Source organism: Tursiops truncatus, chromosome 17 (assembly GCF_011762595.2).
Source record: "Tursiops truncatus isolate mTurTru1 chromosome 17, mTurTru1.mat.Y, whole genome shotgun sequence".
NCBI lineage: Eukaryota > Metazoa > Chordata > Mammalia > Artiodactyla > Delphinidae > Tursiops > Tursiops truncatus.
The window spans coordinates 27,811,913-28,100,270 of record NC_047050.1 but is presented as its reverse complement, the minus strand read 5'-3'; the positions used below and the strand labels follow the sequence as shown (position 1 = coordinate 28,100,270).

The 288,358-nt window shown below is 37.4% G+C and overlaps 6 protein-coding genes and 1 long non-coding RNA gene across 15 annotated transcripts; 2 read left to right on the top strand and 5 right to left on the bottom strand.

Moving 5' to 3' along the window:
- Positions 1-15,367: 15,367 nt before the first annotated feature.
- CA13 (carbonic anhydrase 13) lies at positions 15,368-46,647 on the bottom strand. Of its 2 annotated transcripts, XM_004320540.3 has the most exons (7): positions 46,522-46,647; positions 41,973-42,170; positions 35,526-35,644; positions 29,179-29,274; positions 27,603-27,665; positions 26,915-27,070; positions 15,368-17,724 (listed from the first exon to the last, which is right to left on the bottom strand). In XM_004320540.3, the coding sequence occupies exons 1-7, from the start codon at positions 46,556-46,558 to the stop codon at positions 17,605-17,607; spliced, it is 789 nt and encodes a 262-aa protein (XP_004320588.1). In that variant the 5' UTR covers positions 46,559-46,647; the 3' UTR covers positions 15,368-17,604. The 2 variants fall into 2 exon arrangements, with proteins under 2 accessions (XP_004320588.1, XP_019781871.1); XM_019926312.2 differs by lacking the exon at positions 29,179-29,274.
- Positions 46,648-70,652: 24,005 nt separating this feature from the next.
- Positions 70,653-75,766, top strand: RBIS (ribosomal biogenesis factor). 2 transcript variants are annotated; one of them, XM_073794561.1, is made up of 5 exons: positions 70,673-70,808; positions 71,412-71,490; positions 72,973-73,089; positions 75,255-75,371; positions 75,637-75,766. In XM_073794561.1, exons 3-5 carry the CDS (start codon positions 72,976-72,978, stop codon positions 75,706-75,708), a joined length of 303 nt encoding a protein of 100 aa, XP_073650662.1. In that variant the 5' UTR covers positions 70,673-70,808; positions 71,412-71,490; positions 72,973-72,975; the 3' UTR covers positions 75,709-75,766. The 2 variants fall into 2 exon arrangements, with proteins under 2 accessions (XP_019781869.1, XP_073650662.1); XM_019926310.3 differs by lacking the exon at positions 71,412-71,490 and having other exon boundaries at positions 70,653-70,808.
- E2F5 (E2F transcription factor 5) lies at positions 75,750-103,414 on the bottom strand. 2 transcript variants are annotated; one of them, XM_019926308.3, is made up of 9 exons: positions 103,181-103,414; positions 84,736-84,845; positions 83,682-83,843; positions 82,342-82,385; positions 81,019-81,083; positions 80,504-80,563; positions 79,669-79,936; positions 77,524-77,571; positions 75,750-76,519 (listed from the first exon to the last, which is right to left on the bottom strand). In XM_019926308.3, exons 1-9 carry the CDS (start codon positions 103,412-103,414, stop codon positions 76,410-76,412), a joined length of 1,101 nt encoding a protein of 366 aa, XP_019781867.1. In that variant the 3' UTR covers positions 75,750-76,409. The 2 variants fall into 2 exon arrangements, with proteins under 2 accessions (XP_019781867.1, XP_019781868.1); XM_019926309.3 differs by lacking the exon at positions 80,504-80,563.
- LOC141276906 (uncharacterized) lies at positions 103,402-123,472 on the top strand. The gene is made up of 6 exons (XR_012327241.1): positions 103,402-103,541; positions 105,885-105,951; positions 109,919-109,969; positions 110,952-111,147; positions 122,864-122,920; positions 123,135-123,472. It is a non-coding gene; the product is annotated as an uncharacterized lncRNA (long non-coding RNA).
- Positions 123,473-124,312: 840 nt separating this feature from the next.
- LRRCC1 (leucine rich repeat and coiled-coil centrosomal protein 1) lies at positions 124,313-159,029 on the bottom strand. Of its 6 annotated transcripts, none has more exons than XM_019926300.3 (19): positions 158,798-159,029; positions 156,286-156,491; positions 155,908-155,973; positions 151,425-151,592; positions 149,265-149,440; positions 149,102-149,164; positions 144,529-144,725; positions 144,106-144,253; positions 143,005-143,153; positions 137,210-137,414; positions 136,556-136,695; positions 134,927-135,128; positions 134,201-134,386; positions 133,274-133,448; positions 132,248-132,411; positions 129,413-129,621; positions 129,183-129,320; positions 126,535-126,670; positions 124,313-124,686 (listed from the first exon to the last, which is right to left on the bottom strand). In XM_019926300.3, the coding sequence occupies exons 1-19, from the start codon at positions 158,884-158,886 to the stop codon at positions 124,564-124,566; spliced, it is 2,940 nt and encodes a 979-aa protein (XP_019781859.1). In that variant the 5' UTR covers positions 158,887-159,029; the 3' UTR covers positions 124,313-124,563. The 6 variants fall into 6 exon arrangements, with proteins under 6 accessions (XP_019781859.1, XP_019781866.1, XP_019781863.1 ...); XM_019926307.3 differs by lacking the exon at positions 158,798-159,029 and adding an exon at positions 153,091-153,223 and having other exon boundaries at positions 156,282-156,420; XM_019926304.3 differs by lacking the exon at positions 158,798-159,029 and adding an exon at positions 153,091-153,223 and having other exon boundaries at positions 156,286-156,350.
- Positions 159,030-174,618: 15,589 nt separating this feature from the next.
- LOC101325623 (solute carrier family 7 member 12-like) lies at positions 174,619-185,993 on the bottom strand. Its single transcript, XM_004328223.2, has 4 exons — positions 185,327-185,993; positions 180,678-180,809; positions 177,669-178,030; positions 174,619-174,906 (listed from the first exon to the last, which is right to left on the bottom strand). Exons 1-4 carry the CDS (start codon positions 185,991-185,993, stop codon positions 174,619-174,621), a joined length of 1,449 nt encoding a protein of 482 aa, XP_004328271.1.
- Positions 185,994-221,918: 35,925 nt separating this feature from the next.
- On the bottom strand, positions 221,919-224,468 carry LOC101331794 (solute carrier family 7 member 13-like). The gene is made up of 2 exons (XM_019926331.1): positions 223,862-224,468; positions 221,919-222,103 (listed from the first exon to the last, which is right to left on the bottom strand). Exons 1-2 carry the CDS (start codon positions 224,466-224,468, stop codon positions 221,919-221,921), a joined length of 792 nt encoding a protein of 263 aa, XP_019781890.1.
- Positions 224,469-288,358: the final 63,890 nt, after the last annotated feature.

The window sequence follows — 288,358 nt, the reverse complement described above, 5'->3', positions numbered from 1 at the left end:
TATGCCATTCATAAAAAAAAAAAAAAAAATCACACAGGAAAGGATGACATTTTTATAGAAGTACAAGTGAAGCATTAAAGCAGCCTTGACTCCAGGAAAATTTCATGCAAACTTGCTTCCACCTGAGGCCGCTTCCCCTGATTACTTGCTAGTAAAAGTAGACCACAGAGAGTAGGTACATCAAATGTTTACTGTTAACGAGTACTTCCTCAGCTTTCTCTCCCTTGGCAGGGGCAGAGACACTGTGCAGTGGGATCTGCACAGTGCCCAAAGGATTAAAAGATACCCAGAGCAGGTGGCAGAGATGTGCCCAGAGGAAATGGTAGCCTTGAGATGCACCTGGGGGAGAAGGGAGAAAAGGAGTTAAGAACAAAAGAGAAGGAATTACAGGACACCAAGTATGAGCTGACTTGACTTATTCATGAGCACAAATTAGACACTCTCTGTCTCGTACTAAAGAGTAAAGGAGAGGAAGCCTTTGGCAGGGACTGGAATCCAACACCAGCCAATGGAAATAAAGCATGGGATTCTATGTTAAAGCCCCATGGTGTGCAGTCTCCCTGCGGTCTGTCCACTCCCAGGAGAGCAGATTAGCTTTTCTTCTCCAACAGCACCATCTGGAGGTTAACAATCACTGCTGTCTTATACCTTCATTTTTCACCCTTTCCCCCCCCACCCCCCCGCGGTATGCGGACCTCTCACTGCTGTGGCCTCTCCCGTTGCGGAGCACAGGCTCCGGACGCGCAGGCTGAGCGGCCATGGCTCACGGGCCCAGCCGCTCTGCGGCATGTGGGATCTTCCCGGACTGGGGCACGAACCCGTGTCCCCTGCATCAGCAGGTGGACTCCCAACCACTGTGCCACCAGGGAAGCCCATGTAAAAGTTTTTTTAAGGAACACTGCACACTCTATATGTTACCAAAGCTGACAAATAATTATAAGTCTACACTCATTCTTCTACAGAAGCACAAAACTACTGCAGAAAATTTAAGATTATCTTGTGAATCTCTGTGTTATTTTACTTGTTTTTCATTGAGATATAACTGACATACAACATCGTGTACTTTTAAGGTGTACAATGGGTTGATTTGATACCTTTTTGTATATTGCATTAGCTAACTCCTCTCTCATGCCACATAATTATCATTTCTTTTTTTATGGTGAGAGCATTTAAGGTCTAGTCTGTCAGCAACTTTGAAATATATAACACAGTATTGTTGGCTATAATCACTATGCTGTGCATTACATCTTCAGAATTTATTCATCTTCTAGTTGCAAGTTTATACCATTTGACCAACTATGTTTATTTTAAATATGCATGAAAAAATATTCCTTTGTTCATTAAATAAATATTTATTGATTTCTATCATGTGCCAAGGAATATTTCAACTCTCAAAACACTGGTTAATAAAACCCCTGTTCTTAAGAAGGTTAACATTCTTGTAGGAGAAGGTGACATTAGAAATAAACAATATTATGTTATATTAAGTCCTATGAAGAAATAGCCAAGCAGAGTAAAGAGAGAGTAATGGTGCTACTTCAGAGAGCATGGTCAGGCCCTTTGACAGGGTGACTTTTGAACGAATGAAGGAGTGATCCATGCGAAGATCCAGGGAAGGGCTTTCCAGGTGAAGAGAATATCAGATGTAAAAGCTTGAAAAAGCCTGTTGGAGGAACCACAGGACTGTGCGGGCAGTGAAGTGCAGTGGGGAAGGTAGTAGAGAGTGAGGACAGAGAGGCAGCCAGCACACAGGTCCCACAGAGCCCCACCAGCCCCCATAAGGACTTTGGATTTTATTCCAAAGAGGTAAGAGGAAGTCACTGAAGTGTGGAGCTCAATGGAAAGAAGCACTTTGATGTACATTTTTTTTAAAGATTCACTCTGGCTGCTTTGTGGAGAAGACAGTAGGAGGTGAGAATAGAGCTGGGAAACAAGTTAGGAGCTATCATTTAAGAGCAGAGTCCATAGGACTTGCTGACAGATTGACATGGTTTGAGAGAAAGAGAGTAATATGAGATGACTGTGAGTCTGGAGATGAGTCTGGAGTGAGAAAGTGCGATGCCAGATATGTGAGTGCCATTTACTGGGATGAGCCTCCTGGGAGAGCGAGAGGTTGCAGGGAAGAACACGGGGTCTCGTCTGGATGCATTATTGTGAGTGTCCATCAGAAATGCTATGGAGCTGTCCTACAGGCAGTTGGATGCATGGAATTGGAATCTCAGGGGCAAGGTTGGGTATCATCAGTATAATTAAATTTTGTTTAAAGTGATGGTGCTAGAAAAAATTCACCCAGAGAGAGAGTGAAGTAGAGAGAAGGGCAGATGAGAAAAAAGCAGCTGGAAAGGAGGGAGGAATCCAGGAGGTGTGCTTCATAAAAGTGAAAAGATGCATTCACGTGTGTGTGTGTGTGTGTGTATGCATGTGTGTGTAGGTGTGTGCGTGTGTATATGCATGTGGATGTATATATATACATATGTGTGTATTGGTGTGTATGTGTGTGCATGTGTATGTATATATGTATGTGTGCGTATGTATATCCATGTGTAGTAATAAATAATTAAATTCATAATTAGGCACATAGTGTTTCTCTGATTCTCTGCCAAGACTAAAGGAGATTAAAGGAAGGTGAAGAAGGAGAATAGACCATTTTTGGCCTTGATTTATGACTTTGTTGCAGAGCCTTCATGTGTAAGCCTAGCTATATGAAATTATTACAGAACAATGGCATGTGATTAAGTTCTACCAAGTCATTTGCAACATACTATCTGACCTGATGATAAATTGACACATCTACAATAAACAATAATCAGTTATAGGGACTAATTCAAGAATTAACTGTTGTTGAACATTAGCAGTTCAGAGATATATCTGAAATATTTATTTTATTAAAAATATTAAAATAGAATATGTCTTCATAACCTTGTCACTCTTACTAATTTTTAAAAAGGATACATCTTCATTAAATATGACAGGGATTTTTTGCTTGGGTAGGAATGAAGTGTATCCTCATAATAAAGAAAGTAAATAGAGCTCTTCGCTTCCTCTCTTACTTAATACTGGTTGGAAAGCCAGATTTGGCTTTGCTTTTTCTAAATAGAATCCTTTATGTAAAAGAATAATTGGGGCTCAAATTTCAAACTCTTGTGATAAATAAGTAAACTAGGTCAAAAGTGTGCTTCTGGGTAGCTACAAAGCACCACAAAAACTTCCATTGTTTAAGGAAGGAGCACTTCAAGCTTGTGTTTGTCCAAGCTCCCGTTTCTAAAGGGAAAAACACAGAAAGTATATTGACTACACAGCAAATAAAAACAGTAAATAGATGTGAGTTTAGGAATTGTTGTTTCCCTGCTTGATCTCAGGACGTCTGGGTCGAGTGGTGGCTGGAAAGCCCACACAGCAGAGTCCCTGTACCAAGAGAAAAAGACACAGTGAGGTAAATGATATTTGGGAGACCCCTTGGGATCAGGGCTGCAGGAGTTTCCTGGGTCCCAAAGATTATTATATAACAACCCTGAAAATTGTCTTTAAAAGTCTTTATACCTGCACAATCTTTTCTTAGCCACAGAATTGTGATTAGTCTGATTCATATTTACCACAGTCAATGCCCCCCATCTGTATCCCTGATTTTATCCTTTTGTTTCTCATCTCAGCTGGCTAAGAAAACAGTGCATCTACTTATAAAAAATGTTAAGTTTTCCCAACCTAAATCCATCGACAGATGAATAGATAAAGAAGATGTGGTACATACATACAATGGAACACTACTCAGCCATAAAAAAGAATAAAATAATGTCATTTGCAGCAACATGGATGGACATAGAGGTTATCATACTAAGTGAAGTAAGTCAGAAAGAGAAAGACAAATACCATACGGTATCACTTATATGTGGAATCTAAAATATGACACAAATGAACTTATCTTTGAAACAGAAACAGACTCACACACATAGAAAACACACTTGTGGTTGCCAAGGGGGAGGAGGGGTGGGCGAGGGATAGATTGAGAGTTTCGGATTAGTAGGTGCAAACTATTATATATAGAATGGATAAACAATAAAGTCCTACTGTATAGCACAGGGAACTATATTAAATATCCTGTAATAAACCATAATGGAAAAGAATATGAAAAAGAATATATATGTATAACTGAATCACTTTGCTGTACAGTAGAAATCAATACATTGTAAATCAACTATACTTTAATAAAATAAAATTAAATTAAAAAGTTGTTTCCTTAGAGGAAAATTACCATAAAAATAAAACAGGATAAAATTAATAAACAGGCTATATTGAATTCTTTTAGGTATGCTGTCTCATTTTTTGTTTTCTTTTTTATCCATTCAATAAATAGATTTAAATGATACCATTGTCAGGCCTTGGAAGATTTACTGAGACTTTCCGAAAAAAAAAAGAAAAACTTGAGAATAAGAAAAATAAGTTTAAAAGTTTACATATCAGCTAAACAGCTCTAAAGTTGGGCTTTATAATCTATGTATTATGAATAAGAGCTGACATTTGAAAACTCTCTTTAAAGGGCAGAGTAGCCTTCAGATTTGAAACTCTTACTTGGGTGAATGTGACATGTCCAAAAAAAGGATGTGCCAACTAGGGAAAAGGTTGATTTGTCACAACAGAACAGAAAAATGAAAACCACGGAAGTATTAATAAAGTTTTTCCAAGCATGATCCAACGTTGAGAAAATATTAGCCAACAGACCATGTCATTCTGCCAAAATTATCCATATTTTAGAGATAATGCTGTGGAGATACAGCAAACAGAATTCTATCATTATAGTCTCATTGTTAAAAGCACCCTTTTAGGGCTTCCCTGGTGGTGCAGTGGTTAAGAGTCCGCCTGCTGATGCAGGGGACACGGGTTCGTGCCCCGATCCGGGAAGATCCCACATGCCATTGAGCGGCTGGGCCCGTGAGCCATGGCCACTGAGCCTGCGCGTCCGGAGCCTGTGCTCCGCAACGGGAGAGGCCGCAACAGTGAGAGGCCCGCGTACCGCAAAAAAAAAAAAAAAGAAAGAAACATCTCTCCCCCATTGGAGATATCTGGCAAGATGGTTAGGCATGGCGCCCTATTCTTCCCTAGCCAAGAGAGGGGGAACTGCATTGTTTCCCAAGAATTTGAATCTTTGGTAGAATGACAAAAAAAAAAAAAAATCGCACCCTTTTAGTGAGTTGGATGTTTCATACTCTTCCAGCTCTAATGCTTCTATTTATCTTCTTTGTTCTGAGTTCCATGCTCACCAAGCAAACTTTTGATTCGGTTTTCTGTGTATGGTAGCCTTCCTAGTGGAACTCAGTAAATGTTCCTTGAATGAATGCTCATGTTGACTTGGGTATTCCAGCTAAGGTAAGACTCGTATTACTCTTTCTAAATTAATAACTTGACTTTTGTTTTGTATTTCAGCTTTGTAAGCTCACTTATGTTGGGTCTGCGCCTCTTTTTGTATTGATCCCTTTATCACTATATAATTCATTGCTGTGACAAACTAGGTTTCTGACCTTGCAGAAGGTCTCTAGACTTGGAGAACTCTATCAAGGTATATCAGCTTGTGAGACTCCTTAGGAAAGTGGCGTGATGGCCAACATCTGACCACACATCCCCATTTTGTACTGCTTTGACATAGCAAGAAAGCTGAATTCTAACTAATCTGCCAAGATAGATTATTACTCTTTTTGAAGAGAAGAAGCAAGAACAAAGGTAGAAGCCTTAGAGAGATAATGCCCTAAGGGTGGACTAGAAGGAATGATGGAAAGGGGAAGGTCACAATAAATGTAAAAGATGAGGTTAGGAAAGGGTATGGGAAAGAAACTTGCAGTTCATAGTCAGAAACATTCAGAAACACACAATGAGAAAAAGAGAAAGATCTGAAAAGAAATTTTTCAAAACTGAGTGCTCAGAACGGGAGGAAGAGCAGTTTGCTAGGAGCAAAAAATAGATGGGAAATTTCTGTTGGCAGAACCCAGGGAACAGTTGGACCAGGACCTCAAGTGACTATAATAAGCAGTTCAGCCTTGAATTCAAGGAGTTAACCTAAACGTAGAGAGAATTATAATGTTAATTCAGCACCTAAACAGGAATTAATGCAAATTTCCTGGCCTTGAATTTGATGTTGGTAAGAGTAAATCTAGAAGTACCTGTAATAGAACATAATCCTATGCCAAATACTGCATTCAATCTATTTTGATATGTTGTTTTGGTTGAGTATATGAAGAAAATCTATTCTTACAGGGACATGAACTTGGAAAAGGGTAGAGTTTTCAGGTAATAGTGGGTATTCTTCTTTGATATTCCACCAAAATTTATAAGTAATAGTTCTTCAAGGTTATTTGTAATATGCAATATAGTTTCATTAGAACTATATCAAGAAACTTTTTTACTCTGTTTCATTAAAAAAAAATCCTATATCAAATAATGTGAGACTATGTGACTACAGTTTACCTTTTTTATATGTGAGTTACATATATATATATATATATGTATATATATATGGTTTTATTACAGCATAACCCAGTCTGTTTATTAGAACTGATTACAGCTCTTTCAGAGGAAAAGAGTGCTGAGAAGAACAAGGGATGGGACACTGAATCATGGTATGGTCTACAGGGGGGTGGTTGGGTGTTTCTCAATCCTTTGATCTCAAGATATTTTACACTCTTAAAAGTCACTGAAGACCCCAAAGAGCTTTTGTTTATGTGGGTTATATCTTATTAATATTTACTGTACTAGAAACTAAAGCAGAAGTATTTATTAATTCATTTAAGGATAATAGATTCATGTCATAAAGTAACATAGCAGATTTTATAAAAATAACAATATTTTATAAAACAAAAAATGTAATTAAAAAGTTGCACTTACATTTTTTAAACCCCTTTAATATCTGCTTAAATAGAAGACACCTGGATTCTTATATCTGTTTCTGCATTCAGTCTGTTGTGATCAGCTGTTTTATTTGAACTACTTGAAGTAAATCCAGTCTCACACTGACGTGTAGCTAGAAAATGGAGGGGCATATTAACAGCCTTTTCAGTAACTGTGGATAGTATTCTCCTTCAGTACTACACCAAAGCTTAACAAGTGGTAGTTTCTTAAAATTTGTGCATAAATAAACCATATGAATGAACTTTCCATACTCTGTTCCATTAAAATCTATTGGTCTGTCTCGTATTTCGAATAGATATTTTACTTGTGCATGATTTTGTAACACCATATACTGTCTCATTAGAAAATATTGATTCACTAAGTGACACATATGTTCAAAATGTTGACATGACTCATTATACAATATCAAAAAATCACATTTTTTAAACTTACCCCTGGTCTCATCAGAAATATCTTTAAGCATTGAGAAGCGGGCATGCTCACAGAGGCAGATAGAAATTTTCCAAAATCCTAATTTTCTCTTGAAAGTTCTAATTTTATCTTTGCCAACAAACACTTTTCGTTGTCTTTGTTGAAGTGACAAACTCACTTTGTTCATTTGCAAGAAAATATTTGCCAGTTAGCCAAGTCTGAACATCTGTAGTTTGTCAGTTGCTCTTTCAAGTCAACATGATGCTTCATGAAAAAAGTGGTTAATTTAGTTTGCAACTCAAACCATCATGTAAGTGCTTTCCCTAATGAAAACCATCATGCTTTAATGTGCATCAGGACTTATTGCAGACTTTACATCAAATATTAAAATAATATGTCCTCAGGGTACATGCCCAGTAGTGGAATTGCTGGGTCATAAGGTAGTTCTTTTCTTTTTTTTGCTTTCTTTAATATCTTTATTGGAGTATAATTATTTACAAGAGTGTATTAGTTTCTGCTTTATAATAAAGTGAATCAGCTATACATATACATATATCCATAACTCCTCCCTCTTGCATCTCCCTCCCACCCTCCCTATCCCATCCTTCTAGGTGGTCACAAAGCACCAAGCTGTTCTCCCTGTGCTATGCGGCTTCTTCCCACTAGCTATCTATATTACTTTTGGTAGTATATATAAATCCATGCCACTCTCTCGCTTCGTCCCAGCTTACCCTTCCCCCTTCCAGGTCCTCAAGTCCATTCTCTACATCTGCGTCTTTATTCCTGTCCTGCCCCTAGGTTCTTCAGAACCTTTTTTTCTAGATTGCTTATATATGTGTTAGCATACAGTATTTGTTTTTCTCTTTCTGACTTACTTCATTCTGTATGACAGACTCTAGGTCCATCCACCTCACTACAAATGACTCAATTTCGTTTCTTTTTATGGCTGAGTAATATTCCATTGTATATATGTGCCACACCTTCTTTAACCATTCATCTGTCAATGGACACTTAGGTTGCTTCTGTGTCCTGGTTATTATAAATAGAGCTGCAATGAACACTGTGGTACATGACTATTTTTGAATTATGGTTTTCTCAGGGTATATGTCCAGTAGTGGAATTGCTGGGTTGTATGGTAGTTCTATTTGTAGTTTTTTGTTTGTTTGTTTGTTTTGTTTTTTGTTTTTTTTTTCTTTGCGGTACGCGGGCCTCTCACTGTTGTGGTCTCTCCTGTTGCGGAGCACAGTCTCTGGATGCACAGGCTCAGCGGTCATGGCTCATGGGCCCAGCCGCTCCGCGGCATGTGGGATCTTCCTGGACCGGGGCACGAACCCGTGTCCCCTGCATCGGCAGGCGGACTCTCAACAACTGCACCACCAGGGAAGCCCCTATTTTTAGTTTTTGAAGGAACCTCCATATTGTTCTCCTTAGTGGCTGTATCAATGTACATTCCTACCAACAATGCAAGAGGGTTCCCTCTTCTCCACACCCTCTCCAGCATTTATTGTTTGTAGATTTTTTGATGATGGTCATTCCGACTGGTGTGAGGTGATGTCTCATTGTAGTTTTGATTTGCATTTGCACTAATCTAATGATTAGTGATGTTGAGCATTCTTTCATGTGTTTTTTGGCAATCTGTATATCTTCTTTGGATAAATGTCTATTTAGGTCTTCTGCTCATGTTTGGATTGCATTGCTTGTTTTCTTGTTATTGAGCTGCATGAGCTGCTTGCAAATTTTGGAGATTAATCCTTTGTCATTTGCTTCATTTGCAAATATTTTCTACCATTCAAAAAGGCACATGCATCCCAATGTTCATTGCAGCACAATTTACAACAGCCAGGACATGGAAGCAACCTAAATGTCCATCAACAGAAGAATGGATAAAGAAGATGTGGTGTGTGTATATATATATATATATATATATATGCGTGCGCGCACACACACACACACACACACACACACACACACACACATACACACGCACACAATGGAATATTACTCAGCCATAAAAAGGAATGAAATTGGGTCATTTGTAGAGACGTGGATGGACATAGAGACCCTCATACAGAGTGAAGTAAGTCAGAAAGAGAAAAACAAATATCGTATATTAACTCATATATGTGGAATCTAGAAAAATTGTATAGATGATCTTATTTGCAATGCAGAAATAGAGACACAGATGTAGAGAACAAACGTATTGACACCAAGAGGGGAAAGGGGGAGGGTGGGATGAATTGGGAGATTGGGATTAACATATATACACTATTGATACTATGTATAAAATAGATAACAAATGAGAACCTACTATATAGCTCATGGAACTATAAACAGTGCTCTGTGGTGACCTAAATGGGAAGGAAATCAAAAAAAGAGGTGATATATGTATACATATAGCTGATTCACTTTGTTGTGCAGTGGAAACTAAGACAACATTGTAAAGCAACTATATTCCAATAAAAATTGATTAATTTTTAAAAAGGCCATAAAAAAAGAATATGTCCTCAGGAGTTGAGATTAATAATTAATCTCAAATTAATTTTTAATAATATGAACACAACTAATCATTTTTACTTAAGGACATGGACATTTTTAAGAGAAAATGGCTTTTTAAACTATGATTTCATGGTGATGAAGAAAAAATGACTACAAATACCATTTACAGTCACAGCCCTGATGCTAAGAAACCAACAATTTTAAACATCATCGCTTTTGCACCAGCATTCCAAATGTCCAATAGTGAAAAAGGCAAATAGCATCCTGGGACTATTAGAAAATAGTTTTGACTTTACTGACCCTTTGAAAGTGTTTCAGGACCCTCAGGGGTCTTCTGGCCAGACTTTGAGAACCACTGGTCTCTGGCATGGGCTGTGGAAGAAAATTCCCTGATTGTCCAGATGATGGCAGTAGAAGGTTTTAAGAGGAGAGATATGAGGACCTTGGCTTTTACAAGAAGGGCGATACTTGTCTGGAGATGATCTTGGGGAGAGGGTGTTCCCATTTAGTTACAACACAACAGTGCAACCTATACCCCCCTCCCATTTATCTTGGATTAGTTTCACAACTGATACACTAACATTTCCTTAGGTAACAAGTTGCTTGGATTTTTAGGTCAATAACTTATGGGCAGTTGTTATTTTATTGAGAAAGAATAGATTTCAAGATGTGCTGATTTTACACAAAATCAGAGCACTTCTTATTCATTCTTGTGCTCACTCATTAATTCTTTCAACCAAAGCTTCTTGAGCCGCCTGTAAAGACAAGGCATTGTGAACAATAGGCATGATCAATCCACACTGGTTGCTAGACAAATTCAAAGGAGGCTAAAAGAGGTGAGGACAAGTTCTAACAAAGACACCTCTGCCTCCTTGGAACCTGGGAGAGCCCAGCAGGAGACAGACCACAGTGGTCAGAATCCAGCGTGTGCACATGAACCCTACATGGAAGACCCACTGATTGGGTCAGCAAGTAGTTCTGTCCCGCTGAAAATGCCAGGTTCCCCAATTCCAGGTTGGGTACCTCACTCTGACAATCCCTGTGCTTCTTCATCACTGTAGGAAAGTATCAATTTATCACTTCATCAAAGCATTAGTAGAAAACTTTTAAATCTTGTGCCCTTCTTGAAATGCTGACCTTGCATTTGACTTGAGGTACTTGATTCTCCTTAGATGGATGATGGTTATTTTCTAGAAAAACTAAACTATCTCCTGAGTTTTATTCTTTTCAGGCCCTACTTCAGCCACTGTTTTATTTCAGAGTAGACAATCTTTTGTTTTTGCCACCCATAATCTTTTTTCCATTCTTCAGGTACTAACCCCAGTTTTCCTTTACCGCAGTCACCCACCCCCAACACAAACATACACACACACACATACACACACACACACACACACACACACACACACACACACAAACATGAACACTCTTAGTCTGTACAATTTGGGAAAGGGCTAACTCCACATGCTTTCCCAAGCCAGATAGAAATACACTGGCCAAGATGACTTGATTAAGGATGGGCATGTGACTCAATGTGGGCAAATGAGAATTCAAAGTAGATAGAAAAAATTTTAAGTCTTTGGAGAAAGAAGCTCTCCTTTTGTCACTGGTGTGGCTTGCAGGAGATGTTTAAGTATATAGGTGGAGCCTTCCTTCCTTCCAATATGAAAGGCGAGTCTGACTATTGATGGCACCCACAGAGGCGGAGGTGTCCAAAAGGAAAGGAGATCGAGGCCTGATCTTAATCCCTGGTTTCAGCATGATGAAAGCAAGCTGTACCCCTGGACCTTTCAATTATGTGAATTAATAAATTCCATTATTTGCTTTAGCCATTTTGTATTGAAGTTTCCATTGCTCTCAAAGGAGTCCTCACTGACACATCTCCCTACCCAAGCACCAGGTACAAAACTACATAGAAAACCAGAGAGCCCAATTTCCAAATATACCACACTTGCAAATCTTTATGTCTTTGTTAATTTCTCCAGAATTAATTGCTCCATCTTCTCCATGTTCCCTTAGCACTCTACAGATACCTAAAATTAAAATACTTAACATTTTGTCTGATGCAATTCGTTTTTATAGTTGTCTTAGATTTTGAGCTGTTTAAGAGAAGGTATCATATCTTAATCTTTATATCTCTAGTACTTAGCACGACATTTACCACATAGAAGATGCCTGAAAACTTGTGATCAAATTAAATTTCCGGAGTAGGAGAAAAGTTTGGAAATGGTCTTTCATCTCTGGAGAATTCCAGCCTGGCATCATAGTCACTTGCTTGACCTGCATAATAGAGGTTCCCAGGTGTTGGTGCCTTGGATGGTTTTAAGCCCATTTTTTCTCAGATCTGTTCCTGGACCTTTCCACTGGTCTGCTCTGTATAACAGGAGGATGACCTTTCATGGTTCCATGCTATCTGACTTCTGGATAGGTTCTACCAGTGAGTATCAGTAGGAGTTTAGAGGATGGAATAAAGGGAGAAGCCACAATATTTCTCCTCCTCTCTCTACTTCAAGCAAGGACTCAGGTAGTGGCTGTGTCTCTCCAAAAAATAACCAGATCCTCCTAGTCAGGACATTAGTTTAAACTTCAGCTTTCAGCTTGATGGCCATGGCTCCTGGGCTCCAGGAACATTTCCTCCTCCTGAGGAAACTGAAAGCTTCCTGCTCTTGCTAATCTCTTGGTTTCCTGTCCACTTTGGTTTTTCAACATCTTCCATTACTTGTATAATCAATTCCAAACATTTAATACCCTCTGTTTGAAATACTGGGTGGTTCTGTTTTCCTGATGGAACCTGACTGATACTGTCATGTTTTTTAAATGCCAGCACCACTGAGTTATGTGTTTGTGTATGGGGCCCTCCCACACCCTCCAGTATAAGCCGGTAACAGATCAAGAATTACCTCCATAAGGACAGTTATTCTCAGAAGTCCCTGTTAACATACAAGTCCTTTTTTCTAGGTCATACCTTCCATAAGGAACTTGGGGTTGACTTATGATTCATCTGATCTCATTGAGTCACAAACCCAGAGTTTCTGCAACTCTCACTCCATGAAAACAGCTAAGACAAACTGGCCCACTTTCCACCCAAAGGCACTTGTAATGAAAACACACTCATTTGAAACAAGAAACTTTAATGTACCCACTTTCTTCCACCGGGTGACCTATGGAGGTGGGAGTGGTTAAGCAAGGACAGGTCGGGCAAGAAGACTCCTCTCAGCCCATGACAGGAGTTGGGGGGAACTCTGCTTGTTATAATTCCTCTCTAGGAAGGTAGAGGTGAGTTCCTAGCCACATCAGAGAAATCTCCAATTACTTCAATAAAGAATGCATTCCATTTACCAACAATGAGTATTCGTTATACATCAATCATGGTGCAAAGTGTAAGGGTGCAGGTAAGAATGAGGCACGTAAGCAAAATTGTGAAGTAGCTCAAGTTCATCTCGGTTATCCAAACACTCAGACCACTGACTCTTTTATATCATGTTGACATTCCGTTGTCAGTCTTTATTCCCACCAAAACCTGTCATGTAAAAATCAGTTATACTAAAGTGTAAAAATTATCCTCTGAGGGGAGTTTACATTTCAGTGGGTATTAAAAACCTCAACATAAGGGATTTAATCTTCTTCAGTAAATCTAAAATAAGAACAACTTGTGATACTTATCCAAGTGCCTGGATGGCTTTCTAGCCTCTGAAATGAGACCACTATTCCTTGGTCTACATTTTCTGCAGCTCCACTCAGAGGTATTAAAAACCTTTTACAAAATATTGCATTTCACTGCCACCTATGATAAAATGTGTATAGGCAAAGCCACATTTTCAATAACCTTGTGTTAGAAATAAGGAACCTCCCTGTGAACAGTCCAGTGAGTATTTCAAAATGTAACCTTGCTTTTCGCTTTCCCCTCCTTGCCCCACCTCCTCTCAGGGGACAAGGCAGCCCAGTGCAGGACATCACAATCCAAGCTGAGAGAAAAGGGCATCCATGCCTGTGGGCGTGAGAGGTCGGAAGTGGTGATGGGATACTGGTTAAACACAGAAGAAGTGGCCAAAGAAGTAAATGTATTGAGGATAATGAGAGCCAGGTTTCTCACTGTTGGAGAAGGGGATTAGAAATATGGAAATGGAGAACTAGAATGAACCCTGTAGTATTGGATTGAAATTAGAGATATGTGACAGGGCGAGAGGGAGTCATGGACATATACACACTAACAAACGTAGTAAGGTAGATAGCTAGTGGGAAGCAGCCACATGGCACAGGGATATTGCCTCGGTGCTTTGTGACGGCCTGGAGGGGTGGGATAGGGAGGGTGGGAGGGAGGGAGACTCAAGAGGGAGGACATATGGGAACGTGTGTATATGTATAACTGATTCACTTTGTTGTAGAGCAGAAACTAACACACCATTGTAAAGCAATTATACCCCAATAAAGATGTTAGAAAAAAGAAATTAGAGATATGAGTGTGAAATTGTGATTTTTAAAAATATAGATGCAGAAATATAGATGTTGTACATGTGAGTACACATTGTGCGTGTGTGTTTGTGTGTGCATTCCTGACCTCTGTTCACTGAGAGGATCTAGGAGTAGCAGTGCTCCAATAGCCATGCACCCATCTAGCACCCAGATGTTAGTTTTTTCAATACTATTTTCCACTAAAAGAAACCAGGGCTCCTTGGAGAAATGTTAGATTCCAGGGCAGGGGAAGGTGCAGAATGAGCTGAGCCAGGAACATCACACTGCTGTCAGAAATAAGAACATGGGGACAAAGTGTCAAAAGGGCACAGAAGCCAGCTTGGAGATGCTCCTCCTGGCCAATTAAGAAAAATATGCATGTGAGAATAGATGGTAATAGTGATAACAGTCTTACAGCCCACTGAATAAAACAGGGATCCCTTAAATCCATAGTGGAAACATGAATAAATTGGAGGTTTAATCAGAAACAGGATATTTACATAGTCTCAAAGCACATCCCCTCACAAATACTTGTTAATTACAAAGGAAAAAAAGGGTAACTTTGCAGTGGAGAAGCCTAGCAGACACCATCTTAATCAAGTGCTGAAGTGAATATACTCCATTAGAGGACAAATCAATTTGCCTGATAGGACCCAGCATTGCTTTTGTGATCTTCCTGACAACAATGCAAAATCTGGATCTAATCACAAGGAAATCTCGAACAAACCCAAATTGAGGGGCATTCTGTAAAATAACTAGCCTATCATCTTCAAAAGTGTCAAAATCATAAACAGCAAAGAAAGACTGAGGACCAGTGCCTGACCAAAGGAAACACAGCTAAGTGAACGAGTTACCCTCGAATGGCATAGTCAGTGATAATAAAGCAAGGTTAACCTCATGGTTGTTTTAGCTGTACTATGGCTCTGTAGGATAATGTCCTAACTTGTGAAAATATACACTGAAGTTTGTGGGATGATGCATTAACAGGTTGGCAACTTACTCTCAAATAATTCAGCGGAAAAAATTGTGTTTACAATTTCTCTGTGAGTTTGAAATTGTTTTCTAAATAAAAAGTGTAAAAATGTAATCTCATTCTGTATCTTGCATATACAAGTTCAAAGTTTGTCTTGTAATATTTATTGTGGTTGAATCCAATTTAAGTTAAAATACAAAATGCTTAACACATATAAATCCAATACAGGTGGGAAACAAGATTATCCATGCTGGTATTTACAACTCTTTAATCTTTTCAAAAGATAACAACTTAGACTTTAGATAACACTTAGAACTTTTTGCCTCTAAGAGATAAATTATCAGATAATCTTCAAGGAAATCAGTGCTGTGTAGATGTTTTTAGTCTACTAAAGTCCAATTTGTAGCATAGAACTGATGGAATACTGTAGCAGAAAGCTTAAATTATGAAGTGGTAATGCTCATACACAGTAATTAGAATCCCCATCCTACATGCTATTTACTTTCTCTGAGAAAACAGACTTCTTTCTCTGACTAGGATACTTCACAACATGTCTTTCCAAACTAAAGAAATTCATTCAACACTGGTATTTTTAAAACCAGTGAGAACTTCTGGTTACACAGGTAGATTTAACAAGTATTCCTTTAAGAAAAAACAATTTTCAAGGGATAACTTGCACTTTACTTGTTACATGAACTTATAGTGCATTTGATTGCAAGCAGCAAGATAATTACCAAAGATACAAAATAAAGTTTTTTAAATATTCAATTAATTAAATATTTGCTACTTGTCAATCTCCTGCAAGGCCTCAAGCTAGATACTGTGAAGGGGAAACAAAAAACAAAGGAGCTTTCATCTTCAGGAACTCATCTTAATGCAATCATATCTATCATTATTATACAATTTACTGATAATCGGTGATCTTATCAAGAACTATCACAGGGAATTCCATGGTGGTCCAGTGGTTCGGACTCGGTGCTTTCACTGCTATGGGCTGGGTTCGATCCCTGGTCGGGGAACTAAGATCGCACAAGCCATGTGGTGCAGTCAAAAAAAAAAAAAAAAGAAGAAGACTATCACAGAATACTTCCAATTATTAAAATCTACATTCAGGGGAAGAGAGGTGTCTTAATAAATCATCAAAATTAAGGAAACTCAGTTAAACTTTTCCCAGAAGATGACAGAAGTGTAGCACGTGTTCAAGTCTTAAACGTGATTAAGTTAATGCTTAGTGTCACTGTATTTGTACCAGAAAGAGCAGAAGGACCTCCCCCATCCTCCTTCACCAAAATCAAACAAAAATATACAAGAGATAATAGGTTAAAGTGAATATCAAGAGCCAACTTACAAAATTAAGAGATGGAGGGACATGTGTGTAAGGGGAGAGGGGTGTTGCCATGGAAATGGGTTGAAGGGTTTGTGACTGATTATATCTATGAAACTCAAGTAATGTTTCCCCATCAATTGACAAAACAATGACCTTCACAGGACTGCTCCCTGCTCTGTTGCCAAAACACAGGACAAAATTAGCCAATCTGTGCCTCATGCCCATGGGCAGCTCTGCCTGCACTGGTACCTTGTAATCTGTTTCAAACCATGCTAATGCTATAAATTGACAACCAATTTGTCTGATCAATTATTAGCCAGTTTATCATTAACATCACCAAGTGAATGCGATGTATGGCATAAGTCATTAAAGTTTAAAAAGCCATTTATATCCTGGGGAATTCCTCACCAAAATTGTATTGACTCTTTTTGAGCTGTGGAATAGATGCTTTAATTCACTATATCCCACCCCCACCCTGATAACTCTCCTCTTGTTCATTTTATTAGAGGTATCCTGCAGTGAGAAGCAGCAACACGATCCAAATGAAAATTCACTTTAAAAGGAAATAGTATCTACGTTTATGAATTGGAATGATAACAAGATATTAAGCGGAATCCCTTGTTTAGGAAAAGGTACCACAATCCTATCATTCTGGGAATGCATTTAAGTTTTTCACCAAACATCACTGAGAGATGTGACTGATCTGTCTTTATGGCAAGGGAAGATTTTTAATACGTTCTGAGGTTTGCAACGCCTGCCACGTTGTCACGCAGGTTAAAGTAGATGTATTCCGTGTGTTTTAAAACACACCAGTGTTTACTGCTTATATACCCAAGTATATACTGCTTATAAACTGCAAATCTGAGACAGATGACTTAAGTTAGTTTGATTAAAAAGATCTGATTTTCTTTGTGCTGAAACTGACAGCAAAATGGCACCCCATAAATTAGAATTCTAGGAAAGAACTGTTAGTAGGGGTTTTTGTGTTTGCTTTGTTTTGTTTTGTTTTCTCTCCACAGACACGTTTGGGGTGGTCTGTTGGTGACAACTTTTAATGGAAAGAGGCTCTCACTTTTCGGCCCTTCAGAGGCTGTGGTGGACGGTGATTGCTCAACAAAAAAGCAGCTGCTTTGCCCTCCCCTGTACACAAGAGGGTGCGGAATGTGGCCAGCTGTCGAAAAAAAGAGAAGAATTAGTTTTAGCATAGAAAGTCATGCCAATGTTAATGAATTGCCCTGCACAGAAAGTTAAGAAACTTATAAGCTTTCTTCTACTGGGAACTAAATGTACAATGTACAATGAAATGTACAATGAAAATGTACACAATGTACATGAAAATGTACAATGTACACTAAATGTACAATGAAAATTTTCTAAGTTATGGGTCATACAAACATCATAAAGCAACCCTTCTGCTAGATTCTTATCACAATACAAATACCTATGGGTTCAAAAATTAAGTATATAAGCTTTCTTCATTTGAAGATCAAAGTAATAAGAGGAAACAACATTTAGAATGTGGTTTAAAGAGTACATATCTAGAAATCAGAGAATGCAAAGGCATAATGGGACAGTAGAAAGGGTTTTCCAAGCTGGGTCCCAGTCCCGGTTCTGCCACTAGTGAGCTGTGTGACCTTGGGAAAATCATTTATTGTCTCTAGTTTCCTCATCTATAAAGTGAAGCATTGGATTAGATTACCTCAATAGGTGTCATCCAGCTCTTGGAATTACACTGAATACTCACGAGCACTCCAATATAACATGGCCCAAATTTTCAAGGGAACCATGTGGTACTCATCCTACAGAATTTTCATCTTTTATGCACTCTTTTCCTTAAACAGTGATTTTTCTCTCACCATATGTGTGCCTTGTCAGCAACTAACTCTGGGAAAAGACTAGGAGTCTTCAACCACTTATAATATTTCAATACAATTTAAGCGATATAGGCATATTTCTCAACACAAGGGCTTACTTTTTCTTATCTCACACACACACACACACACACACACACACAATGCTTAATTATCTTACAAACTTCATATAGTACACAAAGTGTCAAGAAGAAAACAGAAATTACGAGAAATCACATCACAAAATATAACCACTGTTAACATTATGGAGTATATCCTTCTAGATGTTTCCTTATGTACAAGCACTATATGCACATGCACCAGTACACACGCTTGACACGTTTCATTGCAAAATAAGCTCAACTATACTTACTCTTTTGAAACCTTATTTTATCACTTAATATATATCCTTCACACGTCAATAGATATATCTATGTCACTATTTTTAATTGCTGAAAAGTTTTCTATTATAAGCTTGTTTTATAAATTATTTAGCAATCCCTTTGTGATTTAATATTACGTTTTAAGACTAAGCACAGGTCTATAGTAGTAAAATGAAGACTGGGTAAATTACCTGAATAATTTTACTGTCTCAAAAACGTTCACTAAAAACATATTGCCACACAAGTAAGTTTTTGGTGTCTGTTTTGCTGTTTTGAGTGAGTACAAAGTATTAAATTGTTGAGAAAGAGAGCCTTCATTCTCTAAGTTTCATTAGTCACCTAATCAAAGAGTCAAGGAAATTCAGACTAGGACATATATATTAGGTTTCCATCATCATCATTTACCTGAAGCCTAAAATATTTCTCTTAACAGTACTAGCCAGGATGGGAGACAGAGGTGATGCAGGTCCTTCATAATAAATAGGCAATAGTTTATAACCGCACTCTATGGAGATATGTTCAGGTATCATATACAAGCAGTTGTGTATTTCCACAAGTCATATTTTGAGGTGTCTTTTCAAAGAGTATGGATATGAGAAGAATAAGACAAATATTTACAACTTGCTATTACTCATGTTTCATTATACCAGATCATTATGGCTAAAGCCAGATGGGACATATATAATTCTCTGGTAAAGTCAAGTAGCAGAGGCTAATGAAATCTAATCTCCACAGCCACAGAGAAGATGTCCAGCCTTCTGCAGATCATGATGATCCAGGTCTATCTGGAGTGGCCACTCCAGGTGACTGTGCTGGAATCCCAAGCCCTGAATCAGTGCACTGATTTGCCAGCCTCACTGAACACAACTAGCCTCCCAGGGAAACTGCCTATTCCTCTGAAGATCTTGGCTTTATTTATCCCCCTATCCCCCTTTGACTCCTCTGCAAATTGATCATGGCTCCCTACCTCTGCAACACCTTAGCCTCATCCATCTAGAACTAGAACTTACTCTAGATCTTTCTCTGACCAGCCTGCTCATTTTGGTAAGAGTCTCTGAACCTGTCCTGATGTCTCATCAAACCCCTTCCCTTTCTGGTGCTGGATCGTCCTCCTGGTCCCTTAGCCCAGCTAGGTAGACCCTGATCTGCTAGGCTCTGCTTAGATTGGCTCCTATCAGTGTCATACCCTCACCAGGCCTCTGGCTTCCTTTAGGCAGAAAATCTGTCCCTCTGTCACTAAGGCTAACTCAGTATCTAAACAGCTCCTGGCAAGAATCTCCCCAGCTCAGGGTGAAGGCTGTTTTGCTGTTTTCTTTGGCTCTACTACTGAAAGTTTAAATTTCTTCTGTAGTGACCCCAGTAAGCAGAAATACCCTTTTCTAATGTTTTGTAAACAGCTTTGATTAGTCACTCTAGTGCTCAAATGTCTTTACTAGCTCTCCACTGCCTGCCGAAGTTGACTAACAATAAAAATAAGCTCTCTCTTATAGAACATGGTGGGCCACGTACTATGCTAAGTGTTTTATATTACATACCACATTTAATCCTCCAAACAAACCTATCTATAATATACCATTATACCCATTTTAAACATGAGGAACTCGAGGGAGAGTTAGGAAATTTCAATAAATAAGTCATCTGGCAAATAAGCCATGCACTAACCACAGCACTACACTGTATCTGTAAGTGTTTTTCTTTTTTTCTTTCTTTTTTTTTTTTTTCCATTTTCCCCTAATCTCTTCTTATTTGTTTCTTATTATGGAAACTGGCAGATATACAGAAGGGTAGATAGAGTAACATAATAAACCATCACCCAGCTTCAACAGTCATCAACACGTGGCCAATTCTGTTTCATCCACACTCTCACCCATTCTCTCTCTCCATCTGTGAATCCTGCCCAAACTGTATAATTTTGAAGCACATTCCAAATATCATATCATTTCAGGTGTAAACATTTCAAAATATTTCTCTAAAATATATAACATTTCAAACCCTATTAAGGCTCCAAAACAAAATTGTTAGCACGGCTTCCAAGCCTCTTGACCACCCAATTCCAACTAATCCTTCTAGATTATTTTCTATTATTCCACACACAAGTCCCACTCTAGGTCACTTTTGTGAAGGGGTGTCCAAGAGCATCTGAATGAAAAGATTTTGAGGTGATTCTTAAAACTTGAGATTCCTGGACCCCCGCCCCCCCCAGACTTCTGAATCAGAGTTTCTAACAAGGCTCCACATTTTGGTAAGCTTCATCAGGTGATTCTTGCATACTCTCAATTTTGACAACCACAGGTACAAAGTTGCCCACATATTTTTTGCACTTCTCTTTTTTGCCTTTATTTATGCTATTCTTTCTTGAAATACCCCTTTCCTTTATACTCCCAACCTGTCCCCACTTTTTGAAGCAACCCAAATGTAAGCTCTTTCATGAAGTCTCTTCCTGATTTCTCCACTGAAAACTAGTCTCTCCCCTTCTGAAATTGCCTTACACCTTATATTCTCTTACAGTACCAAGCAAAGCCACTGTGTTACAGTTTTTTATGCATTTATTTTATCCCCTCTGTTAGATTATAAACTACGGGAGGACAAGGGCCTTTTTAACACTTGTTTATACCTCTTGCATCATGCCTTGCAAAAATTGGCAATTATTAAACAATTCTAGAATTGACCTTATACTGTCTTCTAAAATTTAAAACTTTAATTTCAAAGATAATTAGATAGTTTTATATAGTAAGTCAAAATTAATATTCAAGTGAATGAATTCTTTCCTCAATTCACACATAGTCTGAAGATGCAGAAGTTAGGGAAATTTTCCTAGATTGTTAATTATCATTAATTACAAAATAAAAAATTTTACTATTAAAAAAGGACATTAGAGTTTCAATTCCAGATATACTGGACTAAGACTCTGCAGACAACCTTCCTGTAGAAAAAGACAATTGTGAAACCCAGACACAATACAAAAAAACAACTAGCTGCAGGTACTAAAGAGTGAACAGAAGTAGAGGGATATAGATGGGGACTTCATGCTCACTTGGAGATATGGGAGCCCTCAAGTGAGTTCCTGTCTCTCCAGTTTTTCACTTGGACAGGGTGGAGTCTGCAAGGTGCATAGAGCTGCTATGGGGCATACCTGTCTTGCAAGGAAAGAGCAACAGAGAGGATCCCCAAACTCATACCCAAGAACTACACATGTACTGAGACTGAAGCTACTGCGCAAGAAGGAAAATCTGCAACTTAAGCCCAGCCAAGAAAATTACCTGCCAACACAAAGGAAACAGTACTCATCAGAGAAAAATAACAGATCCAGAATCTCCACAATTTAATGTTCGTAACATCTAGAATGCAATAGAAAATTACTCAATATACAAAGACTCAAGAAAATGGAATACATTCTTAAATAAAGAAAAATCAACAAAGTGAGACTCAAGATTACCCAAATTTGGAAATTACAAGGATTCTAAAGTGGCTACTTCAACTACCTGTGGGTTATATGACGTTAAACAGCATACTTTTTAGTGCGTGAGAAATTTCAACAGAGTAATGGGAAGTCTCAGCAGAGAAATAGAAATAATAAAAAAGAATCAAGTATAAATTTTAGATCTAAAAAATATAATTTCTAAAACAAAAATTCACTGGATAAAATTAACAAACTGACATGACAGAGAAAGAGCAAATGAACTTGAATATAGATCAATAGAAATTATCCACAGTGAAGAACAGAGATTTTTTAAAAGATTTCAAACTAATAGAACCTTGGAAGGAACCTGTTAGATGTTATTAAAAGGTCAAATGTTTGCATAATTAGAATATCATATATGAAAGCAACCTAAGTGTCATCAACAGATGAATGGATAAAAAAGATGTGGGGTGGGGTGTGTGTGTGTGTGTGTGTGTGTGTGTGTGTGTGTGTGTGTGTGTGTGTGTGTGATGGAATATTACTTGGCCAGAAAAAAGAATGAAATTTTGCCATTTGCAACAACATGAATAGACCTGGAGGGTATTAGCTTAGTAAAATAAGTCAGAGAAAGACAAATACCATATGTTTTCACTTATGTGTGTAATCTACAAAATAAAACAAATGAACAAATATAACAAAACAGAAACAGACTCAAGATAAGAGAACAAAATAGTGGTTACCGGAAGGGAGACGGCTTGGGGAAGGGCAATATAGGGGAAGGGTATTAGAGGTACAGACTACCAGGTATAAAATAAAGAAGTTATAAGGATGTAATGTACAGCACAGAGGAATATAGCCAATATTCTGTGATAACTTTATGTAGAGTATAATCAATAAAAATAATAAATCACTATGTTGTATACCTGAAACTGATATAATATTGTAAGTCAACTGTACATCAAGTAAAAAAAAAGAATATCGGAAGGAAAGAAAATGGGACACAACACACATAAAAATTAACTCATAAATAATAGAACACTTAAATGTAAAAGCTAAAACTATTACTTAAAGTAGGAAAAAGTATTTTGTGGTATACAGTTAGGCAAAGATTTCTTATCAGGAAACCAAAAGCACAAACGATAAAAGATAAATTGATAAAATGACCTTCATCTAGATTAAGAACTTTTTAACTTTTGCTCTTCAAAAGATATAGTGAAGGGCTTCCCTGGTGGCACAGTGGTTGAGAGTCTGCCTGCCAATGCGGGGGACACGGCTTCGTGCCCCCGTCCGGGAAGACCCCACATGCCACAGAGCGGCTGGGCCCGTGAGCCATGGCTGCTGAGCCTGCGCGTCCGGAGCCTGTGCTCCGCAACAGGAGAGGCCACAACAGTGAGAGGCCCGCGTACCGCGAAAAAAAAAGAAAAAAAAAAGATATAGTGAAAAAAAATGAGAGGCAAACCACAGACTGAGAGAAAATACTCTGTCAGATTGTTTTGAATGCTCCCTCTTGGAAAAGGCCTTTAACTCCAAACCTGAAGGAGGAGCAGGAGTGTTTATGTACTATATGATTCCATTTAAATAAAATTTTAAAATAACATTCTAGTGACAACATCTCAGTGGTTGCCTGGGGCCATGGACAAGGAAGAAGATGGAGTACAGAGGGGCACAAGGAAACTTTTTCAGCCAAGGGATCCACTCTATGTCTTGATTGTAGTGGTTGTTACAATAACCAAAATCATCAGCTGCACACTAAAATTCATGAATTTTATTGTATGCAAATATCGTAATAAACAAAAAAAGAAAAAAAATTTCTTTAAAAAGGAGTACAGAATTAAAGCCAAGTATTCTGCACATCAAATTTCAGCAGGTCAGTAAGCCACTATAGATAATCTGGCATAAACCAAAGAGACTTGGCAAGAGAAGTCAGCCTTCCAAAGAATGACAGATCTGTTATCAGAAGTAGCAAAAAACAGTGTATCTGTTTACTGGCCTGGCAGTTAAATCAAGCATTCCCGTAAATGACTCTTTTTCTTTGGGGAGAAAAATGGACTTGGATCAAGAAAAAGAAAACGAAAACCATCTGATTTGCCCTTTAGGTCAAACAATGACTTGGCAAGAAATAGCAGCAGGAAAAAAACCTAGAAAAAAATTGGCACCAACTTACTAAAAAGAGGATTTAATCTTCACAGATAATGACATTATACGGTGGAATTGAAAAATAAATAAAAAATACTATTTTGCAGTGGTTTCTAAAATAAAGAGCTGCTAAAATTGAGATTAAAAATTATCTTTTGAAAAGTAATCCTTAAATCAATGGTATACACAAAAGACATTTTCATTTTACTTTATATAAAAGAGTTAAGCAACTAAATAATCTTATCAACCCTTTCATGCTTTGGATTTTTAAAATATGCTTTCTATTTTAGAACAGTTTTGAATTTACAGAATTCTTGCAAAAATAGAATAATTAGTTCTCGGATACCCCACACTCAGTTTCCCCTTTTATTTTTTTTCATTCACTTTTAAGGACGCACACAAAAGTTTCCCATTATTAACATCTTGCATTAGTATGGTACATTTTTCACAAGTCGTGAACCAATATTAATATGTTATCATTAACTGAAGTCCATCTTTTATTCAGATTTCCTTTGTTTTTACCTAACATCTTTTTCTGTTCCAGGATCCTATCAGGAAATGGCATCATATTTAGTTGTCTTGTCTCCTTGAGCATTTCGTGATTATGACAATTTCTCAGACTTACCTTGTTTTTGATGACCTTGACAGTTTTGAGGACTACTGATCAGGTATATTGAGAATGTCTCTCAACTGGGCATTTTCTGATGTTCTTCTCATGGTTCAAATGGGATTTGACTCTTAAAATATCTTTTGCTTCATTCTTTAAATCTTAAAATCACCATAATAATTTGGATTATTACGATATTATAATCATCATGATAATTTGGATTATTAAGATATTATAATCATCATAATAATTGGGATTATTACTCAGATAATCATTTCAATCTGGTTAAAAATAAAATGTCTGAAAGTGTTCCTGCTACAGTAGATTTAAGTGAATGCCTCAAAGTGAATTACCACTCACACTAAAGCTCTAAAATACAGCTATTATTTTATAAACTCTAACTGCATAAAAACCACATTAATAATTAACATTAATGAATTGAGCTTCAAATAAGATACAGTAGTGAATTCACAGCTAGGCAGTCAGTCATTCCTAAACTTGCAGGGGGTTATTTTTGATTCGGTTAACTTTATGTATTTTAAGTAACTAAATATATATTTTGATATATATTGTTTTCCAAATCACAGGTGGATTGAAAAAACTTATTTTCCAACCAGCTTTAAGGAATAAAGAAATTCTTGAAATATAAGGGAAAACATGATTCCCTTAATATTACTAACTTGATGTTATAATGTATTAACTCTCACTATTAACCTATTCAAATTTAATAAAAGAATGTAAAAGTAAACAGTTTAGCACGTGAAGGGGAGGAAAATGAACCCCATTAATAAAGCCACTGAATCTGTGACAGGTCATTTTTCTCATGATGCAACTCACCTTATTTATGATGGAAAAAATTCACAGGAATTTCCGTGTCAGTCAAGCTCTGGATTTCTACCCAGACTTTTATAAAGTGTTTTAATACGTATGCCCCAGATTATTATTTGGCTTTCATTCTAAAGACAAGGTCGACAGAAGTTGGATATGTTCAACACCCCAAGGGGAAAAGTTACCTGATATGACCTTTGTAAAGGTGAAACAGCTCTAGTCTTTGATTGGACGAAAGATATAATCCACTAGGCAGGTGGGCCAGCCCAGGACAGGAGTACTTTATTAGATGCAAAAATTACTAGGTTATGTTCTTACTAAGATTTTGCAGCATATAATTTGAAACAGAAAACAAAACAAAACCCGTTAGGTATAGCATCCCAGAGCACAGAGCATCCACCTGGCAGATTCGTCAGTCACAGGGTGGGTTCACAGCTCTGGCCAGAGTCATCAAAGACATTCCGAGACTGACTGACCGACTGACTATGGGGGCTCTATAAGCATTTATCAGAAGAACCAGTGAGGAAATGTCCTCACAAGAGGAGTACAGGCAGCCACCCACAGCCTCTTAGCAAATGCTTAAAGCCCCTCAGGCAGCTTCACAACAGTTTTGTCAATAAAAGCCAAAAGATCAGATGGACTTCTTAAATTTAACAAGTACACATATTTCTTAGGGTGCTATGCCCAAGGCTGTTCTCACCGTTCCCTTTCTAAATGTGAGATCTGTAGGAGAGGCAGGTCCAGGGACTGAGGTCAAAAAGGAGACTATCACCTTTTGAGATAAGCTTCTCTCCTGATTTTCCCATTTGTATCCCAGACTGTTAATATCTCAGACCACAAAAAAGAAAATAAAAACAAACAAGTATAGCCCTTAAAGTGGCACTTCACTTCCATCCGTGCCTGTTTGCACATTGCATTTCTAGGAAATGGGAAAGAAATCATCTAATCATAGAAGGTCAAATAAGAAAGGGACATAAATCTCATCTGGTCCAACCACCCATCTGACTAATGAAGAGAAAGGTAAAGCCTTAATTTCAGGCTTCACAACAGCAGAAATGAGGGCAGGGTTTGAAAACACACACACACACACACACACACACAAGATTAAGCCCAGTTTCCTCTAGTGAATCAGGATCAATGTGGAAAAAGCGATATACCTGTTGAGAGCTGATGTTTATAGGTTGTTTTAAAACGATCCATGTGACGCTCTCTAGAAGAGGTGGGACTGTAAGGGAACCAGGATATGTCCAATAATCCCAGCGTGGAGGAAGCAGAGATAATGGGTCAAAATTTGTGAATCGAGTTTGTTTACCCTGAGGAAGAAAAGAGAATTCCCATAAATTACAATGGGAAAGCTTTACACAGACCTCAAAAAAACATACATCCATTGAAATATTATTTCACCGGAATTCTGTAATTCATGGAATTATTTAGTATCTGCTTTTCATATCTTAAAAAAAAAGAATCTGCCTTAATCTAAAAATTTAAGATGAAGTAGCGCATCACCTAGATTTATTTAAGAAGCTCAAGATTTACTTTTTAATGTAAGTGGTCTTTAAAATGTGTTGCCACTAAAGGCTTACGCTGCAAAACTCCAACAAAAGAAACTAATTATGCAAAAATAGATGCATTAGTGATTGTTTTAGATAACTTAAGACCCCTTCATAATTTTCAAGAGATAAGTGGTAATAAACTACTTCTGTTCTATTGGTCAAGTATGTTCCAAACCTGCTTCCAAGCCAGCAGCATATGCTATGTCAAAGTCTAAATTTTTAAAAGAAGATAAGAGAATTCAGGAGAAACCAAGGAATATATTAGTCACTAGTAAATAGAAATTAATTTTACCTTTTCTTTAATGGAATGCAAAATATCGGTAATCTTTTGAAGTTGGGGATTATGCTCACCAATCTGAAAACACAACATTTCAGAAGAAATGGTTACTGTAGCACATCAGGTCTGCATCACTCCATTTCAGTCACTATTTTTAAATTCTTTTTTTTAAAAAAAAAAAAAAAACCTAAGCCAGCCCAGAACAAACAAACAGTGATTGTTCTATAGTGAGGCTCTCTTTCACCTGCCAGCCTTATCACGCCAGAAAAATCGAAACAACAAGATAATATTACAGGGCTCCTTGGCTGAACTATAACTTCGATTCCAAAACTAGCAGTAACAGCTTCTTATTTGTCAGCTTTATGAATGTTCAGGGTACAGATTCTCTCGAGAGAAACTTTGCTTAGGAAACTCTTACATAACACCTGCACTATTAAACCAGATGTGACTTTCAGACCCTAGATCCAAACCAACTATGGGTGACAATCAAAACATTAGAGGAAAACATCTCCCACTTTCAGCTTAAAATGACTTGAGGTCCTGAATCAACGGAATGTATCATCATGAGGAGAATCCTTCAGAAAAATATATATACTTCTTTTCATTTATTTGGGGTGTCCTGAATCTCTCTGAAGGTTTTAAGTCCTTGGGATTCAAGTATAATGCCTTGCCCCACTTGGATCTCACGGCCACCACCAGACTTGAGGACCGAAAAAAGGAGCTGCTGCTATGCATGCCAGTCTCTGCTCTGCCCCATGCTTCCCCCTGTCCCAGTGCAACGATTTACAACATCAACATCACGCAAGTCAGGGGCATATCAAAAGTGCACACCCTAAGGAATGTGGTCGCAGTGGGAGTTGAGCGGCACAGCCCACCCACAGGTATTATGACAGTGATACCTCCTGTGGATATCAGACAAAGGAAACTACAACAGAATCTTTTAAAATGGTCAGTGTGTTTGGGACAAAATACTATTGTGGTCAAACTAGTGCTTCAAGAATCAGGAACTTGGGCTTCCCTGGTGGTGCAGTGGTTGAGAGTCTGCCTGCCGATGCAGGGGACACAGGTTCGTGCCCCAGTCCGGGAAGATCCCACATGCCACGGAGCAGCTGGGCCCGTGAGCCATGGCCGCTGAGCTTGTGCATCCGGAGGCTGTGCTCCGCAACGGGAGAGGCCACAACAGTGAGAGGCCTTCGTACCGCCAAAAAAAAAAAAGAATGAGGAACTTGAATTTTACCCTATCCTGTATCTCCAAATATTGAGCAGTCAGGAAGAGCCTATTATAAAGATTTTCTTCTCAAGATCTCAGTTGTTACTTCTGCTACTATTGTTGCTGCATCTGCGTTTGCTATTCACAAAAAAATGATCAATGGACAATGAGACGTTTCATAAGACAATGTTCCTAGGGTAGTTCTGGGCCCTTAGATGAACCATAAAATAATATACAAAACGTTAAAATTCACTTCAAAAGGAAAACATTAAACCTAGAACTAGTTTACTATTAAAAAATGGTAGACCGTCTACCCCATGATTGAAACCCTTTATCCAACATGGCTGACTAGTTATTCAAAATGAAATTAGTGATTCTCACCTGTAAAAATACGCCCAAGACAGCTAGTCCATCTGGCTCATGAGCTGCCTCAACAAAGCTGGGGTATTTGTCTGAATTCCAGTGAACAACGTGGAGCTGAAAGGGAGGAACGCAACATAATTCAAATGTTTTTTTTTAAACACCCTTAAAAACATAAATACAAATAAAACATTTATATAGATCTTCTGGTGTTGTGCACTTATATGTATAATGTCCAGAATCCTCCTCTTTACTTTTGTCTAAAAACTAAAGTACACAGGTGAAGGACCATGTCACTTTGGTCTGTGGTGTACTGTGCTGAAGTCCACATCACTAGAAGGCTCTGGAGCATCCTGTCAAGCCTCTCTAGCCCTAACAATCTCCAACAATTGCTCCCAAGTGACTCAGGGCTCCCCCATGTCCACAGATGGGACTGCAACTGTGCAGCCTTCAATTAGACCCCAGCTGGCGGCTGAGTCCAACGCACGAGCGCAGGGTCATAGGCAAGTGGAGAAGTCAAACTCCACACAGTAGGTATTTGGGGACAATCCTGCTGCTGAGAACAGCGCCAGTTGTTCCTGAAACTGCCAGTCAGATGTTCATCACTGCAGTTTAAGACTTTTTATGGCTTGAAAATGCAAATTCTCCTTAGGGGTAATTATTTTTAGCGGTATTTACACATTTTCTAACTTCTAAGAATATGTTCAGATCCTCTGTTGAGAGCAAGTTTTAAGAGGGAAAAAGAGGCTTCAGGGTCTTGTAAACAGAGGCATCTGAGGAAGAAAATGAGAGGCAACTGGTGCTACTGATGGGGGGGGGGGGTGGAAAGAAGGAAGAGACAAGGAGTTGGAGTTGGACAAGGAGTTGGAACTCTAGAAAACAGGCTTCACCCACTTCACAACTTCCAAAGGTGTCCTAAATGTCCTACAATAGTAAACAATGCAGTATTCCAGACTCACAAACAAGCGTGAAGGGTTGTAGAATGACAGTAAGGCAGAAGACCACTCTTAGAGGGTCTTCATTCCTGGTTAAGGGAAGGACAAACTGAGATAGAATCCAGAGGGCAATGCAGGCACCCAAATGACTTGGCCAAGATCATGACTCAGCCATGTTGTCCAAGGACCCTCCAGGAAGGATGGACTTCAGATAAGATCTCTTTCAAATGAGTCCTTTTGGCACCTCGGGGAGGAAACACTTATTTATGAAAGGTTTCATGCACAAATCAGCTTTCTGGCTGTAACAGAGAGAATGTAGTATATTCAAATGAATATTTTTACCCCTTCCTTTAAATATAACTTCACATCTCACAGGCAACTAATATGGGAGGCTTTCTAGATAAATAAGAGTTACCATAAACTGGGAACTATAAAACTATAAAATAGTGCACCATTAACAAACAATCAAGGAAGACTGTGGCATAACTAGATGGAAAATACAGAAGCAGATTCTTCTGGTGCCATGGTCTATGTTGATGTCAGATAGCTGGGAGAGGCACAAAGCCTGAAAACATTGGATGACGAAACAAAATTCATGTGGCTCACATGAGACAGATGATGTTCCACTGTAAGGGAGAGGTAGGAAAGTATGCTGAAGTTGTTTTAAGTGGCTCCTTGCCAACATAGTTCACTTTGTAAGAGATGACACCAAAGAGATAGAAAGATGTGAAATGCCCTCTTTATGTTCACAACTCCAACGGATTAGAAAATGAATGTGTAACTAAAGAGACATGAATCTATCTGTATATCCTTCCACTGGTTAAAAACAACAATTGTTTGAAATATTATAGGAGACTAAAGCAAGAAAAATGTTTTGTTTTTTTAAACAAGTCCTTCTCTCTGCCACACACTTTGCTTAACTGGCAGCAGTATCTTCAGAGCCACTGATATCAGCTTTATTAGCATTTGTATTTGAACTAAAACTCAAACAAACAACAAACTCACATTTTCTAACAGTGACAGCCACAGTGATTTGAACTGAATGACAAGAAGTTATAGTAGCCACTGCAAAAATGGAAATAAGGGCTTCCCTGGTGGCTCAGTGGTTGGGAGTCCGCCTGCTGATGCAGGGGACACGGGTTCGTGCCCCGGTCCGGGAAGATCCCACATGCCGCGGAGCGGCTGGGCCCGTGAGCCATGGCCACTGAGCCTGCGGGTCCGGAGCCCGTGCTCCGCAACGGGAGAGGCCACGGCAGTGAGAGGCCCGCGTACTGCAAAAAAACAAACAAACAAAAAAAAAAAACAAAAGGGAAATAAGATTCTTCCCTATTGGAAAGCAATTTCTAAATAATAGTATTTTTCAACTTTAATATTTTTAAATTGCATACTATTGCTTCATATAATGTGCTCATTAATGTTGAAATTGTAATTTTACTATCAACTACATATTTAATACACTCATTATGTATTTGGCATAAATTGTAATCAGATAAAGTTCCAAATATGCAGTGAACTATTAGCCTACTTTTTGTAGATAGGTGACTCTCGGGATAAAGTCTTTCATGATTTAGATTACTTTAATATCTGTAATGTCACAAATCATTAGATTAGGCTCCAAATTAAATTTTTATAGGTTACAGCTTTAAATGTGGGTGGGGTTTTTTTGTGTTTGTTTTTGTTTTGTTTTCTTTTTGTGGTACGCGGGCCTCTCACTGTTGTGGCCTCTCACGTAGCGGAGCACAGGCTCCGGACGCGCAGGCTCAGCGGCCATGGCTCATGGGCCCAGCCGCTCCGCGGCATGTAGGATCTTCCCGGACCGGGACATGAACCGTGTCCCCTGCATCGGCAGGCGGACTCTCAACCACTGCGCCACCAGGGAAGCCCCATATTTTTATTTTTTAAGAGGACACAACTTGATGATAGTCCTGAAGTTAGGTACAAAAGTAGCTGGAAAAACTAAACAACCCCTAGGAATCACTTATGATAGCCAAGCACAAAGGGATCCTTTTGAACCTGAAACCCAACGCAAATGACTCCCAAATACCTCCATCTCCCACCCTGACCTTTTCTTTAAACTCCAGGTTTGTATCCAGTAGCCTATTTGAACACGAGACTAGAATATCTATAGTTGTCTCTCCAACTTAACATGTCCAAACAGTTCATTCCTGTCTGCAGCCTGCTCCTCCCTAGACTTTCCCATCTCAGCAAATAGCACAACCATTCTCATGGTTGCTCAAGCCAAAATCTTAAGAGTGCTTCTAGATTCCTCTTTTTCCTTCCTTCAATATTGACATCCTTCTCCTTGGCAAATCCCATGGATTTTACCCCCCAAACATATGGATTCGTCTAGCTCTCTTCATCTCCACCACCCCATAGTACAAATCACCATCATCGCTCATGTGAACACGTTCATAGCCTTCTAGTTTGTCTCCCTGCTTCTTCAATGTTTGCCCAAACTCTTAGCCACGGAGCAGCTAGCTATATTTTATAAAATATAAAGCAGAGCATGCCATTGCCCTGCTCGAAACCCTCCATTGTCTTTGTCCTGCTACATGAAGATAAACTCCAAACTGCTCACCAAGCCCCCCAAAGACCAACTTGGTATGGCCCCTGCAGGCCTCTCTGGAACATGGCTAATAATATCTCCTCTCTCATTAACTCCAATCCTGGAAGCCAATGTCTTTGTCTTCTAGAACATGCCAACCTCATTTCTTCCTGAGAGCACCTGGACCTGTTGTTCCCACTTACCAGAAAGATCTCCCTAGATTTCCTCAGAGTGGCTTCTTCTGGTCATTCAGTCTCAATTCACTGATCATCTCAAAGAGGCCTTTCTTAAGCACCCAGTTACTCTACCAGATCATGTGGTATTGTTCCTATCAAAGAACTTACCACATCCAATTTATTTATTTGTTTATTGTCGACCTTGAACACCCACCAACCCTGAGGTCTGACCCAGACTTCCTCTTCTTCCAGTTACATTCCTATCTCAAGCCAGAAACACTGACTCCTTCCCTCCCTCACCCTCAACCCCAAGTAATCACCAATCACCCCACTGAAGTGGCACTTCCAGCCAGCCAGCCCTCCAGCTGCACTATGTCCTATTACCTGGAAAATTCCCGAAAGCCTCCTGACTGGTTCCCTTTATCCACTCCTGCTTCAACCCAATTTATTCTCAAACTATAGTTTGAATGATATTTTTAAAACACGTATATGATCACTTCCTGATTCAAAGCCAATAAGTGGCTTCTTGTTGCACTAAGAATAAAGTTTGCAATACTCACGTGACTTACCTTAATAAGATGAGATGCCTCTAGCCTCCCAACTTTACCCCTGACAACTCTCCCCTTTCTACTTCATGCTCTAATCACACTGGCCATTCTGTTCTACAAATATGTGATAATATGTTATACTCTTCCCCAGCCCCAGTACTCACACATGAGTCTATGCAGGCGCTCTCTCCTTTGCCTGGCTCACTCCTGCTCCTGCTTCAGGTTTGGGTAAAGCCTTTTCCATGAGGAAGTGTTTCCTGACCCATCCCTCCTCCTTCCCATCACTCCCTTCAGGATGAGCACGAGTAAGTTGGGCCAAGATGGGGGACATGATAGGATCTCAATGAATTATTAAAAGAATGAATGAATGCATGCATGCATGAACAAATGAAATAAATAGCCTTAAACATACATTAAAGAACAGTGTGAAATTCCAGTCAAAGCTTCATCTTCTTCAAGAAGGAAAACCTACAAAGATGGCCCTTGCTCTGCAAGTAAGGACTCTGAGCCTCTGACTAATTTCAGGATATATGAGGGCCCTTTCCAGGAAACCACTTGCCAACTCAGAGTCAACCTCTCTGAGAGTATACTTTGAAGTTTATGAAGTTAGAAGGTGTAAACATAAAGCAATGTGACCAATTTTCCTAAGCGGCTTAGGAAAATTACAGTTCAGTGATCCAAAGCCAGCTCTTAATCTGCACAAAGCTTTTGAAAGTTAGAACATGTCAAATTTAGAACACGAAACTTTAGAAAGCAAACATGAAAACTATTCAGTAGGTGATATAAACTGAGACACTGTACAGATTCAGGAGTTCTGCTTTGTACATTCTTGGCATCTTTTGTCCACTTTGGATGTAGATTTTATTCCTCCACCCCAAGGAAAGAGCAGGTCCCATACCCTAAGCACTTGGCCTCAAGCAAAAGTGTTTTAGTAGGCAAAAAGGACGTTTTGGTTGATAGTCTCAGAGAGCAGATGTATAAGTCAACAGAAAAATAAAACTGGAAAGAAGTCTGTTTGCTGAATCTCTCTGAACAGCAGGGCTATAAAAGAGTGTCTCAACTCCACAGGTCAGTAATCACAAGAAAAATGAAGAAAAACTGTACTTGCCTGGTAACATTTGCTCTGTCTTGCCTAGGCGACTCACAAGCCACATTATATATTTTCACATAAGTAGCTTTGGTTGAGTCACACAATAATTCACTTTCATCTCATGATAAAGCTGGGTGTTAGCAATATTTAACTGGTTTTTTTTGTTTTGTTTTTTTTTTTTTTGGCGGTACGCGGGCCTGTCACTGTTGTGGCCTCTCCCGTTGCGGAGCACAGGCTCCGGACGCGCAGGCTCAGCGGCCATGGCTCACGGCCATGGCTCACGGCCCAGCCGCTCCACACCATATCCCTTGCATCGGCAGGCAGACTCTCAACCACTGCGCCAGGGAAGCCCAATATTTAACTGTTTTAAAGCTTGAAGTATATTATGCTTTGTCCTTTAACCAGAGGATTAGAAAAAGTAGAATATTATTAATGAATATGATTATAAGGAAAAGAAGTTCACTCCCCAATGGAAAAAAAACAAGTCAATGAACACTTCATCCTATTCTGCTTTACCAACGACCTGAATAATTAACAGAGACTCCATTTTAATACCTGGGGTTGTAGAGGTAATGTAGAGTTTAGGAGGGTTTGTGACTTTACTTTTTTTCCCTACGAGGAACTTGGCCACTTACTATTAACTCTATTATACGGACTTTACGTGATCTTAGTATATATTTGTGTCTGGACCAAATGTGTACACAGTTGGGCCTAAACCAAATGTTTCTTTCTCTCCCTTCTCACTGGTTTTTCAGGAAATACAACAGAGTTTGTAATTGGTATTGGACAGACCTGGGTTTCAAGCCATCTCAACTGCTTCCTAGCTGGATAAGTTACTTAGTCTCTCTAAGTCTCCAGTTTATTCATTTCTAAAATGGCACAAAAACCTTAATCTCTAAGACTCAGAAGGGCCAAACGTGTGGCTCTCATGTTGATAAACTTTCATGCTGACAGAATAGAGTGATTTCAGCCACTGAGATACCTAATCTGGCATAAGGAGAGTTGTCTTCTGTGTCCCCAAAATCCCATCACATAGAAAAACTCTGAATGATGAATACAAGTCTGAGGGCTCACCTCTGCGGCATATCTCACGCCGTCCACCACGTGTTCAGAGCCGTGATCATCGGTGGACCCCCAGTGAAGGTGAAACTGTCGTAACCTGTAGCTTCCGGTGAGAGGACCCCCACGCAGAACTAAACATCAATACATTTTAAATTGTCAGCAAGAAAAAAAAAAATTACACATCCTGTCACAACCCACAGCATCTCCCTGGATCACTCAACATCTCCATGTCCTTCAAGGAATTTTTTATAAATGTCATTCAGATGGCTGACAGGAATACAACTTTTAAGTATATGAGGAGTAAAAACAAACATTTTAAAAGGTTAAAGAGTCCACAATACAGGTTTTTATGGAATATCTTGTAAATCAAAACAGACACACTGGTTAAAAGTAGCAGAAACTGGGAGTTTGTAGAGGTAAAGAATTGCTCTGTTTAATGGAGAATGTCAGTCTCTCTAAATAAAAATGTGATGTGCTAAGAGCTCCATCTTGAACACGGTAGAGCAGCCTAGCAATATGGTCAGAGAACAGGCTTCAGCGTTAGGAGTCCTGGGGCTCACACCTTATTTACTAACTGTGTCATCTTGCACAAATCCTTTAACTTTGAAACCTCAGCTCTCCTGTCTATAACCTCCAGAGAGTAATGTTACCTCCTCCTGATGCTGTTGTAAAAACAGAAGAAAAATTGAACACAAAGTACTTATCACTGCCTGGCAGAAAGTCAGCATGCTGGACACGTTAGCTATTATTACTATTTTATTGCTGTTATGATTACTACAAAAACTGGCAAAGTAAGCATGTCTTTTATACTTGAATTCTATCTTCTTGGGGAAACATGAAATACAGGACAAAATTAACACTTTTAAAATAATCCATCAAATCTTTGTCACTTTGGCAGAGTATATTTTAGTACTTTGCCTCAACACATATGATCTCTAAAACCGTGGGAATAGAATCATATATTAAGTACACAGAAAAGCTTTTTAGTAGAAAACATAGTCCTAAACTGTCTCCTCCCAATTAATCTTTATTGAGCATGTTTTAAAGGATATGTGAAGATGTGGAAGCATCGCATGCTGATTACATCAAAAGCACTGCTAATCTCTCATTGACATTCCAACAGGATTAAGTGATGGATTGGTATGGTGCAGCCTTAAACAATAGTTTGATTTAAATTACCCTCCTCTTCAGAAGATATATATATATATATATATATATATATCTCAAAATTTGTCAAGAATGATGCACCTTATATAAGAAGCAAAAGATGTTAAGAGGTATCACATGCAGTTTTCTACAAACAACAACAACAAAAAAGACAAGATAATACATTTGACTAAGGCACACTCCTCTTTGAGCTATACTGTAGGAGAAAGAATGATCCAGACTGCCATCTGTATTGACCAGTACAACTGAATTCATTTCTCCCTTACTTGGTTTGACTCGGCTGAAGTTGAACATCAGTAATTAAGAGTTGATATAGTAGTTGGAATCAGCAGATGTGGGAATAGTCCCAGCTTGGCTACTAAACTATGCCACCTTTCAAAACTCATTTAAGCCTCTATGGGCTTCAGCTTTCTTGTCTATATTTGTGATTGTTTGTTTAATTAAGAGATTGGACTGGATGTTCTTTAACTTCTACAATTCCTGAAACTGCCTAAGGAAAAAAAATGGGAGTGTATATAATAAAATCTTTTGTAAGGTTGAATGGTTGGGGCTTCCTTTAGATTCATTTGCATCCAGATTTCTTTACAATAAATAAAAATAGCTATGTTCAGAGCCCTCTGAAAAATAAAAGAGAAGGGAGAACCACTTACACCAGACTCTAGGGCTTGCTCTTCTGTCACTCTGTCACAAACAGAAAATTGTACTGTTTCTTCTCCCACGGAACAATGTTCACGAGGGCAGAGACCATCTGCTCGGGTCTCTGTTGTACCCATCCCATCACCTAGCATAGTAACCATCACAGAGGAGATGCACAATAAATATTTGATGAAGGAATGAATAAAATATTTGATTTGTATTTAAACAAACAGTTTCAAAGATGATTCACAGATAAATTAATTTAAAAGGCTCATTTCCCTGACTCCATATAGCATGGATGCAGTGGCATTCCAAACAAAAAGAAATCAACAGCTCTAGGGTCTCTTTTCCCCTCGCTATTGCGTAATAAGACCTGAGCTGAACCTTGAAGTCATTCCTTCACAGATAAAAAGCAGCTTAGAGAGCTTGAGTGATCAATGTGGAATTGACTTTGGGAGAAGATGCAAACAAGCTGGCTCAGGAGAAAGAAAGTGATACCAAGAAACACACACATTATTAGGGAAACATCCAAGAGTACTGGTTGATCTCTGGAAAGCCTGCTCTGAATCCAGGGTTTAAAGCCAGATTAGCACAGCTCTGCTTAGTTAAGCAACAGAGATTGCCTTACTCTTTACATATCTGGACTTGGAGTGTTTTAACTAAAATATCCAACCTGGGACTATGATCAAATGTCTAACCATGAAGACCATTCTCCTGGAGCAGTGCTCTACCAAAGAAACACAGAGTGGGAAAAAATGAGTCAAAATACCAAGGTGAATCGCCAACGTTGAGATGGTCTATAATAAAACAACTAAACAGCTAAACTATGATATAAAATGAATAATGGTGACAAAAATTATTTTTTAATGAGGATGATTTAGTGTTTTAAAGAGTCAAATTCTTCATCTTACTTTCCAACCTAGATGAATAAATATATATTGTTTCCATCTTATGTTTGAAAACTAGTAAGTATTTCTCCAAAATCACACTTAGCATATATATATATATATATATATATATATATATATATAAAATACTTCACGTATCCCTCCATTAAGATTTTAAAAAAAGTCTATTCCAAATAAAACTTTCATATAAGAGATCTACAGAGATCAAGAAACCAGAGTTAATTTTAAAGTCTGAGAAAATTTTAATAACTTAGTAAAAGGATATCTGTCATTTGCTATATGCTGCAAAGACCAACTAGGAACATATGCATTACTCTATTGAACTTAACTTTTTTTTTAATTGTTAGTAATTTGCTTACTCTACTCACTTTCTGAAACTACACTGTAGTCAGCTGCCTAAAATGATAAGCAAGGCTGGCAAAACAAAATCAGAAAAAAATTCATTTAGAAAGCAAAACACTTGTCTGTTCATGCATTTACTGTCTATCTCACTAGGATACACACTCCTTTAAGGCAGAATTGATCTCATTCTCTTGTATACCCAATGCCTAGGACAGTTCCCGGATCAATAAATGTTACTAACATAAAGTAAGAAAGAGACCTCACCTGTAGAAACACTCCCCCACAAACTTCAGTTTGTAAGGATGCTACTGAAGTGACCTGAGCATCACTAAAGCGCATAGTCTTAGGACTTGTGAATCTAATAAAAGTCATGGACTGATCACTGTATGGTAAAGAGTTCTCTGAAGTAAAACTAAATGAACAGCACATCTATATTTTGCTTGGAATCTAGGAAAAGAACAAAGAGCACAGATCTGCCAGGATTATAGTGAGAGAGAGAGAGAGAGAGAGAATGAAGATAGGAATGGTCCTAGCTACTGGGGCTTGAATTCTTTTCAGAGCCAGGACAGTCTTCATTAGTCTGGCTTCTGGCTTCCTTTGCTCTGAGCATGTGCACTCCAAGTTACTCTCTGATCACTCATTCATTCAACAATTCTTTAGAGCTTATAATGGGCCAGCAACTGTGTTCAATACTAAGTACACAATGAGCAAGGCCATCCTTATCCTCAAGAAACTTATAGAAGGAAACATAATTATAATAAAGTTTTATAATACATCATTGTCACAGATTGCCAATTTAGTTTCCTGTATATCTTGGCTCAGGGCGGGGCGGGGCATGGATCACACAACTAAGGTATGCTTACTCCCCATCTTTTTCTGTTTTTTTCTTTTTTAATATATAATTTAAGATCTTGTACATTTGTTTAACTTCAGGCAGTTACCTAGAACTAGATAACAGGATTATAACTGAGAAATTGACAATTTTTAGAGATGAAAATTAAAGAACAGTCACTGAATCCATCAAGTTACTAGCATTCTTAGTAGGCCTTTCTTAGCAAGAAAGCATCTTCCTTCCTTTTGACATCTTTTTAAAATTTCAGCACAACATATCTTATCCACAGAAGGGACACAGACCATTATTATTTATTATTATTTTTATTACTAGTTATTAGTAGTTATTGAGTATTTACTATATGTCAGGAACTATTTCATTTATTAAAACTTAAAAATCAGTACCACAGCCTTTAAAAATTACATGTTCAAACTATGAATAATCCACCAATGTTCAAACTATTTAGGTGTCAAACGGTAAATATTAATTGATTTCTGGTGGTTTGTAATTCTATCAGGACTTCACTTACATATACTAATGCATTCTGTACCCTAATGCCATACCATGGTGTTGTCCATATCCTCCAAGAAACATCATACCAAAAAAATGCTTTTAACTGAAACATACGTTTATTGAGTACCCTCTGTGTGCCAGGCACCAGGCTAGGTAAATGAGTAAGACACAGCTGTTGCTCACAGGGAGCCTTTAGCTGAGTGGAAAGAACCAACTGGCAGTCACAATGCAATGTGGGAAGTTCTGTAAGAGGACAGGCCTGGGATGCCACAGGAGGGGTGACGGGGCCAGTCAGGTGTGATTCCTAGGGAGGGGGGACCTTGTCTGTGTTCCGAAAAACCAGAAGCTAGGGGGAGAACACCCTTGTCTGCTACAGCCAATTGGAGAGTTATCTCTAATGAATTTTTTCCTGTGTGAATTTCACATCTACCTGTCGCTTTTTAAAGGACTATTAAAATTTTGAGGAGTGGCTCCCCACAGCTTAACCACTGGTTGTGCAGCTGCCCAGCCAGAGAAGCCCTGCCAGGACCATGAGGAAGGTTTCACACCTGTGGTCTCTTGACTGGTGGGATTGAGAGTTAACCTTGGTAAGAATGGCTTCTTTATAAAATGGAGACTGTTTTACTCAAGTTAAAATGGCTTGTTACAGAAGTATCTTTGTGTTTTTTATAGTTTGTACCAAAGAAAAAGAAAAACCAGCAACAATTTATTTTAGCCATGGTGGTTTCTATGTTTTAATTAATTTAATCCCCCAAATTACCATGAAACATTCTCTTCATTTATCTTGAGACAGAAGAATGAGACTCATGACCTATATATATGTAGCTTCTGTCTCAGAGGAATACTAAGTACTTTATGGATATTTTCAATTAACCCTGGTAATTTCATTGTGATCTAGATAGAAATGAGACCTTTGCTTATGGGAGAGGGCACACACTACCCATCACGGACACAGCGTCAAATCTGGAAACACAGACAAACTAATTCCACTGATTAACCCAAAGTAGAGGGAAAATGAGAGGAAGAGAGAGGGAAAGAGAGGGAGAGAGAGAGAAGACCAGGATCATCACTGAGCAAATTAAAGTAAGAATTTTTTATGACTAAGGTTTTTTATGAGAAAGTTTTAGATGAAGTACAATCTAATCATTTCTTATTCTAAAAGTAGGAAAGGATAGCCTCAGTTTTTTGTTTGAGAGATCATAAACAGTATCAAACTACCATTATGGGTGGTATAAACTTTGTACTTAGAAACTTCGGACTACTTTTATAATGTACTATCACATCAACCATATCTATTAATACAGATTCATAAAACTGAGAGTCTGAAGGAAAGACAATTTAATATATGTAAAAAGTGAGGTTACTTCTCCACCCACCCAAAAGTTGAAAAGTACCATGTGTTCATCTTTCCTTATGCATCTTTTAAATTGCTCTGATGAAAGCGAATCACATATATGAATTTAACAAATATGAGGAAGAAATGTAATGGGCTTATAATTTTTGCTAACAATATAGCACTACATAAACACAAGATATTATTACTAAACTAAATCTGAGCTTAATGAATAAGTGAAGACTTTCTTCCAATTAAGGATTTTTAAAATTTATTTTTCATTAATAGAGTAAATACAGCATTATCCTAATAGTAGACTTAAGATAAAAATAATTTGTCGGAAGCCTTAAAAAGTGTTCCAAAATATGATTCTCTCTGATCTTCTCTTTAATCTTACTTTTAAACTTGATATCATCTATTCTTTGGGCAGGAGGTACACTTGAATAAGGATTAAATGTTCATTTTAAAAGGAAATGCTCTTTTCTACTTCACTCAGTTTTTAAATTAACAAATAAACTAGTTGTTTTTTTTTTGGTTGGTCTATTATTTATTCACCGTGTGAAAGACATTATTCCATGAACTAATCAAACAAAACTTTTACTCTAAGTTCTAGCAAAGTACTAATAAGGGACACACAGTGCATAGGTAGTTCAAATATGAAAGATAAGAATGTGCCATCCAATCAACCAAGCTCCTCACCCCAACCAAGAAAAAAAAGAAAAGCCAACCTGATTTGTCCTCTGTGTCATCAAAGTCAACATTGAAGGAATGGCCACTATTACTGATGATTTTAGCTGAGCTTGTGTCGTACTTGATACTAAGAGGTCGGAGGGAAGAATCATATTTCACTTCTTTGGTTTTAATCTCAATTGGAGATTGTTGATCTCCATCAGCAATAGGGAAAAATTCATTCCAATGAATAGGACCTTTAACATATAGGACCAAAAGAAAAGGACGGAATAAGTTATTTCATTCAACAAATACTTGTTGAGTGCAATGCACTGTACTTGACATTGAAGAAAATACAAAGATTAATAAAATACGATCTTTACCCTCAGCACTTTAACATCTAATTGTTTTGTTTTACAAGACCAACTGCTTTTATTATAGGTATGGAAACTTCCTGGTTTGCCTTAATTCATCTTCAGAATTAAACTCACCCTTGTAGACAAAAGAGCATGTTAAAAGTACTTCACAAATGCCTTCTACTGAACTAAAAGCAACACTACAATTCATCGTTGAAAACAATGAGATTCAGTCTCAGCTCCAAGAATGATCTGTGAGAGCTCCACAGGTCAGGTTTATGGGCTGAAAGAACTAACAGAGCTGAGAAAGCTGTGTAGCAAAAAAGGGTGTAGTTCTTTAAAATGCTCTCCCCACTTCTATCACTCACTGTATCTTCACATGTCACCCAGTTCTCAGCTCAATTTCCTGTGAATGTGCAACAGGCAAACTAAGGAAATATGTAAATTTTTCACATATAAAATGACTGCACCATGTCAGGAAATGTAATATTGTTGGTTTTCTGCAGTAGAGTCAGGCAACAATTTATTTCTCTCTTTCTGTGTTTCAGAAGGTCCTTCCAGGGTTGTTTTGCCAATATTACATGAATTCCAATACAAGGTACAATTGGCATCCTGGTCCTCATTCACAAAGTCAAAATCGCATCAAGTTCCCAAATCGAACACATGTTTGATAAATTGAGGTGAAGCAATAAACTGACAATTCCCTTGTATACTCTCACTTCTCTGGGAGACTCATTCAAGTTCTGCCTCTCAAAATCAACAGCCAGGTTGCAGCTTCAAGTAAGCTCCAAGCCAGTCTACAGACTTTACAGGTTAGAGGTTCTTATTTCCTCCTCTACTCTGCCTGTAATTTACACCACCTCCACCAGGTCTGTAGAGCATGGCTGCTGACTAAGCTTTTCCCTACTCCACTAACCAACTAACTTGCTTTCTTGAAGTACTAACTAAGATGACACAGCATGACGATGAATTAAGCATTTGTTACTAACAGCAACAAATATTTTTTAAAGATAAGATTTAGAATGAAATTTCAAGAAATGCAAATATATCATAATTATCAACAGCTTCAATCTCTAAATCTAACGCTCCTTATTACTCTTCTTCTTTGCAAAAGAGAAAGCATAAATTCTTTCCTTTACATATGCTTCAGGTACAAAAAAGTCATAGCATGAATACATAACCACACACATAACTTAGAAATTGTTCTCTTATGAATCATACACTTTGGACTTGAAAGCAACTTGAACATCAAAAGTCCTTCGTTACATCTTATTACAGAAAAGGCATTGCATTTCCTTATTTACTAAGTACTTTCATTTACCTTTCTAACACTCTTTTTGTATACAATCTCGTCCTTTTTTCATGTGAAAAAAATGTTCTATTTCACTGCCCACAAGTATGAGTTAACCTAATGAGAATCAGATTTCAAGTATGCAACACATATGTCATATTAACTTTTTTCCAATCAGGAAAGAGCATCTTTCTCCTCTTAATTCCTTTATGCTCCTATTTCCAGTCCTTTATAACCAGAACTATTTTTAAAAGCAGAGGCAAGACAAAATAAGATAAAAATAATAGCACTTTGCGTTAGTCAATATTATCTATTAACCATAATGGTAGGTTCCTTTCCCTTGCCTTTTATGTGCAACGTTAAACCCATTTAAACATAGTTATAGAGATATACAGAAGTTCTTCCATTGATTCAGGAACTTTCTGAATATCCATAGAGATAGGTAGTTTTCAGTGATTGTCACATTTCCTAAACTAAACTAATAAAACTGTCAAAGGTTTGTGGAAGAAGTTGTAAGCTGTTTGTGAAGGTAACCACTTCCAATGCCTCATTTCTTGATGTTCCATTTTATCACTGCTACTATTCCCAGCTAAAGTTTCCTTTTGTCTGCTCATTCACTGCTCTTGCCAGTCTAAACCGGCAAGCAACAAAACTTGCCCAGTCAGGATACAACACATTTCCAATAGGATTTTGCCAAAGTTGATCTACTTAAAGGTGTGGTCCTCAGAAAGCTATTGAATCTAAAAGCAGGGAATGGTCCTACAATTCTTAGCCGAAATACAAAATCACTCCTTGTTAATGGCTTTTCTAAGATGAATTTTTTTTTTACGTTTTCAAATTTTCATTTTTTTCTTAGGTTTTCTCCAATTTTATTGAGATATAATTGATATACAGCACTATGTAAGTTTCAGGTGTACAGCTTAATGATGTGACTTACATACCCCATGATATGATTACCACAATAAGTTTAGTTAACATCAGTCATCTCATATAGATACAAAATCAAAGAAATAGAAAAAATATTTTTTCCCTGTGATGAGAACTCTTAGGATTTACTCTCTTGACAACTTATATATATAACATACAGCCGTGTTTATTATATGTAGCATGTTGTGCATTAAATCCCTAGTACTTATTTATTTTATAACTGGAAGTGTGTACCTTTTGACCACTTTCATCCAATTCCCCCTTCCCACCCACTCTGGTAATCATAAATCTGATCTCTTCTTCTCTAGGTTTGTTTGTTTGTTTTTGAAGCATAATTTACCTATGTTAGTACCTAGTGCACAACACAGTGATTCAATATTTTTATACAATTCAAAATGATCACCATGATAAGTCTACTTACCATCTGTCACAATACAAAGACATTACATAACTTTTTACTTTAGGTAAAAAGTTTACATAACTTTATTCCCCACGCTGTACATTTCATCTTCGTGATTCATTTATTTTGTAATTGGAAGTTTGTACCTCTTAACCTCCTTCACATATTTCTAAGATGGATTTTTAAAATTTCAGATGCACTTCATTGGAGCCAATATTTTCAAACATATTAAAGAGTAATCAATACTCATTGATTGAAAATACGCTTCTCCTTCCTAATCATAGTGAGGGCACTGTTAACACCCAGTGACTATTAAATAACAATAACAGAAATTATTCCAGCAGAGAGGGAAATTAAAAGAAATTTGTTTTGTAGGTTTTTTCCCCAAACATAAATTGAAAATTAGCAAAATGTAAGATTATAATTGCAGTCTCAAAGAGAAATCCACCTAAATTATACCTTTCATTATTAAAACTCTTTCACCTGCTGCCATTTTTTAACTGGCAAGTTAGTCATAGCCTCAAAAAGACTACAATTAGAAATGAAACTTTTCTGTTTCTTTGTGAAAGTAAGCTTTCTATAAAATTAACTATACAGTACTGCTGAATAATATGCATGTTAATCCAAGAAAGTATTATTATTATTACTATCATTATTCTCAGACCTAATTTTGACAGTGATTCACTGTAAGGCTTTCGTGGTGTCACTTTGCAAACATTTCAAGTAATGGTTATTTGAAAATCATCAGTTCAGTTTAATACAAAAACAAGAAAAATGGTTTACTTTTGATAATTTAAGATATACAAGAAGAAAAGTATACATCTTATTATTCCTGTTGGTTCCATCAATAAACACATTTTTACCAACGTGTTACAATGTCAATGATCCTTTGTTAATTCCTCAGTCTCTGAAAGGATGTGTAGAAGGGGAAGGAGAAAGCATGCAGACTGCAGACGTAGCTTAAAATATAACTTCATTTCTAAGAAAGAACCTAAAATCTTGGTAAAACCAGCAGTACCAGTCAACCAACTGCAAGTTGCTATGGAAATATTTTATAGCTAACAGGTAGCTATTAAGAAAGTTGCGGTACATTGATTGACAAGAAGGCAACGTAAATCTTCAATGTTGCAATTCAAGTCATTAAAATTTCTTAAGTATATTTTCAAATATTTTCCATGATTTGTTTCCCCGTAGAGATAATGAGCTTAGAAGACTGAAAGCAAACTTGTCCTCGATTCATTGAAATATGTCCTCAGATTTCTAAACTCGGTGCCTTTGATTGATAAGTAGTTACTACTAGAGAAAGTTTTCGGCTTTTCAAATGAAGGCGAGGGGACATATCTGAAGATTTCGGGGTCTGGGGTATCGTGACAGGGCTAACGCACGTCAACTCACCCCCACTATCAACAGCCTCCGAGACGCTTTCCCTGTCCACGCAGGACTATGCCTTCCCTCCGCTTCCTGCGTGTGGCTCCGGGGAGCGCTGCTCATTCAAAAGACAAACCGAAAAGTTTCTCGCCAAGTGTGGATTGGCAGAGTGCGGTCGGCGGACTCCGGGAAGCGGGCGGTCCCCCTCGGCCGTCCCCGGCGCAGAGCCCCCTCCCTCACCCCTCCCATCCGCGGAAGGCGCTCACCATTGTGCTCGCCGTATCCCCAGCTGAACCTCGCCATGGTCCCTCGGGGTGGCAGGCAGAAGAAGTGGTGGCGGGGCAGCGAGCAGAAGGAGGGAGCGGGCCGGGCGAGCGAGCTTGCGTGGGGCTGGCGGGGGCCCAGCTTAGGGCGGGGGCCGCGGAGGACCGGGAGGGCCCTTGAACCCCGGGGCCAGGGCGCTCTCGGCCTCGTCCGCCAGGGGGAAGTGGCGGGCAGGGAAGGCGCCCGAGAAGGGAGGACGAAGGTGCTGCGAGTGGGGGGGGCGCTCGGAGCGGGGCTGAGTCCTGTGGTGCGAGTCCTCTCACTGTTTGAACTCGGGAAAGACATAGTGCTTGATACGAAGGCGGGGAGATGGAGAGGGAGGAGGGAAAGAAAGAGAGAAGGGCTTCCAGAGGGGCTTTCCTGCCTTCTGAGAATCGGTCATCCTAGAGAGGCAAGTGTTGCCCAGCGGGCCCTCCAGGGAATGAATGAGCCACCCAGGCCGGGAGCCGCCCGGCTGGGAGGTGAGGAACCGGCTGGAGAAGTGAGGAGGGCGGGGATGGTCGTGGTGGCGGCGACTGCAAAGACAATACAGCGCAATAATGACAATGATAAGAGCCACAAAAAGAATTCTGCTGCTATTTATTAAGGACTTACCACAGGCCAGGGTCTTAGCCAAGACGTTTACCCGCATTTTCCCTTTAGATCCTCACAACAGTCTTTTGAGGAAGACACTATAAGTTCCCAATAGTTAGGAAACAAGGGAATGAGGCTTAAAAACTAAGTAACCGGCCCCAGATCAACGCAGCTACTTGGAGCCTAGAGGTCCCTCTTAAAGAGGAGCCGATCCCCACCCGTCCATTCTTGCTGCCCCCTTCCCCTAACGCTCACCCTCTGCGGGCCTGTGGCTTGGGGAGTGAGGGACCCAAGCCTGGTTATTGATCCTCGGCCCTGAAATTCTGTTGCCCTTTTGACCCTGCAGGGATGCTTGGTAGGCTTGCTGCCCTAGACGGACGACGGAACTGACTGCAGAGCCTTGAATTTCTGTCCTCGTGTGGGTGTTCTGGGCTCCCAATGAAAAATAAACTGTGTGACCTGCCAGGATTATAATTACTGTTCCAGCCGTGTAAGGGTTTGAGTTAGGTCTATGTGAACTTTCAAATTGAATTGTGCAGTGTTACTTAGAGACAAACTAATGCAAAGAGCTTCTTAATTGGCATGAGCCTTCCATAAAAGACTTAAGAGTGGCTGTTAAAATATCTTTCATTTTCTCTTGCCACCCACATCGCAGCTGCATAATGTGGCAATTGCAAGTCCCAGGGAGTCCCTCTTTGGGTAACCACTGCATTGTTCAGGGACCACTAAATAAGGATCAATTTGAACTATTCTTCTTTAGACCTGACCTAAATACCCCACAGTGAGCCTGTAGCTCCTTCTGCTTATATAGCTCTTATTGAGGTTAGAATGAAACAGAAGAAATGCTGCACTTCATATAGCATTAAACACAATAAACTTTATGCTTCTCTTGCACCTAGAAGAAGGCCTAGGCTTCCACATTCCACATTCTGTGGCACAACTGGGTTCATTTATGCCAAGAATATAATAGGAACCAAACTTTTAAGAGTAATGTCTGATCTATATTCATTTTCACCACAGAAGACAATATGCATATATATTTATATACACACACATATATATGGGTGTATATAAACTATATAAATACATGTAAGATACATAAGACATATATAAGTATCTTAAATTTATTTAAGAATGTTATCTTGAAAAGTTAAGTCTGGGTTACTTAGCTAAGCACCCTTATTCTCCACTAAGTCTATAGATATAGTTGGGGATACATGTATGCACTGTATGAATGCAGTGAAAGAGATCGCAAAAGCTCAGAATTCCATGAGCCATTTTCCCATGGTGCCCTTGTCTCAGATTAAGTTTCATATTTTATAAACCCAAGGAACCTCTCTGTAAGGAGCTTAGTATACCCACTTTCAGTAACTCAGATGATTAGCACATCAGGGTGAATAATGCTCTAAGTAAATGTCAGTTCCTAATGCTCAAGAATAGTTCTTGAATGAATGAATACATGAATTAATGGACCAAAACTGTTAAAGAAGTTCCAATTAGTGGCTTCAAATCCTTCCCAAATTGTTACTTTTACTGCTTGGGTACACAATTTCCTGTGGTTTGAATGTATTGTGTAGTCTATCCAATTTTCCAAAAGAGCAACCTAACTATTAGAAACAATCAAATAACAATTTATAGAAACTGGTTAAATAATCTGTAGCGCATCCACACAATGGGCTGCTATCAAGATTTGAAAAGAATGAAGATCTCCATGAACAGAGATGGGATGAGTTCTGGGACAGATTTGGTGGGAAAAAAATAGGAAAAAAAAAAGCAAAGGTGCAAAAGAGTGTATATAATATGCTACATTTTTTATAATTTTAAAAAAGAGAAATAAGAATTTGTATACATATTTGCAGATTTTCTCCAAAAAAATTATGGAGTTTAAACCACAAGTTAACAAAAATGGATCCTTATAGAGGATGGTTGGGGATGGGGTCTATAGGGATGAAAGTGAGATTTCTCAGTTTATCTTTTTAATTTTCTAATCATAAATGTTTTATATTTTCAAAAAAATTAAAGAGGATTAAAAAATACTAAAATTTAATTTAGGCAGAAAGAAATGAACTTAACTGTATATTAATGTGATAATATAACCACACAGAAAAAAAAATATGCTTTGAATAGAGTACTCTGGCTATATATATCCTTAATAAAGTATATTACATATTAAGAAGAACTGCAAAACAATCTTGAACTTTACTGCTAGATTTAATTTTGGTAGTAATATCAGTGTTGTTATTGTGAAACCATTTTTGTGTATACTTCTTATATTAAGAAAGAACAATGAGTAAATATATTGATACCCGCTGGAACCAATGATTTTCACTCTGGTTTATACAAATATGAAAGGGCAAAAGCTACAATGAACATTGTCGTACTAGATTTGAATATTCTGTTCACTGAAAGATGCTAAAAGCAGTAACACCCCAATGCCAGTGAACCAAAAAAACAAACTTTATGGCTCCTCACTTATGGACTTCTTATAAGGCCCTATACCTAATTTTATATTTGTAATTTTGTATTCTTCTTTAAAAAAAAAAGACAATTCCAAAATTATATTAGCTTCAGGCTCCACAAATCTGCATCTACCTCTTGCTATGGGACACCTGGCCCCCAGAATTTGATTTCTGAACTCCTTTACCCTTTACAAGGAATCGAGCCCCTTGGAGAAGTGGCTGGTTTCAGAAATAGAACAAGGAAAGATCAAGGTGAGAGCCTAGAACATATTTTTTATGCCAGAAAGCTAGAAAGTGATCAAAAACTAATGAGTCAAGAGAATGAGACACAAGCCACAGAATGGGAGAAAACGCTTTCAAAAGACACATATAATAAAGGGCTGTTATCCAAGATATACAAAATACTATTAAACCTTAACAATAAGAAAATAACCTGATTTTTTTAAATGTGCCAAAGAGCTTAACAGGCACCTCACCAAAGAAGATATACAGATATACAAATAAGCATACAAAAGATGTTCCACATCATATGTCATCAGGGAAATGAAGATTAAAATGAGATACCACCTATTCAGAATTGGTGAAAATCCAGAACACTGACACCACCAAATGCTGGCAACAATCTAGAGCAATAAGAACTCTCATTTACTGTGGTGGGGATGCAAAATGGTAAGAAGACAGTTTGGCAATTTCTTACAAAACTAAGCATACTCTTACCGGACAATCCAGCTATCACACTATTTGGGATTTACCCAAATGAGTGGAAAACTTTGTCCACACAAAAACCTACACGTGGATTTTCTTTTCTTTTTCTTTTTTTTTTTTTTTTTTTTTTTTTTTTTTTTGCGGTACACAAAAACACACCTCACCGTTGTGGCCTCTCACCATTTTGGCCTTTCCCGTTGCGGAGCACAGGCTCCGGACGCGCAGGCTCAGCGGCCACGGCTCACGGGCCCAGACGCTCCGCGGCATGTGGGATCTTCCCGGACAGGGCCACGAACCCGCGTCCCCTGCATCGGCAGGCAGACTCTCAACCACTGCACCACCAGGGAAGCTTCACATGGATGTTTATTGCATCTTGATTTATAATTGCCAAAACCTGGAAGCAACCAAGATGTCTCCTTCAGTAGGTAAATAGATAATTAAATTGTGGTACATCCAGACAACAGAATATTATTATTAAAAAGAAATGAGCTATCATCATGAAAAGACGTGGAGGTAACTTAACTGCATATTTCTAAGTGAAAGAAGCCGATCTGAAATGGCTACATACTGTATGATTCCAACTATATGACATTCTGAAAATGACAAAACTATGGAGACAGTAAAAAGATCAATGGTTGCTGAAGGGGTGCTGAGATGAACAGGCAGAGCACAGAGGATTTTTCAGGGCAGTGAAACTATTCTGTATGATACTATTATAATGAATACATGTTATTATAAATTTGTTCAAATCCATCGAATGTAAAACACCAAGAATGGACCCTAATGTAAACTGTGGACGTTGGGTGATTATGATGTGTCAATGTAGGTTCATCATTGGTAGCAAAGGTACCCTCTGGTGGGAGAATGTTGATAACGGTTGAGGCTATGCATGTGTGCTGGTAGGGGGTATTTGGAAACTCTCTGTACCTTCCTCTCAATTTTGCTGTGAACCTAAAACTGTCACCCAAAAGTAAATTATAAAAAAAAACAGACCCATAAAAAAACTAATGGGGTCATGTAAAACACATACACATACACACCTCCCACAGGAGCTAGCTTACAGGAAGTCCCACTGCCAGATTTGGGACAATTTGGCCACCAGAAAGAATAATGATGATAATACATTAATCCTCTCCCTCAAATATCTATGAGTCCATAGTGGTACAGAATGAGAGAGAGAGTGAGAGAGAGTGAACTTCTAATTATTAGAGAATACAGATGAAATGATAGAATTTTAAACAACCATCTTTGCAAGGCCAGTATTTCAGGCAAGAATCAGTAATGGGCGCTAAAACTTCTGGGTGAAAGGTTTGGTTATTGGTGAATAAAATATTCACACAGTCTAGGATTAAAAGACAAAAGATACATGACAACAAAACATAATGTGTGACCCTCAATTAGATTCTAGATTGGGGGAAAAGCTGTAATAGATGCTTTGGGGACAATTGGAGAAATATAAGCATGGACAGCATGTGGTATTATTGAAATGATGTTAATTTTCATAGGTGCGATGATGGTACTGAGAATACTTTAGGAGATGAATGTTAAAGCTATAAGGCCGAAGTACCTTGATGTCTGCAACTGATTCTCAAATGTCTCGGTCAATAACTGGTGACACTAGTTGAGGCATGTTTGGGTGCTCATGATGCCATTCTTAGAATTTTTCTGTGGGTTTTAGTTTTTTCAAAAGAATTTGGGGGGTCAAATCAATGAACCCTCAAATCAATGAACCTATTAACTTGCTAAGTAAACTTTTATAACTTTGTGTGGACTTTCTCCTTAACAAGGAGCCTCTGACTCTGGGATCACAGCCATCAACTGTAAACAAGTAAAGTGAGATTAACACTGGCCAGAGAACCCAGGATATGGTCATCAACTCCACTTTACTCTTGAACCAGTTAGATCCAGTACAAGCTTCCTTCGCAGAAAAACATGCTTAGGTCACCTCTCCTCAGTGAATCAGATACTGTATGTATGAGAGGCACTTGTAAATCACAACTCTAGCCACACAAATATTCAATTAAGTATAGTAGCATATTAAAGAAATATCAAGGTATGAATTAAAATTCTTTTGTTAGGGGAGATACACAGATTCTTCCTCAGAAATACAAATTCCCCCACCCCCACCCCGCCCAGGGATTCTTTATACAAATTCTACATGTGAACTGAAGTGGCTGTGTTCATCTGACTTTTACCCAGCAGGAAACTGACATGAGCAAGGTTCCTCATTCCTCAGTTACCTAGAGAGGCAAGCCTCACTGTCAGGAACATGGCCCCAGTCTGCAGAGTCCCAAGTCCGAGGTGCTCTCACTTTGTACCCATTTCCTTCATTCATCAAGTCCTGTGATTTGCACAGCTATGACTGATTAACCACAAGACTTGTCATTTGATTCATTTGATGTCTGGTGGAGAGTGTTAATTTTATGGAGCTGATACTATATGTGGTTTCAATTTCTTCAATTTCCCATTCCTAAGGTTATGCTGGGGTTAGAAATGCACAAGGCAAGCTCTCCAGATTACACTGAGGCCCAAAGGGGCTAAAGGTCTTGCTCAAGGGACAGAGATTTCACTCTAGGATGAGAATTCTTGTACCAGAATTGGAAAGGTGACTACAAGGAACCACCTCTTAAGTCACTTCTCAGATTATAACTTCCAGAAACTAGAGCAAAACATTTTGTCCCATATTGTCAGACAAGAGCACATTGCTAAAACCCTGCCTGCTATATTTTTGTTCTTTCGTTTAATCTCACACTGTTTTCTACAGTAACAGAAATGTATCCACACCCTATTTTATAGTACTTTGTGTCTTATTTGAACATATTATAAGAGCAGATAAAGTGTGAAAAAGGAGAGAGCTAAGATTACTTAAAAGAAAATGAAGGGCTTCCCTGGTGGTGCAGTGGTTGAGAGTCCGCCTGCCGATGCAGGGGACACGGGTTCGTGCCCCGGTCCGGGGGGATCCCACATGCCGCGGAGCGGCTGGGCCCGTGAGCCATGGCCGCTGAGCCTGCGCGTCCGGAGCCTGTGCTCCGCAAGGGGAGAGGCCACAACAGTGAGAGGGCTGCGTACTGGGGAAAAAAAAAAAGGAAAATGAAGCTGTATAAACATCAGAACAGTGTTGTGTTGAAAAGTCCAGATAATTCATGCCAAAATAATAATTCAAAATAATTAACTAAAAGAATTTAGTGCATTGTTCCTTGCTTTGGAATGAACAAGTCAATGTCACTCTATTCCTGCCAACTCTCTGAAATATAATGACAGAGAGAAATTAGGGTGCTGACAGACATTCTGTCATCAGCTTTTCTAAAGTTTATTTATCCTTTTCTGTCCTCTAGGAAAGGACAGTCTATTCTATCAAGAACGATTCCCATATCCCCATCTCAGCACCAAGGAAGGCTTGATACATCCTCACTCCAGTAAGTTCCCTACCTGGATCCCACCATTCTGCCACTGAAAACTTGATGCACTAGCCTTGGACACCTAGCACAACCTCCCACTCCCACCAAACACATACCATTATATCCTTTATTAACCTATGTTACCAACTCCACTCCTTCTTTGTCACTGCCATCAGCATACTAATGTGTTCTAGAATTTTCTCCCTTTAGGAAGAAAGTTTCTCGCAGAACATACATACAGCTCCCATTTGCTACCCACCTGTCCTCTCTGGTGTTCCTTGAGTTTTTCTCTCCTATACTCAACTATATTAGTAAGGTTTCTCCAGAGACACAGGACCACACACTGCGCACGCACTTGTGTGTGTGTGTGTGTGTGTGTGTGTGTGTGTGATAAAGATATTTATTATAAGGAACTGGCTCACACAATTATGGAAGCTGACAAGTCCCAAAATCTGCAGGATGAGCCAGCAAGCTGGGGACCCTGGAGTGTCAATGGTGCAGATCCAGCCTGAAGGCCAACAGGCTTGAGACCCAGGAAGAGCCAGTGTTTCAGTTCCAGTCCGAGGGCCATAAAAAGCTAATGTCACAGTTCATAGGAAATCAGGCAGGAGGAATTCTGTCTTACTTGGGAAAGCGTCAGGCTTTTTGTTTTATTCGGGTCTTCAGTTGAAGGATGAGACCCACACACATTAAGAAGGACAATCTGCTTCACTCAGTCTACTGATTTCAATGCCAATTTTATTCAAAAACACCCTTGCAGAAACACCCAGGATAATGTTTGACCAAATATCCTGGCACCCTGTGGCCCAGTCGAGTTGAGACATGAAATTAACCATCACACAAACCTTTAAATTTGGGGGGGTTGGGGCTTTCCACTAGGATCTCTCCTCTCTCTACACGCTCTTCCTAGGTACTTCTATCACTTTCTAGGATGTAATCTACATAGTTCAGCTATCTCTTCCAGCATTATCCAAGTTTTACATATTCAACTATTTACATTAAAAAAAACAAGTAGTGGGCTTCCCTGGTGGCGCAGTGGTTGAGAGTCCGCGCAGGGGACATGGGTTCGTGCCCCGGTCCAGGAAGATCCCATATGCCGCAGAGCGGCTGGGCCCATGAGCCATGGCCACTGAGCCTGCACGTCCGGAGCCTGTGCTCCGCAACGGGAGAGGCCACAACGATGAGAGGCCTGCGTACCGCAAAAAAAAAAAAAAAAAAAAAGTAGGAATTCCCTGGTGGCGCACTGGTTAAGAATCCGCCTGCCAATGCAGGGGACATGGGTTCGATCCCTGGTTCGGGAAGATCCCACATGCCGCAGAGCAACTAAGTCCATGTGCCACAACTACTGAGCCTGTGCTCTAGAGCCCCGGAGACACAACTACTTAAGCCCGCATGCCTAGAGCCCATGCTCCGCAAAGAAGAGAAGCCACCGCGATGAGAAGCCCACGCGCAGGAACGAAGACCCAACGCGGCCAAAATTTAATTAATTAATTTTTTTTAAGAAGTAAAAAGAAAAGTGAAATTTGTTTAAATGATGTCTCTTATTTAACCTGATACATCCAAAATATTATTTCAACATGAATTAATAGAAAAAAATGAATGAGTGTGCCAATTATCAATTTATAATTAAATTGATTAACATTGAATTAAATATCATTATGAAATTCAGCATTAATTACTGCTCTGTGATAAAGGAGCTTCAAGAATTTATTTGCAGCAAGCACAATGTTAATTTTTTTTCAGTTGAGGGACATTGCAGGAGGGGAGACTGGTTTCCTGGTTCTGGCGTGCTACTTTTTTGTTTTTTTCTTGCTCCTCTTGGCTGCTGGCAGGAACACATGTGGGTGGACTTGCAGGGGCACCCTGGTCCAGTCTCACACCCAGAGGGTGCAGTCCCTTGCCAAGCTCACAGCCTCAGCCCCAGCCCAGTGACCGTCTCACTGCACTTCCTGAAGCAGGCACCACATACCCCAGCTCTCATGCCACCCTGCTGGCAAGCAGATGCCTCAGCTCCCTGTGCACACCAGCCCACCAGCCTCAGGCAGCCTGCACCGTGACGGTGTCTGCCATGGTGCTCTTGATCCAGACCTGTGCATTCTAGGCTGTGCATCACCCCGCCAGAGAGTTGGTGCCCCGTGCTCGGAGTCCCTTTGCAATCTGCATGCCAGACTTATCCCACTGTACCCTAGAGGGGCGTTTTCTGCTTGCCTGGCAACCCTGGACCAGCTCCTATCTGGGCCACCCTTTAAACTCCTCTGCCACCTTGTGGGCTGCAACCACACTTCTCCAGAGATATGAATCCTAACCTTGGAAAGGAGGCCAACTACCAAGTTTGTCCTTCCTTCAGAACTCGTCCTTAGCCTAAGGGTATTCCTTAGCATTCTCCTTTACATCTTATTCCCTGTTAGAGTTGATAATTCCTTACAGTAAACTTTTCTTGTACAAGTTATTGTGTGATTTCTGTCTCTTGGTTGGCCTTAACTGACACAATCTATCTTTTACGTTCTTTTTTTCTTACTAAGTGTTCTAAATCTGGTTTGTATTTTACTGTTACAGAATATCTCAATTCTGGCCAGCCCCTTACAAGTGACTGATGGCCGTATGTGGTCAATGGCTACTACACTGGGCAGCACAGTTCTAGATCTCCCGAACTGATTCAACTTCTGCAACTTCAGGTGTCCAGAATGGAATTATTTATTCCTCTCCCCATCCCAATCTCCTTCTCAAAAATTTTCCTATCTCATTAAATGGCACCACCACATACTTGGTTGCACAAGTCAGAAGCTTAATTCTCATACTTCCTGCTTGTCTCTTTCTCCCCTCACCTCCTAAACAATCAGTTAATATGACAAAACCAGAAAAGAAAGAAAACTATACTTTAAGCATTAAATCCAAATCCGAAAGATGTATAATTTTATAAAAGTTCTTATGCCATTCCTTCCTAATCAAAATTTCAGTTTCTTAAAAAGTATCAACATTCCATATTAATTAGGATGCAGTGAAATAGGCATGTTCATATTCTGTTGGTAGAAATGTAAAATATATGATATTTCTGGAAGCAAGTTGGTAACTTAAATCAAGTATTTTAAGTATTTGTAATCTTAGATCTTATTCCTAGTCATGCTTTCCAAGAAAATATTAGGAGATTGCTCAAAGGTTTATGTAGAGGGATGTTCATCACAGTGTATTTATAACAGAAGAAATCAAGAAACAACAGAAATGCTAATGATAAGAAGAGAGTTGAAATAACATCGAACATCAAAAAGATGTAACTTTAGGAAGATATTAAACATATTTTTAAATATACTTAGTATATATGTTTATATTTATAGATTATACACTTTTATCTAGAGAAAAATTCCAATATTTAATAAACAACAGAGTATATTTGCTTAGAAAAAAAGGTTGCCAAGAAATATATTTTAAAAAATCTAAGTGGCTGGAATTTATTCATTGTTCAAAAATATTTGTCAGGTTCCCTCTATGTGCCAGACACAATGAAGAGTAGCCCCTGCTCGCCACAACTAGAGAAAGCCTGTGCACAGCAACAAAGACCCAATGCAGCCAAAAATAAATAAATTTTTAGAAAAATAGATAAAAAAATAAAAATACAGTGGAGGCGATATTGTGTAACTTCTGAGTCTAGAGCATAAAAGACACTGCAGTTTCTCCCTTGATTTCTTGGATCATTCAGTCTAGGGGTAGCCAGCTTCCACAGCTGAGGATACTCAAATAGCCCTGTGAAGAGATTCTCCTGGAGAGGATTTGGGGTATCCTGACCATAGCCAGCACCAACCTGCAGCCACGTGAGTTGCTTTGCAAGAAAACCCTCCAGCCCCAGGCAAGTCTTCAGATGACTGCAGCCTCGGTCAACATTTAACTGAATCTCATGAAAGACCCTGAGCCAGAACCATCAAGCCAAGCCACTCACAAATTCCATACCCACTGAAATCATGAGAAAATAAATGATGAGTGTTATTTGGAACAAATAAATTTGGGGGTGATTTGTTATGCATTAGAGAACCAATATAGCAGCAAACAAAACCAGATAAAAATGCTCTGCTTTTATGGAGCCTACATTCTGGCAGGAGGAGACAGATAATAAGCAAAGTAAATACATATATGGGATGCTATATGGTGATAATGGGATAGCGGAGAAGGAGGGCAGGGATGTAGGAGGACTTGGAATTTTACAGAGGTAGTCGTGGAAGCCCCCCACTGGAAAAAAAAATGGCATTTCAGAGAAGACCTGAAAGAGGTAAGGGAGGAGCTTTGCAGCTATTTAGGGGGAGAGTGCTCCAGAAGAAGGGTCGAGAAGCAAGAGCATGCCTGGCATGATTACAGAAAAGTAAGAAAGCAGTGCAGGCGGTGGCAAGGGTTGTCAAATAGGGCTTTGCAGGCCGTTGTAAGTACTTTGGCTTTATTCTGAGTGATGTGGGAAACACTGGAGGTTTTGAGCTGAGGAATGACATGAGCTAATTAATATCTTAGCAGGATTCCTCCGGCTGCTGGGTTGAGTAGAGATTAAAGCAGGGGAACAAGTTAGGAAGCTATTACAGTAAATACAAATGAAAGAAAGATTGTGATGAGTTAAATCAAAATGCAGTAATTGCTGGTTGTTCACATCCTTCTTTATACTTTTCTGAATTTTCCAAATTTCTACAGTGACTCTTCATGACTTTTCTAATCCAAAAGGAAAACAATGTTCATGAAATACCTTACAGTCCTCAGTATTTTCTGTTGCATTTATCATAATATAGATGCCCATGTAATTCTTAGTAGCATTTCAATACAACGGAGTTGCTGTAAAACATCACAAAAAAAGAGTCAAAAACTGTCTTTAGTCTGTATAGACTCTGAACATAGTATCAACTGAAAAACAACTCAAAATCATTTTTGAGCTTTAGACAACTTGAGTGTTTACATTCTCAGCTAAAATTGATAATTACAAAGCACAGCAGCCTTTCATTTTGCTTTAAACACTGCTGAAATTTGGAGTGTCAAATGGTAATTTAATAGCTCACTGCCTCCTTTGCAGTTACCAATTTTCTGAGTCTTAAACATGCACCTGCTAAATATTTCCCAATTCCTATAATTTTTAACCACTACTTGCATTTTAACCTAGCATCACAAAAAATGTGAAAGGACTTCATGTACTCTTTGAATATTTTTATTGCCGTTGTGATATGGATTTGACCTTTCTTCACCTTCAGATATTTCATGTGTAAGCTGTCCTTTATGACTGTAATTAGTTCAGGTTCAGGATTTCTAGGCATTTGGCCAGGAGATTACTCTGGATAAAATCTGCTTAATTAAATTAAAAACATATTTGCCAAGCATCTATCACTTCCAAGGAACAGTACTACAAGAAGATAAAAAGAAGTGTTCTTGTAGGTATTTTTTAGTCATGCTAAAGATGATAGAGCTTTAAAGTCATTTTTAGTGTATTGGCTACAACCTCTTCCTGCTTTTTATACTTCAAGGAATTTTATTTCATTCAGCAAATGTTTAATGCCACACCTCTCATGCACTGGAAATATGGAATCCTGGATGGAACTACAAAGGTAAGTAATGGACCTGGCCCCTGAAAAGTGCATGGACTAGTTGAGAGACTAGTAATATGATATTTGAATTTAAATTATAGAAAATAAATAATAAAAATATAAAGCCTGTGATCTACCTCCTACAGTTTTATAATAACCTGAGGAAGTGAGTCATTTTTCCTACACTGCAAAGAGTTAATCATCTCTTTTCATTTACTGGTTCTTATTTTCCAGATATTTCCAGGAATTTGACCTAGACAGAAAGGTTGAAGGTCCTGTCTGCTCTGCTCTTCTCTACTTTATTATATAGAATATGTTATAGATGTTTATTATGAGTCTGAAAATAAATGCTTCTGTCACTGAAGAGTTAAAGGAAGAAAAGAATCTCCATTTCTATAATCAATCATGAAAATTTTCATAATAATTGGCTCCTCACAAGAAATGCAGATTTCACTGAAGGGTAGCTTTACTATTTATTTGGCCCACAAAGAAACCATAACAGAAAGGCAGAATGTATATCATTTTTACTGACTGTTCTTCACGAACTGGATACTCAAAGGAGACACAGCAGGGACACGAACATCCCAGGTTCTCTATCTCTTCATTACCCCTCATCATCATTTATTTCCTGGACCATTGCCTCCCTGCCTAAAACCATCCTTTCTTCCAAACTATTTTTATGCTGCCAACTGAATTGGTTCCATACACAAAGCCATAAAACTCGTGTGTGTGTGTGTGTGTGTGTGTGTGTGTGTGTGTGTGTGTGTGTGTGTTGGGTGACACAGAGGGAAAGGGACTCCTTCATTCCCCATAGAATAAAATCCCAAACTTTGTTATTTGCTTGTCTTCCTTTTTCTCTTCCTTCCTCCTTCCTTCCTTCATAATTCAGTTTAAAAGACATTAGGTCTTAATAAAGGAGGGAAGGTGGCAGCAGGGTAGGGAAGGTCACAGCCTGAGCAGGGTGAGGAAGCCATATCTTCAGATGGCAGCAGCCAGAGCAAATTTTGCAATCCCATTAGGAGTTAGGAGGGAAACTGCATAGGGTGGAGTTGGGGGGATTGGCAACAGTGATGGAAGATTTGTTACAAGCAGGAAGATGAATCAAATGAGTATATATATTTATAATAACAGGAGTCAGGTTTCTCATTGATGGAGAAAGAAATTACAAATATGGAAAGGTAGAAAACTAAAATAAATCCTATGGTATTCAACTGGAACTGGAATAATTGGAATTGGAAATATTGGCATGAACTCATGGTTTGCACATACAGAAATACATACAGTTGCTGAGGTGTGTGAATGTATATAGGTAGGTAGCTAGACAGACAAATGGTATAAACATACATGCATATATTGCCTAGCTCTGCCCACTGAGAAGACGTGGAAGCATCAACATCCAAGATTTTGGTTTCCAAATATTAATCTCCTCTGAAAGGAACCAGGGCTCCATGGAGATTTGACTGATTCTAGGACTAGAAAAGTGTAGGTCCTAGATGAACCTAGAATGCTTTGTTGTGCAAGAAAGTATGGAGGTAGTCAAGAAATGGTGGGGACAAGTAAAAAGGATATACATGAAGGAGCACTCACTGGTCAAATATGGGGCAATGTGAACATCAAAATAAACTATGAAAATAATATCCATTGAATAATATCCACTGAATAAAATAGCATCTCATGAGCCCATACTTAAATAAATAAAGGAGAAAGTTTTTACTTACAATGGAATGTCAACTGATGACTGTAGAAGGAATGATGGAAATAAAAAAATTATAATTTCACAGTCATCATAGTAATAATTAATTCATCCAAGAAACATCAATGTGTACCAAAACCAGCATATAAAATGTTGATTTTGGCTTCAAGGAAAGGGATACTTACATAATGGGAATGGGATACTTACATAATTCCAAATACCTCCTCACAAAATACTTATTGATTAAAATGAGGAAAAGAGTAACTTTATAGTGAAGAAAGCTGGTGGATATCATCTTAAGTGATCAGAAGTTACATCCTCTATAATGGGACAAGTCAAAATCATGTACCACCTTATAGGATGCAATGAGAAGATCACAGTATCACTTCTGTGCTATTTCTCCCCCACCAAAAAAAAAAGTATGCATTCTGAATTTTATGATAAAGAAACAACAACAAAAAAAAACAATTAAGAACATTCTACCTGGGGGAATTCTCTGGCAGTCCAGTGGTTAGGACTCCACACTCTCACTGCAGAGGGCCTGGCTTTGATCCCTGGTTGGGGAACTGGGATCCCATGAGCCACACAGTGCAGCGAAAATAAAAAAAATTCTGTCTAATAACTGGACTATTATTGTCAAAAGTGTCAAGCCAAGAGAACCAAGGCAAGATTGAGGTGCTGTTCCAGATAAGAGTTGACTAAAGAAACATGGTAACTACCTGGCAAGGCTATCATTCAGATTTGATGGGGAGAGAAAGAGTTTTACTCACAAGCAAAAGCTAAAAGAGTTCAGCACCACTGAAATAGCTTTACAAGAAAAGTTAAAGGGACTTCTCTGAGCAGAAAAGAAAAAGCCACAACTAGAAATATGAAAATTATGAGAGGAAAAATCTAATTGATAAAGGCAAATATAAAGTAAAGGTAGTAGATCAACCACTTATAAAGATAGTAGTACTTAAGTACTTAAGGGATACACAATATCCCCAATAAGTACTTAAGGGATACACAAAACGAAAGATGTAAAATATTATATCAAAAATGTTAAATGTGGTGGTGGCGGGAATAAAAATGCAGGGTTGTTAAAATGAGTTGGAACTTAACAGATCATCAACTTAAAAATAATCATGTATATACATATGATGATACATATGTATAAATATGTTATATATATAGCCACATATAAACCTCATGATAACCAGAAACCAAAACTCTATGATAGATACACACACACACAAAAGAGAAAGGAACCCAAACAACACTAAAGACAGTCAACAAATCACAAGGAAAGAGAAAATAAAAGAAGGAACAAAAAAAAACTATAAAAACAACCAGTAAACAATTAACAAAATGGCAACAAGTACATGCCTAACAATAATTACTATAAATGGAAATGGACTAAATTCTCCAATCAAATGACACAGAGTGGCTGAATGGATACAAAAGTAAGACCAATATATACGCTGTCTACAAGAGACTCACTTCAGATCTAAAGACACACACAGACTGGAAGTGAGGAGACAGAAAAAATATATTCCATGCAAATGGAAACAAAAAGAAAGCTGGGGTAGCAATACTTGTAACAGATAAAACAAACCTTAAAACAAAGACTGCAGCAAGAGACAAAGAAGGACATCATATAATGATAAAGGGATCGATCCCAACAAGAAGATTTAACAATTGTAAATACATAAGCACCCAACATAGGAGCACCTAAATACATAAAGCAAATATCAACAAAGATAAAGGGGAAAACTAACGATAGGAAAGAGAAATTAATAAAAAAATCCATGTACCATTGTATCAAAAAGAATTCCTATAGTTCATTGTTAGTGTATAGAAATGCAATAGATTTCTGCATATTAATTTTGAATCCTGCAACTTTACTGAATTCATTGATGAGTTCTAATAGTGCAGTGGCATTTTTAGGATTTTCTATATATAATATGTCATCTGAGAACAGTGACAGTTTTACTTCCTCTTTTTTCCAATCTGGATGCATTTTATTTCCTTTTCTTATCTGATTGTTGTGGCTAGGACTTCCAATATTATGTTGAATAAATGTGGAGAGAGTGGGCATCCTTGTCTTTCTCCTGATCTCAGAGGAAATGCTTTCAGCTTTTCACCATTGAGTATGATGTTAGCTTTAGGCTTGTCACATATGGCCTTTATTATGTTGAGGTAGGGTCTCTCTATACCCACTTTGTTGAGAGTTTTTATCATAAATGGATGTCGAATTTTGTCAAAAGCTTTTTCTTTATCTACTAAAATGATATTTCTATTTTTCAATTTGTTAATGTGGTGTATCACATTGATTTGTGAATATTGACCCATCCTGCATCTTTGGGATAAGTCTCACTTGATCATGGTATATGATCCTTTTATTATATTGTTGAATTCAGTTTGCTAATATTTTGTTGAGGACGTTTGCATCTTTGTTCATCAGTGATAGTGACCTATAATTTTTTTTTGTAGTGTCTTTGTCTGGTTTTGGTATCAGGGTGATGCTGGCCTCATAGAATGAGTTCAGAAACACTCTTTCCTCTGCAATTTTTGGAAATAGTTTAAGGATAGGCATTAACTCTTGTTTAAATGTTTGGTAGTATTCACCTGTGAAGCCATCTGTTCCTGAACTTTTGTTTGTATGGGAGGTTTCTTTTTTTAAAATTACTGATTCAATTTCATTATTGGTAATTTATCTGTTAATAATTTCTATTTCTTCCTGATTCAGTCTTAGGATATTGTACTCTTCTAGGAATTTATTTCTTCTAGGTTGTTCATTTTATTGGCATTTAATCGTTCATAGTAATTCTTTATGATCCTTTTAATTTCTGTGGTATTGATTGTAACTTCTCCTTTTTCATTTCTGATTTGATTTATTTGGGACCTCTCTTTTTTTCTTTATCAGGCTAGTTTATCAATTCTGATTACCTTTTTAAAGAACAAACTCTTAGTTTTATGGATTTTTTATGTTGTTTTTTCAGTCTCTATTTCATTATTTTTACTCTTATTGTTTTCTTCTACTAACTTTGAGTTTGTTTGTTTGTTTCCTGAGGTAGGCTTGTTTTGCTATACACTTCCCTCTTAAAACTGCTTTTGCTGCATCCCATAGATATTGGATCATATGTGTTTTTGTTTTCATTTGTCTCCAGGTATTTTTTGATTTCCTCTTGATTGCTTCAGTGACCCACTGGTTGTTTAGTAGCATATTGTTTAGCCTCCATGTGTTTTTGGTTTTTGTATTTTTTTTCTTGTGGTTGATTTCTAGTCTCATAGTGTTGTAGCCAGAAAAGATGCTTGATATTCTTAAATTTATTTGTGGCCTAGCATGTGGTCTATCCTGGAGAATATTCCATGTGCACCTGAAAAAAAATGTGTATTCTGCTGCTTTGGGATGGAATATTCTATAGTCTATTAAGTCCATCTGGTCTAATGTATCATTTAGGGTCAGTGTTCCCTTATTGATTTTCTTATTGATATAAGTGGCGTGTTAAAATCCCCTACTGCTATTTTGTTACTGTTAGTTTCTTCCTTTTGGAGAGAATGTAGAGAAAGGGAAAACTTTTTGCATGGTTTCTGGGTATGTAAATTGGCGCAGCTACAATAAAAAACAATACAGAGCTTCCTCAAAAAATTTAAAATAGAACTACCATATAACCCAGACATAGCAATTCTGGGTATTTTTCCAAAGAAAACAAAAACAGTAATTCAAAAAGATATATGTACCCCAATGTTCATAGCAGCACTATTTACAATAGCCAAGATATAGAAGTAACCTAAGTATCCATCAATAGATGAATGGATAAAGAAGATGTGGCGCATATTTTTTCATAAAAAAAGAATGAAATTTTGCCATTTGTGACAACATGGACAGATCTAGAGGGTATTATAGTACGTGTAATAAGTCAGACAGAGAAAGACAGACATCATATGATTTCACTTATTTGTAGAATGTAAAAAATAAAACAAATGAACAAACATAACAAAACAGAAACAGAGTTGTAGAGAAAAAACAAGTGGTTGCCAGAGGGGACTGGGAGGGGATGAGTAAAATAGGTGAGGGAGAATTAAGACATACAAATAAATGAGCCATGAGCATGATATGTACAGCATGAAGAATATAGTCAATAATAATGTAGTATCTTTGTATGGTGACAGATGGTAATTAAGACTTATTGTGGTGATCGTTTCTGTAATGTATAGAAATATCAAATCACTAAGTTGTGCACCAAGGAATTAATAGTGTTGTAGGTCAACTATACTTCAGTAAACAAACTTATAGAAAAAGAGACCAGATGTGTGGTTACCAGAGGTAAGGTGGGGGAAGGGGGAATTGTATGAATGTGATGAAAAGGTACGCACTTCCAGTTATAAAATAAACAAGTACTAGGGATGTCATGTACAACTCGATTAATATAATTAACACTGCTGTACATTATATATTAGCATTGTTTTTTCGTTTTATGTTTTGTTTTGTTTTGTTTTTTTGCGGTACGCGGACCTCTCACTGTTGTGGCCTCTCCCGTTGCAGAGCACAGGCTCCGGACGCGCAGGCTCAGCGGCCATGGCTCACAGGCCCAGCCGCTCTGCGGCATGTGGGATCTTCCCGGACCGGGGCACGAACCCGTGTCCCCTGCATCGGCAGGTGGACTCTCAACCACTGTGCCACCAGGGAAGCCCCTATGAGCATTGTTAAGGGAGTAAACCTGAGTTCTCATCACGGAAAAAAACTTTCTTTTTCATTTTCTTTTATTTTGTATACATTGAATACATGAGATGATGGATGTTCATTAAACTTATTGTGGTATCATTTCATAATGTATGTAACATCACTTTGCTGTACCTCAAACTTATACAGCACTATAATGTCATATATCTGGATAAACTGGAAGAAAAAAAGGTATGATAACTAAATGTAACACTTTATCCTGAATAGGATCCTTTTACTATAAAAGACATTACAGGGATAATTGACAGTTTGAATGGTGACTGTGAAGTAGAAGGAATCAGTGTTCATGTCCTGATTTTTGATGGCTGTATTGTTATGTGGGAGAATATCCTTATTTGTAGGAAATACACACTAACATATGTGGGGTAAAGGGACCTCTTGTCAGTAACTTACTCTCAAATGGTTCAGAAAAAAACAACTTGTATTATTTTTGTGATTTTTCTGTAAGTTTGAAACTCTTCTAAAGTAAAAAAAATAAACCTTTCCTGGTTGTCAAGGTCCTTCATTAGCTCATCTTACCAGCCTCATCTTCAACAGCATCTCCACACCCCCACTCCTCCACCCACATTGGACCTCTCCCACTCCTACAAGCATAGCATGTCCATTTCTGGGTCTCTGGCTTGCTCGTGTCATGCTCTATTCCTATAAGGCTTTATAGCTCCACTTTTGCCTGTTAAAATTCTTGAGTGTAAGAAATATCATAACACACATTCTTGAATGTATGCATAACAGAAATACCATAAAACTTAAAGTTTTAAATCAAATTAAATCTGGCTCCAAATTTTCACTCTTTAATTTGGCATAAAAATTTCATCTCAGTCTCAAGTATATGGGAAGCGGGTAGCTTACCCTGCACACAGAAAAGAAAACTTTCTCTAGTTTTCAGTTCATCACAATGGCTGCTGTAATGCTTAATATCAAAATCCACATTTCACTTGAAGGCGGAAAGCTCCATCCATTCTGTGACATTTGCTGGTGTAGGGATCTTATGCTACTACTCCCCAGGCCATGGTGGCATGTGCCACAGGGTCTTAAGTCTCAATCACTTGCAGAAAAACCCTCACCACCTTCTCCCCAACCATTTCCTCGGTCTCCAGAAGCTCATCTTTTCCCCAAGCATTAGGTTATTTCCTTTTTCCATTCCCTAAGGAAGACTCAAGTGGGAATGCCTTTATACGTGGAAACTTCCATTTTCAGCCTAGAAACATAAAACTCATCGATAACCATTAGAGGCAAGGAAACTCAAACTCATTTTGTAAACGTTTAGCTACCTTAGAATACTGGGAGGAAAAGTGGTTTCATCCTTTTAAGCCTCCTATTGCTTTGAGTATAAAACACGAATACTTCGACCAATTATACCACCATGCGGCTCATCTGCTAAGATGAGCTGGTAAAGTTTTTTAAAGTATTAAGTTGGTAAAGGGCCAGGTAGTAAATATTTTAGGTTTTGTAGGTTATGTGGTCTCTGTCTCAACTACTCAACTCTGCTGTTGTAGCATGAAAGCAGCCATAAATAGTATGTAAATGAGTGTGGCTGTGTTCCAATGAAACTGTGCTTACTGACACTGAAATGTGAATTTAATAAAATGTTCATGTGTTGTAACATATTGTCCCTATTTTGATGTTTTTCCTCCATTTTAAAATGTAAAACCATTCGTAGCTCACGGGCTGTACAAAAATAAGCAGCGGGCTGAATCTGGCCTGTAGGCTGTAGTTTGCCGATTTCTTCTCTAAGACAATCAGATGAGAAGTTTTAACATGAATGTTTCCAGAATTCTGAATTATTTCCTTCCATAAATAGCTCATTTTTGTGCATTTATCATAGTCCTTACCACTTTCTGTCAAAAATGATCATTTCATATGCATACGTCTATCTCAAATGACTGTCCTCTTTACAAGAAAGTACTTCCTTTGAGGCCTCACAGAGCCTAGGTGTTCAAACTATTTCAGTTGAATGAAACTGAGTAGTGGGGCAAATAAGGTTGATGACTGAAACAAGTCTATCATGGAGCATCATCTACACAATGCTGGCTTTGTTCTGGGAGAGGGCTATGAGTTTTGTTGCAGATGATTTGTAATCATTTTTGTGGGCTCTCATTTTCTTCTCCCTAATTATATTTGTTAACTTGTTGAATTGCTTCCAAGACCGTTCTTTGAGGACTGAAGCTGTATAAAGGACTCCGCATTGCTGAGTCTCAACAGGAAAGCTAAGGGTTCCAAAAAAATGTTTCTTTATTTATGATTTTATTCATCTTTAAGGTTTTTAGAAAAACTGGAAGTATGAGATTGGGATGAATTTTTAAAGATTAGAAATCTTGAAGCTATTTGGTTCATAGAGAATTAGAAAAACGTCTTTTAGAAAATTACGTGCTTCTTTTGTCTTAGTAATACCTTATGCTTTCATGTTTTGTATTTCACTAACTCTGTACAAAATCCTGTGAAGTAGGCTGAACAGGAGTAGAGTTAAGACTCTTCAAGGTACAAGTGGTTAAAAAAAATAACCCAACAGGGGGCTTCCCTGGTGGCACAGTGGTTGAGAGTCCGCCTGCTGATGCAGGGGACACGGGTTCGTGCCCCGGTCCGGGAAGATCCCACATGCCACAGAGTGGCTAGGCCCATGAGCCGTGGCCGCTGAGCCTGTACGTCCGGAGCCTGTGCTCCGCAGTGGGAGAGGCCACAACAGTGAGAGGCCCGTGTACCGCAAAATAAATAAATAACCCAACAGGGACTTCCCTGGCAGTCCAGTGGTTAGGACTTCGCCTTCCAATGCAGGGGGTGTAGGTTTGATCCCTGGTTGGGGAATTAAGATCCTACAGGCCTCGCAGCCAAAAAACCAAAACATAAAACAGAAGCAATATTGTAATAAATTCAATAAAGACTTTAAAAATGGTCCACACCAAAAAAAAAAAAAAAAAACAAAAAAAGTAAATAACCCAATAAAAAAAAAAAGCAATGTTTTCATTCAGATAACTGAGAAGACAGGGATGGATCTTTCTTCCATCTATAGCTGAATCCAAGGACTCCAATGATATCACCAAGGTCCTGTGTTCTGTTGTTCAGCTCTGTGTTCTTTTGCATTGCTCTTGTTCTCTCCCACTGCAGTCAGGCTTCCCTCAAGTTGCTGGAGGAGACGGCAACTAGCAGCCTCAATTTCACATCATCCAAGCACAAGGATACTAAAAGCAAGAAGTGTCTCCACGAGCTCTGGCTGGAAAATCTTTAGACGAGGACTGTAATTATTCATTCAACCAGGATCACTTAATGGGAGAAGAGCGGTTCCCCAGAGAGGAATGCTGAGCAGATAATGAATGTTCTCTGAAGTGTGTATTTACTGAGCGGCCATCTACATATGGGAAAGGGAGGCACAGAGAAATGAAGTAACTTTTCCACAGTCACACTGTTGGTAGGTAACAGAAGTAAACAGAAATCATGCCTTCTCACTCCTACCTCATACAGTGACTCTGCCCTTGCCTGTATAACCATGTTATTTCCATGGTGTAAGTATCTCTATCTCACCATTTCCAAATGAAAGCTAGGCCCGTAAGTTTTCATAAAGACTATAATGTCATTCCATTGCATCTATTTCTTTGTCTTCTGCATATACATCAATAACTTCACATTCAAGGAACCATAATTATATTCACCTTTTAGCTTCAGTATTCCTGGATAACTGGCCTTGTGAAAGAATCTAATGGTTTTCTGTCGCTTTGATGTTACTTTGGTCTTGCTGCCACACATTATGGGCATTTTATAATGCATTTTAAGGTGTTTTTAAAAGTCACTCTTTAGAAAAAATACAGAATTTTAATAAAATTACATTGACAAGTAATTATTCCTCATTCCTTAACGTATTCTCTAATTTTTTGTGATGGACATAAACAATAAAGTGATTTACTGTAAAAGTGGTTCATCTTTCTATAAGCAGGCAAGTGGCTGATTTGGCGGGAAGAGGACCTGACCGACGGCCAGCCCTCGTGGATTCTAGTTTGGCTGTGTCAATTACTAGTTGTGTGGATACCGAAAATGGCTTAGACTCTGAGCCTCAGCATTCTCACTTGCAAAAGGGGAATGGTACTTTGGCCTTATTTTGATACTTAGAGCAGAACTCATGTACCGTTACAAAAATGATACAAAAATGTCAGTACTTCTACATTTGTTTAAAAGCTGGCTTTCCCTAAGACTGTAACAAAATAAGGAGAGAACATGTGAAAACTGTTACCTCAGTGGAAAGATCGTCTTGGAAGAAGTGATTCGATTTTCTAGAAAACTCAACCCAGAACACCTTAACTGGGAAATATACACACACAGACATAAAACTGGAAGGCAAAAATGTTTCTTCTAAGATTTTCTAAAGTTCCCTGATTCTTGTTTTACAACTTATTGATATTTTCTTGTGCCTCTGCCGTGCTGTCAGAAATTCTCATTTTGAAGCAAGGAAACTTCAATGAGAAAAGCATTTCAACTTTTGGCTCACTACAAATTTTCCCTTGGGAGATTATAGTTCTAGATCTGCTCCAGACATTAGGTTCTTTGTTGCTCCAACCAAACCCGGGACACCACCCAGAAGTGCGCAGCGCCACCTCCTGGAAGCGCGGACAGAGCCAGCCAGCAGTAAGCGGCTGAGAGCCGACCACCTGTGTTACGGTCTGTGTGGCTCTGGTGACTCAGACACTTCGGGTGGTTTCTGTACACATACCCCTGCGAGGAACTCCAGACTTAGCCGCGTCTTCGACGCCTCAGCTGAGTAGAGGTTCTTAACCCAGCGAACGGCAAGGCATGTTAACAGTGAGGACCCTGTGTTTAAGGAAGGGTGCTCCACAGCTGAGACGGTTCTGTGGGCAGGGCTACGTTAGGTGGGTGGGAAACCAGCCCGTGAGCGGAACGACGCTCGGTGGGCGGAAGGACGCTCGCTGGGCGGAACGACGCTCGATGGGCGGGGCTTATCTCCGTCTGCAGACCAAGCTCACGGGGCAGGACTCCGCCCTGTGGGCGGAGCTTATCTCGGTGGGCGGAAACTACGACCTGAGAGAGGACCCTTGACTGGCTGCCTCATTCCGGAACTTCCTGGATCCTGCGGGGGCAGATGGCGTTACCTGGAGCTTAAACCCCTGCACGAGGGTATCGGAGGACTGGTGAGAGATTAATTAAAAAATTTTCCGGCGCGCTGGCGTGGAGTTTCCGAGGGTTGAGACAGGATTGGCTGTCCGCGGGCTGCTGCCGTCTGGAGGCTCCGTTCCGTCGTCGCTTGCTGCCTTAGGCAGCCCTACTCGGCCGCAGGCCTGCTGGCTCAGGCCTGAAACCCCCATGCCTGCTGGGCCTTCATCCCACGGCAGGGTACCAGCTTTGGGTTGTTCTGTTGTCACCAGTTTCCACGTGGTTGTTAGAGAAAATCCCTATCCCACTACCCCCCCAGCTAGGCTCTCACCTTCTCCACGAACCTTCCTCAAGTCCCCAACTCTACTGGATGTTTTCCTTTTGTGACTCCACTCGTATGCTGTCAGTTACAGCACCTATCTTTATGTTTCTTGTGTTTGTATATGTTTTATATGTATGTATATAGGTTCTGTACCACACTCGGTACATAGTAATTGATTAATGAATACTAGACGAATGGTTGGATTTTGGTTACTTATTGGAAGGATTTTAGATTATTTAATTTGGGGGTGGTTTATGTGTATTTTCTGCTTCTATAATAATCATGTATTTTCTACTGTGTTTATTTATTTATTTTTTAGAAGGAGTTCTATTGGGGTTCGGAAGCATTGCTGTCTCTGTTGTTCCTGAGGCTAGACATTGAAGGAGGAGAGATACAGTGTGAGCAAAGGGAAGAAGGGAAGAATGTGCAAGGTGTCTTCAGAGAGTAATTAGTAGACTAGAGTCGGTATAGAGAAATAGCAGGAGATACCTTTGACAGATTTATGCTAGAGTCAGGTTTCCAGCGATATGTCAGGACAAAGAATATTGCTCCTTGTGGGTTGGAGGAGCCACTGAAGGATTTTAACATTGGGACGGTTCATTTCGTACCACTACGCAGGATAGACTTGAATGCATGTGGCTTAAGCCAGGGGTTGACAGTCTTTCCGTAAAGGGCCAAATAGTAAATATTTTAGGCTTTGCGAGCCACAGTTGTCGCAGGAAAGCAGCCACAGACAAAACATACATAATCGAATGGACGTAGCTGCGTTCTAATAAAACGTCATTTACAAAGACAGGTGCCTAACCTGATTTGGTCCATGGGTATAGTTTGTCCCAACCCAGAGTCTAACCAAATAGTCCTAGGGACTAAAGGAGTAACCCAGTCCTGAACTAGGCAGTACTAAATCATGCTTTTGTACTGCATTTTTATTTATATTTGAGACCACATCACATAATGAGAGCTCAGGATCTAGTCTGCTTGGCTTTGAATCTTGGCATTCTCTGACTACTAATAGTGCAGCAATGGGCAGATTAGCTTCTCTTTGCATCAGATTTTTTTTTTTAATCTGTAAAATGAGGATAAAATAGTACCTCCTACAAAGTGTTGTTGTAAGGAGTAAATTAGTTAAAATACATAAAATGTTAGCATAGTGCTGTACATGTAGTAAAAGCTTAATAAATCTTAACTATTAATATTTTTAAAATTGTTCCTCATGTGCATTGTTAAAGACAGGTTTGAGAGATGTTTCTCAAGTAGAATGTATAGGCTTAGTGTGTTTAGCTATAAAACAAAGATAATACCTACAGTTTTTAGGCAAGAGCCATTCACATAGAGGTGATGTGGAAGTCATGAAAGTAATTTAACGTGGGGGTTAGGAGGTGTAAGATTAAGTACTGGTTTTGAGGAGGTGCACACAGGAGTGAAAATGGGGCAAGTAAAAAGGAATGAAAGAAGGAGAAGGGAGTCAGTCCTAGAGTATGAAAGGAACTGGAATGGAATAGCAGTATGTAAACTAGCAGAAGGATGGATGGTGATGGTTAGAATTGTCAGATGCTGCAGAGAGCTGAAAAAAAAAAAACAATTGTTGTGTTGAGAATATTAATTAATCTAACTGGCAGAAACTAATGTGGAGCCTCTTATGGGTCAGGTGCTGGAGATGCAGAAAAGAATTAGCTACACACTCTGCACTGAAACAGAAAAATCTAGTAGGACCAAAAGGACATGGAGATAATTTTTATACAAGCAGCAATTTTAAAAATAATCAGGAGGAAGGTGGAACTTCTTAGATTTAATTGGTACCTTTACTTCCAAAAACTGAAATTGATTTACAGTTCATGAACATGGGCAACTTAATTGAGCTCCTTTTCTTTCTTTCCTAGACAATGGCCAAGAACAAACTAAGAGGACAGAAGTCCAGGAATGTATTCCACATAGCCAGCCAAAAAGGCTTTAAGGTTAAAAATAAAGCAAAACCAGTTACCACTAATCTGAAGAAGGTTAGTATCACTTATGCACTCTGACTTTATTGTTTACAAGCAAAGCATAATTGTAAAGCTACTGAAAAACTGAATGCTAATATTTAAAATAGGTTCTTAGCCTTTCCTACAAAAGCATGATGATTTTAAACATTTGTTTTAAAAAAGAAAAAAAGATGAAGAAAAATAACCTCCCTTTCTTGAATTCAAATGTGCAAAAAGAAGAAAGCATTTTAACTGCAAATGTATGAGTCTCCAAGTAACAGTTTTAATAGTTTTCTCAGAGCATAGAAATCATAAAAAAACATGGTATGGAAAAGTTATCTCTTCAAGAAGCTTTCAACAGAGTCAAGACATGGAATGTCAGTCAACACCCATTCTTTTTCTCCTCAGTAATTCTTATTTCTCTGAAGATATCTAGAACTCAGATAAAAACCTAAAAATAGAAGATAAAATATTTTGTTTCTTAAAATACAAAATTTGAAAAGAAAGGAGTTACTTTATCTTTATTTCAAAATATTTGGGGAATGGGAAATTTCTTCAAGATTAAGTAGACTCCTTAAGAAGATTATTCAAGAAAATGTTTTCAAGCTTAAGTAGTAGGTGGAGTCACCTCTAGAGGACTTAGTAATTATCATAATGGTCCATAGAAATGTAACATTTTATCTTTCAGTCTTCATGAACTAGCTGAGTTAAAATTTTTGGTGGAGCAATTTCATGACTTTGGAAATGCTAAAAAGGAAATAAAGCTGGGTGATATGACTGGGGTTTGGGGGTGAGTTTTAGATAGAACTGTCTTCAGGGTTGACATTGAAGCCAAGACCTGCCTGATAGGAGCCAGTGATGCAAACTGCTGGGAAGTGTTGGAGCAGCATGTTCTAGGCAGAAAGAATAGTGAGTGCAAAGACCCCCAGCTGGGTGAAGGCTTGGTATATTTGAGGAAAATTATTTTGTTTAGATAGGAAGTCCTAGAAGCTTTATGGATGCTAATGGAAAAGATCTGTGGGTAGGCAGCCTGGTTGGAGAAAGTATCGAACACTTTTCTGAGAAAGCAGCCTTAGGGGGAGGTCGTACAATCACCAGGTACTATATAAGTGGTAAATTGAAGTTGGTGGCCATGAACTTAAAGTGAAGCCAGTCAGCCAGCTATGATTTTTTAGAGCTTCAGTTTTGGGCTCCAAAAGGCTGATACTTGAGTTTAACTAGGTTGCCAGGCAAGTCTGATTGAGGGAGAGAAGAGAAGTAGAGTTAGGGTGTGAAGGAGTGACTGATTAGTGGTCATGGAATCTGTGCAGGCTAAAGGAAAAAGTGGGGATATGAAAATGTGAACAATAGTGAACTTGGTGGGAAAAGATTTCAGTGAGATTTAAGAATTATTAATAAAATAAGTGAATAGAAGGATAGGAGGTGGTGCAGTAACAGGTAATGATGCAGCCTGAGGTAATGCATGGGAGTGATGGCAAGGTAGGTCGTGAAAAAGACCCCTGGAGATGAGGACCTGAAGAGATTAAGAGGCCACAGGATAGGTTTTTGTTGTAGCCACTAAAAAGCGACGCCAGGCGTGAGAGGGGTCAGTGAGCCATGGTTTGAGATCTTTCACGAAGGAGCAAGTAATCATGGTGTTGATAGGTGACAGTAATGAGGAGAGGGGTGTCAGAATGTCCTGATGCATAAGATGCAAAAAAGCCAAAAGTTTTGAAGGAGAAATGGTTGGGGAGCAGCTGTGAAGAACAAGAATACCACCCTCACCTTTCAGATTCAAGTGAGGACGGCTACAGGGGCCACTGTCCTCAGGAGACTGCCAGGCACTTCTATCAAGGAAGGATTCAGAGACGTACTGTTAGAAGGACACTGGAAGCATGCTATCCAGGTTCCTCATTTTACAGATGAGAGACGATAGCACCGTAGCTTAGAAAGATAGTGGTCACATATTTTGGCCTGCTTATTCCAGGAAAGTCAAAGTATGAGGTATATTCACATAATTCTTATTTTTTAAAAAACAGAACCTTTTGTCTAAAATGTCCCAATAAGACTAAGAATTTTAGTGTAAATTGTCTCCATAAATTGGTAGGATTGATAAGAGTTTATAGGTTTGGGGGGTAACAAGATTAAATTAAGGTTGCCTATATTTTTATCCTTAATGGTTGTGAGATCATGGATTAATGCTCTTTTTCTTTTTTTAAAAGATAAACATCATGAATGATGAAAAAGTTAACAGCGTGAATAAAGCTTTTGTAGATATGCAAAAGGTACTTGTACAGTTCGTAAAAGGCCTTTCCCTTGAACCTCTGCAGAAACAGCTGGTGAGTGGAAATCACTTCCTTTTGTTCTGGCTAATAAACTACAAATTTTCAAAGCCTGTATTGATTGTAATTTTTAGTATTTGGCTCTGTAGTATGTATAGCTTATTCAGACTTTAAAACATTGAGTCTAAAATATGGGAATTTATTGTTCTATTTCCAAAAGTACAACTAGAAGAAATTATATTGAATAATAGATATGTCAGTAGATTATGTCATTTTTGTTTGCTATTGTTATCTAAATTTTTAAATGTAATTTTCTCTCCAGATTCCTCAGCAGTGTCATGAAAACGAACCAGTTAATGTTGATGAAGCTACAAGATTAATGGCTCAGTTGTAATACACTGGTGATGCATCAAATTCTCCAAAAAGACCAATAAATTAAATGTTTTATACAATTTTATTTTTAAAAATCTTGTTAATGTACAGGCATTGGCACATTTTAAAAACAAACTACATAAACAGATCTTTCCTATAACCTAGGAAAGTGGAATGTCAGAAGTCAACAAAATGTGATAAACTTAAAGTGCTAAAACAGAAGGCACTTCACAAAATCTGTTCACTGAAACAGTTAATATATCCTAGTTTACACCCTTCACTTTATAAGTGGCAGTGAATGTCTGGATCAGAGGATACACAGAAATACGGACAGTCTCGTGGCAGTAAAAATGTAAGACAAACAAATGATGAGCCCTTGGCCAACTTTTTTGTTTTTGATGACCTTAAGTCTACTTTAACTTTCCTCTCATATAAGGAAAAAAACAGAAGGTTCAGAATGGGAGGAAAAGTTGAAATTCCAGAATGTAATTACTTGAGGGTAGGGAGTTGGTAGATATGAAATCACTTTTTCCCCTGAAGCAATCAGAATCCTTTGTTCTTATGGTTGAAGTTTTGTGAAGTAAAAAAGAAAGTATTAGGGAAGAACATTTCAGAATCAGTGAACTAAAAAGATGTTACATTCATTATTTTAAATACTTAGGTTAAGACGTCTAAAATGTTACACAGTTAGAGGTAGATAACAGTCCCAGGTTTCCATGGAATCTAATAATTTAGTATCTGGACATCAAACAGATCACAAACTCCTTCATTATCATCTAAATTAAAGTTGTAGTCATCTGCCGGGGTCGGAGAAAGCCGTAAAAGCGGAAACACTGCAAGCAAAAAATAAATTCAGTGTTAAAGATGGTTTCTACATACAGGTAATGATGTCTAACATAAAATACTATCAAAAACATCAAGCCAAATTATGTTTCCCCTGTTATACAGCAATTTTTTTAAAATATGTAATAGGAAATGTAATGATCAAATTAATGACTTATATTTTGTGTATATTTTGAAAGATTCTTCTTTAAAGACATTTTATGCATTGATTATAGGTGTTAGCTTGAGAAACAAGTTAGTTTTTATTGGTTGAACTTGTCACTAAAATTTATGATTCAGAAACACTGCTCAAAGTATTTTCTCTGATCTGCTAAATAAGCTACCACTTCGAAAACAGAGAAAGGAACTAGACATAAATTAATAAATATGCTGAAATTCTCTGCTTTTACAGAAGTGTTTGATAAATGTCTAAGTGGTTACTGTGCCATTGGCTAATTTAACAGCTGCTACTTCCTAGGTCTCGGCTATACATATTTGTTAGGAACCAGGACTCTGAATCCAAGAACTTTTAGAAAGGTGAGGCCCAGAGAGTAATTGTTAAAGTAACTACCATATTATAGCTAGTTGATTTTTAAGAATTACTTCAGATTAGACGATGATGTGGCTAATCTTAGTAATACTGACTTCACATTGGCAGCTTGAAGTTGGCCATGGTAGGAGTATTTACAAAACTGTTTTCAGATTTCCTGTTGACTCAGATACACTGTTTTACTCTTCCTGGCCAAATTCTTCAGGTGTAAAAAGGGCTAGTATGCCAACAATTTAGAACTTTATTCAGTAAAAGTGATGAGTATCCCCTTATGAATTCTTTTTCCTCAAAATGCAGGCAAAAAAATCTGAAGGATGCCTGTAACTTACTATGAATCATCATAGTACATTAAGCAGTTAAAAAATATAGGTTCTTCATTTCTTTTAAATCATGTGCCACTCATAAATTCTAGAAAAGCATTATTGATGTATAAGGTTATATTTATTAAAATTTTTAACTACTTACCATCAGAAGACATTAACTCATCAATGATATCTCCACTAATAGATCCCGCTGGAAAAAGAAATGTGATAAAGCTTTTTTTACACTTCTCTTTATATATTTTAACAGCAAAAAGGCAGTTACATTTAAACAGCATATATTTAAACACAGTATATATTAAGCACAGTTATATTTAACATCAGCATCTTGATTAAAAGTACGAAATTAGGGCTTCCCTGGTGGCGCAGTGGTTGAGAGTCCGCCTGCCGGTGCAGGAGACACGGGTTCGTGCCCCGGTCCGGGAAGATCCCACATGCCGTGGAGCGGCTGGGCCCGTGAGCCATGGCCGCTGAGCCTGCACGTCCGGAGCCTGTGCTCCGCAATGGGAGAGGCCACAACAGTGAGAGGCCCATGTACCACACACACACACAAAAAAGTACGAAATTAAAGTACTAGAACTTTATGGAAACAGAATTTTCATGACAACTAATCTGTACCTGGCATTACTTTTAAACTTCTGAACTCAAGATGTAGCCCCAAAAACTCATCATTGTTTTCCCAAAACTGACTCCTCAGTTTTTAAAGTCAGTGTTACCATAATTCTCCCTATGACTCAACCTTAAAAGTGCAACATCACTTTACAGTCCTCCTGTTAACTTTATCTTCAGATCTCACACATCAAAGGTTACTTATTTTGCCTAAAGAGTATTTCTCAAATCTTCCTTATTTCTCTTTCCAGTCCCATTGTCATCACCCCACTTTAGCCTCAATGTTCTCTCACAGTTGCATAACTGCAAACATCTTATCTTCTGTCTTCATTGCCTCTAATCTCTTCTTCCCAGGGCCAGAAGTCTCTTCTTTCCTAATGACGTTACTTCTGTGTTCACCAGTATACAGTTCTAAACGTGCCACTTCCCTGGTCACAAATCTTCATTGGTTTATAGGTCAAAGTCCTAACTCAGTCTGATATTCAAGGCCCTCTCTAATCTGGCCCCAAATTGTTTTCTTTACTATTTCCAAATACAAAATCATGTACGGAAATGAAATGCTCAGAAGTTTCTTTAATGCTTTGTGAAAGCCAATGTACTAATTGTGTCTGAGCTAAACCATAAACCTGCCTACTTTATTCTTCCCAATTAGATTATAAGCTTTTGAAAGATGACACTTTCTGTTGTGCATCCCTGTGGCCTATGGTGTGGAAATACTTATAGGGGAAGGACATGGGCAACAAGAAGCTGAAAAATATTCTGTGTCCAGTAAGATCTTTTTAGGCTCACTCTTACCTATTGTGAACTCAAAGAGTAGACCACATCCCAAAAGGATAAAGGTAAAAATAAACAAAGTGGAATATATACAATATAGTTATTTTAAATTATCTGCAATACTACGTCTAGATTGCATGGCAATCATTCATTCAGCAACCATGGGTCCTTTATTTGCAACCACTAAGGAGTTGGTAAATACCTAGCCATGTAATAACCAAGGGAAAGGACTGGATGCTGAGGAAATTTTATAAATTTAAGAAATGTGGCCCCTATTCCTGATGCCCAGTTTTTAGCTATTTATCATTTCACAGATCAAACAACTTAGGAAGGCAAGATTTCCTAAATAATTGGAGTTGAGACCACTTATCAACTCTATAAAACTAAGCTTTCCAAATAAAAAGTATAACAATAGAGAATACAGAGAAACAGGAGACATAAGTCACTATAGTTGTCCCTAGTATGATTTTTATTAAACATAGAACAAATTTCAATTATATATACTAGAGTTACTAAGAGATAAAAGAACCTTACAAAGTAAATCGCAGATAAAAAGCTGACATGTAAATAGTAAAAGGGGGGTGGGGGAACAAATCTGGTTTAATTCCAAAAATGGAATCCTAAGGAAAACTGCAAATATATATATTTACACAGTCTATGAAACAACTAGTAGTAGTATAATTAAAGACAGGATCTGTTTTTTAAATTTTCCTCATAATACATATTCCAGTGCTGGGCACACAGAAGACACAAAATTAATACTTGTTGATCAGGTTTACTATTTTGCCTCCTATACTAGATAATAAAATAACATCACAATTGAGAAATTCAGAAAAGCTCTCCAACTTGTTCAACACAGCATTCATATTTTCCCCTCTACTTTTTAAAACAAAGGCTCTGAACCCACCTGAAGATAAGTCTGTGGCTGGAGTCTGCTGAAGATTCTGGCTTCTTTCGGAGACATGTTGCTCAGGCAAGTTCTGAGTTGCCATGTTGGATTTCTGTGGAGGCACTGGAGTCGAGGGCTGAGAGGAAGGCTGTGTGAGGTCATCAGGTGGGGGAACAGGAAAAACCACGGGCTTAGAGGAGCTGGACTCTTTATTTATAAGCAGCACGTGGATAGGTCCGGAATGACTCTTTAGATTGATCTGGTATTTCTTTTGTCCATTCTGACCCTTTGAAGTTAGTGGGCACAAACAAATGAATAAAGGCCAACATTTCTAGGTAAGCTGAAACATTAAAAATAAGACAGGCAAAGCTATAGGGACTAACTACGAGAAAATTAAGCCGCTAAGTCAAAACATAGAGACCTAGAATGGGATATTGAGTGCTATAAACCACTTGCCCCTAAAAGTAAGCTTTTCTTAAATACTGGGCAACTCCCAGTTGTAGAATTCTGGAAACCATCTATTTGTGTGTAATTATACATGTCAGTGTGCAGCAGCACTCCAAGCATTCTCCACATATATGGAACCCCGTCCCCTGGCATCGGCCGCCATGGATGTGGTCATCTGAATGTGCGGTCTTAAATGGCAGCTATTTCACAGGTCGAAACTTTTTTTCATTCAGCAAAGCACAAAGACAACTGAGTTTTCCTACAGAGATATAAATGTAAAGTCCCTCCATTTCAAAAAGGTAATTTGTATCCCGAGGCTTCAGAAACCAGTAATGTAAACGCCTAAATACAAAGTTCTAGAATAGCTGGGAGAAGAGAGGGAGGTGATAACAGTAATTTTTTCTACCTCTTTTTTGATTGTTATAGTTTTCAAATCAGTTTGTTTCAGGAAATTTGAATCTGAAAACTAAAATCATGAAATTTATATTAGCATAGAGTCAATAAATATCTCTGACTCAATAAGCCAGAAAATGTTTTTTAAAAGACCTAATTTAAAGCAATATATTATTGTTGATATTTAAAGTGAACTTTTTCCTCAGGATTGTTATATTGGTTATAGATATAGTCAAACTGATCTTTTAAGATTATTGACTATATCATTACTCATTCCTTGATGTCTTCTAGCTCAAATAAAATCAAATTTTAAGAAAAGTTAAATGTTAAATGATTCATTCAGTCACTTCCATAATTTTACCAAAGTACTGAAGACATCTAAATTCAGATATCAGTACTTTCAAACAGACACCTTAAAAGCAGTAACTTGAAAGTGTTTGCAATTAGCTCATGTTCAGCTAAAGAAAATATATTTGTCCCTCTTGGAACAGTAGATCCATTTTAACAAAAGTTATCCTACATACATACCATTTCTGGAATAGGTACCTCCAGCTGTGTACCAGAAGGTGCTTGAATGGCCAAAAGTGTATCACCTGGTCAAAAAAATTAAGAAATAAAGATTTTTACATTTTAGAAAATACTACTGATCCTGTAATACAGTGGCCAAGAGTGTGGGTTGGCCAAGAATGTGGGCTGTGGAGTCAGAATGCTTGGATTTGAATCCCAAGCTAGGTAACCTTGGGCTTTGGTTCTTAATTCTGTAAAATGGAGGCAATATAACTTACTGCATAGGGTTTTTTTTGAGGATTAAATGAGGCAATATATGTGTTAGACCTTAGAACAGGTTAAATGTGTTAGCTCTATTCTCATAAACAAACTGCTTTCACCCAATCTCATGTCAAGTCTGAGATTCTTGAAACCTTTTAGCCTTAGTTAAATAACACTGTTTAGTTGAAGTATTTATACTACTTAAATGACTGGAGACACTAAAGATTAGGTATGATACAGTGAAATCTTAAGCTTAAGTGAACTTACTTTTGAAGCCAAATTCTACAGCAGTCTCTGCTGAGTTGAAGATTAAAAATACTTCCCCCTTTCTTTGAAAACTTGGGAAATATGATGGCAAAGTAGAGCAATAAGCCCACATATATTACCAACGTAATCTTAGATGAAAGTCAGATTCCACTTGGCAAGGTGTTCGGCAGATTATTTTTTGTATGTGCATGATACAAGACTGTCCTCTTTTAATAGGTCATGCACAATTAAATATAAATCTGTATGCAAAATTTCATTTTACTTGTATTATATATATTATGGAAATACAGCCCCCACCGCCCATTTTAGTTACTAATATATTGTCATCTTAAGGGGAAAACATGGAGGCTGGGGATGGAATAGGGTGAGGAATAATTTTCCTGATAATAAAATGGATAAACCTCACTCTGTCCTCATGCTTTCTTTGGGTTCCATTTGTGACCAGCACACTTGCTACATATATTTTCATAAACAGTGCCAATGAGAACCGTGTTCTAGTTCAAGTTTAGTCATTGACTCTGTGATTCTGTGACTTTGAGGCTGTTGCTTAATCGCTGACTTAGGTGCCTCTCCCACACATAGTTTATACCTACTGATGTGGGCAATGAAGTGAAAGCAGGGAAAAGCAGTTATTGTCATGGAAACAGAAATGAAAGCAGCCTATCAACACATAGCACTGTAGAGTGAAACCCAAAAATGTCCACAAGTCCTGAAAATAATGACTTAGGGTGAGTGCATGGAGAATTTTGAATCACGTTACACTAAATAGGTTGATTACAGGAAGAATGTAAGAAAAAATTTACTAACAGTACTTACCATTAAAGCAATTACAGATGTCTTCATGAGTTACATAGGAAAATGTACTGTCATAGAGTTAAGGAAACAACATTTATATCAAGGTCTAGACATTTAAATTAAGATAATAAATCTGAAGGCCAAAATAAAATGACCAAATGCATGAAGGGACTGTCACATATGGTCAGATGAAAAACAACACAAGTCTTCAGTCTGAAAAGGCAAAGACAATCACATAAAGGTCCATAAGAGAAGTGTCCATCCTTTGCTCTAAGAAGAAGCCACTTTTGATTTCTCTGTCATTGAGAACTCTTGGGAGAGAGATGGAAAACACATTCCTCATGGAGACAGGAGCTTCAGGGGGAAGGATATTGATGGGAAAAAGGATGCTCTCAGTGGGAGTGAAGAGCAACTATACAAGCCTCTGCATCGAGAATCTTCTTGGGTCATGGTTTGGGGAATTGGGAGTGGCCACAATCTTGGAAAGCAGTGCAGCAAAGTGCATGATCAACTAGTTCAATGCTTTTTGAATCTTGGGGTTCCACAAGGCACAGTTGAAGACCCCCATTATTATCAAACTGTTAAGGAGTTCTGATCATAGAAAGGAAATAACAAATGAGATCATGGACTTGTTCACCAAAGACAAGACAACACAAAAAATAAATTGTATACATTAGTCAAAAGTTCATAAGAGGTGGTACCAGATAAATGTAGTTAAAATGTTCCATATGACTACAGGTAAGTTCACAAATCAAGAGAGTCACAGATATCTAAGAGAACACAATGACTATAAGAAACACATGGAGTATATCACTAATGATGTTTCCTCCCAGTACAATAGATACTCCAGCCTTGGAACCCCACCCTCCAGTAAATACTGTCTTTGGGTTAATGTTAGGCGGAATGTATCCTGGACTGATTGCAGGCCTGTAATATTTCATTTTCAAACCAACATTAATTTTTTAAAACTTTGAGAGCTGCTGAATTTTTACTACTTCAGAACACTGAATGATTTAAGTACAGAACAATGATTTAAGTATGTCTATGCACTTAACAATGACTTCCAAATTCGTAGACCCCCTAAGCACACTTTAGCTAGCATGTTACGTCCTATCAATGGGTAGACTGAATGTAGGTGAATTTGTTTTTCTCAATGCAACACAGTAATGATGCTAACTGATGCACTGTATAACTTAAAAAGGTAAAAATTTTTAAATATTAGTATAAATCAGAATTATAAAATTAAAATGTTAATTCACTAGCAAAACTGAACTCTAAAAACACTAGAATAAAGTAACTGATCTTCAGACTGAAAGAATATGTAGATATTATGTATATATATAGCATATTTAAAAGGATATCTATTATTAATGGAGTCGTCCATCACATTTTTGATGCTTTGCTGTAGCCACAACTTCTGCTGATCAAGTTCTCTTTCCTTCAGTTCTAGATCTTCAATTTCGGCTTTAAGATATCTTAATCTATCTATGACTTCTTTAGTATTACAGCCAGCACCTACACCTCTTAAAAACATATGAGAATTAATATCCCCAGTATCAGACCCAGTTAAACATCACTTAATTTTTGTAGTAGTAAAACTCACTGAATATATTCAAGACAAAAATCTTTACACTCTTCTAAAAATCAAGCATTAAAATCCTTAGAAAATTTAAGCACCATATACCTCTGAATATGTTTGCTTAGACAATTTATTGCCAAGAACAACCAAAGTACACAAATTCTCAACATGTTCTAGTGTGCTTTTTGTCTTCTAGAAGGTCAGGCTGGTGACTGAGGCACCAGAGGATGTCAAAGTCAAATTGTCACACTGGAAGTCTCACTATATGGACTGAGATACTGGTAAAACACATTATAACCTTTTAATATATTTTGGTGGGATTTTTGGCTAAGATAAACCAAAAAATTAAGGCTAAAGGGGACAAATTTGTGGAACAGAAAGTGTTTATCACACTCAAACATACAACAGTTAACAAATGACAACATGCATTTCAACTAACCATTATTTACAAAGTACATAATCCTGTGTATAAGACACAGTTCCTGTTTTCAAGGAGTTTATATTAGGCGGGCAGATAAATACTTAAGCAGAGAGGAATTAATAATACAAAGCAGTATGCAGTGTGTACCAAATGAGTAGCTTGAGGGAGAAAGTAAGATCTGAATTTTAAGAGTGTAAATTAAACAGTGGAGTGAGCAAGGGGACATCCCAACATAGAAGTGACACATACAGAAGCCCAAAGAGGTGTGTCCAGGGACACAGGTGGGGCTGGTGTGACTAGAGTAGATGGCTGAAATAGAGGCCTTCGGAGAGGCAAATGGTAGAAAGGTCAGATCTTACAGAGCACTGAGAAGAAAAAGAAAGGTTTTAGAACAGAGTACTGGTTTGTAACTTACTTCCATTGTATACTATTTTTTGACTTTTTTTCAATTAGGTCAATTCCTTCCAAGACATTGGTGATATCATAAATTCTTCTCTTTTGCCTCACTGCCAAAGTATCTGCAGCCTGTTTAAAAAAAAAAAAAGGAAAGAACAATGAAATAAATTACATTTTGTATTTTAAGGCCAAAAAGGCTTTGGTTATTAAGGTCACAGCATGAGAGCCCAATCCTAAATCTGACCCAGTCAGCTGCTTGGGTATGTGCAAATCAACCCTCAAACACTGAAAATACCAAAGAAATTATTCCATTTAAAAGCCAGCAGATGTTGGAATGGAAAAAAAAAATGAAGAAGTCGTGACACGAAGCCCACAAAAATTAAAGAACACAATAAGAATACTTCATATCACCTTATGGGCTAATCCCGAAAAGGCACTGCTAATTGTCACTTCCTATCTTATTTCTCCGTTCATAAACAGTCTTGTCTAAAATCAGCCTTAATTACTTTTTAAAACTTTGAAAAATTATATGTCAGCAGCTTTTAAATAATGAAGTCAAGATACTTGGGGGAAAATTCTGAATTATACACACACTGTAATACCTTGAAATACACAATCTGCATTTTTTAAACTCACAGTGAAAAGAGAGGAATGATCATGCCATTCCAACACAAAGCATAAAATCTACAAGAAATCAAAATCTATAGCACAAGGTTTTGGTACTAGCAAACACAAAAGCTTGGTAGTTTCACTCACATTAGGTAAGACCAATGAAAATAATTAACGCTATCATGTCATGAATGAATTGAGGAATGCTGGACAGTTCTTCTAACTAGTTCTCACTCACATGTCTGACATTTGTTCCCCAATAGTACAAACAGAACCTCTAAGACGAGGTTACCTTACAGCTCTTTTTTTCAGAGTGGATTAGACAACAGACTATCTTGAATGTGGAGTCACATTTTAAGATTCATGGTAGTAATGAAAAAACACATTTATGTCCTTACTGACAATATTCAGTACATATGTACAAGATTTCGTTTCATATAGTTAGTTACCAACTACCCCAGGGCTTGCTTCCTTCCACAGGGGGCATGTGCAACCAACAGCAACTGCTTGCTTCACAGGCATGTGGAATCTGTAAGTGAAATGTCGGTTCTATCAATCTAGTCGTTGTGTTACCAAAAATACCGGTTACTGTTGTCCAATCACACAGGTCTTCGGGAAGGGGATTCATGCCTCAAACAGTGGACTAGGAGGGTAAGTAGGAAGTGGCAGAGAGAAGGAAGAACCAGAGCGTGAGGCTGTTTGAACCCCCAACTCTGACTAGAGTTTGGCTCCATCTCTTCTAGAAAACGAGCAAATGAAAAAGAGGACTAGGCATTGTTTCATTGATATCCTCTTCCTTGTACTTAGCAATTTCCTCTCTGTTTCACCTACCATCGTAGAGTTTCTGTCCTTGAGTGTGAGGCTGTCTTTCTGAAGAGCAATCATCTACCGCAAAGCTAACTGTAAAATCTTAACTTGTGAATTAATGTCTCACTTCCCTCTTGAGAAGTAGCCCACAGCACTCCAAGCCAGCTCTGTGTTATCCGTAGCTACAGACTCAACACACAAAAGCCGTCACAACCACAGCAACAGCTCACCAGGTAGGGTATTAAAATATGTTTGTATGAACCAGATCACATAGCTATTCTAGGTCACTGGGCAAAGAGCCATGAGATCTCACTTTTAGCTCAAAATTTGTAAAAAAGTATCTCATTTATAATTTATTACTGCTTAACAATTATAAAATTAAACACTTGATTTCCAAATCTAAGCATTATTTCTTAAATATCTTTCTATTTAAATATATATACATGATCAACATTAAAAAGGATCTCCAGGAAGCTTTTATTTTAGCAGCTGCATCATCCTTCTGAAGTCAGGTTCTGGAGCCAGGCACACCACGATCCAACCCCAGCCCTGCCACTTCCTGTCTTCAGTTGGCTTCAAACTCATTAAACCTCACTTCCTTTTTGGAAAATGGATAACAACACATGCTGAATTGTGGGGATTAAACTGGATAATCTTAGCACAGTGTCTGCTGCATAATTTAAATATTGGTAAGTAACTGCCTCATCATCAAATACAGGTTGAAACAAGAGATCGTGGGTAAGTTAGAGTTTGCATGTATACGAACCTATCATATTTTATGTAGTGTTTTTAAAAGTTGCGTGTGAATTCTTAAAGTTTTATTAAGTAGTCCAAGACCTTTGTACTTAATAAAATCATACAAGGAATCACCACCACCTTCATTCATTCATTCAGCACCCACGGGGTGCCAGGCTCGTCTGGGTCTTAAGGATACAGTGGTGACAGAATGAAGTAGCCCACGGCACTCCCTCTTTTGAGGTCAGGGAGTTAATAATGTACAAAGAATTATGTTAGAAGGAATGCATGTAGGAAGGTGCTATATTTAACAGGATTTTCAGAGAAGAGCTCCCTGATAAGGCGACATTTGAACGGAATGAAGTGACCCCTGGGAACACCTGGCAGTAAGTGCAAAGGCTCTGAAGTGGGAGATGCTTAGGTCCTTCAAGAAAAGGCGGGCAGGCCAGTGTGGCCAGAATAGTGATTGAGAGGGAGAATGGGAAGGGGGTGTGTAACAAGAGGAGGAAGAAAGGGGAAGGGGAAGAGAGACAGGGAGACAAAGATGATAACCTGGAAGAGGTAGCAAGGGGCCAGATCACTGGGGTCTTGCAGGCCACTGTAAAGACTTCAGCTTTTACCCCCAGTAAAACAGAAAGTCACTGGAAGGCTCTGGGAACATAATGATTTGGCTCCACATTTTCAAAGGTTCTCTCGGGCTGCTCTGGGTGAAAGAAAAGAAGCCAGTGAGAAAGCAATGGCAATAATCCATTCAAGAGATGGCCATGGCTTGGTGGAGGGGGAGATTGTGAGAAGTGGTGAGATTCAGGATCTGTATTTTTTAGAGGTTTTTAAAATTTTTTTACAGCTTTATTGGATTATAATTTATAATTGCTTTACAACATTGTGTTTGTTTCTGCTGTACAACAAAGTGAATCAGCTATATGTATACACATATCCCCCCACTCTTGAGCCTCTCTCCCACCCTCCCCATCCCACCCCTCTAGGTCGTCTCAAAGCACCGAGCTAATCTCTCTGTGCTATACAGCAGCTTCCCACTAGCTATCTGTTTTACACATGATAGGGTACATATGTCAATGCTACTCTCTCAATTCGTCCCAGCCTCCCCTTCCCCCACTGCGTCCACAAGTCGGTTCTCTACGTCAGTGTCTCTATTCCTGCCCTGCCACTAGGTTCATCAGTACCATTTTTCTAGATTCCATATATATGCATTAATATATGGTATTTAGGATCTATTTTGAAGGTACAGCAAGCAGGCGATCCTGAGAAAGGAATCAAGAGTAACTCTTTGGTTTTTGACATGAGCAACTGGAGATGAGGAAGGTTGCAGGAGGAATATGTTTGGGACACTGAAAATCAGGAACACGGCTTTGGACATGTTGACTTCCAGGGGGGAGAAATCAAGAAGGCCACTGGACATTGGGAGTGTGTGGGTTAGGGGAGAAGTCCAAGCTAGAGATACAAATTCAGAAGCCATCAGTAAAGAAGACATTTTAGGACACTGGATGGAACCTACTGGATTCACCTAGGAGGTGAGCATAGAAGGAGAAGATGTCTAAGGGCCAACCCTGGGGTTTGCCAGTATTTAAGATCCGAGAAATGAGGGGCAACCTGCCACTGAAGTAAGAGAAGTAGGAAGAGTGGGGTCTTGGAAGCCAAGGGAAGAGTGTAAGAAAGAGTGACCATGTTAAGTATCGCTGGCAGGGAGACCTGATTCACTGAGACCTGATCCATGGATTAGACTTTGGAAAGATCACGAGTGACCTTGGTCGGCGCCGTTTTGACAGAGTGGCGGAGTAGAAAGCCTTCATGGAGACATTCCAGGACAGAGTGGAAGGAAAGCTGGAGTGGACAGCTCTTCTGAAGATTTCTGCTGCAAAGAGGAACAGAAATGGGGCAGTAGATATAGGGAATTGTGGGGTTTCCCCAGGAAGTTTTTTTTTTCCCTTCATTTCTCTTTTCTTTTAAAGGTGGAGCAATTTCAACATGCGAGTATGCTGATAGGAATGAGCCAGTAAAGGGGGAAGAGGGATAATTCATGATGCAGGAGAGAGAAGGGGCAACCAATAAAGAAACAGCAGTAAGTAGGCAAGGGGGGATGTGAATCAGACTAGCTGAGGATCAGCCTTACATAATAAGAGGGCATATTAATAACTGAAGCTCATCAGAGTGCCCAAGTGCAGCTGTGGGTACGATAGTAGACAAGGTAAGGGGAGAGGTTAGACACTTCCTTCTGGTTGCTTTTTTTTTCTCATCAGTGGAGGTGGGAGTGGAGGAGTGAAGGGGGAGAGGGGTTTAGTGGTTGAGAGAGGAGAAGTGTGAAATCCTCATCTAGGAAAGCCAGAGAATAAGTCATGTAGAAGGAATGCTGGACCTCACTATGGTCCGGTTCAAGTTAGTGGTCCTGAATTTAAAGTGAGAGCCATCAGAATCACTGTGCATTTTCCTGCGGCCCTGCAGAAAGGCTGGGGTGTTGTCAAGGGACAGGCAGGGAACAAAATGGGTGCATCCTCATCCCATGCTGGCACCGTGGCTGTTGAATGCACATTGAGTATGCTTCAAATTTACTTTAAAAGTTTACATTTATCATTCTAGGACCTGACCTATATAGCCATAGGGAAGCATCCGTTAGATGCTCACTTTTTCAGGAAAAACAAACATAACCCTCTGAAAGGCATAGATCTCCCCTCCAAATATTAAACTCTTTTCTAAAAATATGTCACCAATGGTGAACAAACTGATATCCACAGGTGGAACAAAATTAAAACTTGTGATGCTTTTAAGAGGTGGACAAGTCAAATAAAACCTAAGAGCTGAGAGGGATCACATATAAGTGCTAAAAAGGGCTTTAAGAATTTTCTGGCCCCACCCCTTCACTTGAACAAATGAGTCCACTAAGACCAGTGTTAATTCTGGGAGGGAGAGAGATTATGTGGTAGCTTTATTTGGATTAGGATTAGTTGCGGCTCATTTGCTCAAGGATGTTCTTCTGGTGCAGCCTGATGCTTCATTCAAAAGGGCTGATATAAACACAGTAACTCTGGAAACATCCTGTCTTTCAGGTTCTCCATCTGTAAAGCAGGTACTTTACTCTCTTCCAGGACAACAACTGTTGACACACGTGCACTCAATGTCTTAGCTACTGTGCTACAGAGACTAACGTTACAGTGAGGAGGGCCACATCCAAAAATCAAAACTGTGCAATACAAACACTACAAGGGACTTTCCTGGTGGCCCAGTGGTTAACACTCTGCGCTTCCACTGCAGGGGGCACAGGTTTGATCCCTGGTCGGGGAACTAAGATCCTGCATGCTGCACGGCACGGTAAAAAAAAAAAAAAAAAAAAAAAACCCACTACAAAACATCAGTTAGTTATATACACATGCATACAGACATGCCCAAGTGATGGGATCCTGGATATAAGGTGGAAGGACCCCAGGTAATACACCAAGATTGCCTATGAAATATTTTAATGAGAATTTAAAAAAAACTGTGCTCGATGGTATGTTGCTTTATCTCATGGTAAGATTACTAGCTAATTTCAAACACTGTTAAAGATAATTGAGATGTAGAATGTTTGATTTCAACCCACAGTTAAGAATAACCATTTATAAGCCAGTAATTGGATAATTGTGTAATAGGATCTTTCACAGATGTTATCTAACTTAATGCTCACAACTGCTTTGTAAAGTAGGTATCATTCTCCCTGTTTTATAGGAAACAGACTCAGAAGGCTAATGAATAATCAGGTGGAATCTGGCATTAATTATATATTCATGAAATAAATTTGTGGCAAAACATTTTCAAATGGACTTCTATTATTTTTAAAGACTGGTGGACCGTCATAAGTTCCCAAGCTATACAAATGCACTGAGTAGCAATTCGAGTACCACTAGTCTGCAGGTGGTTCCATCTAGAGTGTATAAAATGGTCTGAAAAGGCAGAAAGATCTTCATTTCCACTTATTATTCAAAAATAATAACCAGTAACAAAAAAACTGTAAGCATATCTAAGTCTTCGGGACATGGCTAACACCTGGCAGAATGAGGATGAAAAAATGAAACAGTCCTGTAAAGTAGAGACAAAGTGTTATAGGAGACTGAAAAAAGAGAGATTACTGGAGGTGGGGGCAAAACAGGAAAGAGTTCCTGGAGGAGGCTGCTGTGTGCTTTCAATGCATCTGTAGAGGATGTTACATCAGGAAGGAAATTAAATACCCCAAAAATAAATAACTTACTTTAAGGCTACAAAGGGCTTCCTCCAGAAGCAGCGCTAAGCACACAAGTGTTTTAATGAGTAAATCTCCCCCGAAGAAATCTCTCCTTAAAAAATCTGCAGTGCTTTCACTACCTCAAACTAACTACTACTCTATATGATATTTTTAAGTGCATAAGCTTTAAATTTGTTCTAATTCTTAAATTTTTTTAATAAACTCTGCATAAGCTTTTGAAAAGAAACTTCATTTGTACTGCCTTACTCAAGTCACCCAAGATTTCTCAAAAGAAAAAAAAAGACACTTGATAAAATATCTATTTAAGTAGGAAAAGCCTGCTGAAACTCAGCTCTAGAGATTGCTTGCCTAAGTCCCCAAATGCATGCTTTGTAATTCTCATATGTGTTAAGTTTCTAAAACAAGAGCAAAATTAAGCATGCATCTGCTATTCTACCACTGGGATTTGTATCTGCACATTTTCTATCATCCTGATGGTTAGAAGTTAGGAACCAAAGAAGTGACACAGAAGTTAGGAACACGGGCTAGCCTGTAAGATAACAGTTAAGATACTGTTGTTGTGAAGATTAAATGAGTATATTTGATACACTTACGAGAGTGCCTTGTACATCACGAGTATTACATTCGTGTTAGCCATTATCACTATTATAGATCCAATTTCTCACCTATAGTAAGAAAACATTGTTCTTTGAAAAGTGTATCATGGAACGTAACAGACCACATTTACTTACTTATCTGGTGTAACTCACTAACTGTAACATTTCAGAACACAGTCAAGCACAATGAAGTAGGAAAAAGGGCTTCTGCAGAAGCAAAAATAGATATAAAAAGGTATGTTTTATTACTCAAATAGTTCACGCCATTTGGATCCTATTTACTCCTTCTCTTCTATGATTCCTAACAGTGGGGATATTTAATTTCAACGTCCACGAGAAAACTGGAAGTACCATCTGGGACACTGGCGAGGTACCTAGGCAGCAATCAAGGGATGTGGCAGAAATTATAGAAAGGATAAAAAACTCACTAAGCAGACAAAGCTGAGGGCACTGGACATGGCAGTAATCCAACACACTTAGAAAAGCTTTGAGGCTATCACCTCCAAAGGATACAAAAAATCATATTCATCATGACTACCCCAAGTTACCAAAAGAATAAAATCAAGCACAAAGACATGTGTAATGCATTTTGGAAAATTTTCAAACCAAAATGGTTAAATGTTCTTTTGTAAGAAATAATGTTATTAATAGACATAAACCCTTAGGTAATCAGAAAACTCAGCTATGGACAAAATCTCATTATCTAAAGGATAAACAACGGTTTCAGAATACCTGGACTTGTCATTATCAAGAAGAATGTACTAGTCAGATGTGGATTTTAAAATAAATCCAAAAATCTCAAAGGGATTACAGTTGAATGTGACCAATGACTGAGTTAAACTCAATTTTCAGGTCAACTTCCTTCACAACTGTGACCAGCGGCCTATTCTGAAAACTGATTAAACCCCCCCAAATAACTGGGGCATCTCTGTCTCAAACACACATACACACACAGACACGCATATGTATATACATCAAAATGTCAAAAATTTCCTTCACCAAGAACTTCTAAATGTCAAATCTATGGAAGAAATAAAAATGAAAAGATAAAGATTTGACTATCTCAATAATTAAAACTCAGTAAAAGAAAGTATGAAGACCACGAATTAAAACATGGACAAAAGATAAATTTCACACCAAAAATTTGTTAACATTCTTGAAAAAGTTTTCAAACTTTTAATGAGTTAGCAAAAGAATAATAAAGAAATGCAAATTTAGGGCTTCCCTGGTGGCGCAGTGGTTGAGAGTCTGCCTGCCGATGCAGGGGACACGGGTTCGTGTCCCGGTCCGGGAAGATCCCACATGCCGCAGAGCGGCTGGGCCCGTGAGCCATGGCCGCTGAGCCTGCGAGTCCGGAGCCTGTGCTCTGCAACGGGTGAGGCCACAACAGTGAGAGGCCCGCATACCAAAAAAAAAAAAAAAAAAAAAAAAAAAGAAATGCAAATTGAAACAATGAAAATATACGTCTACACAGAGAATTGTACCCGAATATTCATAAAGGCCCAAAATTGGGAGCAGCAGGTGAATGGATAAGCAAAGTGTACTATATCCACAAAACGAAATACCAATCAGGGACAGAAAGGAATGAACTATTGGTACAGGTAACAATGGGCGTGAATCTCCAAAACATCATGCTGAGTGAAAGAAGCTAAACCCAGAGCACATACTGTATGAGTACATTACCATGAAACTTTAGCGAAGGTCGTTTTAATCCATGGAAAAGAAAACAGAGCAATGCTTGCTTGGCGGGGTGGGGAGACTGGAGTTTGGCTGGGAGAAGGCAAAAGGGAGCTGTTTTGGGTGATGGAAATGTTACACATCTGGTTGTGGTGGTGGTTACAGGTACAAGCATTTGTCAAAACTCACCGAACTGTACAGTTAAAATGGGAGCACTTAATGGGTGGAAATTATACCTTTACAAAGTTGACTTAAAAAACAGAGATACTATTATTCATCATCTTTCAAATTTGTAGAATATGAAAACATCAGAATACCCAATATTGATTCATTCTATCTATCCATCACTTATCTAACAAACACCTGGAAACAGCACTTACTATGTGCCGGGTACTGTTTAAGTGTTTTAAAAGTAAAAACTCACTTTAGCCATTCCTATAATGATAATCACATGAGATAGATACTATTATTGTCACCATTTTTGCAAAAGAGGAAAGTGAAGCTCAGTAACTTGTCCAAGGCCACCGAAATGGTATGGTAAAATCAGGATGTGAACCCAGGGTGTATACTTTTAGCCGTTGCAAAATGCTATTTCTGATGTGGTGAGGTAGCTGGTCATGATTATATGCTGCTAGTGGAGTATAAGTACCATCTTTTTGTAAAGCAATTTGGCAACATTCATCAAAGGTTTTACATTTTTATGATTCTTTGATCTAGTAATTCTTTAGTATAGATTATCAGAAGCAGAAATAATTTTAAAATGTCTAAATGCCAAAAATGTTTCCTGGACCTCTGTTGCTAAATCCAGTGGACGCTACAAAGTCTTGTATCCTCTGCAGCACTTGACTCTGGTTCTCTCCTTCCTAAAGCACTGTTCCCTGGCCTTGCTGTCACCACAACCCATAGGTTTTTCCTCCTCAGTCTCGGGCTGTTTCTTCTCAAGTCTCCTTTTTCTCTGCTGTTCCTGAACTGAGTGTTGGCCCAACTTCCATTCTTACTCCTCTTTCCACTCTAAACCTTCTCCCTTACATACCTCATAAACCAACCATTTCCAGATCAAACTGGTAGCCCTGGTCTTCTTCTTGGGCTCCAGATTCATAATTCCCACAGGCTGCCAAATATCTACTCAAGGATGGCCTATAGGCGTCTCATGCATGCCCAGAATTGAACTTCCCTTTCCTCCAAATTCCTTTCCTCTTTTCGTAATTTCTAAGTGAAAACCACCACCGTCCACTCAGCTGACCACGCCATGACCTGGCAGTCATCCCTGATTCCTTTTCCTATAGACTCAGCAACCAAGTTCTGTCACTTCTACAATGAAACATCTTATCTCCCCACTTCTTTATATTTCCACTGCTCTACCTTAGTTCAAGCCTGTAATCTTGCCTAAATTACAACCTTGTTCTCTAAATTCAACAGTCATCTAATTTATAGCTTTGCAAATGTACCATTTCTTTCTCTGGCCTCATGGCTCTGGCACTTGCTGTCTTGCTGGGAATGCCTTTTCACCTAATGCAAATCTGATCACATCCATTCTATTTGTTGAAAGCTTACAACAGACTGGCTGGATCAGTACTGGTAACACACAAGACACAGTCCCTCGCCTCACAGAGCACTTGGTCTAGAAGGGAACACAGGCAAATAAATAAATGAAGAAACAATCCCATCTTGAGATAAGGGGTATTAAGGAAAAGAACAGGTAACGGAGAAACAGAATAAACGGGAATCAACTTCAGCCACTTTAGATTAAGAGGAAGAGTCAGGAGATGCATCTGCATCAGTTTCCTATGGCTGCTGTCAAAATTATCACAAATTTAGTGACTTAAAACAACACAAATTTATTATCTTATAGTTTGGTAAATCAGAAGTCCAAAACGAGTCTCACTGAGTTTAGATCAAGGTAAGACTGTGTTCCTTCTGGATGCCCCAGCTTCTAGAGTCTGCAGCATTCCTTGGCTAGTGGTTCCTTTCCTCCAGCAATGGTCGGGCCAAGTCCTTCCATACTGCCATCTCTCTGGCCCTCTCTCTTCTGCTTCCCTCTTCCACTTTTAAAGACCCTTATAATTACCAATGGGCTCAGATTCATAATTCAGAAAAACCTCCCCATCTTAACGTCAGCTGATTAGCAACTTTAACCTTAATTCCCCTTAACTGAACAGATTCATAGGTCCCAGGAATTAGGCCATGGGTATCTTTCGGGAGTCATATTCTACCTACCAAGCTTCTAAGACAAGGAAACATTTAAACTGAGACCAGAGGGTTTAGAGAAATGGCCAGTCAAGTAAGGGAGAGAGTGTCTGTGTGTGTGTGTGTGTGTATGTGTGTGTGTGTGTGTGTAAATGTGCTCCAGGCAGAAGGAAAGCCCTGTGCAGCAGCCATAAGGTGGAGAGCAGAGGGTGTGTGAAGCATTAGAAGAACTGGAGCCATGGAAGGGGCGAGTGTGCGAGAAGAAGGGAAGGACTCCCAGAAGAGACAGGGTCCTGTAGGCACTGGATGTTGTTCTAAGTAGAGGAGCAACACGACCTTAAATTCTTAATTTACATATATCAATGTCACCTGACTTTTTGAGTCCCTTAGTCCCAGCTCCACTCTCACTGCTCCCTGGAGCCGTCAATGGCTCCCACATCACCGGTCACCAGGGCTCAGCAGGTGCTTCCATACCCCCTTACAGTGTGAAAGTGTCCAACTCCCATTTCCCTCACTTTTCCCCACAACCATAAGCTGTAAGCTACTAAAGGAAGGGGCTAGGGCACACATTGGTTAAGTTATATTTATTGAATGAGACAGAACAAAACCTAGAAACAACTAATACATTACCAACCTAAAACAATGGTGAATTCTGGATAATATGATAGATCTAAGTTGAGGCCCTCACAATTTATGTTTATAATTTGGGAAAATAAAAGTTTGACCTCAGCTATGAAAAGGTGTAACAAATTGGGAAAATACTGAAAATTGAAAATAGTGGCTCTCTTGGGGTGGTGGCATACTGGGTAATTTTTATTCTGGACTATATTAATTTTTTCCAAGTTCTCTACTATTTGTATGCTATTTCAACAGATATATTTTAAGTTTAAAAAGGTAAATGAGAAAACCAAACCCTCCCTTGTACAAACATATTAAGTTTAAGACATAAAGGGAGACTCATGGACTAATAATTGGGGAAAGTTAGACTTAAATGGCAAAATCTAAAAGAAATGTATTTATAAGAAATATTTAGCATGTCAATACTTACCATACTCAAGAGATGGCATAACATAATACATACATCCAGACAAATGGACGTGTGATTCACACTGAGAGGCACTATTTAAACACTGACTTTTATGATTCATCCCTAGATTCTAATCTCATTCTTAAAAATATCAGTTTATACCATTAAGTGCACTTGATATTAAGGTAGACATTCTCTGGAAATTAGTACTTTCACTCCTGATTTCTTCCTCTTCCCCTTTGCCTGGTATACCTCAATTTAAAATTTTTGAGTCCTTTTCTTTCTTGGTGCTTTTCTTGTACACAATGGATGCCTGAATTTTTTCATCTAAACAACTTTCTTAAAAAGAAAAAGGAATCGGATACATTCACATACTGGAGAAACTAGCAGGTTTCAATTATCACTCATTTGATGTTTTCTGTATATTATGCTTTAATGCTTTTACCTTTTCATCCTTTTTTACGGATTTGTTACGCTGTGTTATTTTTTCCCTTTGTAAGATAGCAATTCAAAGTGTATTTCTAGTCTATTAAGTTACTTTTAAAATTTTAATAACATATTTATAAAAAGAAAATGGTGCATAAAATCAGCAAAAGCTCAACTAAAATACTTGGGCACTCTGCTAATGAAATCTCTCAGTTACCTGAGGGTCTCAACTAGACACTCCTTACTCTTATCCTTGTGAGAATCTTCCTAAAATGTCTACAGTCCTGCCTACACATACTCTCCATTCAAGGAAAGAATCTTTCCCAGTGATGGAGGCCCTCGCATCACCTCATTCACTGCTCAGTCCCCTGGAACACAGATGATGAAGATGAGCTACAGCTGCACTGACCTTGCTCTTTTTTTTTTTTTTTTTTTTTTTTTTTTTTTGCGGTACGCGGGCCTCTCACTGTTGTTGCCTCCCCCGTTGCGGAGCACAGGCTCCGGACGCGCAGGCTCAGCGGCCATGGCTCAGGGGCCCAGCCGCTCCGCGGCACGTGGGATCTTCCCGGACCGGGGCACGAACCCGTGTCCCCTGCATCGGCAGGAGGACTCTCAACCACTGCGCCACCAGGGAAGCCCTGACCTTGCTCTTTTTAAAAATTAAATCCAAAATTTAAAAACTTTATAACTTTCCTATTCCCCTGTAAGTAAAACAGAATTTTACTGTAAAAGTGGATTTTACTTTATTCCATTATAGAAATGACTCTCAAAGCTTACTCATTTCCACTAGAAATTAGGTCCCTTAATTAGTAATGTAAGATTTGAATGCCGTAATATGCTGCCATTCAGACGTGAGCAGAGACTATTCCAGAGCAATTAAATGGGGAATTTCTTCCATCCCTAGCCTCCAACATTTCCCCAAGAGTAGCTCTCATCAATCTTAGTGAACTCCTAAAGGGTCAACTCTGTTTGACATTAATTCCTTCTACTATCAGAACAGTTCTTTCTGATGCGTGAATAATATGATTGAAAAAGAAGAGGCAGTAGAGCTCATTCCATGGTTCTCAGATGTCAGTAGGTATCAAAACTACCTGGGTATGTATTTAAAATGCAGATTCCTAGGCTCATCCCCTGGCCCTACAGAACCTGATTTCCCAGGTCTGACATTAGAATCTTTTTTTTTTTTTTTTAAAGATCCAGAAGATGCTGACATATTTGACCATTGGTCTACACATTGAGAAAGCTGGTGGAATCCCTTTCTTGAAGTGTGAGGGTGGAGAGACTGTACAGCTTAGCACAAAAATAAAATCTGCCTGGGGCTTCTCGGTTCACAACTACTGCCACCACTTACGGTGGCTCATCCCTTCTTCCTTCCACTTTAAGGATAAGATATAAAGGATGTGGAACATGCCCAAGACACACTGCTGATAGGTGGCAGAATCAAGACCAAGAACTCACTAGTACTGTCTTAGCTATATGCTGTACCATATAGCTATACCATAGCTATAAAGATGTACCATAGTTTATTCATTCATTCACCTACGGAGGGACATCTTGGTTGCTTCCAAGTTTTGGCAATTATGAATCAAGCTGCTATAAATATCCATGTGCAGATTTTTGTCTGAACATAAGTTTTCAACTCCTTTGGGTAAATACCAAGTAGTGTGACAGCTGGATCATACAATAAAAGTATGTTCAGTTTTTTAAGAAATTTCTGCAACATGTTGCATTCCCACCAATAGTGAACGACAGACAGTTCCTGTTGCTCCACATTCTTGCCAACATTTGGTGTTGTTAGTGTTTTGGAATTTTGCCATTCTATTAGGTATGTAGTGGTACTGCAGTATTGTTTTATCTATTTTTTTTTAATTGCAGTAAAATACACATAATATAAAATTGGCATCATAACCATTTTTTAAGTGTACAATTCAGTAGTTTTAAGTACCTTCACGTTGTTGTGCAACCAATCTCCAGAACTCTTCTAATCTTGCAAAACTGAAACTCTATACACACAGCATTAGTTTGCTAGGGCTGCATAATAAAAATACCACAGACTGGGTGGTTCAAACAACATAAATTTATTTTGTCACAGTTTTGGAAGCCTGAAGTCTAAGATCAAGGTGTTGGCGAGTTTGATTTCTTCTGAAGCCTCTCTCCTTGGCTTGCAGATGGTCTCCCACATTGTGTCCTCACATGGGCTCCCCTCTGTGCACAGGCATCCCTAGTGTCTGTGGGTCCAAATTTCCTCTTCTTACAAGGACACCAGTCAGATTGGCTTAGTGCTTACCCTGGTGGCCTCATTTTAACTTAATCATCTCTTTGAAGGCTCTATCTCCAAATATAATCACACTCTGACTACTGGGGGTTAAGACTTCAACATATGGATTTTGAGGGAACACAATTCAGCCCCAAACGCCAAAGAAGCAACAACTTCCCATTCCCTCCTCCCGCAGCAACCACTCCTCTACCTTCTGTCTCTATGAACTTGACTGCTCCAGTTACTTCATAAAGTGGAATCATACAGCATTTGTCTTTTTGTGACTAGCTTAATGTATTCAAGGTTCATCTATGTATGTATCAGAAATTCCTTCCTTTTTAAGGGTGCATAATCTTCCATTATATGTATATACCACATTTTGCTTATCAACTCATTTGTTGATCGACCCTTGGGTTGTGTCCACATTTTAGCTATTGTGAATAATGCTGCTATGAACATAGGTATACAAATAACTGTTCAAGACCCTGTTTTCAATTCTTTGGAGTATATACTCAGAAGTGAAATTGTCCTGAGAATTTTTAAGCATGCACTGAAGTTCTGGCTCTCCTACTCATATCTCTCTCCTTAGGATAATCCTTGCTTTATTCTGTGACATCACAATCTAAGACCTTAGATTATTTATTTCTTCCACAGTGTGTATTAATCAGCAAATCATAAATGGGTATGAGTCAGGGACCTGTGAGATAAGAAACACCATAAATATTTTATCATATTAATCCAGGTATCGTTCAGGCAATTGGTAACTTGAACAATTATAATAAACAAGATAAGGAATCTTGAGCATACTTTAAAAACTTGAAGGTGGCATCAAAATGGCAAATCTAGAAACTCAGTTATAAATTAATAGGAATTTTCAAAATAACACATATAGTCATGACTATCCTAACTTACTTAAATTTTTAGTTCTATAAAAATAGAACCCTAGTTTAATTTGTGAAGTAATATGAATTTGTCATCAATATCCTCATTTTAATGCAGAAGCTCAATACCTTCTCTTCTATCATGAGTAGAGGTATAAAAATAATCATGCATTTTTCTTTACAAGAAAGATTCCATGCCCTACACAGATGAAAAATTTAAGAAATTATTTTTTTTTAGGAATACTGAAAGTCAGTATAGCACAGAGAATAAGAAAATATGGTCTAGTTTCAAGTCATAGCTGTGACTTTCTACTGTGTGACATTGGGCAAGTTACTTAACCTATCATTTTCTCATCTGTGAAATGGGGATGGTAAGTCCAAATTTCAACTGTTTGGATGATAAAATTAGTTAATATATGTTAAATGCCTGGCACATACTAAGCTCTCAATAAATGTCAGCTACTAACAGCATAAATTGGCAAACCACATAACTGGAAAGGACCATGACATAACTTGTCATCTCACTAGAATAAAGAGAGAGTAACTACCCCACTCCCACTATTGTAACAAATTATTAGAATTTGTTTTGTTAAGCTATGTCCTCAATTAGTTAAATTACTAAGAAATGTATCACTAAGATACAGCATTATGTTCTTATTCTTCAGTAGTATATGTCACAAGTTAGAAAAGAAATAGCATCTAAGTGGTTTGGATATATTATGGATATATAAGATATTTGGATGTGATGGCTGATATTTTTTATATTCATGATATTCACAAAAATGATTTCATTAATTGCTTCTTAAAAAATATCAAGTGTATAATGCAAAAGTACCAATAACTTATGTTGAAATACACCACCCCCAAGTAAGAATATAAGGAAAAAATGTGATTTTATAATTTCAAATTAGAGAAACTTTATAATTGTCAGTGTTAATCCATCTTCAACACATCAGAAAAAGTCTTTATGATCTTTTACTATGGTGTACAATAAGAAACATCATTGGAAAGATTTCAATATAAGATTTTTACAATATAAGATTTTACACATATATATAAGTAAACATATGTAAATAAATGATATCTATCCATATTTATGTGAAAAAGAATGATACTCAAACTGTTCTCTACAACTAAAATGTCATTAATATAATGAGACCTAATGTCACTGCAGAAACCTTTGAACTTTTAAGAAAGGATGGATGAAACAATGTTGTTATGATATATTAAACTCCATTTCCCACTCATTGCCTCTGTGACTTCTGGACAGCAAAATGTGGCCACAGATGAAGCAGGAAGAAGCCAAAGAACTTAGGGGAAAGTAAGGGCAAAGTTCCACCATTCCAAGGCAAGTTGCAGAAGCCTTCACAGTCAGCCCTCAGAGTTCAGTTTCATCTGGAAAATCCCAAACTTTCCTGATTCCTTACTGAAGTCACAGGCTACAACTGAACTTCTAGATTTTGAATAGTAGTTTGCAAGCTATGCTTTGTAACATCCCTGGCTTTCACTGATGACCTCATGACTTCCTGTGAAATTCTTTAAACAGAATCCAATTTAGTTCACAACAATTTAAATACTATATATGCCGTAAAGCACTTTCAGGGAGGGAGGTATGGAGGAAAGAGTGGGTGGGGGAAAAAAAACGAGAACAAGAATTTCCAAGGGTGTGGGAAAATTCTAGGAGTAACACTTCAAAAAGAAGAGAGTAGAAACTACTTCCGGAAATGCAAAATATGTGTATCGTGCCTCATTTGTATAAACTAGAACAATTCAGATATTTCAACAATCACATACTGAACACCCAGGGAAAGGAGACGGCATTCAGTGACATACCTCACCTCCTGCACTACACTGAGAGGAGGGCCCCTAGCAGAGGCCATCAAGTTGGCCTTTGTGAGTTCAGGTCAGGGAGAACTAGAAGATGCTCTCCTGCTCAGATGCTGCTTCTGTTACTTTAGGCACTGCCTTGATGACTGCAGTCACACTCTCAAGCTAGGAAAGGTGGTCCTGACCCTCCCCTAGGTGCTGGGACCAATCCTCTGCAGTGATTACTGACTCGTTAGTAATTTTTGTTTTTATTGCTTTACTTCTTACTTAAACTGCATGTGCTGGCTGAATTTTAATTCAAGTGTGATCACAGCGCTGTTCCTCAGCGCTGTGGAATCCTTCCAAGTCCTGCCTTGAACGGTTAAGTCATTTTGTTTAACGGAGCAGCTTTTGATGCATGTTGCTGTTTGAAAATTCCAAACTGTAGTAAAAGACGAAGCACACGGTCTCGTGAAATAGGAGTTTACTGAGCGCTTCCATCTTTTGGGGTGAAAATTATAAAACACCCCCTTTTCGTGTGATGGCAAATCTCGCTTTTAGAAATTTATATCAGATACCAAATTAAGTCACAAGTCAAATATCCCTCTCAATCATCAGGATGATGAAAAGAAGTGCACAAGGAAGAGGTTTTTTAAATTACTATTATTGTTTTAACGGGGAGGGCTGAAGAGTTCACCTTTTTGTGTGTGTGTCATCCAGAAGAGGTGGCAAAATCGGATTTTGTTTGCTTGTTCGTTTTAAACAACCGAAACACGGTCTCAGCAAGAATCGCCTATTAAAACCATCAATTCCCAACAGGAAAATCAATCCCAAGGGTGCCTCGGGGCAAAGCGCCCTGGTAACCCCTGCGCCTCTGCCACAGGTGGACGCGGAGCAACAAGGACACTCGGTCGCCCTCGGGTCCCTACGCCCAGAGTCTGAAGCCACGCGGGCGCGCCCGAGCTCCTGGGCTCTTTGTCGAGAGCCCGGCGCAGCGCCGGGCCCCATTGGTTAACGCGGTCGGTCCGGGCCATCCTGGTCCCGCGTCCCTCCCCCATCCCGGCGTCCAGGGCCTGGGCGCCGGCCACGTGGCCCCTGCTCGCGGGTTTCCCGGTCTCCGGGATGCGCGTCCACGCCGCGCCGCCCAACCCACGAGACAAGGGGGTGGTCTTCTCCCAGGACCGCGGGCTCGGAAGTCCGCCCCCTCCCCGCCTCCCGCACTCACCGCTTTGAGATCCAGGACGCCGTCCTTGGCCTCCTGAAGCAGCGACACGAACTTGGTGGTGAGCAGTCCCAGGCTCTTCTCGTGCCTGCTGCTGCCGCCCCCGCCGCCCCCGAGAGGCGGCGGCGGCGGCGGCGGCGGGGGCTGCGCCTGGGACTGCTGCGGCTGCGGCCGCTGGCCCTGCCCCTGGCCCTGCGGCGCCGGCTGCCCGGAGCCCGCGGGCTCGGCCGCCGCCATCGCGTCCCCGCGCCGCGGTGGTGCGGCCCCCGCGCTCGGCCACCTGCCGGGTCGGCTCCGCGGCGGCCGCTGCCGTCGCCGCCCGCCGAGGGCGGGACGAAGGGTCGCGGGCTCCTGCAAACAACAGGTGCGCTGCGCCCACCCGCCTGGGGGCCGCTCGGCGCGCCGGGCCTCCGCCCCCTCCCCGAGCCTGGGGACGCGAGAAGGAAGCCCACGATCGAGGGGAGGGGGAGTGGAAGCGAGAAGAAGGGGCGGCTAGGGGTGGGGACCCGAGTTTAAATGGCAGGAAGTGACGCCGCGGCCCGCCGTTGCTTGGAAACGCATTTTTCTGTAGGAAGGAGGGGCGAGCGGAGCGGAGGGCAGCGTCGGTGACTGGGTTTCACACTTGCCTCCCTGCTGTTGGCGAGCCGACCCCGGGAGCGGCGACCTCCCGCAGCAACGCCGGGAGGAAACAAGGGCTTCAGGGCAGGAAAAAACCCTGCCGGGTGGCCATCAATTTCTGAGCCGCTGGGTCCGTGGAGCCACACGAGATTAGCCTTCGGTCACTTACCTTGATTGGGCGGTTTCTGCTGTCTGCTCTTTTCGAGCTTTAGGATCCTTTGCAAATATTTCAGTGACTCGGACCAAATGCAGGGTTATATTCCATAGATTATCTTTTTGGATTTGAAATACAGGAAAAACAGAATCATGGAATCATAGGTAGAGATACTGGGGTGTGGAGGGAGAGGTCCTGAATTGCTCAGACTCGCCGCTGGACTCCAGATCTCCTGCATTTAAAACAGTGTTCTTAATACCTTACTGGAACCAAATTATATTGTGTTATTTAGAATATTAGGCACCCGCAGGTTCTTGTGTTTCGTGATACCCCAAACTATTGATGGGAAATGAGATAACACACAGATCTGGGTAAAAGTTTTTTCTCATTTGATTACAAACTCTCGAGAGTCAGAACTAAATTTTAAATGAGTTGGTGTCACACACAACACTTTGGATATAGTAGATGCTCAATAAATATTAGGTGAATGAAAATTCCATATGATGGTAATTAATCAAGAAAGTTTCATGCAAGAAATATTTTAAATTTAAAATAACAATAAACTAGCAAAAAAGGGTCACTGGAATGAAGTGAAATACTCAGCAGCATTAGCTAGTAAAACTGGACACACCATTTATAACAAAATATTTATGCTTCCAATTCATAGGTACAGAACTTCATTAATAACCAGACAACCTTTATTTAATCAAAAAACTCTATAAGCAAAACTTGGAATTAAAAACCTTTAGTAGGGCTTCCCTGGTGGCACAGTGGTTGAGAGTCCGCCTGCCGATGCAGGGGACATGGGTTCGTGCCCCTGACCGGGAAAATCCCTCATGCCGCGGGGCGGCTGGGCCCGTGAGCCATGGCCGCTGAGCCTGCGCGTCCGGAGCCTGTGCTCCGCAACGGGAGAGGCCACAACAGTGAGAGGCCCGCGTACCAAAAAAAAAACTTTAGTAAAACATGAAAAATTCAATTAATAAAACCACTCAATTTAAGTTATCTCAAAATGGGTTCTGCTATGTGATTTGGCATTAGCAAAATTATTATTTTACAAATTAAATTAATTTGCAAATTAGTTTTAATTTATTATTAATAAATTAATAGAATTAATAAATACAATAGTGTTTCTTAAGGAGGTTTTAGTTTTAATTTGAAGTGGTAACATTGTGCTATCGATGCAGGGACAGGAATTGATAAAAATAAAGTTGTTATTTTAAAAAACTTTTTTATATATGTCTTAGCTTGGTCTGCCATAACAAAAATACCATAGACAAGATGACTTAAACAACAGAAATTTATTTTCTCACAGTTCTGGAGTCTGGAAGTTCGGGTGCCAGCATGGTCAGGTTCTGGTGAGGCCTCTCTTCCTGGCTTGTAGACAGCTACCTTCTCTCTGTGTCCTCACATAGCAGAGAGAGAGAGCAAACAAGTTCTCTGATGTCTTTTCTTATAAGGGCACTAATCCCATCATGAGGGCCCCACTCTGTGACCTCGTCTAAACCTATACCTCTCGAAGGCTCTCTCTCCAAATGTGGTTAAGGCTTTAACATATAAATTTTGGGGAGACACAATTCATTCCATAGCATGTAGTATTAAATCATAATAACTATTTTGGTAATTTTTTAATTGTTCTTTTTAATTTCAGTTTTTAAAGTTTTTCTACAATGCAGTTATTATTAATGATGCTAATAGGTCATTTGAAATTTATTTTGCAATATTTTTGTGTTTTTCACAATGAATTTTTCATTTGTTTAAACTCAGTAGGATTCAACTAAAACACATTCACGAGTTAGCAGCTATTTCAATTAGCCTTCAAAATCCTATGTCTGTCAGAGAAACTACAAATTACTTGCACCAGTGGCTTCCAAACTTTAAGGAGAAAAATCATCTATGGTGTTTGTTAAAAATGTGATTCTTTTTTCCAAATTTCAGAGATTAAATCAGCATTTGATATGAGAATTTGACCTGGGAATCTGCATTTCTTCACAGATAGTTTCAGGTAATTCTCATGCACACAGTCACTCCTTTGAAAACACTGAATAACACAATGAAAAATAATAAAATATATCATTTTTCCTAAAACTGCTAAAGATCAGAGCCTGATAATGCAAAAGTCTTTTTAATATTTTGAAACTTTTTGGAATTTCTGCTAATGAATTATTTAAAAATGTGATTTTAAAAAATCAGAATATAAATAATCTTTAAGAAACTGATATTGGTCACTGTTTGAAGTATATTACTCTGAATTTGATTTCTGTATCCTTTTGGCTATAAAGGAGACAACTCTAAATGGCTATCAATTGCTACACTAGTTCTTTGTACCAATTCTGACAAAAGCCTAATAATTCTTTCCATCAAAAGTTAGGACTCATAGCATATTCTCAAGAAGTAGGTAAGATTTTTGTGCACTAGAATAATCCAGTTAAACTAAACCGTATTGCATTGACCTATGTAGTACTAAATGCATGACAGTAATCCTTTGTTAAATTCAGACTAATTACACTGGATTAACTGGGCAAATATTATGATCTATTATAATATTGTTTATATGCTCCTGATTATATTTTCATTATTTTTATGCATTTTGGAAGTGCAGCTGCTTAGCCAATTCAGGAGTAGGAGGGAGAACTTCAGTGTTTTGAATTCGACGGAATGACTTATTAGCCCATAGTTCACTGGACTGAGTGTCACATTTGTGGAATTTCACATATGTTATTTTCATAGAAGTCCAGGATCAGTTTAATATATGTGCAGTTGTGTCATAATATAGTAGGTAACTATTCAAGAAAATTCAACCAAATTTTATTTTGTTCACTGGTGGTGGCATACTGATTTTCAAATGCATCAGCCTATCAGTTGGAAGTGATAGGTTGGAACTTCCAACTCTCAGGTGTCCTTTGAGCTAAGAAACTTCATCAAAAGGCTGCTTACATCAGCTTTATTACTCCCTTGTTTAATCTGTTCAAAGTTAATGAAGATAAAATTTGGCTTTCTGTTTTTCCTTCCAAATCTTACAACACACAAACATCTATCTTATGCAGTTTCAAGATTAAAAAAATTAGGTAAACACATATGTTTCAAGGATTATTAATCGTCACATTATGACAAACAACATTATTTTTTACCTACCTATAACCTGCATGGTATAGTAATAATATGATAGATAACCCAAAGACCTTGACTTCAGAAGTGTGTACCCTGTAAGCAGAAACGGGAAATGAAGATTACATTCAAACACCTATAGAAATATAATTCACACACATTAAAGAGATTTTAAATTTTATTTAGTGACTTATACTCTACCTTATTGCCCTATCAAGGCAGCTTACCGAAAGAGGGAAGCTTACATTCAGAAGGCAGCTTACATTAAAAAATATGGCATGATATTAAAAGAAACAAATAGTTGCTTCTAAATCTTCTTGAAGAGTCAGATTGAAAATTCGAATTCTCATCTTCATTAAGTTAAAACTTACGATTTGATGTTGGGGTTTGAACTTCAACCACACATATTCAAATTTAAGAACAAGAGATCCAAGTTTGTTGTAACAAAAATAAACTCAACTAATATACACTAGAAGCTTCTATTTACTAACACCTGAACAGTCCTCTGACTGCTCTTGTGGATAAAAAGGGAAGGTAAATATGGTCAAACATTTACAGAAACTGTATGTCACTTAGACCTTCCTGAAAAATCAAGTTGCTCAGCAACTCTCCCACTGGAAACACTGTTGATAACACTGTTTTTTTGAAATTTCAGTAAGGTAAAAGTGTTTATCACTAAACTACCAAAGCAAGATGACTGCCGTGCAAATAATAAGCCATAGCATAAAGACCTCCTATTCACAATACATTGCCCCAATTAAGACACAAACTTAAAAATCATACGCTCTGATACAAACCCTTTGGTAACTAATACCCTGTGTCAACCTAGAGTTGACAATTTTTGAATTTATCACCAAGAGAGAGTAATTCTAAGTCAAAAGTGGTTTTATCAAAAGAATTTCTCACCAGTGAATGGTCCCCACATCATTCAATTCCTTGTGTAGTGTCACATCTATTCCCTAGATTGAAAAAATAAAGCACTCTAAAATAAATCCCTCAAGATAATGATTATAGGTACCCTAGAATTATCTAATGTTAATAAATGTACCATCCTATCTTGCTCTACTGTAATTGACTATTTTATTTATAAAAATACCTATTTATTTAATTATATGTGTGCCATTTATAAAAATTAGGGAATTTATTCAGCAAAAATTAAATTCAGACTCTCAGTGGATATCTCCCAACTAAGTCATGTTAGCCATACACGTTACAAAATGAAATAATACATTCTTTTAGAATCTCTGAAAAAAAATGTCTTGTAAACTGGAAAAAAAAATTACCTTTGGGATCTTTCCTCAGTCAGTAAATCATCCAACAATCTATCTGTCTTTTGTAATTGTGTGATATGCATATTACTAGTGTTAACAGAATGACTGTAGCTGATACATGGTAAATCTTTTGTTATTTTAATACTTTCATGATTAATTTAATGTGGATTAGGCAAAAATTAAAAATAAACATGACCAAAACATTAAACTAGTGATTTCATTTATGTTATTTAAGTTGTGGCTAAAAGAGATATTTAATTTTTAAAAGTAAGTCCATTTTTGGAAAACTGATAAGAAACTAATAGTTTGGGTAGTGTGAAACCCCAAAATCATGAAGGTGAAATTAACGATGTTATGCCAATTTTTATATGGTCAGTTTATTCAATGATCATAATCAGTTGAACTTTGGTAAACACTTATCTTTTAACTGACAGGAAGAAAACAATTTAGAAAACTTAAACTACTCTTGTAGTTTTTAGCCAATTATGCATCACAAAGAATTTCCTCTCAAAGTTCAGAATTGTTATGTGGGTTTTATCAGTAAAGAGAGCAAGTAGACAGATTTCATAAGATCAGTAATGTTTACAAAATAGTAGGTGATACCTGCCAGCATTGTTAACACTGAGTAGGAGGGAGAGTCCAGGATTTGAAAGTATAAACTAGTGTTCTCTTCACCACTGTCCAGAAGAAAATATCTGCCAGTCAAGAAGCTCCTCCCCACAAAGGTTTAAGGATAATGGAAAGAAGTGGTATAGACCAATCTTCAAAGTCTCCCACTGTGCCCTTACTCTCAGGGGACCACATCCTAAGAAAACAGACTCTAAAATCAAGACAGGTACATTACCAACAAATATAGCAGTATGTATATGGAAGTGAAAAACTGGCGAACAAAAATAAGATAATCCATTGGAAGTTGCGGCAGCTATGAGAACAGCCTACTGCAAGGTGGGAGGTGGTTGGGAAGCATATAACCATGAAGTGAGTCAAGAGTAATTATCTACTGTGGGCAGTACTGCCAGACAGTAGTCAAAATCCTAGAAAGATATTGAAAATTCTTATGATATTGAACTAGACCCCAAATTCTCAAGATTATAAGAACAACCATTTCCTTAGGTTTAAGTAAAAGGTATTCCAAGAATTTGATAAAATGGAAAATAAAAATCCAACCTCAATTATAAATCACATTCTTACTTAGATCCATGTGTATATAAGCAGACTACAGCTTATATACTTCTTGAAGGAAGTATAAGGAAAAATTCAGTTTACTTACAGATGTAACAACTATACTTCTAAATTCCTTTCCAAAACCTGGTAGGAGTCATGGTGGAAAACTGTACAGCAGCCCCTGGAAATGAGTGTTTTGATTTGGTGAGACTCAGGTTAAGACCCACAGACTGATCACCCTATATAATTTCCTCTAAGTATGTATATCAAACCAAAGAGAGTGGCCACGTGGGAAGGATGCTTACCCTTTCTTTAAAGCCTGAACATATCCTCAGCTAGATCCTGAGGTAAGGGTTGAGGGTGGGGATTGGTTCTAGCTTTTGTTTCATGAGTTCTAATAAATAGATGTTTGTTTCTTTTGCTTTGTAGGTGGCTGTCTGTATGCCTGATTCAACAGACCTCTCAAAGAGTGATAATGGGGTAAAGTGATAATTTGGTAGGGAGCTCTAGAAAGGACAAGGTTTGAGCTATCTGATGGGAAGCAATTGGGTCAGACTGTTGACTTAGACCCAAGCTGTGCCACTGATGGTGGGAATAAGAGCATGACTGAGCTGTAATGAAAGAACTCAATCAGAATCTAGGCACCCTAGAACAGCTGTCTTAAATTTATGTACTCCCGAGGAGACATTTGGACAAAAGCAGTGGTTACATTCACTTAACATAATTGAGTCAATTATATTAATAAAATGTATTTAGCTGGTCATATCTCCTTTGATCACTGTGATTCAAGCCATGTACATTAGGTGTGAGCAGCAATACCATCTCTCCAGAGGAAGTAAAAAATAGATAACTGAGGACCACCTTTGGTATTTCCACTCTATCTCCTTTCAATCCTCCAATGGCCAGCTGATAAATCATAAATCAGATGGAATATCAAGATTTCTTGATAAAAGTCTACCAATTGAATTAAGCAATCATAACTTTGGCAATGTTGCTCTCCCACCCCTATAAAATCTGGATTCACCTACTATTTGTCACAGATTTATTTACTGGGACTTTCAATGATGAGATCAACCTAAGGACATTACTATCATCAACCGCATTGATGGTATTTAAATGTTAGTAGGATTTAATGAAGCAAGATATCAACTTCTTATTCACTAATATCTCAACAAAAAGGAGAAGGGATAAATTGTTATCCCTCCAAAAAACTTAGGGTCTTGCCATGTAAGTGAACATACTGGAATTCCAATGGATGAGAGAAGGTAGAATATCTTTTCTAATTATACTCCAGAATATTAAACTGAAACCTCTATCCTAATATCCCAACCTTGACGGAGCCAGCAGCCTTGAGATAGCATATCTTTGCCTTGGGAATTTGATGTGCTGTATGTACTAGTTAAGCTGGAAGTCTAGTAAATTTGAGTTGAGGTACTTTTTTTTTTTTTTTTTTTTTTTGCAGTGCGTGGGCCTCTCACTGTTGTGGCCTCTCCCATTGCGGAGCACAGGCTCCGGCTGCACAGGCTCAGCGGCCATGGCTCACGGGCCCAGCCGCTCCGCGGCATGTGGGATCTTCCCGGACCGGGGCACGAACCTATGTCCCCTGCATCGGCAGGCGGACTCTCAACCACTGCGCCACCAGGGAAGCCCAAGCTGAGGTACTTTTAAATCAAGATTTTGGATTCAGGAATAAGCTTCAGTTGTAATCAACCCTTCTTAGGTCCCATGACCCAGAAAGTCAAATAATTTTTTAAACCTCTAACATCTTTTCAATCATCTTTAGACAAAAGGCACAGACACACACACACACACACACACACACACACACACACACACAGAGCATGTGTCAATACAGAGCCCATTTCTGTATCACACAACGGCCTGAACTACCTGTTATGAATTGAGGGCTCTTAGCTCTTCCTTCTCACAGATAAGTAAGCCTAGTACTCTAGCAGCTAGTAGAAATAGTATAATCAAGATTAGGTAAATGGTAATAACTAGACAAGCTTGATGGAGCATGTGCTACCTTAGTGCACACTAAGGATTCCAAAATCTTCCTGAAGTGTCCCTTCATATTATATCATCTATTTTAACAAATTGGGATCAACCACATGCTGAGCTCATCATCAGGCAAAAAACTCGATGATTTATGAATGGGGCTGACTGGTATTTGGCTGAACAATATCTATGGATCACAGTTGATTTGTATCCTCACTTTTACCTATCCACGCAATATTAAGGAACTACTCTTTCCTCCAGGAGGTTGAAGTAGACAAAAGTCTCCTTGATAATTAGCTTGACAGTGACTACTGTGGACAGGGGACTTTTAACGGGAAAGAAGCGCACATGGCCATCTACCACCAACAGTATGGTCAGAGGTGAAATATCAAGTATCTAATCATTCAGAGAAGAAATCCAGGCTGGTGTGGCCATCAAAGCCATTCTTTAACATTGACATACTCATCATAGGGGGTACATATTAGTAGAGACTTACTATAAGTGAGTTTATAAATATTATTTATAATTAATGGCCACCAGAAATTATCAACTTATTACTCGCCATATTGAATGAGTTGAGAACTATTCCTTCCTTCTCTCTTTTCTGAAAGAGTATGGCTATGGACTGATTTTATTTATTTTTAAAATATTTTACAGAATTCACTGGCAAAGCTGTCTGAACCTGAGCTTTTCTTTGTAGGAATTCAGTTTACTTATTATAGGTTTATTCAGATATTCTATTTTTTCTTGAGTCAGTTTTGGTAATTTGTATCTTTTCAAAAATTTGTTCAACTAAGTCATCTAATTTGTCCCCATAAAGTTGTTAATCATATTTCTTATAATCCTTTTTAGCATCTTTAGAGTCTGTAATGCTGACCCTTCTTCATTCTAGAAATTTTTATTCTCTCTTCTTTATTGCCCAGAGTTGTTAAAAGTGCATCATTTTTTGAAAATATTTTCAAAGAACCAACTTTTGGTTTGATTGGTAGTTTCTCTATTGCTTTTTTTCTATTTGATTGATTTCTGCTCTGAGATTTAATATTTTTATCCTTGGGGTTAAGTGGATCTTCTTTTTCTGGTTTCTTTTCTTTCTTTCTTTTCTTTTTTTTGGCTGCATTGGGTCTTCGTTGCTGCATGCCGGCTTTCTCTAGCTGTGGCGAGCAGGGACTACTCTTCGTTGCAGTGTGTGGGCTACTCATTGTGATGGCTTGTTGCAGAGTACATGCTCTAGGCACAGGGGCTTCAGTAGTTGTGGTGTGTGGGCTCTAGGGCATGCAGGCTTCAGTAGCTGTGGTGCGCGGGCTCAGTAGTTGTGGCTCATGGGCTCTAGAGTGCAGGCTCAGTACTCGTGGCACACAGGCTTAGTTGCTCCGCAGCATGTGGGAATCTTCCCGGACCAGGGATCAAACCCGTGTTCCCTGCATTGGCAGGTGGATTCTTAAACACTGTGCCACCAGGGAAGTCCCTTTCTGATTTCTTAAAAAGAAAACTTAAATTACTGATTTGAAACCTTTCCTTCTTTCTAACATAGGCATTTAAATCTATAAATTTCTCTCTAAACATTGTTTTGCTGCATCCCATAATGTTTTCCATGTTCTATTTTCATTTTCATCCAATTCAAAATATTTTCTACACTTTGTGATTTTTTATTGAGATATACTTGATTTACAATATTATATGTTTCAGGTGTACAACATAGTAATTAATTTTTAAAAAGGTATTATATTCCATTTATAGTTATCATAAAATATTGGCTATATTCCCTATGTTGTATAATATATTCTTATAGTTTATTTTATATATAGTAGTTTGTATCTCTAATCCTCTACTCTTATCTTATCTACCCCCCTTTCCTCTCCCCACTGGTTACCACTAGTTTATTTTCTATAACTGTGAGTCTGTTTCTATTATGTTATATTCCCTAAGTTTGTTTTATTTTTAGATTCCACATATGTGATACCATAGCAATATTTGACTTCCTCTACCTAACTTATTTCACTAAGCCTAATATGCACCAGGTCCATTCATGTTATTAAAAATGGCAAAATTTCATTCTTTTTTATGGCTGAGTAGTATTCCATAGTAAATATATTCCACATTGTCTTTATCCATTCATCTAGTGATGGACACTTAAGTTGCTCCCCTATTTTGGCTATTGTAAATAATGCTGCTATCAACATTGGAGTGCATGTATCTTTTAAATTAGTGTTTTCATTTTCTTTGGATATATACCCAGGAGTGGAATTGCCGGATCATATGGTAGTTTTATTTTTAGTTTTTTTAAAGTATGTATTTATTTTTTATTTATTTATTTTGGCCATGCTAGGTCTTAGTTGTGGCATGTGAGCTCTTAGTTGTGGCATGTGGATTTCTTAGTTGCAGCATGTGGACTCTTAGTTGCAGGATGCATGTGGGATCTAGTTCCCCAACCAGGGACTGAACTTGGGCCCCCTGCATTGAGAGCACAGAGTATTACCCACTGGCCCACCAGGGAAGTCCCTATTTTTAGTTTTTTGAGAAACATCCAAACTGATTTCCACAGTGGCTACACCAATTTACGGTCCCATCAACAGTGTACATGGGTTCCCTTTTCTCTACATCCTTGCCAATATTTATTATTTGTGATCTTTTTGATGATAGTTTATTCTGGCAGGTGTGAGGTGATATCTCATTGTAGTTTTGATTTGCATTTCTCTGATGATTATTGATGTTGAGCATCTTTTCATGTACCTGTTGGCCATCTGTATGTCTTCTTTGGAAAAATGTCTATTCAAATCCTCTGCCCATTTTCTAATCAATGGTTTGGTTGTTTGTTTGTTTGATATCAAGTTGTATGAGCTGTTTATATATTTTGGATATTAACCCCTTATTGGTCATATCACTTACAAATATATTCTCCCATTCAGTAGGTTGTCTTTTCATTTTGTCAGTGGTTTCCTTTGCTGTGCAAAACCATTTACATTTAGCTAGGTTCTATTCACTAAATTTTGCTTTTGTTTACTTTACCTTAGGAAACAGATCAAAACAAAAATATTGCTATGATATATGTCAAAGAGTGTTCTGCCTATGTTTTCCTCTAGGAGTTTTATGGTACCTGGTCTGACATTTAGGTCTTTAATCCATTTTGAGTTCATTTTTGTATGAGAAAATGTTCTAATTTCATTCTTTTACATGTAGCTGTCAAGTTTTCCCAGCACCACTGACTGAAGAGATTGTCTTTTCACCATTGTATGTTCTTGCCTCCTTTGTTGTAGATTAATTGACCATAAGTGTGTGAGTTTATTTCTGGGTTCTCTAATCTGTTCCATTGATCTATGTGTCTATTTTCTGGGCTAGTACCATACTGTTTTGATTATTGTAGCTTTGTAGTATAGTCTGAAGTCAGGGAGCATGATTCCTCCAGCTCTGTTCTTATTCCTTAAGATTGTTTTGCCTATTCAGGGGCTTTTGTGTTTTCATACAAAATTTTAGATTATTTGTTCTAGTTCTGTGAAAAATGCTGTTGGTATTTTGATAGGCGTTGCATTGAATCCGTAGATTGCCTTGGGCAGTATGGTCATTTTAACAATATTAATTCTTCCAATCCATGAACATGGTTTATCTTTCCATCTGTTTTTGTTGTTTTCAGTTTTCTTCATTAGTGTCTTATAATTTTCTGAGTACAGTTCTTTTTACCTTTTTAGGTAAGTTTATTTGTAGGTATTTTATTCTTTTCGAAGCAATGGTAAATATTGCTTCCTTAATTTCTCCTACTGATAGCTTGCTCTTAGTGTATAGAAATGGAACCAATTTCTGTATATTAATTTTGTGTCCTGCAACTTTAACAAATTCATTGTGGAGCTCTAGTAGTTTTTTGGAGGCATCTTAAGGAATTCTATAGCATAATGTCTGCACAAAGTGACAGTTCTATTTCTTCCTTTCCAATTTGGATTCCCTTTATTTCTTTTTCTTGTCTGACTTCCATGGCTAGGACTTCAATACTATGTTGAATAAAAGTGGTGAAAGTGGGCATCCTTGTCTTATTCCTGACCTTAGAGGAAATGCTTTCAGTTTTTCACTGTTGAGTATGATGTTAGCTGTGAGCTTATCACATATAGCCTTTATTAATTATACTGAGGTGTGTTCCTTCTATGCCCAATTTCTGGTGAGTTTTTGTTATAAAAAATGTTGAATTTTATCAAAAGCTTTTTCTACATCTTTTAAATCATCATATGGTTTTATTTTACAGTTTGTTATTGTGGTTTATCCCATTGATTGATTTGTGGATATTGATAATCTTTGCATCCCTGGGAAAAATCCCACTTGATCATGGTGTATGATCCTTTCAAAATATTGTTGGATTTACTTTGCTAATATTTTCTTGAGTATTTTTGCATCTATGTTCATCAGGGATATCAGGCTGTAATTTTCTTTTTTGTGATATCTTTGTCTGGTTTTGGTATCAGTGTGACACTGGTCTCATAGAATGAGTTTGGAAGCATTTGTTCCTCTGTAATTTTTTTGAATAGTTTGAGAAGGATAGGTGTTAGGTGTTCTCTAAATGTTTGGTAGAAGTCACCTGTGAAGCCATCTGGTCTTGGACTTCTGTTTGTTGGGAGTTTTAAAATTCCTGATTCAATTTCATTACTGGTAGTTGGTCTGTTCCTATTTTCTAATTCTTCTTGATTCAGTCTTGGGAGATTGTACACTTCTAAGAATTTGTCCATTTCCTCTAGTTGTCCATTTTGTTGGCATATTGTTGTTAATAATAGTCTCTTATGATCCTTTGTATTTCTGTGGTGTTGGTTGTAACTTCTCCTTTTTCATTTCTGATTTTATTGATTTGGGCCCTCTCTCTTTTTTTCATGATGGCTAAAAGTTTATCGATTTTGTTTATCTTTTCAAAGAATCAGCTTTAATTTTCATTAATCTTCTCTATTTTTTTTAGTCTCTGTTTCATTTAGTTCTGTTCTAATCTTTATGCATTCTTTCCTTCTACTAACTTTGGATTTTGTTTGTTCTTCTATTTCTAGATCCTTTAAGTGTAAGGTTAGTTTGTTTATTTGAGATTTTTCTTGTTTCCTTGGGTAAGCTTTTATCACTATACACTTCTCTTTTAGATCTGCTCTTACTGCAACCCATAGATTTTGGATCATTGTGTTTTCATTTTCATATTTCAGATTTTTTTTGATTTCCTCTTTGATGCCTTCAGTGATCTATTGGTTGTTTGATAGCATATTATTTAGCCTCCACATGTTTGTGTTTTTTGCAGTTTTTTTTTCTTGTAGTTAATTCCTAGTCTCATAGCATTTTGGTTGGAAAATGTGCTTGATATGGTTTCAGTTTTCTTAAATTTACCAAGGCTTGTTTTGTGGTCTAGCATGTGGTCCATCCTGGAGAATGTTCTATGTGCCTTTGAAAAGAATGTGTATTCTGCTGCTTTTAGATGGAATGTTCCATGTATATCTATTAAGTTCTTCTGATCTAATGTGTCCTCTAAGGCCAGTATTTCCTTATTGATTTTCTATCTGGGTGATCTGTCCCTTGATGTAAGCAGAGTTTTAAGTCCCCTACTATTATTGTGTTACTGTCAATTTCTCCCTTTATGTTAGTTAATGTTTGCCTTATGTATTTAGGTTCTCCTATGTTCGGTGCATATGTATTTACAGTTGTTATATCTTCTTGGATTGATCTCTTCATCATTAAGTAATGTTCTTCTTTGTTTCTTATAACAGTCTGTTTTAAAGTCCATTTTCTCTGATATTTGTATTGCTACTCCAGCTTTCTTTTGATTCCCATTTGCATGGAATAATTTCTTCCATGCCCTCACTTTCAGTCTGTGTGTCTTTAGATCTGAAGTGAGTCTCTGGTAAGTAACATATATATCGGTCTCATTTTGTATTCATTCAACCACTCTATGTCTTTTGATTGGAGCATTTAGTCCATTTACTTTTAAAGTAATTATTGATATGTATGTTCTTATTGCCATTTTGTGAATTGTTGTGGGATTATTTTTGTGGGGTTTTTGTTGTTGTTCCTTTTGTCTTCTTTTGTTCTATTCTCTTGTGATTTGGTGTCTAACTTGAGTGTTATACCTGGATTTCTTTCTTTTGTGTGTGTGTGTTATCTATTATAGATTTTTTGTTTTCCTTGCTGCTTTTAATATTCTCTCTTTATCTTTAATTTTTCCATTTTAATTACAATGTGTCTTGGTGTTGTTCCTCTTTGGGTTAATATTGTTTGGGACTCTCCATGCTTCCTGGACTTTGATGTCTATTTCCTTTCCTAGGTTAGGACATTTTTTAGCTATTATGTCTTCAAATATGTTCTCAGTCCCTTTCTCTCTCTCTTCTCCTTCTGGAACCCCAATAATGCAAATGTTAGTAGACTTGATGTCCCAAAGGTCTCTTAAACTGTCTTCATTTCTTCTCATTCTCTTTTTTGTTTGGCGTCAGTGATTTCCATTACCTTGTCTTCCAGCTTGCTGATCCTTTCCTCTGTAAAATTTAGTCTCCTGTTGATTTCATCTAGTGTATTTTTCATTTCAGTTATTGTAGTCTTGGTCTTTGTTTGGTTGTTATTTGTATTTTCTAACACTTTGTTGTTAAATACTTCTAACTTCTCAATCTGTGCATCCGCTCTTCTACTGAGTTCTTCAATCATCTTTACAATTGTTACCCTGAACTCTTTCCCAAGTAGATTGCCTATCTCCACTTCACTTCTTTTTCTGGGGTTTTATCTTGTTCCTTCTTTTGGAACATGTTCCTCTGTCACTTTATTTTGCCTAACTTGCTGTTTTTATTTCTGTGTATTTGGTAGGTTGGTTACATTTTCCAGCCTTGCAGCAGTAGCCTTTTGTAGGAGATGTAGCTATGCGTCCCAGCAGTGCACTCCACTCTTGTCACAAGAGCTATATGCTCTAGGGGTACCCCCTATGTGGGCTGCTTGGGTCCTTCTGTGGTGGTGGGCTGACTACTGTGGGAAGTCTGGTAGGCCTGGCTAGTCCCTGGTCCAGTTGGTTGCCAGGCCCTCCTTGTTTGGAGGCTGCTGACCATTGGTTTTTGAGGCTGTGTCATGAGGTAGCTGGTGGTGGAACCCCAGACGGCTAGTACTCGCTCACCGATGGGCTGTCAGCTTCCAGGAGATCTCAGGGTTGGTTCCTGCCCAGTGGTGGGTGAAGCCATGTCCTGGAGCTAGTGATGACCTACCCATAGGCAGAGCAATGTCCTGAGTTCTGCCTGCAGGGCCCAGGGTGTCCCAGAGCTGTTATTGGATGGGAGTGGTTCCTGACACCCCTGGGTGTGGGGTCTGGGGTATTCTGAAGCTTGTGTTGGCCTGCTGGTGGGCAGACCCAGGGCCCAGCCAGTCCCAGGGCTGGGGCTGGGCTGTTGGTGGGTGGGCTGGGTCCACAGGCTGTGGGGCTGCAGTTGTCCTGGGGCTGGTGTCTGCCCTCTGGTCTGTGAGACTGATCCCAAGGCTAGAGCAGGCTCATGGGTAAGTGAGGCCAGGGATTCTGGGGTTGGTGCCTGCCCACTGGTACGTGGATCTGGATACTAGTGTCTCTGGTTGCAGGGCCCTGGGGTCCCAGGTCTAGGCCTGCACACTGGTGTGTGGGGACAAGTTCCTTGGCCCTCTGATGGCAGGGTCATGTCCAGGGGAGGCTGTGGGCTCAGTGAGTCTTAAGGCAGCTTCTATGCTGGTGTGTGTGTGCAGGGGGCTTTGTCCCTGCTTACTGAGTTGTCCCAGTGTTGGTGACTATAGACTGGTGCATGGGGGCAGGGCTGGGTCCTGAGGCTTATGAGCTAGAGGGAAGATTCCAAGTTGGCGCTTGCCAGCACCAGTGTCTACGTGGTAGAATGAGCTCCCTCAAATGGCTGCCCCAGTGTCTATGTCTCTAGGGTGAGCTCAGTTGCCTCCTGCCTTTCTAGTAAACTCTCTAACATAAGTAGGTTAGGTCTCACCCAGGCTCCTTTCAAACCACTGCTTTTGCACTGGGTCCCAGAGTGTGTGAGATTTTGTGCATGCCCTTTAAGAGTGCAGTCCTTTTATGTTTCTCAACCTTGGAGAAGTGGCCCTCTGTAGGAGATGTCCTATGCATCCCAGCAGTGTACTCCCCTCTTGTCACCCAATGGCTAGGGACCAGCTGGTCCCAGGATAGTGTCTGGCCTGCATTTGTGGACTCTGTCTGCAGCCTGTGGGACTTTAGTTTTCTTGCTTCTGGTGTCTGCCCCCTGGTGGTTTAAGCTGGTCTGGTCTAGAGACTTGTGCAGGCTTCTAAGCAGGAGGGGCTGGTGCCTGCCCCCCAGGGGCTGGAGTTGGTCTTGGTCCTCTGGTGGGCAGGGCCATGTCTAGGGGCGTGTCTAGAGGTGTCTGTGGGCTCAGCAAGTCTTTAGGAGCCTGTCTGCTGATGGGTGGGGCTGTGTCCCCACTCAGTTTGTTTGGCCTGAGGCATTCCAGCACTAGAGCCTACAGGTTGTTGGGTGGGGCCAGGTCTTGGTGTTAATGACCCAAGCAAGATGTCTCCCTCCAGTGAGAGTTCATATAGATGAACGCTCCCCCATATCTCTGCCATCAGTGTCTATGTCCCCATGGTGGGCAAGAGCTGCCCCCCACCTCTCCAGGAGATGCTTCAAGACCGGCAGGTAGGTCTGGCCCAGGCACCTATCAAATTACTGCTTTTGCCCTTGGTCCTGGTATGCATGAGATTTTGTGTGCCCTGTAGGAGTGAAGTCTCTATTTCCCCCAATCCTGTGGAGCTCCTGCAATTAAGCCCCGCTGGCCTTCAAAACTGAATGCTCTGGGAACTCCTCTTCACAGTGCTGGAACCCCAGGCTGGGGCTCAGAACTCTCATTCCTGTGGGAGAACCTCTGTAATATAATTATTCTCCAGTTTGTGGATCACCCACGCAGGGGGGATGAGATTTTATATTATGAGTCTGCCAGTCTCATTGTGGTTCCTTCTTTATGTCTTTAGCTATAGAGGATATTTTCTGGTATTTTCTGGTAGGTTTCAGTCTTTTTAAATGATGGTTGTTCTGCAGATTTTTGTTATTTTTGTGTGCTCCTGAGAGGAGGTGAGCTTAGGGTCCTTTTACTCTGCCATCTTGGCTGCTGTCCCTCTGTACCTTTCTAGTAAGATTTTAAATGAAGAAGTGTGAGTTTTCCAACTTTTTCAAGATTGATAGTCTAGGTCCCTTGAATTTCTGTATGAATTTTAGAGACCATGTTGTCAATTTATGCAAATAAGCTAGCCGAGATTTTGGTAGGGATTGCATTTAATCTGTAGATGAATTTGGGGAGAATTACCACCTTAAGTCCTCCAATCCATGAATATTGTCTTCTTTGTTTCGTTTCAACCATGTTTTGTAGTTTTCAGAGTATGAGATTTGCACTTCTTTTGTTAAATTTATACCTAAGAATTTTATTCTTTTTGATTCTATTGCCTATGGAGTTCTTTCTTTTTATTTTAAACCACTGTATTAAGGTATGATTGACATACAAAAGCTGTACATAGTCTGTACAATTTGATGAGTGGGAGTAAGTATAAACTCATGAAACTATCACCATCATTAAGGCCATAAACATATTCAACAACTTCCAGTTTCCTCCCACCCTTATTATTATTATCATTTTCTTGTGCTCATTCCTGATTTTAGTAATTTGAGCCCTTTTATCCTGAATTAATTTAGCTCAAGGTTTATTTTGTAGATTTTTCAAAGTCAAAATTTTAGGTGCACTGATTGTATTGCTTTTCTATTTTCATTAATTTCTGCTCTAATTTTTATTTCCTTCAGTCTGTCTGCTTTGGCTTTAGTTTGCTCCACTTTTCCCAGTATTTATAGGTGGAAGGTTAGGATATTAATTTCAGGTTTTTCTTCTTTTTTAATGTAGTTGCTTGCAGATAAAAATTTCCTTCTGACAACTACTTTAGTTACATCTCATAAATTTTGTTACATTCTTTTCATTTCCATTCACCTCAAAGAATTTTTCTAATTTCCCTTGTGATTTCTTCTTTGATCCAGTACTTATTTAGGAGTGTGTTTAATTTCCACATAATTGTAAATTCCCCAAATTTGTTATTCCTTCCTAATTTCAGTTTGCTGTGGTCACAGAGCATACTTTGTGTGATTTCAATACTTCTAATCCCATTGAGGCTTGCTTTCTGACCTTCCATCTAATCTATACTGCAGAATGTTCCATGTGCACGTCAGAATGTAAAGATTCTGCTGTTGTTGAAAGCATCCTGCAGATGTTAGGCCTAGTTGGTTTACCGTGTCGTTGAAGTCTTCTGTTCTCTTGTTGATCTCATGCCTCATTGTTCTATCCATTATTGAAAGTGAAGTATTGAATTTTCTGTTACTGTTGAATTACCTTTTTTTCCCTTCAAGCCTGTCAGTTTTGCTTCATGAATTTTGGGAATATGCCAGTAGGTACATCCATGTTAATAATTATTATACATTCCTGATAAATTGACATTTTATCATCTTTCCTACTAGTACATTTTTGTTTCAAAGTCTATTTTGTCTGATATTAGTATAGCCACTCCATCTTTCTTATGGTTGCTATTTACATATCTTTTTCTGTTCTTTTACTTTCAACCTATTTGCATATTTGAAAGTGTCTTGTAGGCAACACACAGCTGGATCTTGTTTTCTTGTCTACTTTTGTCTTTTGGATTATTTAATCCAGTCACACAACATAATTATTGATGTAGTTGAATTATACATGAGTTGAACTTATTTCTGCCATTTTTTGTTTTCTAAATATCTTTTTATTGCATTTAATAATTGCTTTATACTTTATTGCTTTACTTCTGTTTCTTTTGTATTACACAAATATTTTCTAGTATAACATTTTAATTCTATTTTTTAGTTATTTATTTTGAGTTACTTCCTTAATGGCTTCACAAGGGCTTATACATACCTTATCAGAATATACAACAGATTTTTACTAACCCAGTTTCAATGAAATATAGAATCTTCTATATAGCTCTATTCTCTTCCTCTTTTTGTGCTTTCTGTTATATATGTTACATCTATTTTATAATTGCAACTGTTTTTATAGTTGTTTTATATAACTTAAAGTCTAAGAAGAGCAAATATATATAGTTACATTTTCATATTTATTACTGGTGTCACTTGTTCCTATGATTTCAAGTTACTGTCTCCTGTTACTTCCTTGCTTCCGTACAGCTTTGCTTTCACCCACCTTTGTGCTGATATTGAGAAATATTACATTTTGTTTTACTCCCAATAATACAATTATACACATTGTTTTACATATTTGCTTTTTTAATCAGCTAAGGGATGAAAGGAAAATAAATATGTATTTATATTCTTTTATAATTACCTTTACTGGTGTTTTTTTCTTCTCATGTGTATTCAAATTACTCTCTAGGGTCACCTTCTGAAAGGATCTGAAGCCTTAAGAACTTCCTTCAGCCTTTGTTGTAAGGTGGGTCTGGTAGGAACACATTTTCTGTTACCTGGGAATGACTTTATTTTGGTTTCATGTTTAAAAGATAGTTTTGTGGGATATAAGATTCTTAGCTAATTTTTTTTGAGTACTCTGTCAGCCCACTGCTTCTAGTCTCATTTGTTTTGCATTTATTCTGAGGGATAATATTGTTGGATGTAGAATTCTTTTTTTTTTGTTGTTTTTTTTGCAGTACATGGGCCTCTCACTGTTGTGGCCTCTCCCGTTGCAGAGCACAGGCTCCGGACACACAGGCTCAGCGGCCATGGCTCACGGGCCCAGCTGCTCCGTGGGGGATCTTCCCGGACTGGGGCACGAATCCGTGTCCCCTGCATCAGCAGGCGGACTCTCAACCACTGCGCCACCAGGGGAGCCCTGGATGTAGAATTCTTGATTTACTGTTCCTTTTCTTCCTGTACCTAAAATATGTCTTTCACTGACTTCTGGTCTCCATTATTTCTGATGAGAAGTCAACTGTTAGTTATATTGTCTCTTTATATGAAATAAATCATATTTTCTCACTGCTTTCAAGATTTTCCCAACAGTTTGACTCTTAAGTGTCTAGGTGTGGTTCTCTTTGTGCTTATCCTGGGTTTTACTGAAGTTCTTGAATCTATAGGTTAATCTTTTTCATCAAATTTAGGAAGTTTTCAGCTATTATTTTCCCCAATATTTCTTATGTCCTCCCCTCCTCCACAGACTCCCATTACATATATTGACATGCTTGATGTCCCACGGATTTCAGTATAAATCTTGCCTATAACAAAATGGGGCCCTCTCTTTACATTTTTTCTGATTCCATTTAATTTTCAAAACTTGGTTCACTGGCTATTAGTTAAGAATTAGGTATTATATTCTTTCAGAAATAGTAAGGAGAATAGTATTTAGATCTTTGTTCTGAATACAGAGGAACATAAGAGATGACAAAAGTGAAATAGTAATAAGTGAACTGATATGAAATGGAAGAAAACGGTTTCCAGTTACAAAATAAGAATTCTCTTCATAAATAGTAACTAAAAAGGAAAAATGAGAGAATGACAGTGGAACAGTAGTGTTCCTCTTGAGACAATGTTTATAAAACCTTAAATGTAATCTTTAATGAAAAAGTCATATGCATTATATAAAAAGGGGTCATTATGAGTGATGTGGAGATACTTACATATGCATTCTTAAAAATACCACATCCCTTATACAGATTTAAAATATTTTTTAGCTACATTTATGAGCCTTTCAAAAGAATGGTGCTATGTCAACTAAAGGACAACCAATAAATATAATTAGTTCTTCATCAACACAGTAAGGTTAACAACAATATTAAAATACTTTCCCTCATAGGCAAATGTGTAATTAGCAAACAATGTACAGCACAGAAACAAGAAAAAGTGTTTTAAGTTTAGTTATTTTGGTAGGTTTTTCTAATACACATAATTGTCAACAACTTATTATAAAAAACCCTACATATACAATTAATAAATACTTGATCAAGTCTTTTAAAATATAATCAGAATGAAATGTGTAGAAAAAGACATTTCAAAGTCATAGCAGTTACTACTATCACAATATTTAATCATTTTTACAATAGGTCTGCTGGTTCATTTCAATTCAATCCATTCTCAGAACCATCACATTTCTTGCTGAATTTGATTTAGAGCAAAAGCAAGTTGCTTAATTTTTATTTCCATTGCTTTTTTGTTCTTGCATGTTTCTTCCAGAAGTCCACGCATTTCTTCTTCAACTTGATGAACCTAAATCAACATATAAATTTTATAACATTTACATTTCTTAATGAAAATGTATTTTAAAAAATGCAAAAAAGTGAAAAATTTATTCTTATACATTTTGTATTTTGTGATGTCCATTTAAAGCAGAGGTTAATAAAATGTTAACTTGTTCAAATACTAATAGGGAAAATGTTATACTGTATACAAAGTACTTACATGTGTATTATCCATTTATTTCTCATAGGTTCTTGTGATTAACACATGGTAATTTATTTTAACTCTATTTTATAATTTAGAAAACTTGTTCAAGTTGTGTAGCTTCTCAGGAGCATATTTGGATGATACCCAGTCTTCTGACTTAATCTTTCCACTGTCCTGTGCTGATTATGAATGCTGAATCATGAATTTGACTTTAAAAACTGAAACAACCTCCGTTTCCAAAGAAACTCTTTAATTTAAACACTGCATTTCTAAAATTGCTGGTGGTGGTTATAAATGACCATATTTTTGAGAGATCATCTTATGATTTTATTGTTAACCTACATTCTCCTAGGATTCAATGTATTTGATACTATTAATTTCTGCTTGAAACTCTCTCCTATCATACAACATTCCTGAGAGTATTACCAGTATCATCATCCCTTTCTGTTTACTTCCCTCTTCCTAATCTCTAATACAGACTTCCTAATTTTTTTCCCTTTGAAAACATTTTTCCTAATTTAAATGATCCCCTCTATGTGATGCCTTACAATTTTTTTTTCATGATTACCGCATTTAAGCTTTGGTGAAATTTTTCTATTCTCTAACAAACACCTCCCTTCGATATTACATCATATTGGCAAGATGTCCATAATCAAACACAGTATTTTCCTTTTAGCTAAAGGCCTAATTTTATACTTTATTTAGTAATACCTAATGTACTCTTGTTCAACGATCGGTAGATTTTAAATAAAATATCTGAAACATCTGTTAACTTGAAATGAAATAAAGAACTAAATTTTGAACAAGTTATATTTCCTTATTCATTGTGATTATTTCCAAAGACCTAAATCCCCCTTTCTGGTTACACAGACTCCTGATAGTAATGTCATTTAATTATACAACCTTGATTATAATATATGAAGTATCACTTTCCTTTTCTATTAACTCTTTTCCTTTTCCAGTTGCTGATTTATAAATCTCCAGTCTTAAAGACTTTTATCTGTTTCTTATTATTACTTCAAAATCAGGGAAAAATGGAAATTTGTAACTGTCTGCTCATCTAGTGGATCTTAACAGAGGGGTCATATCAGAAGCACCTGTTGAGAAAAATACCTGGGTCTGATCCCAGTCTTAGTGAATGAAAGTCTGAGGGGGAAGCACATGCATATGTATTATTAAAAAGCTCTGCAGGTAATTTTGATGTTTGCCTCTGATTTATTATCATCCTAACCCATTCCTTTGTCAATGATATTAAAATGAGAAATTTGATAGTTTTGAACCCTAACTGATAATAAAACACTCCTTGAGAACTTGTCCTAGGTAGTGATGGATTGTATTTAATACATTCACATTCTCATCTTGCCTATGTGTAACCAAAGGGGCTTCCAGCTGAAATTGGCTAGGGATACAGAAATTTTTATCCAGAGTTCATGGAGCAGGTGCACATCAGAATCAAACTTATAATCTTGGTTTCATTAAAATTATATTCTGCACCTAATCTAAGTATTACCGACATTTTGGTCTGGCTTCATGATTGTACTGGCAATTTTCTTCACATCTATTTGGTTATTAAATCATGCTTCCTTTTCTCTTTTATCATTGTCAAAGATCCAATTTACTTAGCTATAACAATTTAATACTGATTATCAAAGTGAATTTTACTTACAGTACCTTTAAATTTGCAGAATCGATACATTTCTGCTTTTCACTTGCCAGCTGTATTATTTCAGCTTGATGAGCTTCAACAATTGCATCAACTTGTTTTTTAAATGCATCATCCATACTATGAAGCATTTCTATTGCATCCCTTAAAAACAAAACAAACCCACATATCTACTGGTACATATAAAAATTAGGCTGTTTTTGGTCTTTTTAGATGGAAGCTCTTACATTCATATTTTAATGGAAGCATAACTCCATTAAACAGAAAAGGGCTATCTTGGGTAACTAAAGATATAAGTAGTTCACCATCCAACAGAATCTTAGTAACAGAATAGAGTTAGGTAACATCAATGGAAGTTTGTTACACTATTACCCTCTGAAAGTTAGAGTACATTGGTTCTCATTTATTTTGAGTCTAAGAATATGGTTTATAAGCACCTTCTTAGATGCTACTATCAATCTTTTTTTCCTCCATGTATTAGCAGTGTGATAATAATTTGAGGAAGGTTGATAATAATTTGAGGAAGGTTCAAGTTTGTAAGCATATATGTCTGACTTCCCTATGTTAATGCTTAATGGGTAAAACCCTATGTTAATAAATTATAAACAGTATTCACAAAATTTTAGTGCTAAAAGTTTCTTATAGGCCAAATACCCATTCCTTTATATTAAGTATGAATAATTTTATTAAAAACGTTAAGTCCATAACGAACAAACTTCCTGGTTTTGGCACAGCCCATTGTAATAGTGGATTGAACATTGGGACTGAAACCAAGCAAGACCCTGTGGGGCTCCTGGGCATGGAAGCTTTTCTGTGTCCCCATTTCTTGTTTGTAGGGAATAGACTCCAGCCTCCATGACCTTCCCTGAGTTCCAAAGGGCAGATTCAAACAGTTGCTAATGAGGGAAGGGAGGGGATGCAGAGACTAGGGAGAAGACCACCTGACACCAGATTAAAGGAACCAGAGAAGCTCATCAGGAGACCACCTGAGGCCAGATTAAAGGAGTGCAGGCACTGCACACACCCTGATCCTTATTAGCCGCTCCGCCCTTGAACCATTGCTATAAAACTCCTCACTTCTCAGGCTGGGACACAGTTTTTTGAGGCACAAGCCTGTTGTGTCCCCCTTTGCCCAGCAAAGCAATAAAGCCATTCTTCTCTATTTCACCCGAACTCTGTCTCTGAGACTTGATTCGGCACCAGTGTACAGGGGATGAGTTTTCAGCATCAGGACCATGAATCAAAAGTCTTTTTTTTTTATTCCCAGTTGCAACAGTTGGTAGCTATGTGACTAAGGGCGAGTCACAAACTCTGTGTTTAAAGTTTGTCAACTATAAAACACAATAGTCCTGCCTGTTCAGCCAACCTCACAAAATTATTGCTGGGTTCAAAATAAGATATAAGAAAAAAATCAATTTATACATTATAAGAAACTATGCAAATAAAATCTATTCTTATGAACAATAATTTACTTATTTTATTAAAATTCCATTAAATTAAAAATCATATTATCAATCTTAGTCATAAAAGCATTAATGTATAAAATCAGGCCTTTATTGTTTTGCTCTTAAAGACATGATAAACAATGCAATATAAGAGATTCTAAAAACTGTCAGGCTTTATGATTTTTATTAAGTTTAGGAACTGCTAGTTATATGAAATGATTGTTTCTTTTAGGATCAAAAGGACTCCAAACTGCAAAGCTGTGACCAGCAGGAAAGAAAACTGCAATAGGTTCCAAGTCAAGGTCTCTGTATTAGTGCTTGGTTGTAAAGCAAAGTGGAACAGGGTCCATTAGCAAATAAACAAATGACTGTATTATCAATCAAAACTTTCTGGGGAGTAAAATAACACCTTTTCAAAGAATTAAAATATGAGAAATCAAATTTCCAGGTTCTATTAGACTTGATATAATGGGAACCTCTCTCTGTCTATATGAGATTTTTGGGCTACCTATATGCCATGTTATCTATGCCATTCTGTATCTTGACATGAGCACTGGTCACTAAACCATGCTACCTAATTTTTAAGGCAGTCAACTTTGTAAATTATTTTAACAAGTCTAGTTATACAGCTTACAAGGTAAAACCCTCATTTCCTCTAGAGTATTTTATAAAATCCATAAAACAATGGCATATATGTATACATTTCCTTCCCCTTCTTTAAAATCAACTCTTATCCTCAGCTGGTGCAGGCCAACTGCTACCTAAATCTGTTTTAGCTTCTTCAGGAGCTCACTGTCCCTGGTAGTCAGTGATTTCCTCCTCTAAACTCCACATACAACAGCCAAAAATATCACTTGCTGCTTTCATTCAAACAGAGTTTGAAAATAATAATTACAGTAATAAAAATGAAATATTTATACAGAAATTACTATGTGTCAGGCACTATTTAAATGCTAAATAACCCATACAAACCATATATATATACATAAATACACATATATATAAAGTTTAAACCTCACATCAAACATTAAAGTAGGAACTATTATAATCATTTTATAGATGGAATGGAAATAAAGTACTTGGCAAATACCTATGTCCAGCATGTTTTTACCCTCCTCACCCCCATCCCCCCGCTGTCCTACACAACCCACCCATCCCAATTCAGTTTTATGTTTAAAGATATCCCACATACTTTAGGACTTAATCCTTACTTTTGCAGTTCAATACTTTTGTCTCTTTCTGCTTTAAGTTTCCTTTCTTTGTTTTCAAAGTTTTCTTTCACTTCTTTTACTTGCATTTCAAGATGACACAGAAGCTCTCCTTTATCATGCCACTTCTGATTAAGTGTACTAATATGAGAAGAAATAATTTAAAAAATAAAATTGGTTATATGAAATTATTAAGCCACACGTAATTTCTCAACAGGAAATTCGTAAAATACCTGTAAGCTTTTCTAATTTCTTCAAGTTCTAATTCCTTTACTTTCAACTGCTGTTTTAGTTTTTCTTTTCTTTCATTGTGTCTTTCTAGTTTCTCAATTATTTCATCCAGTTGTGAAGATTTTTCATCAAGCTGTTCTTGGGTACATTTTTGTATTTCAGTGATCCTTTCGTGTAATATTTTGATTTGTTCCTCTCTTTCCTGTAAACACTTCATTTTTACAGAAAAAAAATCATTATTTAAAAAAATAATTATTTTTATTAATCTTGAATGTCTCATTTCCTAATTAATTCAATATGGTTTAAAGTTATAAAAACTATAGATTAAAAAATAAATTGAACAAAGAATGTTTTAGAAAAGATTTACAAAACATTTTAAAAATCACAATCAATAAGGAATAGCACTACTACTATGTTTTAACTGCCACTAAGAAAGATGCACTATTTACACTTTTTATTTCATTAAGTTAGTAACTACCAACCACACAGAGGGAGTAGAAGGAAAAGAAAACTGTGCAATGAAAATTTCAATTAACATGGAATACAGCAAAGACTTATGTTCACTGTTCATGTATGATACAAATTAAAATGCTATTTCTACTATGCTAACAAGCATCTTCTGCATTAGGATGAGCAAATACTTTAAAATAAAGTATGATTTCATCACTATTACAATGTCACATGAAAATAGGCTCTACATCCCCCCAAACTTCCTTTATTATATCTTCTATACTGTGAGTCATACTTTATCCTCTATTTGCATATTACAAATCAGAGGATAATGAAAGCTCAAGACCGCCTTAGGCACTGTTAAGTGTTTGCAGGTATTAGGCCTTATATGGGTTATTTACTTCAATGAACATGTTTGCTTTAAGGGGGTATGCCTGGAGGCAGGAACAGCCCTGCTATAACACCAACTACTGATATCAGTCTCTGAAAGTGAGAAAAGATGAAATTGGCAGTTTTTGTTTTTACCCTGTTTCCCCTGCCCCACCTTGTCTTTTTTTCCCTTTTGGGAAGAAGATGGAGGCAAACAAACAAATACTGAACAAGGCTAATTTAGGCATGAATTCATCACTATTTTAAAAAATGTGGTTCAATTCCTCAGTGTGTTATATATCTAAAAATTCTAAGCAAAGATATCAGGTAGTCTTCTAGTCTTGATAACATTTGCATAAAAGGCATGAATTGTTTATTTTCTCCTCACAACTCTCGTACTTAAGAGTAATACTTAAGTAAGTACTTAGAGGAGAGCAGTCTTGACACATTATATTAGGAATCCACAAAAGCTATAGAAGATTCTTATGAAAAACCCCATTAATAAAAAGAATAACATTGTAGCATCAGAGAATTTTGTGATCCATACTTAAAAGTACCAAAATAATACACAGGAGGAAACCAAATCTCAAAAGATTTGTTTCTAATTTCCATAGTCAGAAGCTAACTACAGGATCTACTTAACTGAAAACATTGAACTCCAAATTTTGCAGATTAGGTCATTATCCCTTCAAGTTATTAGCTATGATGAATTTACTGCTAAAAGAAATTATGCCTAGCTATCTCTGTATGTTCTGTGATTAGATGGAATGTACCATTAATGCTCATATCTTTGAGACTGATACAGTGTTCTTTAAAGTAAATGTACTAAGTTGTGAAAAGAAAAATGATGAGTTGAAAATCTGAAAACTTTTTTTTTAACCAAAAATCTAAGACTAAAAGTCATCTGTTTTTTGGCTCCACTATTTATTCATTTCTAGTCATTTCCCTCCAAAACTCCGCTCAGAGATTAATAAGCAGTAGTCTTACCGTGGAAGCAGTTATGTCAACCACAAGTATTATATACCAAGTATAGATTTTTAAAACAAGAAAAAATGCTCACTGCTAAAAAATTTAAATAATTTTCAGTGTAGCTTGGCATGTATGACAGATATAATTGAAATTCTGGTTTCATGCAAAACCAGAAAACAAGTATAATTGTTTAGGGTTATACAGTTAAATCATTCACAGCCTAAATCTAGCTATGGATATAGCAACATGGTGATAAATATGTTTCTTTATTTTCTGTACTTGACGAAGTTAAGTTCTCAAGGAGTTTCCTAAAAATGACTAAGGGAAAAAAAAATCAAATCTTAGGTAGTTATAATTACTGTAAAGAATGAGTTCCTAACTTTATGGGTGATAATCTCACAAGTTTCTTAAAAACCCTTTCTCAGCTATTTTTATACCTTAAAGATAATCTCTAGAAGAAAATTTTGGAGTTCAAATTTGATTCACTGTTCAAGTTAACTTTCAGAATATTTCTCTGGAAATTTTCATGTAAGATACTTTGAAACAAGTGATCCTGTTAGTATTCTCTCTTAAGATAGGCCATATTGAAGAAAAGGGTAAAAACGGTTTCCCTTGGGAACAAGCAAGAATCTTTTACATTCTTTCTATTCAGATACTTTAAAATATAGGATAGCAGGTTCTGTCATAATTTCGAAATGTGAATTAGCAATATTGGAAGATACTAAACAATGAAAAGTTTAAATAAAATATTTGTTTTTGTGGTTCCTAACCCTTTATGGACACTACTTCCAATTATTTCAAAGGGCCATAATAACATTTTCCGTAAAATTTTGAGGTAAAAGTAATTTCAAGTTAATAAGTTAATAAATAAATGTCATATATAACTTTTAAAAGCGAAGAGGCAAACATAAAAGAAAAAACATGATAATATGTCTTAAATTCCGTAACAGCTGGGATGCACTGAGACAAATATTTATTATTATACTATGATCCACAGATTTTTCAAACTTTCCACATGTTCTTTTCCTATAATAAAACGTCAAACTTACTTCTTTTAATTTTCCAATGGTTTCAGTTTGGTCTTCTACGATTTTGCACTTAATTCTTAATGTGTCATTATCACGTTCACTTGCCTTTCGCAGAGATTCATTCTCCTTACACAAACTTTCAATTTGAGCCTCTAGTCTCCCATGATTTTGGGCTAGAGAAGATTCTAAGGAACAAACATCATCAGTAAAAACTTAAAAAGACCTTGGAGAATTTATATTTTATGAACATCTAATTTTACAATGTATAATATAGTAAATTAAAAGAAAAGCTGAATAAAGAAACAAAATATATAATAGTACAATATGAAGAGTAAAGGGGAAAAGAACAAAAAGGCCTTCTAAACAACTGTGGCTATTTGAGAACCTAAAACCACAAATCATGAACAAGTAACTCAGACATGAAATATTTAATGGGTCATGTTATGCTGTCCAAACAAAATCATATTATAGATTTCTATATGGAATGGACAAATGAACAATGTTCCATTTAGGCCAACACCTACTATTCATAATTTGTGAAGTCTCTAAGAATGCCTTAAAATGGTGTATATCTCTTGCCTTATGGTGACTGGAAAGGGAATGAGACTGAAGGTAAGTTTATCTGAACCTAAAGTGGTTTTCATTCATAAACGATTTCACATTTCTCCACATATAACAACATAAATGTTAGCAACATTTTTAGCTAAAAAAAAATGAATGCTGCATATGTACAAATAATTTAAAATCACTAGATAAGAAAGAAATGTATACCTGTTCAGAAACGTAATCAAATTATAGTGGGGAAGAAAACCAACAGCAAAAAAATCAGAGCTATAACTTCATAACAGGTGTAATAAACTACTTCCCAATTCCTAAGTATAATTTCATTCCTGTTTGACTGGCAAATGACTACTTCTCCTTTCATATACAGTGTCACCTTCTTTCTTGGTATGTCTAGGCAGAGTTAAGCCCTTCCTTTTCTAATACCCAGATTTGTTGGATTAGCAGAATGGGCTATTTTTTCCCTTTGAAAATTGAGAATTTTACCCTGTTGTGCCAACTCATGTCCCCATACTTTTCTTTCTGTCCTTAAACCATAAATTAGCGATTCCTTGGCTGCTAGTTCGGAAATAAGCTGCATTTTTTCATGCTTGAGAAGTTCTATTTGAATACTCTTCTGCTTGTCATCTTCACTTAAAATTTCAAGTGTGTTGATTTGATTCTGTATACCACCAAAACACATTGGAAAAAAATGCAAAGTAATTATTATATTTAAGTGTTTCTTTATTTTCTTTTTGCATTTTATAATGAGAAAAAATGCTATTTAAGCAAATACAAAGTAAATGTTCCTAAATTTTACATCAAAAAATGTTTAAATTTTATTAACTAAAGATAAATGTAGGTCATGAAATAAAAAGTCAAATTTTAAGAGCCTACTCCTTTAAATGCTCTGAATTTTATTTAATATCTTAAAAGAGCAACTACACATGTAATACTCAAAATTTCTCACCAAATATTCAATATTTATATCAATAGTCTAAAGGTTACTTATAGAAAGTGAGTCCTTTTGGGCAAAATACCACTAATATTTAAAATTGAGACTATAGAAATAAAGTAATTAAAAAATTATTATAGTTAGGTATATGTAAAAACAACCACTACCACAAAATTAATATATCAACAATTCATGTATTTCCCAAACTTCAACCACCTGTATCACTGTAAAACTGGTACATTTACTTAGTATGCTTCTTAAAATTAATTCACGTATTTTACTTAAATACTATTTTAGTGTAAGCAATACAATCTGTGCAATCATGGTTTATCTCCTAATTATATTACTTTTCACACACGTTAAGAATATATAAGTAGTGTTATCTAGTTCATAATTGTGTACTTCCTCAAATCATCACAATATTCTTGAGAAAATGACATAAAAAATTAAAAAGGAAATATAATGTTACAATGTCTTACCTGTAAATTTGTTGCTGTTTCCTGTTTCAATTTAGAAACTTCTGCCAGTTTTGTTTTTTGTTCCTTCACCATACTGGTTAGATCTTTAATTAAAGAGGAAGATTCATTTTCTTTTCGTTGAGCCCAAACAAGAGCATTCTTGCTCTTTGCTAATTCAGTTGCAACATTTTCAAAACCATCTTTAACCTATATTTCAAAATTGCATTATAAATAGCAGTTCTGCAAATATTTGGAAAATACCTGTTTCTGGAAACAGCTTACTTCTTTCATTTTTAGAATCAGAATAAAACTGACAGATAATTGGCTTTGCAGGCTAGCCAGGCGATACGTGTTTGTGTTGTAAGTCCTCAACCCTGCTATTATAACATAAAAGCAGCCACAGATACTATGTAAACAAGTGGGCATGACTCTGTTCTAATAAAACTTTATTAATAGAGCCTGGAGACTTTAGTTTGCCAATCCCTGCTCTATAGTAATAGAGAATTCAGGTTTCCTAATTCCTATTCGTGCTCTCTTTACTTGACCATTTATAACCTCACTTAGCTTTGGCAATAGCACTGAAGATTAGCTATTATTTATGTGAAAAAATAAGGCTCTAAGAATTTAAGTAATTTGGTTAAGATCATATAGCCAACATGCAAATAGAGCTAGAATTCTAAAACGTAGTCTTATCAAACCATATCTTGTTGATTCTGTTTTCAATAAAAAGCTAGACGCCATTCTTACATCTTTAAATCTTCTGGCTTCAACAGTTAAAGCAATACGGAATTCATTTTCTAAATCCATATACTGTTGGTTTAATGCATCAATTTTGTCTTGGTATTCTTTTATAACTTGTTCATGTTTTCTCTCTTCTTTAGCAACTTCTTTAGCTAAGGCTTCCTGGAACTCAGCTTCACTAAAAAACTCCCTTGTTTCAAGGTCTTTCCTGGGATGAAAAACAAATAAAAATCACAGGATGCTGTTTATCTAGAAAGAAAAACTTTAAAGGTCTTTTAAATAGTTATTAAATGTTCTATATTCCCTATTGCTAAAGATCAGCTCCTCACTTTCACACACAGAAAACTAGGGATAGGATGGTAGATACAGAAAGAATATGAGTTTTGATTGCGTATTCGGTGGTGACAGGGATAAGAGGAGTATGCCAAATCTTAAACTTCACTGAGATAGTTCAGAATCATTTTATGGTTTCTAAAATTCTTTGGGTGCATTCACAGAAGTCAGGTTCTGTCTCACTGCATCTTCTACTTTGGTTGAGTCTTTGACATAAAATAAATACAGTCTGACTGGTCCTGGTGGCTGGTTAATTGAAAACAACAGTTATGTGTGAAATTTCACCAATCTTTTAATATAGGGCCAGTTTTTTAATTTCAATGTGAATTCATTCTTCAGAGTTCTCCATTATTTTTCTTGAATAAATCAAACTCATAAAACAAAACCCATTACTTCTGGTTTTGGTTTCTTTAAACTAGAACAAGTTAAAAGATATCTGAAAAGAAAATTAAGTGCCAATTTTTAGATTTTTGTGATTATTTGCCCCCCAATCTTTTATAGTTGTCTTGACCACATATATGATGACAATTTTCCCCAGAGCATCAAAATTTAATTTATATATTAAAATTTGATTTATACAAGGACAAAACCAAAACAGGCCTGAGAACAAACACAATTAACTCATGGCAATCATACAATTCAACTGGTAGTAAGCAGATAACTAGCTGAATGTGCTTAAATTACTGTGGACTTTAAAAAGCAGGTGTTGGCAAACTACAGCCCATAGACCAAATCTGGCCTGCTGTCCTTCTTGTGGGGAAGTAAACTTTTACTGAAACACAACCATGCCCATTCATTTATGTGCTGTGTATGGTTACTTTTGTGGTACAAAGAGATAGCTTTGTGGTATCTATTCAGAGATAGATACCTGAAAAGCCTAAAATATTGATATTTTCTATCTGGACCTTCACAGAGAAAGTTTGTTGAACCCTGCTTCAAAGGGATAAAGAATATTGATAATTTAACAAGTAGTTACTTGGAAGTCAATTAAAACAGCTTTCTCTATATTACAATGATCAATTTTTAGTTGGGCTTAGAGAAATGGAAAATGAGCTTCATTGCTATAAGCCCATACCTCAACCTCAATAAAGTTACTGATTTGTTTTTAAGCTACTAGTTCTAACTCTAAGATTGATTCTAAAGCATACTAGAGCTAACTGTCATTCTCCATGAGCTAACTGTGCCAGACTTCACCACTGCTCAATCACTGTCTAGTCTTGGCAGGGGCAGGGGGTAAAACCAAATAACTTTTTCCTATTTTTAAATGTCCATATTTTCCTAAAATATACATATTTCATTTACCTGTGTTCTTGTTCTTTCAATGCAAGAAGTTCATGAAGTTGTTGCACGTGTTCCTTTTCTTGATGAAGAGAAGTTCTAAGTAAGTTTATTTCTCTATCAGCAGCTATGGCTTTGAGTTCCACCTCTTGGATAAGTCGCATCTGAGTAAAATACACACCATTACAGTATTTAGATAATAATCTCCTCTGCTTCTATTTTAATGTCAGTTGCCTAAAGACAAGTGCCTTCTAAATAATAGGACCTAGGGACTAAGTTGATTTTCAAAATTTATTAAATGCTATGGTCTCATAAAGTGTAGTCTTAGAAGCATCAAACACATTAGCATTAACTCTTATTTCACCACAGACTTTATTGAAAATTTCCGTTCAGAAGGCATGAAAATTAAAAGTCTCCAAGTACCCCAAGGAGACATTTAAAAACTGGCTCTTAAACACAAGGCTAACAACCTGCAGCATTTCCACCAACTCTGCTTTGTGAATGTTGGCAGCCCTAATTGAAGAAATGATTCCATAGGTTAAATTACTGGCACATTTAAACTAATTTTTGCATTCAGCTTAACATCCTTTATGTTTACTATATAATGACATAATTTGTTTCAGGACAGAAGCTATGAATGTGTTAATTCATGGGACTGAGAGTAAAATAGAGAAATACCTGTGCTGCTTGCTGTTGCCTTTTTTGTCTCTCCTTTTTTTCTAATGCTTTTTCCAGGGTTCTTAAGTGTCTAACGTGATCCTCTTGTTGATCTCTTGCTTTAATTAATTCAACAGTTAGTTTTTTAATTTCATTTTGAAGCCTGTGAACCATAATTTCGAGTTGTAGTTTGGAATTTCTCTCTTTAAAAATAATTTCCTTTAGCCTAAAGCATAAATCAAACGTTGCTTTAAGTATATTACACATATAGAAAGATAAAAACTGTACTAAACATTAAAAGTTACAGTAGAGAGGAAGATTTGAAGTATGTTCCAAATTCTCCTTAGATAAAAAACGTTGAAAAACAGTACGCCTTTCGCCCATCCCTGAAACTAGCATTGGGCCAAGAGGGAAAACATTTTACATAAATCAATGAAACTTTATCTAAGAAGATGTAGTACATATATACAGTGGAATATTACTCAGCCATAAAAAGGAATGAAATAGTGCCATTTACAGAAACATGGACAGACCCAGAGATTGTCATACAGAGTGAACTTAAGTCAGAAAGAGAAAAACAAATATCGTATAATATTGCTTATATGTGGAATCTAGAAAAATGGTACAGATGAACTTATTGGCAAAGCAGAAATAGTCACAGATGTAGAGAACAAACTTATGGTTACCAAGGGGGGTGGGGTGAGACAAATTGGGAGACTGGGATTTACATATATATACTACTATGTATAAAATAGATAACTAATGAGAACCTACTGTTTAGCACAGGGAACTCTACTCGGTGCTCTGTGGTGACCTAAATGGGCAGGAAACCTAAAGAAGAGTGGATATATGTATATGTATAACTGATTCACTTTGCTGCACAGCAGAAACTAACACAACATTGTAAAGCAACTATACTCCAATAAAAATTAAAAAAAAAACACAAAGCTGTAGTAACTAAAACAGTATGGCACTGGCACAAAACCAGACACATTGACCAATGGAACAGAATAGAAAACCTAGAAATAAACCCACACATATATGGTCAACTAATTTTCAACAAAGACCCTAAGAATATATAGTGGAGAAAGGACAGTCTCTTCAATAAATGGTATGGGGAAAACTGGATATCTACATGAAAAAAAATGAAATTGGGTCTTATCTTACACCATACACAAAAATCAACACGAACTGGGTTAAGAACATAGACATAAGACCTGAAACCATAAAACTCCTAGAAGAAAACATAGAAGGAAACTCCATGATATTGATCTCGGAAATGATTTTTCCATGGGGACACCAAAAGCATGAACAAGAAAAGCAAAAATAAACAAGTAGGACTACATCAAAATAAAAAGTTTCTGCACAGCAAAGGAAACAATCAAGAAACTAAAAAGGCAACATGACAAATGGGAAAAAATATTTGCAAACCATATATATGATAATGGGATAATATCCAAAATATGTAAAGAATTCATACAACTCAAAAGCAGAGAAACCACAAATAAACCAATTTTAAAATAGGCAAAACCCCTGAACAGACATTTGTCCAAAAATACGCAAATGGCCAAAAAGTATAAAAAACATGTTCAATGCCACTATTCATCAAGAAAATGCAAATCAAAACCACAGTGAGGTATTACCTCACACCTGTTAGGATGGCTATTATCCAAAAGTCAGAAGATAACAAGTCTTAGTGAGGATATGGAGAAAAGGGAGGCCTTATACACTGTTGGTGAGAATTTAAACTGGTGCAGCCATTATGGAAAATAGCATGGAGGTTCTTCAAAAAATTAAAAAACAGAACTACCATAAAAGTGGGATCCACCAATCCCAATTCTGGGTATATATCCAAAGGAAGTGAAACCAGTATCTCAAAGAGAAACCTGCATTCCCATCTACATTGCAGCATTATTTGCAGTATCGAGATATGGAATCAACCTAAATGTCTATTAATGGATGAATGGATGAAAAGGTTATAAATAAATAAATGCCATATTAGTCAGCCTAATAAAGAATGAAATCTGGCCATTTGTGACAAAACGGATGAACGTGGAGGAGATTATGCTAAGTGAAAAAACTGGTGATATCACTTATATGTGGGATCTAAAAAAAGTTGAACTCATGGGACTTCCCCGGTGGTCTAGTGGGTAAAACTCCACACTCCCAATGCAGAAGGCCCAGGTTCGATCCCTGGTTGGGGAACTAGATACTGCATGCATGCTGCAACTAAGAGTCCGCATGATGCAACTAAAGATCCCGCGTGCCACAAGTAAGACTTGGCACAGCCAAAATAAATAAATAAATATTAAAAAAAAAAGTTGAACTCATAGAAACAGAGAGTAGAATAGTGGCGACCAAGGGTCAGGAGTGGGGGGAATGTTGGCCACAGGGTACAAGCTTTCAGTTATGAGTAAGTTCCAGAGACCTAATGTACAACATGGTGACTAAAGTTAAAAGTAATGCATTGTATACTTGAAATTTTCTAAGCAAGTAGATATTAAGTATTCTCAACACACAAAAAAACAACTGTATGAGGTGAAGGATATATTAATTGGCTTGACTGTGGTAATGACTTCACAATGTATAACAAAACATCTTAAATATATACAATTTCTATTTGTCAGTTATACCTCAACAAAGCTGAAAAATAAAATATTGAGATTGAGAAAAAAAATAAATTAATGAAACTTTATCTTATGTGAACTTTACTATTCAACAGCAAAACTACAAAACACATTTTTTCAGGCATTGTGCTAGATATCAGCTTAAAAGCAAGCAAGATGAATAAGATACAGCCTGGTCTTCAAGGAGCTTAATATCTAGCAGAGGGGACACTGATGCATTTATAAAGAAAGCTACAGGAGAGAAGCAATACCTGAACAGATACCTGAAGTCAACTCTGACTTCCCTGTATCTTCCCCAGACACTAAGTATTATATCCTAGTACTATACTACCTCTGTGTTACTTAGAGCCTTTTGACTAAAAACTCTTTAACTAGTTTCAGTAAGAAAGGAGAATTTATTGACCCACATAACCAATTCAGGGGCTGGGGTGGCACTATTCCGAGGCACAGCTGAAACCAAGGATATGAATACCATCAGGTCCCTCTCTCTGATTCCCTACAGGCTGGTTTCAGTTTTTCCAATGGCAGGCTTCTTTGTAACATGCCAGGGAGATGGGAAAGGCTATAAACATCTCTGACAGCAGTGACAACCAAACAGAAAAGGTTACCTTTCTCTAGCTCAACTTAGAACTGAGCTCTGGGAAAGGCTTTGGTTAGTCCAATTTGGTTCATATGCCCACTCCATGCAGCGGTCACTGTGGCCATGTGGGCTAAGGCCAGGGGCTCACCTCTTAACCAATATTATAGGCAGAGAGGCAGTTCATGACAGAACAGAAGTCAAGTGTTTGAAAAGGGACAACGAATAGCAAAGACATAGCCTCATAAAGGAATTTCTGAGCTAGGCAGCCACTCCAATGTGTACCTACTATAATTGCCAAGCCATAATTGAGAAAAATCCCTACACTCATCAGCTTCTATACTACAGTCATTTCTCCAATTCTTGTCCTCTTGCCTTTGAGAGTCGTCTCCAAACTGGTCTTCCTTTGTTCACTCTCTCAACTCTGGTTTGGTATGTTATATGAAAGAATATTGGACTTTATTCTGTGGACCATATGGTGGAAGGGGCAGAGAAGCTACCGATCAGTAAAATTAGAGAAATCCTCTAATCAAGAGATAAGGGCCTAAACTGATGCAACCGTCTGGGGACAGAGAGGAGATAGTTCAACACCGTTTAAGCAGAATGAAGACAGTATCAATACCAACTGGTTATGAAGTTTGAGAAAGAGAAAGGAAGCAAAAAAAATCATTCTGAAATTTCTAGCTTTGGTGGCTGACTGGAACACCATTTATTAGAACAAAGAATACAGAATAAGGGAGCAGGAAAAAGTCAACCTAAGGACATGCTGATCTTAAGACACTTACAAGCAATGTAGACAAGAAATTTTTAGTAGATGATTAGATGAACAATTTGTTAATCAAGGAGGCCTATAAAACAGATAAAAGGTTTGGGAGCTTATTGGTTAGGTATTAAAAGCATAGTAAAGAAGATTCACTTTTTGAGATAATATATATTCACAGCATGGTACCTAGATGCTAGACCCTGCCTTAGGTATGAGGAAAACAGAGTCCCTACCAAGTCACATAAGGGAATATGAAGATTGGTGAGGATCTAATCCCCAAAAAACATTTGGGGTATAAATGAAAAAAGAATCAGAAAAGATTGAAGATGAATTTCCAAGAGAACAACAAATATGTAACACAGGGAACATGGCACAACAGCAAAGAGGTTAAAGAAGGATAAAGATGAGGTGTGTCCAAAGCTTTCCAATTAAAATAGAATTTGGCTAGCAACCCCAGACATAACTTCCTCTAATATTCCACTAGATAATACCTACAAAACAGAATAAAACAAAAATTCATATACATATGACTCTAAACAAGAGAAAACATAGTGCCAAAATCAGGGAGGAATTTCAACAATAAGGCAAATGGAACTAACTTAAAATAATAACAGCTCTTAGAACACTCAGGCTTTGCCTTGTATCTTTCTGGATTAAAAAAAAAAAGATATACCCTCTCTTTCATTCTATGACTGTGACTCATTGAGTCACACAGTCTCTATAAATCTATCATTAAACTATGTTGGCTACCTATGCACCTACTGCAAACAAAAGTGCTGTTTCTTCTGAGATGGTCAGAGGACAGTTATTTTATCCATTCTGTTCCTTTACCCCTGTCCAGCACTGTCTTGTATAAGGCAAGAAATTGGTGGGTAGTGGTGGTTTGGCTAGTAATAGCACAAAGCATCGTAGCTTGCGTAATTACAGAGGTTTTCATGGAACACGTTTGGTATTGTAATTTTCCTTATATTCCATAAGTACAAAGAATCAGAGAATCAGGTAGTGAGGGGTAGAAAATACCACATCAGTACCACACAACTTTACTAGTTAAATGCTTAAAAGAACCTGGGAATTGGGCTGGGAGCCGTGTACATCAACTTACTAATGAATGAAGATTGTAGGAAGGGAATTATCTACTATATAAGCAGCTAAGAAATGAAACCAAGAGCAACTTCCTAAGCCCTATTTGTTGGCAAACACCAAGTCTAGAAACCCGGTGCTCATTCAAGGAGAAGAGATAAAAATTGAAAGGAATCCCATGGAAAAAATCTTATAACTTTTTAAGGAAAAGCATAACTTTTGAAATAATTGCCTATAGGAAACAGAAGAAAAAAGTTATTGTTATTTCAGAAAACCGTTTGGTATTCGCACATCTTGGAATAAGACAATCCTGTATTACATAATTTACTACAGAAAAAAAAGATAAAACGGGAAATGGAATAAGATGGAATGAAAACATTAGAATTAAGAAACTTGGGTTATCTGGTACTGAAGCCCATTGTTGAGAAGAATATGCAACAGAGACTGATTATGACCCAGAATGCCTAAAGAAAAAATGTGCCAAGCCCCGTCCTTTACAGAAAAAGTCTGCCAATCCCAGCTCTACACTCTTCCTGTTTTTCACTTATAATACTTTTTTTTAATCGATCTGACATCTCCCAGCTTGAGGGCTCAAATTAATATCCTGAATCCTTTGTTAATGTAAAACACTGACAAAGCCCTAAATCTTTAAATTAGTTCAAACTAAAACCATATGCATAGTTTTTTTTTTATCATACTACAGCTAGTTTCCAAGTTCAGCATTCTTTGTGCTATGAGATAACTTAAGGTTTACAGACTTTCCCCTTACCTATCTGTAGTAAGAAGAGCCAGGCTATGAATATCTTTTTTTTCATTTGCATGTTTATGCAGTTCATCAATATAATCCATAAGTTTCTTTTCAGTTTGTTCAGCTTTCCATCTCTTCTCTCTCTCTTGATCTAGTTCCTCAACTAGTGCCTGAAAGAAAACAATATTGTTATGTGAAATTGGAAAAGTTACCTAACCTCTCACTGCCTCAATTTTCTCATTTATAATGTGGGAATAAGAGCATCTAATTCAAAGGGCTGTGGTGAGAATTAACCAAAAGAATGGAAGTAAAGCATGCAGAACAGTGTCTGGCACAAAATATCCACTCAATAGATGTTAGCTGCTATTATTATTGTCATAATGATTTTTATTATTTTCTAAATATTAAGGCCTTTATACCTAAGAATAAGGAGACAAAACCAATAGCATGAAAGGTGTGAACTGTTTCAAAAAGTAATCATACTATTGGAAGAATAGTGCACATTACAATCCTAAGTATAACCAGTTGTTCACAGTAAAATAAGGGTAAGTTAATAAAAAATATAAAATAAATCAATGTATGCTAAAAATTCTTAACAACATGTGAATGATTAAGGAAAATATTGAAGAATTTTAAAATTCTTGAATGCCTCTTAATCTGGAATCCATGGGTCCAAAACTGGGTTTCAGGAGAGCCCATGAATACCCTGAAATTATATACAACATTTTATGAGTTTCTCTAAGGAAGTTTCTCTGCAAAAACCCATAGATTTCCTTAGATATTTAAAGGAGTCTGAGACTCATAAGTTAGGAACCACTGCTTTAGGAAGAATTCAAAAATTCAGACATGTTTTCTCCTCCACAAGCATACAACAAAATGATTTCACTGAAATCTGATCTTAAATAAATGTGTAATTTCCATTCCTTTAAAAATTACAAAAATAGTAACATTACACAAAATCTGGAAATCAGGAAGGGGAAAATAACCCAACCGCAACCCCCAATAAAATTACACAAAATATTTTTTTGCTCATAAAAACATGCATAGTTTTTCTGGGACTAACTTCGAATTTAAAGATAAGATTATTCATATCCAATTTTTTCTTAATCTCTTAAATCATACCCGGTAAGTGGCATTTTCTGAGCTACCGTTGTTTACTTTAATTATTTCAGTCTTCTGCTTTTCTGATTCTTCTAATATATTATTGTTCACTAAAGATGATCTTATGTGTAATTCTTTAAAGAAAGGTGGTTTCATTTTACGATTACAACTGCAAAGAAAAAACCACAAAAAATAACTCAAAGAAATGTATAATACTTATAACTATTTTTCACAACTTAGGTAATGACAATTCAGCATAAAGAGAGCCTTTTCTATAAATTTATATGAAAGTACTGACTAAATTTGAGGCTGCAAGGCTGAAAAGTCAAATCTTTTGACATTAGAATAGTAAAAAAAATATTACCATGAGATACCTTTAAGAAAGAAGCCAGCAATAGTAACTTCTGTGTGCCTTATCTGAATTCCTAGAACTAAAAGAAGTACCTTATAAAAGCATTGTTGTTTTTACTGTGGCGCTTAACAGTTTGAATAGTTTTGGAATAATATGGGATTTTTGATCTTCGAGGAATTTTTCTATTGCATTCTTTTCTGTTTCCACAGTCACTTTCAGAAGTCACATCTGTGTCTCTTCTTGGTCTGAGATCTTTCTCAGGAACATTATCTATTAAAGAATTAGAAGTCTAGAATAAAAAAAAACAAAGTTTTTTAAAAGTTTAATTCGGTATAAAAGAACATAATTTGACATTTTCTAAAATGTTATAACTTTTTACAAGATTAAAGATTTATAAACTAGGTATGTTTGGAATTAAAGACAAAGGATTCAACTTCTGGTATGCACAAGTAAGCTCCTATGAGGTTGATGCTCTCAAGATAACAATTACAAACTGGGGAAAAATACAAACAAAACAACAACAACACTACTTGGAATCCTGGAAAGTGAACAAAAGTAGTCTTATTCTAGAGGAGAGTAGACACCTGGAAATATGACCAGAATGGATTGTTTCTGCTTTATGGCTTTTATCCTAAGAAAACAGCACAATTGGCACTACGTAGGGAGTCTTAAAACTCAAGTGGGAAACCCACAAACTTTTGGGTCTGAAGAATCTGAGGATAGTATGGAATAGACTGCAAGAAGCCCAGCAAAGGATAAAAAAAAGCAGCAGTTAGTCAAAGCAAGTTAAATGCTTGCTATAACAAAACTATTAACACTCTTTGGAGGCCTATAGCAGCATCTCGATTCTCCACAAAGTAATATTCACACTGTCCAGGACAAAATCCAAAATTACTCACAGTAGGAAGAACCAGGAATATATGACCTATTCTCAAGAGAAATGACAATCAGTGGAGACCTGAGAGGACCTAAATGTTCAAATAAGCAGAGAAGAACTTTACAACAGTGATCATAAGTATGCTCAATGATATAAAAAGTGCTTATCATGAATGAAAAGGAAATTCAGCAGACAAGTAAAAATTATTTTAAAAAATGGAAATTTTACAACTGAAAAATACAATGTCTAAAGTAAAAATTGACTGGCTGGACTAATACAGAATGAGGTGATAAAAGAAAGAATATGTAAACCTGAAAAGAGTTCAGTGGGCTTATTCAATATGAAGAATACAGAGAAAAAAAGTTGATAAAACCGACAGAGCATCAGGGGATTGTGGGACACCTCAAAAGGTCTAAATGGAATTTGAAAAAAGAGGAAAGAGAATGGGACAGAGAAATATTTGAAGCAATGATGTCCAAAAATTCCGAAATTGAGTGAAAACATAAATTTACATTGCATAATGATAAAAGAATCAGTTAAATAGGAAGAAAAAGTAGTCATAAATGTGTATGTGCTTAGTAAGAGAGCTTTAAAATATGACAAGCAAATGTTGAGAGAATTAAAGGAAGAAATAGACAAATCCACAATCATAGTTGAAGAATCTAACATCTCACATGCAACTGATAGAACTAGACAATAAAAATCAGTAAAATTAAAACTGCTGCTTATTAAAAGACCCTTAAGGAAGTGAATAGCAACCCACAGATTGGGAGAAAATATATTTGACAAAACATTAGTATTCAAGATATAAAATGAATTCCTATAACTCAGTAATAGACTAATCACTCAATAAAAATGTGGGCAAAATTTCTGAACACTGCACAAAAGATTCAATAAGTACATGAAAAAGTGCTTAACATCACTGATCATTAGTGAAATGCAAATTAAAGTCACAATGAATATCAGTATACACCCACTAGAATGGCTAAAATAAAATCAGTGCTAACACCAAACATTGGTGAGGATATGGAACGACTGGAACAGTCAGTTTACATTGTTGGTGGGAATAAAATGGAACAATCACCTTGGGAAAGCTCTGGCAGTTTCTTATATAACTAAACAAACACCTACCCTATAATCTAGAAATTCTAGTTCTAGCTATTTACTGAAGAGAAATGAAGACCTAAGTTCACAAAAAGACTTGTACTGTAATTTCATAGCAGTTTTATCCACAAACCTGGAAAGAACCCAGTGGTATATCAATAGGGATAATGGAAAAATAAACTGTGGTATACCCATACAACGGAATACCACGCAGCAATAAAAACAAACTACTGATACACATAATAATGGACTGATTTCAAGGTTATTCTGAGTGAAAGAGGCCTTCCACAAAAGAGTATATACACTGTATGATTCCACTTATAGTAGGTTCTGGAAGGAGTATTAAATAGTCTATAGTCAAAAAAAATGAGAAAAGTGATGGCGAGGGTGGGGAGTGCAGTAGAGGAACCCCTGTGAGCAGCAGCACAAGGGAACATTTTAGGACAGTGACACTCACCTTCATAAACGTTTGGGTAACAGGCCTATGTACTGTCAATTCAGGGAATACACACATCTCTATTTTACATCAAAAGTAAAAAAAAAAAAAAGTGAAAGTAAAAAAAACTGTAAAAAAATACTGAACTATAATGATATGATATGCAGGCTTAAGTATTTAGGGGGAAGTATACTGATACGTGTGATTCACTTTAAAATGTGTCCTAAAATAAGATAGTTTGATAAATGAGTAGATGCATAGACATATGATGAAATAAGTAGAGTAAAATGTTGATGGTGGAATCTAGTTGGTGGGTATCCTGCTAATTCACTAAGAAATTCTCTTAAATTTGCTCTAAGTTTTAAAATGTTCATAATAAAATGGTGGGGATAAAATGAAAACTTAAAGACAAAACAGCCTTTCACAGACAGAATTCTCAAAATCAGTGTAACAATTATAAGTCCAGTAATTAAGAAGAATAACCATCATTATATTATAGCATATTTTCAGTAACTTTATGACTTCACTTATAATTTAAGTGTATATATCAACTGAAATTCAAATTGTATGTTTACCCTTTATACCAAGTAAGTTAACAAACAAGAAGTCCTTCTCCTAAACAATTTTATATGCATAGCAACAAATCATCCTTTTTCCTCCAGAGAGCTAGACTCCTATTCGAGGAAGAATTATCACTAACTGAATAAGAAGCATGACAATGGAAAGAATACCAGATTGGATATGAGGACATTTGCGTTTGAAGTTCAACTCTGCCTCACTAAAATAAAGGACTCTTAAATAAACTGAGTTTCTTTTCTATATAACAAGAACAACGATATACTAATCTCTATCTACTTGATTGAGTTATTGTGAGAATGAAATGAGGATGGCATAAGAGAAGCTGAAAATTTCACTTCAAATTTAGGTTATTAAGCTTACATCTAAGTTCTGACATTGAGAAAGAGTCAGCCATTCTAAGATGGAAGATGAAACCTGAAGAGATGAAGAGCCTAGTACCTCAGTAATATGTTATCAATGATGTCAAAGAATGCATCTGCCAGCATTCTTGTCCCAGTTCTACTACAATCTACCTCTGTGGCCCAAATTGAAATCTCTAGGGATTTTTGGCACACAGAATCCTTATAGTCTTATTCACGCACCCACCTAAGGTAGACCTCATGTTTATCAAGCATTGCTAATGTTATAGCTAAGACAATAGTTCAGGATTATTAACAACCCATCGAACCATAATCATTCCATAAGCATTTTCCACTACCCACCCCCATTTTGAGAAAAAATTTAAATATTAAAATTCAACTACAAATTTCTAGGTCAAACTGACTTTTGACTAATAGCCTTTTGGGCCTATCCCACAGTCTTTCTCCTCCATGTCCAGGTAGGGGATAAAGGAAAAATCCGTTGCATTCTGGGAGGTGTAGTGTTCAAGGAAACAACTGTCAGTATAGGTCAGAGCAAGGATGCTAGAGAGAAGGTTGGAGACTCAAATAGTAGTAAATTCTAGGAATTACGGATCAACCACATAGTTCAAAATTTCTAAAAACCAGAGAACTAGTAGCAGGGGTAAAAAAGGATTAGTATTTCAAGAAAGCAGAGGTTATTTGGTAAGGGTCTGCTGTAAACAGGAATTGAAGCAGGAATTATATAAAATAACTTGCCATTTAGCTATAGGTTATAGAAGTGGCTTTGACCATGAAACAACTGAAGAGAAAGTAGAGGCCAAAAGTAGCTCACATATCCTCTATGTTAATAAGCACTGAATCCAAAGAGTTCTATTTACTTGAAATAAAAGGTGGGTGGGTGGAAATAATAACAAATAATTCCTTTGTTGCAGAACAACAAAAGAATTACATAATGAAGATTTGAAGGAGGACATTAAGGAAAATGAGTGAAAAAAGTATGTTTTTTCTACCAGTACTACTACAATAGAATCCTATTTTAAAGAAAAAAAATAAACATACACACCAATGCAATAAATATAGACTGTTTCTGGTGGGTCAGCTTGTATGCAATTTTATTGCACATTTTTTTTACTATTTTTTTCTCCAACAAACACACTGCTTAGAAAAGTAGGAAAAATATTTACTTCACTGAGAAGCTGTAAAATTTGGTCATCTAATTTCTGAAGTTTCATCTCATTCTGAAAATCATTTTCATTATTAACTTTCTCTGGCTCAGAAGGACACACAGATATAAAGGATGTCAAACCAGTATCTGCTGGTGTACTTACAAAGTGATCCAAGGGAGCTACCTCATCGATAGGTGGTGTTACCACTGGCATACCATCAGAGATCTAGGACACAGAAACAAACCAAAATGCTTTAAATTTACATTTATTTATTAATCAAAATTTGAAGATATCTTTTATATTAGGAAAAAAAAACATACTATACCTCATTTTCACTTATATTTAGGGGAGAGTCAGAAGAAACTAAATTATCCGAAAGACCTTCAAAGCACTGTAGGTGTGATGAGTTTATTTCTGCCATATTTACTGGTTCACCAAATATGTTCTTACAATCTAGGATTCTAAGCTGTGGCAAAGTCTGGAGCATAACTGCTCTGTACCCTTGGAAACAAATCATTCAAAATGAAAACTCAAGCATAAAAAGAAAGGTTAATTATTTCTAGAATGAAGTAAATTTATCAGCTACCAGATATATCACCTGAATGATAAAATTAGTCCTGGAATGCAACTAATAAACGTGTAATAAAAAACTACTTAGTTCTTCTCCAGTACATAATCATTAAATACAAAACAAACAAAACACTACCCCCCAATCCCTCCCAAACAACCCTCCTGATGAAAGTCAGAAAGTTAAAAAATCATCATTTCTGGATCTATCTTTTATAAAATTGCTGTAAAGCTATAAATGCATGAAACCAGTAGCAATTTATTCCAGACAGAAAACCAAATATAGCTCTTGTTTATTTGTAATATGATTAGTACAGATGTAAATCAGGATGATGAGAATAACAATCAGAGAAGCAAGAATTTTGCTAGTGAGGCCATAAGCATTAACAAACTTAAACATTCCTACTTTCTCCTCTTAAATTCTATATAACTAGGATTAAAACAGACAAGCTATCAAGTATTTAAGAATATGTTTATTTTCCCTAATTACATATGAGAAGTCTGGCAAATTAACATTAATTTGGTGTTTAGGCTAATAGAAACACTTCAATTTTGATAAATTTTAAAACCAAGTAAAATAAAGTGGTTGGAAGAACTACAAAAGAAAGAAGTCTGGAAAATTCATGTTAGAAATTTTGAGGAAAGAAAAGTAATTTCAGTAATAATTCTGGGGGGAGGGCAACTGTGTTCAGAGAAATACCTCATCTAGGAAAGAAAGTGAAAAACAAAGGTTCAAACTACAGGAACTAGAGGTTCTTGAGACGAGATTATTAGGAAAAAAATCTAACTTGTGGGTCAGTAAATTAAAGTTGTCTTAGGAATAAGGTTTTTTTTCCAAGAAAAGAGTTTCCCCCCAAAATGGAAATCTGCTCTGATTTTTAGGGAGACTCTATCATTATATGGGCTTAGGAAAATAGTTGATCTCAAATCTAATATATTCTTCTGCAAAGTAAAATTATCAAAATAGGTTTCCATTCTGGGAAAAGCCTTCTCATAGCTGCATATTAATGAGAACACAGCCTCTGCAGCCAACTTCTACCCAAACACATCTTTAGAATGTATATTCATATTCTACGTTTGTATCTTATTGTTGGGTTAAGCACTTTGAGATACATAAGTTCTAGAAATGGCAGTCTGGTCTGCTTTATCTTTGCCAACCTCAATGATTTTGAATTAGATCAAATGGCATTTCAGCAGCATCTTCTATATATCTTGTATCTTAATAAGTCTAAGCTCATATTAAGTTTAAGATTTCTTCTTAAAAAAGTCATTTACTTGTTAATAATTTAACACATTCACATGGTGTAAAATTCAAAAGGTATTCAGTAAAAAGTTTTCCTAACATTTCCTGATTCCTAGATGCCCTTTTCTCATTTCCTGATCCCTACCTACCTAATACTGAAGTTAGCCACTATTATCAGATTTTTGTGTATCCTTCTAGGTATTTTATATATATATATACTCAGCAAACACACACACACACACGTTATCCTTTGCACACAGATGGGAGCGTATTATACACAATGTTTCACAACTTGCTTTTCTTTCTCTTAACAGTAATATATCTTGGAGATAAGTGCTTATCAGTAGCTAAAGAGATTCTATATTCTTTTTTATGGCTGCTTAGTATTATACTATAAGAATATATCATAAGCACAATTTAATTTTGAGGCATTCACTTATCAAATATAAAACTGTCTAAAGAGAATTACTTATCTCTTCAGCTTGTGTTCCTCTTTTAACAGCAATTTAATTTGTCTTAATAAAATAATTTATTTGCAATTATACTTTTCCAAATACATAATAAAAAGTTGCAAAGCTTAAGACAAATTCAAGGAGGTCATAAATACAAGTTGCAGGAAATAAAGGAGCTCTGAAAATCAACTGTTACAAAAAGTATTAAATTAATTGATCATACCTGGCAAATGACAGACAGGATTATCTTCTCCATTTTTCTCCAAAATAAGATTAGTCAAGAAGCGCAATCCTACCGTACACTGAAGTAGGTGATGGATACTATCTATACAATTACTATGTAGGTCAATATATCTAAGTTTATGTTTAATTCCATGAAGGGGCATCAAACCTGCAACAGGAAAAAAAATGTTTTTGATGTCACAACAGTAATTTTCCTAACAGCTAACTAAAAATAATTTTTATATAGGTTGTATTTCAAGAGGCAAAGGAGTAGCATTAATAAGACCCTTCTGTAAACAGCTATATCTAATGAACAGGGTATCAGCAAAGTCAATTGTTGTTTTGAAGAAACAAAGGTTTGGCATCTCTTTGAGCCTTAGCCCAGGCGTACCTGGGCTGTTTAAACAAAACAAATGGGCCTCCCCAGGCTCATGTACTTTTATGAGAATAAGAATAAAGCGATGGCTTCAGGCTCTCAATCAACACATTATTTTTAATTAGGAGACATAAGCTAACACTCCAATTTCATTGGTTTGAGCATAAAATAAATATAAATAGCACCCATTTGATTTAGCTCCCTGGTAACATTTCTTGCATGAGATTATCTAGAGCATGGTAATGTTAGAAACTAGGTTTGTAGCAGAGGCTACTGGTTCCTGGCACATCTCCCTGGCCAGCCTGACTTCACTGCAGCTGTGGTGGACAGGGGCCATGCCTCAGAATTTTCTTTAAAATGGAGCTTGTTGAGCAAGAGTTTAGCTCAGAAATGTGAAGGAGTTAACACCTCCAGGAACCCCTCAACAAAAGGAGAATCATCCATGGCTGAATGCCCTAGCCTTCCTTCTTTTGGAAGGACCATTCTGAGATACACTCTACACTGTTCTGATGAAGGTCTTATTTTTCAATTTTGCTTAGTTTAGTACTCTCCATGTATAAATTCAACTTTACTCACCTTCCCCCCCCCCTTCAATTTCTTCAACCTGACTGGAATACTCTTCTCTCCTCAATGATCTTTATCATATCTGGCTAACTTCTACTCATCTTTTTTACAGGGTTGCCTCTTATTTTCTTCATAGTCCTCATCACTAACTTCTGTTCATCTGTCACACCCTCAGAAAAGTCTTTGACCACTCACTACAGGATCAGATTTCCCGTCAAGCATTCTTATGAGTACTCAGCATTTCTTCTTAATTTACTACCACATTTCTAAGTTCCTGTTCCATGTTACTGGTTCTTTCTCTTATATTGCAACTTCATGTCCCTTTTACGTTTTGATTTTAAAGTGCCCCAGGGCGCATTCCTGGTCGCCCCCTCCTCTATTCATACACTCTTCAGAATCTCCTATAGTGTCACAGCAACAAACAGCACTGATGTGCCAAATCTACAACACCAACCCTGATGCCCTACCCCCAAATCGCAGGTCATACACATACACACACACATATCTAATAGGGCTCTCGAATTTAAGATAGGATCCTTCATTCTTACCCCTTCATCTCTAAACCTGTTCCTCCTCCAATCTTCCCCATATCAGGAAATAGTACCATCAACCACCTGTTACTACAAAGATAACTCTTAATTATCTTTGATTCCTTTTCCCTTCATCTCCTCATCTCAATCCATCAGCAAGTTCTATGAACTCCACATGCAAAACATAATGTATTTACTCCTCTACATTGTTTCCATCCTAGTCCAAGTCTCCATCATCTCTCATCCAGACCACGGGAAGAGCTTCTTGCCACCTGACTTTCACCGTCCTACTGAAGTCCATTCTTCACCCACTCAGCAGCCAAAGTGATCCTTTAAACAGATGTATTGAGTCACTTACTTGTTTAAAGCCTTCCAATGGTTTCCTATTGTACTTAGAATAATATACAAACTTTTTACCCTGCTTACGATGCTGTACGTGATCTGACTTTTGCCTGTTTTGTTATCTCTTTTCTTAGCACATTAATCCCTCATTTGCTATGCTCTAGCCACAGTAGCCTTCTTACTGCCTTTATCATGGCAAGCTTGATCATGCCTTAGTGTTTTTGTATGTTCTTAATCGTATGAACTGTCATTATTTACTTACTGAAGTGTTTCTGAACATGTAAAATATTATCATTCTAAGAATTATCTATTAGAACTTATAGGTTTGCAGAAAATATATACAGTAGAGTTTGATGTGCTTTAACAAACATATACGGTTATGTAACCCCTACAATGGAGACACAGAACATTTTCATCACCCAAATCACTGTGTCCCTACGTAAATCAATCTTCTCTCCTCATCTTCAACCCCTGGTAACTAATGATCTCATTCTGCCCCTGTATCTTTGGTTTTGTCAGAATATCATATACATGGAATCATACAGCGTAATCTTTTGTGTCTGGTTCCTTTCACTTAGTATAATTATTTTTAGATTTATCTATGTTGCCGCATATATCAATAGTTCATTCCTTTTTATTGCCAAGTAGTGTTCCATCCTGTGGATGTATCACAATTTGTTTATCCATTTACCAGGTGATAGACAAATGGGTGGTTTCTAGTTTTTGGAGATTATGAATAATCATATAAACATGATTATATTAAAAAGTAATATAATCATATTAACATTCATGTACAGGTCTTTGATTAGACATGTTTTCATTTTTCTTAGGTCAACAACTAGAAGTAGAAATGCATGATTATACGCTAAGTATTTGTTTAACATTATAAGAAACCTTCAAACTGTTTTCCAAAGTAGTTTTACCATTTTGAATTCTACCAGTGATGTATGCAAGCTCTAGTTGCTCCACAATCTCACCAGTGTTTTGTATTTTAAGTTTTTAAAAGTATATCTACTCTAGTAGGTATGAAGTGGATCTCATTATGATTTTAATTTGCATTTCCTTAATTACTAAGGATGCTAAACATTTTTTTAAATCATGGGCTCGTTTGCAACTTGGATATCCTCTTGGGGAAGGGTCTGCTCAAATCTTTTGCTTATTTGTTGGGGTGGTTTGACATGACCTCATTTATTTGTTTTACTTCCCCACTACAATGTAAGCCCTGTATCTATTTGTTGTTGTTATTTTTTCATCACTATAGAAGTAAATGAATGCACTATATTATCCAAAATTAACATTTTTCAGTTAAGGAAATTGCATCCAAAGAACAATATACTTTGCTCAGCATCACACAGCAGAGACAGAGCTACAGTTAATACTCAATTCTAATACTTCCACATTTTGGGGGAAAAAGGTTTTTAAAAATTAAAATACTGTTGCTACTTTGGTTAAGGGTAGGGACTAGGTCATTGTATTTTATTCTTTTGTGTACTAAATACCTGGCATAGGGTCGTATTTTTCTAGCAGGGGAGAAGAACAAACAAATGAATAAGACTGTTTCAAATACTGATAAGGATTATGAAGATAATTAGAGAAATTCTGCTAGTTCTGACAGATAATTTTAAGAATTATCATAAAACTCCGCTCATTTTATCAGTGTATCACTTTAATCAATTAAAAGATTAACAAGTTTTAACCTTCTTATATATGGTAAAGTCAAAAAGAACATTAAAAAAAAATCCTGGGACTTCCCTGGTGGTCCAGTGGTAAAGAGTCCACCTTCCAATGCAGGGGACGCGGGTTTGATCCCTGGTCAGGGAACTAAGATCTCACATGCTGCAGGGCAACTAAGCCTGCGTGCCACAACTATTGAGCACCTCAACTAGAGAGCCTGCATGCCACAAACTGCAGAGCCCATGTGCTCTGGAACCCGCGTGCCACAACTATGGAGCCCATGTGCCACAACTATGGAGCCCACGTGCCACAGCTAGAGAAGAAAAACCTGCATGCCACAGGTAGAGAGAAGCCCACACACCACAATAAAAGATCCCGCATGCCTCAACTAAGACCTGACACAGCCAAAAAAAGAAATTAAATAAATAATAATAAATCTTTGAAAGAAAAACCTTGATTGTTAATTTGCTATAGCCTTTGGAATGCTATATACCTACACTGTTCAATATGGTAGCACTAGCCACATGTGGCTTTTTAAATTTAAATAAAAATTTAATTAAAATTAAATAAAATTACAAATTCAGTTCCTCAGTGTACTAGCCACATTTCAAGTGCTCAAAGGCCATATCTGTCTACTGATTGCCATACCAGATAGCACAGATACAGGATATTTTCATCATTGTAAAAAGTTCTGCTGGAACTATCTCTCTCTACATAATAGTATATTAATTATCTAAGATTAAAACATTATTCTCCCAAAGTAGGTTCTTTCTAACCAAGTTTTTTCTGTTACTGATTACTCTGGTTTTTATTCCTAGTTTTTTATTCAGCTGTAGCTTTAGCACCAACAAAAAACAAATATGACTGAGAAACACCCTCTAGATAAGATTTTTGGTCAAAAACTGGATTATTCAGTTCTTCAACATGCACAGCTCAGTCTAACTCATTATACATGGCAAATACTCAGCATTATAGAAAACATAAGCATATCAACTTACCACTAAGATCATTTATGTGGTTATAAGATAAATTCAGTCTAGTCAGATTAGTTAGTGCTTTAAGTCCTAAAACAAAATAAAGCCATTATAAGATTCAAATAATCAATTAATTAGTTATATAGTATTACAATACTATTTCAGACTGCTCTGAAGCAAATCTACAGTCTGATAACAGTGAAATCAATTCTGTTGGTATTTTACAAAATATATATTTTTTAAATTGATAACTTTTCTAGAAGAAAACTTTTTATGTAGAGTTTTAGGGTCAGTTTTGAAAAGTTTATGATAATACTTATCCCACTCTTTTGGGAAGAAGATGAAAAATGGACTTAAATCAACTCCCTTATGCAAAGTATTAGATGAAAATCACTTACAAACCTTCTATTCTTGTGATCAAATTGCAGGACAAGTTTAAAGTACGTAGTTTTGTCAGTGTGTTTAGCCCTTCAATTTGACTTATTTGATTAGATGACAGATCTAGATGTTGTAAATTCCAAATGTGATCAATGGCTTTGATCTTCGAGATGTTATTGCAATGAAGATTGATGGCACGAAGGGCTGAATCTAAAGATAACTCTGATATGCTACAAAGGAAAATATATATTTTCAAAAACAAGTAAAAAATGGATTTAAAAATCATGACCAAATAAATAAAATTAACCAAACAGCATGTAGATAGTAAGTATGTACTCTATTCATTCTATAATAAAATCCTTCCTACTTGTGGTAGCCTTGAAATGTCTCATAAGGTACACTGCTTCTTACAACTAACCAGTATTTTGGACCATTATCAAGAGAGGCAAGGGATACCGGGCATTTCTAGCTTTTATATGCAAACAAAGTCATCAGCACTGAGTGAAAGCAGTTATTTGTAAAGTCAGTTCCTGGAATCATAACACCCCAAGTTCAAATCTGCACTCTACCACTTTTGCTGTGTTACTTGAGTAAATGAATTAACCTCTCTAAACCTGTTTCCTCTGCCCATTTAATCCTCACAACAACTCCAAGCAGTAGGTATCTAAGGATGCCACGGTTTACAGAAATTAAATAACTTGTCCAAATTCTTGTAGCTATTACCAAATTGAGCCAGTATAAATACAGATCTGGCACTGGAGTTTATAATCTTATTGTCTTCACTGTCTGCTATGTCTGTTTAACCCAGAATGTAGTTGATTTCAAAATAAACCATTAGTTATTGCTATTCGTAGTGAAACAGTCCCTGTCCTCCCTTGCTGAAATTTGGAAAGCATCTCCTCTAAATGGAACTCATCTCTTCATTCTGTCAATTACTGCTATTTTTAACTGGAACCTCTTCTGAAGATAGGAGTTCCAGGAATATAAACTACAGTGCACATAATTCAGAGATGCTTGAACTGGGACACACAATGTCATTGGCATCTGTTCTATGTTCTATAGCAGCTATAGTAAAGCTGTAGGAAATCTAGTAGCAGGAAAATGAGAAGTTTACCAGTCAGGGAGTAAAGGGAAAACAAGGAATTCAAGTTTGCTTCCAAATTTGCATTAAGAATCTCAAATTTAAAATTAAAACATGAAAAGTATGAATAAGTCACAAGGTCATTCAACTTATCCTTTAGTCTTCAGTCTGAAGCACATAAGAACCCCTGGCAGAAAAGATAAAGCATTTCTAAATTTCAAACTGGCAATCTCTAAATGTGACTGTTTCAAATATTTTCCAATTATCTTGCTTCTGTCATTTACTGAGCTATTATTTAATACCAGACGTTATGCTATTAACACATGCTCTTAATGACAGCCATCTAGTTTCTGAAGCATTTCGGTTTCTGGAAATTAGTATTGTGCATATAATGTAGTATAGCCGAAAAAGCAGACAGTGAAATTAGATAGAAATGGTTTTGAATTCAAACTTAATCCACCAGCTGCACGATGTTGGGAAAGTTATAAAGATCCTCTGAATCTCAGATCTGTCCCTCGTAAAGTTACTACCTTGCAGAATTGTTGTGAGGATTTGTGATAATATATGTAACATGCACACATAAATGGCATTCAGTAAATGGCAGCTATTATTAAATATAAATATTCTTTTGAAAAACACCTTCCTGGGGCTTTCTGGCAAATTTTAGATCAGGATCCAGAACAAGTTGCTTTAAGTATCAGCAAGGTGCACAGAGAGGGCAGGCAACAAAGGAACAGTATGTGGAAAGGCACAGAGAAGCCTACTATGGAACTGCCCGCTTATAGCTTAGTGTGGCTAATCACAGGGTGTAACCGGAGAAAGGGTAAGAGGTAAGACTGAAAAGGCAGCGAGGGACCAATCAGCAACGCAGAACCAAGACCCTAGTATCGTGAACAAATTTGGGCTGCATGAAAGAGGAAAGCAGTGAACTAAATATGTTATGTTTAGTATTTTCAAGAAGTATAACAGTATATGTATCACAGGGCTCTGCAAAGTAATTGGACCAGGAGCTAAGACAATCAAGGCAAAACCAATGAAGAGCAGCAAACTCTTGCTTTACGGCTGCCAGAGATACTACTTTGCCACTTTCTGTCACAGAGAAAGAGCAAAGGATAGGACAGAACCCGCGAAGACCAACAATTATAGCGCAAGCAAAGAAATAGTTGCCAGCAAAGAAAGGAGAACCAGCGAAGAAGGGAGGATGGTCAAACGCCGGCAGGGAACCAGGACGTGGGGCAGTTTCCAGGGTGCTCATTAGTCCCTGGAGGAAAGGAAAGGGGGCTCATTGGATTTGGATCTGGCACTTCAGCAGCGCAGTTGTGGCGGAGAACGGCGGGCGATAGCCAGACGCCTTCGTGTGCGGTCTCGGTAAAGCTGCCCCGCGCCTCCGCTCCACCGAGGCCGCCCGCCGCCCTCGGCCCCTGCCGTGCGGTCTCCGGTAAAGCTGCCCTTTACCTCCGCAGGCCTTTGTCCATGAAGCACAGATCCCTGCAGCGGCTCTCGCCGTCCTCATTCTCGACTTCCGGCTCCACCGGCGCCTCCATGGCACCGGCGACGGCGAGATGGGTCTTAACCGGCGCCCAGCGGCGGGTCTGAAAGGCCGGAACACGCCTCCGGGGTGCGCGGAAGTCCGGCCCTAGGAGGCGGGCCGACTTCCTCCAACCGACAGCCGGCACTTTCCCGCCCCGACGGTGTCGCAAAGCCAGAAGCCTGAGCTTCCCCAACGAGGCCTTCCCTCCCTTTTACGGTATCTACGGCGCGACTCCTGAGACTTGCCGTAAAGCGAAACATTTTGCCTGGCCTGTGGTGGTTGGGCAAGGAATGCGTCTTTCCTTTGTGGCTCTTCTGTATGATTTTTGCATTGTAGGCGACTGACTTCTGAAGGCGATTTCACAGCAGTTTGTTTTTACAGACCTGTAGTCTTACAGACCTATAAGTTGTTCCCCCAGGTTATTGCGTCTACTGGATGCCTTACTTGTGCCAGGCACCTCCCTATGCAGTGAGGAATAAGATGAAGGCCATTCTCGTTCCTGGAAGCATTCATAGTTCAGTGGAGGAAACAGAATTGCTGTGCATCAGGGCCAGTGCTAGGAATAGCACAGAAGCATTTAAGCCAACTGTATATTCCTGTGGGTAGTGGGAATGTTTTATAAAAGGAAGTCATCCATAGATGACTGAACAGAGTCTTGCTAGCTCACAGTGTGTTCTGGACAGAATGGCATTCCAGGTAGGAAAACAATACCCAAATAAGGTCCAAGAACCCTCCTGGTTACATTGCTTTCTGGGTCAAGGGAATATTTTTAAATGGAGACAAAATATTTATCTCAACCCTGGACCAGTCACTATCCTAAACTAAAATCTTCCGTGGTTCCTCACTAGTGACGGAAGAAATTTTCACATACTGAGGCATGGGGAAGTCATTCTGGCTTATAGATGATTTGGCTTTATGCTAACTGGAACAGCCTACCTTACGTCAAACATGCATTGTACATCTGCTTTAACCATTAAAGGAAAGAATGCATTTAAAAATCAAAATGGATTAACTGATTCAGATTCAAAATGGAGCTGAGCGGCCTTGTAGATGTGGTTTCAAACACATTCCTGCATCTTCCAGAACTTGAATTTTCTGAACTGTATCAAACTCAAGGACACCACCAGCTGTTTTCAAAACAATATCTGCTAGCAGCTGCCAGCTGCAACATTATGATCTCAAAGTCTCCCCTTGTAACTATGCAACCATTTCAGACCTCAACCTAACCTTGCTTAACAAACACCCTTACTTCTTACCAGCTCCAAGCCCAATTCTTGACAACTTATATAATTTTGCTGTTTTTTGCTTTCCCCATTTTGTTGCCCAGCAGAACATAATGCAAGTACTTATTGAATCTGGGTCCCCTGGGCTATAGTTCTTAGTTTGGCTGGAATAAAACTCTTTCCTATTTATATTATAGATCATTTATTGATTATTTGTGTCAACATTGGCCGTCAAATAAAGGCCTAACCTTCTAATGTTGAAGATATATCCAGACTTAACTGTCATTAGTCTCCTGTTGTTCAGCTGTACCTAATATATTCTAAAACTTGTAGCCACAATTCACTATTTCCTATAGCTACATGCTTTACCATGTGTCTGCAGCTCCTTTTTTTTTTTTTTTTTTTTTGCGGTATGAGGGCCTCTCACTGTTGTGGCCTCTCCCGTTGCGGAGCACAGGCTCCGGACGCGAAGGCTCAGCGGCCATGGCTCATGGGCCCAGCCGCTCCGCGGTATGTGGGATCCTCCCAGACCGGGGCACAAACCCGCGTCCCCTGCATCGGCAGGCGGACTCTCAACCACTGCACCACCAGGGAAGCCCTGCAGCTCCTTTTAACAAGAGGTGGAGGTATAAACTCTTCACTGGATCCTTGATTCTGGGCTTACATGTTAGTTTTTGTTTTGGTCAATAGAATTCATTGGAATTCTAGTGCTAGTCCCAAGACGTCTAGTGCTAGGCCTCAGGACGTCTTGCAGGCTTCTGCTCCCTCTCTTGGAAGACTGCCTGAGCTGCCATTTGAGCAAGCTACATGTAGCAGAAACAAGTCACCCCAGCTAAGGACACACAGATGCATGCGTGAGCCTGGAAGCAGCTAGCTGAACCAGTGCAAATTGCCAAATAACAGAAGTAGGAGCTAAATAAAGGGTTTTGTTTTGTTCTGGAAGAGATAGGATTAGATGACAGATAAGTCACTAATACGATAACTGAATATCAATTAAAATAGAGATTTTTTTCAATGAGGATAAGTATTATAGTCTAACCTAAAACAAACAACTGACATAAGAAACAAGTCATTCTGCAATGATATTAAATGTACTGGATATTTCCTCCAAAATTATGTAATTAATTATAAATTAAATTAATTCATCAAGATATTTATTATAGTTAGTAGAGTTTAAAAATTGTAGATTGTATCTGGGTTACCTCAGCACTTAAAGGTTGATTGTTTTTTCAGAATGATAATTTGATGAATTTGTATTTCTAGTATTTGCCTGTTAAAATCACAAGTGCTTAGAAACCTGCAATTTTGCTTCTAATTCTTCATCTGCAAAACAAAAATTATTAAAGTAGTTTCTATAGGAGATCTCTGTTCTAAAATTCAAAAAACCTATCATTAATAGGTTGTAATTGTAAATAATTGTAACTGTAAATAATCTGTAATCAACTCTTTTCAATAACTATATTCTGCAGTTTTATTTTATATTTTTAAATTGTACTTCAATCTGCCTTGGACTTGCTTTACATGATATCTATGATGTATTCATGGGTGCAAAATGGGCAATATATCTGGAATCAATCTTGCCAGTGTGACATCAAGTATGAGATAGGCAGTCAGGCTGGGGCTGGTGAGATAGCATTGCAGCATCATTTGGCTTTTTAACCATCTAAAAATATATAAGCTTTTTTCAAAATAAAACCCAAAGCTTTAAAAATTTTATGATGACTTGATACATTCAGATCCCAGTGCAGAACATCAGGTCAATGGCATGGGAGCACAAGATCAGTCCCCTTTGTGATTTGTGGCCTTGAAAAAATTTGCATCACTCATGAATTCTAGTTACTTGGTTGTATGTACCACTCCCTCCAAACACTGGGTAGAGCATGCCAGAATGTCCTGGCCTTTCATGGCACTGCCAGTGGGGCTGGTTTTGTCATAGTTTGCTGGGGCAGCTAAGAACAAAGGAAAAAGGATGAGAGCCTTGCTGTGCACCCAGGCACAGCTCTGCTAGGTTGGGAGAAGGCCAGGGCTTGAGGCTTCTCCACAGGAAAGCAGGGAGAGCAGTGGAACTGCCTTCCATCCTGGCCCCTAGTTAGTACATCAGTTGGACACCAGAGGGAGTATAAGACTATGGGCTCATGCAGAAAGAGAACTAAAAACTAGAAAAACACTAGGAAAAATATACAAAACAGAGTTGGTTTTTCAAAAAGATAAAATGGAGAAACTGTTAGACTAACAGAAAAAAAGAGGGAAGCCTCATTAAGCTAAAAAAGATGCCCTACATTAGTTGATTAAGAAAGCATAATTATCTTAATGAAGCAAGGGTCATTTAGTAGATTCAATATTCTTTCATAATTTAAATCTTAGCAAGTGAAGGGTAGACGATGGTGCTGTAACTAAACAGCATTTTCTAAACACCTACAGCAAACATCATACTTAATATGAAACATTAGAAGTATTCTCATTAAAGTCATGAACAAATCAAGGATTCCTGCTCTCTTTTAAAAGTGAACTAGAACCAATGCTGTAAGAAAGTAAAATATCTTTTAATAATTTAAAAAGAAGCGATTAAACTGTTTTTATTTGCATAAGATATAATTTTATTCATAGATTCTCTTGAATTTTCTAAATCAACATAGCAACAAAAATTTTAAACTGTGGAATTAGCAGGAGTATGCAAAATTTTGTGTAAGAAACTGAAGTTTATCAAAAAGTTTAATCAAGAGAAACCTTTAATCATTATTATAAAGATGTCAATTTTCCCCAAATACACTTCAAATAAAATTCCCTCACGAGAATCCCCACTGAATCTTTTATAGAACTTGACAAAATTATTCTCAAATGTATATGGTTTCAAAAATTAATTTTGAAAATGAAAAAGATTTTATATTTGAAGTGACTATAAAATTTTAATTCAAAAAGTTTTATGATTATCTCTTCAAGTTCTTTTTTTTTTTTGCAGAAAGTTCTTTTATTTTATTTTTTAACATCTTTATTGGAGTATAATTGCTTTACAGTGGTGTGTTAGTTTCTGCTTTATAACAAAGTGAATCAGTTATACATATACACATGTTCCCATATCTCTTCCCTCTTGTGTCTCCCTCCCTCCCACCCTCCCTATCCCACCCCTCTAGGTGGTCACAAAGCACCAAGCTGATCTCCCTGTGCTATGCGGCTGCTTCCCACTAGCTATATATTCTACATCTGGTAGTGTATATATGTCCATGCCACTCTCTCACTTTGTCACAGCCTACCCTTCCCCCTCTCCACATCCTCAAGTCCATTCTCTAGTAGGTCTGTGTCTTTATTCCTGTCTTACCCCTAGGTTCTTCATGACCTTTTTTTTTCTTCAAGTTCTTGATGGTCACCATCGATGAGAAACTTTGCTCACTCAAGTAAAAAGTAAAACAAATTTATAAAATTATTTTTTCCACAGTCTTTTCCTGTCTATCCTCACTGCTTCCTCACCTGCGCTCCATGGACACCTAGAACCTGGGAAAGAAAGGCTGAAATATATAGCCAGATGGTAATAAGATTTGAGCAGCCATTCTTAAGGGATAAACAAAAGGTTTGATCCAAAGACTGAGGAAAGTAACAGAGGATCCAAGAGATCTTTTGAGGAAATAATACTGTGCTTCACTTCTAAGAAAGATCATCCCCAGCTCTGTGTGACTGAGAGTGGAGATCAAAGTCAGCACAGCACAAGCAGCCCAAATTCTCAGGGAGACAGCTACATTCAGTGAGGAATATTTCAATACCCCTTTAGGAGACAAAGATTCCTGCCCCTATTGTGGCACTAAACATTAAAATGTTTACACAGAAGAATCCTATTGCCCTCAGGAGTTGCATGCTTTTGCCTTTTTTTTTTTAAATCCTGAAAAATAATTTTAAAATTTCATGTGGATTAAAATTTCATGTGGATTGCTGTAATTAAAAAAAAAAATTTTTTAATTTCATATTCCTGAAAGGCTCCCCAAACAGTGACATGGCCTTAATTTAGCCATCTCATCCTTCCACAAGTGTTTTATTATTAAACCTAATTTGGTTTTAAAAATGATTTACTTGTGAATTGTTATTCAATGTTGTGACCTCTTTGAAGGCCAGAGTTAAAATGTTTCACACGTTAATTATTTTTAAAAAATTGTCTATGCCACTGAACAAGTTAGTCACAGCTAATTAAGAAAGGACGATTTCAAAGGTTCTGGGTGGAGAAGTCTCCACTGGAGGTATAACAATGATATTATTTAACTCAAATAATACTTTGTAGATGAGTATCTAGGGAAGAAGTTGTAGTTTAATGGAAAGAATGTAAACTTTGCATTCAGGTGAGCAAAGGTTTGGATCCCACTCTTCCACTTACTTGCAGCATGGTTTTTAGCAAGTTGTGTTTTTTTTTAGAATCCACATTTCCTTATCTATGAAATGAGGATAACAATTTAATATTGTAGTATAAGCTCCATAGTATTGAATGAGATAATATATGTGAAACACCTGTTGGATTACCTCACATATTAGGATTAATTACACCACAATTAGAATTAATTAGTGTATCTATATTGGGCCTGAGTATACATGCAAACCAGTCTAGTATTAAATTTATGTAAGGCTACTGCTCTTCCACCAGTTTATAGGTATTAATTTACCCAATGTGTATTTATTCATTAATTCAAACATTTATTCCTCCACTAATTTTGTAGCAGGATCAGCTATAGAGAAATTAACTTGTGATGATGTTTTGTTCATTTCACACATGGTATGTGAGGGAGCCAAAGATGACCTCTGCCTACTGGACTCTAGGTTGTCTGCTTCCTCACAGCAGGCTGAAACCCATTAGCTCTAAAGCCAGCAAGCAAGTTTTTAAACATTCCATTGTTTTAAATATAGTCCAAATAAGCATATTTTAGCCATTTAGAACTTGCCTGCTTTGCATGCCCTGCGAAACTGCACACAACATCTGTTAGCACAAGTAAGGTAAGCTCAGGGCAATAAAGACTCTACATCACTGCTGCCCTTGGAAACTCTCTGATCCAGAGACTGCAGGCTGTGCTGCTGAATGACATCTTCTAGATGCACAAGCCTCTGTCTGATTTTCCTTTCCCCAGGAATTTTCTTGCCTTCCTCCCCTCCAGTGGCCTGCCATGGCCTCTGAGAAGTCTCATGCTGTGAGTGACTTCTCTCACTTGCAAACCAGTAAGAGTGCTGCCCAAGTAAGTCATGTATGTGCTATCACAAACTGATCTTATCCTTCCCCTTTATCAGCCTCAAAATCTCTAGACCCCCTAAAATGCAACAAATATTTATCTAGTACCCACTATATGAAGCATCAAAACAGTCAAACCTTCTATATTCAAGTCAGGACAAAGTACTTTCTTATTCTATTCAGAGGAGAGGTAAGCAAACAAGTAAACACACATGTATAATATGTCAGGTGGTGATGAGTAATGGATGGTGACTGTGTGGAGGCAGAAGAGGTAGTGGTGTTGGTGTCTGTGTGGAAGGAAAGGGTTAATAGTTGGCAGATAAATATTTCCTCAACTGCAAGATATTTTTACCAGGTATTTCAGCTCTCCTGTAAAAAAAATGAGGTCATTTATAAAAAAATAACTTCTTATATAATCTTTGAAAGTGGCTTCATTGTAATATATAGTATAAAAGAAAGTGACTTTGCAAATAGTGTGAGCTTACTGGATCATTTTTGTTGAATGCTTACCATGCATTCAGAATATCTACAAGGTCTGACAGAAGGGATTTTTATCTCAAAGCAAGTCATTAAAGACTGGAGACAGTGACTGCTTCTTCAACTGCAAAGATAGCAATACAAGACTTAAGGGAACATCAAAAATCAAGGAAACATGACAGCACCAAAGGAATACAACACTCTCCCAGTAACCCAAAGATATGGAGATCTCTGACTTACCAGATATAGAATTCAAAATAGCTGTTCTAAGGAAGCTCAGTGAGCTACAAGAAAACACAGAAAGACAAGTCAGTGAAATCAGGAAATCAATAAAACAGTAAAACAATAAATGAATAAAATAAAAAGTTTAACATGGTAATAGAAATAATAATAAAAACCAAACAGAGATTCTAGAGCTGAAGAATACAGTGAATGAATAGAAACATACAGTAGAGAGTATCAACAACAAAAAAGATCAATCAGAAGAAAGAATCTGTGCAGTAGAAGGCAGGTTCTTTGAAATTATCCACTTAGAGGAGAACATAGAATGGAGGATGCAAAAGAGTGAAGAAAACCTACGTGAACTATAGGATACCATTAGAGAAATAATCTATGAATTATTAGAGTCCAAGAAAGACAAGAGATGGAGAAGGGGAACAGAAATCTTATTTATAGAAATAATGGCTGAGAACTTCTTAAATCTGGAGAGGTATTTAAACATCCAAGTTCACAATGTTAATAGGTACTCGAACATTTCAATCCAAAATACTCTTCTCCAAGACACACTATAATAAAACTGTCTAAAATTAAAGACAAAGAATTTTTAAAGCAACAAGAGAAAAGAAAAATCTCTCATACATGGGAACTCCCATCAATCTATCAGTAGATTTCTCAGCAGAAACCTTCTGGGCCAGGAAAGAATGGGATAACATATTGAAAGTGCTGAGAGTAAAAAAGTGCAAACCAAAAATACTTTACCTGGCAAAGTTGTCTTCCAGAAATGAAGGCGAGATAAAGACTTTCTCAAATAAAAGCTGAGGGAGTTTATCACCACTAGAACTGCCTTACAAGAAATGCTGAAAGGAATTCTTCAAGCTGAAAAGACACTAATTAGTAACATGAAAACATACAACACCCTGGTAAAAAGTATATAGTCAAATTCAGAATAGTCTGATACTTTAATGTGGAGTGCTAACTACTTAACTCTAGTGTAAAGGTTAAAGGACAAAAATATTAAAAATTTCTATAGCTACAATAATTTGTTAATGGCTAGACAATATAAAAAGAAGTAAATTGTGACATCAAAACGAAAGGTTGGGGCTTCCCTGGTGGCGCAGTGGTTGAGAGTCCGATTGCTGAGGCAGGGGACACGGTTCGTGCCCCGGTCCGGGAAGATCCCACATGCTGCAGAGAGGCTGGGCCCCGTGAGCCATGGCTGCTGAGCCTGCGCATCCGGAGTCTGTGCTCTGCAATGGGAGAGGCCACAGCAGTGAGAGGCCTGCATACCGCAACAAAAAAACAACAAACAAACAAACAAACTGAAAGATTGGAGGGGGGGAGTAAAAGGTTGGGTTTTTTTTGTGCAATCAAAGATAAGTTGTTATTGAGATATCAGCCAAGATGATAGACAGCCAAGAGTAGTAAGAGCCTGACTTACATCCTCTCTGGGGCACACCAAAATTACAACTATTACAGGACAACTATTGATGAAAATGACCAGAATCTACCAGAAGAGATGTTCTGCAACTAAAGATATAAAGAACCACAATGAGACAGGTAAGAAGGATGGAGTCATGGTATAGTCAAGACCCATACCCCCAGCTGGGCGACCCATACACAGGAGAATAATTATAATTGCAGACGTTCTCCCAAAAGAGTGAGGATCTGAGCTCCACATTGGGCTTCTCAGCCCAGAGTTCCTGCCCTGGGAAGACAAGCCCCCAGAATGTTTGGATTTAAAGACCAGTGGGCTTACTTTGGGGAGTCCCAGAGTCCCAGGGGGCTGGGGGAGAAAGACACTCCAGTCTTAAAGGGTGCACACAAAATTGCACATGCCCAGGGACCCAGGGCAGAAGCAGTAATTTGAAAGGCGTCTAGGTCAGACCTACTGGGGGATTCTACTGGAGAAGCAGGATGCAACTGCAGCTCACCCTGGGGACATAGACAGTAGTGGCAGCCATTTTTGGAAGTTCTTTCTACCACATGGACACTGGTGCTGGCAAATGTCATGAAATATAAACAACCTACCAGGTACACAGTAATAAAGACAGCAAGTTAGGCAAAATGAGGCAACAGAGGAACATATCCCAAATGAAGGAACAAGATAAAACCCCAGAAGAAGAACTAAGTGAAGTAGAGATAGGCAACCTATTTGAGAAACAGTTTGGGGACATGATTGTAAAGAGGATCAAAGAACTCGGGAGAAAAATTAATGCACAGAGTGTGAAGTTAGAAGTTTTTAACAAAGAGTTGGAAAGTATAAAGAACAACCAAACAGAGATTAATAATACAATAACTGAAATGAAAAATACATTAGAAGGAATCAACCATAGACTGAATGATACAGAGGAATGGATCAGTGAGCTGGAAGACAGGATAGTGGAAATAACTGAAGATGAACAGAAAAAGAAAAACGAATAAAAAGAAATGAGGACAGTTTAAGAGACATCTGGTACAACATTAGAAATCGTGCAGAAAACTTGAATATACATTTTTCTAAAGAAGACACAGTGAGGGCCAACAGGCACCTGAAAAGATGATCAACATCACTAATCATCAGAGAAATGCAAATCAAAACCAAAATACATGTCACATTTCACCTGCCAGGCTGGCTATCATCAAAAAGAGCAAAAATAACAGATGTTGGAGAGGATGTAGAGAAAAGGGAACCCTAGTACACTGTTGGTGGGAATGTAAATTTATGCAGCTATTATGGAAAACAGTATGGAGGCTCCTCAAGAAACTAAAACTAGAACTACTATATGATACAGTTATTCCACTCTTGGGTATATATCTGAAGAAAATGAAAACACTAATTAACAAAGATACATGTATCCCAGTGTCCATAGCAACATTATTTACAATAGACAAGATATGGAAGCAACTTATGTATCCATCACCAGATGAATGGATAAAGAACAAGTGGTATATATATACAATGGAATACTACTCAGCCATAGAAAGAATGAAAATTTGCCATTTGCAACAACATGGATGGACTTGGAGGGTATTATGCTTAGGGAAATAAGTCAGACAGAGAAAGACAAATATTGTATGATATTGCTTACATGTGGAATCTAAAAAATAAAATGAATAAAATATAATAGAAATGACTCAAAATTATAGAAAACAAACTAGTGGTTACCAGTGGGGACAGGGAAAGTGGAAGGGACAAGATGGGGTAGGGGATTAAGAGATACAAACTACTATCTACCAAATAAATAAGCTACAAGGATATATTGTACAGCACAGGGATATAGCCAATATATTATAATAACTACAAATGGAGTATAACTTTTAAAAATTGTGACTCACTATGTTGTACACCTGTGACATATATATTGTAAGTCAACTATATCTCAATTTAAAAAAAGGAAAAAAGAAAGTACTTTGTGTGTGTGTAAATGTAGATAACAGAAAACAAAGTTAAGGCATAATATCATTACTCAGAAAAAAAGTTGTTAGCAGATTAAATTAGACTTTTATATCTATAAGATGTTTTATGTAAGCTGCATGCTAACCACAAAGCAAAAACCTACAGTTGATACACAAGAGATAAAGAGAAGGGAATCAAAGTATACCATTATGGAAATTCATAACAAAGACGGCATAAGAGAAAGAAAGGAACAAGGGAACTATGAAACAGCCAGATAATCCTTACCTGTCATAATTACTTTAAATGTAGATGGATTAAATCCTCCGATCAAAAGGCATAGAGGGGCTGAATGGATAAAAAAAAAATCAAGACCCAACTGTTTTCTGCCTAAAAGAGGCTCACCATGGCTTTAAGAACACACATAGACTGAAAGTAAAGAGATAGAATAAGATATTCCATGCAAATGGAAACCAAAAGAAAGTAGGAGTAGCTATACTCATATCATACAAAATAGACTTCAACTTAAAACTGTAACAAGAGACAAACAAGGTCAGTATATAACGATGAAGGTGTCAGTTTATCAAGAGGTTATAACAATTATAAATATGTGCACCCAACATCAGAGCATCTGACTGTATTAAGCAAATACTAGCAGATTTGAAGGGAGAAATAGATAACAAGATAATAATAGTAGGGCACTTCAATATCCCACTTTCAACAATGGATAGATCATCCAGACAGAAAATCAATAGGGAAATGTTGGACTTGAACTATACTTTTGACCAAATGGACCTAACATATCTAGACATATATAGAACATTCCATCTTACAGTGTTTCTGCTGAAAGATCAGCTGTTAACCTTATGGGGATTCCCTTGTGTGTTATTTGTTGTTTTTCCCTTGTTGCTTTAATATTTTTTCTTTGTATTTAATTTTTGATAGTTTGATTAATATGTGTCTTGGCCTGTTTCTCCTTGGATTTATCCTCTATGGGACTCTCTGTGCTTCCTGGACTTGATTAACTATTTCCTTTCCCATATTAGGGAAGTTTTCAACTTTAATCTCTTCAAATATTTTCTCAGTCCCTTTCTTATTCTCTTCTTCTTCTGGGACCCCTATAATTCGAATGTTGGTGCATTTAATGTGGTCCCAGAGGTCTCTGAGAATGTCCTCAATTCTTTTCATTCTTTTTACTGCTCTGTTGTAGTTATTTCCACTATTTTATCTTCCAGGTCACTTATCCACTCTTCTGCCTCAGTTATTCTGCTATTGATCCTATCTAGAGAATTTTTAATTTCATTTATTGTGTTGCTCATCATTGTATGCTCTTTAGTTCTTCTAGGTCCTTGTTAAACGTTTCTTGTATTTTCTCCATTCTATTTCCAAGATTTTGGATCATCTGTACTCTCATTGCTCTGAATTGTTTTGCAGGTAGACTGCCAATTTCCTCTTCATTTGTTTGGTCTGGTGGGTTTTTACCTTGCTCCTTCATCTGCTGTGTGTTTCTCTGTCTTCTCATTTTGTTTAACCTGCTGTGTTTGGGGTCTCCTTTTCGCAGGCTGCAGGTTCGTAGTTCTCATTTTTTGTGTGTCTGCCCCCCGTGGGTAAGGTTGGTTCAGTGGCTGTTGGAACACAAGACTGGTGCCTGTGTTCTGGTGGTTGGGTCTGGATCTTGTCTTTCTGGTGGGCAGGACCACGTCTGGTGGTCTGTTTTGGGGTGTCTGTGAACTTAATATGATTTTATAAAGCCTCTGCTAATGGGTGGTGTTGTGCTCCTATCTTGCTAGTTGTTTAGCATGGGGCGTCCTGCACTGGAGCTTGCTGGCTGTTGGGTGGAGCTGGGTCTTAGCGTTGAGATAAGAGATCTCTGGGGGAGCTCTCACCAATTGATATTACATGGAGCTGGGAGGTCCCTGGTGGTCCAATGTCCTGATCTCAGCTCTCCCACCTCAGAGGCTCAGGCCTGACACCCAGCCAGAGTACCAAAACCCTGTTAGCCACACAGCTCAGAAGAAAACAGAGGAAAAAAGAAATTTTAAAAAATTATTAAAAGAAAAAAATAAATTATTAAAATAAAAAATAAAGGGCTTCCCTGGTGGCGCAGTGGTTGAGAGTCCGCCTGCAAATGCAGGGGACACGGGTTCATGCCCCAGTCCAGGAGGATCCCACATGCTGCGGATCGGCTGGGTCCATGAGCCATGCCCTCTGAGCCTGCGTGTCCGGAGCCTGTGCTCTGCAACGGGAGAGGCCACAACAGTGAGAGGCCCGCGTACCGCAAAAAAAAAAAAAAAAAAAAAAAAAGTAATAATAATTTAAAAAAGAAGAGAGCAACAAAACCAGTAAACAAATCCACCAATGATAATAAGTGCTAAAAACTATACTAAGATAAACATAAAAATCAGGAACAAGTCATTGGCAGGCAGCAAACCCCAAGTCTACAGTTGCTCCCAAAGTCCACCACCTCAATTTTGGGATGATTCGTTGTCTATTCAGGTATTCCACAGATGCAGGGTACACCAAGTTGATTGTGGGGATTTAATCCCCTGCTCCTGAGGCTGCATGGAGAAATTTCCCTTTCTCTTCTTTGTTTGCACAGCTCCTGGGGTTCAGCTTTGGTTTTGGCCCCACCTCTGCATGTAGCTCATCCTCAGACATCTGTTCCCCACCCAGACAGGATGGGGTTAAAGCAGCAGCTGATTAGGGGCTCTGGCTAACTCAGGTTTGGGGGGAGGGAGGGGTACATAGTTAAAATTGGAATGCAGGGGGATCCTGCGGTGGCAGAGGCCAACACGACGTTGCAACAGCTTGTGGGGAGCAATGTGGTCTCCCAGGGAAGTTGTCCCTGGATCATGGGTCCCTGGCAGTGGCGGGCTGCACAGGCTCCGGGTGGGCCCGGGGGTGGTGTGGAGGGTGACCTGTGCTTGTACACTGGATTCTTGGTGGCTACAGCAGCAGCATTAACATTTCACGCCCATCTCTGGTTCCAAGCTGATAGCCGCAGCTCGCACCCATCTCTAGAGCTCGTTTAGGTGGCACTCTGCCTTCTGTGGGCACATGGGGGAGGAATCCCCTCTCCTCGCACACCCTGAAACAATGGTCTCTTGCCTCTTCAGCAGTTCCAGACTTTTTCCCAGACTCCCTCCCAGCTAGCCGTGGCGCACTAGTCCCCTTCAGGCTGTGTTCATGCAGCCAACCCCAGTCCTCGCCCTGGGATCTGACCTCTGAAGCCCGAGCCTCAGCTCCCAGTCCCCGCCTGCCCCAGCGGGTGAGCAGACAAGCCTCTCGGGCTGCTGAGTGCTGGTTGGCACCGGTCTTCTGTGCGGGAATCTCTCCGCTTTGCTCTCCGCACCCGTTGCTGAGGTCTCCTCCGTGGCTCCGAAGCTTCCCTCCCCCGCCCACCCCCTCCCACTCCCGTCTACGCCAGTGAAGGGGATTCTTAGTGTGTGGAAACTTTTCCTCCTTCATAGCTCCCTACCAGAGGTGCAGGTACTGTCCCTATTCTTTTGTCTCTGTTTTTTCTTTTGCCGTACCCAGGTACGTGGGGAGTTTCTTGCCTTTTGGGAACTCTGAGGTCTTCTGCCAGCGTTCAGTAGGTGTTCTGTAGGAATTGTTCCACGTGTAGATGTATTTCTGATGTATTTGTGGGGAGGAAGGTGATCTCCACATCTTACTCCCCCGCCATCTTGAAGGTCTCTCCCTGCCTTCTCTTTTGTTTGTATCTAATCTCCCTCTATCTCTCTTTTATAAATACATCTGTGATTACATTTAGGGCCTACATAGATAATCCAGTAAAATGCTCCTCATCTCAAGATCCTTAATCACATCTGTAAAAACTCTTTTTCCATATAAAGTAAGATTCAGAGGTTCCAGGGATTAGGGCCTGGAGATCTATATCTATCTATATCAATATCTATATCTATCATCTATATCATTTGTTAAATATTAAAAAATATATATATAACCTTATACATATATATATTTTAAAAAATATTTAACTCACTATTTAATGAGGGAACCAGTGAGATATTATAACCAGTTTAAAAGAGAATTCAAACAGTGTGCACACATAGGCAGTCAAGAATGTCGAAATAAATTTACAAGTAGAAGTAAAAGTGGTCAGTATTCATGGTAATCACTGCATCCACTAGACAAAATTCACTTATATTTCTATTGTCAAAAATCATTTGCATTATTATGAGTATTCTACAACTTAGAGTTGTAACATGGCTTAAAGACATTAAAAAGCGCAAGTAACTGAGAAAGGTATACTAGACAGGACATCCAATAAGTTCCCCACCTCGATTTCAAAGTCTTTAAACAAGTTTTCATGACATTCTCTCCCTTCTTTTTTTTTAAATAATGCCTTGTTTATTTTTATTTTTACAGGAACAAAATAAAATCATTATTATTATTACTGGATTTTAGAAACTTTAGTGTCTTTATGTTTTTTTATTCCCTTTTTAATGCCAGTTAATGTATTGATTTTAGGGTTCCACAAAATTTGGGAAACATTTTGATAAACTTCTCTTACTAGATATGAACTTAATTGACCTAGACGTATTTTTGAGGGCCATGATTTAGCGTATCACACTTTATAAAGGCTAAACACAGAGACTTGAAAGTAAAATATTTCATGTTAATTGGTATCACTGTGAAGAGTTTAGACCAGTGAGTAGAAAGTAATGCATAGTATTTATTAATATCAAGTACAGATTTACAATATTTTATTTATTTTTGCTGATGCAACTATATTCATTCATTCAACAAATATTAAGTATCTGCTATACACTAGGCACCTATGAATTTATCTTCCTGGCAATGACTTTTTGTTTTTTTATTTATTTGTTTGTTTATTTTATTGATATATAATTGACATACATTATATTAGTTTCTTGTTTACAACATTATAATAATTTTTACACATGGAAGTAGGCAGTAATTAAGTGACTAAGGCATATTATGCCTTTTAAACTTTGTGTTTGTGTGTGTGTGTGTATGTGTGTGTGTGCACGCATTTAAAATTTTTGACCAAGAAGAAAGTGGTGAGAAACATGTTGGGCGCTATGGAACTAAGGCTTCAGTTACCAGGAGAATAATTTGAATTGTAAAGAGCTTGAATATGTAGCTAGGGAGGTGGATTTGATATGTGTAGCTGGAGGTTGGGCAGGAGGTAGAGGCTTTGTGTTTGTGTGTATATATTTTAAAGCAAAGGTTACCTTTAAGAATGTATCCATTCATTAAACATTTTACATTTTAAAGTTTCTTATTTACAAAGATTTCTTTAAGGTCATTTTTTCCTGTTGAAGTACCTTCATCATGGTCTTCAGGTGGTGAAACATTAAACAGTAATTGTAAATAACAAGTGATTTTGACAAAACAGACAGAATGTTGATTAAGGTGAACATGAATCCAGTAACACAGGAGTCCACTGAACATAAAGATAAGCCCATAGACATGCTCTATTTTAGGAGCCTGAATCAATGGCGTCAAAATCAGAAACAAAGATATAGCTATGCATCCAAATATAAATGGCAAAGGCACCTGAAAGTAAAAAAAAGATTAAGATTAGTGATGACGTTGTCCTCAGGTTTCTATAAACAACATAAGAACATTCTCTGTCTTATGGAACAGATGTTTCCAAACTATTACATTACAGAAAGTAAATCAATGGCAGACTGAATGATTGTAAAAAAGTGGAACTGTATTTTATTCATTCTATAGTTTTCATGAATGCCTACTCAATTCATCAGATATTGTCATTTATTTACTAAAATTAGTGCTTCATTTTCAAGCATAGAAAAAATACATTTAAACATCATCAAAAATTAACTATGTCATTCTAGTATTAATCATTGAAACATTCTTAGTTTTGGGAATTTGAAAATCCAGTAACATCATAACTGAAATATTTGTTTATAATGCTTCTTTAAGGGAGCATGTGCCAGTCTTTCTCAGGGCAGCACCATCAAGTAATAGAAACAACAGAAATACTGGAATCAGAAAAGTCTGGTTAGAAATGCAATCTCTGTTATTTTAATTGCTCATTCTTTCAAGAAATATTCACTGAATTGCTTAGTGGCATGTGCTATGCTAAGGATACAGAGGTATTTAGGACAGATAAAGAAGTTTCTTCTCCAGGGAGCTTGTGACACTGACTAGCAGTATAACTTTGGTCTACCTAATTAATCTGATCTTCAGACCTATTTGCAGAGAACAACCAGAAGGTGGTTCCCCAAGTGCCTGTTCCACAGGGACCCCAAACACGGCTCAGTGAGACCCTCAGGGCCCCGCACCCCTACCACAACTGAAGGAAGGACACGGTGGGTTGGCAGGTACTAATGGATAGTTATGTTCAGAGGTTTTTAATCAAATATTCCTGAAATATGTGTGTGTTGTGTGTTATTACAGTTAAATATAAAGTCTGAGTGTTGAAAAAAAAGGGTCCACTTAGACTCATTTGCAAAATGAGTTTTTTATCTAATGCTTGTCTCCTAAAATCTTTGTCAGAACTGCATACAGTGTACTTCAGTAAAATGTGCTCAACAAATGGCATTTCTTAATTAACTTTATAACAGTGATTTGTATACATTTCTTACTCTTCTATGAGGCTAAGAAGATTCTTGATGGAAAGATTCATCTTTATTTCTCTGAACTGCCTAGCAGAGTGCCTGAAACATAGCAGATAGTCACTGCACATTTGTTGAATAAATGGATGACTGAAATTCAAGATATTATTGTTTTCTTTTTTCAACTTGGGACATGGCCAAGAGGGATCCATTTTTGGGGGGTGGAAGAAAGTCAAAACTGTCTAAGCTAGTGTTTCTTAAAATATGGTCAATCGACCTCTCTGCATAAGAATCCCCAAGATAATTGATAAATATACCGATTCCTAAGACCCATCTAAGACCTACTAAATTAGAACCTCCAGGGGTGAGACTGGGAATTCAGATTTTTAACAAGCACACTCAAGTGGTTTTATGGTTGCTGGCATGAAATATGGGACTATCATTTTATTTTCCATACAATCTCTACAACCAGGAAGTATCTTAATTATATGGGCCACCGGATTATATTTATAACATGATTAAAGAATAAAACAAAGACTGTTTGGAAACTTTTAAGATTTATATTATAGCAAGGTATGGCTTATTTTATACCAAGACAAAATAAATGAAAATTAAAAAAAGAAATGAGGGAAATAAAGAAACATGGATAAACAATAAATTTGGCTCACAAAATGCATGCCACAAAGCCCCACATAGATTCTGAAAGCAGGCCACCAAAAGGCATAAGCAAATCAGTTGTTTAGAAGAGGTCCAAGTATTCCTGATGCTAAGATCAGAGAAAATTTCCTCAGTGGATCCTTTATAGAATAAAAAATTCATCACTATCTTTCCAGTAAATATAACAAAAATTTGGTCTCTGAAATCAGAATGTGTGGTTTAAATCCCAGCCCTGATCCTTTTATCTAGGGTAATTTACTTAATCTCTGAGATCTAGGATTCTCCTGAGTTAAAAGGGGGTAAAGCTAAGAAAATCTATACCAGCTGTTTGACCTGAAACTGCTCACCCCTCCTTCTAATTCACTTTCTACACTATTGTCAGAATGGTTTTTTCAAATGAGAGTCTGATTTTATTTCTTTTGCATATGGTTGCTTAGGCAGTTCACACTCATACAGGCATACCCGTCTGAGGGGGCAAAAGGGGGCTGATATCTAGCTCACCAGGCTCTGTGCCTGGGCACGGGGCTGGGGCTGCCTAGAGGGAGGGGTGCTTTATTATATTTTGCACAAAGACACTCTAGGAACCTACAGTAGCCCTGCTGACATTACCTAGAGGATAGTGATTCTATCTTGCTAGTTAAGTTCAGGTTCAAAATTTTTGTCATCACCTAAACTGAGGCTTAGATTAACATCTTATTGTATAAAATAAAGACCCTATCAAGGCCATACACAAGAAGAGTATGCCACATCACCCTCATTTGTTCATGGACTGAGATGCTTTTGAGCTGGGCAAAAAGTCCTCCCCTCAGAAGTGTTATTACCTAGCTCCTGAAAGATGACAAAAAGGATAACATCTGTCTTCCTTGAGGAGAATCAGTTTTGACATTTTACTCTAGAAAAATCAGACCAAAAGCAGCCCACACAGTCGATTACACATCAGTAAGCTGGGAAATGGAGGTCTGGTTCAGATGTTTCATAAATTTGACTCATGACTGGTTAGAAGCATCCCATATAGAATAAGAAATTATATTCCTAGACAGAGAATAGAAATTTAATATTAACATTTTAATTTTGATTTACCTTGTAAGGTCTAGGTAGATTGGGTTCCTGATACCTTAGTTTAAGTAAACCTATCATATGTAACCCTCTTAAAAACCATATTGCTAATCCTGAATATTTTATTAAATTGATCAAATCTGAGGTTATAATAACAACTGAAGTTAAGATGATTATCTGGCTGACAGCCATGGTTGGACACAAGTGGTTATTGAGCATCGAGAAGATCAAAGGCAGTTGTCCTTCTTGGCTTGCTGTGTAGATCATCCTTGATGCCGAAAGCACTGTACAACACATGCTGCTAAATATTGAAGTTGAAATTCCCAAAGAAATGACCCATTGCATGGAAGGGATTATTTTGTCCGTCCAGGTGACAGCAACAGCATCTATGAAAATTTTAGAAAAATTTCAGAAAAGTCAGTCCCTTTGCTTGATTGAAACTATGCCAATAATTCTTCACTTTCTCTGCAACCATACCCTTTGTAATATGATTTTGCAGCTCCTTCCAAGAAAGGGAGTCTCTTTACTTATTCTTGAATACGGTCTGGCCTTGTGGTCTGTGTTGGTCAGTAGAATGCATTGGAAGGGGTGATTTGCCACTACATTTCAAACTTTCTAAGACTAGCTTGTGCATGGGATTTAGGAAGCACTTTTCAGGACTCAAAGTGTATTAAACTTAGAATAAATCTTATAAGTGGGACATTAAGCATGAGAAAGGCATCTAAATCAGGCAGGGGCTGGTGAGATGGCATTGCGAGGGAGGCAGAGAGATAGTATTTATTCTGGAAACACAGTAAATTGTTTAGAAAGTCTGACGTGTGGTGAGGGTGTGTGTGTGTGCAAGGGAAGGCAGGAGATGAGGATAGAAAGTTAGGCTTGAGTCAGATCTTGGAGAACCTGCCATGGTCAGGTTAGGAGCTGATAGTTGGTCTGAAGGAATGTGATGATGGAGTGATGGTGTGGTGGTTGCAGCAGCTGTGAGAGTGAGACTGGGAGGAGATGCACGAAAACAAGATGGTGGAATATTTAAGCAGGGAGATGACAGGATTAGATTTGTGTTTTATAGAGTGATCTCTAGAGACTGAGTGGAGGCTGGATTGGAAGGAGGAAGTTAGAGGTGAGCGTATACATTAGGAGGTTATTGCTGTAAATGAAGTAAGAAAAATAAGGGCCTGGGCACTGAGTGGGGGAAAGAAGAGGAGGGAACACCCAAAGAGAGATGTTAGTGACGTGGGTCTTTACAGAACTTGCTGCCTGGTTTGGATGTAGGCAAATTATAGTTCTCCCCCCTCATTTTCATAGTTAAAAAAATCTCCTTTAGTGTGTTACTGTATTCCTGTGAGACCAAATTGTGGGAAGCAACGTGTTTCTTTTTACTTTTAGAAATTTATATTCCTCTTTTTCTTTTAGAATCAACATAACGTTTTTATACTAGTCTCAGAGAAGATGCATAAATGCACCTTTTGACTTTTGGGACCATGTAAAATATCGTTTTTTTAAAAAATGAACTTCAAAGCTTCTTAGTTTTGTAAAGGCTTTGAATGCAGATGATAGAGCAGAACTCCAGTTCAGTGGTGTGGCTCACTAGTCTGATCCTCTTTGTGACCTCTGGCCTTGAAAACACATCCATTACAGGGGAATTCTAGTTACTGGAGTGACACAGTCAGCCCCTCCAAAACCACACACCCTATACGTGTTCATAGACCCCTGTGCCTATTTGTATATACAATAGTTTTGGAGTCTATGTTTCTGTTGTTGTATTATTTGACCTCTATCCAGAATATTTGAAGAGCTAGTTGTTCTCAATAAATGAATTTTCTAGATAACCAAACTTCTCTTCTTTCAGGAGTAATTATTTTTTAAAAATTAAAATTTTGTAGAATTTTTCTAATATATTTCAAATTCTACTCTGCCTTTTTAAAGTAAAGTGAACATAATTTAACATTTTTTAAAAAAGACCCAGTGGTGTCATAAAAATTCATCACTTGATTCTGTGGAAATATAATTATTTGGTATTAAAATTTTTTTTTTCTGATCGTAAGTACAACATGCTAATTGTGGAAAATATGAACGGTATAAAAAAGGAAATAAAAGATATCTTGCAATATTATCATTCAGATGGTGCCATTTACTATTAACTTTTTGTTGTATCTCCATTTAGTCATGTATATGTTATATGATTATATGTATTAATAAAATTCATCTAATATATATTAATAAATATTCATACTATTGCTTGCTTTGCTAATAGGCCCTATTAGTGGTGGTTATGCTTTGATTTGGTTTGCTTGTGTTGAGGCATTTTAGTATGGTGGTTGAGAACACAGGTCTTGGAGTCAAACAACCTGGATTTGAGTCTTTTTCAATTACTAGCTGTGTAATTTTGAGCACCATGCTTGATGGAATTGAGAAGAATATATTTTTGAAGGTCAGATCTCGCAAATTGATGTCCACATTTACAATCCATTACTAGCAATAACCTGAACAAGAAGTAATCTTTTAACATTAGAAGAGCATGACTGAGACCTATTTTTGAATCTTATCAATGCTGTTCATTATTTAACTTTCCTCGCTACAGTTTCCTCATCTGAAAAATGAAGATAATGAAGGTGGTACTGCTTGTTCCAAACAACTATCTTGAGGGCAGGTACCTGGGTGCACCTTAAAGGGTGGAACACCTTCTAACAAAGTGTTTCTTCTTTGCCTTCTTGCCTTGCTTGCTCCTGTTTCTCCTCTTCTCTTTCCTCTTTCTCCTCCATGTCTCTCTTCCTCCTCTTCTTCCTCTTCCTCATTCTCTTTTCAATTCTTGCTTCTTCACATTCTTTTACCCTTCGACCTTAGTCTTTAGCATGTGCTCATTTTTTTAATAGATTGTTTAGATGATTATTTTTCCTTTCTTGTGAAAACCAAAGCAGGACCACATCACATTTACACTCTTATGGGTGTATCGAAAAAATAGCAGTATATAGGAGTCCCTGTTTATTCAGAGGAGGTAGTAGTGACTATTTCCTCTTTGTCTAGACACATTCATACCTGCAGAGATGATTTCCCTGGGAGTCAAAACTGCCAGGTAGGATACATTAGCCAGTAAGTAAATCACAGCCACCATGGGAAGGACAGTAATCAGAGATTTGGGAATATTTTCACCAGGATTTTTTATCTCTCCTAAAAAACACAAATAAACTCATCAGAAAAGGTCATATTATTATGAGACTTTTGAAGACTTCTTTGTAATGAAAAGGATGAGAAAGTATTATTCATGTGTCTGTTGTTTCCTCATCTGCTTGACTGATTCTACTCCTTTGCAAGTTTTGCCTGAAAGCTTGGATTTCTCACCATCTTATACTAAAAATTCAATTTTTCCAACTACTTCATGCTTATGGATTTACAGTGATGGAAAAGACTATTTAATACAAGTTACTATGTATAAAATGATAAGCTACAAGGGTATATTGTACAGTGCATAGTATATAGCCAATATTTTATGATAACTATAAATAGACTATGACCTTTAAAACCTGTGAATCACTGTGTTGTACACATGAAACCTATATAATGTTGTAAATCAACTATACCTCAATAAAAAAAGAGAAAGAAATGAAACAGGGATGAAAGCAGAGTGGGGGGCGGGAGGAAATTTGCATTAAATAAGTTAGCCGAGAAATGACATTTGAGGGAAGACCTAAAGGAAGTGAGGGAGGGAACTATGTGAAGAACTCAGTGGGCAGTCTTCTATGCAAAGGGATCAGTTGGTGCAGAAAGAAAACAGATGCACCCCTTGCCCATGCCATGGCAGCCTTTTGTGAGCACATCTATGTCTTGCTTTGTCACAGAGGCTTCCAAAGTGTAGTATTGAATACCCATGATAGCATCAAGGACATACTGTGCTTTGTCTACATTTCAAATACAGAGGAAACTGCAGGGACTCAGAGAGGTTAAGAGACTTGCCCAAGGTCACACAGCAAATACGTGGTGAGGGCAGGATTTTAACCAAGTTTGGTCTGACACCAGACAGTAACCACTGCACCCTCCAGCCTTCATGTAGCTAGATCTCTTGGACCTTGAGGTGATGGATTTCTTGGACAGAAGGTGCAGAGTTCTTTTTGACACTTACTCCCACCCTCTTGGATAGACGTCCTCAGTTGGGAAAATCTTTGAGCTCCAATACATAATAAAGTTTTTAAACCAAAAGCAGGGATGAGCTCAAGGCACCTAACAATGTTTGGGTCAGTTTCTGTCAATTGTAGGGGCCTTTTAGTCAGTTTCTGTCAATTGTAAGGACCTTACCTCAGGGGAGGAGACACTGCATCAACAGTGCATTGACATATTATCTCAAAAATTATTATCCTAAAATTGACATATTATCTCAAAATTCCTAAACATCATACTGTTTATCTTAAAAACGAAGTTCAGGGGAGTGGTTAAGAGCATAGGCCTGGACCTAAATGGTCTGGAGTTCTAACCTGGCTGTGACCCTTAATGGACTTTGGGAAACAGGTTTTGCAGTTAGCAACAAAGATTGCCAGCCCACAGATTTGTACAAATAAAAAATGTACAGTTGTTTTAAAAAAAGACTGTTTGGTATGTAGCATGTCTCTTCATCCCATCTGAGATATGTAATTTCTTCCTTTTTTCAGAAGTAACGGTTCTCTCATCTCTTTTCCTCAAGCAAATTGACCTCTGAGGAAGTACCTTTCTCATCCTTACTCTCCCAAGCAAACTTTTCCTACGTAGGCAAATTTACTGTATTAAAATGACTACTGGGTCATCATAAGTAAGAAAGGTGTGAATAGAATTCAGAGTCTTATGGGTTATGAATAAAATAATAAGAGGAAAACAATTTAGAGTCCATCAGGCAGTCAAGAGATTGTTTGAATCTACTCAAGCAGTGAAGGAAATTTGTCGTAAGCCATGTAGAAGCGAGACCGTCTGTCCATCCAAATTCCGATGGAAAGAAATCAGGTGATATTGATATAAAATCAATGTCAGCTGAATTGTGAGGTCTTGGGGTCCGCTATTACTATAGCAACGGTGTGACAGAACCAGCCTGTGCATATGTGACTTGAAGCATCAAGTGCTCAGATCACATGTCTTATCTTGAATCTGGGAAGTGTAAGTAACTGTGTAAGCTGGGATGGTCCACCCAACAGCTTCAATCACCTGAGACAGTGACCCTGATCCCCTGTGTGGGTAAATGACTTTACAACTTGACCGGCAGGTTCTCCTCTCCTCCAGCTTCTATGAATAATGGCTGCTAGTTCCCCATAGCTGAACCCTTCTCCTGAGAATTGCCCTTAGTCCTTGGGTGATTTGGCAGGGAGGGGAGGAAGCTGCCTTGCTTAGAAAAATCTAGAAGTTTACATTCTCCCCTCAGAAGCAGCCCACAGTCATTTATGAACTGATAAAAGGTACAAAAGCCTAATGACTCTAGTTGGGAACATTTTTCCTATTCTAACAGTACTGTCTAATAAAAATATACTGTGAGCCATTTATGTAATTTTAAATTTTCTAGTAGCTACATAAAAAAAACAAATGAAATGGAATTATTAATATATATATTTATCCCCAGATATCCAAAATGTTATCATTGCAGTATGTAACATTTATAAAAAAGTATTAATGAGTTATTGGACATTGTTTTGCTCATTCAAGATTTTGATTTCTGGTGTGTATTTTACACCTATGGAGCACTTCACTTTGACTAACTACATTTTAGATGCTCACTAGCCACATGTGGCTGGTGGTAAGAATCTAGACACAAGCTATCTATTCTGTTTACAATTAGTTAGGAATATGACAGCTCAGGAACTCGGAGAACCAAACTTGAGGGAGAGAGTTCTTTCTAGCGAGGATCATCCATTTTGAGATGGAAGAAGCCAGATCTCTAAATTTGGTAAGTTAATGAAGTGCTGGTTCTGATAGCCAGCCCCATTCAATTAGCCACAAGTTCTGGCCGTGTTACTGTACTCATCGCATTCGACCTTCTGCTCTAATAGTCTGCAGATCCAGAAGATTTCACTAGACGTTTCAAACACGACCATATTGATCTGAAGTTACACTTCTCTGTCAGTTCCCGTTATGGGATTCTTGTCCTTAATTCAAGGTTTAACTTGTTTGATAACAAATCAAACCAAGGAGTAGGGGGAGAATGAGATGAGTGCTTCAGACAGAATTGGGTCTAAAGCTGCACTGCGCTGTGTCTTTAGGTAATCGTCACTATCAAGAACACCTGGGCTTGCTCTAGTGCGATGCTTTACTTTAGCCAAGGGGTGCACCAACATCTGGGTATTTATTTTTGCAGAACCCGCCACTGCCCACTGACTAGGTGACCCTTGGAGGATGCAGTTCCAAAAGCAGTGACCTGTGAAACCCTGCCTCCATATATATCCAATATTTTCACTTATGACTCATGTGCCTTTTAATGGTCAAACTAGCAGCAAGGTTACTGTTGGCATAATTAATTTGTGCTAGGTAAATTAAAGTCTTATTTGAAAAGCCTTGATATTTAAAAATTTGTTAATTTTATTGCAAGAAATTTCAATGTTACGTTTGTCAATTAAAAAAAAATCATATCAACTTAAATTTTTAGTAATCTACATGAGTAATCTACATTTGTCAATTAAAAAAGGAAAATGCTAAAGTACTTAAAAATCATATCAACTTAAATTTTTAGTAATCTACATGAGTGAGTCAATCTACATTGACTGAGGAACATAAAAAAAAATTCAATAATTCAAGAATTTAGAATTTGAAGAAATCATCACTAAAAGTTTTGATAAAGTATTAAGGACATTTCAAACATAAAATCTATAGCAACATTATATTTAGGGGAACAAACTCCAGTTTCTTATTAAAATTTTTGCAAAAATTTTGTTTGGAAGTCTTATATAACTTCAATATTTAATATATTCCTTAAATTTTAATATTCTTATAAGTTTAAAATGTAAAAGAAATATAGTGAATTGTTTTCTATTTATTTTGTTTACTGAAGAGAGCTATACAACTATTACCAAATTCATTTGGTACCATGACATCAGAGGGGGCAGCATTGCCCTGCAGAAACAACAGTGTATATAAGCAGGGAAGCATGGATATTACACCAGTCCTTGAAATTGTAAAAAATGGGAAACATTTTAAATACCTCTAATGTGAAAGTGCGGTAAAGCCATTCTAAGGAATATTATGCAGCAGTTAAAAGAATGTGTTAGATGACTAAGAACTAATATGGAAATTTCTCTAAGACATATTGTGGAATCAAAATTAGGATGTGAAATTTTACCAATGTGGTAGGGGATATATAAAATCTGTGATAGTTTTAATTTTTTACAAATGGATTATGTTAATATATTTCTTATATAATTGATATTTAACTCAAAATGTCTTGAAAAATTGTTAGAATAAAGTACGGTAAAATCTGAGAGTGGTCTTAATTTTCTCTTGAAAACTTTATCAAATTCCCAAGTGTGTGATAGGGGAGTGACCTGAAAAACACTAAATTCTGTGTATATTATATAGATAAGTATCTACCAAGTCTTAATGATGATTAAACTACATACATGTAGAGTATGCAGAACAGATTTAATTCAATTCCCCACAAATAAACAAATCAGATATATCTTTCTCCACAGACTTGTAGACAAAACTTTATGCCTGCGACAAAACTATTTCAGAAAAAGATTTACCTGCTATGCTGTTCAGGATTGACGTGCCAGAATATGCAAACAATCCTTGTAGGAAGGCTTCTGCAATCTGTGAGACGTTAGGAAGTTCAGCGTCGAAAGCGTTCTCAAACCTGGCCACGTTCTCTTTTTTCCCAATCCCTAACAGCACAATCCCAGTGATGGAAATGAAGCAGAGGACAGTCATCTTTGTCACAGTACTGATAGTTTGAAACAAAGCCACTCTTTGCACCCCTCGAGTATTTAGAAGTCCCAAAGACCACAGAATAGCCAAAGCTAGACACTTCTTTGGCAGCTCTGGAGCTGGGCACCCAGCATAGAAAGGCTGAATTGTATAGGTAGATAGTAACAAGGTTTCAGTAGCTAGTCTTAAGGGATGAGTAAAAAGTTTGATCCAAAGACTGAGGAAAGCAACAGAGGATCCAAGAGATCTTTTGAGGAAATAATACTGTGCTCCACTTCTAGGGAATGTTGTCCCCAGCTCTGCGTGACTGAGAGCGGAGATCAAAGTCAGCACAGCACAAGCAGCCCAAATACTCAGGGAGACAGCTACATTCAGTGAGGAATATTTTAATACCCCTTTAGGAGACACAAAGATTCCTGCCCCTATTGTGGCACTAAATATTAAAATGTTTCCACGGAAGAATCCTATTGCCCTCAGGAGTTGCATGCTTTTGCCTTTTTCCTGTTTTTTTTTTTTTAAATCCTGAAAAATAATTTTAAAATTTCATGTGGATTGCTAACTCTTATACATTCACCCCATGATTCTTCTGCAAAGTGCTTTCTTGATTTAACCATTGTCCTTACATAAGCATTTTATTACTGCCGTTAACTTGATTTTGAAAATGATTAACTTGTAAATTGTTCTAAGATTTTGTGAACTCTTTTAAGGCCAGAGTTAAAATGTTTCTCATGTTAATTATTTAAAAATTCAAATATGCCCGGTGATGACTGCACAACATTGTGAATATGACTAATGCCACTGAATTGTATGCTTAAAAATGGTCAAAGTGACAAATTTAGTGTTATATGTATTTTGCCACAAGTCTTAAAAAGTTATAATATACAAAAACCGTCTCTAAATGGGGGAGTCATATGGTATGTGAATTATGTCTCAACCACAGGTACTCTTGAGGAAAATTTTAGCCTGAATTGAACTTACTGCTATTGGAAATAGATGAGGTTGCTGGGGTTTCTATTTACTGATTCCTGATCCAAGGATGTTCCTAAGCATGCAGTAGATGGCTGTCTGGATTATTTATTGTATTACTTGTAGTTCTGGAATTAGAGCTGCACACAAGAAAAAGAGCTGGGGAAAAAAGAAAAAAAGAAAAAAAAAAAAAGGAAAGGAGCTGGGGATGGACCTCTCCAAGTATATAGAACTAGCAAGTATTTAAGCTTAGGGACAAGATAGCTGGCATTGGAGGTTTGAAGTGATTGGACTCTTGATATATTTTTAAAGTAGACCCTATAGAATTTGCTGATGATTTAGATGTGGGGTTATGAGAGATTGAAAGGAATAAGATTGACCAAGGTATGTGGGCCTGGCAACTGGAAGAATGAAGGTGCCTTTACAGTTTCTATTTATGAATGTATCCATCTGCCTTTTGATGACCCTTTTTCACTATTAAATTCAATGCTGCATGAACATTTTTTACAATTTCTTCTTTAATCCATATTTGAGTTTAGGATATTCATAGGAATGGAATTACTAGTTCACAGGGTTCTGCTGTTTTATTAGATGATTCCAAATTTCACAGCTTTGTCAACATTTAGTATCATCAGACTTAAAGGTTTTGCTGATCTGATGGATGTGAAATTATATCCCAGAAGTATATTAGACTTGTGCCCATATTATACATGTTTACTCTGCTTTCTGTATTTCCATCTTTTACTTCTCTCTCCATGTTTCTGTTTCTGTCTAGGTATTTTATTTTGATGTATCTTCTGATTCACCAGTTACATATTGTCAAATGCTTCTAGGGGAGAAGTGATGCTGAATGTCGGACTCACTTCTCCAGTTTTCTTTTTTCTTCAGGATTTTGACTGCTTAAACCCTTACTGCTTTGCTATATTTCTTATTTTTTCAAATAGATATTTTAATATTTTATACATTTTAAATTATTTTTGGTAGGAGGGTTGTTTTGGTACAAGCTAGTTCACTCACTTGGAGACAGAAGCCTCTACTTATATCTACGTGTACATAACAGGCAACTTCAATACTGATATGTTAAGGTGGAACTCTTGTTACCATTCTAATTTGTCTCAAGCCTCAGTAGATTTCATTACCACTCAATTGATCAAAACTATATTTCAATATCTTTGATACTTTCCTTCACCCCCCACATCCAATCCATTACCAAGTTCTTTTGTTTCTATTTCCAAATCATATCTTTATTTGACCATGTGTCTCCGATTCTACTACAAACAACTTGATCTTAGTCACTATCATTTTTCTTTTAGGTAATGGTGAAAAACTCTGAACTCATCTTTCTGCTTTAGCTCCTGTCTTTTCCAACCCATTCTCCATAGAAAAAGGTAGACAACTCTAAAAGTAAATTTAATGTTCTTTCATTTTTTGATTAAATTTAGAATTAGGTACATTGTGTTTATTTTCACTTGTAAATTCTATCTTTTGAACATTTTCATACTATTTGATGCTGGTATGTAATTCATAATTGATCTTAGACTCAGATTAATTGCTTAATAATTATTTTCTTATTAATTCTACTATACTGATAATCATTTAGTCTGTAGATAATGACAGTTTTGGTGTTTTTTCCTTTTTCTTTTCCTTTCTATTGTTTTAAAATCTTTTGTTATCTAGGACATACTTTAGAGACATAAACATACAAGAGTGATCACAGCAGTATTGTTTCTCTTTGTAAAAATGTTAAAGCCATATAAATGTCCATCAAATGGGAGAATGAAAAAATATATTTTACTACACTTACACAATGCAATATCACAAAGCTGTCAATATGAATGAACTGGAGATAATAGTGTTAATGTATATATATTTAAAAGCACAAAATTGAACAAAAGAACAAGTTGCACTGTATATATACATAATATACATACATATGTGATAAAAATATAATGATATTCAAGATAGGGACTACTTCTTTTTATTCTCTTTGGCCACGTCACGCAGCATGTGGGATCTTAGCTCCCCCAGCAGGGATTGAACCTGTGCCTCCTGCAGTGGAAGTGTGGAGTCTTAACCACTGGACTGCCAGGGAAGTCCCAAAATAGGGGCTCCTTCTAAGAGTAAGTGGGGAAAGGAGAGTAGCCTAGGGTTCTTTAACAATATTTGTAGTGTTTAATTTCTTAGGTTGAGTGTTTATTATTCTTTATATTTAAAAATGTTTAAGTATTACTTTATCAGATTATATGTACTGCTTACAACTCCCCAATGGTTTACTATTGCCCTTAGAATAAAATATCAACATAATATGGTCTATGGCTATAGGCTATAGTCTATGGTCTATAGGCTCTACAAGATCAGTTTCCTGACTATTCTTTCCAATCTCCTCTCATTCCCCTCTCTTCTTGTTCAGGACACGTCAGTCACACTATTCCTCAAATCCTTCACCAGTTCCTAGTTTTCTTGCCTTAAGAAAGTTGCTTCTTTGGGCCTGTTTGCTCATTTGTAAAATGTGGATAATAAAAGTACCTAATTCATTGGGTTATTGTGAGAATTAAATGTGTTAGAACATAAAAAGTTCTTGGAATGGTACCTGGCATATAGTAACCATGCAGTAAATATTAACAATTATCATTGTTAGTACTAACATCACTGATGACATAATTTGATTATGAAAGACCTCTCAGGGGAAGCAGTATTTAAACTGAGAACTTAAGATGCAGAGATTGGGAGGGAGGAGAATTTCTGGAAGAAGGAAGAGATATGCAAAGCCTCATAGGTGAAAAACAACTTGATGTACTCAGGAGCTGAAAGATAGGTATTGTGTCTGGAGTATAGTGAGTGAAGGGGCAAGTGACTGAATAATGATCAAGGAGGGTCTTTTAGTTTTTACCTTACAAAGTTGTGTAATAATGGGTGTTGTATTTGTACTGTAACTCAGGTAGGTCCTCTTTGGGGTAACCAACCTCTGAGATGATCCATACACTCTTGTGTATTTCCCTCCCATACTGTGCTACCACTACTGTTGGTCTGTGTGACAATAGAATACAGAAGAGATGGTATGTCAATTATAAGATTATGTTACAAAAGGCAGTGAAATTCTGTTCCCCCTCCCCTCTCCTTCTCTCAACCTCTGTTTTTCTCTCTCTCTCTTTCTCTCTCTCTCTCTCTCAGATTACTTGCTCTGGGGAAGGCCATTGGCCATGTCAGGAGGAGAATTTATGGGGAGACCCACCTGGTGAGGAACTGAAGCCTCTCATCAAAAGCATGTGAGTGAGCCATCTTGGAGGAGGATCTTTCAGCCTCAGTCAAGCTTCAGATGGTTGTAGTCTTCTGGCCCATATATTGATTGAAATCATGATATACTCTGATTCAGACTCACCCAGCTAATGCTCTTTCAAATTTCTAGCTGACAGAAAATATGAGATAATAAATGTTTGCTTTTACTCACTAAATTTTAAATCACTAAAATTTGAGGGTAGTTTATTATACAATAATTAATAAGTAATATACCTAGCATTGTTACACTAGCAACCTCAATAAAGCCAGTGCAAGGGGGATGGGATCTGATGAGTGCAATGTAGTAGTGGGTAAGGGAAGGCATAAATTTGAGGTCCCATAAGTGTCCAGGAAGTATCTCTGGACTCAACAGGAGGATTTAGTTTAGTTCCTCCTAGCTGGTGAATTGAAGTTACTAATGAATACATTCCTCTTCTTATTTCTAATGTCTCAGGAACTGGGCAGGGCAGAGTGCTGTCATTCTCAGCAGTTAGTGACTCCCTGTTAAGCCTCTTTTAACTTAAGATGACTAGGCTTGGAACCTGATCAGGGAAATGATGGGCCATGCTGTATTATGCCCAAGTAAATTAGTTTTGTCCAACTCTGGTGTTCGTGTCCACTTGAAGTTACAGAAGCAATATAGTACTAATCTCCGTTCATTTTTCCTTATTCTGTGGATTCTCGAAAAAGAAATTAAGACATATATTAATATTTCATGCTTCTCTATGCTAAGAAGTTTTCAGGAATTATTTCATTTAATCTGTACTCAAATTGATTTATGGTTACCCTTATTTTACCTATTTATTTTTTTTGGCCGCACCCTATGGCTTGTGGGATCTTAGTTCCCCAACCAGGGATTGAACCTGTGTCCCATGCAGTGGAAGCATGGAGTCCTAACCACTGGACCACCAGGGATTTCCCTATCCTCATTTTAGAGATGAGTAAATAGGCTCAGAGAACTTTATGTATAACTGATTCACTTTGTTATAAGGCAGAAACTAACACACCATTGTAAAGCAATTATACTCCAATAAAGATGTAAAAAAAAAAACTAGTCAAATATCCACATGCCATGTTAGAGTCAAGATTTGAACTTAGGTCTTTTGATTCTAAATTTCATGTTCTAAACCACTGCTCTTCACTGCATTCCCATAGTAGCTAAATACCTTTTCCCTGTAAGTGGCAAGATGAAAAGTTAATATACATCATTTGACCTGATTTTCTTTCAGATTTTAAAATTATTTGTGTACAAATGAATTTTTGCAAAATGATTTCCGTTCTGTCCAAACCATTAGGCTACTTTATTTTCTCCCTACATGTTAGAAATATAGGTCAAATGGTCATAGACATTTCAGCTAAAGCCAGATGGATAATTTTTGCATCATCTCTCCTGTATATAGAACATTTTTTCTCTTGATCTTTATTTAGTACCTCAGAAAAATTAACCTTCTAAGTGTTCATGTTTATAATGTCCTTACTAAGTTTTACATAGATTTTTTTTAAATGCCTGGTTTCATCTTAAGAGTCTCTGGTTAATAATTAGCATAATAGTTACATAGCATAATAATTTTAGGTAATTGAATGCTAAAAGTGTCAGTAGTACTCATTTCTTTTGTTCGTCTGTGCCTTGATTGTTGGTTGGAAGTAGAGATAAAGGGACTGGCTTTAAATTTCTGCTGAACATATTTTGTATTAGCTTCAATATGGATGATTGTGAAGGGAATACTAGAATCCTCAGAGGCTTTGGACTTATTTATCTGGTCCCTGCTCCCACTTTTTTTTCTATAAATGTATATGTATTCAGAGTATCGAGGGCCCTTCTCTGGATTAGAATCCTGGTACCATGTCTGGTATAAGGACATTTATTCATAGGATGTTAAGAGTCTGGGGGCCCTCGTGTACCCACAGCACTGTATCTGTAAACTCCTTTGACCCTGCACTGTAGCTTGTGTTATTAGTAGCTTTGACTTGTGCACTTTGAGGTGCATAAATGTGGACCAATTATCCCGGTAAAATGGCCAACTGTGATATACAGGGTTTGAGAAGCATTCCCCTCAGAGTCCAGGACAGGACACTTGACAAGTAGGGTTGGCCAGTTACATGGTGGTTTTAGAACTTTAGAACTGAAGCTCTGGAACAGCAAGTCTTCCGTGCAAGGGAAACCTGGGAATTATGAGGCTGCTTGTAGTATGTGGAGCATCCAGAGCAGTTCATTACTGCTGGGCTCCTGCACTCGAAAATGGTTTGTTTTAAAATCAAAACCACAATGAGATATCACCTCACACCTGTCAGAATGGCTATCATCAAAAAGATAAGAAATAACAAATGTTAGTGAGGATGGAATCCTTAGTGACTATTTTCCCTAGAAATAGATATCCAGAAATTCTAGAAAGGCCACAGTAAGTGAATTCCTCTTTTGTGCTGTGGGACTACAAATGTTACCTATGAGTGAGAGATTCAGGTCATGATTACTGTTTTGGCATTGTTTTCATACCTACCCTTTGGCTGGGGGCTTTCACTTGCCCTGATTGAAGATGACTATGGATACTACTCCATGGAATGGATGGGCTGGCTCTTTGTGGGTGGGATGAAAGATTTTGATCAGAGAAGGACATTTCACAAAACTGGGAAGTGCCTCCTTAAAGGCAGTTTAAAGGAAAATTTAAAAGGAAAATCCTTGTTTTGAACATTTAATTCCATATCAACCCTAAACATCTTTTTCTTTTTAACAAGCAATGAGATATAGGGGTGAGGAGCAATAAACTAGCTGTATTTGGGACTAATTTTTTTTTAAAATTTATTTATTTATATTTTATTTTTGGCTGCATTGGGTCTTTGTTGCTGCGCGCCGGCTTTCTCTAGTTGCGGTGAGCGGGGGCTGCTCTTCGCTGTGGTACGTGGGCTTCTCGTTGTGGTGGCTTCTCTTCTTGCAGAGCACGGGCTCCAGGTGCGTGGGCTTCAATAGTTGTGGCTCATGGGCTCTAGAACACGGGCTCAGTAGTTGTGGTGCAGGGGCTTAGTTGCACCATGGCATGTGGGATCTTCCCAGACCAGGGCTCGGACCCGTGTCACCTGCATTGGCAGGCGGATTCTTAACCACTGCGCCACCAGAGAAGTCCTGGGACTAATTTGTATTTGTTCATGTCTGCTGGATTGACACCTTAACTGCCAAGCTCAGAGTCTTTCTACACAGTTGAATGATCTCTACCCTTTTGCAACCTCTCTGTAGAAATGTGAGGTGGCAGGCCAACAGGTCTCTCTCCTAGAGTGGCACCCTTGGTGCACCAGCCCACTTGTCCTCTGCATAGCCAAACATACCTTCCTGGGCTGTCCAGAATCTGCAAGACCACCTTCAGTCTACCAGCCGTGTGCCTGTAAACTATTTAGAGTGTGCAAAAAGTGTCATATGTGGTGTTTTCCTTTGAACTGTGTTTTAAAGACCAGACTCCTTAGTTATCATTATAAAACATCAACTTTTTAACCCTGTATCCTAGAGTATTTGAATCAACTTTCAAACAAAATATAGACTACATGCCCTTCAGACACCTGCTATTTGTGAATTTCTTTGCCAGACACATTTTATCGAAAACCTCACTGAGACAAAATTTGAAAAGAAGAGTTGGGCTCTGATTTATTAATCATTCACTAGGTCATCACAAGGCTCTTCATGTATTATTCCTGTAGTAAGCTAGTCCAAGTATATATGCTAGATCCAATTTTATCCTTAATTGCCCATTTTTTTTCTCAACCTAGGTTCTCTGATACCTATTTGCCTTCTCTAGGATATAATTTTCATTTTGTATTAATCATTTCAATGCTATCGCTAAAAGTGGTTTGCAATTATGTTTAGAAGAGTGGTGTCAGGTCACCAGTGAGCATCGTGATAAATACAAATGGGAACATTTATGTTGACACTGGTAGGGTCATATTGACAAAAGAAGTTTCAGAGAAGTCAGTCAAGGGGTGAAAGAAAATAAATATTTGGTAAGAACTAGTGTAGATTCTTCTTTGGTACTATCTCTATATGGCATTCCAGCCTCAGTCACGCAAAAAAGTAGAAATAAAATCAATAATGGAATACTTCTGAGGTGTTGCCAAGAACCCAAACTGAAGCAGAATATCAGGGGAGATGCCCCCTATAGGGATGTACACCTACAGTCCGTTCACTTATTCACTCATTTGTCTGTGCATTCAGATATTTATTTTATAAGATGTCTATTCTTATCCACACGCTGTCTGAGGGGGTGAGCATACAAATTTAAATAAATGAATGAAATAAAAAAAAAAAGACTAAGGAACAATCCCTCCCGTAGAGGAGCTCACTGTCTTTAGGGAAAAAAAGTAGGTAGATAATTAAAAGAGAGTGTGGATTATGACATAATAAGCTCAGAAGCATCAGTGCACAAAGAGGGACATCTACTTCAGTCTTGGGAGACTGAGATCAGCATGCATTACTGGGGAAGTAAGGCTTTAGTTACAGATAAGGAGAGTTAAAGTGTGAAAGTTCTGGGCATTAGGTATCTTGTGCTGGTTGTGTTTTACATATGTACCATGTACATACATATACATAAGGAGTATTATTCTGGTTGAAAGAGAAAGATGCTTTCCAATTAAGTTCAAATAAAAACAAAGCATGGGGGTGCTGGGAAGATGGTGGAAGAGTAAGACGCGGAGATCACCTTCCTCCCCACAGATACACCAGAAATACATCTACTCGTGGAACAACTCCTACAGAACACCTACTGAACGCTGGCAGAAGACCTCAGACCTCCCAAAAGGCAAGAAACTCCCCACGTACCTGGGTAGGGCAAAAGAAAAAAAGGAAAAAACAGAGACAAAAGAATAGGGACGGCACCTGCACCAGTGGAAGGGAGCTGTGAAGGAGGAAATGTTTCCACACACTAGGAAGCCCCTTCGCGGGCGGAGACTGCAGGAGGAGGAGGGAGGAGCTTCGAAGTCGCGGAGGAGAGCACAGCAACAGGAGTGCGGAGGGCAAAGCGGAGAGATTCCCGCACAGAGGATCGGTGCCGACCAGCACTCACCAGTCCGAGAGGCTTGTCTGCTCACCCACCGGGGCGGGCGGGGCTGCGAGCTGAGGCTCGGGCTTTGATCGGAGTGCAGGGAGAGGACTGGGGTTGGCTGCGTGAACACAACCTGAAGGGGTTAGTGCACCAGGACTAGCGGGGAGGGAGTCCGGGAAAAGGTCTGGAGCTGCCGAAGAGGCAAGAGACTTTTTCTTCCCTCTTTGTTTCCTGGTGTGCGAGGAGAGGGAATTAAGAGCGCGGCTTTAAGCAGCGGGAACTCCAGAGACGGGCGCGAGCCGCGGCTAAAAGCGCGGACCCCAGAGACGGGCGGGAGACGCTAAGGCTGCAGCTGCCGCCACCAAGGGGCCTGTGGAGCACAGATCACTATCCACAGCCCGCTTCCGGGGAGCCTGTGCAGCCCGCCAAGGCCAGGTTCCTGGGATCCAGGGACAACTTCCCCGGGAGAACGCACGGCGGGCCTCAGGCTGGTGCAACGTCACGCCGGCCTCTGCCGCCGCAGGCTCGCCCCCACAACCGTACCCCTCCCTCACCCCGGCCTAAGTGCGCCAAGCCCCCGAATCAGCGGCTCCTTTAACCCTGTCCTGTCTGAGCAAAAAACAGACGCCCTCCAGCGACCTACACGCAGAGGCAGGGCCAAATCCAAAGCTGAGCCCCTGTGAGCTGTGAGAATAAAGAAGAGAAAGGGAAATCTCTCCCAGCAGCCTCAGAGGCAGCGGATTAAAGCTCCAAAATCAAGTTGATGTACCCTGCATCTGTGGAATACATGAATAGACAACGAATCATCCCAAATTGAGGAGGTGGACTTTGAGAGCAAGATTTACGATTTTTTCCCCTTTTTGTGAGTGTGTATGTGTATGCTTCTCTGTGAGATTTTGTCTGTATAGCTTTGCTTCCACCATTTGTCCTAGGGTTCTATCCATCAATTAAAAAAAAAATTTTTTTTCTTAATAATTAATTTTAATAACTTTATTATACTTTTCTTTCTTTCTTTCTTTCTTTCTTTCTTTCTTTCTTTCTTTTTCTTTCCTTCCTTCCTTCCTTCCTTCCTTCCTTCCTTCCTTCCTTCCTTCCTTCCTTCCCTCCTTTAGACAACGAATCATCCCAAATTGAGGAGGTGGACTTTGAGAGAAGATTTATGATTTTTTCCCCTTTACCTCTTTTTGTGAGGGTGTATGTGTATGCTTCTGTGTAAGATTTTGTCTGTATAGCTTTGCTTCCACCATTTGTCCTAAGGTTCTATCCGTTCCTTTATTTTTCCCTAAATAATTATTTTTTAATTCAATAACTTTATTATACTTAATTTTATTTTACTGTATTTTCTTTCTTTCTGTCTTTTTTCCTACCTTCCCTCCTTCCTTCCTTCCTTCCTTTCTCCCTCCCTCCTTTCTTTCCTTCTTGCCTTCTTCCCTTCCTTTCTTCTTTCTTTCTTTCTTTCTTCCTTCCTTCCTTCCCCCCTTTCTTTCTTTCTTTCTTCCTACTTCTACTAATTCTCTCTACTTCTTCTCCCTTTTATTCTGAGCCGTGTGGATGAAAGGCTCTCGGTGCTCCAGCCAGGAGTCAGGGCTCTGCCTCTGAGGTGGGAGAGCCAACTTCAGGACACTGGTCAGCAAGAGAGCTCCCAGCTACACATAATATCAAATGGTGAAAATCTCCCAGAGACCTCCATCTTAACACCAGCACCCAGCTTCACTCAACGACCAGCAAGCTACAGTGCTGGACAACCTATGCCAAGCAACTAGCAAAACAGGAACACAACCCTACCCATTAGCAGAGAGGCTGCCTAAAATCATAATAAGTCCACAGACACCCCAAAACACACCATCAAACGTGGACATGCCGACTAGAGAGACAAGATCCAGCCTCATCCACCAGAACACAGGCACTAGTCCCCTCCACCAGGTAGCCTACACAACCCACTGAACCAACCTTAGCCACTGGAGACAGACATCAAAAACAACGGGAACTACAAACCTGCAGCCTGCAAAAAGGAGACCCCAGACACAGTAAGATAAGCAAAATGAGAAGACAGAAAAACACACAGCAGATGAAGGAGCAAGATAAAAATGCACCAGACCTAACAAATGGAGAGGAAATAAGCAGCCTACCTAAAAAAGAATTCAGAATAATGATAGTAAAGATGATCCAAAATCTTGTAAATAGAATGGAGAAAATGCAAGAAACATTTAACAAGGACTAAGAAGAAATAAAGATGAATCAAGCGATGATGAACAACACAATAAATGAAATTAAAAATACTCTAGATGGGATCAATAGCAGAATAACTGAGGCAGAAGAACGGATAAGTGACCTGGAAGATAAAATAGTGGAAATAACTACTGCAGAGCAGAATAAAGAAAAAAGAATGAAAAGAACTGAGGACAGTCTCAGAGACATCTGGGACAACATTAAATGCACCAACATTCGAATTATAGGGGTTCCAGACGAAGAAGAGACAAAGAAAGGGACTGAGAAAATATTTGAAGAGATTATAGCTGAAAACTTCCCTAATATGGGAAAGGAAATAGTTAATCAAGTCCAGGAAGCACAGAGAGTCCCATACAGGATAAATCCAAGGAGAAACAAGACAAGACACATATTAATCAAACTGTCAAAAATTAAATACAAAGAAAGCATATTAAAAGCAGCAAGGGAAAAACAACAAATAACACACAAGGGAATCCCCATAAGGTTAACAGCTGATCTCTCAGCAGAAACTGTTCAAGCCAGAAGGGAGTGGCAGGACATACTGAAAGTGATGAAGGAGAAAAACCTGGAACCAAGATTACTCTATGCAGCAAGGATCTCATTCAGATTTGATGGAGAAATTAAAACCTTTACAGACAAGCAAAAGCTGAGAGAGTTCAGCACCACAAAACCAGCTTTACAACAAATGCTAAAGGAACTTCTCTAGACAAGAAACACAAGACAAGGAAAAGACCTATAATAACGTACCCAAAACAATTTAGAAAATGGGAATAGGAACATACATATAGATAATTACCTTAAATGTAAATGGACTAAATGCTCCCACCAAAAGACACAGATTGGCTGAATGGATACAAAAACAAGACCCATATATATGCTGGGTCTGCAAGAGACCCACTTCAGACCTAGAGACACATACAGACTGAAAGTAAGGGAATGGAAAAAGATATTCCATGCAAATGGAAACCAAAAGAAAGCTGGAGTAGCAATTCTCATATCAGACAAAATAGACTTTAAAATAAAGACTATTAGAAGAGACAAAGAAGGACACTACATAATGATCAAGGGATTGATCCAAGAAGAAGATATAACAATTGTAAATATTTATGCATCCAACATAGGAGCACCTCAATACATAAGGCAAAAAGTAACAGCCATAAAAGGGGAAATCGACACTAGCACATTCATAGTAGGGGACTTTAACACCCCACTTTCGCCAATGGGCAGATCATCCAAAATGAAAATAAATAAGGAAACACAAGCTTTAAATGATACATTAAACAAGATGGACTTAATTGATATTTATAGGACACTCCATCCAAAAACAACAGAATACACATTTTTCTCAAGTGCTCATGGAACATCCTCCAGGATAGATCATATCTTGGGTCACAAATCAAGCCTTGGTAAATTTAAGAAAATTGAAATTGTATCAAGTATCTTTTCTGACCACAACGCCATGAGACTAGATATCAATTACAGGAAAAGATTTGTGAAAAATACAAACACATGGAGGCTAAACAATACACTACTTAATAACGAGGTGATCACTGAAGAGATCAAAGAGGAAATAAAAAAATACCTAGAAACATACGACAATGGAGACACAACGACCCAAAACCTATGGGATGCAGCAAAAGAAGTTCTAAGAGGGAAGTTTATAGCAACACAAGCCCACTTTAAGAAGCAGGAAACATCTCGAATAAATAACCTAACCTTGCACCTCAAGCAATTAGAGAAAGAAGAACAAAAAACCCCCCAAAGTTAGCAGAAGGAAAGAAATCATAAAAATCAGATCAGAAATAAATGAAAAAGAAATGAAGAAAACAATAGCAAAGATCAATAAAACTAAAAGCTGGTTCTTTGAGAAAGTAAACAAAATAGATAAACCATTAGCCAGACTCATGAAGAAAAAAAGGGAGAAGACTCAAACAAATAGAATTATAAATGAAAAAGGAGAAGTAACAACTGACACTGCAGAAATAAAAAAAGATCATGAGAGATTACTACAAGCAACTCTATGCCAATAAAATGGACAACCTGGAAGAAATGGACAAATTCTTGGAAATGCACAACGTGCCAAGACTGAATCAGGAAGAAACAGAAAATATGAACAGACCAATCACAAGCACTGAAATTGAAACTGTGATTTAAAATTTCCAACAAACAAAAGCCCAGGACCAGATGGCTTCACAGGCGAATTCTATCAAACATTTAGAGAAGAGCTAAACCTATCCTTCTCAAACTCTTCTAAAATATAGCAGAGGGAGGAATACTCACAAATTCCTTCTACAAGGCCACCATCACCTTGATACCAAAACCAGACAAGGATGTCACAAAGAAAGAAAACTACAGGCCAATATCACTGATGAACATAGATGCAAAAATCCTCAACAAAATACTAGGAAACAGAATCCAACAGCACATTGAAAAGGTCATACACCATGATCAAGTGGGGTTTATTCCAGGAATGCAAGGATTCTTCAATATAAGCAAATCTATCAATGTGATAAACCATATTAAAAATTGAAGGAGAAAAACCATATGATCATCTCAATAGATGCAGAGAAAGCTTTTGACAAAATTCAACACCTGTTTATGATAAAAACCCTGCAGAAAGTAGGCATAGAGGGAACTTTCCTCAACATAATAAAGGCCATATATGACAAACTCACAGCCAACATCACCCTCAATGGTGAAAAACTGAAAGCATTTCCACTACGATCAGGAACAAGACAAGGTTGCCCACTCTCACCACTATTATTCAAAATAGTTTTGGAAGTTTTAGCCACAGCAATCAGAGAAGAAAAGGAAATAAAATGAATCCAAATTGGAGAAGAAGAAGTAAAGCTGTCACTGTTTGCAGATGACATGATACTATACATAGAGAATCCTAAAGATGCTACCAGAAAACTACTAGAGCTAATCAATGAATTTGGTAAAGTAGAAGGATACAAAATTAATGCACAGAAATCTCTGGCATTCCTATATACTAATGATGAAAAATCTGAAAGAGAAATCAAGAAAACACTCCCATTTACCATTGCAACAAAAAGAATAAAATATCTAGGAATAAACCTACCTAAGAAGACAAAAGACCTGTATGCAGAAAATTATAAGACATTGGTGAAAGAAATCAAAGATGATACAAATAGATGGAGAGATATACCATGTTCTTGGATTGGAAGAATCAACATTGTGAAAATGACTCTATTACCCAAAGCAATCTACAGATTCAATGCAATCCCTATCAAACTACCATTGGCATTTTTCACAGAACTAGAACAAAAAATTTCACAATTTGTATGGAAACACAAAAGACTCCGAATAGCCAAAGCAATCTTGAGAATGAAAAACGGAGCTGGAGGAATCAGGTTCCCTGACTTCAGACTATACTACAAAGCTACAGTAATCAAGACAGTATGGTACTGGCACAAAAACAGAAATATAGATCAATGGAAGAGGATAGAAAGCCCAGAGATAAACCCATGCACATATGGACACCTTATCTTTGATAAAGGTGGCAGGAATGTACAGTGGAGAAAGGATAGCGTCTTCAATAAGTGGTGCTGGGAAAACTGGACAGGTACATGTAAAACCATGAGATTAGATCACTCCCTAACACCATACACAAAAATAAGCTCAAAATGAATTAAAGATCTAAATGTAAGGCCAGAAACTATCAAATTCTTAGAGGAAAACATAAGCAGAGCACTCTATGACATAAATCACAGCAAGATCCTTTTTGACCCACCTCCTAAAGAAATGGAAATAAAAACAAAAATAAACAAATGGGACCTAATGAAACTTCAAAGCTTTTGCACAGCAAAGGAAACCATAAAGAAGACCAAAAGACAACCCTCAGATGGGAGAAAATATTTGCAAATGAAGCAACTGACAAAGGATTAATCTCCAAAATTTAAAAGCAGCTCATGCAGCTCAATAACAAAAAAACAAACAACCCAATCCAAAAATGGGCAGAAGACCTAAATAGACATTTCTCCAAAGAAGATATACAGACTGCCAACAAACAGATGAAAGAATGCTCAACATCATTAATCATTAGAGAAATGCAAATCAAAACTACAATGAGATATCATCTCACACCAGTCAGAATGGCCATCATCAAAAAATCTAGAAACAATAAATGCTGGAGAGGGTGTGGAGAAAAGGGAACACTCTTGTACTGCTGGTGGGAATGTGAATTGGTACAGCCACTATGGAGAACAGTATGGAGGTTCCTTAAAAAACTACAAATAGAACTACCATATGACCCAGCAATCCCACTACTGGGCATATACCCTGAGAAAAACAAAATTCAAAAAGAGTCAGGTACCAAAGTGTTCATTGCAGCTCCGTTTATAATAGCCCGGAGATGGAAACATCCTAAGTGCCCATCATCGGATGAATGGATAAAGAAGATGTGGCACATATATACAATGGAATATTACTCAGCCATAAAAAGAAATGAAATTGAGCTATTTGTAATGAGGTGGATAGACCTAGAGTCTGTCATACAGAGTGAAGTAAGTCAGAAAGAGAGAGACAAATACCGTATGCTAACACATATATATGGAATTTAAGTAAAAAAAATGTCATGAAGAACGTAGGATAAGACAGGAATAAAGACACAGACCTACTGGAGAACGGACTTGAGGATATGGGGAGGGGGAAGGGTGAACTGTGACAGGGCGAGAGAGAGGCATGGACATATATACACTAAGAAACGTAAGGTAGATAGCTAGTGGGAAGCAGTCGCCTGGCACAGGGATATTGGCTCGGTGCTTTGTGACCACCTGGAGGTGTGGATAGGGAGGGTGGGAGGGAGGGAGACGCAAGCGGGAAGAGATATGGGAACATATGTATATGTATAACTGATTCACTTTGTTAGAAAGCAGAAACTAACACACCATTGTAAAGCAATTATACCCTAATAAAGATGTTAAAAAACAAACAAACAACAACAACAAAAAAAACAAAGCAAACATGCTAAAGTGGGGGAATGGGTGACAGAAGAACCTCCTCAGTCTGTGGTGCAGCAGAAAGAGTTAAGAGTTTTAGAATAATAGGGAAGTTTGTTCAGATCCCAGCTCCTCTGCTTACCAGCTCTGAAACCATAACAAATTTCCCAGTTTCTGGGACTCAGTTTTGTCATCTATAAGTAGGAACATGCAGAGGTATGATGAGGATTAAAGATACCATATACAGAAGTATCTTACATGGGGCCTGTACATAATAATGGTTGATAAGAAGATGCTATCATTGAGAGCATCACCATCTTTATTACTATTATTATTATTATTAACTTCTGTAAGAGGGAGGATGTTCCCTTCCCTAATCTTTTATTAGAATATCCAGAAGCTGATACTGGTACTGCTCATCTGCCATGGGGCTCTGTTTACATCTTGAATTACTCAAATGAAATGCAAAAACAGCTTCACTGCATCATAAAGTGCTCATTACTTTAATTCAAACAACACAGAGTTCCCCTCAAAATAAATGACTGTGTCCATCTGTTTATTTCCCTCTGCTAAACTGATTTCCTGCTTTTCTTGGGCTGGTGAGAAACATTTCAAAGACAGCTGATGTAAACTAAGTAGGGAAGTCTCCAGCCCACATCACTGGGTTCTGGAGGAGCCCACACAGCCTGGATGGCAAGGCAACAGTACAGTATCCAGCCTGTGTATGTCATGATGTTCACGGTCCTTAGACACTTTCACTCTAGAGGTCCATTTTAGGGAAGGATTTGTTGGGAAGCAAATTTTCCTGTTTTTGACATTGATTTCATTTTGTATGATCAAATATAATTTTACTTTATCTTTGTAATCCTTTAGATCATGATTGTCATAGAATACAATTTTAATCAAAATCTTGATGATAACACATAATTAAAAGATTTTGTGTGAAGGCCAGAAAAATAAACTGTATGGAATTCATACATAAAAAGAAGAAAGATGCTTTAAATAAACCAATCATTTGTCAAATATGCATAATTTATTCTTTTTTGGTTGCAGTTGTAGGTGGATTTTTCTGTAAATTTCCTTCTGTTGAAATATATTCATCAATGTCATCAGCAGGCGAAACGTTTAATAGTAACTGTAAAAAGCAAGTTACCTTGTTGAAACACGTAGACCCAAATTAAAATGAACAAAAGGCAAATAAAACAAAAGTTCGCTGAGGATAAAAAGAACATAGATATGGTGCATCTTAGGAGACTTGATAATGGGTGTCAAAACCAAGAACAAAGACATGGCCATGGTTCCAATACAAATGGCAAGCGTACCTGAGAACAAACATAAATTTGTATTAGAGTGGCCTTGGAGGTTATTACAAATAATAACATAAAACATTTTATCCACAGACATTTGTTTGCTACTGAGGAAGTTGGTTTTATTAATACAAAAATATTACCAGGTCTTCCTCCTTTTTATATAAGAGAAAATAATCTGCTGAGAACCTCCTTGGGGTGTGAAACAGCAGAACTGAAGGCTTTTACTTAATAATTTCACCAATTTGCTGACCCTTTGATTTTTTTCATAAGTCCGTGCCACTTGCCCATTCAGATCTCTTGAATGAAGACACCATGAAACATTCCAGACTATTACCATAAAGCATTTTTTCACCATAAAAATTTTCTATTTTCAGGCAATATCAAAATTAATATTTTCTGCACCTCAACCTAATATATAACCTAATATATAACATATATATAATTCATTTGGGGTACATTTTTATTGTAAAATGACCACAGGGTTCGGATTCACTTTCTCTGATCCTCACTTTTCCCTTAAAATGGGTCTTAACAATGCACACCTTTCAAATTTGTATATCTTAATTTGGACAATTAAAGAATATACAAACACACACTATTATATGTAATTAAAGAATAGTACCTGCAAACAATAAAATGCTTAATTAAATGTTGTTGATTACTGTCTGTTACTATATTTTGTGTAACTCTCTTCTCTTTCCTATTAAACTATGAATCTATTGATGGCATAATTAATGGCCGATTTATCTACATAGCTTTAAAGTGTTTAGAGTAGTGTCTTCCACATTGTAGTTGCTTAGTACATATTTATTGAGTCATTAAATGACTCAGATGCAAGATTATCATTATCTTTCATTTCTTCAGTTTTGAAATATAGATTTCTGTTCCTCACCCTAAGCATTAGAATCCCCAGGGGTGATGTCTAGGAATCTGAATTTATACAAGAAATCCCAGAGTTATTCTTTTTCACAGTTTAGTTTGAAAATCTTAGCTATAAACTGTCCTGGTTGTCTTTTTAAAATTTCTAGTCCAACCCTGTACCTTAGTGTTCTGCTGAGATATTCCTGTGGGTATTCTGCTACCTCCTTTTATCTTATACAAGGTATTGGGTTGGCCAAAAAATTCGTTCAGGTTTTTCCATAAAATGTTATGGAAAAATCCGAATGAACTTTTTGGCCAACTTAATACATAATAAAAGGGGCCCCTTGATTGCTTTTAGAATACAGCTTATTGATAAAACAAGGATTGTTTGGAACCTACCTCATTAAAAATAACTTATAAGCCTAGAAATAATAAAAGATATATGGCAAGATATGCATGCCATAAGCCATTTTACAAGTTAGTGACAAACCACTAACTCAGCTTCAAGTTTTCTAGCAGCCTGCATGAAAAGGGAAGCATGATCTTACAAAGCTTAAGTATTGAAACCAAGCAGGACCCTGTGGGACTCCTGGGCACAAAAGCCTTTCTCTGTCTCCTGGTTCCTGTTTGTAGGAAATAGGCTTAATTTAGCCCCCATGACCTTCCGTGAGTTCCAAAGGGCAGGTTTAAACAGTTGCTAATCAGGAAAGGGAGGGGATGCAGAGACAAGGGAGGAGCAGTCAAGAAACAATAGTGCAAGAAGACCCAAAGAGACATTTCTCCAAAGAAGAAATACAGATGGCCAATAGGCACATGGAAAAGATGCTCAACATCACTAATCATTAGAGAAATGTAAATCAAAATTACAATGAGGTACCACCTCATGCCAGTCAGAATGGCCATATCATTAAAAAGTCTACAAATAACAAATGCTGGAGGGGGTGTGAAGAAAAGGAACCCTCCTACACTGTTGGTGGGGATGTAAGTTGGTGTAGTCACTGTGGAAAATACTGTAGAGGTTCCTCACGAGACTAAAAATAGAGTTACCATATGATCCAGCAATCCCACTCCTGGGCATATATCCAGACAAAACTATAATTCAAAAAGACAAATGCACCCCTATGTTCATAGCAGCACTATTCATATTCACAATAGCCAAGACGTGGAAGCAACCTAAATGTCCATCAACAGATGAATGGTTAAAGATGTGGTACATATATACAATGGAATACTACTCAGCCATAAAAAGAATGAAATAATACCACATTTGCAGAAATATAGATGAAACTGGAGATTATCATACTAAGTAAGTCAGAAAGAGAAAGACAAATATTGTGATATCGCTTATATATGGAATCTAAAATATGAGACAAATGAACATATTTATGAAACAGAAACAAAATCAGGGACATAGAGAACAGGCTGGTGGTTGCCAAGGGGGAGGGAGTGGGAGAGGGTAGTAGTGGGAGTTTGGGATTAGCAGATACAAACTGGTATATAGAGAATGGATAAAGAGCAAGGTCCTACCTTATAGCACAGGGAACTATATTCAATATCTTATGATAAACCATAATGGAAAAGAATATGAAAAAGAATGTATATAAATGTATAACTGAGTCACTTTACTGTACAGCAGTAATTAACACAACATTGCAATTCAACTATGCTTCAGTAAAAAATAGTAATAAAAAAAGAAACAATAGTGCAAGCTTAGGCCAGGGTCCTGGTTCCTCCTCAAGGGATATACATAACAATACCTTTGAGCTCTTCTGCAGAACTAAAACCCCCACCAAATGGAAGATGTTAACTATGTGATGAAGTATTCTTCATTCCAGAGAGAAGGTCACAGTTCCATAACCTTGAGAATCACTAGACCACCTGATGCCAGAGGATCTCTGGATTGAAGGAATTCATGCCCTGCAGGTACCCTGATCCTTATCAGCAACACCACCCCTTGACTATAAGACTTCTCACAAACCCCCCAGGTTGGCACACACAGCTATGAGGGCATTAGCCTGCTGTGGTCCCCTTTGCCTGGCAAAGCAATAAAGCTGTTGTTTTCTACTTCACCCAAACTCTGTCTCCGAGATTCAATTTGGTGCCGGTATATAGAGGCTGATTGTCAGTGTCAGTGTCTGTAAAGAAAACTAATAATCTGCCTAGAAACACAAGTATTTCTGATACAAATATTAGGAAGAATTTTCTTCAATGGGTCTACATTTAGAGAGACAGTTGCATAACGTAAAAATATATCACTTAATCTCCTTTCAGTAAGTATAGGAATCAGTTACCAGAGGTTGTTTGGTTAAACACAACATTGGTTAAATCTACAATATAGATGGATGGGCTGTAGTAAACAATTAGAAGAAAAAAAATTCTTCCAGAGGCTATGGAAAAATTCTTCCAAATGCTATGAAGCATTTCAGATATAGTTAATATATTAAAGCTGGAGACTTATACACTTATAGACATTTGAGTTCAGAAGCCTGAAAAGTCCTAGGCAAGCCTACAAAGTTATCTAAGTTGGTACCAATAAGAGGACACTCAAATAATCATTGGCCCTGGACATTGGTCCATCTCTTCCCCTGAGATCTAGTACAAACATCATACACCCCACATATGGTCCCTGTGGACTCAAATTTCACTAGTTGCATTATAATATAAAAAAGCCTAAGGATCCTCTGCCTTTACTAACAAGGGCCAGTCCTATGTTTTCTCTCTTGAGATTTCAAATTGAAAATGGTTTAAGAAGCTTATGAACCAGTAAATATAAAATCTATTCTTTAGATCAAATATTCCTAAAATGGGCTTGAAAGACTTTACATGCAGATGTAAGAAAAAAGTAAAAGTGCAAAATGCTCTTTAGAAAGGTGAAGGGAATTTTTTTCAGGTTTGATTTACCTTATAAGGTCTGGATAGGTGGGACTCCTGGAATCTCAGTTTACACAAACCTATCATCATTAGCCCAAGCTGAATCCAATCTGTGAATCCCACATAGTTTATGGGGATTAAGTCTGAGGGAATAATTAAAATGGAGACAAAGATGAGCATCTGGGCTTCAAGATGGTGGAAGAGTAAGACGTGGAGATCACCTTCCACCCCACAAATACTTCAGAACTACATCAGAAATACATCTACATGTGGAACAACTCCTACAGAGCACCTACTGAACCCTGGCAGAAGACCTCAGACTTCCCAAAAGGCAAGAAACTCCCCACGTACCTGGGTAGGGCAAAAGAAAAAGAAAAAAAGAGACAAAAGAATAGGGACGGGACCTGCACCAGTGGGAGGGAGTCGTGAATGAGGAAGGGTTTCCACACACTAGGAAGCCCCTTCGCGGGCAGAGACTGTGGGTAGCGGAGGGGGAAGCTTTGTGGCCGTGGAGGAGAGCACAGCAACAGGGGTGCGGAGAGCAAAGCGGAGAGATTTCCGCGCAGAGGATTGGTGCCGATCGGCACTCACCAGTCCAAGAGGCTTGTCTGCTCACCCGCTGGGGCGGGCAGGGCTGGGAGCCGTGACTAGGGCTTCAGAGGTCGGATCCCCTGGTGAGGACTGGGGTTGGCTGCGTGAACACAGCCTAAAGGGGTTAGTGCACCACAGCTAGCTGGGAGGGAGTCCAGAAAAAGTCCGGAGCTGCCGAAGAGGCAAGAGACTTTTCCTTGCCTCTTTGTTGCCTGGTGCGCGAGGAGAGGGGATTAAGAGCACTGCTTAAAGGAGCTCCAGAGGCTGGCGCAAGCCGCGGCTAACAGCGCGGACCCCAGAGACGGGCATGAGATGCTAAGGCTGCTGCTGCCGCCACCAAGAATCCTGTGGGCAAGCACAGGTCACTCTCCACACCTCCCCTCCAGAAGCCTGTGCAGCCCGCCACTGCCAGGGTCCCGGGATCCAGGGACAACTTCCCCGGGAGAACACACGGTGCACCTCAGGCTAGTGCAACGTCACGCCAGCCTCTGCCACTGCAGGCTCGCCCCGAACTCTGTACCCCTCCCTCCCCTATGCCTGAGTGAGGCAGAGCCCTCTAATCAGCTGCTCCTTTAACCCTGTCCTGTATGAGAGAGGAACAGATGCCCTCAGAAGACCTACATGCAGAGGAGGGTCCATATCCAAAGCTGAACCCCGGGAGCTATGCGAACAAAGAAGAGAAAGGGAAATTTCTCCCAACAGCCTCAGGAGCAGCAGATAAAATCTCCACACTCAACTTGATGTACCCTGCATCTGTGGAATACCTGGATAGACAATGAATCATCCCAAATTGAGGAGGTGGACTTGAGGAACAAAGATATATATATATATTTCCCTTTTTCTCTTTTTCTGAGTGTGTATGCTTCTGTGTGTGATTTTGTCTGTATAGCTTTGCTTTTACTATTTGTCCTAAGGTTCCGGCTGTCCATTTTTTTTTTTAATTTTTTAATTTTTAGTATAGTTTTTAGCACTCGTTATCATTGGTGTATTTGTATTTTACTTTGGTTGCTCTCTTCTTTCTTTTTTTTAATAATTATTTTTTATTTTAATTATTTTATTTTATTTTACTTTATTTAAATTTTATTTTATCTTCTTCTTTCTTTCCGTATTTTCTCCCTTTTATTCTGAGCCACGAGGACGACAGGCCCTTGGTGCTCCAGCCAGGCATCAGGGCTGTGCCTCTGAGGTGGGAGAGCCAACTTCAGGACACTGGTCCACAAGAGACCTCCCAGCTGCACGTAATATCAAATGGTGAAAACCTCCCAGACATCTCCATCTCAATGCCAAGACCCAGTTCCACTCAACGAACAGCAAGCTACAGTGCTGGACAACTTGTGCCAAAGAAATAGCAAGACAGGAACACAACCCCATCCATTAGCAGAGAGCCTGCTTAAAATCATAATAAGGCCACAGACACCCTAAAACACACCACTGGATGTGGCCCTGCCCACCAGAAGACAAGATCCAGCCTCATCCACCAGAACACAGGCACTAGTCCACTCAACCAGGAAACCTACACAACCCACTGAACCAACCTTAGTCACTGGGGACAGACACCAAAAACAACAGGAACAACGAACCTGCAGCCTGCAAAAAGGAGACCCCAAACACAGGAAGTTAAGCAAAATGAGAAGACAGAGAAACACACACCAGATGAAGGAACAAGGCAAAAACCCACCAGACCTAACAAATGAAGAGGAAATAGGAAGTTTACCTGAAAAAGAATTCAGAATAATGATAGTAAAGATCCAAAATCTTAGAAATAGAATGGAGAAAATACAAGAAACATTTAACAAGGACCTAGAAGAACTAAAGAGCAAACAAATAGTGATGAACAACACAATAAATGAAATTAAAAGTTCTCTAGAAGGGATCAATAGCAGAATAACTAAGGCAGAAGAACGAATAAGTGACCTGGAAGATAAAATAGTGGAAATAACTACTGCAGAGCAGAATAAAGAAAAAAGAATGAAAAGAATTGACGACAGTCTCAGAGTCCTCTGTGACAACATTAAATGCACCAACATTTGAAATATTGGTGCCCCAGAAAAGAGGAGAAAGAGAAAGGGTCTGAGAAAATATTTGAAGAGATTATAGTCAAAAACATCACTATCATGGGAAAGGAAATAGTTGCCCAAGCAAAGGAAGAGCAGAGACTCCCATATAGGATAAATCCTAGAAGAAACAAGGAAACCAAGACACATTAATCAAACTAACAAATATTAAATACAAAGAAAATATATTAAAAGCAGCAAAGGAAAAGCAACAAATAACATACAAGGAAATTAGCCTAAGGTTATCAGCTGATCTTACAGCAAAAACTCTGCAGGCCAGAAGGGAGAGGCCAGATATATTTAAAATGATAAAAGGGAAAAACCTAAAACCAACATTACTCTACCCAGCAAGGGCTTCATTTACATTTGATGGAGAAATAAAAAGCTTTACACACAAGCAAAGGCTAAGAGAATTCAGCACCACAAAACCAGCTTTATAGCAAATGCTAAAGGAACTTCTCTAGGCTGGAAACACAAGAAAAGGAAAAGACCTACAATAACAAACCCAAAACAATTAAGAAAATGGTAATAGGAACATACATATTGATAATTACTTTAAATGTAAATGGATTAAATTCTCCTACCAAAAGACATAGACTGGCTGAATGGATACCAAAACAAGACCCGTATATATGCTGTCCACAAAAGACCCACTTCAGACATAGGGACACACACAGACTGAAAGTGAGGGGACGGAAAAAGATATTCCACGCAAATGGAAACCAAAAGAAAGCTGGAGTAGTAATTCTCATATCAGACAAATAGACTTTAAAAGAAACACTATTACAAGAGACAAAAAAGGACACTACATAACGATCAAGGGATCAATCCAAGAAGAAGGTATAACAATTGTAAATATTTATGCACCCAACATATGAGCACCCCAAAACATAAGGTAAATACTAACAGACATAAAAGGGAAAATCAACAGTAACACAATCATAGTCGGGGACTTTAACACCTCACTTTCACCAATGGACAGATCATGCAAAATGAAAATAAATAAGGAAACACAAACTGTAAATGATACATTAAACAAGATGGACTTAACTGATATTTATAGGACATTCCATCTAAAAACAACAGAATACACATTCTTCCTAACTGATCATGGAACATACTCCAGGATAGATCATATCTTGTGTCACAAATCAAGCCTTGGTAAATTTAAGATAATTGAAATCATATCAAGTATCTTTTCCAACCACAATGCTATGAGACTAGGTATCAATTACAGGAAAAAACCTGTAAAATATAACAACATATGGAGGCTAAATAATACACCACTTAGCAACCAAGAGATCACTGAATAAATCAAAGATGAAATTAAAAAAATACCTAGAAACAAATGACAATGAAAACACGATGAACCAAAACCTATGGGATGCAGCAAAAGCAGTTCTAAGCAGGAAGTTTATAACAATATAATCCTACCTTAAGAAACAAGAAATATCTCAAAAAATAACCTTACCTTACACCTACAGCAATTAGAGAAAGAAGACCAAAACACCCCCAAAGTTAGCAGAAGGAAAGAAATCATAAAAATCAGATCAGAAATAAATGAAAAAGAAATGAAAGAAACAATAGGAAAGATGAATAAAACTAAAAGATGGTTCTTTGAGAAGATAAATGAAACGGATAAACCATTAGCCAAATTCATCAAGAAGACAAGGGAGAGGACTCTAAATCAATAGAATTAGAAATGTAAAAGTAACAACTGACATTGCAAAAATACAAAGGATCATGAGAGATTACTACAAGCAACTATATGCCAATAAAATGGACAACCTGGAAGAAATGGACAAATTCTTAGAAATGCACAACCTTCCGAGACTGAACCGGGAAGAAATAGAAAATATGAACAGATCAATCACAAGCACAGATATTGAAACTGATTAAAAATCTTCCAACAAGCAAAAGCCCAGGCCCAGAGGTCTTCACAGCCAAATTCTATGAAACATTTAGAGAAGAGCTAACGCCTATCCTTCTCAAACTCTTCTAAAATATAGCAGAGGGAAGAACACTTCCAAACTCATTCTACGAGACCACTATCACCCTGATACCAAAACCAAACAAAGATGTCACAAAGAAAGAAAACTACAGGCCAGTATCACTGATGAACATAGATGCAAACATCCTCAACAAAATACTAACAAAGGGAATCCAACAACACATTAAAAGGATCATACACCATGATCAAGTGGGATTTATCCCAGGAATGCAAGGATTCTTCAGTATAAGCAAATCAATCAATGTGACACACCATATTAACAAATTGAAGGAGAAAATCCATAAGATCATCTTAATAGATGCAGAGAAAGCTTTCGACAAAATTTCAACACCCGTTTATAAAAAAAAAAAAATCAATAAAGTAGGCATAAAGTCAACTTACCTCAACATAATAAAGGTCATATATGACAAACCCACAGTCAACATCATCCTGAATGGTGACAAAGAGAAACCATTTCCACTAAGATCAGGAACAAGACAAGGGTGCCCACTCTCACCACTATTATTCAACATAGTTTGGGAATTTTTAGCCACAGCAATCAGATAAGAAAAAGAAATGAAAAGAATCCAAACCAGAAAAGAAGTAAAGCTGTCACTGTTTGCAGATGACATGATACTATACATAAAGAATCCTAAAGATGTTACTAGAAAACTACTAGAGCTAATCAATGAATTTGGTAAAGTAGCAGCATACAAAGTTAGTGCACAGAAATCTCTTGCATTCCTATACACTAATGATGAAAAATCTGAAAGTGAAATTAAGAAAATGCTCCCATTTACCATTGCAACAAAAAGAATAAAATATCTAGGAATACACCTACCTAAGTAGACAAAAGACCTGTATGCAGAAAACTATAAGACACCTATAAAAGAAATTAAAGATGATACAAACAGATGAGAGATATACCATGTTCTTGGATTGGAAGAATCAATATTGTGAAAATGACTCTACTACCCAAAGCAATCTATAGATTCAATGCAATCCCTATCAAACTACCACTGGCATTTTTCACAGAACTAGAGCAAAAAATTTCACAATTTGTATGGAAACACAAAAGACCCCGAAGAGCCAAAGCAATCTTGAGAATGAAAAATGGAGCTAGAGGAATCATGCTCCCTGACTTCAGACTATACTAGAAAGCTACAGTAATCAAGACAGTGTGGTACTGGCACAAAAACAGAAATATAGATCAATGGAACAGGATAGAAAGCCCAGAGGTAAACCCACACACCTATGGTCACCTTATCTTTGATAAAGGAGGCAAGAATATACAGTGGAGAAAAGACAGCCTCTTCAATATGTGGTGCTGGGAAAACTGAACAGCTACATGTAAAAGAATGAAATTAGAACACTCCCAAACACCATACACAAAAGTAATCTTAAAATGGATTAAAACGTACATGTAAGGCCAGAAACTATCAAACTCTTAGAGGAAAACATAGGTAGAACACTCTATGACATAAATCACAGCAAGATCCTTTTTCACCCACCACCTAGAGAAATGGAAATAGAAAGAAAAACAAACAAATGGGACCTAATGAAACTTAAAATCTTTTGAACAGCAAAAGAAACCATAAGCAAGACGAAAAGACAACCCTCAGAATGGGAGAAAATATGTGCAAATGAAGCAAGTGACAAAGGATTAATCTCCAAAATTTACAAGCAGCTCATGCAGCTCAATATCAAAAAAACAAACAACGCAATTCAAAAATGGGCAGAAGACCTAAATAGACATTTCTCCAAAGAAGATATACAGATTTCTAACAAACACATGAAGGAATGCTCAACATCATTAATCATTAGAGAAATGCAAATCAAAACTACAATGAGATATCATCTCACATCAGTCAGAATGGCCATCATCAAAAATCTACCAACAATAAATGCGGAAGAGGGTGTGGAGAAATGGGAACCCTCTTGCACTGTTGGTGAGAGTGTAAATTGATACAGCCACTATGGAGAACAGTATGGAGGTTCCCTAAAAAGCTAAAAATAGAACTACCATGTGACCCAGCAATCCCACTACTGGGCATATACACTGAGAAAACCATAAGTCAAAAGAGTCATTTACCAAAATGTTCATTGCAGCTCTATTTACAATAGCCAGGACATGGAAGCAACCTAAGTGTCCATGAACAGATGAATGAATAAAGAAGATGTCACACATATATACAATGGAATATTACTCAGTCATAAAAAGAAACAAAACTGAGTTATTTTTAGTGAGGTGGATGGACCTAGCATCTGTCATACAGTGTGAAGTATGTCAGAAAGAGAAAAACAAATACCGTATGCTAACACATATATATGGAATGTAAAAAAAAAAAAAAAAGGTCATGAAAAACCTAGGGGCAAGATGGGAATAAAGACACAGACCTATTAGAGAATCGACTCTAGGATACGGGGAGGGGGAATGGTAAGCTGGAATAAAGTGAGAGAGTGGCATGGACATATATACACTACCAAACGTAAAATAGCTAGTGGGAAGCAGCCGCATAGCACAGGGAGATCAGCTCGGTGTTTTGTGACCACCTAGAGGGGTGGGTTAGGGTGGGTGGGAGGGAGACGCAAGAGGGAAGAGGTATGAGGACATGTGTATACGTATAACTGATTCACTTTGTTATAAAGCAGAAACTAACACACCATTGTAAAGCAATTATACTCCAGTAAAGAGGATTATAAAAAAAAAAAAAGAAAAACCACTAATTATGTAACTGACAAAATGTTGGTACTGTATAGTATTTTTAATTAATTAACTTAGCAAACATTAAATTGTAATTGTCACAAAGACAAAGGAGTAGTAGTAGTGCATTGAAACTGCTTTTTATGTAAATGAGGAAGTTCCCTTCTATCCCTACTTTTTTTCCAAAATATTCTAAAAATCATGGTGTGTTCCATTTTGTCAAATGCTTTTTATGAATCTCAATATTATAATGTAATCTTTGTTAGTTACCATATTAGTAAAACATTAATTGATTTGGGGATGTTAAACCAACCAATGGTAAACCTTACTTGTTCATGGTGTATAATCCTTTTTTATATGTTTCTGGATTCAACTTACCAATGTTTTTAAGAATTTTTGCATTGTAGTTCATAGAACAATACATGTTGTATATAACATTTGTATGTAATTTTCTTTCTTTGTGAAAAGAATTATTCTGGCTTGGTATCATAGAAATACTTGTTCCATAAAATAAATTGGGAAGCGTTTCCTCTTCTGTTTTCTGAAAGAGTTTGTTTAGGAGTGGCATTATTTCTTTCTTAAATGTTTGATACAATTCATCGGAGAAGCTACTGGGGCCTGGGATTTGATTTGTGGGAAGATTTTAAATTATTAATTCAATTTGTTTTCTTAATATAAATCTATTCCAATATTCTCTGTCTTCTGGAGGCAGTTTTGTTAATTCGAGATTAAAAAATGTATCTTAGTGGCACAAAGCCACTCTCTTTTTCCATGGTCTCTCCTCTTCTCTCCCTTAACCTCAGGTGTCTTGAGGAGAAAGATGATTAGGGGTGTGACCGAGGTCTCCCTGCCCTGAGGCTATAGCCATCCAAATATACTGGGAAACTTTATGAAGGCTTTTAGATATGGGTTCCCAAGTACCAACAAACCCAGGAATGGGGAGTGAGGGCTAGATTCAGCTAAGGGGATCTGGATAGAATTCACAGTGCAGAAGTGAAGCCCTCTACCCACAGAAATTCCTTTGTGAATAAAGCACTTTTGGCAAATTCAAAGTACTGTATTATCATGGCTTCCACTTTTGGATATATTTTTGGTATTGATATTTTAGATGCTTGTACTATAAATGATCAAAAAGTCCAGAGGCAATTCTCCTGTTCAGGTAGAGATGCAAGTGGAGAGTATTTGACATGTGTGTTCCTTCCAAACCCTCTCCTTCTTCCTCCTTGTGTGGTTCAACAAAACAACATAGAATCTCAGTAGGAGAAAGATCACAGACCTGATTGAAGACTTAAAGGCAGCAGGGGGGGGTGGTAAAAGACGCAATATCTCAATATAACTATGCCCAGTGACAAAAGCTACTGGGAGCTGGAGCTTTACAGTGGATTATTACCAAATGCTCAATTGTTCCCCCTATAGCCCCATTTGTGGTTATTCCAGACATTGTGACTGTAATGGAAAAAATCACTGAATAGATTGATGCCAGCTGGTATTCTGTCTCAAACATTACCAACATTTCTTTTCTATCTCACTTGCTCAACATACTTTCAGAGTATTCCCCTAGGGATTCCTAAACTCCCCTGATATTTGCCACCAGTTGGTGTTCAGGATTTTGCAAGATATCCAAAGTTTATACTGTATTGTCTGCCGTCCGATATCCACAGTTTATACTGTATTGTTCATGTCCAGTTGGTGGGCAAGTCAAAAGCCTCAGTCTAAACAGATCTGAGTTGGTATTGTTACACTTCTGCCAACAGGCTGATGAATCCCAACAATATTTACGGTACTGCTTGCCAAGTAAGGTTTCTGGGGAACATGTGGGTAAATTCACAACACTCAGTCTCTCTGGTAGTCTAGAAAAATATTGTCTCTGGTCCCCTACTACCAAAAGAAAACCCAGCACCTTACGGATACTTTGTGAGTTGTAGATTATATGTGTCTCACTTGGGCACTCTACTTGGTCTTCTGTATTAGCTAATTCACAGATCAGTATCCTTTGAGTGGAGGAACAAATCAACAGGCGGTATTGAAAGCTGCCCAGCAAACTATGGCACACTTTCTACCTTTCGGGATCCGCAACCATAATTACTCCTTTGACCTAGAAGTCTCTGTGATTGATGATTTTTTTTTATTGCATTTCCTGGCAAAGAGAGGCACCTTATAGTTGGAGGTAGCCCTTGAGGTTTTTGGCTTGTTTCCTCCTTGACACAGCTACCAGGTAAACTCCTTTTGAAAAAAATATTAGCTTGATACTGGGATATTGTAAAACTGAACACCTGACTCATAGAGGCCTTGTGACTTTCCAGCCTAATATTCTCATTTTGGGATGAATCAAATTGTATTCAATTATTAAAAAGATATGAAGAGCCCAAAAAATCTCTCTTATCAAATGGAAATGGCATATTCAAGAACATAGCTAGCCTGGCCCGGTGACATTTTGGTTTTGCATGAAAAAGTATAAGCTACATCCCACCTGAATCCTCTTGTTGGATTGACATGGTCATAGATTACAAGGATAATGACTGCTTGGTTGCGTACCTGCTTTGCTAAGTTCTATTACAGTGGCAATTGTGGGAGCCCAGGAGGGAACATTTAGACTCTGAAAAATATGGGAATGGAAGGACAATAATGATCTTTTGTCTTTTAGAGCCATTCCTGGAACCTACCTTCTGAAGAAAGACTTATAAAAGATATTATAAAAGATTTGGATTCCCTAAGTTTGGGGATCTTCTACTGTCATGTGGAAGTATCACCTGGCCTTCTTTGCTTTGTCTTGTGGGAATTGAGGTTTGGGAACCAGCATAAAAATGACATTCTAGCTACTGCTATTGTTATGAAAAATAAATTGTCTTTGTCTCCATTTCCAGCCTCCCTGAAACTGTGCCAGACTAACTTGTAAGCTTTCAATCAGGGTTAAATCTTCATAGTTGTTGAGAGTCTTGTGATTTCTTACTTGACCCATGGGTTATTTAGAAGTGTGTTGTTTAATTTCCAAATATGTGGGATTTCCCAAATTACATTCTGTTGTTTGTTTCTGTTTTGTTTCTGCTGCTGTTGAAGGAAATATTTTGTGTGATAGAAATCTTCTCAAATTTTTTGAGACTTGTTTTATATCCTAGAATTAGGTCTATCCTAGACAATGTCCCATAAGTGCTTGAAATAAATGTATACTCTGCTTCTGTTTGGTGGAGTGATCTATAAATGTCAATTAGATCAGTTTGATTGATAGTGCTGCTCAGATCTTCTATATCCTTATTGACTTTCTATCTAGTTATTGAGTGATATACTGACATCTGCATCTATAGTTGCTGAATTGCCTATTTCTCCTTTCAGTTACATTAGTATGGCTTCATGTATTTGGGGGCTGTGGTATTAGGCGTGTATACATTTATAATTGTTACATCTTCCTTATACATTGACCCTTTTATCATTATGAAATGCCTTTCTTTGTCTCTAGCAATATTTTTGTCTTAAAGTTATTTTGTTTCTTATTAATATTACTATTCCTAGCTTTCTTACAGTTAATGTTTACATGTATAAATTTTTCCATTCTTTTACTTTATACTTAATTGTGATTTTGAATCTAAAGTGTGTCTCATTTAGACAGCATATAGTTTGATTGATGATTTTAACCAGTGTGACAGTCTCTGCCTTTATATTGCAGTGTTTAACCTATTCTCATTTAATATTATTGATATTGTTGTATTTACATCTGTCATTTTGCTATTTGTTTTTATGTCTTTTTGTTCTTCTATTCTTCCTTTACTGCCTCCTTTAGTGTTAAACAGGTATTCTTTTTTTTTTTTCTGCACCGTATGGCTTGTGGGATCTTAGTTCCTCAACCAGGGATCAAACTTAGTCCCTGGCAGTGAATGTGCTGAGTCTAACTATTCCAGCCAGGAAATTCCCTAAACAGATATTCTTTTCTTAAAATTAATTAATTTATTTAGTTTTGGCTGCATTGGGTCTTCATTGCTGTGCACGGGCTTTCTCTAGTTGCAGTGAGTGGGGGTTACTCTTCACTGCGGTGCACGGGCTTCTCATTTTTGTGGCTTCTCTTGTTGTGGAGCACGGAATCTAGGCACATGGACTTCAGTAGTTGTGGCACACGGGCTCAGTAGTTGGGGCTTGTGGGCTCTAGAGCACAGGCTCAGTAGTTGTGGTGCATGGGCTTAGTTGTTCCACGGCGTTTGGGATCTTCTCGGACCAGGGATTAAACCCATGTCCCCTGCATTAACAGGTGGATTCTTAATGACTGCACCACCAGGGAAGTCCCCAAACAGATATTCTTAATGTGACATTTTAATTACTCTGTTGATTTGTTATTTTCTTAGTGGTTGGTCTGGTAATTACAACATGCACCTTTAATTTCATCAAAATCAATTTCAAGTTAATTTCAGTAAAATATGGCAACTTTACTCCACTATAGCTCATTTCCTTCTGTTTTCTTTGTGTTATTATTGTCATATATATTACACCTATACATTTTATATACCCTACACTTAAGTTTCAGAGTTATTGCTTAAAATAATCTTAGGTATTTTTTTAAAATTCAAAGAAAAATGTGTATACACACATATAGAGTCTTTTATATTTACCCATATACTTACTGTTTCTGGTTCTCTTTCTTCCTTCCTTTTCATTCAGATTACTTTCTTCAGCCTGAAGAATTTCCTTCAGTAAGTCTGCTAGCAATGAATTCTCTCAGTTTTTGTTTCTCTGGTGATGTCTTTATTTTGCCTTCACTTATGAAGTATATTATCACTTGATATCATATTTTTGGTTGACAGGCTTTTTTTTTTCCCTTTCAGCACTTTAACTGTCATTCCACTGCTATTTGGCCTCCATTTTTAAAAATAAGTCAATTGTTAATTGTATTATCACTCCCTTGTATACAATGAGTAGTTTTTCTCTTGCTGCTTTCTCTTTTGCTTTGCTTTGGCTTTCACAATTTGGCTTTTATAGGTATAGGTTTGATCCTCTTTGTATTTATTGTGGGGTCATTGAGTTTCTTGGATCTATTTATTAATGTTTTTCATCAGTTTTCAGAATTTCCAAACCATTATTTCTTCATACATTTTCCTGAGTTGTTGTTGTTTTTGTAACTTGCCTGGTAAACTCATAAATCCTGTTTTCTTCATGGTGTGAAGCTACTATGTCTTCTCATATTTTAATTCTTAATTTTAATTTTCATGTTTGGATTCCTAGAGGTTGCTACTGTTAGCTGCATAGCTTAGTGGTCAGTTAATGATTTGACCAGAATTTATGCTCAAACATCTCAAATCCATAAGGCTTCCATACTTTCACAGTCAATCTGTGTCCATGTTGGGAAGCACATTCAAAGTTCAGCCAGTTTTCAAGTTGCTTTGGCTTTTACTTACTTCCTGACACTCGTGGTTTTCCCCTGCAGTTCCCCAGTCAGCTAGGGATGTGTGAAGAGTTTATCTAGCTCCTCTCTGACACTCTTACTTCAAGGGCATACTTGTTGAAAATTGACTGGTTTGATGATAGCCCCAAACTGGACCGTAAACTCGGGCTAGCAAAGATATGGGCTTAATCTGTATGTGTCCTACTGAATTCACTACATTTCGAAGATAGTTCTGTGGGTTTTCACCCTCTGACTCAAACTGAGTCTACTAATGTAAACATGTCTTGTCTAAAATTTTTAAATGAAAATGAAACTATTTACTATCTTTCTACTCTATAAAATTTGAGAAGTCACAGGTTTTATTTTCTAACATCAAAGGGCTAATTTCACTGAAAAATATTACTTTCCTTTGGATGTTTAGGATCACCACAGAGTATTTTTTCCTTGTGTTTTAACCACTATAATTCACATAACTTGATTTTGTAGATTCTATAAAGTGATTTTTCTTACTCTAATTATGCTATGCAATACAAAGGGCAACAATTTTTCTCCCTATTTTACTGACATGAGAATTGAAACCAAGAGTTATTGAATCCTTACCAAGTGAAAAAAGCTGCAATATCTGAAAGGTGATTTTTGCAGTTAGGTCTTTTTATTTCAAATATATGGCTGTTTTAATTAATCTGTGATCTTTCTGAAGCAGAATATTATTGTGCAATAGGTGTTCCAGAGTACCTTCACATATATTTTCACATTTGTTATTACTACTAATGAGTGATATGACCAAATAATATACTCATCTCATTTTATTTTTTATATTAAAAAAATTAAGTATAGTTGATTTAGAATATCATGTTACTTTTTGGTGTACAGAAAATGATTCAGTTATATATATAAAATCTGGAATATATATATATATATATTCCAGATTCTTTTCCATTATAGGTTATTATAAGATATTGAATACAGTTCTCTGTGCTATACAGTAAATCCTTGTTGTTTATCTCTTTTATATATAGTGATGTATATCTGTTAATACTATTTTCCTAATTTATTCCTCCCCCCAGTTTCCCCTTTGGTAACCATAGTTTGTTTTTTATATCTGTGAGTCTGTTTCTGTTTTGTAAAATAAATTCACTTGTATTGATTTTTAGATCCTACATATAACTGATATCATATATTTGTCTTTCTCTGTCTAACTTACTTCACTCAGTATGATAATCTCTAGGTCCATCCATGTTACTGCAAAAGGCAATATTTCATTCTATTTTATAGTTGAATAATATTCCAGTGTGTCTGTCTATCATCTATCTATCTATCTATCTATCTATCTATCTATCTATCTACCACATCTTCTATATCCATTCATCTGTTGATGAACATTTAGTTTGCATCCATGTCTTGGCTATTGTAAATAGTGTCATTTTAGAGTTGAAATAACTGAGGAGCCTCAAGCTTGGATGTAGTATAGGCCTTATTTTTATTTTCATTATTTTTCTTTATAATGAGAGCCTATTATTGATTTTCTTTTATCTTTAGGGCCTTATGATAACTGGAAATGTAAAGTTTTAAACATATATACTTTATTAATATATTTGTTTAGGTATATTAAGTTCAATTGAGAATTGAGGCTCTTTCAGTTTGTCTATTTTTAGAGCAAAAAATTTGTTTCTTTACTGTAAAGTAGTAATTCTTAAAAATTCTGAAAATTTGAATCATTTTTATGGTAAACTGAAATTATATATCTCTATATAGATATATATATATTGTGGAAGGATTCATTTCTACTTCAGTAATAAGAAAAGTTAAGTACTCAAGGTCTGTATAGATTTTGGGGATATGCCTAGAGACAGAGTATGAGTTATATTTCCTGGAGGCAAATGCTATCCCAGAGCACCCATATGCACCTTATTAAGTATATTCCAAGGGATTTTGATAAGTATTCTCATATTTTCTATTCTATTCTATTCCATTCTATTCTGTTCTATTCTATTCTTTCCATTGTGTTCTGCTTTTTTTCCTTTTACAATTCTTGGTGTTTTCCATATTTTTGCTCCTAAACTTTACCCTTTACTATATGCTCAAAAGAGATTGCTTGACCTTTTGAACTTTTACATTTAAATAAATAGATAAATAAATAACCAGACATGAACTAATTTAGCATAATTCTCTTAAAGTATGCAAAAAATCCACTGTACATTAGAAACTCCCTTTATTCAGTAGAATGAAACAGAGTGTCTTCCCTCTGGTTCTGTGTAGCCATACCTGAGGACATGATTTCCTTCAGAGTCAGGACGGCTAGGTGGGAAATGTTAACCAATAAGTAGATCAGTGCCACATGGATAAGTGCAGTAATCACACATTTGGGGATATTCTCACTAGGGCTTTTCAGCTCTCCTGCAAAAAAAAAGTGCCACACATAAAAAATGGCTAATTATATAATCTTTGAAAGTGGCTTCAATATAACACATAGTAAGTAAAAGAAACGACTGCACACAACAAGAGTTCATTTTTGTTGAATGCTTATTTACCAAGCTTGGGCAAATTATTGATTCTAGTAGCAACAGAATTTTGCTAAATTCTGGGTTTTAATGTTGTATCTCTGATATACTCAACATGAGCTTTTTTGGATAAGAAAATAACTCTGAAAACCTGGATTCTAGGCCAGGAGGACTGGAGCAAATCTTCCCTTACCTTACGGCCATCACTGTATTCAATAGAACTACAAGTACGTGTTAATGAAGGGCTGGAATAGCTCATCTGTTAATCTGGTCACAATATTCTAGGACTTTAGGGTAGACTCTCCTGCTCTTTTCACTCCTTGGATTAAGATTCTAGACTAGTTAAACCTTAAATTAAACTTGAATGTATATTGCCAACACCAAAATTGACATATATGTTTACTTGGAAAATACAAAATTATATTATTAACTCACAGTATGCAACTCCTTCAAAATAATTCATAAGTATTAAAAAGTAAAATGCAAAATAAGACCATAAAGATTTAGAGAAAGAAGCACAGATATATATTTATCTAAACCTTGAGATGGGGAAAGACTTTTCAAGTATGAAAACAATGAAAAATTAAAAGATGGATAGTTTGATACTTGTAGGTATTATATAAATAACTAAATAAACATAAATAAATTCTAGTCTTTAAAACTGAAATTTTAAAATCTTATGAACAAAATAAAAAGCAAACAAACTGGGAAAACCATTTACCTGTCTTACAAGGAAGAAACATAAATGGTCATGAACATTTGCAAAACCCTTCCCACCCATTAGAAATTGAATAAAAATGAGTTATAACACTGAAATTTGATTTTCACAACTTTAGGTGACTAAAGAATGAACAAGGTTTGATGAAGCCAAGTCTAGTCATTTTAATTCAACTAATAGATATATTTGTAGAGCCTTTCTGGAAGACAATTTGGCAATATTTCTCAAGACATTTCTAAATATTTGTATGCTTTACTTATTAATTTTACTTCAAGATTTTTTCTAATAAAGCAATGAGAAACCCACAAAGATTTACATAAGAGGATGCTGATTGGAACAATAAGTATAAAATTTTAAAGTGGAAAACTAGAAACAACTCTGGGATCCAACAATGGGAAAAAGTTTGAAAAATGGTCAAATTACATATGATAGAATACTGTGTATTCATTTAAAAGCATTTATATTTAATAATATTTTGAATTCTCACTATGTGCTTTAGGTAAAATAAAGTTATAAGGGTATATGTGCAGTGTGACCCCCACACGTGTGTACATACAAGATAATTGGTTACAGGTAATCTTTATTTTAATTTATATCTTCTGTATTTAAAATTTTTCTCTGATGAGTGTTGTTATAACTACAAAGTGTAAACTATTAAAATATTTGTTCAGTAAAAAAATGCAATTGTCTTGGAGTCCTTAAGCTGTCACTTCTATGTTTCCATTTGTAAACACCTGGAAAATATTTCACTTTCCAAAGCTGGAAAGACACATTTGTAGAGAGTTTAATGCATTTCCACCCACTCACCTGATAAAAGCAAGAGAGAAACACATTATATTAAAACAATGTAGTATTCCTTTCTTAGAATTAAGCTGATTAACTGTTGTATGTTTATAGTGTGGTGGTGTTTTTTATAATTTAAGAAAATGACTTTACCTGCTATTCGAACAAGGATTCCCCAGCCATAATATGCATATAATCCTTGTAAGAAGGCTTCAGCAATCTGTGAGGCATCTGAAACTTCAGCATCGAAAACTTTCTCAAACCTGCCTAAGTTCTCTTTTCTTCCTCTCACCAGTAACACGATTCCAGTTAGAGATACGAAGCAGAGTACTGTCATTTTCACAACTGTACTGACAGTTTGAAACCAAGTCACCTCCTTCACTCCTCGATCATTCAGAATTCCCAAGCACCATAAAATGGCCAATGGTAAACATTTCTTTGGCATCTCAGGAGCAAAACATCCAGGGTAGAAAGGCTGCATTATATACCCTGCTAGTAAAAAGCCACGTGCAGCAGCTCCTGCTGGGGTACTAAATAGATTGATCCAGAGATAGAAGAAAGCAATAAAGGGTCCAAGAGATCTCTTGAGGAAATAATACTGTGCTCCACTTCTAGGGAATATGGTCCCCAGCTCTGCGTGACTAAGGGCAGCCATCATAGACACTATGGTGCAAGCAGCCCAAATACTTAGGGAGACCCCCACATTGAGTGAAGAGTATGTTAACACCCCTTTAGGAGCAGCAAATCTTCCTGCACCCATTATGATACTGAATAAAAAATCGTTCCATGGAAATACCTTTTTACCTTTTGAAGCTGAGTACTTTCTCCCATCTTCATTTTCTTAAGTCTGAAACTTAAATTTAAAAGCTAACATAAATTCACAGTTTTTACTCTGTTCATACTTGTGAAAGGCTTCAGCCGATCTTCTTATAGTTAAGTGCTTTACTTTCCTTCTCCTCTCTTACTCAAATAGATTTTGTCACAGCCCTTAACATAATAAAAAATTTAACTTGTGAGTAAATTGAACTAAAGTGTCTGAGATAATAGTAGAGTTATGTTTTACATGTTAAGTATTTAAACAGTTATGCACAATTAAACATTTTAGACACAGCTAATTGGGAATGAGATGAAAAATTCCAAGTCAGGTTTCTTCTATGGATATGTAGCCTCGTTAATTTTGATCCTTAAACAAGTAATTTTTAAAGTTTGTACCATAAGGAAGTTAAAGAATGACAAAAAATCCAAGGTTTGAATCACATGTTTGCCACTTGTTAGCAGATCTTGGTTTGAATCACACACACATCTGCCACTTACTAGCACATCTATGTCACTCAATGACTTTCGATTTTGTTATTTTGAAAAATGGGACTGATAATCCTTATTTTTTTCTTTAATAGAATTAAATAAGGTAATTTATTGATGAAGCAAATACTAATACAAAACTCCTGGTAGTATACCTGACATACCTTAGGGATCCATAAATGTTAGTTTCATAATTTGGTTATTTTAATTTTCACTATCTGCATTATATACAGAGTGCTTCAGCTTCTCTAAGGTCCTTTAAAAACATTTTGTAGTTAGTTGCAAATTAGACTCAGTTTTTGACAAACAGGTCACTTAGTACACATATGTAGGGTTTTACATTTCCCTGGTTAATTATCTAGTAGGGGCATGATTCATCTTTTCAGCATTATTTACTTTTTTCTATATTTTCAGCTACTTATTGACTTAGGGCACACTCTTCTGAGCATCTGTTTTTTGCCTGGTACAGTGTGAATCAGTGCATGTGCAGGAATGACTAAGCCAAGGTCTGGATATTGTTCACCATTTTACCCTGGCGTCTGGCCCAGCTTGGGGTAACACAGTATGTCTCAGTAAATCTGTTGAATTAATGATCTTTATCCTCCAGGAACTCCTGTTTAGAGAAGAAGACGTATATAAACCAAGACTTTTTATATACTGGTTGTGAGCTTCAACATGGTAATACTAATAATAGCTAATACTTACATGACACCTACTATGTGCTGGGAACTGTGTTTAACACTTATATTAACTCTTTAAATCAAATCAACCACCTGTGATACAGTACCAATAGATGAGGAAATTAAGAAATTAATTTGTCAAGTTCACCCAGCTATTCACTTAAATTAACTAATTTTAATGTATTTTATGTATATGTTTTTATATATATTTATGATTTTACTTACAAATAAATAAATCCATAATCCACAAGAAGCCAAGAAACAACAATATAAACCATAAGAATTGGCTTATTTTTTCTTGGTGACTTTTTCATGGGTCCTGTGTTTATCCAATCTCAGCAATACCTCCCCTTGTGCAGGGACTGGTTTAGGACTGATGGAGCACTCAAGTCTGACTCACAGCCATGAGTGTGTCATTAACCTCACTCTCCTCTCTCTCACAAGTGGCACAATAACAATGGCCTGTGAGCACAGGTTATTGCAACTCAATAAACAGACTTTAATTCAAATCTTGGCTGTGAGAACAGTATTCTGAAGATCTCTAGACATATTACTACAGTTACAGCAAAACCCTTTGGGAATAGTCTGTACTTCTTTTTCTAGTGTAAAAAACTGACACATAGACCAATGGAACAGAATTGAGAGCTCAGAAATAAATTCATTCATGTACAGCCAGCTAGTATTTGACAAAGAAGCCAAGAATACTCAACAGGGAGAGGACAATCTCTTCAATAAAAGGTGTTGGGAAAAGTAGGATATTCACATGCAAAATTAGACCCCTATCTTACACCACTCACAAAAATTAACTTGAAAAGGGATCAAAGACTTAAACATAAGACCTGATATTGTAAAACTAAAAGAAAACAGAAAATAACTCCTTGAATTGATCTTACCAATGATTTTTTGAGCTCAAACCAAAAGGGCAAGCAACAAAAGCAAAAATAAACAAGTGGGACTACATCAAACTAAAAAGTTTCTGCACAGCAAGAGAAACACCCAGCAAAATGAGAAAGCAATTTATGGAATGGGAGAAAAATATTTGCAAACCATCTACCTAATAAGGGTTAATATCCAAAATATATAAGGAACTCATATAACTTAATAGCAAAAAATCAAAGAATCCAATTGAAAATGGGCAGACAACTTGAATAAACATTTTCCCAATGAAGTCATACAAATGGCTAACAAGTATATGAAAAGATGGTGATTGCTTTTTGGTAGCCGTTTACTTGTAACTCACCCTTTGTCTCGATACTTTTAATTCCTAAAATAGTAATTTGTAATCGGTGTTTATGCTTGACTGTGCTTCTGAATAACTTGTACAAACTCCTTGATTTCATTAGATGAATGTTAGATATATATCAAAATAAAAACAATAAACTAGATTTTGGAAATATTTGACATACTGGAGTCAAAAGATCTTTGTTCAGGCTGACTGAGTAACCTTAGAAATTTCTTTTGTTTTCTTGGCATTAGTTTCTGTCATTTATAAATTAATGGAATAGGACTGCATCTATACCTCTCCAACTGAAATACTCATTGCTCAAATACCTGTATGCCAGGGAATAGGTGAAGCCATGGGATGAATGTTATTCATCTTCCTTAGGTGTCAATTTCACTCAAAGTACTCTTTTTGGGGAAAAATTTTGAAGCATTTATTTAAACATTCAAAATTTATCTTGAAGCATTTATTTTAAACATGCAAATATTATGGGATAGAATATAAAATTAACATGTTTTTTAAAGATAAAAAACTAATCTTAAAAGATGTAGTTACCCCACTGAGATGGGATGCACACACTACCCCTGCCATCCAAGATTTGGTTCAGATATCAAAACTAATGATGACATACATGCACTAAGAGGATATGGAAGCATTCATTATTCTCATAATGAGGCTCTCATGAGGAGGCAGGGTAGGATCCCAAGCAGGTCCAAAAATGTTTTGAGAGGGCAGACAGGAGCTACTAGCTTGGTGTTCTATGGTGGTGAGGAAGTAGGGCTGAGGTGAGAGTTCCCATTTGAATGGGATGGTGCTCGTGTGATTTTAAGTTCCTATTGGTGCCAGTGGAGGAAACAGCAGGCTTTCTTATCAGCTTGTCTAGATGTAGGGAAGAAAAGGAAAGGGAGTAGTGGAACTTAAAATCTGTCAACAGTCAAACATCAAAATGGAATCAGACTTTTTATTAATATGGATTTTTTTACATTATTAGAGTGCTTCTTTGAGCTATACCTCCAGAACCCTGCCTCCAAGTTTTGGTATATTAAACCAATGCCTTCTCTGCCATTCTACAAATATTTGTGAAGTGCCTAAAATGTACACTGTTTTAGGTGCTCTGTACATATCAGTATACAAAATAGACAAAAATTCTAGACACAGTAGAACTTCAATTCTTCTGGCATTGTTTAAAATCCATGGCTTGAGAGTGGGGAAGATGGTCAGGAAATTTTTATCCTCACCTGGGATCATTTCATGCAGAAAGTATGCACACTGTTCTAACAGAGTGCCTATGTCTGTGACTTTTGTGCCAGTACCTATATCCCATCTGTGAGAAAGAGGATGGCACAGTTGATGACACAAAAGTAAATTCTGTTGTTAATGTCATTTCATAGTCAGATGAGGAATACATACTGAACTTTAGGAAGGCATGTGTTTTAAGGCCCTTATTCTTGGTCTGGTCTGTTGATATATTTCCTTCCTAAAGCATGGGATGGCACAAATAGAACAAATTTTAGAGTTACTCAGACCCTATCCTTCTCCTTTTTCTAAATCATTTTGTTTTCATAATAAAAGTTGCATGTGGAAGCATCTATGGCTGGAGATGGGGGTGGGAGTGAAATGTGGACTGTTTTTCTCTTTTCTCTGAATTGTTGATACCAAAACCAGATATGGTAATTTAAAAATAGGGAGTAGAGGAGTCTGGACAAGGATATGTGTGGGTCTCTTAGGAGAGCCAGGAAGCATACTATCCAGTTTATTAGGATCTGGATGATATACATTCTCCTCTCAGGGCTTGGAAGCTTTGGGGACAAAAGGGAAGCAGTGAGCTTGAGCTGAAGGTTCCTATGTGCCCTTATCCTGTCAGGGAATAGATTTGTACAGAAAATCTATGTAAAACATTGCTGCTAGCAGGAGATAGAGGATGGTGATCTTGAGCTATTTGAACAGTTCAGTAGAGCAGAAAGAGACTCTGGACTATAAATTAACACCCAGACGAAGGAGCTCAGGAAGGTAATTAAAATATTACCTCAAGAGCTCTGGTTTCTAGTGTGACATCTAAAGAGCAGAGAAGTCTTCAGTTTGTCCTAACAATAGCTCTTTACAGCTGAACAAACTGAAAAATTAACAACTCTTTTTAGATCTCTCAGAGAAGTGAGGTCACCGGGAAAACTGTTGAGCCCAAAATATGAGAGACAGACAGGAAGATACAGAGAATCACAACTTACAAGAGCAGAAATTCACCAGCAGAGACCTCTGCAAGGACCAGTATTAGGGTAGGAAAAACTAAAATGTAGTCGACGAATTGCTAGAAGTTTCATGTGGACAAGTCTGGGAGAGGAAAACTTCAGGGGGTCCAGTCATAGGAGGGCCATCACACTTTTGTGAGTTTTACTTTCAAGAACTTTACTAGGTCCCCACAATGAGTATCAGAGAAAAATCCCCTTATGCTTCCAGCAGGGGGAGGGAAAAAGTAACCAGTAAAAAATATGCCAAAGCATTCTGTTCTTCTTCTTTTAATTGACATGTAATTGAAACACAACATTATATTAGTTTCAGGTGTATGGCAATTTTGTTGTGAAATGATCACCACAGTAAGTCTAGTTCACATCCATCACCACACATAGTTACCAATATTTTTCTTGTGATGAGAAGTTTTGAGATCTATTCTCTTATCAACTTTCAAATATACAATACATTGTTGTTAACTACAGTCTGTCCCCATGACTTACTTATAGGTGGAAGTTTGTACCTTTTGATCACCTTCATCTATTTCACACAGCCCCCACCAATCTATTCTCTGGCAACCGCCAATCTGTTCTCTGTATTTATGAGTTTGTTTATTCATTTTTTAGATTCCACATATAAGTGACAGAATATGGTATTTGTCTTTCTCTGACTGACTTATTTCACTTAGCATAATGTCCTCAAGGTCCAACCATGTCATGGCAAATGGGAAGATTTCATCCTTTTTTATGGCTGAATGATAGCTTAATATATAAATTAATTCTCCATATATGTGTGGGTTTACTTCTGAACTCTCTATTTTGTTCCATTGATCTATATGTTTTTATGCCAATATGATACTGCTCAGGAGGCATGATGACTCCAGCTTTGTTTTTCTTTCTCAAGATTGCTTTGGCTATTTGGGGTCTTTTGTGGTTCCATGTAAATTTTAGGAGTTTGTTCTATTTCTGTGAAATGCCATTGGAATTTTTTTTTTTTTTTTTTTTTGCGGTACGCGGGCCTCTCACTGTTGTGGCCTCTCCCGTTGCGGAGCACAGGCTCCGGACGCGCAGGCTCAGCGGCCATGGCTCACGGGCCCAGCCGCTCCGTGGCATATGGGATCTTCCTGGACCAGGACACAAACCCGTGTCCCCTGCACTGGCAGGCAGACTCTCAACCACTGCGCCACCAGGGAAGCCCTCACTGAGAGTTTTGACAAGTCTGCTCCAAACCCCTTTCTTCCTGTAACTAAGCACAATTCCAGTTAAGGAAATAAAGTGGATGACTGTTATTCTAATATACACTGAAACCATGTCCTGAAAGCTCAAAAATTCTCAAGACTGCAAAGTCATCAAACAAAACCCTTAGGAGGTCTACTTTAGAATACTAGGGATAGAAAGACTGGGTTATAAACTCTGCTGGCAGTAAAGTTCTTCAGGCATCTCATGCTGCTGAGACAGTAGGTGGATCAGAAGATAGAGAACAAAGTACTGTGCTCCACTTCCAGGAAAGCTATTCTTGTCTCTACATGACTAAGAGCACACAGCATGGACACCACTGAACACACAGCCCGAACAGCTGGGATGATTCTCTTGCTGAATGAGGAATATTTCAGTACCTCCTTGGGAGACAGAAAAGTCCCCACGCCTATTTTTCTGAAAGCCCTGCTTCTCGGGAAAAATCCCCATTGCTTTTGGGAGCTTGGTGTTCTCCTTTTTGCAATTTTAACAGTTTTCAAAAAGTCATTAGTCATGATAATTTTGACTCTCAAAAGATTTAACATAACTATCTGAAGAGAAATAGGGAAGCTTGTTTTTTAACCACTTTGTGTTATAAAATTTTAGTTTTTTAATTGACATGCCTTTTAGATAATGTAACATATAAAAAACAGGAGATCTCTGCTCTGGGCCTTTTTTTAAAAATTAATTATTGATATGATCTTGTATAAATAACTTGTCCACTTGGGGACTTTCTTTCCTCATCATGTGGGAATTAGACAGCTGTAAGTCCCTCTGGGCTTTAACAAGCACTCATCTTACAGAACATATAATTTTACTCAGGTTTTCCTGTTTTTCAGAAATACTATGGTTATTGTGTTTTAAAAATTGTAGATCATGTTAATCAGTGAGCACAAGAAATACAACTGAGTTAAAAAGGGACCATGCTGGTATTTAATGTTTAATATTAAACACATATTGGATTTATACTTTACCAACATTATGCTTAGTAGACTTTACCCTTACATTGGAAGAACTTTTTATATTTTAAAAGAAAATACCATAAAAATCAGATTTCAGGCCACATAATGACATTTTTTTTTGTTTTCTTTCATATTTCAGAGAGAGGTTTGATGGTGAGGATGCAGTCCTGCACTAGAGATTTTAAAACTCTGCACAATAGAATGTCAATTAGTAAAACCAGAAGAAATAATGAAGTTAAAAAATCATTTTGCTGCAATCATCATAATAATTGATTCACACAAGAATGCTCAATGGTTGTTAAAATTTGATAAAATATTTAAATAGTTTTCCCCTAGAAATTATCTACTAATATCAAAGGAAAAAATAGTAGCCACATTGGAGAAAATGGAAGAATTCCATCTTAGCCAAGTTTCCAAAGCTAACCTAACCAGTAATGGAACAATGGGCAGCTAGTTGTTATTCCTGCCAAAATGCATGAACTGAATTAACCACAAAGAAACTTCAGAGAAATTCAAATTAAGGGACAATAAAAAAAATACTAATGTCATGAAATGCTCAATAAAATATTAGCAAACTGAATTCAGCAATATATTTAGATCATACACCATGATCAAGTGGGATTTATACCAGGGATGCAAAGATGTTTCAGTATCTGCAAAGCAATCAATGTGATACACCATATTAACAAAACAAAGGATAAAAATCACATGACCAACTCAACAGATGCAAAAAAAATCAACATCCATTCATGATTAAAACTCTTATTGAAGTTGGTATAGGCGGAACATATTTTTTGTATCTGTATTCATCAGAGACCTGCAATTTTCTTTTCTTTGTAGTGTCTTTGTCTGGTTTTAGTATCAGGGTAATGTGGCCTTGTATAATGAATTTGGGAGTGTTCCCTCCTCTTCAATTCTTTGAGAATAGTTTGGGAAAGATTGGCATGAAGTCTTCCTTATACATTTGGTAGAATTCCCCTGTGAAGCCTTCCAGTCTTGGAATTTGTTTGCTGTGAGTTTTTTGATTACTAATTCAATTTCATAATTAGTGATTGGTCGGTTCAGATTGTCTTCTTCCTGATTCAGTCTTAGAAGATAATGTGTTTCTAGAAATTTATCCATTTTGTCTAGGTCATCTAATTTGTTGGCATATAGCTATAAGTAGTATTCTCTTATGAGATTTAGTATCTCTGTGATATTGGTTATAATTTCTCCTCTTCATTTCTTACTTTGTTTATTTTGGTCTTCTCTCTTTTTTATTAGTGAGCCTGGTTAAAGGTTTATCAATTTTTAAAACTTTTTTTTTATATTCGTCTTTGTCATTGATCTCTTGTATTCTTTTTTAGTCTCTATTTTATTTCCTCCCTGGTTTTTAATACTTCCTTCCCTCTTCTGACATTGGGCTCTGTTTGTACTTTTTCTAATTCTATTAGATGGTATGTTAGGCTGTTTATTTGAGATTTTTCTTGTTTCTTGAAGTAGGCTTTTATCTCTAAAAACTTCCCTCCTAGAACTTCTTTTGCTGTGTCCCCTAGATTTTGGAAAGTTTTGTTTCATTTGTCTCAAAGTATTTTCTGATTTCCACTTTGATTTCTTAGTTAGCTAATTGCTTTTTTAGCAGCATGTTGTTTAGTCTCCATGTGCTTGTGTTTTTCCATTTTTCTTCCTGTAAATGATTTCTAGTTTCACATCATTGTGGTCAGAAAAAAATGCTTGGTATAATTTCTAGCCTCTTAAACTTGATGAGACTTGTGCTGTGGTCTAGCATGTGATCTATGCTGGAGAATGTTCTAACACATGAAAAGAATGTGTATTCTATTTTTTTGGATGGAATGTACTGTAATTATCTATTAAGTCCAACTGGTTTAATATTTCACTTAAGAGTACCATTTCCTTATTGATTTTCTGCCTGGATGACTTCCTTGTTGATGTAAGTGGGGTGTTAAAGTCCCCTAATATTATTATATTATTGTCAATTTCTTTCTTTCCTTTTTTTTTGAAGTTCAAAAAAATTCTAGTTTATTTATTTTTTCTTTTCCATTATGGTTTATCACAGGTTACTGATTATAGTTCCCTGTGTTACACGGTAGAACCTTGTTGTTTATCCATTCTAAATGTAATGATTTGCATCTACAAAGTCCAAATTCCCAGTCTATGCCTCTCTCTGCCCCCCTCCCCCTTAGCAACCACAAGTCTGTTCTCTATGTCTATGAGTCTCTTTTTCTTTTGTAGATAGATTCATTTTTTCCATATTTTACATTCCACATATGAGCAATATCATATGGTATTTGTCTTTCTCTTTCTGACTTAATTCACTTAGTGTGATAGTCTCTAGTTGCATCCATGTTGCTGCAAATAGCATTATTTCATTCTTTTTTTAATGGCTGAGTAGTATACCATTGTATATATGTACCACATCTTCTTTATCCATTCATCTGTCAATGGAATGTTTGTTGTTTGTTTAGGTTGTTTCCGTGTTTTGGCTATTGTGAATAGTGCTTCTATGAACATAGGGGTGCATATATCTTTTTGAGTTATAGTTTTGCCTGGGTATATTTGCAGGAATGGAATTGTAGGGTCATATGGTAATTCTATTTTAGTTTTCTGAGGAACCTCCATACTGTTTTCCATGATGGCCATACCAACTTATAATCCCACCAACATGTAGGAGTGTTCCCTTTTCCTCACACACTATCCAGCATTTGTTATTTGTAGACTTTTTAATGATGGCCATTGTAACTGGTGTGAGGTGGTACCTCATAGTAGTTTTGATTTGCATTTCTCTAATAATTAGTGACGTTGAGTATCTTGCTTACTGGCCATCTGTATTTCTTCTTTGGAGAAATATCTATTAAGGTCATGTGCCCATTTTTGGATTGGATTGTTTGTTTTTTTGTTTTGAGCTGTAGAGCTATTTGTATATTTTGGGAATTAAGCCCTTGTCTGTTACATCATTTGAAAATATTTTCTCCCATTTCATAGGTTGTCTTTTCAATTTTTTTTAGGTATTTAATTGTTATTTTTATTTTGGGAAATTGTACATACCACAAAGCTTAGCATTTCAATCACTTTAAGTGTACAGTTCTGTGGTATTAACTATATTAATATTGTTGTTATACAACCATCACCATGATCCACCTCTAAACATTTTTCTTCTTCCCAAACTGAAACTCTGTACCTCTTAAACATGAACACTCCACTTACCTTGTCCTCAAATTATTTATTTATTTTTTAATTTAAAAAAAAAATTAATTGAGGTATAGTTGTTTTACAATGTTGTGTTACTTCCTTCTGTACAGCAAAGTGGAGTTCCCTGTGTTATACAGCAGGTTCTAATTAGTTATCTATTTTATATATATTATATAATATATATAATAATATATATATATATTAGTGTATATATGTCAATTCCAATCTCCCATTTCATCTCACCTCCCCTTCCCCCACTTGGTGTCCATATGTTTGTTCTCTATATCTGTGTCTCCATTTCTGCCTTGCAAACTAGTTCATCTGTAATATTTTTCTAGATTCCACATATAAGCATTGATATATATTTGTTTTTCTCCTTCTGACTTACTTCACTCTGTATGACAGTCTCTAGGTCCATCCTAGTCTCTACAAATAACCCAATTTCATTCCTTTTTATGGCTGAACAATATTCCATTGTATGTATGTACAACATCTTCTTTATCCATTCATCTGTCAATGGACATTTAGATTGCTTCCATGACTTGGCTATTGTAAACAGTGCTGCTATGAACACTGGGGGGCATGTGTCTTTTTAAATTATGGTTTTCTCTGGGTATATGCCCAGGAGTGGGATTTCTGGGTTATATGGTAATTCTATTTTTAGTTTTTTGAGGAACCTCCTTCTGTTCTCCATAGTGACTGCATCAATTTACGTTTCCACCAAAAGTGCAAGAGGGTTCCCTTTTCTCCACACCCTCTCCAGCATTTATTGTTTGTAGATTTTTTGATGATGCCCATTCTAACTGGTGTGAGGTGATACCTCATTGTAGTTTTGATTTGCATTTCTCTAATAATTAGTGGTGTTGAGCAGCTTTTCATGTGCCTCTTGGCCATCTGTATATCTTCTTTGGAGAAATGTCTATTTAGGTCTTCTGCCCATTTTTTTATTGGGTTTTTGTTTTTTTGATATTGAGCTGCATGAGCTGTTTATATATTTTGGAGATTAATCCCTTATCCATTGATTAGTTTGCAAATATTTCTCCCATTCTGAGGGTTGTCTTTTCATCTTGCTTATGGTTTCTTTGCTGTGCAAAAGCTTTGACGTTTCATTAGGTCCCATTTGTTTATTTTTGTCTTTATTTCCATTATTCTAGGAGGTGGGTCAAAAAAGATATTGCTGTGATTTATGTCAAAGAGTGTTCTTCCTATGTTTTCCTTTAACAGTTTTACATGTCCTGCTTTACATTTAGGTATTTAATCCATTTTGAGCTTATTTTTGTGTATGGTGTTAGGAAGTGTTCTAATTTCTTTCTTTTACATGTAGCTGTCCAGGTTGCCCAGCACCAGTTATTGAAGAGACTGTCTTTTCTCCACTCTATATCCTTGCCTCCTTTGTCATAGGTTAGTTGACCATAGGTGTGTGAGTTTATCTCTGGGTTTTCTATCCTGTTCCATTGATCTATATTTCTGATATTGTGCCAGGACCATATTATCTTGATTACTGTAGCTTTAGAGTATAGTCTGAAATCAGGGAGTCTGATTCCTTCAGCTCCGTTTTTTGTTTTTTTTCAAGATTGCTTTGGCTATTTGGGCTCTTTTGTTTCTCCATACAAATTTTAAGATTTTTGTTCTATTTCTGTGAAAAATGCCATTGGTAAGTTGATAGGGATGGCACTGAATCTGTCGATTGCTTTGGGTAGTATAGTCATTTTCAAAAGGTTGATTCTTCCAATCCAAGAACATGGTATATCTCTCCATCTGTTTATGTCATCATTGATTTCTTTCATCAGTGTCTTATAGTTTTCTGAGTACAGGTATTTTCCCTTCTTAGCTAAGTTTATTCCTAGGTATTTTTTTCTTTTGGTTGCAGAGGTGAATGGCATTGTTTCCTTAATTTCTCTTTCTGGTCTTTTATTGTTAGTGTATAGGAATGCAAGAGATTTCTGTGCATTAATTTTGTATCCTGCAACATTGCCAAATTCATTGATTAGTTCTGGTAGTTTTCTGCTGGCATCTTTAGGATTTTCTACGTAAAGTATCATGTCATCTGTAAACATGACAATTTTACTTCTTCTTTTCCAATTTGTATTCTTTTTTTTTTTTTTTTGCAATACGCGGGCCTCTCACTGTTGTGGCCTCTCCTGTTGCAGAGCACTGGCTCCAGATGCGCAGGCTCAGCGGCCATGGCTCACGGGCCCAGCCACTCCATGGCATGTGAGATCTTCCCGAACCAGGGCATGAACTCATGTTCCCTGTATCGGCAGGCGGACTCTCAACCACTGCGCCACCAGGGAAGCCCAATTTGTATTCTTTTATTTCTTTTCCTTCTCTGATTGCTGTGGCTAGAACTTCCAAATCTATGTTGACTATAGTGGCACAAGTGGACATCCTTGTCATGTTCCTGATCTTGAGGAAATTCTTTTAGTTTTTCACCATAGAGAATGATGTTTGCTGTGGGTGTTTCAAATATGGCCTTTATTATGTTGAGGTAGTTTTCTCTAGGCCCATTTCTGGAAAGATTTTATCATAAATGGGTATTGAATTTTCTCAAAATCTTTTTCTGCATCTCTTGAAATGATCATATGGTTTTTATTCTTCAATTTGTGAATATGGTGTATCACATTTATTGATTTGCGTATATTGAAGAATCCTTGTATCTCTGGAATAAATCCCACTTCATCATGTTGTAGGATTCTTTTAATATGTTGTTGGATTCTGTTTGCTAGTACTTTGTTGAGGATTTTTGCATCTATATGCATCAGTGATATTGGTCTGTAATTTCCTATTTTCATCATCTTTGTCTGGTTTTGGAATAGGGGGGTGATGGCCTCCTAGAATGAGTTTGGAAGGGTTTCTTCCTCTGCAAATTTTTGGAAGAGTTTGAGAAGGATAGGTGTTAGCTCTTCTCTAAATGTTTGATAGAATTCACCTGTGAAGTCATCTGCTTCCGGACCTCTGTTTGTTGGAAAATTTAAAATCACAGTTTCAATTTCATTACTTGTGATTGGTCTGTTCATATTTTCTATTTCTTCCTGGTTCAGTCTTGGAAGGTTGTACCTTTCTAAGCATTTGTCCATTTCATCCAGGTTGTCCATTTTATTCACACGTAGTTGCTCATAGTACTCTCTTATGATCCTTTGTATTTCTATGGTGTCAGTTGTAACTTCTCCTTTTTCATTTCTAATTTTACTGATTTGAGTCCTCTACCTCTTTTCTTGATGAATCTGGCTAGAAGTTTACCAATTTTGTTTATCTTCTCAAAGAACCAGCTTTTAGTTTTATTGATCTTTGCTATCATTTTCTTTTTTTCTATTTCATTTATTTCTGCTCTGATTTTTATGATTTCTTTCCTTCTAATAATTTGGGTGTTTTTATTTTTCTTTTTTGTTCTTCTCTCTCTAGTGTCTTTAGGTGTAAGGTTAGATTGTTTATTTGAGATTTTTCTTGTTTATTGAGGTAGGATTGTATTGCTTTAAATTTTCCTCTTAGAACTGCTTTTGCTGTATCCCACAGGTTTTGGGTCATTGTGGTTTGTTTGCCATTTGTCTCTAGGTATTTTGTGATTTCTTCTTTGATTTCTTCAATGATTTCTTGGTTAATTAGTAGCATATTGTTTACCTTCCATGTGTTTGTGTTTTTTTTACAGTTTTTTCATGTAATTGATTTCTAATCTCATAGTGTTGTGGTCAGGAAAGATGTTGATATGATTTCAATTTTCCTAAATTTACTGAGGCTTCATTGCTGATCCAAGATATGATCTCTGCTGGAGAATGTTCCGTGACCACTTGAAAAGAAAGTGTACTCCTCTGTTTTGGATTTAGTGTCCTATAAATATCAATTAAATCTGTCTAGCTTATTGTGTCATTTAAAGCTTGTGTTTCCTTATTAATTTTCTGTCTGGATGATCTGTCCATTGGTGTAAGTGGAGTGTTAAGGTCTGCCACTATTATTGTGTTACTATCGATTTCCTCTTTTATGGCTGTTAACATTTGCCTTATGTATTGGGATGCTCCTATTTTGGGTTCATATATATTTATAATTGTTACATTTTCTTCTTGGATCGATCCCTTGCTCATTATGTAGTGTCCTGCCTTGTCTCTTGTAACATTCTTTATTTTAAAGTGTATTTTATCTTATATGAGTATTGCTACTCCAGCTTCCTTTTGATTTCCATTTGCACAGACGAACTTTTTCCATCTTTTCACTTTCAGTCTGTATGTGTCCCTAGGTCTGAAGTGGGTCTCTTGTAGACAGCATATGTACAGGTCTTGTTTCTGTATCCATTCAGCCAATCTGTGTCTTTTGGTTGGAGCATCTATTCCATTCTCATTTAAGGTTAATTATTGATATGTATGTTTCTATTACCATTTTCTTAATTGTTTTCATTTTTTTTTGTAGGTCCTTTTCTTTTCTTGTGTTTCCCACTTAAGAAGTTCCTTTAGCATTTATTGTAGGGCTGATTTGGTGGTGCTGTATTCTCTTACTTTTGCTTGTCCGTAAAGCTTTTGATTTCTCTGTCAAATCTGAATGAAATCCTTGCTGGGTAGAGTAATCTTGGTTGTAGTTTTTTTTCCTTTCATCATTTAAAATATACCCTGACACTCCCTTCTGGCTTGTACAGTTTCTGATGAAAATTCAGCTGATAACCTTATGGGGATTCCCTTGTATATTATATGTTGCTTTTCTCTTGCTGCTTTTAATATTTTTTCTTTGTATTCAATTTTCGATAGTTTGATTAATATTTGTGTCAGCATGTTTCTCCTTGGGTTTACCCTGTATGGGAGTCTGTGCACTTCCTGGACTTGACTGACTATTTCCTTTCCCATGTTAGGGAAGTTTTTGACTATAATCTCTTCAAATATTCTCAGACACTTTCTTTTTCTCTTCTTCTGGGACCCTTATAATTCACATGTTTGTGTGTTTAATGCTGTCCCAGAGGTCCCTGAAAATGTCCTCAATTCTTTTCATTCTTTTTTCTTTATTCTGCTCTGTGACAGTTACTTCTGTGGAGTTACTACTCCACCATTCTATCCTCCAGCTCACTTATCTGTCTTTCTACCTCAGTTATTCTGCTATTGATTCCTTCTAGGGTATTTTTAATTTCAGTTATTTTGTTGTTCATCACTGTTTGCTCTTTAGTTCTTCTAAGTCCTTGTTAAATGTTTCTTGTATTTTCTCCATTCTATTTCTGAGATTTTGGATTATCTTTACTATCATTACTCTGAATTCTTTTTCAGGCAGACTGACTATTTCCTCTTCATTTATTTGGTCTTGTCGATTTTTATCCTGTTCCTTCATCTGCAACATATTTCTCTGTCTTATCATTTTGTTTAACTTACAGACAAAATGTGTTTGTAAACTTACAAACAAAATGTTTTTGGGGTCTCCTTTTTGCAAGCTGCAGGGTCGTAGTTCCTCTTACTTCTGGTGTCTTCCCCCAGTGGTTGAGGTTGGTCCACTGGCTTTTTGTAGGCTTCCTGGTGGGGGAGTCTAAACAGACAAAATTTCACAAAGAAACATACACACATACACTCACTAAAAGAAAAAGAAGAAAAAAAGAGAGAAAAATAAAAAGAAGAGGGCAACCAAACCAACCAAGAATCCAAAAAATGAAAATAAACACTAAAAACTAAACTAAGAAAAAATTAAATTGAAAAACAAATCAAATGCAGAAAGCAAACTTAAAAAAGGCAGAGAAAGCATAAAAGAAACATACAAAAATGATCAAAAAATGTAAATAGAAAAGAAAGATGAAAACAAAAGGAAAAAATACAAAACACAAAGAAGTGAAGAAAAATAGAAAAATATAAAATGTATTTAAAAATAAGGGAAAAACAAAACAAAAAAAGAAAAAACAAAAACAAGGATATAACAATATAATGAAAAATTACAGTAGAAATAGGAAAAATTGTAAATGAAATAAAAATATATTAAAAATAACATAAAAAACAAAAGAAAAGAAAATGTAAATGAAAAATTAAAATTATAATAAAACACGAATAACAGAACAAAAGAAAAAAATAGTAATACTATTTTCCTGTGACAATAGCTGTCAGTGTGTTTGTCCCCACAGTGAGCCACAGCTAATCCCTGCCTACACAGGAAGTCCTCCAATACTTGTTGGTAGGTCTCTGGACCTGCTGTGGGCACTGTGGGGCCTGCTCATGCTCTGATCTGGCTTTACCCCTGCATGTACTCCTGCAAAGTCCATAGTTGCCCCCAAAGTCCACAACCTCAATTGTGGGAACAATCATTATCTATTCAGGTATTCTACAGATTCAGGGCTTACCCAGTGGATTGCAGGGATTTAATCCACTTCTCCTGCAACTGCATGGGGATATTACCATTTGTTTTCTTTGGTTGCACAGCTCCTGGGTTTTAGCTTTGGTTTTGACCCTGCTTCTGTGTATGGGCCACCCTCAGGTGTTTGTTCCCTGCCCCCCAGGCAAGAGGGGGCTAAAGTAGCGGCTGATTAGGGCTCACTTACTCACTCAGGCCAGAGAGAGGGAGGGATACGTTAGTTACAATTGGGTTGTGTGGGGAGTGCCTGTGATGGCAGAGGCCAGCCTGAAGTTGAAAGAGCCTGAGGTGCAATGTGCATTCCCCTGGGGAAGTTGGTTCCAGATCACAGGACCCTCAGCAGTGGTGGGCTGCACAGGCTCCCAGGAAGGTGTGGGTACTGACCTGCACTTGCACACAAGACCCTTGGTGGCAGTGGCAGCAGCCTCTGGCGTCCGAGATAACAGTTCATTCTCACGCTCGCATAGATGGTTCCCTGGCATCGGTGAGCCCATGGAGCAGGAAGTTCCTATGGTGGGCTGCCCCTCTCCTCTTGAACTCTGCAACAAAATTCTCCTACCTCTCTGGGATGCCCAGGATTTTTCCTGGACTCCTTCCTAGCTAGCTGTGGCACACTAGCTCCCTCCAGGCTGTCCTTATGGAGCCAACCCCAGTCATCTCCCTGGGGTCTGACTTCTGAAGCCCGAGCTTCAGCGTTCAGCACCCACTTTCCCCAGCAGGCGAGCAGACAAGTTTCTCAGGCTGGTGAGTGCTGTTCAGCACTGGTCCTTCGTGCCAGAATCTCCCTATTCTGTCCTCTGCACCCCTGTTGCTGCCCTCTCCTTGAAGACTCTGAAACTGCCCCCACATCCCCACCAGTGAGTGGGCTTCATAGTGTGTGGAAACTTTTCCACTTTCACAGCTCCCTCTGAGAAGGGCAGGTCTGTCCCAATTCCTTTGTCTCTTTCTTTTCTTTTACCCTACTCAGTTACTTGACAATTGTCTTGGCTTTTGGGAAGTCTGAGGTCTCTTGCCAGCTTTCAGTAGGTGTTCTGTAAGAGTTGTTCCACATATAGAGGTATTCTTGATGTATTTGGGGGGAGAAAGGTGATATCCACATCTTGCTCCTCTGCCATCTTGAAGGTCTCTTGTCTTCTTTTTTTTAATGGTTTCCTTTGCTGTGCAAAAGCTCTTAAGTTTGATTAGGTCCCATTTGTTTATCTTTGTTTTTATTTCTATTGTCTTGGGAGACTGAAGAAAACAGTGCTACAATTTATGTCAGAGAATGTTTTGCCTAAGCTGTTTTGAGTTTATTTTTGTGCATAGTGTGAGGGTGTGTTGTAACTTCATTAATTTATTAGTTGAAGGAAAGAAATCATAAAGATCAGAGCAGAAATAATTGAAATAGAAACAAAGAAAATGATAGCAAAGATCAATAAAACTAAAAGCTTGTTCTTTGAGAAGCTAACCAAAATTGATAAACCTCTAGCTAGACTCATCAAGAAAAAAAAAGGAGAGGACTCAAAACAGTAAAATTAGAAATGAAAAAGGAGAAGTTACAACTGACACCATAAAAATACAAAGGATCATAAGAGAGTACTACAAGCAACCATAGGCCAATAAAATGGGCAACCAGGATGAAATGGACAAATTCTTAGAAAACTACAACCCTCCAAGACTGAACCAAGAAGAAATAGAAAATATGAACATATCAATCACAAGTAATGAAATTGAAACTGTGATTTAAAATCTTCCAACAAACAAAAGTTCAGGACCAGATGGCTTCACAGGTGAATTCTATCAAACATTTAGAGAAGAGCTAACAACTATATTTCTCAAACTCTTCGAAAAACTTGCAGAGGAAGGAACACTCCCAAACTCATTATACGAGGCTACCATGATACCAAATGATACCAAATGATACCAAAATCAGACAAAGATATGACATAAAAAGAAAACTACAGGCCATTATCACTGATGGACATAGATGTAAAAATCCTCAACAGAATACTAGCAAACAGAATCCAACACACATTAAAAGGATCATACACGATGATCAAGTGGGATTTATCCCAGGGATGCAAGGATTCTTCAATATATTCAAATCAATCAATGTGATACACCATATAGGTGCAGAAAAGGTTTTTGACAAAATTCAACACCCATTTATGATAAAAACTCTCCAGAAAGTGGGCATAGAGGCAATATATCACAACATAAAAAAGACCATGTAGGACAAACCCACAAGAAACATTATTCTCAATGGTGAAAAATAGAAAGCATTTCCTCTAAGATCAGGAAAAGGACAAGGATGTACAGTCTCACCACTATTATTTAACATAGTTTTGGACATCCTAGTCATGTCAATCACAGAAGAAAAAAAAAGTAAAATAATCTAAGTTGGAAAAGAAGTAAATCTGTCATTGTTTGCAGATGACATGATACTATATATAGAAAATCCTAAAGATGCCAGCAGAAAAGTACTAGAGCTAATCAATGAATTTGGTAATGTTGCAGGATACAAAATTAACACATGGAAATATCTTGCATTTCTATATGATAACAATGAAATGTCAGAAAGAAAAATTAAGGAAACAGTCCCATTTACCATTACAACCAAAAGAATAAAATACCTAGGAATAAACATAGCTAAGCAGGCAAAAGACCTGTACCCAGAAAACTATAAAACACTGAAGAAAGAAATCAAAGATGACATAAACAGATGGAGAGATATACCATGTTCTTGGATTGGAAAGAATCAATATTGTCAAAATGACTCTACTACCCAAAGCAATGTACACATTCAATGTCATTCCTATAAAGTTACCAATGGCATTTTTCACAGAACTAGAAAAAAAAATTGCAATTTTTATGGAAACACAAAAGACCCCGAATAGCAAAAGCAATCTTGAGAAAGAAAAGTGGAGCTGAAGGGACCAGGCTCCCTGACTTCAGACTATACTAGAAAGCTGCAGTAATTAAGACAGTATGGTACTGACACAAATACAGAAATGTAGATCAATGAAACAGGATAGAAAGCCCAGAGATAAACCCACACACGTATGGTCACATTATCTTTGATAAAGGAGGCAAGAATATACAATGGAGAAAAGGCAGCCTCTTCAATAAGCGGTGCTGGGAAAACTGGACAGCTACATGTAAAAGAAGGAAATTAGAACACTCCCTAACACCATACACAAAAATAAACTCAAAATGGGTTAAAGACCTCAATATAAGGCCAGACACTATAAAACTCTTAAAGGAAAACATAGGCAGATCACTCTTTGACATAAGTCACAGCAACATGTTTTTGACCCACCTCCTAGAGTAATTAAAATTAAAACAAAAATAAACAAATGGGACCTAATGAAACTTAAAAGGTTTTGCACAGCAAAAGAAACCAGAAACAGGATGAAAAGACAACCCTCAGAATGGGAGAAAATATTTGCAAATGAAGCAACTGACAAAGTATTAATCTTCAAAATATACAAGCAGCCCAACAGGTCAATATCCAAAAAACAAACAACCCTATCAAAAAATGTGTGGAAGACCTGAATAGACATTTCTTCAAAGAAGGCATACATATGGCCAAGAAGCACATGAAAAGATGTTCAGTATCACTAATTATTACAGAAATACAAATTAAAACTGCTATGAGGTATCACCTCACAACAGTCAGAATGGCAGTCATCAAAAAATCTACAAACGTGTCTTCAAGATGGCAGAAGAGTAAGATGCAGAGATCACCTTCCTCTCCACAGATACAATAGAAATACATCTACACGTGGAACAGCTCCTATAGAACACCTACTGAACACTGGCAGAAGACCTCAGACTTCCCAAAAGGAAAGAAACACCCCACGTACCTGGGTAGGGCAAAAGAAAAAAGAAAAAACAGAGACAAAAAAGAGGGATAGGACCTGCACCAGTGGGAGGGAGCTGTGAAAGAGGAAAAGTTTCCACACACTAGGAAGCCCCTTCACGGGCGGAGACTGTGGGTGGCGAAGGGCGGGAGCTTCGTAGCCATGGAGGAGAGCGCAACAACAGGGGTGCAGAGGGCAAAGCGGAGCGATTCCTGCACAGAGGAAGGGTGCCGACCAGCACTCACCAGCCCGAGACACTTTCTGCTCACCCACCTGGACAGGCAGGGGCTGAGAGCTGAGGCTCGGGCTTGGGAGGTCAGATCCCAGGGAGAGTATAGGGTTAGCTGTGTGAACACAGCCTGAAGCGGGATAGAGTGCCACAGCTAACCGGGAGGGAGTCCGGGAAAAGGTCTGGAGCTGCCGAAGAGGCAAGAGACGTTTTCTTCCCTCTTTGTTTCCTGGTGTGTGAGGAGAGGCGATTAAGAGCGCCGCTTAAAGGAGCTCCAGAGACGGGCACGAGCCGCGGCTATCAGCCCAGACAACAGAGATGGGAATGAGATGCTAAGGCTGCTGCTGCTGCCACCAAGAAGCCTGTGTGCAAGCACAAGTCACTATCCACAACTGCCCTCCCAGGAGCCTGTGCACCCTGCCACTGCCACGGTCCCATGATCCAGGGACAACTTCCCCGGGAGAACCCACGGCACGCCTCAGGCTGGTGCAAAGTCATGTCAGCCTGTGCCCCCGCAGGCTTGCCCCGAACTCCGTATGCCTCCCTCCACCCGGCCTGAGTGAGCCAGAGCCCCCAAAGCAGCTGCTCCTTTAACCCTGTCCTGTCTGAGCAAAGAAAAGATTCCCTCAGGTGACCTACACGCAGAGGCGGGTCCAAATCCAAAGCTGAACCCCGGGAGTGTGCAAACAAAGAAGAGAAAGGGAAATCTCTCCCAGCAGCCTCAGGAGAAGCAGATGAAATTTCCACCATCAATTTGATGTACCCTGCATCTGTGGAATACCTGAATAGACATTGAATCATCCTAAATTAAGGAGGTGGACTTTGGGAGCAAAGATATATATTTTCCCTTTGTCTCTTCTTATGAGTGTGTATTTGTATGCTTCTGTGTGTGATTTTGTCTCTATATCTTAGCTTTTACCACTTGTCCTAGGGTTCTGTCTGTCAATTTTTTCTTTTATAGTTTTAAAAATTATTTTCTTAATAATTATTTTCTATTTTAATAACTTTTTAAAATTTTAATCTAATGTAATTTCATTTTATTTTATCTTCTTTCTTTCCGTATTTTCTCCCTTTTATTCTGAGCCATGTGGATGAAAGGCTCTTGGTGCTCCAGCCAGGCATCAGGGCTGTGCCTCTGAGTTGGGAGAGCCAACTTCAGGACACTGGTCCACAAGAGACCTCCCAGCTCCATGTAATATCAAACAGTGAAAATTTCCCAGAGATCTCCATCTCAAGGCCAAGACCCAGCTTCACTCCATGACCAGCAAGCTACAGTGCTGGATACCCTATGCCAAACAACTAGCAAGAAGGGAGCACAGCCCCATCCATTAGCATAGAGGCTGCCTAAAATCATAATAAGGCCACAGAAACCCCAAAACACACCACAAGATGTGGACCTCCCCACCAGAAAGAAAAGATCCAGCTTCATCTACAAGTGCACAGGCACTAGCTCCCTCCACCAGGAAACCTACACAACCCAGTGGACCAACGTTAGCCACTGGGGACAGACACCAAAAACAACAGGAACTACAAACCTGCAGCCTGTGAAAAGGAGACCCCAAGCACAGTAAGTTAAGGAAAATGAGAAGACAGAAACACACACAACAGATGAAGGAGCAAGGCAAAAACCCACCAGACTTAACAAATAAAGAGGAAATAGCAGGCTACTTGAAAAAAAATTCAGAATAATGATAGTAAAGATGATCCAAAATTGTGGAAATACAATAGAGAAAATACAAGAAATGTTTAACAAGGACCTAGAAGAACTAAAGAGGAAACAAACAGTGATGAACAACACAATAAATGAAATTAAAAATTCTCTAGAAGGGATCAATAGCAGAATAACTGAGGCAGAAGAATGGATAAGTGACCTGGAAGATAAAATAGTGGAAATAATTACTGTAGAGCAGAATAAAGAAAAAAGAATGAAAAGAACTGAGGACAGTCTCAAAGACCTCTGGGACAACATTAAATACACCAACATTTGAATTATAGGGGTCCCAGAGGAAGAAGAGAACAAGAAAGGGACTGAGAAAATGTTTGAAGAGAGTAGAGTTGAAAAATTCCCTAATATGGGAAAGGAAATAGTTAATCAAATCCAGGAAGCACTGAGAGTCCCATACAGGATAAATCCAAGGAGAAACATGTTAAAACATATATTAATCAAACTATTAAAAATTAAATACAAAGAAAGAAAAAAATACTAAAAACAGCAAAGGAAAAACAACAAAGAACACTCAAGGGAATCCCCATAAGATTAACAGCTGATCTTTCAGTAGAAATTCTGCAAGCCAGAAGAGAGTGGCAGGACATATTTAAAGTGATGAAGGAGAAAAACCTATAACCAAGATTTCTCTACCCAGCAAGGATCTCATTCAGATTTGATGGAGAAATTAAAACTTTTACAGACAAGCAAAATGTAAGAGAATTCATCACCACCAAACCAGCTTTACAAAAAATGCTAAAGGAACTTCTCTAGGCAGGAAACACAAGACAAGGAAAAGACCTACAATAACAGAACCCAAAACAATTAAGAAAATGGTAATAGAATGGAACATACTGGAACAAATGGAACATACATATCAATAATTAACTTAAATGTAAATGGACTAAATGCTCCAACCAAAAGACACAGATTGGCTGAATGGATACAAAAACAAGACCCATATATATGCTGTCTACAAGAGACCCACTTCAGACCTAGGAACATATATAGACTGAAAGTGAGGTGATGGAAAAAGATATTCTATGCAAATGGAAATCAAAAGAAAGCTGGAGTAGCAATTCTCATATCAGACAAAATAGACTTTAAAATAAAGAATATTGAAAGAGACAAAGAAGGACACTGAATAATGATCAAGGGATCAATCCAAGTAGAAGATATAATAATTGTAAATATTTATGCACCCAACATAGGAACACCTCAATATATAAGGAAAATGCTAACAGCCATAAAAGGGGAGATCGACAGTAAAACAATCATAGTAGGGGAATTTAACACCCCACATTCACCAATGGACAGATCATCCAAAATGAAAATAAATAAGGAAACACAAGCTTTAAATAATACATTAAACAAGGTGGATTTAATTGATATTTATAGGACATTCCATCCAAAAACAACAGAATACACTTTCTTCTCAAGTGCTCATGGAACATTCTCCAGGATAGAGCATATCTTAGGTCACAAATCAAGGCTTGGTAAATTTAAGAGAATTGAAATCGTACCAAGTATCTTTTCTGACAACAATGCTATGAGGGTAAATATCAATTATAGTAAAAAATCTGTAAAAAATACAAACACATAGAGGCTAGACAATAGACTACTTAATAACCAAGAGATCACTGAAGAAATCAAAGAGGAAATCAAAACATACCTAGAAACAAATGAAAATGAAAACACAACGACCGAAAATCTTTTGGAATGCAGCTTTTAAGCGGGAAGTTTATAGGAATAAAATCCTACCATAGGAAACACCTCAAATAAACAACCTAGCCTTAAACCTAAAGCAATTAGAGAAAGAAAAACAAAATAACCCCAGAGTTAGCAGAAGGAAAGAGATCACAAAGATCAGATCAGAAATAAATCAAAAAGAATTTAAGGAAACAAGAGCAAAGTTCAATGAAACTTAAAGCTGGTTTTTTGAGAAGATAAACAAAATTGAAAAACCATTAGTCAGACTCCTCAAGAAAAAATGGGAGAAGACTCTAAATCAATAGAATTAGAAATGTAAAAGTAACAACTGACACTGCAAAAATACAAAGGATCATGAGACATTACTACAAACAACATTATGCCAATAAAATGGACAATCTGGAAGAAATGGACAAATTCGTAGAAATGCCCAACCTTCTGAGACTGAATCAGGAAGAAATAGAAAATATGAACAGACCAATCACAAGCACTGAAATTGAAACTGTGATTAAAAATCTTCCAAGAAACCAAAGTCCAGGACCAGATGGCTTCACAGGCGAATTCTATCAAACATTTAGAGAAGAGCTAACACCTACCCTTCTCAAACTCTTCCAAAATATAGCAGAGGGAGGAACACTCCCAAACACATTCTACGAGGCCACCATCACCCTGATACCAAAACCAGACAAAGATGTCACAAAGAAAGAAAACTACAGTCCAATATCACTGATGAACATAGATGCAAAAATCCTCAACAAAATACAGCAAACAGAATCCAACAGCACATTAAAAGAATCATACACCATGATCAAGTGGGGTTTATCCTAGGAATGCAAGGATTCTTCAATATACAAAAATCAATCAATGTGATACATCATATTAACAAATTGAAGGAGAAACTTCATATGATCATCTCAATAGATGCAGGAAAAGCTTTCGACAAAATTCAACACCCATTTATATGAAAACCCTGCAGAAAGTAGGCATAGAGGGGACTTTCCTCAACATAATAAAGGCCATATATGAAAAACCAACAGCCAACATCATCTTCAATGGTGAAGAACTGAAAGCATTTCCACTACGATCAGGAACAAGACAAGGTTGCCCACTCTCACCACTGTTATTCAACATAGTATTGGAAGTTTTAGCCAGAGCAATCAGAGAAGGAAGAGAAATAGAAAGAATCCAAATCAGAAAAGAAGAAGTAAAGCTGTCAGTGATTGCAGATGACGTGATACTATACATAGAGAGGCCTGAAGATGTCACCAGAAAACTACTAGAGCTAATCAATGAATTTGGTAAAGTTGCAGGATACAAAATTAATGCACAGAAGTCTCTTGCATTCTTATACACTAATGATCAAAAATCTGAAAGAGAAATTAAGGAAACACTCCCATTTACCATTGTAACAAAAAGAAAAAAATATCTAGGAATAAACCTACCTAAGGAGACAAAAGACCTGTATGCAGAAAATTATTAGACACTGATGAAAGAAATTAAAGATGATACAAATAGATGGAGAGATATACCACGCTCTTGGATTGGAAGAATCAATATTGTGAAAATGACTCTACTACCTAAAGCAATCTACAGATTCAACGCAATCTCTATGAAACTTCCGCTGGCATTTTTCACAGAACTAGAACAAAAAATTTCACAATTTGTATGGAAATGAAAAAAAACCCGAATAGCCAAAGCAATCTTGAGAAAGAAAAGCGGAGCTGGAGATATCAGGCTCCCTGACTTCAGACTATAATACAAAGCTAGGGTAATCAAGACAGTATGGTACTGGCACAAAAGCAGAAATATAGATCAATAGAACAGGATAGAAGACCCAGAGATAAACCCACACACATGTGGTCCCCTTATCTTTGATAAAGTAGGCAAGAATATACAGTGGAGAACAGACAGCTTCTTCAATAAGTGGTGCTGGGAACACTGGACAGGTACATGTAAAAGTATGAAATTCTAACATCATACACAAAAATAAACTCAAAATGGATTAAAGACCTAAATGTAAGGCTAGACACTATCAAACTCTTAGAGGAAAACATAGGCAGAACACTCAATTACATAAATCACAGCAAGATCCTTTTTGACCTATCTCCTAGAGAAATGGAAATAAAAACAAAAATAAAACAATGGGACCTAAGGAAACTTCAAAGCTTTTGCACAGAAAGGAAACCATAAACTAGACGAAAAGACAACCCTCAGAATGGGAGAAAATATGTGCAAATGAAGCAACTGACAGAGGATTAATCTCCAAAATTTACCAGCAGCTCATGCAGCTCAATATCAAAAAAACAAACAACGTAATCAAAAAATGGGCAGAAGACTTAAATAGACATTTCTCCAACAAAAATATACAGATTGCCAACAAACACATGAAAGAATGCTGAACATCACTAATCATTAGAGAAATGCAAATCAAAACTACAATGATATATCATCTCACACTGGTCAGAATAGCCATCATCAAAAAATCTACAAAAAATAAATGCTGAAGAGGGTGTGGAGAAAAGGGAACACTCTTGCACTGTTGGTGGGAATGTAAATTGGTAAAGCCACTACGGAGAACATTATGGAGGTTCCTTAAAAAGCTAAAAGTACAACTACCATACGACACAGCAATCCCAGTCCTGGGCATGTACCCTGAGAAAAGCATAATTCAAAAAGAGTCATGTACCAAAATGTTCATAGCAGCTCTACTTACAGTAGCCAGGACATGGAAGCAACCTACGTGTCCATCAATAGATGAATGGGTAAAGAAGATGTGACACATATATACAATGCAATATTACTCAGCCATAAAAAGAAACAAAATTGAAATATTTGTTGTGAGGTGGCTGGACCTTGATCTGTTATACAGAGTGAAGTAAGTCAGAAAGTGGAAAACAAATACCGTATGCTAACACATATATATGGAATCTAAGAAAGAAAGAAAAAAGAACGTCATGAAGAACCTAGGGGCAAGACGAGAATAAAGACACATACCTACTTGTGAATGGACTTGAGGATATGGGGAGGGGGATGGGTAAGCTGTGACAAAGTGAGAGAGTGTCTTGGACATATATACACTACTAATCATAAAATAGATATGTAGTGGGAAGCAGCCACATAGCACAGGGAGGTCAGCTCAGTGGTTTGTGACCACCTAGAGGGGTGGGATAGGGAGGGTGGGAGGGAAGGAGACGCAAGAGGGAAGAGATATGCGAACATATGTATATGTATAGCTGATTCACTTTGTTATAAAGCAGAAACTAACACACCTTTGTAAAGCAATTATACTCCAATAAAGATGTTGAAAAAAAATCTGCAAACAATAAATGCTGAACAGGGTGTGGAGAAAAGGGAACCCTCATACACTGTTGGAGGGAACGTAAATTAATAGAGCCACTAGGGAAAACTGTATGGAGGTTTCTTAAGAAACTAAAAATTGAGCTACCATATGACACAATAATCCCATTACTGGGCATATACCTAGAGGAAACCATAATTCAAGAAAATACGTGCACTCCAATGTTCATAGCAGCACTATTTACAATAGCCAGGACTTGCAAGCAATCTAAATGTCCATGACAGAGGAATGGATAAAGAAGTTGTGGTACATATATCCAGTGGAGTATTACTCAGACATATAAAGAAATGAAATTGGGTCATTTGTAGAGATGTGGCTGGATCTCGAGAGTGTCATACAGCATGAAGTAAGTCAGAAAGAGAAAAGCAAATATTGTATAACTCGTATATGTGGAATCTAGAAAATGGTATAGATGATCTTTTTTTGCAAAGCAGAAATAGAGACATAGACGTAGAAAGCAAATGTATGGATACCAAGGGGAAAAGTGGTGGGGAGGGAGGAATTGGAAGACTGGGATTGACACATATACATTATTGATACTATGTATAAAATAGACAACTGATTGGAACCTACTGTATAGCACAGGGAATCATACCTGTGGTATCATTGCACTGTGGTAACCTAAATAGGAGGGAAGTCAAAAAGGGAGGGTATATCTGTATGTGTATGGCTGATTCTTTTTGTTGTGCAGTGGAAGCTAACACAACCTTTTAAAGCAACCATACTCCAGCAAAAATTAATTTAAAAAACTTCATTGATTTACTTGCAGCTGTCCAAATTTCCCAGCACCAATTGCTGAAGAGATAAGCCTTTTCCCATTTTATCTTCTTGCCTTCTTTTCACAGATTAATTGACTGTATGTGTGTGGGTTTATTTCTGGGGTCTGTATTCTGTTCCATTGATCCATATGCCTTTTTTTTTTTAACCAGTACCACACTGTTTTGATTACTGTAGCTTTGTAGTATTGTCTGAAGTCTGGGAGAGTTATGCCTCTTGCATTTTTGTTGTTGTGGTTGTTGTTGTTGTTTCTCAGGATTGTTCTGCCAATTCCATGTCTTTTATAGTTCCATATAAAGTTTTGGATTATTTGTTCTAGGTCTGTGAAAAATGTCATGAGTAACTTGATAGGGATTACATTAAATCTGTAGATTGCTTTTGGTAGTATTGCCATTTTAACAGTATTAATCCTTCCAATCCAAGAGCATGGAATATCTTTCCATTTCTTTGAATCCTCTTTTATTTCCTTTATTAGTGTTTTATAGTTCTCAGCATATAAGTCTTTCACTCCCTTGGCCAGGTTTATTCCTAGGTTTTTATTTTATTTTATTTTATTTTGTGCAATTTGAAAACGTATTTTTTTTTTTTTACATTCCCTTTCTGATATTTCATTGTTAGTGTAAGGGAATGCAACTGATTTCTGAATGTTAATCTTGTATCCTGCTACTTTGCTGAATTCATTTGTTAGAATTAGTAGTTTTTGTGTGGATTCCTTAGGGCTTTCTATAAATAATATCATGTCATCTGCATATAGTGACAATTTTACCTCTTCCCTTCCAATTTAGATATTTTTTTATTTCTTTTTCTTGTCTGATTGCTGTGGCTAAGTGTTCATTGAAGAGAAATGGTGAGAGTGGGCATCCTTGTCTTGTTCTAGATTTTACTGGGAAAGCTTTCAGCTTTTCACCATTGAGTGTTATATTGGCTGTAGATTTGTCATAAATGGCTTTTATTATGTTGAGATATGTTCCCTCTATTCCCACTTTGATAAGAGTTTTTATCATGATTGGATGTTGAATGTTGTCAAATTCTTTTCTCTATCTATTGAGAGGATCATGTGGTTTTTGAATTTTATTTTGTGGTGTATTACATAAATTGATATGTGTATGTTGAACCATCCTTATGAACCTGGCTGAATCCCAGTTGGTCGTGGTGTATGATCTTTTTTATGTGTTGTTGGATTCTGTTTGCTAATATTTTGTTGATAATTTTTGCATCTATATTCATCAAAGACATTGGCCTGTAATTTTCTTTTTTGGTGGTTACTTTGTCTGGTTTTGGTATCGGGATGATGGTGGCTTCATAGAATGTCTTTGGGAGTATTCCCTCCTCTTCATTCTTCTGGAAGAGTTTGAGAAGAATCACTATAGTTCTTCTTTGTATGTTTGGTAGAATCCGCCTGTGAATCCGTATGGTCCTGGACTTTTGTTTGTAAGAAGGTTTTTAAATTACAAATTCTATTTCACTTCTAGTGATCGGTCTGTTCAAATTATCTATTTCTTCTTGATTCAATTTTGGTTGGCTGTATGTTTCTAGAAAGTTGTCCATTTCTTCTACACTGTCAAATTTTTTGGCCTTTAATTGTTCATAGTATTCACTTATGGTTTTTTGTATTTCTGTGGTATCAGTTGCAATTTCTCCTTTTTCATTTCTTATTTTGTTTATTTGGGTTCTCTCTTGTTTTCTTCTTGATGAGCCTGGTCAGAGTTTTGTCAATTTTGTTTACCCTTTCAAACAACCATCTCTTAGTTTTGTTGATTTTTTCTATTATTTTTTTAATCTCTATTTTATTTATTTCCTCCCTGATCTTTATAATTTCCTTCCTTCTTCTGACTTTAGGTTTTGTTTGTCCTTCTTTTTCTAATTCTTTTAGGTGGTAGGTTAGGTTGTTTACTTGAGATTTTTCTTGCTTTTTAATGAAGGCCTGTATCATTATGAATTTCCCTCTAAGAACTGCTTTTGCTGCATCCCATAGATTTTGTATGGTTGTGTTTTCATTGTCATTTGTCTCAAAGTATTTTTTAATTTCCTTTTTATTCTCATTGATCCATTGGTTTTTAAAAATCATGTTATTTAGTCTCCATGTAAACATTTTTTTCTCATTCTTTTCTTGTGGTTGATTTCTAGTTTCATGCCATTGTGGTCAGAGAAGATGCATGAAATAATTTATAAATTAAATTTGTTAAGGTTAGTTTTATGCCCTAGGATGTGGTCAATCCTAGAGAATGTTCCATGTGAACTTAAAAAGAATGTATATTCTGTTTTTTTTGGATGTAGTGTCCTGAAAATATCAATTAAACCTAATTGTTCTATTGTATAATTTAAGACCTCTGTTGCCTTATTGATTCTCTGTGTGGAAAATCTGTTCATTGATGTGAGTGGGGTGTAAAAGTCTCCTACTATTATTGTATGCCTATTGATTTCTCCCTTTATGTCTGTTAGTATTTGTTTTATGTATTTGGGTGCTCCTATATTAGGTGCATATATGTTGATGAGTGTAAAATACCCTTCTTGTATTGATCCTTTTATCATTATATAGTGTCATTCTTTATCATTCTTTATAGCCTTTGCTTTAAAGTCTGTTTTGTCTGATAGGAGTGTTGCAACTCCTGCTTTCTTGTCATTTCCTTTTGCATGAAATATCTTTTTCCATCCCCTCACTTTCAATCTACATCCTTTGCCCTTTGATGGGTCTCTTGTAGGCAGCATATTGTAAGCTTTGGTTTTTTAATCCGGTCTGTCACTCTATGTCTTTTGATTGGAGTATTCAGTCCATTGACATTTAAGGTAATTATTGATACATGTGTATTTATTGCCATTTCAAACCTTGTTTTCCAGTTGATTCTTTGTTTCTTTCTTTTTCTTTTTGTGGTTTGATGATTTCCTTTTATGTCAACTTCTTTCTTTACATCTCTTTATATTTGCTTTATATATTTAGGTGCTCCTATATTAGGTGCATATATGTTAACAAATGCTATAACTTCTTTTTTTTATTGGGGTATACTTGATTTATAATGTTGTGTTAGTTTCAGGTGTACAGCAAAGTGAATCTGTTATATATATATATATATATATATATATATATATCTCCACTCTTTTTAGATTATTTTCCCATATAGTATAACCTCTTCTTGTCTTGATCCCTTCATCATTATGTAATGCCCTTCTTTGTTTTCTGTTGTAGTTTTCACTTCAAAGTCTACCTTGTGTGATATGATAATGTTACCCCAACTTTCTTTTAGTTTCCATTTGCATGGTATATATTTTTCTAGCCACTCACTTTCAGTCTGTGTGTGTCTAGCTTTGAAGTGAGCCTTGTAGGCAGCATATAGATGGGTCTTATTTTTTTCTAATCAGCCACCCTATGATTTTTGCTTGGAGCATTTAGTCCATTGACACTTAAAGTGATTATTGATGATTTGTACTTATTGCCATTGTGTTACTTGTTCTATCATTGTTTTTGTAGTTTTTCTCTGTTCTTTTCTTCTTTTAGTTTCTTCCCTTGTGATTTGATGATTTGCTTTAGTGGTATGCTTGTGTCCTTTTCTCTCTAATTTTTATGTATCTATTATAGTTTTGTGATGTGGTTACCATGGAGTTTATATATTTTGACCTATAACTATATCTACTTGTTTTAAACTGGTAGTCACTTAAGTTCAAACACATTCTAAGGATTTACATTTTTACTCCCCTGTCCCCCCACATTTTTTACTTTTGTTTTTATATTTTGCATCTTCATGTCTATCCCTTGACTGTTTATTGTAGTTATAGTTGATATTACAATTTCTGTCTTTCAGTCTTTGTACTAGCTTATTTTAGTGGTTGACCTATAGCCTTTACTATATATTTGCCTTTACTAGTGGGATTTTTCCTTTTCTATAAATTCTTACCTCTTTTTGTAGTCTTTTCTTTTCCACTTAAAGAGGATCCTTTAATACTTCTTGTAATGTTGGTGTAGTATTGATGAGCTCTTTTAGCTTTTGCTTGTCTGAGAAGCTCTCTTTATCTCTCCTTCAATTCTGAATGATAACTTTGTGGGTAGAGTATCCTAGGTTTTAGACTTTTTCCTTTCAGCACTTCAAATATATCATGCCACTCCCTTCTGGCCTACAAAGTTTCTGCAGAAAAATCAGCTGATAGCCTTATGGGGTTCTTTTGTATGTGACCCTTTGTTCTCTTTTGCAGCCTTTAAAATTCTCTCTTTAACTTCTGACATTTTAATTATGTTGTGTCTTCTTGTGGGTCTCTATGAGTTCATCTTGTTTGGGACTCTCTTTGATTCCTGTACCTGGGAATCTGTTTCTTCTTCAGCTTTGGGATGTCTTCAGTCATAATTTCATCAAATATATTTTTGACCCTTTTCCCTCTCTCTTCTCCTTCTGGGACTCCTACCATGCAAATGTTAGTACATTTGATGTTGTACCGTAGGAGTCTTGAGCCATTCTCATGGTTTTTTGTTTTTTGCTGTCCTGATTGGGTGATTTCCATTATTTTATCTTCCAGATTGCTTATGCATTCTTCTGTATCATCTTGTCTGTTTTTAATTCTTTCTAGTGTGTGTGTGTGTGTGTGTGTGTGTGTGTGTGTGTTTTGCAGTACACAGACCTCTCACTGTTTTGGCCTCTCCCATTGCAGAGCACAGGCTCTGGATGCACAGGCTCAGTGGCCATGGCTCACGGGCCTAGCCACTCTATGGCATGTGGGATCTTCCCAGACTGGGGCATGAACCTGTGTCCCCTGGATCAGCAGGCGGACTCTCCACCACTGTGCCACCAGGGAAGCCCTAGTGTGTTTTTAAATTTCAGTTATTATAATTTTCAGCTCTGGTTCTTTTTCATATATTCTAGTTCCTTGTTAACATTCTCACTGTGTTCATCTACTCTTTCCCAAGTTGTTACCTGTCTTATTGCTATTGTTTTGAACTGTTTACCTGGTAAATTATTTATTTCTGTTTCTTTAGGGTTTTTTTCAGGGTTTTCTTCTTGTTCTTTTTTGAAATGTATTCTGTCTTTTCATTTTATTTACCTTTCTCTGTCTCTATGAGATTAGATGAAACAGTCTTGAAGGGTTGTTCTTGTGTGGGAGCATCCCTATACAGTCTGCCCAGTGGCTTTGATGGAAAAGCTGTATCTAAAGTGGGCATGTGTTTCTTTTCCCCTGAGGTGTGCTGGCAGCTCCCACCTTCCTGGTAGGTGGGGCTGGAGATTGAGGGGCTCAAGCCAGAGCCAGGTGTGAGCTAGGGCTTCTCTGTTCAATGGCCATCATTGCTTTATTGGGGATGGGGATGGGTCTCAGAGTCCTGGACCATAAACCCTGAGGATCAGGTCTAAGCTGGTTCAGTTCCCTCTAATTTGCACACTCTTCTTGGCAATAACACCTCTCTCTAGTGGAGAGCAGCACTGGAACAAGAGGGGCTGGGGCAGGTGTCAGTATGGACTGTGGTGAGTGCTCTGGCAGTCTCAGAAAATCAGCCAGAGCCTCAGACAGTTTTCAGTTCGCTTCCTCAGTGCAATTCCTGGGAGTAAACAAGGCTGTGTGTGTGTTCTTCACTGGTGGAGTCTTGGTTTCCTACAGCCCTTTATTATGTCCTGCTGCTTTTCAAACCACTTAAGGGGACTCATCTTCCTGGTGTCAGACTCCAGGGATGGGGTGCCCAATATGCAGCTGACTCCTCACACCCCAGGGAAGCCCATGAAATTCCCTTCTTCTTTTGTGTTCCCTGGTAGGGGCGTGGGTTCTGACTTCATTGCTTCTCCAGGTGGAATTTTCTTTGCAGCCTTGGTTGTAGAAGAGTCTTTCTGCCAGTCTTCAGTTGGATTTTAGTGAGAGTTTCTCCACATGTAGCTGTATTTTTGATGAATTCATAAGGTGATGTGACCACAAGGTTCTCTTATTCTGCCATCTTGATCGTCTCAAAGCTACTTCCTGTTCTTTTCTGAGTTTGCCTCCATATTCTAAATGATATAGTTGATTTTTACTTAAAATTTTTTAGTTCAGATATTAAAATATTTAGCCAAAGAAATTTAGTTATTTATATGCATCCACGCCCCCCCACTAGTTTCTCTCTTCCTATCTTCTCAATGTAGTTATCTCACAATTGATTAAATCGATATTTAATTTTTACATTATTATTACTTTTTAAATATGATTCTCAGCTGGGCAATTTATTGTTTTTATATTTTTTCTTATCTTTCAGAAAATTTTCATGTATCTATGTCTAATTCATTCCCAAATATTCTGGAAGAACTGTAATATCCTCTCCATTTATTCAAACGGCAGATTGTTTTGTTTTCTTGTTTTTTAGATATTTCTTAGAGGCTCTGTCTTTCTGCTTTAATTTGTACTGGTTGTTTTCTATGCTACTTCGTAGCTGGAGTTCTGAGAGTTCCTTATTTGACCATTCTGTAAATTCCCTTTACCTCTTTCCTTTTTTGGATATTCTGTGTCCTGGATACCATGCTATTATTTTTTTTTCTTAGTTTATGCTCTGCTGGAGTATAAACTATATATCCTATATATCCTATAGGACCTTCTTGAGAAGGGTGTACTTATATATTTAATTTCTGAGGTACTCTGAGATTCATCTTCTTACCACGTTCCCCCACTGTCTTCTGTAGCTTTTAGCTTAATGGTGACATCAGTTACCATCCATTCTTCTTTTTTCTAGGTTCCAAAATATCATTATATCTCTTATCTGCTGTTTCCTATCCTCTTTTCTTTTTTTTTACTTTGTCATGTTACTTTTAATATTGTAGCATAGATTTTAACAAAAGAAAATAAGAATCAACATAAGCAAAAGAATTTGGGGCATTTCACATAACAAATAGCATAAAGTTATTTTCTATATAATAGTAACTCGTTAGTTAAAATTCTTTTCAGCTCTTATTTAAAATGATCTTTTTTTTAACATCTTTATTGGAGTATAATTGCTTTACAATGGTGTGCTAATTTCTGCTTTACAACAAAATGAATCAGTTATATATATACATATGTTCCCATATCTTTTCCCTCTTGCATATCCCTCCCTCCTACCCTCCCTATCCCACCCCTCCAGGTGGTCACAAAGCACCGAGCTGATCTCCCTGTGCTATGCAGCTGCTTCCCACTAGCTATCTACCTTACGTTTGGTAGTGTATATATGTCCATGCCTCTCTCTCGCTTTGTCACAGCTTACCCTTACCCCTCCCCATATCCTCAAGTCCATTCTCTAGTAGGTCTGGATCTTTATTCCTGTCTTACCCCTAGGCTCTTCATGACATTTTTTTCCTTAAATTCCATATATACCTGTTAGCATACGATATTTGTCTTGCTCTTTCTGACTTACTTCACTCTGTATGACAGACTCTAGGTCTATCCACCTCATTACAAATAGTTCAATTTCATTTCTTTTTATGGCTGAGTAATATTCCATTGTATATATGTGCCACATCTTCTTTATCCATTCATCTGACAATGGACACTTAACTTGTTTCCATCACTGGGCTATTGTAAATAGAGCTGCAATGAACATTTTGGTACATGACTCTTTTGAATTATGGTTTTCTCAGGGTATATGCCCAGTAGTGGGATTGCTGGGTCATATGGTAGTTCTATCTGTAGTTTTTTAAGGAACCTCCATACTGTTCTCCACAGTGGTTGTATCAATTTACATTCCCACCAACAGTGCAAGAATGTTCCCTTTTCTCCACACCCTTTCCAGAATTTATTGTTTCTAGATTTTATGATGTTGGCCATTCTGACTGGTGTGAGATGATATATGTTTATGTATATTTTATTCAATTCCTAATGTTTTAGGTTTCAGAAGGGAACAGGTAGCAGCACATTTGTTCAAGATACCACATTAGCCAAACATCTCTCATCAAATCTTTAGTTACCAGAATTCTAGAATGACTAATACAGTGTCTACATGGTGAAAGGCAGAGGAAGTTCAGGAAAAAAATTATTCAGGTGCCCAATTGATGTGTTAAATTGCTACTGCCAGGTGGAGATTATGCACTCTTCACTGTTAAGCATACTGTTATTATTTTTCGGCCTTATTTTATTTTTAGCTTCATTAAACAATATGGACACTAGATGGCTCTATAAAAGCATATATATTCAGAGTATTTCATTTAGTTCAAGAATTTGAAGGCATCATAAAATCTTTTATAACAAAAGAAAATTAAAAAGTAAAACAATTTTTTTAGTTATAAGAAAGTCAGTTAAAAACCACTAAGAGCCAGGGCTTCCCTGGTGGTGCAGTGGTTGAGAGTTCGCCTGCCAATGCAGGGGACACGGGCTTGTGCCCTGGTCCAGGAAGATCCTACATGCCGCGGAGTGGCTGGGCCCATGAACCATGGCCACTGAGCCTTGCACGTCCAGAGCCTGTGCTCCACAACGGGAGAGGCCACAACAGTGAAAGGCATGCGTACCGCAAAAAACCAAAGCCAAAAACCAAAACCAAAAACCAAACCGAACCAAAAAACACTAAGAGCCATTAAAGAATGAATTCAGAAATTTTTGAATTTTCCAAGTGCACTTTGTTGTCAATAAGTATTTATTGAATATCTGTGAAATGTCAGGTACTATGAGAAGTGCTGGGGCTATGCAGATAAGCAAGATAGACGTGATCCTTTCCATATGGAATTTATTGGAAACAAGAATTCAGAAATGAACAAAATAATTACAAATGGCAAACTGAACAATTTCAAATATGCAAAGTTTTGTGAAAAGATATAAGGCGATTGGAATACATATCAGGATACCTAACATAGACTGGGTCAAGGAAGGCTTCTCTGAGGAAGTAATGCCCAAGCTGAAGTCTGCAAGATGAATAGACTGCTAAAGCAGCTGGCGGAAAAGGCTTGTTTTACAATCTGAGGGATGGCATAATTAAGTTCCCAATGACATGTGAGAGAACATGGAACTGAGAAAAAGCCAAACTGCCACCTCAGGAACAGAAGTGGCGGGTGGGTAGTGAGTGGGACAAGATGAGGTTGATGAGGTCCACAAGGACCAAATCATGAAAGGTCTCGGATTTCATATTGAGTCTAAGGGAGGTGGGAAACTATGGAGTGTTTTGAACACACTAATTATGTAATCAGATTTACTTTTTGAACAGATAACTCCTGTCACCCTGTGCAATATGGATTAGATTTTGTAGTTTCCAGCTTTTATTAAGTTTTTCAAATCATTGGATTAATAATGGTAATCAAAGAATAATTGCAATCATTATATAGGAGCAGTGGTTTTGGGGGGGTCTAACTTAGAATCTGGTTAGAGACATAGAAGTCCCCCAAATGAAATAACCAAAGGAAACTTTGGAAGAGGAATATGTATAAATTTATGAATATATATTGGAGGTATGAAAATGTATGAATGTATAAATATTATATATATGATATATATGTATCACCACAGCTAAATGTTCATAGTCAATGTGACTCATGATTATTTTTTTCTGATATTACCTTGTCTTCAATTGATATTTGGTTTTGATTACATAATGAGATATGAAGGGATTGAGAATGAGTTGAAACTGCATAACTTTGTCTACTTTTTGCCATTTCTTATATATTTTGTATAACAGTGTCCTCTGCTGTATGTTTGTACTAGTTTAACCTTTATCACTTGAGCCCTCCATTTGGTCTAATTGAACAACCCAAGCAGTAGGAACACATTATAGATTTCTCATAGAAGTTTTAGAGTTGGAAAGGATCTTAGTGATCATATTTTTTGTGGATTTCTCACTGTGCCTTGTGGAGTCTTGAGTACTTCCTCCTCCCCCAACTGCACCCCGTCACTTTACATTTAACAGGAGAAAAATGGCTTATCTGGTAAGTTTGTGCAACATTTTCTGTGAAGAGTTTAATGCTGCTGCAAAGATGGAAAAACTCTGACTCTGTCCATATAAATGGCCAATGTTCATGGGAGGACACTGAGGACAATGGTTGTGAAAGCCTTTTTCCAGGTTCCAATGAAAGAAGTAGATGGCTTGCCCCTAGACATCTAGTCTAAGCAACACACAAATTCCAGTCACCACACAGATATGCTGGTGCATAAATGAATTTGTGTGAATTGTTTTAATGAGAAAGCCCAGTCATTTCAATAAGAAACAGAATTACCAGAGAAAACTGGAATTGGTTAGATGGCCTCATTCACTAGAGGGCAGAGAGCAGAAGCAAGAACTACAATCCTGCAGCCTGCGGAACAAAAACCACATTCACAGAAAGGTAGACAAGATGAAAAGGCAGAAGGCTATATACCAGATGAAGGAACAAGATAAAACCACAGAAAAACAACTAAATGAAGTGGAGATAGGCAACTTTCCAGAAAAAGAATTCAGAATAATCATGGTGAAGATGATCTAAGATGTCGGAAAAAGATGGAGGCAAAGATTGAGAAGATGCAAGAAATGTTTAACAAAGACCTAGAAAAATTAAAGAACAGACGAATAGAGATGAACAATACAATAACTGAGATGAAAACTACACTAGAAGGAATCAATTGCAGAATAACTGAGGCAGAAGAATGGATAAGTGACCTGGAAGACAAATGGTGGAATTCACTGCTACACAACAGACTAAAGAAAAAAGAATGAAAAGAAATGAAGACAGCCTAAGAGACCTCTGGGACAACATTAAACGCAACAGCATTCACATTATAGGGGTCCCAGAGAAGAAGAGAAAGGACCAGAGAAAATATTTGAAGAGATTATAGTCAGAAACTTCCCTAACATGGGAAAGGAAATAGCTGCCCAAGTCCAGGAAGTGCAGTGAGTCCCATACAGGATAAACCCAAGGAGAAACGTGCCGAGACACATAGTAATCAAATTGGCAAAAATTAAAGGCAAAGAAAAATTATTGAAAGCAGCAAGGGAAAAACGACAAGTAACATACAAGGGAACTCCCATAAGGTTAACAGCAGATTTCTTAGCAGAAACTCTACAAGCCAGAAGGGAGTGGCATGATATACTTAAATTGATGAAAGGGAAGAACCTACAACAAAGATTACTCTACCCAGCAAGGATCTCATTCAGATTCAATGGAGAAATCAAAAGCTTTAATGACAAGCAAAAGTTAAGAGAATTCAGCACCACCAAAAGAGCTCTACAACAAATGCTAAAGGAACTTCTCTAAGTGGGAAACACAAGAAAAGAAAAGGACCTACAAAAACAAACTGAAAACAATTAAGAAAATTGTCATAGGAACATACATATCAATAATTACCTTAAACATGAAAGAATTAAATGCCCCAACCAAAAGCCACAGGTTTGCTGAATGGATACAAAAACAAGACCCATCTATATGCTGTCTACAAGATACCCATTTCAGACCTAGAGACACATACAGACTAAAAGTGAGGGGATGGAAAAAGATATTCCATGCAAATGGAAATCAAAAGAAAGCTGGAGTAGCTATACTCATATCAGATAAAATAGACTTTAAAATAAAGACTGTTACAAGAGACAAGGAAGGACATGGCATAATGATCAAGGGATCAACCCAAGAAGAAGATATAACAATTATAAATATAGGTGTACCCAACATAGGAGCACCTCAATACATAAGGCAACTGCTAACAGCTATAAAAGAGGAAATCGACAGTAACACAACATTAGTGGGGGATTTAACACCTCACTTACACCAATGGACAGATCATCCAAAATGAAAATAAATAAGGAAACAGAAGTTTTAAATGACACAATAGACAAGATATTTAATTGATATTTATAATACATTCCATCCAAAAACAGCAGATTACACTTTCTTCTCAAGTGCGCACAGAACATTCTCCAGGATAGCTCACATCTTGGGTCACAAATCAAGCCTCAGTAAAGTTAAGAAAATTGAAATATCAAGCATCTTTTCTGACCACAATGCTATGAGATTAGAAATGAATTAGAGGGAAAAAAGAAGTAAAAAACACAACCAAATGGAGGCTAAACAATATATTACTAAATAAGCAAGAGATCACTGAAGAAATCAAAGAGGAAATCAAAAAATACCTAGACAAATGACAATGAAAACATGATGATCCAAAACCTATGGGATGCAGCAAAAGTAGTTCTAAGAGGGACGTTTATAGCTATACAAGCCTACCTCAAGAAACAAGAAAAATGTCAAGTAAACAATAGAACCTTACACCTAAAGGAACTAGAGAAAGAATAACAAACAAAACCCAAAGTTAGCAGAAGGAAAGAAATCATAAAGACCAGAGCAGATATAAATGAAATAGAAACAAAGAAAACAAGAGCAAAAATCAATAAAACTAAAAGCTGGTTCTTTGAGAAGATAAACAAAATTGATAAACCATTAGACAGACCCATCAACATAAAGAGGGAGAAGACTCAAATCAATAAATTAGTAATGAAAAAGGAGAAGTTAAAACAGACACTGCAGAAATACAAAGCATCCTAAGAGACTACTACAAGCAACTCTATGTCAATAAAATGGACAACCTGGAAGAAATGGACAAATTGTTAGAAAAGTATAACCTTCCAAGACTGAACCAGGAAGAAATAGAAAATATGAGCAGACCAATTACAAGTAATAAAATTGAAACTGTGATTAAAAATCTTCCAACAAACAAAAGTCCAGGACCAGATAGCTTCACAGGTGAATTCTATCAAACTTTTAGAGAAGAGCTAACACCCATCATTCTCAAACCCTTCCAAAAAATTGCAGAGGAAGAAAAACTCCCAAACTCATTCTATGAGGTCACTATCACCCTGATACCAAAACCAGACAAAGATACTACAAAAAAAAAAAAAATTAAAGACCAATATAACTGATGAACACAGGTACAAAATTTCTCAACAAAATACTAGCAAACAGAATCCAACAACACATTAAAAGGATCATACACCACGGTCAAGTGGAATTTATCCCAGGGATGCAAGGATTCTTCAATATACACAAATCAATCAATGTGATAAACCATATTAACAAACTGATGAATAAAAACCTTATGATCACCGCAACTGATGCAGAAAAAGCTTTTGACAAAATTCAACACCTATTAATGATAAAAACTCTCCAGAAAGTGGGCATAGAGGGAACCTACTGCAACATAATAAAGACCATATATGACAAACCCACAGCAAACATCATTCTCAATGGTGAAAAACTGAAAGCATTTCCTCTAAGATCAGGAATGAGACAAGGATGTCCACTCTCACCATTATTATTCAACATAGTTTTGGAAGTCCTAGCCATGGCAATCAGAGAAGAAAAAGAAATAAAAGGAATACAAATTGGCAAAGAAGAAGTAAAATTGTCACTGTTCGCAGATGACCTGATACTCTACATAGAGAATCCTAAAAATGTCACCAGAAAACTACTAGAGCTAATCAATGAATTTGGTAAATTTGCACTATACAAAATTAATGCACAGAAATCTCTTGCATTCCTATACACTAATGATAAAAAATCTGAAAGTGAAATTATGGAGACACTCCCATTTACCATTGCAATCAAAAGAATAAAATACCTAGGAATATACCTACTTAGGGAGACAAAAGAACTGTATACAGAAAACTATAAGACACTGACGAAATAAAATAAAGATGATACCAAAATATGGAGAGATATACCATGTTATTGGACTGGAAGAATCAATATTGTGAAAATGACTATACTACCCAAAACAATCTACAGATTCAATGCAATCCCTATCAAACTACCACTGGCATTTTCCACACAACTAGAACAAATCATCTTAAAATTTGTTTGGAGACAGAAGAGACCCCAAAGAGCCAAATCAGTCTTGAGGGAAAATAACGGAGCTGGAGGAATCAGACTCCATGACTTCAGACTATACTACAAACCTACAGTAATTAAGACAATATGGTACTGGCACAAAACAGAAACATAGATTAATGGAACAAGATAGAAAGTCCAGAGATAAACCCACGCACCTATGGTCAACTAATCTATGACAAAGGAGGCAAAGATATACAATGGAGAAAAGACAGTCTCTTCGATAAGTGGTGTTGTGAAAACTGGACAGCTACATGTAAAAGAATTAAATTAAAAAACCTCCAAACATCATACACAAAAATAAACTCAAAATGGATTCGAGACCTAAATGTAAGACCAGACACTATAAAACTCTTAGAGGAAAACACAGGAAGAACACTCTTTGACATAAATCAGAGCAGGAGGTTTTTTGATCCACCTCCTAGATTAATGGAAATAAAAACAAAAATAAACAAATGGGACCTAAGGAAACTTCAAAGCTTTTGCACAGCAAAGGAATCCATAAACAAGACCAAAAGACAACCCTCAGGATGGAAGAAAATATTTGCAAATGAATCAAGGGACAAAAGATTAATCTCCAAAATATATAAACAGCTCATGCAGCTCAATATTAAAGAAACAAACAACCCAATCCAAAAATGGGCAGAAGACCTAAATAGACATTTCTCCAAAGAAGACATACAGATGGCCAAGAAGCACGTGAAAAGCTGCTCAACATCACTAATTATTAGAGAAATGCAAATCAAAACTACAATGAGTATCACCTCACACCAGTTAGAATGGGCATCATCAGAAAATCTACAAACAACAAATGCTGGAGAGGGTGTGGAGAAAAGGGAACCCTCTTGCACTGTTGGTGGAAATGTAAATTGATACAGCCACTATGGAGAACAGTATGGAGGTTCCTTAAAAAACTAAAAATAGAATTACCATATGATCCAGCAATCCTACTACTGGGCATATAACCAGAGAAAACCATAATTCAAAAAGACACATGCACCCCAATATTCATTGCAGCACTATTTACAATAGCCAGGTCATGGAAGCAACCTAAATGCCCATCAACAGATGAATGAATAAAGAAGTTTTGGTACATATGTACAATGGAATATTACTCAGCCATAAAAAGGAATGAAACTGAGTCATTTGTTGAGACATGGTTGGATTTAGAGACTGTCATGCAGAGTGGAGTAAGTCAGAAAGAGAAATACAAATATCATCTATTAACGCATGTATGTGGAACCTAGAAAAATGGTACAGATGAACCGGTTTGCAAGGCAGAAGTTGAGACACAGATGTAGTGAACAAACGTATGGACACCAAGGGGGGAAAACCACGGTGGGGTGGGGATGGTGGTGTGCTGAACTGGGTGATTGGTATTGACATGTAAACACTGATGTGTATAAAATTGATGACTAATAAGAACCTGCAGTATAAAAAAAAAACAAACAATCAAGAAAAACAACTAATACTAAACTTTCTTTTTGTTATTTGCATGGAAATATATTAATATAAATGTTTCAGATATTACATGAAATTTCTAGAAATCTTATATGCTCTGGTATAATGTTATAAGTCATAATTCTAGTTATTACTTTAAATGTATATCTCAGGAATAACTAAATTTCCTTGTCAATTGCATTAATGTGAACTTTCATCAAATCTTTAACCGTGGTCATTTTTAAGTCTTTTGTCATTTACAGACAGTTCTGTGTGTACTCTGATGCTTTTGAAAAAATGTTCCTATAAAAGTGTTTCATCTTCAAGGAATTCATGGAAAAGACTCTGAAAAGTACAGGTTTCTGGTAACTGACTATACTTCTGAACTGAATGAATAAGCATTTTCAGAACTCTAGTGGAAAACTGATGAATTCATAAAAGTGCTAACAAAAGATCAAGATGAAAAAAAAATTAATTACATGGGACTGAGTGAACTGATGAGGATGATTACAATTTTTGACTTTCTGTTCTAATAAAAAAAAAGACTGAATTAAACAAAATTAAATCAATTCCTTCTTCCAAAAAGAAAAAAGAAAAAAGAAAACTGGAATTGAGTTACATAATGGGCCCATGGAAGAAAAAAAAAAAAAAAAACATTGTACCAGTGTGTGATAAAATAGTTTTTTTGTTTAAATTGTACTGCTTTGTTTAGGTCTATGTTTAAATATAATAACATTCACCATAGTCCCTTACAGGTAAAATAGATGTCTACTAATTTATTTTCTGGCTCTTTTAAGAAGAATTTAGAAGGAAGATACACAGGAATAGTAGAAAAGACATAGCAAAATATTTTTCATTTACGAATTGGCAAAATAACTAAATACAGCACCTATTTAATGCACTATCTCATTTTTTTGCCTTATGTTTAACATTTTTAAAAATTGAAATATAGTTGATTAACAATATTGTGTTTGTTTCAGGTGTACAAAAATACACTGTCTCATTTTAAAGTCACAATACAAATAAAGGACATGGCTGCCATTTTCAGGTTAATAAGACGTGAAGATTCAAAAGCTGGAATAACAGGCCAAATACTCTTTTTTTTCTAGGAGAAAATAAATTTCTTTTTGGTAGTTTCAAGTGTGTGTTTAAGAGTACATTGAAAGATCAGTGGAGGCATCCTCTGAGCAGGAGTAAAAATCAAAATATTTAACCGCCTGTAGGATGTAGGCTTAAAGCAATCAGAATAACTGCTGGCAGTAGGGCTGGCACAGAGTTTAGGGGGGTCCTCTACTGTGTCAGATATTAACCCTTTGGTTGTTGGATGGGGGGTTGGTTAGGAGGGATGGGGGACTTAGAATAGTGACCATTTATCAAGTAGTATAAAAATATTTCAATATACTGGTGTGTGCTGGCTGAGACTTAGCCCTTATTATGGGATTAAAGAGTCTGTCTTTGAAGAGCGCTGTGCTGAAAATTTATCTGGACCTACCATATTTGTTTCTTAAGCTTCTCTTGTCTGTTTGTGCACTCATGCAAAATCTGACCTTAGATTTACTCTTCAGATTCAGATATTACTCTGACTTATGATCTCATCTTTGCCTCTCCCCCAAATCTATTAATATTTTAGGCTTTGGTGGATCACCTTTCTCTGCTATTCCTGGTGACTGATCTTAGTTTATTGTTTGTTGATCACTTTGTTATAATTTTAATGGCTCAAAGGATGTTATCACACTATACATTGTAAGGTGAAGAAAATGTAGAGATAGTGTAAGGAACTTTGAAAGTTAACAGGGAGGTGCTTCAGTTGCAATTAATGTTTATACTCTGGTAAAATACTTAATCTAGGAGATGATAAATGATCATGAATTTAGACACTCTTTTCAAAAAAAACTTGATAATCCTCATGGATTAAATAAAAGTTTAATTAAATTTAATTAATTTTAAGGATAATTAATTTTATTATTTATTTAATTAACTTAAGGATACTCAAAATTATATTTAGCCATTGTATTATTTTCAGCCTTGATTTAATTAAACACTTCCCAACTTGTCTGATCATAAAAACCGTATATGGTCCTTATTAAAAAATATTATCTCTAGGTCCATTTCCATACTTACTGAATGAGAATTTTCAGGGAAGGACCTGGATATGTGAATGTTAAGAAACACCCCCTGATAAAATCTTATAAAAAAATAATTTTAGAGACACTGTTCTACTTTAAAGATCATGTTGTTGTAAGACAATGTTGAAGAAAAATGAATATTTAGGAGGGTACTAAGAAAGAAACACTTTCTGCTAAATTTATAGAATATTTTTAAAGAAAATACATTAGTGCTTTAATATATCAGTATATTAGAATGATATGGTAGGAAAAATGTAAAAGACTTAGGAAAGGACAAATTGTTGAAAGTTCTCAATGTAAAATTAGGTGTTGTCTAAAATACACTTTCAGGTCCTACACTGTAGATCTAAAGCTATTTTACAACTATATAAGTAGTAGAATACTGGTAATGATGTAAATGATTCTTCTCCATTAGAAAGGCAAAATGTGTCCCATGAGATGCAGTTAATTATTTTCCTATTGATATTGGCTAATTTTTCATGTTTTAAGCAAGCTATTATTTCAACATATCTATCTGTCTCTCTACCATCTTTCTTTCTTTCTTTCTTTCTTTCTTTCTTTCTTTCTTTCTTTTTCTTTCTTTCTTTCTTTCTTTCTTTTCTTTCTTTCTTTCTTTCTTTCTTGCCTTCTTTCCTTCTATCTTTCTTTCTTTCTTTCTCCTCCTTCTTCCCTCCCTCCCTCTCTCCTTCTTTCCTTCCTTTCCAACAATCTATCATCTTCTTTTTTCTAACATCTTTATTGGAGTATAATTGCTTTACAATGGTGTGTTAGTTTCTGCTTTACAACAAAATGAATCAGTTATATATATACATAGGTTCCCATATCTCTTCCCTTTTGTATCTCCCTCCCTCCCACCCTCCCTATCCACCCCTCCAGGCGGTCACAAAGCACCGAGCTGATCTCCCTGTGCTATGAGGCTGCTTCCTACTAGATATCTACCATACGTTTGGTAGTGTATATATGTCCATGCCTCTCTCTCGCTTTGTCACAGCTTACCCTTACCCCTCCGCATATCCTCAAGTCCATTCTCTAGTAGGTCTGTGCCTTTATTCCTGTTTTACCCCTGGTTTCTTCATGACATTTTTTTCCTTAAATTCCATATATATGTGTTAGCATACAGTATTCGTCTCTCTCTTTCTGACTTACTTCATTCTGTATGACAGACGCTAGGTCTATCCACCTCACTACAAATAGCTCAATTTCGTTTCTTTTTATGGCTGAGTAATATTCCATTGTACATATGAGCCACAACTTCTTTATCCACTCATCCGATGATGGACACTTAGGTTGTTTCCATCTCTGGGCTATTGTAAATAGAGCTGCAATGAACATTTTGGTACATGACTCTTTTTGAATTATGGTTTTCTCAGGAAATATGCCCAGTATTGGGATTTCTGGGTCATATGGTAGTTCTATTTGTAGTTTTTTAAGGAACCTCCATACTGTTCTCCACAGTGGCTGTATCAATTTACATTCCCACCAACAGTGCAAGAGGGTTCCCTTTTCTGCACACCCTGTCCAGCATTTATTGTTTCTAGACTTTTTGATGATGGCCATTCTGACTGGTGTGAGGTGATATCTCATTGTAGTTTTGATTTGCATTTCTCTCATGATTAGTGATGTTGAGCATTCTTTCATGTGTTTGTTGGCAATCTGTATATCTTCTTTGGAAAAATGTCTATTTAGGTCTTCTGCCCATTTTTGGATTGGGTTGTTTGTTTTTTGTTATTAAGCTGCATGAGCTGCTTATAAATTTTGGAGATTAATCCTTTGTCAGTTGCTTCATTTGCAAATATTTTCTCCCATTCTGAGGGTTGTCTCTTGGTCTTGTTTATGATTTCCTTTGCTGTGCAAAAGATTTGAAGTTTCCTTAGGTCCCATTCATTTATTTTTGTTTTTATTTCCATTTCTCTAGGAGGTGGGTCCAAATGGATCTTGCTGTGATTTATGTCATAGAGTATCCTGCCTATGTTTTCCTTTAAGAGTTTGATAGTTTCTGGCCTTACATTTAGGTCTTTATTCCATTTTGAGCTTATTTTTGTGTATGGTGTTGGGAGTGATATAATCTTGTACTTTTACATGTGCCTGTCCAGTTTTCCCAGCACCACTTATTGAAGAGGCTATCCTTTCTCCACTGTACATTCCTACGAGGTAAGTTCCAACTACACCCATTTTATTGAGTCTTTATCATAAATTGGTGTTGAATTTTGTTGAATGTTTTTTCTACATCTATTGAGATGATCATATGATTTGTATCCTTTGTTTTGTTAATGTGGTGTATCACAATGATTGATTTATGAATGTTGAACCATCCTTGCATCCCTTGAATAAATTCCACTTAATCATGCTGCATGATACTTTTAATGTATTATTGTATTTGGTTTGCTAATATTTTGTTGAGGGTTTTTGCATCTATGTTCATCAGATATATTGTCTTGTAATTTTCATTTTTCTGTTGTCCTTCTCTGGTTTTGGTATCAGAATAATATTGGCCTCATGAAATGAGTCAGAAAGTGTTCCCTCCTCTTCAATTATATTTTTATTTGAAGAATTTGGGAAAGATATGTATTAAATATACTTTGAATGTTTGTTAGACTGGTCCTGGACATTTTCTTTTGGGGATTTTTTTTTAACATGTTTATTGGAGTATAATTGCTTTACAATTGTGTTTTAGTTTCTGCTGTATAACAAAGTGAATCAGTTATATGTATACATATATCACCATATCCCCGCCCTCTTGTCTCTCCTTCCCACCCTCCCTTTCCCACCTCTTCAGGTGGTCACACAGCACCTAGCTGATCTCCCTGTGTGATGCAGCTGCTTCCCACTAGCTATCTATTTTACATTTGGTAGTGTATATATGTCAATACTACTCTCTCACTTTGTCCCAGCTTACTCTTCCTCCTCTCCATTTCCTCAAGACCATTCCCTAGGTCTGAGTCTTTATTCCTGTCCTGCCGCTAGGTTCATCAAAAACTTTTTTTTTTTTTATAGATTCCATATATATGTGTTAGCATACAGTATTTGTTTTTCTCTTTCTGACTTACTTCACTCTGTATGACAGATTCTATTCCATCCACTTCACTACAAATAGTTCGATTATGTTTCTTTTCATGACTGAGTAATATTCCATTGTATATATGTGCCACATCTTCATTCATTCATGTGTCAATGGACACTTAGTTTGCTTCCATGTGCTGGCTATTGTCAATAGGGATACACTGAACATTGTGGCACATGATCCATTTTTTTTTTTTTTTTTGCAGTACACAGCTTCACTGTTGTGGCCTCTCCCGTTGTGGAGCACAGGCTCCAGATGCGCAGTCTCAGTGGCCATGGCTCACGGGCCCAGCCGTTCCATGGCATGTGGGATCTTCCCAGACTGGATCTTCCCAGACCTGTGTCCCCTGCATTGGCAGGTGGACTCTCAACCACTGCGCCACCAGGGAAGCCCACGTGATCCTTTTTGAATTATGGTTTCCTGAGACTATATGCCCAGTAGTGGGATTGCTGGATTATATGGTAGTTATATTTTTGGTTTTTTAAGGAACTTCCATACTGTTCTCCATAGTGGCTTTATCAATTTACATTCCCACCAACAGTGCAAGAGGGTTCCCTTTTCTCCACACCCTCTCCAGCATTTATTGTTTGTAGATTTTTGATGATGGACATTCTGACCAGTGTGAGGTGATACCTCATTGTAGTTTTGATTTGCATTTCTCTAATGATTAGTGATGTTAAGCATCCTTTTATGTGTTTGTTGGCAATCTGTATATCTTCTTTGGAGAAATGTCTATTTAGGTCCTCTGCCCGTTTTTGGATTGGGTTTTGTTTTTTTGATATTTAGTTGCATGAGGAGCTTGTATATTTTGGAGATTAATCCTTTGTCAGTTGTTTTGTTTGCAAATATTAACTCTCATTCTGAGGGTTGTCTTTTCATCTTGTTTATGGTTTCCTTTCCTGTGCAAAACTTTTTAAGTTTCATTAGGTTCCATTTGTTTATTTTGGTTCTTTATTTCCATATCCCTAGGAGGTGGGTCAAAAAGGATCTTGCTGTGATTTAGGTCAAAAATATTCTGCCTATGTTTTCCTCTAAGAGTTTTATAGTGTTTGGCTTTACATTTACTTCTTTTTTTTTTTTTTTTTTTTTTTTTTTTATTTTTTTTTTATTTTTTTTTTTTTTTATTTTTTTAACATCTTTATTGGAGTATAATTGCTTTACAATGGTATGTTAGTTTCAGCTTCACAACAAAATGAATCAGTTATATATATACATATATTCCCATATCTCTTCCCGCTTGCGTCTCCCTCCCTCCCACCCTCCCTATCCCACCCCTCCAGGCGGTCACAAAGCACCGAGCTGATCTCCCTGTGCTATGCGGCTGCTTCCCACTAGCTATCTACCTTACGTTTGGTAGTGTATATATGTCCATGCCTCTTTATCGCTTTGTCACCGTTTACACTTCCCCCTCCCCATAGCCTCAAGTCCATTCTCTAGTAAGTCTGTGTCTTTATTCCTGTTTCACCCCTAGGTTTTTCATGACATTTTTTTTTTTTTTAAATTCCATATATATGTGTTAGCATACGGTATTTGTCTCTCTCTTTCTGACTTACTTCACTCTGTATGACAGACTCTAGGTCTATCCACCTCATTACAAATAGCTCAATTTCGTCTCTTTTTATGGCTGAGTAATATTCCATTGTATATATGTGCCACATCTTCTTTATCCATTCATCCGATGATGGACACTTAGGTTGTTTCCATCTCTGGGCTATTGTAAATAGAGCTGCAATGAACATTTTGGTACATGACTCTTTTTGAATTATGGTTTTCTCAGGGTATATGCCCAGTAGTGGGATTGCTGGGTCATATGGTAGTTCTATTTGTAGCTTTTTAAGGAACCTCCATACTGTTCTCCACAGTGGCTGTATCAATTTACATTCCCACCAACAGTGTAAGAGGGTTCCCTTTTCTCCACACCCTCTCCAGCATTTATTGTTTCTAGATTTTTTGATGATGGCCATTCTGACTGGTGTGAGATGATATCTCATTGTAGTTTTGATTTGCATTTCTCTCATGATTAGTGATGTTGAGCATTCTTTCATGTGTTTGTTGGCACTCTGTATATCTTCTTTGGAGAAATGTCTATTTAGGTCTTCTGCCCATTTTTGGATTGGGTTGTTTGTTTTTTTGTTATTAAGCTGCATGAGCTGCTTATAAATTTTGGAGATCAATCCTTTGTCAGTTGCTTCATTTGCAAATATTTTCTCCCATTCTGAGGGTTGTCTTTTGGTCTTCTTCATGGTTTCCTTTGCTGCGCAAAAGCTTTTAAGTTTCATTAGGTCCCATTTGTTTACTCTTGTTTTTATTTCCATTACTCTAGGAGGTGGGTCAGAAAGAATCTTGCTGTGATTTATGTCATAGAGTGTTCTGCCTATGTTTTCCTCTAAGAGTTTGATAGTTTCTGGCCTTACATTTAGGTCTTTAATCCATTTTGAGCTTATTTTTGTGTATGGTGTTAGGGAGTGATCTAACTTCATACTTTTACATGTAGCTGTCCAGTTTTCCCAGCACCACTTATTGAATAGGCTGTCCTTTCTCCACGGTACATTTCTGCCTCCTTTGTCAAAGATAAGTTGACCATATGTGCGTGGGTTTATCTCTGGGCTTTCTATCCTGTTCCATTGATCTATCTTTCTGTTTTTGTGCCAGTACCATACCGTTTTGATAACTGTAGCTTTGTAGTATAGTCTGAAGTCTGGGAGCCTGATTCCTCCAGTTCCTTCTTTCGTTCTCAAGATTGCTTTGGCTATTCGGGGTCTTTTGTGTTTCCATACAAATTGCAAAATTTTTTGTTCTAGTTCTGTGAAAAATGCCAGTGGTAGTTTGATAGGGATTGCATTGAATCTATAGATTGCTTTCGGTAGTAGAGTCATTTTCACAATGTTGATTCTTCCAATCCAAGAACATGGTATATGTCTCCATCTATTTGTATCATCTTTAATTTCTTTCATCAGTGTCTTATAATTTTCTGCATACAGATCTTTTGTCTCCTTAGGTAGGTTTATTCCTAGATATTTTATTCTTTTTGTTGCAATGGTAAATGGGAGTGTTTTCTTGATTTCACTTTCAGCTTTTTCGTCATTAGTATATAGGAATGCCAGAGATTTCTGTGCATTAATTTTGTATCCTGCCACTTTACCAAATTCATTGATTAGCTCTAGTAGTTTTCTGGTAGCATCTTTAGGGTTCTCTATGTATAGGATCATGTCATCTGCAAACAGTGACAGCTTTACTTCTTCTTTTCCGATTTGGATTCCTTTTATTTCCTTTTCTTCTCTGATTGCTGTGGCTAAAACTTCCAAAACTATGTTGAATAAGAGTGGTGAGAGTGGGCAACCTTGCCTTGTTCCTGATCTTAGTGGAAATGCTTTCAGTTTTTCACCATTGAGGATGATGTTTGCTGTGGGCTTGTCATATATGGCCTTTATTATGTTGAGGAAAGTTCCCTCTATGCCTACTTTCTGCAGGGTTTTTATCATAAATGGGTGTTGAATTTTGTCAAAAGCTTTCTCTGCATCTATTGAGATGATCATATGGTTTTTCTCCTTCAGTTTGTTAATATGGTTTATCACATTGATAGATTTGCGTATATTGAAGAATCCTTGCATTCCTGGAATAAACCCCACTTGATCATGGTGTATGATCCTTTTAATGTGCTGTTGGATTCTGTTTGCTAGTATTTTGTTGAGGATTTTTGCATCTATGTTCATCAGTGATATTGGCCTGTAGTTTTCTTTCTTTGTGACATCCTTGTCTGGTTTTGGTATCAAGGTGATGGTGGCCTCGTAGAAGGAGTTTGGGAGTGTTCCTCCCTCTGCTATATTTTGGAAGAGTTTGAGAAGGATAGGTGTTAGCTCTTCTCTAAATGTTTGATAGAATTCGCCTGTGAAGCCATCTGGTCCTGGGCTTTTCTTTGTTGGAAGATTTTTAATCACAGTTTCAATTTCAGTGCTTGTGATTGGTCTGTTCATATTTTCTATTTCTTCCTGATTCAGTCTTGGCAGGTTGTGCATTTCTAAGAATTTGTCCATTTCTTCCAGATTGTCCATTTTATTGGCATAGAGTTGCTTGTAGTAATCTCTCATGATCTCTTTTATTTCTGCAGTGTCAGTTGTTACCTCTCCTTTTTCATTTCTAATTCTATTGATTTGAGTCTTCTCCCTTTTTTTCTTAATGAGTCTGGCTAGTGGTTTATCTATTTTGTTTATCTTCTCAAAGAACCAGCTTTTAGTTTTATTGATCTTTGCTATTGTTTCCTTCATTTCTTTTTCATTTATTTCTGATCTGATTTTTATGATTTCTTTCCTTCTGCTAGCTTTGGGGTTTTTTTGTTCTTCTTTCTCTAATTGCTTGAGGTGCAAGGTTAGGTTGTTTATTCGAGATGTTTCCTGCTTCTTAAGGTGGGCTTGTATTGCTATAAACTTCCCCCTTAGAACTGCTTTTGCTGCATCCCACAGGTTTTGGGTCGTTGTGTCTCCATTGTCATTTGTTTCTAGGTATTTTTTGATTTCCTCTTTTATTTCTTCAGTGATCACTTCATTATTAAGTAGTGTATTGTTTAGCCTCCATGTGTTTGTATTTTTTACAGATCTTTTCCTGTAATTGATATCTAGTCTCATGGCGTTGTGGTCAGAAAAGATACTTGATACAATTTCAATTTTCTTAAACTTACCAAGGCTTGATTTGTGACCCAAGATATGATCTATCCTGGAGAATGTTCCATGAGCACTTGAGAAAAATGTGTATTCTGTTGTTTTTGGATGGAATGTCCTATAAATATCAATTAACTCCATCTCGTTTAATGTATCATTTAAAGCTTGTGTTTCCTTATTTATTTTCATTTTGGATGATCTGTCCATTGGTGAAAGTGGGGTGTTAAAGTCCCCTACTATGAATGTGTTACTGTCGATTTCCCCTTTTATGATTGTCAGTATTTGCCTTATGTATTGAGGTGCACCTATGTTGGGTGCATAAATATTTACAATTGTTATATCTTCTTCTTGGATCGATCCCTTGATCATTATGTAGTGTCCTTCTTTGTCTCTTCTAATAGTCTTTGTTTTAAAGTCTATTTTGTCTGATATGAGAATTGCTACTCCAGCTTTCTTTTGGTTTCCATTTGCATGAAATACCTTTTTCCATCCCCTTACTTTCAGTCTGTATGTGTCTCTAGGTCTGAAGTGGGTCTCTTGTAGACAGCAAATATATGGATCTTGTTTTTGTATCCATTCAGCCAATCTGTGTCTTTTGGTGGGAGCATTTAGTCCATTTACATTTAAGGTAATTATTGATATGTGTGTTCCTATTCCCATTTTCTTAATTGTTTTGGGTTCGTTATTGTAGGTCCTTTCCTTCTTTTGTGTTTCTTGCCTAGAGAAGTTCCTTTAGCAGTTGTTGTAGAGCTGGTTTGGTGGTGCTGAACTCTCTCAGCTTTTGCTTGTCTGTAAAGGTTTTAATTTCTCCATCAAATCTGAATGAGATCCTTGCTGGGTAGAGTAATCTTGGTTGCAGGTTTTTCTCCTTCAACACTTTCAATATGTCCTGCCACTCCCTTCTGGCTTGCAGAGTTTCTGCTGAAAGATCAGCTGTTAACCTTATGGGGAGTCCCTTGTGTGTTATTTGTTGTTTTTCCCTTGCTGCTTTTAATATGTTTTCTTTGTATTTAATTTTTGACAATTTGATTAATATGTGTCTTGGCGTATTTCTCCTCGGATTTATCCTGTATGGGACTCTCTGTGCTTCCTGGACTTGATTAACGATTTCTTTTCCCATATTAGGGAAGTTTTCAACTATAATCTCTTCAAATATTTTCTCAGTCCCTTTCTTTTTCTCTTCTTCTTCTGGAACCCCTATAATTCGAATGTTGGTGCGTTTAATGTTGTCCCAGAGGTCTCTGAGGCTGTCCTCAGTTCTTTTCATTCTTTTTTCTTTATTCTGCTCTGCAGTAGTTATTTCCACTATTTTATCTTCCAGGTCACTTATCCGTTCTTCTGCCTCAGTTATTCTGCTATTGATCCCATCTAGAGTACTTTTAATTTCATTTATTGTGTTGTTCATCGTTGCTTGCTTCATCTTTAGTTCTTCTAGGTCCTTGTTAACTGATTCTTGCAATTTGTCCATTCTATTGTCCATTCTATCTCCAAGATTTCGGATCAACCTTACTATCATTATTCTGAATTCTTTTTCAGGTAGACTGCCTATTTCCTCTTCATTTGTTAGGTCTGGTGGGTTTTTATCTTGCTCCTTCATCTGCTCTGTGTTTTTCTGTCTTCTCATTTTGCTTATCTTACTGTGTTTGGGGTCTCCTTTTTTGCAGGCTGAAGGTTCGTAGTTCCTGTTGTTTTTTGTGTCTGTCCCCAGTGGCTAAGGTTGGTTCAGTGGGTTGTGTAGGCTTCCTGGTGGAGGGTACTAGTGCCTGTGTTCTGGTGGATGAGGCTGGATCTTGTCTTTCTGGTGGGCAGGTCCACGTCTGGTGGTGTGTTTTGGGGTGTCTGTAGACTTACTATGATTTTGGGCAGCCTCTCTGCTAATGGGCGGGGTTGTGTTCCTGTCTTGCTAGTTGTTTGGCATAGGATGTCCAGCACTGTAGCTTGCTGGTCGTTGAGTGAAGCTGGGTGCTGGCGTTGAGATGGAGATCTCTCGGAGATTTTTGTTTGATATTATGTGCAGCTGGGAGGCCTCTTGTGGACCAGTGTCCTGAAGTTGGCTCTCCCACCTCAGAGGCACAGCACTGAGTCCTGGCTGCAGCACCAAGAGCCTTTCATCCACAGGGCTCCTTAATTTGGGATGATTCGTTGTCTATTCAGGTATTCCACAGATGCAGGGTATATCAAGTTGATTGTGGAGCTTTAATCCGCTGCTTCTGAGGCTGCTGGGAGAGATTTCCCTTTCTCTTCTTTGTTCTGACAGTTCCCAGGGGCTCAGCTTTGGATTTGGCCCCGCCTGTGCGTGTAGGTCGCCGGAGGGCGTCTGTTATTTGCTCAGACAGGACGAGGTTAAAGGAGCCGCTGCTTCGGAGGCTCTGGCTCACCCAGGCCGGGGGGTAGGGAGGGTCACGGAGTGCGGGGCGGGCCTGCCGCGGCAGAGGCCGGCGTGATGCTGCAGCCTGAGGCGCGCCGTGCGCTCTCTCGGGGAGCCGTCCCTGGATCCCGGGACCCTGGCAGTGGCGGGCTGCACCGGCTCCCCGGAAGGGCGTGTGGCTAGTGACCTGTGTTCGCACACAGGCCTCCTGGCGGCGGCAGCAGCGGCCTTAGCGTCCCATGTCCGTCTCTGGGCTCCGCACTCTTAGCCGCGGCTCGCGCCCGTCCCTGGAGCTCTCTCAAGCAGCGTTCTTAATCCCCTCTCCTCGTGCACCAGGAAACAAAGAGGGACGTAAAAGTCTCTTGCCTCTTCGGCAGGTCCAGACCCCTCCCCGGACTCTCTCCCGGCCAGCCGCGGCGCACCAACGCCCTGCAGGCTGTGTTCACGCCGCCAACCTCAGTCCTCTCCCGGCGCTCCGACAAAAGCCGGAGCCTCAGCTCCCAGTCCCGGCCGCCCCGGCGGGCGAGCAGACAAGCCTCTCGGCTGGTGAGTGCCGGTCGGCCCGATCCTCTGCGCTGGAATCTGTCCGCTTTGCCCTCCGCACCCCTGTTGCTGTGCTCTCCTCCGCGGCTCCCAAGCTCCCCCACTCCGCCTCCCGAAGTCTCCACCCGCGAAGGGGCTTCCTAGTGTGTGGACACTTTTCCTCCTTCACAGCTCTCTCCCGCTGGTGCAGGACCCGTCCCTATCCTTTTGTCTCTGTTTAGTTTTTTCTTTTGCCCTAACCAGGTACGTGGGGGGTTCCTTGCCTTTTGGGAGGTCTGAGGTCTTCTGCCAGCGTTCAGTAGGTGTTTTGTAGGAGTTGCTCCACGCGTAGATGTATTTCTGGTGTATCTGTGGAGAGGAAGGTGATCTCCGCGTCTTACTCTTCTGCCATCTTCCTACATTTACTTCTTTAATCTATTTTGGGTTTATTTTTGTATATGGTGTTAGGGAGTTTCTAATTTCATTCTTTTACAGGTAACTGTCCAGTTCCCCTAGCACCAATTTTTGAAGAAGCTGTCTTTTCTCTTACCTCCTTTATCAAAGATAAGGTGACCATAAGGGAGTGGGTTTATCTCTGGGTTTTCTATCCTATTCCACTTATCTCTATTTCTATTTTTGTGTCAGTACCATACTCTCTTGATTACTGTAGCTCTGTAGTATAGTCTGAAGTCAGGGAATCTGATTCCTCCAGCTCTGTTTTTCGTTCTCAAGATTGCTTTGGCTATTTGGGGTCTTTTGTATTTCCATACAAATTGTGAATTTTTTTGTTATAGTTCTCTGAAAAATGCCGTTAGTAGCTTGAGAGAGATTGCATTGAATCTGTAGATTGCTTTGGGTAGTATAGTAATTTTCACAATGTTGATTCTTCCAATCTAAGTACATGGTATATCACTCCATCTGTCTGTATCATCTTTAATTTCTTTCATAAGAGTCTTATAGTTTTCTGCATACAGGTCTTTTGTCTCCTTAGGTAGGTTTATTCCTAGGTATTTTATTCTTTTTTCTTGCAGTGGTAATTGGGAATGTTTCCTTAATTTTTTTTTCAGATTTTTCATCATTAACATTTAGGAATGCAAGAGATTTTTGTGCATTAATTTTGTATCCTGCTACTTTACCAAATTCATTGATTAGCTCTAGTAGTTTTCTGGTAGCATATTTAGGATTCTCTATGTATACTATCATGTCATCAGAAGCAAACAGTGACAGTTTTACTTCTTCTTTTCTGATTTAGATTCCTTCCATTTCTTTTTCTTCTCTGATTTCTGTGCCTTGAACTTCCAAATCTATGTTGAATAATAGTGGTGAGAGTGGACAGCCTTGTCTTTTTCCTGATCTTAGAGGAAATGTTTTCAGTTTTTCTCCATTGAGAATGATGTTGGCTGTGGATTTGTAATATATGACATCTATTTTATTGAGGTAAGTTGCCTACATTATTGAGAGTTTTTATCATAAATGGGTTTTGACTTTTGTGAAAAACTTTTTCTGCATCTATTGGGATGATAATATGGTTTTTATTCTTCAATTATTTAATATGGTGTATCACGTTGACTGATTTACGTATACTGAAGAATCCTTGCATTCCTGGGATCAACCCCACTTGATCATGGTGTATGATTCCTTTAATGTGCTGTTGGATTCTGTTTGCTAGTATTTTGTTGAGAATTTTTGCATCTCTGTTCATCAGTGATACTGGTCTGCAGTTTTCTTTCTTTGTGACCTCTCTGTCTGCTTTTGGTATCAGGGTGCTGGTGGCTTCCTAGAAGGAGTTTGGGAGTGTTCCTCCCTCTGCTATATTTTAGAAGAGTTTGAGACGGATAGGTGTTAGTTCTTCTCTAAATGTTTGATAGAATTTGCTTGTGAAATCATCTGTTTCTGGGCTTTTGTTTGTTAGAAGATTTTTAATCACAGTTTCAATTACAGTGTTTGTGATTGGTCTGTTCATATTTTCTATTTCTTCCTCATTCAGTCTCAGAAGGTTGTGTTTTTAAAGAATTTGTCCATTTCTTCCAGGTTGTCCATTTTAATGGCATATAGTTGCTTGTAGTAATCGCTCATGATCCCTTGTATTTCTGCAGTGGCAGTTGTTACTTCTCCTTTTTCATTTCTGATTCTGTTGATTTGAGTCTTCTCCCTTGTTTTCTTGATGAGTCTGGCTAATGGTTTATCAATTTTATTTATCTTCTCAAAGAAACAGCTTTTGGTTTTATTGATCTTTGCTATTGTTTCCTCCATTTCTTTTTCATTTATATCTGCTTTGATCTTTATGATTTCTTTCCTTCTGATAACTTTGGGTTTTTTTTTCTTTCTCTAATTGCTTTAGGTATAATGTTAGGTTGTTTATTTGAGAAATTACTTGTTTCTTGAGATAGGATTTTTTGCTATAAACTTCCCTCTTAGAACTGCTTTTGCTGCATCCCATAGGGTTTGGGTCATCATGTCTTCATTGTCATTTGTTTCAAGGTATTTTTTGGTTTCCTCTTTGATTTCTTCAGTGATGTCTTGGTTAGTTAGTAGCATAATGTTTAACCTCCATATGTTTGTATTTTTTACCATTTTTTTCCTGTAATTGATATCTAGCCTTATAGCATTGTGGTCAACTTGATACAATTTCAGTTTTCTTTAACTTACCAAGGATTGATTTGTGACCCAAGATATGATCTATCCTGGAGAATATTCCATGAGCATTTGAGAAGAAAGTATATTGTGTTATTTTTGGATGAAATGTCCTATAAATATCAATTAAGTCCATCTAGTTTAATATGTCATTCAAAGCTTGTGTTTCTTTATTTATTTTCATTTTGGATGAACTGTCCATTGGTGAAAGTGGGGTGTTAAAATCCCCTACTATGATTGTGTTACAGTTGATTTCCCATTTTATGGCTGTTAGCATTTGTCTTACGTATTGAGGTGCTTCTATTTTGGGTGCATATATATTTACAATTGTTTTATCTTATTCTTGGATTCATCCCTTGATCATTATGTAGTGTCCTGCCTTGTCTCTTTTAATAGTCTTTATTTTAAAGTCTATTTTATCTGTTATGAGAATTGTTACTCCCGCTTTCTTTTGATTTCCATTTGCATGGAATATCTTTTTTTCTCCCTTCACTTTCAATCTGTATGTTTCCCTAGGTTTGAAATGGGTCTCTTGTAGACAGTATATATACGGGTCTTGTTCTGGTATCCATTTAGCCAGTCTATGTCTTTTGGTTGGAGCATTTTATCCATTTACATTTAAGGTAATTATTGATATGTATGTTTCTAGTACAGTTCCTTAATTGTTTTGGGTTTGTTTTTGTAGGTCTTTTCTTTCTCTTGTGTTTCCTGCCTAGAGAATTTCCTTTAACATTTGTTGTAAAGCTGGTTTGGTGGTGCTGAATTCTCTTAACTTTTACTTTTGTGTAAAAGTTTTAATTTCTCCATCGAATCTGAATGAGATCCTTGCTGGCTAGAATAATCTTGGTTGTAGGTTTTCCCCTTTCATCACTTTAAATATGTCCTGCCACTCCCTTCTGGCTTGCAGAATTTCTGCTGAAAGGTCAGCTGTTAACCTTCTGGGGATTCCCTATATTATTTGTTGTTATTTTTATGTTATTTGTTTCTTGTCCCTTGCTGTTTTTTATATTTTTTCTTTGTATTTAGTTTTTAAATAATATGTATCTTGGCATGTTCTCCTTGAATTTATCCTCCATGGGACTCTTTGAGCTTCCTGGACTGGATTGACTATTTCCTTTCCCATGTTAGGGAAGTTTTCAAGGATAATATCTTCATATACTTTCTCAGTCCTTTTTTTCTTTCTCTTCTTCTTCTGGGACCCCGATAATTCTATTGTTGGTACATTTAATGTTGTCCCAGACGTCTCTGAGACTGTCCTCAATTCTTTTCATTCTTTTTTCTTTATTCTGCTCTGCAGTAGTTATTTGCCCTATTTTATCTTCCAGATCACTTATCCATTCTTCTGCCTCAGTTATTCTGCTTTGATTCCTTCTAGAGAATTTTTAATTTCATTTATTGTGTTGTTCATCACGGTATGCTTGCTCTTTATTTCTTCTAGGTCCTTGTTAAACATTTCTTGTATTTTCTCCATTCTATTTCCTAGATTTTGGATCATCTTTACTCTCATTGCTCTGAATTCTTTTTCAGGTAGACTACCTGTTTCCTCTTTATTTGTTTGGTCTGGTGGGTTTTTACCTTGCTCCTTCAACTGCTTCATATTTCTCTGTCTTCTCATTTTGTTTAACTTACTGTGCTTGGGGTCTTCTTTTGGCAAGCTGTAGGTTCATAGTTCCCATTGTTTTTGGTGTCTGTCCCCAGTGGGTGAGGTTTGTTCAGGCCTGTGTAGGCTTCCTGGTGGAGGAGACTACTGCCTGTGTTCTGGTGGATTGGGCTGGATCTTTCCTTTCTGGTGGGCAGGGCCACATCCAGTGGTGTGTTTTGGGTGTCTGTGAATTTAGGATGATTTTTGGCCACCTCTCTGGTAATGGGTGTGGTTATGTTCCTGTCTTGCTAGTTGTTTGGCCTGGGGTATCCAGTGCTGGAGTCTGCTGGCCGTTGGGTGGTGTTGGGTCTTAGCATTGAGATGGAGCTCTCTGGCAGACTTCTCGCTGATTGATATTATGTGGGGCTGAGGGGTCTCTGGTGGTCCAATGTCCTGAACTTACCTCTCCCACCTTAAAGGCTCAGGCCTGGCACCAGGCCAGAGCATGAAGACCCTGTCAGCCACAAGGATGGAAATACCTTTGCTCTTGATTCTTGCATGTTTCTTGCCTGTGAACAGAAGAGACTTGTGACCTGCAGCTTTTAAGACGTGTTGTTCTCTGCACCTTCCCACCAGAATCTTAAAAGTTTATGTAGAGGCTTTAACTGGGTTTCAGTCACGTATTCAGTGTTGATGGTCTGAACACTCCCTTACTCTCTTCTTTTTTTTGGGGGGTGGGGGGAGATCTTGATTGATGTTTTAATCCCCTCATGAGTGATTGGTCTATTTAGACTTTCTATTTCTTCATGATTCAGTCTTGGAAGGTTGTATGATTCTATGTTTTATACATTTCCTCCTTGGTTGTCCAATTTGTGGACATATAGCTTTTCATAGTATTCTCTTTTAATCCTTTGTGTTTCTGTGTATTTATCTGAGACTTATCCCTCTTATACTTAGGGAGTCTAGCTAAAGGTTTGGATTTGTCAATTTTTTTTTTTTTTTTGGCGATGCATGGGCCTCCCATTGCTGCCCCCCCACCCCCGCCATTGCGGAGCACAGCCTCTGGATACACAGGCCCAGTGGCCATGGCTCATGGGCCCAGCTGCTCTATGGCATGTGGGATCCTCCTGGACAAGGGCACGAACCCGCGCCGCCTGCATCGGCAGGCAGACTCTCAACCACTGCACCACCAGGGAAGCCCTGGGTTTGTCTGTTTTGATTACCTTTTCAAAGATCAGCTCTTAGTTTCATTTATCTTTTGTACTGTTGTTCTAGTCTCTATTTCAGTTATTTCTTCTGTGATGTTTATTATTTCCTTCCTCCTACTGACTTTGCACTTCATTTATTCTTCTTTTCCTAGTTCCTTTAGGCATAAGGTTAAATTGTTTATTTGAGATTTTTCTTGTTTCTTATAGGTTGTATTTGCTATCAACTTCCCTTTTAGTACTACTTTTGCTGCATCCCATAGGTTTTGGTACGTCATATATTCATTTATATTTGTCTTCAGATATTATTTGGCTTCTCCTTTGATTTATTCATTAACCCAATAGTTGTTCAGTACCATGTTGCTTGGTCTTACATGTCTGTGATATTTCCAACTTTCTTTTTGTAGTTGATTTCTAATTTCATACCATCGTGGTCAGAAAAGATGATTGATATAATTTTAATCTTCTTAAACTTCCTGAGACTTTTTTGTGTCCCAGCACACAGTCTGCCCTTGAGAATGTTTCATGTGTGCTTGAGAAGAATGTCTATTCTGCTGCCTTTTGATGGATTTTTCTGTATAAATTTCTTAAGTCCATCGGTATAATGTTTCCTTTAAGGCTGCTGTTATCCTGTTGACTTTCTGTCTGGATGATTTACCCATTGATGGAAGTGGGATGTTAAAGTCTTCTATTATTATAATGTTGTTGTCCATTTCTCCCTTTAGGTCTGCTGATAACTGCTTAATATGTTTTGGTGCTCCAATGTTAGGTTCATTTATATTAATAGCTGTTATGTCTTTGATGAATTGTCCATTTTATCATTAATACTGTTCATTTTTGTCTCTTGTAACTGTTTTGCTTGTTGTCTATATTGTCTGATATAAGTATGGCTATACCAGCTTTCTTTGGGTGCCATTTGCTTGGAGTATTATCTTCCATCCCTTAACTTTTAGCTTATTTTTACCTTTAGAGGTGAGATGAGTCTCTTGTAGGCAGCATGTAGTTGGTCCTTTTTTTTTTAATCCATCCAGCCACTCTGTGTCTTTTGATTGATAAATTTAATCCATTTACACTTAGGGTGATTATTGACAAGTGAGAACTCAGCATTGCCATTTAATGTTTTGTTTTCTGGTTGCTCTATATCGCAATTGTTTCTTTTTTCCCTTGTTTCTCTCTGCCATTTTAGTTTGGTAGTTTTCTATGAAGTTTTTCTGTTTCCTTTAAAAAAAAATTGTGTCTGTTCTAGATTTATATTTTGTTGTTACCATGAAGTTTGTATCAAACATCTCATAGACAAAATAGTACTTCTGCTGAAAGCATCTTACCTTCACTTGGCTATATGGGTCCCAACATTTTCCTCTTCCTCTTTTATGTTTTTGTTGTTTGAAATTATCCCTTTTGATATTATTAATTCATTACTAAATTGAAATATCTATAGTTATTGTTACTGACTTTTCCCCTTCAACCTTTATGCTGTAATTGCTTAACAGCCAATTCTGATATAGAGTTGCAATTTTATGATTTCGCCTATTTGTCACCCTACTCAAAACTTTGTGCAATTTTGCCTTTTTGTTTTAAGTAGAAAACCTCCTTTCAACATTTCTTGTAAGGCATATCGAGTGGTATGAACTCCCTCAGCTTTTGTCTGGGAAAGCCTTTATTTTCCCTTCATATCTGAATGATAACTCTGCAGAGTACAGTGTTTTTGGCTGACAGTTTTTATCTCTCAATATTTTGAGAATGCCATTCCACTCTCTCCTGGCCTGTAGAGTCTCCTGAGAACTCTGATTTTAGCCTAATGGAGGTTCCTTTGTAGGTTATTGTACATTTTTCCTGGTTATTTTAAAATTTTTTTCAATGACTTTTTTTTAAAATTTATTTTTGGCTGCATTGGGTCTTAGTTGCTGCACGCAGGCTTTTCTCTAGTTGCGGTGAGTGGGAGCTACTCTTATTTGTGGCTCATGGGCTCCAGAGCGCAGGTCCTGCAGCCATGGCACACAGGCTGTGAAGAGGTTTGTCTAACTAGTTTCTAAGGTCCTTCCTAACCTTAAAAGTCTTCATAAATAGTGCTGTGGGGTGGTACATTTGGAGAGATTGTTACAGAGCATGTGAGGCTCTTCATCATTTCCTTTTCAATTTAAGATGTGCTGAATGTAATTTCTCTGTTTCTTTGGCATTAAATATGTGCTTTTAATAGAGGCAATAACACCACTACATTGTAGTTGCTTACAGGGGTGATATTAAAAGTATTTAATAAACACTTTGGCATAGGCACTAACATAATATGAGCAACAGAGTTTTAGGCAGGTAGAAAGGTCACGCTAGCCAAGTATCAGTTCTGATTGCTTGCATGTCTGACTCTCCTCTAGACTGTGAGTGAGTCAAGGTTAAGAACTATGTCTTGCTAATTTTGGATCCCAAGTCCTAATGCTTACCTCAGAGTAGGTGCCCAATCTATATTTTTTAGATAAATTTTCAATATGCCCTTGGTGTTTCATAGACTCATGTGCTCGGTAATTGTAGCCGTATTGCATGAGCTTGTAACGAAAGAAAAGGATGCCTAAATAGTCCTGCTTTTGGA

Bases quoted from the DNA above. Each gene is read 5' to 3' on its own strand.
- CA13 (XM_004320540.3), bottom strand. From the start codon at position 46,558: ATGGCGAGGTTCAGCTGGGGATACGGCGAGCACAATG. The intron at 42,171-46,521 runs GTGAGCGCCTTC...TATATGTTAAAG, and splicing joins GGGATACGGCGAGCACAATG to GTCCTATTCATTGGAATGAA. The intron at 27,666-29,178 runs GTGAGAATCACT...TTGTGTTTTCAG, and splicing joins TCTTGGGCGTATTTTTACAG to ATTGGTGAGCATAATCCCCA.
- RBIS (XM_019926310.3), top strand. From the start codon at position 72,976: ATGGCCAAGAACAAACTAAGAGGACAGAAGTCCAGGAATGTATTCCAC. The intron at 73,090-75,254 runs GTTAGTATCACT...TTTTTTTAAAAG, and splicing joins TTACCACTAATCTGAAGAAG to ATAAACATCATGAATGATGA. The intron at 75,372-75,636 runs GTGAGTGGAAAT...TTTTCTCTCCAG, and splicing joins AACCTCTGCAGAAACAGCTG to ATTCCTCAGCAGTGTCATGA.
- E2F5 (XM_019926308.3), bottom strand. From the start codon at position 103,414: ATGGCGGCGGCCGAGCCCGCGGGCTCCGGGCAGCCGGCGCCGCAGGGC. The intron at 82,386-83,681 runs ATATCCTTTTAA...CTATGACAGTAC, and splicing joins GACGACTCCATTAATAATAG to ATTTTCCTATGTAACTCATG. The intron at 79,937-80,503 runs GTAGAAAAAATT...CTAACTTCAAAG, and splicing joins CTATAACAATCAAAAAAGAG to GGTCAGAATGGACAAAAGAA.
- LRRCC1 (XM_019926300.3), bottom strand. From the start codon at position 158,886: ATGGAGGCGCCGGTGGAGCCGGAAGTCGAGAATGAGGACGGCGAGAGC. The intron at 155,974-156,285 runs GTTTGTAAGTGA...ATTTTGTTTTAG, and splicing joins TTTGATCACAAGAATAGAAG to GACTTAAAGCACTAACTAAT. The intron at 129,622-132,247 runs GTAAGTTTGACG...GTAAAAATGAAG, and splicing joins CCATTGGAAAATTAAAAGAA to TGTTTACAGGAAAGAGAGGA.
- LOC101325623 (XM_004328223.2), bottom strand. From the start codon at position 185,993: ATGCAACTCCTGAGGGCAATAGGATTCTTCCGTGGAAACATTTTAATA. The intron at 180,810-185,326 runs GTAAATCTTTTT...TGTGTTTTTTAG, and splicing joins AATCCTGAACAGCATAGCAG to GAGAGATAAAAAATCCTGGT. The intron at 174,907-177,668 runs GTAAATCAAAAT...TTTTACTTTCAG, and splicing joins ATCTACCTAGACCTTACAAG to GTGCCTTTGCCATTTATATT.
- LOC101331794 (XM_019926331.1), bottom strand. From the start codon at position 224,468: ATGGGTGCAGGAAGATTTGCTGCTCCTAAAGGGGTGTTAACATACTCT. The intron at 222,104-223,861 runs GTAAAGTCATTT...TTTTTTTTGCAG, and splicing joins AATCCTTGTTCGAATAGCAG to GAGAGCTGAAAAGCCCTAGT.